Genomic DNA, 257,537 nt, shown 5'->3' on the forward strand with positions numbered 1-257,537 from the left:
TAGCAGATGCAGAGCTACGTCAGCGCTACATGTCGTACCGGCACACGCCGCGAAGCATCCAGGCGGCGACGTCGTCCGTGCTGGAGGAGCTGGGCGGCTGTACGCACGACGCCGAGCGGTCAAGTGAGCTGCGCCAGCTGCTCAACTACTACACTTCTCTCGAGGTCAAGACCTTGTACGCGATATGAGGGCGGGCCGCGATGCATCGAGGAGGAGCTGCCGAAGGTGGGCAGGGGAGGAGGCCAGGCGTATCGGCTCCAAGCGTCTTGCTATTTTTCCTTTGCTTTGCTTCTTTTTCTTTGCTTTCAGGTTTTGCGTTTCCCATTCTTACACCCCGGTGAGGAGAGACTTGGTGACGCACACGGGGGCAGCGCACCGCAGGTGCGAGTACAGCACCTCAGGCGGGCCTAGGTGTGCGTGTGTGCGGCGCTCTCCGTCACTGTTGCGATTCAAACAAAGTGCTCGTCTTCGTTGGACTCTTTGCTGCACTGCTGTTCCTGTCTCTCTGCCGCCTTCTCCTGCTCTCTCCGTTGCGTGCTCACTCCACGCGCCGAGGCTGCCATCCACTCGCTAGCCGACGGGCCTGCCTTTCCTCGTTGTTTTTGCTGCATGTGATGGTACCCATAGAACCAAGTAACTTCTCCCTCTTTCACATGTGCCGCAGGCGTGCATGGATGAGTGCCTGCCTTCCTCATGACTCTGCTTTTACGTGAGCGTGTAGGCTTCGTGTGGCTAGATGGCGGCGCTTCGTTCTTCCCTGAGTATGCTCATCTCTTTCTGTCGGGATTTCTTGTCTCTACTGGTGCCCCTTGCTGACAGGCCGGCGGGCGGGGGCACCCTTCACAGTGGGCGGTATCTCAAGGGTCCAATGCACCCCTCCCCCCTCCCCTCGCTTGAGCCGTTGACTTGGGAGAGTGAGGGAGAGAGAAGAAGCGCGGGGCTGGAGGATGGACAGTGACAGGGAGCAGATGCCACTGCGCCCTCTTGTTGCTCACCATTTTGTTTTTCTTCGCTCCTCTTGCTCCTCCTAGTGCGTGTGTCATCGTATTCAGGGAAGCGGGGCGGCGCCCGTTGGGCGGTGAGCGTGCCGCGGATGACCCGCCGGGTGCGGGAAACACAGGTGAGTATGCATTCATAGAGTCCGGGGCTCCTTTTGCTTCCCTCTCACGGCAGTGTTTTGGCACTTCTTCGTGGGCATGTGTGCGCGTCGGTGCGCGGACACCGAGGCGATCGGTGCGGTCGGTGGCGTTCTCCTTCCGCCATGAGACCAGGGAGACATGTGAAGAGACAAACAAAAAGAGAGGGCGACGCACACAGCGGCATGTCAGCGCCGCCACGCGCACTCGCCGTGCTTTCGCATTGGAAGGGGATATCGCGAGGAGCGCGTGTGGTGGAGCGCTTTGCTTTAGTGAGCTCGCCACTTCTCTCTCTTTCCACGTTGGTGGCATGGAGGTCGAGAGGAGAGGGGGAGGACTGCCGTTGCTCTGCCCTCCGGCGCGCACGCCGACGAAAGAAGGCCCTCTCGCGTATTCCGCTCATTCGCCCAGGTGGAGGACAGCCGTGGCCACGACTTGTGCCCGTGTAAGCTGCCTCATCCTTTATACTTTGCCGATCGTTGTCTCTTCTCAAGCTACTGCTCTCACTCTCTCTCTTTTTCACTGCCTTCAGTCACCCGCGGGCTTGTGGCCCGACGGAAGCCCTGCGGCTGCCGCACTTCTTTCCCTCCTCCTCCTGCTAGTCTCTTACCTTTTATTCTCTCACTCTCGTTCTCTCATGCAGGGGCGGACGTGTAGCCTCCCTCACGAGCTGATCCCTTCCCTCGCGCCTTTTCTTCCGCTCCACAGATGTCCTTTGTGTATAGAGGCCTGCCGCGAAGCGAGCGGCTCCTTCCACTGGAGTCCACAGATGTGCTCGGCTCGACGGATTCGTTTCTCCTGCACGTCCTTCACCGTCGCCACGACGGAGACGGGGACGCAGGCGATGCGCCGTGGCGTAGCAAGCGGCTGCGCGAGCACGTCTCGTTGTACTGGGATCAGCAGCACACGTACCACTTTTATCAACGCACGCTACTGCACGGGGTGAGATCGACGCGCGGCCCGGTGCGCTTTGCCGGTTTTCCGCAAGTGCGGACTGCGCCGGAGCGCACAGGCGTGGCGTCAAGAGCGGCACACGCTCCGGAATTCGATCGCGCCGAGTGCAGCGGAGCACGAGTCTCAGCAAATGACAGTGCCTTCCCGCCGTCTCAACGTGGCGCGGAAGCCGCCGCAGCTGCATCCTCATCTCCGCCACTATCCGTTGAGGGCGCGTTGCCGCCGCCACGCTCGCTCGCGGCGTGGAACTGGATATCTCTGGTTGCTCCGTACGAGCGGCTGCTGTGCCCCTCGCTTCTGTACAGCGCATTGCTTTCTCCCTCTGTCGGCGGCTGCACATCTCTATACTACGCCACACGGCAACCATCGCCAGCACCCGAGGCTGCTTCTACACCTGCTCCCGCTGGGTGCGCGCGCGCGCGGTGGAGCACGCACACGTGCCAATCCTTATGGGCCTTGCACTCCTTTGCTGCCGAGGCTTCGATACCGGTGCAGGAGATGTACGTGATGTGCGCGGGCACGATCATATACCTCGACCTCATCATGACAGCTGGCAGGGTTTGGTCCGAGCTCGAGGGGCTGTGGGGCAGCAACCTCATCGTCGAACTTGAAAGAGAAAACGAGACGGTTCGGACGGGCTGCCCTGACAACAGCGAAACCGAGACGCGCCTGCAGCTGAGCTCGTTGAAGTCGTTCCTCTCTCAGCCTCCGCAAACATACGCAGCTATGCTTCAGCACGTGCGTGTCTTGCTGGAAGCTCTCGCAAGCACCACCACAGCAGCCACAAGCTCCAATGAGCCCGCGGCGCCCGAAGCGGCGAGCACTGCTCTCCCTCGCCCTCTCGCGCCGTGGCTTGAGGCTGCTATGGGGAAGGAACTGTGGACCTCTGCCCCAGATACCTGGGCAGCCGGCAGCGACAGCAGTGGTGGCGATGCGAGCTCCGTTGTAGTACAAACTCTGAGGCACGCGGTTGCAGAGTGGCTGTCGCGGAGAGGCGCCACTGTCACCGCCACCACACCAACCGGCAGCCGTGCAGCGCCGCTGCCACCGCGCGATCTTTGCCTGTCGCGAGGGTCGAACCGCGGTGTGTCCGCCTCTCCCAAGTTAGCCATGCTTTCCAACTGCTACTCCGCGCGTGCAGGGTCTCCCACGCCGCGTGCGGGCACAAGGCGGCAATCTATGACTACCGCCGTTTCCATCACCTTCGAGCCCTTCGAGCCGCACGATACACCTCGCGATCAGCACCCCTTCTTTCTTCCGCCACTTCCTCAAGACCCTGCGTTCATCGCCTTCGCTGTCGTGTGGAGACGCACGCTGCGGCGATGCGTGCTGGAGCCGGACATGCTGCGGCAACGTCTACGCCAGGTGATCCTCGGCTATGCAGGTCAGCGCTGTGAGGAGCTCCTTCGCGAAGCAAGGCAACAGCAGTTGCAGCGGCGGCAATCCGTGGACTCGTTCACTGTAGCCGGACCACGCGAAGGGCCCTTGTCGACAAGTGCATCAGCAGACCACCCAGACATCATGGGCAAGAACAGCGCCGCCGCCGATTCCGCTCTTGGTGACGCTACGCTCACATCTTTGCCGTCCTTGCCCGCAGCCGCAGCGCCTCCGTCTTTACTGTTGCTCACCTGTGACCCTACTGCTACTTCGTTCCGCGTACTGGGCCCCCGCTGCGGAGAATGGCTGACGTCCAGCCGCGGTGGTGGCGGCTGGAGCGGCTTTCGGGGAGAGCTGTTCCGCTGTGTTGGACCGCCACCGCCGCCGTTGATGGTCGTGCCATTGCTGAGCGGTACCCGAGCTGCGCAGGCGCGTCGCCGGCTGCCGCCGTCTTCGGGCACTGCCTCCTCCGCTGCAGCCTCTGCGCCGTCCGCGGAGCAGCTCACCGAGATGTTTGTGGACGGGGCTCTCGAGCTAGACAGCGCCGGCGGCGTTTCTTCGGCGACGTCCGCGGCCCCCGCCTCGCACATTTCGCCCTTGCTGTACAGCGCTGAGGAGTTGGCGGATCGGCTCTGTCGACTTGGCTCGGCGTTGCCTCGCTACGCCACGGAGGTGTGCGGCGACCGTCTGCGCCCTGCCGACGCGAACTTCGTGCGGGAGGTGCTGCAGCGTCACTGCCTTCCCCTTCTTCTTGCTTGCCAGCGCCGCGGTATTCAGCAGTGGGGTCTGCGCGGCTGGATGAAGGGCATCGCCCTGACTTTGCTGGACAACAGCGGAGCCGAGTCCCGCGTGATTACCCCGGCGAAGCTCGTGGAGCTGGGGCTGCAACAGGCTAGATCGGCCGGCGACCGGAAGGCCTTCGCGACGGCGACGACGTTGCGGATGGTGATGGACGGCGGGCTTAGTGAGGCGCTCGCGTTTTTGGAACATGTGCAGAAGCGGCCGCAACGCACGGTGAGACGGCTGCCGGTGCGACGACTGGTGGGTGACAGCGGCGGTATCGGCAGCAGCGCCGCATCGCCACCGGCACCGGTGCCCAGCTACACCGTGGTAGTGGTGGAGGCGCTGCTCCTGCGCCGGGCAGAAGAGAGCGCGCTCTTCCGCATTTTCCAAAGCCACCCCTCTGCACCGCTGCTGGCGGGATGCGGCGTGCAGAGGCTCGCGTTGCCGCCAGCCGCCACCGCGCCAGAGAGAAGGCGTGGGGGTGGCGGCGGCTATCTTCCCCCGCCGGGATCGTCGATGCTTCTTCTCGTGCGCACGTGCGGCGTGGCCGTGGATTGGGATTTGCAGGATTGCTACGAGCGTCCGAGGTTCTCGCGACTGCGGGAGCCGCGGCGGCTGGTGTCGCACCCCCCTCGCGGCGGCGCTGCCAGCGGGGGTACGCAGTGGCTGCCGCTTCCGCCAGAGCTTGCGAACGCTGTGGAGCGGGTGACGCTGCAGCACATACGCGGAATGCTGCAATACTATCTGCGCTCGCTAGACGCCACCGCAGCGCCTTTTGCCGCCGGCCGTACCGCCGGTGATGCACCGCTTGCGAGCGGCGTAAAACGATCAAGGACAGATTCGGAGAGCGAGAGTGTGGAGAGGCCCCACGAGCCGCTGTCAAACACCAGCGTAGGACCTGCAGAGCGCATAACGGGCACGGAGTCATCAGCAGTGGTGTCACGGGCTGACGCGGGTGGCGCATCTGTTGCTGATATACCACGCACGACGTTGTTCCCCGTTGACCGCGCGGCGGTGCTGTACGTTCTGCGGCACCACCCGCAGTACTACCGGCAGGTGAGGGGGTGCGGAATCAAGCAGGTGTACGTCGCTGCGGCGACTTTGTCCCCGGAAGAATCGGCCGCAGTGGTGGCCCGTGCGAATATGGCGCCGGATCGAACTGGCACCCTTGCCGCAGCTGCGGCCACCTCTGCAAGCCGCTCCTCCTCGGCTACTTTGGGGCCTCGCCGAGCGGCGGTCATTGTTGAGCGGGTTTGCGGTCAATCCGTCGAGGTGGACGTCGAGGCGTGCTACGACAAGGCGCGTGAGGGTAGGCCACTGCGCCCCTTCGTGATGCTTACCTAACAGCCGATGTCGTGTCGGGTGGTGATGGCCGTCGCCATGGCTCTGCACTCCTGGAAGGTAGTGCAGCCACAGCTACATCCAGAGAGAGAGAGCGTTCGTCGATTGCCCCACCTCGAGTTTCTCTCCTCCGCTGCCTACACACGCACACAGTTGAAAGCGAAGGCGAGTGACTGCGGCGGAGGGGCGGGAGAAGGGACGGGGAAGACTTGCTCTTCGCATGCATCGCTTGCCTTGCATCGACGTCACTGGCGCGAGAAAGAGGGCGGAAGAAATCGCCCACTTTGACGACGACACGCAGGGGGGGGGACGGGGCACGGCACAGGCGGCCCACTTGCACGCACACAGACACAGACAAGACACAACGACAACTCAAACGCATCAGAGCTGCGGATGCTGGATGGCACCATCTTGCCATTGTGCACACCCGCGCGTGTTGAGCAGAGACGCGATTCTCGCTCAGCTTGACTCTCCCCATCTCGCAGTCTCTCCGTGCTGTCTTATGCTTTTCTTAATTCAGCGGTGAGGAGGGGGTGGGGGAGGCAACAGATCTGGGTTCACCAGAATACATTGTCCTGACGCCACAGACAAGGCTATGATGCTTGCGCTGCCACGCCGACGGAGACGCGCTTGTGCGGCGCCATCAACTGCCTTTATTCTACCCCTTTCTCTCTATTTCTCGTCGGGGTGACTGCTCTCTCTTCCGTGATTGCTTGGGGCTTCCCGGTCGCGTCTCGCCTGCTGCAACCACACGCACACACACACACACATATATATATATATATATATGCATGTGCATAGCTCTTGCTGTGCTACACTCGTTTCTTTGCCTTGCCTATACCTCTGTGTTTGTTGTGTGTGTGAACCCTAACAGGCCCCACCACCACTACAGCGACGCAGGCGTGCGCTCTCCCAGTTGCTCCGCTTTTCTATAGTGCTGCATGCTCAGCTAGCTCTATTGTCGACTTCCACTTTCCGCCCTTCTGTGTGGATGTGGTGTGTCTTCTCCCCATTGCCTGTGCACGTCTCTTTCTCCCGTTGCCGCACAGCAGCTCCTGCCCCTCAGTCGATCGTTCAACTGCGACTCTTGCCGCGCCTTCTTGTACGTGCCGCGCACGGAGCACGCTTCAGGAGAGAGTGCCCAGCGCTTTACTAGCCACGGCAACTCCTGTTGGACTCTTTCCCTTCTCCACCTCCCCCTTTTTTCTTCCGTCGTAGATCACCTCACACACGGTGTCCTTCACGACGACGACGCAATCAGCCACCTTCTACGGCACCTTCGCGCAGCGTCACGCGCATGCGAGGACGATTCGCACCGCGACGGGGACGCACGGCAACGGACAGCCAGAGTGCGTATCACTTGCTGTGTCTCAAGATTGCATCAGATCTGCAGTCAACCTCACTGACCCTGCGTCCTTGTGTGAGGTCAGACATCACCATTTCGACGACTGCTGCGGTTCCTGTCCTTTATCCACAACGATGGGCGCGACGACTGCTCAAGTGGCTGGCGACAGGCAAGCAACGCGCCGCGTCACGCTGAACGTCTTTGGGATGACGTGCAGGGGATGTGCTCAACACGTGCAAGAGAATTTGATGACACTGGGGGGAGTGCACTCCGTCTCCGTGGACCTCGACGCGCAGCTTGCCGAGGTGGATGTGGACGCGACCGATGCAGCTTCTGAGTTCCGCATCGAGCAGAAGGTGGTTTCGATGGGCTACACAGTGCAGCCCGCGGTACTGCCGTCGTGCGGGGCGCCGGGGCGAGAAGAGAGTGAGCTCTCACCAGCGCCGCCCCCTTTGCGTCCCAGTGCGGCAAGTCTCTCCCACGTCTCCTCCATTGCCTCTGTGCCGACGTGCTGTGCGTCACAGCTGCAGCGGCCCAGCGAGACGTCCAAGTCGACGGAAACGAGCTCGCTGCGACAGGGCGGCGGCTTCTTACCTTTCTCTCGCCGCTTCCGCCGGGTGCCGTGCGGCTGCGGTGGGCGCGGGTGCCTGTGCGCCTACGCGCCTGAGCCGGTGATGGTGACGGAGGAGACGCGTCTGATTCCTGAAAATGACTCGGAAGAATGCCTGTCGGAGAGGGCCGAGTCGCCATCGTCGGTGGACATTACTGTGGATGCCGTCCAGGCTCGCGCCTCACAGAGGCGCCGTGCCCCTGTGGGTGTCCGCGCCACGTCGCCGACGGCTGCAGCGGCAGCGGCGGAAGCCAAGACGAGCCTCCTGATCGAGGGCATGTCGTGCACCTCTTGTGCTGCTCGCATCGAGGCAAAACTCAAGCAGCTCAAGGGCGTGCTCGGCGTGTCTGTGAACTTCTCAGCCATGAGTGGGCAGGTACTGCACAACCCTGCTCTTGCATCACTCCAGAAGGTTGTGAGCTGTGTGGCCGACATGGGCTACATCGTGACGGCACAGGACACAACCGCCCCACTCGGCACCGCCGACGGCGAGCCACCACAACAGGGCGAGTGCAAGTGCCGCACCAACCTGCGAGCCGTCCCGGTGCATGTAGGGAGCCTCATGTCGGGCTATGAGCATCGCGTGGTTGTTCTAGGTATGTCATGTGCCTCCTGCGCAGCCCGTATAGAGCACAGGTTGCGGCAGATGCCCACTGTCCTGAGCTGCACCGTCTCCTTCGCTACTGGCACCGCCGTCATCACGACCTGCACCCCCAGCGGCTTCACGGACGCATGCAAGATGGTGCGCTCGATGGGGTATACTGTGACGGAGACGGCGCTGATGAAGCCTGACTCCTCCATTAGCCGCACTCGTGAGGCGCTCGAGCGCGCGCGCGAAATCGCGGAGCATGAGCGCAACCTGATCGGCAGCGCACTGCTGAGCGTGCCACTCGCGGCGGTGATGGTCTTGACAGTGTTCATGGACATCATGGCGCGGCCGCTGCTGGCGCTCATGATCGACGGGATGCAGTTCTGCGTCGTCACCCCGATCGTCTTCCACTTTGGTCAAGGCTTCTTCCTCAGCGCGTGGCGCAGCTGGCAGCACGGCGCCTACACGATGGATACGCTCGTTGCCATTGGCACGGGCTGCACATACGCCTACTCCACTGTTGTCTACCTGCTCACGCTGTTTGTGTACCCGCATGCGCGTATGATGACGTACTTTGACACGGCAGGAATGCTGACAACCTTCATGCTACTTGGCCGCTTCCTCGAGGCGCGGGCAAAACGCAGCGCAAGTGGGGCGGTCATTGAGCTGATGAGTCTGATGCCGACAACGGCCGTGTGCGTGCAGCCAGACGGGAGTGAGGTGCGGGTGAGCGCGTCGCAGCTGCAGAAGGGCGCCCTCGTGCGTGTGCTGGCCGGCGATCGTGTTCCTGTCGACGGCACTATCGTCGAAGGCAGCTCCGAGTTGGACGAGCAGATGGTGACAGGCGAGTCACTGTCGAAGCAGAAGAAGCCCGGCGAAGAGGTGGTCGGCGGCACCCTTAACATCACCGGATCGCTGCTCATCCGCGCGGACAAGGTTGGGGAAGAGACGATGATCGCGCAGGTGCTGCGTATTGTGCAGGAGGCTCAAAACACAAAGCCATCTATCCAGCGCGCTGCCGACCGAATCGCCATGTCGTTTGTGCCTTTCGTCCTCGTCTTCTCCCTACTGACGCTCGGCTTGTGGCTTTTGCTCGGTGTGACGGACGCGTACCCGGTGTCGTGGCGCGGGGCGGAGACGAGCTGGCAGGCGTTCGCCTTCAACTTCTTCATCTCAACCGTTGTCGCCGCCTGTCCGTGCGCGCTGGGACTGGCCACTCCGACAGCGATCATGGTGGGCACCGGCGTGGGGGCGAAAAACGGAGTGCTGGTAAAGAGTGGCACCACGCTGGAGGAGGTGCGAAGTGTCAACTGCGTCGTGCTCGACAAGACGGGCACCATCACCAACGGTCGGCTGGAGGTGGTTCGGACACACATGATAATGGCGGGTTTGGCGTTGCCTCCAACTACGACCGCGCAGCCTCATGGCAGCTCGGATGCTGCCTTGGTGCGCTGCCTTGTCGGGCTCGTGGAGGCGCAGTCTAACCACCCTATCGCGAAGGCGGTCAGCGCCAAGCTACTGGCGGAGACTGACAGCGGCACGGACGAGGTGCAGCGCCGCGCCCGCTATGGGGTGTCATCCGTTGTGACGCATGGTGGCAAGGGCGTGGAGGCCTCGGTGACCGTGAGGCCAGCAAGCGACGACAACGGCAAGGTCTCTTCCGAGCCGCCACCGCCGCGAGCGCATCATGTCCTCGTCGGGAATGTGGCGCTTCTGCGCGAGCACGGCGTTTCGTTAACCCGTGAGGTGGCCCACCTCGTGGAGGAGGAGAACGGGCACGGTCTGACAACTGTTGTTGCTGCGGTCGATGGCGCAGCGTGCGTTGTCGTCAGCCTTGCCGACGGCCCGAAGCGTGAGGCGCACGGTGTCATCCGGTATCTGCACAAGGCTGGGATTCGCGTGCTGATGGTCACGGGCGACAACGCCGGCGTGGCGGGCCGGATCGCGGCCGAGGTCGGAATCCACTCGAAAGATGTGTACGCCGAGGCGCTTCCTATCGCCAAGGCGGAGATTGTTAAGGAGCTGCAGGAGCAGGGGTCGCGGGTGATGTTCGTTGGCGATGGCATCAACGACAGCCCCGCCCTGGCACAGGCCAACGTCGGAGTCGCCCTCGGCGCTGGCACCGAAGTGGCGATTGAGGCGGCCGACGCGGTGCTCGTGCACGATAGCCTTGTGGATCTGCTGAACTTGCAATCCCTATCTAAGGTCACTGTGCGACGCATCTACGGCAACTTCATCTGGGCCTTTGGGTACAATCTGCTGATGCTCCCCACTGCCAGCGGGCTGCTGTACCCTTTCTTTCACATTCGGCTTCCTCCCGTCGCGGCGGGCGCGGCGATGATGTTGTCCAGCCTCAGCGTTCTGACATCGAGCCTGACCATCCGCTGCTTCCGCGCACATCGCGAACGCGATTTCTATTTCACGTGAGCCAACGCCGGGCTCGGCGGCTTTTGTTTTCCCTTGTCTTGTTGATCTTTCGGGCCTTCCCTTTTCGCTCTCGGTTCTTTATGCGCATACACGAATGGCACCTCGTGAGTGCGCCGTGTATGCCCCTGGGCGGTGCGAGCGCGCGCGCGTCATCGTCGTCATCGTCGTACGCATTGGACCCCTTTTTTGTGTCTGTTCAGATTATGTGTCTCATCTCTCCTACTGTGGCTGCTCTCGATGCACCATTCGCCACCACAGTCGTACTCACCCCCTCGCCAACATATGCCTACACGCACTGCACATGAAGACAACAGTGAGGTATGAGGCGAAAGACCGCGAGGAGCCAAAACAAAATGAGGCGCCCCCTCTTACGCACCAGCCACGCGAGTCACTCACCACGCATACGTGCACGCAAGGTAGGCGACTGACTCTCCGTGCACCGAGCATCGTATTGGACGCCGTGTGCCGGGTGGCTGCGTGGGCGGTGCCATGCATGCGGCTATGGCAGGCTTTGCCTTCTCCGCCTCCTTCTACGTCTTTGCCCTTGTGATTGTGTACGAGCTGCGTCTCTGTTTTGTTCTCTCCGGTGACTGAGGCGGCGCACTGCTGTACTGGCGCGCCTAGGGCTGCCATCGCACCGCGCGATGTGGGGTCTGCGACAGGCCGGGTAGCATGGAGCTGGCCTCGTTGAAGCGACAGAACGGTGTGCTTTCTCTTCGTGCAAGGCGTGCTGCCACTAGAAGCTGCTGAGTTGGTAAGGCACGAGGAAAAGGATGAACGTAGTCGTTGGCCCTGAGTGACGCACTCACAGGAGAGCGAGTGGAGGATTTGGGGAGCATGAGGGAGAGGACTGCCGCGTTGTCGAGTTATCGAGGCTCGGCATTGCTTAGTACCGCAACGATGCACTGTGTTCGACGAGTTGGCAGTATGCCTCGTCTCCACGTCGCCTCCCTCCTTTTTTCACCACGCGCGAAGCTCCAGCACGTGAGCACGGGGCCGCTGTAGCAGCGGCATGAAATTTGGGACATCAGTGGTGGCTCTCTTGCTTGCCGTCTTCACCTTCGCTCTCTTCGTTGATGTTTGTGCGTCTTCTTCTGCGCCAATGAGCCACACGCGAGCACTTCCCATCCACGCACCATTCGCAGCACGAGGCGTATGGGTCGGAGAGAGGCACAGAATACATCGCATCTTAGACATAACAGACACGCATGCACACACATACACACACACACACACACGCACAGACACAGACAAACCCATTTATTCTTGTCGCTTCAAGAGAAATAGGCAAGGTGCCCGTAGACTGAGTCGCTATCATGTGGTGGACAGCGGCGCGCAGGCGCCTCTACTACCCGAACCAAATCTTCATCAGCAAAGACAACCGCCGCATTAAAAATTCGTGGCTGCCGCGGCGGCTCCTCCTCGTGCGCCACGGCGAGTCGGAGGCAAATGTCAACCGGGAGGTGTACAGCAACACGCCAGACTGGAAGATCCCGCTGACGGCGCTCGGCCGGGAGCAGGCGTACGACTGCGGCAAGCGACTCCGCAACATCATCCAGGGGGAGAAGCTGTACATCTACTACTCTCCGTACGCTCGCACTAGGCAGACCCTGAGCGAGATCCGCCGAAGCTTCGACGAGTCGCAGATCCAGGGCGAACGCGAGGATGAGCGGCTGCGCGAGCAAGAGATGGGCAACTACCAGCCCTTGCAGGATATGGACGCGACATGGGCTGCGCGCCACGCCTTTGGGCGATTGTACTATCGCTTTCCGTTTGGGGAGAGCGGCGCCGATGTCGGCGATCGCGTCTCTGGCTTCTTCGACTCCCTCCTGCGCGAGAGCATCGGCTTGACGGTGCCGAACATGAACGAATGCGTTGTGCAAGGCGCACGAGAGGGGCTTGGCGGCCTAGATCTCGGCCTGTGGAGTACTGGCGTCGATAACGTTCCAGGCAGCTCTTGCGGTTGCTCCGCGTCGTCGTCACAGGGAGGCCCTGCGGCATCGTCGACGGGAAGCGAGTCTGCGCCGCCGTCGTGGACACCGTCGCCCCACCACGCCACGACGTCTTCCACCGGCCTGCGGAGGACGATCCGGCGTACATCTCCGCACCACCCGCTGCCTCTATCGGGCCTTGGCGAGGTCGAAGCCCGCGGCGTCCTACCGCTGAACGACCATGGCGCCAGCGCCGGCGAAGATCAAAATGTTCTGATCATCGCACACGGGCTCCTTATCCGTCTTTTCATTGGCCGCTGGTTCCGTGTGCCGATGGAGGTCTTTGAGACGATGTGCAACCCGCCCAACTGCGCCATCATTGTGCTGGAGCGCGACGACCGACTCGGCCGCCTCGTCATGACGGACATCAGCAAGAGTCTGTTTGGTAGCGACCCGCTGCTGCAGATGATGCGCTTTGACGGCCACGAGGACACTCGCTGGTACCGTGAAAAGTTCCTCGGCATTGTGGACCCCACAAAGGCCGCGGAGGAGGCGGTGGCCGAGGATGATGACGAGAACCATTATTCCATGTCAAACGCGCACAACAGCGGCGTCGGGGCCCCGGCCCCACCGCCACGACAACGCAAGCCCTCCACGTCGGCGGCAACACGGTCTTCTCCATCGACAAGCGCACCTGCATCAGGTACTAGTACTAGCAGCGCCGAGAGCGCGGACGCTTCAGCCTCTACAGCAGGGCACGCCGCGCTAGCTGCACGAGACCGCACTACCCAGTCCAAGTGCCCTCATCCTTGCATGGACTGTACACCAAATCGCGACTACATGAAGTTCTGTCGAGACGCTGATGATACCCCAAAGATGGGTTCGGTGGATTAGTCGCTGCTACGTCACTTGCTGCATCGTTTTCTTTTTTTCGCGCTCGGTTTTCACCGTCGATCGATGCCGTTTTTACCCGCGAGTGCTGCAAAGGGAAGGAGGTCTTTGACCGCTTCACACGTGCGCACCTGTAAAGCGAGCGGCCGATCCCTCCCTCAGCTTCGTCGCGCCCCGCTTTCTCTATTCCCCCCCTCCTCCCCCCGCGCCGCGCTGCGTTCGCGTAGGCGTACACGTGTTTCTGCCGCATGTCGATACAATGACCCTTCCTCTGATGCTTTTGCCTTATTTCGCTTGTTGCTGTGCGGAGCTTGGGTGTGCACGAGAACTTCGCCGCCACTGCTTTTCAAACGACGCCGGAAGAAAAGAAAGAGAGCTCTAGCGGCAGCAACAGGCAGAAAACATTGGAAAGGAAGCTAAGCGTCGCTGCGCTGCTGGCTTGCGAGGGCAAGAAGGCTCCCCTAGCTTGAAGGCACCCATACGACAAGGGCGCGCATGCACAAACTTCCACTTTCCCTCCGGTGTAGTGTGTTTCTGTTCTATCCAGCATACAGATATAGAGTAGCCGAAACGGTTCCCTCCCCGCTGCCACCCCAGGCAAGCCTCCCTCCTCTTCGCCAACCCTCTCCACTTGCGGGGAGGGGCACATACACAGGCTCCTCCTATGCAAGGATGTCGTCTCCCTTTCTCTGCCTCTTTCCTTCATGCGCGCCGGCTCTTCTTCGTCTGGTTCTCTTTCTGTGTCTCTCGTGCCTTTTGCCCATTTGCGTTGGCATCAGTTTTTCCTCTACCTCCTCCTCGTGTGCCGCACGCATATACACACACGTACACACATACACACGCACAGTCTCTCGCTCTCTGCTTGAGGAGGCCTCGCTCTGTGTGTCTCTGCCACTCTCCATCCTCTCTTGCGCCTCTTCGTCGGCATCCTCCGTCTTCTCTCTCTATTACACGGGCTTCACCGCTTTCGTGCTTTCGTACGCCTGCGTGTTTTCTTTTACGAGCAGTAGTCAACTACCCTTCGCCTCCCCTTCCTTCCGCAGACACATTCCTCGGGCCTGTCTCGCTGCCTCTCTCGTTTTTTTTTCCTTTGTCGCTTTATTCTTTTTTTTTCTGTAGTTGTTGCTGTGGTTGTGGTGACCGTGCGTTGTGCCTTTCTTTGCTTCCCCCCGTTTTTTTTTTCGCCTTGCGGCTCACTCACGCCTGTGATAGCGCTTCTCCCTCCTCCTCTTCTCTGTCCGTCTGCCTGAACATTTTTTTCCTTGTGGCGTAATTCGGCGTCTTCGCACTCCGCTGTGCGCATCGACGCGTGCGCGTCCACTAACGGAGAGAGATCGTACGACGTGCGTGTTCTCCCGCCAGATTTGACGGACTCGCATTGCCTTTGCTAGTTATATATATCTATATCTATATATATAGATATATTTCACCCTCGTGCGCGCAACCTGCTTCTTTGCTGCGCGCCCGATTGTTTTGCCAGTCTCGTCTCCGTCGTCTGCCGCCTGGCGGGACACCAGCTTTGCGTGCTCCTGCACTCGCGTTTTTGGGCGCTCGTGCGAGTGCGTTAGTGCGGGGTTTCTGTGTGCACCGCGCAAGTACACCAGAAAAAGAAAAAAAAACAGTAGAACATGACAACTTCAACGCACGCTGCACTTGCGCCGCGTGCGCTACGGCACGCCCTGACAGCACGTGCAAGTGCTCCTCGACTGCCGAGCGGGGCATCGCCGTGCTGCTGCCACGGCGCTTTTCGAGCAGCCCGCATGGTGTGGGTCGGTGTGGCTGCGTCGCTGATGCCTGTGACACTCGCTTCTTCGCATCGGTGCGCATCCTCGAAAGGATTCTCGAAGAACGACACGCCATCACCGCCACCGCCACCGCCACCGGTGCCGCCGTCTTCTGCTGTGCCGCAGGATACGGCGACACCCGGCTGGATTGCGACTCGCAAGCCAAATGGCGAGCAGCGCATGTCCATTTCGATTCGCAGCACCGCGCAACGACAGCTTGCACGTCGACAACCGCCGACAACCTCATCGAGCTCCGCTTCCCTACCTCGGGCTGCGTTTGCTCCGGCGAGCCGCCCCGCCTCTGCTGTTGAGGCAACGCCCGAGCCAGCCTCGTCGTCCCAGGTCCCAGAAAAGCAGGAAGCCGCGTCAAAGGCGATCCTTGATAATGCACGTTCTTCCTCTTGCGCTGCCGCACCGCCGCCGTTTTCCGCCAGCAGCGATCAGCGCTCTAATCAGAACAACAAGTGTATCCACGACACACCCACTCTGACGTCTAAGCCTCCGCCATCGACGTCTTCCGCTTCATCAAGGGGCGCAGCGGCTCCGTCATCGCCACCCTCAGCGCCATCTTCAACCACCGGCACACCAAGAAGCGGTCATGACGCTGAGCCGGAGTGTCCTCACGACGCGGCGTCGTCCACTGCATCCCCTTCTGCAGCGGGGTCGTCGGCGGTCGCCAGTTCGCAAAGGACAGCCGCGCCGCACTCGCTGCTTTACTCAGTGTCCCGTTTCACAGAGCCCGTCAAGCGCATTATTCTAATCCGGAACGGCCGCAGCGAGGCCAATGAAGATGTGAGGGCGTACGTGCAGACACCAGACTGGCGCATTCCATTGGTAGAGGAGGGAAAGCGCGAGGCGATCGCGGCGGGGCGCGCGCTGAGCGAGCTCATCGGCGATGATCCCGTGTACTTTTACTACTCTCCGTACATCCGATCGCGGCAGTCGCTGCGATACGTGCTGCAGGGCTTTGATGAGGCCCGATTAAGTGGGCTGTCACACACGCAGGAGTGGTGGGAGGATGAAGAAACTGCCGGTGCCGCATCAGCGGCAGCGGCTGCAGAGTCTTTGACGCTTAAGTGCGCCACCGCATCAGCTGACGAGGCGGGCACGCCACCTCTACTCGCCCCGGCTCCATCAGCGATCTCTACCAACGCGACTTCTCCAGACGCGCAGTGTTGCTTCCATTGCGACCCATCTCTTGTGCTGAACAGAGGAACGAGCAACAACATCATTGGCGTCCGCGAAGATGTGCGTCTTCGAGACGGCGACATTGGCCGCTACACGAGCGCCGACGAGCTCATGCACCACCTTGTGGAGCGTGAACGATACGGCAGGTTCTTCTACCGCTTCCCCTTTGGCGAGAGCGGCGCGGACGTCTGCGACCGTGTCACCTCCTTCCTCGATGCATTTCAGCGCGAGCGGGTCGAGTTTCCGATGGACACAAGCGTCGTCATCATCACCCATGGGCTGACGATGCGCATGTTTATCAAGCGCTGGTTCTACCTCACGGTGGAGACGTTTCACAAGATGAAGTCGCCACCGCCTGGGTCGTTGTGCACGTTGACTCGCTTGCACCACCGCAGCTGCTTCCGCCTGGACGAATGCTGCGTGGAGTCGATGAACCTGCCGTTGTCGCTGAACGAGTTCAACGGATACAAGTATCGCAACAAGCAGCTGCTGGGCTCCATGAGCTCCGGTGCCCCGTATATGTGAATCCTCGCGTGCCGCGGCAGTGCTCATCTACGTGTTTGTCTGCGCCTCTCCTTCCCCTACCATACGGACGGTCAACTATATGAGCGCCTTTCGTTTTGCTTGGGATGGCGGCCGTGTATAGGGAGGCGGAGTCCCGGCAGAGGGCGTCTTGAGTAGATGAGCGACGGCAGTGGGGGGAGAGGCGGAGGCGCTGGGCATCGCGTCCATTCGCCTCACTCACTTGAGCGACTGACATGCCCACCGTTTTCTTTGTCTGCGCGTGCTTCTCCTCGTCGCGCATCTACGCAAGACGGGGGCTGGAGGGCAAGGGAAGAAGGAAGAGTGGGTGTGGGTGTGGGCTAGACAGGGATGGAGGTCCGTGATGGTGCTGCTGGACGTTGTCCCTCCCTCCCTCTATCCGTTTCACTCCCTCATTCCTGCCTTCCACCGCCGCCACTCGCCCTTTCGTACCTCCCACCCGGTATTGCCTTCAGCGGCCATCACTCGTCTCCAAGTCTCTTCTCGCCATGGTGCTCTGTTTCTCCCTTTTTTTGCCTTTGTTGCTTTCTGCCCTTTTCTCTTTCGGTTTGCAATGCTGCGCGCGCACCCTCCTGGTGGGCTTCCTTCCGTTCTTTTTTTTTTGCACACCGCTGGACGAGTCCAGGGACGCACTACGAACAAGCGAAGCGTAGATGAGCGAAAAGAAATGTGCGTGTGCGCGCGAGGAGGCGCGCGACCGGATACATCCACAGTGAGGGAGCCATGATGGGGCGCAGCGTACATCCAGGGATACATACCCAGAGAGGTGCCCTGACGCACAGAAATGCATGACCATTTGTGCCGTGCCTTTTTTTCTCTCGGCTATGCCGATGTGTTTCTCAACCTTCTGTGTGCGTCGATGCATGCGTGCGGAAAGGGTTGAGGGGTGACGGTGGCGACTGTGATTTGCTGATCTCACCCTTTGCATTCTCATCGACCGCACCCGTACGCTAATTTTCATTGACCCTCGCCGGTGACTACACGCACGTGCGCGCGCGCGATAGAGAGAGACAGAGGGCAGCCAGAAGCGAAAAGGATGCCTTGCCTCTGTTGGCAAATGTTCGCCCTTTCCTCAACGACCGCCTCCACCGTCTGCTCGGTGACGGGCGTGCAAAGGTGCAGATGCCGCCCACCTCACGTTCCCCTCGTAGAGGCTGTGCATCACTTGGCCGAGCGTGTTGCTCGCTTCCACCTCCATTGCGCCATCACTTACTTTGGCTCTCTTTTCGTTATTATCTTGTGGCGTCTAACACTCTTACGGCACCCCGTGAAAACGCCATGGCTCGTTCGTTTGTATAATACGTGTACTTGTTTTCTCGCGTCCTCCTTTGTGCGCGTGTCTCACTGATGCTCGCGCGCACGCGCACGTCGGCTGCCAGATCCACATACTCGTGAAAGGCGAAGGACATCTTTGAACGCGCGTGTCAAGGTAGGGAGGTACCACACGCACCCAGACAGATAGGCACCGACGAGGAGCAGGCTTTATTGTCACATAGGCGGCAGTACCCACACGACTCGCGCGCCTACGAAAAATGAAGTGTGTCGTCTGTGACGCAGACAAGGCGGGCTACCGGTGCCGTGCGTGCCGTTCTGCGTACTGTTCTTCGCAGTGCTACAAGAAACACCGCATGCCGAGAGAGGAGGCCGCGGCGGCGGCGGCGGCAAACTTGAACGCCGCTACATCGTCGTTCGCGCATCTCTGCGAAACCGTCGTGGCCGCCCAGCGGCCACAGAAGGAGCGTGATGAAAAGCGGCAGCGCACCGAAGCCGAAGCGGACGTCTTCTCAGACGTGTCGCGAGAGAAGGCCGCTGCCGCCGGTGCTGTGCGCCGCTCAGAGAACGACACGCCGCCGTCATCGACTGCTCCGGCGGTGGAGAACGCTTTGAAAACCGCCACAGGAGCGTCGGAGGCAAACGGGCCCGTCTGTGCTGAACCGCAGCCATCGGCACGGATGGAGTACGCCGGGGACGCCGACGCAGTGTACATTCTGCAGGAGAAGCATCTCGGCGCCTTGGCACACGATCCGCGGGTGCGGAGTGCGCTGCGCAGTCCGTCACTGCAGAAGCTCATCAAAACCGTTGACAGCAGTCGCTCCCGGCTGGACGCGCTGGAGGCGGCGCAGTACAACAACGCCGACTTCAGGGATTTTTGTGACGCGGTGATGCGCGTGATTGCGGAGGTGGAGGGTCGGTGAGGGCTCTGCGCGCGACCTCATCCTCGCACAGCAGGGGGCGGACGTTGGTGACATGTCTCATTCAAGTAGGAGCAGCTGCTGCGAGGCCCTGGATGGAGAAGAGAGAAGACACAGTCGAGCCTCAGCACATATCTTTGGGCGGAGAGCCGTACTCCTCTTCATTTCTCTGCCCACATCTCTCACGCTCCTTGCTGCACGCCCGCTTCCATGAAGGATCACGCCACGGCTTTAAAAGCGGGGTAACCTCTTCCACACACACACACACACATACACATACACAAAACAAAAAAAAACACAAATAACAGTGCTGAAAAGGATGAGATCGCTAGCGCGTACGCGCAAGGGCGGAAGATATGCGCATATGTGCGTGCATGGTCGTCTGTGTCTGTGCTTGCCTTGTAGGCACTGCCACCGAGAGCGGAGGGACGCTTCGGTTGCCGTGCCGTTGCCACTCTACCGCCTTCCGTGCCCCCGCCCTTCACGCTGATGTGAGCTGACGGTTACTTCTCAACGTGAGAAGCCGTCAAAACAGACGAGAGGGCGAATGATGCTGAACTGTTCTCTAGCGTTTGCGTTTTCTTGCTGCTCTTCATTCGCCTCTCTCTTGCGCTGACCGACCACTAACTCCACCTCCTCAATCTCTCGTTGCGTGTCTGCACCTTTTCATACCCGCCAACGCGCATGCGCAACATACGTGGTGCCGCGTGCTGGTTCGATTCTGCATTCCCCCTCCCCACCACCTCTCCCCTCTCTTGTCTGCATGTGCTCACATTCGTGCACATGGAAAATGAGCGCGTCTCAAAAGCTTGCATATACGCATCCCCCGTCTATTGGCGTAGATCACTTTCGTTTTCTTTTTTTCTGCCTGTTACGCCGGCCAGCCCTTCCTCCTTGCAGCACACACGACCTCCACATCGAGGGAGGGACTCTCTTTCTTTTCGACATCGTTACCAGCTGAACGCCCGCTTTCCGTGACGGCACTGGCTCATCTTAGCATTTTCCTCTGTTCCCATTCCACTCCTCCTTTTTTTGCGTTGTCCGACGCGCGCCGTCACCCACTCCCGCAAGTACACGGTACACGCCGCGTGACACAGAGCGTAGTATCTCTCTCTCCCTCGCTGTGCGTGTTTCGTGCCCCGTCTCCATTCTTTGATTCGCACCTCGCCATTGGTGCTCACTACTCGAATTTTTTTTGGCCCACTGCTCAAGAGCCAGGCCGCCTGTGTTTCGAACGTTACGAGCACAACCCGCAAGCATCTTTGTATCGGAGCTAGAGCGAGAGAGAGGGGCAATAGAGAGAGAGAGTGAGTGATCAACGCGCGACACAGACGGACTGGTTGCGCAGGTTCGACACACGGGATAACACACAAAAGACGTGCTAGAGACGCAACGAAACGGTGCCGTGCGAGTGCGAAGAGCGAGCGGGAGATAAGGAAACATCGAAGAGGAAGAGCGAGAGACACTTGCTTCTGTTGTCCTTGGCGCTCGCGCCGAAAACGACAAAAAACAAATCGAGGGAGAGGACACACACACACGAAAAAGGAGGAGCGACACAGCGCAGGCGCCATCCTCACCGGCGTTGTCCATAAGCGCAAAACAACAAACGAAAGTGAAGAGAGCCGGCACTACCCCCCTCCCCCTCGCCCCGCATCACCTCTCGTTTTTTTTTTCAACACCACCTTATCCTGACAACTCGCCTCTTAGTGGTTCAAAGGCCGCGCGTCAAACAACAACAAAATACAAACAACCCAACCACAGGAAAAAAAGAGAGCACCCCGCAGAGCACTGTAAGCGTTTGTAGAAAACACACAAACAGTGAATGTTACCAAGTAAGCAGACGCACAGGCACGCACGCATACACACATCCCCCAGGTAGGTTGCACAGACACATTATATATATAAATATATATATATATATATATAAGAAAAAAGGAAGGAGCATCGAGCTCGTCGGCACTTTGACGGGGCGTATACACGAAGGCGAGCGCACGCGCTGAAGAAAAACAAACCCGAAATCCCCCAAACCGAAGACACACACGCCCTTTCCCCCAAGAAAACGTTTGAGGGACAACAACGAAGAGAGGTAGAGCGAGTGAGAAAGGAGGAGTCAACGGCTGCAGGCTTTTTATTACTCAAACGCGTACATAACGCGCACTCCGGTGTACATAATTCGAAAGGGACAACGACATTTTTTTTTTGTGAAGAAAAGACGATACATCTTCTTCTGCGTTAATTTTTTTCGTTGCTTCGTAGTATTCTGCGCATGCTTTGTTCTTTTGCCTTTTTTCCAGAAGTTTGAACACACACACACACACACAAAGAAACTCAACGGCCTCTTCTTTTTCCCCGTCCTCGACCTCTATCTCTCTGCGTCGATTTGTTCTTTTTCGTCTAGCAAGAACGACTAAATATCTGCCCATAGCCGGAGACCCACTCCCCTCCCCTACCCGTCACTGTTGCCATCCACTTCTCTCCAGATTTCGACATTCAAATCTTCAACGAATTCCTCTCCCTCCTACCCCAGCAGCGCAGAAACGAAGCGGCCGACCACACGCGCATAGCAACAGCAACAGAAAAGACGCGCTTGACGACTCTCTTTTCGACGGCCCCTTCTTCGCCTTCCTTGTGATATATATCGATATCTATCTATTTGTTTCCTTCTCGTGAAGCCCTTTTCTTTTTCGTCGCTTGCTCCCTTTTTCTTTGTGTTTTGCTTGCTGCCGCCCCCAGGCCTTTTCCGTCTCCGTTTGCGGTGTATGTGGACGAGTGCGCGAGCTGTTGATTGACGCATTGCACATCACGTTTGTTTTGTGCGGGCACTGACGCTGGTCGTCGGCCCTTCTCCCCTTCCTCAGCATCGCTCATTTTCCTCCTTTGTTTTCGTCCCGACGCACTCTTTCGTTTGGTTTTAGCGGCTCTCGTTTACGTGGTCTCAGGCCTTCTGGTGCTTCCTCTTTGCGTGGCCGTCTTTGCATTGTTGCTGCTGCTGCTTCTGGTAGGGCTCACTTCCGTCTCTGCAGGCTTTCGCAGGCACCTCCTCCTTTCTCTCTGCCACGCGGTGCTCTTTGCCTGCTCAGCACTGCAGCGGATCTTCCTGTTGCTCGACCACATTTTCATGTCTGTGGTGAAAGCGGACCGAGCAGGCCATTGTCAAGTATTGTCGCTCTTTTTTTCCTTCTGTGCGCCTTGAATCCTACACGAGGGATAACGAAGTCTTTGTGCCTACACACCCACATAAGACTTATCCCGCTTCCATCCGTTTTCGTCTTTTCGGCTCTTTTCTTGTCTTCTACCCTCATCCTGTTGCTCGATTTGTCTGTCATCCTTTCCCTCCCCACTTTTTCTCTTCCCTTGCGCGGGAGGCCCATCTTTTGGTGCTGGATCGGCGTCTTTTTTACATCTCTCTCTCTCGCGCGCACCTTGGTCAGCTCCAGATCTCGCTACACACCGGCACACAGGCACCTACAACCCACTTTCGCTGGATCGCAGCAGTTGGGTGGCCGTGCAGGTCTTTCTACTCTTTCTCCGTTCATCTTGTTTTGTCTCTTGCTTGTACCTTTCCCAGCGCTGTTTTGTTGCTTCGTTTCTTGTACCACTTTTCTGCCCTGGCACAGCTGAAGCACTTCTTCAGAGTCCTCCTCTGCTTGTGTTGCGTCTCTTCGCTCACTCCGATCCCCTCTTTCTCTCGTTGATTTCCTTTCTGTTCTGTTGTCTTGTGCATCTTTTCCTGTGCTTTTGGCGTCTCCTGCATCGCCTATCAAGCGTTTCGGTGTTCTCGTCTCTTTTTTTGTGTGTGTTTTACGTTCTGGAGCTGACTCAGCTGCATACCGTGACGACGGCGTTCTCTTCTTCGCTTGGGTTCTTGTCTTGCCTTCCCTCCCCATACCTCCCTCCTCTTTTCGTGTCGTCGTCTTTGTTTTGCTTTACACTCTTCGTGTGTGGGAGCTGCTTCATCGTTGAGAGTGTCTTGATTTTCCCTTTCTCGCCCCCTTTTTTTTTCCAAAAGTTTGCCAAGCACTTCCATACACGCATACATAACAGACATACAACCTACACGCACACACCAAACAAAACAGGCGGCGCTCTTAAGCACCTAAAGAAAAAGAAGAAAACAAAAAGCAACGACAACAGTGCCCCCTTCTTTCTGTCGCATACACATGCATAGCTATACATAACTATATATATATATCTATACACCTATCTATATATATGTATTATTGTTATTATTATCCGTGATCACTCTCGGCCCTCCTCTGTCTCTCTATCTTTCTGTGTTCTTACCTTCTCCATTTCTGAGGAGGTGTGGGCGTGCTTGAGCGCTTGTCACTGCGGAATCTTTCACCTGGGCGTTTGTCCGTGTGCGAGGCGTGCGTATGCTTGTTTGGTAGCTGTGCTTTCCCATCATAATCTTGCCTTTCTCTTCGTCGGCTTTCAGCCCCTCAACCTTCCCTCCCCCGACTTGTTGCTGCTCGGTGATTGAGGACTTTTGCCGTTGTCTTGCCTCCTCCTTTTCTCTGCTTTCGCTCGCTCGCTCTCTCTCCCTCGGTGAGTGACTGTGGCCTGTTGCGTGCACTTTCCCTTTGTTGCGGATTTTTCGTTTTTCTCACGTTTCCACGTTCTTCGTCGCTTACTCTTCTTCCCGCGCCTCTCCTTGTCTTTTCGTTTTATTATTCACCGTTTGCGCCCCTTTCCGTCACTCGCGCTCCGTGCCATCTGCGCCACGCTGTGCACATATATATGTATATATTTTCGTGTTCCCGTTGCTGTTCTGCCTTTCGTTGTTCGTAGGGTCTCTTTGCTTCTCACTTGCTGTCCCTCTGCTCGCTGGCTCCACTTTTTCTTGCGCGTGCGTGCGTCCAGGTAGGGTGTGCGGTTGTTGTCGTTGCTGTTGATCCCTGTTGCAGAGGACTTCACGGAGAGTTATCGAAGGGGTCTTCGTCTGGCCTCTTGTGTGCTCCGTCCCCTTTTCGTATTCGGCTTCCCACCGTCCGTCTTGTCTCCGAGGGGCTTCTTCGTTGCTTCTTTCGCTCACGCTACCCCTTCCACTTGTGTGTGGCCATTTTGCTCCCTTTTTTCGTCTCTCTTTTTGTACACGCTCCGGTTGCTGGCGTGTGCGCGGGTGCGCTTAACGTTTTGCTCAGAAGTAAGCACCTCTCTCGGTATATATATTTGTTTTGGTGCGTACTGGACAGGGGGGAGAGAGACGGACTGATGCTTTTCCGTGATCAGCAGGACAGCGGCAATGGTGCAGGCGCTGTGGGCACAGGCGTGGCGAATCAGCACAACGAAGATGACGAGACGTGCTCGACTGGCGGGCGGAGCTACACGAGCGCTGAGTCCGCCACTGCGCAGAGCTTCGAGCATCGCATGGCGCAGCTGCAAAACACGATGAACATGATGCCCGACATCAGCGGTGAAGCTAATGCTTTCTCCAAGTCGGAGCCTGGCATCGACGGCGGCGCACAGACCTACCTCACGCCGGGCTACCAGCTCTTTCCCAGAGTCGGCGGCGCGTACGCTGACACCGACTCCGATGACATCGATGATGTGCAGAACAGCCTGCCAGTGATGGCGCATGTCAACGACGGTGACAACGGTGGGCCGAAGCGTGCGAGACACAACACCACGTCTTCCGGAAGGAAACCCGAAAGCACCGTAGATGAAGACGAGGAGGAGGCCGATTACTTGGCGTCGTTGCTGCGCAACATCGAGAAGCACGCAGAGCGGCTCGACACCCAGTTTTACCGCTACCCATCTTCGGATGTGATCAAACAACAGATGGCTACGACGGCTCCGCCGAGTGGGGAAAAGGCGAAGGACGACGCCGCGGCGACCGGCAACGGTGCCGCGTCGGCTGGATCTTGTGGTACGACCGCCTCGGCGGGAGAGGGCAGCGCCGCTGAAGATCAGTCAGGCAGCGGCAGTGCTGTGTCCCCCAGGTCGTCGCCGCAGGCACTGAGGGCAGGATCACCAGCGCCGTCACCGACCGCTGCGGCGCCGCCGGCGTCGTCGCACAGTCCGGGCACAAAGCTGTTCCTGGGCGGCCTGCGCTACGAGGTCATTCAAAGCGGGCGGCACATGGTGAGCTGGATCTTCCAGGTCGCTTGCGGCGTGCGCCTGAGCCCGTCCAGCATTCTTATTCATCGCAAGACGAAGAATGGGCGCTCAAACGTGGCACCAACGGGGTGCGCGTCTGTGTTTGTCGCCAACGACGCCGATGTGCAGGCGCTCCTGGATGTGAACCAGCGCATCTACTGTGCTGAGGAAGGCGTCTATGTGTCGCCATCGCCTGAAATCATGAAGGAGCTTATCGCATCAAAGGACATAGTCGATGTGACCGGAGGCCGGGTGCGGGGGCCCACCCACCCCGTTGTGATTGAGCGTGCCTACAGTCTCAGCCACCACCATGGCCACCGCGAGAGTAGCGGCAGCGGCACCCGCGGGCACGGTGGCGCCGGGGGCGGTGCAGCGGCTAGCGGCGGCGGGGGCCACCGCCACACACCCACGACTTCGACTGCTAGCACGGAGAGCAACCTTTCAAGCCAGCTCCGGGGACCCATGCCGCCGCCGTACGGGAGTGTACCGCCACCTCAGTACGGCGCCGTACACGCCTCTCCTTTGTGTATACCGGGCAGCCTGCAGCCACCGTCTTACACGCCATCTACCGTTTCCAGCTCCATGGGGATGGGCTGCATGCCAGTGGCCGGAAGCATGCCAACCAGATCAAGCAGCACCACCCTTTATCCCTCCAGTGCCGTCTTGTCAGGGCAGTCGTCGCCGTCAACGCAGCCGCTTCTCGGGGACGCGCTGGCATTTAGTCCGCCGCCCACCGCTAAGGGGCTGGATCCGCAGCGCGTGACGTTCCACGCCTATTTGCGCAGCGACGCCGCGGCACGCAGGAGCCCCACCGCGCTGTCATCCTCAGGCTTGCCTTCGGCCACTGGCAGCTCCGCAGCGCACCACAAGGTACTGTTCGTTGCTGCTTTGCCAACTGAGGCGACCTCAGACTACGTCTCGTGGCTTTTTTCGCTCATGAGCATCACCCTGCCCCCTTCCCACATCCACATCATTGGCGGCGGAGGTACCAACCCTGTCGTGAGCGGCCCTCCAGGTGGGGCTTCGTCAGCCGGCGTTGGCAAGAACATGTCGGACAGCTGCGCCACAGTAAACCTCGGCGAAGGCGACATCCCCATCGCGCTTAACTACCATCATCGCGTGCTGTGCACCTCACGAGGTGCGTGGATAGGCCACTCAGCGCAGGACATTGCTGCTCTGCGGGCCAGCGACGCATCTTTGCGTGACTGCCCGGTGCTGCACGTGGATCGGCGCATGTCTGCGCAGACCGCCGCCGGCGTTGGGAGCGGCAGCTCCGCCTCACCAGAAACTCCAGTCTATACGCACGGCAGCGCAGGGGGTGAGTTTGGTAGCAGCGGTATCCCGCCTTATCCGCCGATGCAGGCGCCGTATTCACCACCCGTCTTTGGCGGCATGCCGGTGATGCCGGCGGCTACCATTGGTGGTGCCGTGAACGCGATGCCGTTCCCGATGCAGTGGGGCTTCAGCATTCCCTCCTCATCTGCCAACTGCATGCGCACAGGGGTGCCACCGCCGCCACAAGCGGCGATGATGGGCGGCGCTGTGACTCCTGCCATGGGTGCTGGAGCTCCGCCGCCGCCGCCGAATGCGACAATGCCGCCCCCATTCCCGTTCCCGCAGACGGTTACAATTGGTGACCGCGTCTACCAGCTGCCTCACGGCGCAGCGTTGCAGTTTCTGCCAGTCATCACTCCCGCCGGCGGTGCTGGCGCGGGCGGCGAGGCTGAGGTCGGCGGCACGGGTAGCGCTGCTGGAGGTCGTCGACGGAACGAACCTTCAGGTCGTGGGAACCCCTCGAACCTGGAGGCGCCGGCAAAACCGAGCACCGACTTACCTCAGCCTGACACACCGCTGCAGTTTAGCACGCGACCCTCGTAGAGGCGCTTTGAGCCGTAATACTGCGTGTCTGTGTGGTCGGCTATGACGCACTTCGTAGGAGAGGGAAAGGGCAGCGTGCACAGGCCGTCGAGCAGAGAAGCAATGCACGCGTGCATTTTCTCTTTCCTTGCTTGCCTGAATCATTTCTGTCTGTTGTTGCCGCACAAAAAAAAAAAGGACTCGCGCTGCTCGTGCGCGGCGGTTTTGCTGTGCTTGCAGCATCTATGCTTTCTTGCGCATTGCTTCTTCATGTGCTTGTCTGGTGCCATCCGCTGTTGCTCATGAGGATATGGCCACTGGAACACGAAGGAGCGAGCAAGAAAAAAAAAGGAAGGAAAGCAGAAGAGCCACTATATGCAAATACGTGCTGCCGGCACGTGCTATGTCGCCTCCCTCTCTCCCCTCACTTGCTTCCTTTCGTTTTTTTTTCTCCACACACACACGCCCACACCACTCCGTTTCCTTCACCGTTCCCTCTTTGTGTTTTGTTTTGCCGTGCTGCTGCCGCCGTGCTCGCATCATCTGCCGCGCTCTCGAGACAGGCCTTTTTCAGAAAATGGTTTTCCCTTTTCTCTGTTGTCTTTTGCTTGTCGGTCATTTTTGTGTGTGTGTGTGTCTTTTATATAAGTGTGCTCTCCTCTGACTCTTGGGCGCTCGTGCCTCTCTGTGTGCCTTTCTTTCTTGTTGCTCGTGAGACTCGTTGCGCCCCTCTCGCTCTCGCTCGCGCTCTGTGCGATGCGGAGGCGTGTATGTGCGTCGCCCCTTCGCTTTGCCAAGAAAGCGCCCATCAGGGTGATATCGCTGCTACGCTAGTTGCGCGCACTGATTTTATGGGCCGTGATGGGCAGGAGGCGCCGTGTCTGTTGCTCTCGAAGCCTTCTCCTCGCCTCCTACATGGCGAACAAAAGTGTCCAGAGTCTGAGAAAGGCCGAAGAAAGCGTCGATGAACGCTTGTGGGTGGTGCTGATTGGTGGTGAGGTGAGCCATGATTGGTGGGGGAGGGGGCTGAGGTTGGGTGAGCCCACGGTCAGCGCCGTGCCGTTGCCACCCGCCCCTCTACCTGCCATGCCGATACGTTTTGTCTTGTGTGTCTGCTGCAGGACACCGACTCCTCGCTTCCTTATTTTTTAAGCCGTGCTCCATGTGCGTGTGTGTGTGTGTTGCTGCGGAGTTTCTGCGAGTGTGATTACTGGCCCCTCTGATTTCTATCTCTTTCTTTACTTCGCTGTGTACGAGAACAGACGGCCACAACATGGGCGAACGTCACGTGTCTGCGAGGGAAAGGGGCATCATGAACCGCTGCCAGCCATTGGAGACGGAGGAGCCGAGAAGGAGAGTGCACGCGAGAGGATAGAGGCTACCCGCTCTGATGGGCACAGCCGCACTCTAACATACACCCTTGTTGCAGCTCTCGTGACGAAGAAGGTAGCAACACAGGGACTGGCACGCCCAAACTGCACACATCGCTAGGTTGCACTTCCAGGTTGGGAAGTCTGTCGAAAACCTGCGCTCTCTCAATGCTTGTGTGCGTGCTTGCAGTTGTGCGCGCAGGCGTGCCTGCATGTGCGAGTGTGCGCATGTGCTCGCCTACAACGCACGACCGCAAAATAAAGGAGCGCTTGCCCTCTCCCAGCCGCAGCCGTCGCCGCTGGCGCCGCAGTGCCGCACCTCGTCCTTGCCGGCGACTCAACTTCGACTTTCTCCATCCTGTCCTCACCCGTTTTTTTTTTTCCGCTGCTGCTGCTCAATGTCGTGGCGGATGCGCACACCCCCACACACCCGCCAATCTGTCCCCTCCTCCCCCCTCGAATGCAACCATCTTCGCGCAGAGGGCGGCGTTCCTCTTTGACGCGAGTGGAGCTCCCGTACGTACGGAAGAGGCGAAAAAGTAATACAAGCAAACAAAGGACGTTCAGGTCCGCACATCACTCGCAGTCAGGGAGACGCGAAAACAAAACGCTGCACGCGCACGCAACGCTCAAGACGGAGGAGCGGAGATGAGCATTGAGGTGCACGTGCGCGTTCGCCCGTCCGTGGCGAACGTTGTATGGTCCAGTGCCGAAACAGTGCTTTACAGCACGGCCAACCCCAACACCCGGTACGTTTACAACAAGGTGTACCCGAGCAACAGCACGAATGAGTCCATCTTCCATGGCATGGAGGCGGTTGTGCATGCGGCGTTCGATGGCAAGAACGTCACCATTATGGCGTACGGTCAGACTGGCAGTGGCAAGACGCATAGCATGATCGGCGTAGATCACGATCCTGGCATGGTGCCACGGGCAGCGAAATTGCTGTTAGAGTTGAAGCGAACCACTCCTGGTGCGAAGATACAGGCATTCTACACGGAGATCTACAACGAGTCCGTCAAGGATCTTCTAGAGCCCCAGAGAGGCGAGCTTGCGCTGCACGACGCCCCTGACGGTGGCGTCTTCTTTGAGAAGAAGATGATCGACGTGGAAACTTTTGACGACTTTATACAGCTGCAGGCGGCAGCGGAGCGGAACCGCAAGTACGGCGTCACCAATCTGAACGAGCACAGTAGCCGCTCGCACGTCATCCTCACCTTCGAAATACATCGGCGCAATCGGGTTGGCAAGAGCGTCATCAACTTGGTCGACCTAGCTGGCTCCGAGTCGGCGTCACGCGCGAACACGGAGGGCATTTCTCTTCGCGAGGGCGGCTACATCAACCGCAGCCTTCTAACTCTGGGCAACGTGGTGGACGCCATCGTCGAGAGGCGACCCTATGTCCCATACAGAGACGCCAAGCTGACGCGCCTCCTTCGCACGTGCCTGGGCGGCTCCGGTATCACGCTCATACTCTGCTGCGTGAACCCCTCCCGCGAGAACTTTGATCAAACCGTCGCGACGCTCCGCTTCACGCAGCGCGCGATGAAGATCAAGAACGACCCTGTCGTCGTCCTTAATATGCCGCCACTTTTCACGCATCAGTATAGTGACGGTGCACGGCAGCTCATTGAGGGCCTGCAGGAGTCGGCGGAGGCGGAGTACCAGCGTGGGCTGCGCGACAGCTTTCTCTACTGCGGCACCACGGTTGCCTCGGTCGTCAGCAACTACCAGACGCAGGTGTCCGACTGCTTGCACTCGCTGGCGACCGCGCAACGCCTGCTCGTGGCGCATGACCACGCCATGGCCATCGACCATATTGGGCGACTGTATAACCAGCAGAACGACTTGGTGCGGCAGCGGATCAGCAACCAGGAGCTGGCCGAGAACGAGAGGAAGCGGCAGCGCGACGTGGCGTCCGAGATCGAGTCCCGAAAGGACAAGATAGCGAAACTGGAGGAGGAGCTCAGGACCAAGGTCTCATCACTCGACACGAATTTGGCGGGGTGGGAGTATCAGCTCTACGAGGCGCGGCAGAAGCAGCGGAGTGAGATGGACGTGCTGCTTCAGCTAGAGCTGGCGCGTCGTGCACGCATCCAGTACGAGTGGGTTGTGTGCTTGGAGCGCATTGCGTCGCGCAGTGTTCCCGTCATTCAAGCTGGGCTCTCGGCGCTGCAGGCAAAGCTAGTCGAAAGCGCCAGCGGCGGCAGCGGCGCTGCAGAGCATCAGCAATACCGCCATCACCTACATACCATCCTGCCGTTGCAGGATGGCGATGCTGGGAGCCGCACGCTGCATGTGAAGGAACTGCGGGCAGCCCTGATGAAGGCTCGCGATGAATTGGATGACCTGAAGACGGCACACGAAATGGTGAAGGATGACATCGAGGAGGCGAGGAGGCAGCAGCAGCAGCAAGACAGCAAACGCGGCTCCGCTTCCGTATCACCGCAACCGCGCCCGAACGTGTCTGACCTCTCAGAGGAGGATCTTGTCGAGTACTACCGCGGCGTTACTGACAGCGAGGTTGAGGAACGCATTCACCGTCTGGAGCGTGAGGAAAAGGCGCTGATGGCGCAGGCACGGCGTGGCGTTCGCCGCGAGAGTCTGCGGCGCGTGCGCGAGAGCCTTCGCGTATCGCGTGGCAGTCGTGGAGGCAGTAGCCGCTCTCCGCAGAGTGGCGGCGGCGGCGTCACTATCACTCGTCTGGCCGAAACCGCCGGCGCAGGACCCGGCTCGAACGCGTCACAGCATTTCGGACGCAGTGTAGCTGATGAGGAGGCGCGCGCCGGTTTTCTCCAGACGGAGGCGACTGCGCAGGTGGAGGCGCGGGGCAGGCGAAGCTCGGCCAGCTACGCGGACGGCGTGAAGAACGCGCTTTCCATCTTAGACAGCCTCAAAGCACAGCTCCAGCGTAGGGGCGGCAACAACCATGCTGCGCCCACGGTAGCATCTACAAGCCGCCATCAGCAGTCGCAGTCGCAGCGGCAGCAGGGGCCTGCCCGCCTGCGTAACTATCGTAGCGTAAGCAGCAGTAGCGAGACGCGTCGACGGCAGGGCCGCAAAGGGGTTGAGGAGACGGCGGTGTACTACGACCCCCAAGAGGGAAATGTAGGAGAGGAGCATCAGTGCGCCGCTCCCCGCTCTGCCGCAGAGGCTGCTGCACACCGGCGCCACCACGCCACTGTGTCCGACAGCGCCGACGACACGGAAAACATGTCACTGGCAGAACTGTATCAGGCATCGATGGGGAAGGAGAATTGGAGTCGGCCCAAGCCCTCTGCTGCTGCCGCCGTGTCTTCTCGCGCGGCGCACAAGTACGCCGCGGTCGCGGAGGACGATGCGGCATTCGACGCGGATGAGGAGGCAGATGAGGGAAAGGAGGATGGGCGGCCGGTATCGCATCAGCTCACCTCGTCCCCACCGATCGAGATTGCGGCACGACGCAAAATGAAGCGGCAGAACTCCCGCCCGGCGGTGGAGCGGGCCCTTTACGCGTTGAACTCAAACTCTCACTCAACGTCCCCCTCGTGAGAGCGTCGTCGCTGTTGGCGACATGGGTGACGCTCGTGTAGCCCGCGCTTGGGGTGGCACCTGCCGAGAGGAAGCTGCGCTTTTTCTTGCCTCTCTTACGGTTCGTTGCCATGCGTGTCTTGAGGGGAGTTGTGTGAGCTACTCTTGCATTACAGGCATGCAGACTTGCGCGTAGACACTCTCTCTACCGATGCCATTCACACCATCTCCCTTGACGTGTGCCTTCGTTTAAGGTCTTGCCCTTTTAGTGGACCCGCTGTGCTGGGGAACACGAGGCCGCTGCAGTGGTGGTGGCCGGCCACATGTGGCGAATCGCTGCGAGGCGCACCCAGCAGGGGTGGGGAGAGCGAAACAAACGACGAGCAAAACGGTATGATCATGGATGCAGCTTTCCATGGGCGTGCGCGCTCTTCTGGGTTTCGTTTCTCATCCGCCGTCACTGGCATCTCCTCGCCCTCTTCGTCTTTTTCTCTACAAATTCATCCCCATCTCTTTTTTGGTGTGTTGCTGTTCGCTCTCGCCCTGTGCGCCCGTGTGCCGCTGTGCGTTCATAGATGCTCATCTTCTTTGTCGTTTGTTTTCGTTTGTTTCGTCGCCCTGACCAGGGCATACGCGGCGCACCGAGGGACGGATGTGGAGGATGCCGAAGTCTCACTTATTTTTTCCTGCCCCCCCCCCCCCCCACGGAGAACAGAAGAAACAAACAAAGCGCTGGCCTTGTCGGGGTGGGGACCGGCGAGTGCATGGTGGCGCTTCTTCCATTTTGTGGGGTCGCGCATCCGTCCACCTCCTTCTCTTCTTCCCAGGCTTCTTCTTTTTCGCACACGTCATCCACGGGCGCTTGAGAGCTTTTCTCCCCCCGGCATCTCATTGCAAACGAGTGCTGCTGCTCTCTTGTACGGGGAGGGGGGGGGGGCTCTCAGCTGCACCTGTCGGGCAGCTTTCGGCCGCGACGCACGGGTGTGTATGTGCGTGTGGGGCGGAATAGCTCTCTTTTACTCCCTCTTATGTTGGGGAGGATGTCGACTGGTTTTGCTATCCTGTCTGTGAGCTGCAGTCGGCGCCACCCCGACCCGCGGCCCTCATCGTGCCCGCCACGGCGTGAGACAGGAGGGGTAGGGAAGGGCGGACCCTGCCCTTTTGCGGAAGGCATGGAGAAGAAAAGCAGCAATACCGTGAGAGCGGCGTACGGAGCTGAGCCTCCCCCTGGCCCTTCCTGGCGATGTCTAGCGCCTTCTCGACACCGCCCACGTTAGACTAGAAAATGCGGATGGAGCCCATCAACGGGATAGCTTGCCTTCCTCTCTTTCCCTTTCTCCCTGATCTCACACTAGCGAGGGCAGGAGGTAGTCACATCATTGTGTACACTGTCTCCTTTTCGAATTGTTTTCTCCTTTCTTCTCGTGGTCGTCGTCTGTGTGTCACTCTGAGTGCGCGCTCTACCTTCTTGTTACCTCACCCGTCTCCCTCTCTCTCCGTGAGCGTGTGCCCGATGTCTCGATCTCTGTTTTCTCTCGCGCGCTTCCTGTGATGTTGTTGCGGGCCGCTGTATTCGTTGTGGTCGCATCTGCGCCGTCCCTCTCCTTCCCTATTTTTTGTTCTTAACTGGTCTCCTCTGCTCCCCAGAAGCGGGGAAAAGGAACGCGAAAAGAAGGAAAAGGCGAGAAGGTCTGTGTGTCTTGTTGTGCATCGTTGCTCGGTCACGTGTGCGTTCACTTGTTTCTCCTAGATACTCTCGCCCCACCAGGTACAATGGAACGGGATGCAGAAATGAAGAAAAAAAAACGAAAAGCAATTCATGCGAGCGTCATCGGCAATACGTCTGGTGGCCACGAATATCTTCGCATGAAAGTGTCGAGTTGCGGCACAATACGCTTCCTCTCCCTCCCGCCTGGGACCTGGCTGCTTACGCCTCCGACGCTGCGCGCGTCTTCGAGCGCGCTGCGCAGCGCATGCATCGTGCATGCAGCGGCCGAAAAAAAAAAAGCTTCCTCATGGAGGCTCACCGCCCTCCATGCGCGTCCCTCACTCTTTTTTTTTTCTTCGCGCGCTTCCAAGCTCTGGGCATGTGGCCCTTCAGAAGAACTCTTCTGCGGGTGATACCAAGGGCTCACAACCTCTAGCGTCATGATGCCTTTCTCAACCTTCTCCCTCTTTTTTCGTACATGTATATGCTTTCGTCGTTTTCTTCGTATAACCCGTCCCCCTTTTTTTGCTGTTCACTGTGGCTTCACACACACACACACACACACGCTCGCGGCGTATGCGCCGCTCTCTCTCTTTCTCTGTGCATGAATGTACGTATGTGTGGGGTGTGTGCTGGCACGGCTGCGCGTTCGGACATTAGAGATACACATATTCTCTCTCCCCCACCACCATACACGCCCCCTCCCCCTCCCATCCCAATCCTACACAGACGTAAAGCTGAGCACACATACAGTCGTCCACACGCAGCGAAGGAGCAAGCACTGAGAGACACCGAACACAGCACCAAAAAGGACGGCACACATTGCACCGGCGGTGTGGACCATGTTTTATTCCGGCTGCTGCCTTGTGTCGCTCACCCCTCTCCGATAATTGTCTTCATCAACATCTTTGCCCCTTGCAACCTCTCTCGTCTGGAACGTGCTTCGAGGTCCCTTTTCCTGGCTAATCTCTTCCTTAGCAAACACAACGGGCGCGCCACCCCATCGTTGGACTTCTTCTCATCACCTAGCACACATCACAGCGATACAGTGACCCAACGCGGTGTGCGCTCACCGACAGGCTCTCCCTTTTTCATATATTTCCTTTTAGGTTCGTAAACCTTGGGAGTACTTTCCCGCCTTTGTGCTCCGCATTCGTTCAACCGAGTACTTTGGGACGTGTGCTGCCGTTGCGCGAGCGAGCGCGCACTGCCGCAGCCCCGCGCGCCTTCCCCACCGGCTTCGCTCTGCTGCTGCCGCTGGTGCGGGTGCCGGATCTTACCTCTGTGGGGCGTACCCTCTTTTCTCTTCGTCTTTCCCCTATCCAAACTGTAGGCGGTCTCTCTCTTCTTTCTACACACACACACGCATATATATATATATATATAGTTGCTTCAGGGTCGAGCAGATCAACCGGACAAGCCCCCTTTTCGTGCGTCGTCGACTTATACTCACTTGATTGGCGGGGCTTGAAGGGTGGAGAATACGGGCGGAGCGCTGTTGCTACTTCCCCTCCCTCTCTGCCAAGACGCGTCTGATCTGTGCTTCGACGGTAGGAGAGAGAAGTACAGTGTGCAGAAGAGCAGCAGCTCACCCGCTCCCCCTCCTCCTCTTCCTCCGCTCCTCCCACGCACGCGATCACCAAAACGCACCGGCTATTGCAGTGAAAACGCCGCAGCGGTCGCCGCCAATTCAATCCGCGCGCCGAGCCACTGCTTTTGGCTCAACGCTTTTTTTTGATGCCGGAATAGACGCCGTCTCTATCACGTACGACGCGCTGTGAGCGAGAGGCAGGAAAAAAGGAAGAGAGAAGCAGGGCACCATCGCCATTTCTGGGTGAATTGGCGTAGCATACCGATCCTCCCTCCTCGCTGCACTATTTGCCGTGCTGGCCTTCCCTCTTTCTCTCTGGCCCGTCCCCTGCCCGTGTCGAAAGCAGCCGAAAATGCCACTCAAGGGGCACACGTATGATGTGGCGACCACAGCTGAGGCACTCAACGCGAGCTTCTCGTTCGACCCTAGCTGCCACATTGAGCGCGTCCTGCCAGATGCCTCACGGGAGCTGGTGAAACAGGTGCTGTGGGCGACGTCGCGCGTATCGGCAGTCAACGGCAGGCCTGTCGCGGATAGCCCTGAGCTGAAGGCAGCGCTGCTGAGTGTGGTCATGCGGCACCACAACCCACCATCGGTCACAGGAGAGGAGAAGACGGTGCCAAACTCTGTGGCTCTCTTTCCAAAGACCCCAATCACCGTCACCTTTGAGCGCACCGATGAGCATGCATGCAAGGTGTCGATCGAAGGCAGTGTTCTCAGCGACGGTGCGGTGAGCAAGGTGGAGTCTCCGAGCTCCGCTGCCGTACAGGAGCTGATCAGCGAAATAGCGCCCCCGTCCATCGAGGAACCGCCGCCGGCGCTGCCGGCGATCGATGCAGATTTGCGCGGGTCTTTCCGACGTAGCATGATCGGCCACCCAGGAATAGCGGCGGCGCTGCTCAAGGAGTCTGTCAGCGCTGCTTCACCGAACGCGACCGTGGCAGCGAGTCGCCGCTCTACATATACACCAGCAACTAGTGGCACCCCGCAGCCGGCAACGCGGCGAACATCCTCCCCGCCGGCGCCGCCGGCGCTACGACCCAGCCACTGCAAGAACAGTAGCTCCTCATCGGACCTGGATGACAGCGAGGCCGCCTCGGAGGCCTCCTCAAGCGACTTCGACACGGTGCGCATTTGCCAGCTGAAGGGCACATCTCCGTCTGATGGGTGCATCACTGCCGCTGCTGCCGCGGCCGCTGCGGCACAAGCAGGGGCCGAGTCTCCCACACCTGGGCTGCTTGAGTTTGAGAAGATGAAGCTCTCGATGCGCGGAGACGAAATGCTGCGCCACGTGGGGCCCGGCGCCGGTACCTACGGCCACACTCCCAGCGACGTAGCGGAGATGACGGTGAAGGGCCGTATCAAGCGCGCACTGGATCGCGTGGAGATGGGGTATTGCGTCATTTGCGTCACGCAGGATGTGAACCCGATTGCGGAAATCGAGCTGCTCGCGTTGACCGCGAAGAAGCGCGTCGTCGCCTTCGACTTGAGCGTGAAGCTGCGCCTCCGGCCAAAGCCGGAGGTGCTCGCGACCCAGTTTGCAGAGGCCATGCGTAGCGGTGCGTGGTTTGTAATGGTCAACGCGCACAAGTCTATCAGCACCTGCCTCGTCTTCGAGGAGCTGCTGGAGGACGCCCACATGCACAACCTGGAGGGCTTTGACCCATCGGCGCGGATCATCATAGCCTTAGAGTCACACCCGCACTTTCCCAAGGCGCTTGTGCATCATGCCGTGGTCATCAAGCTCGTCTCCAACTTTCAGGGCTCGTCCTTCCTGTCCGACTCCATGGCTGCATCGATCTCGCGTGCGCGTCTTGTCACGGCGGACGCGCTCACCCAGTCACAGATCGGGGGCCCGTCGGCGCGCAGCCTGCAGGCTTCTGTGACGCCGAGGGCCACGGTGCAGAAGCCCGCCAAGAAGCAAGTGCGCATCAGTGCCGCGGTGGAGATCGTCGAAATCGCACCCCGCGAGGTAGTCAAGGTGCCAAAGCGTGACTGCCCGATCGACGTCAGCGGCAGCGTCGCGCTCTTCAAGACCTTCAGCGGTGTGAGCGGCGACAAGTTTCTCTGCGTGCAGTCAGCCGGCGAGGAAGGCCGCTTCGCTGTCGGCTCCTCGTGCGGTAACGTCTACTTCCTCGACTCGCTGGGTAACTCGCTCCTCCAGGCACACGCGCACAACGCCTCTATCTGGGATGTCAGCTTCAACGACAAGTTCTATTTCGCCACTGGCTGCGAGGACGGCACGTCTGCCGCCTGGAGGCTAGGCGCATCGCTCGGCGGCGCCTTGACTGATGACGCGGTGCTTGTGCCAACGGCGGCGACATCGCTCGGCTCCGACGTGTACTGCGTCTGCTACCTCAAGAACATGAATCCCTCCCCACTGCTCATCGGTGGCTTGCACAACAGCCTAGTCATCCGCGAGGCGGAGAGCGATGCGGTGCATCTCGTGTCCATCCCATCAAACGCGCAGGTGGTGGACTGCTTGCCAAACTCGGCCACGGCCCTGGTCGGCGGGGGCGATGGCTCCGTATGCGTAGTGGACGTAACGACGGCCAAGCCGCTCGGCACCCTGGTAGACCACACTCGCAAGCTACCCGCCCTCGCCGTCCTCGATGATAATCAGTTCTTCACCGGCTCCTTTGATAGTAGTATCCTCTCATGGGATTTGCGAGTACCGGGCGGCGTAACGTCGTCTGTGCAGGGCGGCGCCGCGGCGACGGAGCTGGCGGCGCACACGATGCACACCTTGAAGCTAAAAAACTACGTTACCGGGCTGGACGTTGACGACGTGCACCTGGCGGCCAGCGTCGGCGAGAACCTGTACCTGTGGGACGTCCGAAAGCTGCACACGGTGCTGGGCGGCTACCCACAAGGCTGGAAGGGCCTCTCGCGCGGTGTCCAGGTGCAGAGCGTGTCGCATCTGGTGGTGACGGCGTCGCCGGACGGGTTCGTGCGCTTCTGGAGCTTTGTCTAGGCGGGGTGCGCTGCGCAAGGCGTCGACGTGCCGAACGCCGCAGGGGCCCGAGAAGGGCAGCGACTGGCTGCACGCCGCGGTTTCTGTGATTGAACCGCGTGCGCCGTCGTCTTTCGGTGGCGGTGGACAGCAGCGGTGCGTTACCGGCATGCCTGACGTCTCTCTCGCTTTTCTTTTGTCTTGTGTCCTCAGCTCTTTCCAGAGCGCGTGATGCGATGTGCGCTCCAAGTGCGTGCGTGCGTAGGGTGCCAACAATGCGAAACTTATTTTGCAAATGGATAGGAATGCAAGCGGATTTTTCAGCGGTGGAGAGGGCCGTGGTGAGCGAGAGAGGGAGAGCGACGAAGCAAAAAGGCAGGGATGGCTGATGACGTTTGTTTTTCCTGTCCTCCACGGATCGCTTGCGGTGCTTTTCGCATTCGTGTATAATGTCGGCGTGCACTGCCAGTGCGCGGTGCGCGAGACGAAGAAAAGGGCGGTGAGAGGAGGGATGACGACGGTCGAGCGCTCATGTATAAACGGCGATAGAAGAAAAAGAAAGAATAGAGGCGGAGCCTGTGGGGGAGGGTCTTGAACTTTTTGACAGCGCTACCATGCACGTCTTTCGCGTATCAATCCTCCTTCGCTGTGGCTTCGTCACCTCTTGCCCAAAGCGCGGCGTCGATGCTTGGGCAAGAGCGTTGCGGATAGCCTTTTCTTTCCTTGTCTGCTGTATGGATCTCGATGCAGCCCTGCTGCCACTTGCCCCTCCTACCCCTTTTTCTGTCTGTTGGTTGTTGTGGTTTGTTGCTGCATGGCTGTTCTTTGGATGCATGTGCGTATGTACTGTACGGTATTCTCTCTCCCTCCCTCCCTTCCTTGCCTCCTCCCCTCCTTTTAGTTTTACTTCTTTGCTTGCCGTCTCCCTCTTGTGCGTCGGCGTGGCACTCGCACTAACACGCACCCGTGCACGTGCGCACGTGCACCGATGCGAAAGCGAAACCAAGGGTTTATTTGCTTACTATTCTGTAACACTGTGATGGCCGTTGCAGTTTCTACCTTTTTTTTGATTATTGTTTATATTTTCTTTGGTTGTGCTTGCCTCCGAACCTGTTCTTCCTGCGACTCGCTGAGCACTCACCGACCGACCGACCTGCCCCCCTCCCCCTCCCCCTTACCTACCTACCCCTCCTCCTCTTGCTCTTCTTCTTGGTCGAGGCCGCTACCCTCGCCTTCTTTTTTTTTTTGGTCTTCTATGCTGAGTACACATCAACTCCGCATGCTCTCGCACACATATATGTATCTATAGCGCCATTTCCCGGCCTCACTTGCTCGTTGGCCGATGGGTGTGTGTGTGGGGGGGGGGGTTGAGGGGGGGGTTCACTTCAGTTTGCGTTTGTTGTAGCATGGAAAAAGTGCGCGAAAAGGAACACGAAGGCACGACCCCTTTCAAAGCACACGCGCACGTGAAAAGACATACACAGCGGCAAGTAAGCCCCAAGAGGAAAGACGAGAAGGTTGCACCAGTGGTGGCAATGACGGCGATGACTGGTTCGCTGAGCAGCGCTGCTGTGCCATTGGTAGGTGGGGGTAGCAGATCAAAGAAGAGGCGGCCTGAATGCTCTGTCACGCACAGACGCCTGCACCTATTGCAATGCAAGCACCTCGAAAGACGAACAGGCCAGCGTCCAAAGGGAGGCAGGCGTGAGGCGACACAAGAAATGGCCTGCAACAAATCAACGGGAAAAGAAATAAACGCAAACAAAAAAAACAAAGAGCAACGCTGCGAAGACATCTGCATGTGTGCACATGCCTATCGATACGCGTGGATGTGAAACTCGTCCACATCGAAGACACAGAAATGCACACACGCTCACATCTGCGTTGAACGCATGCCGATTTTCCCCCTTTTCCTTTTTTTTTGTTGTCTACTTCCACCTTTTTTTTTTTGCCATCTATTCTTCGCTGAGCGCGTGATTATTTTGCATGTGTCTGTGTGTATGTGTGAAAGTGTGCATCTGTGTGTCTGTTCTCTTTTTCTTTCCTTGTTCGCTCCTCTTTCTTTTCCCCGTTCTGTTCCTCCGCTTATCTTCGCTTTCTGCGAAGCTTGTGCTTTTTCTTTGTTTTCTGCCGTTTTGGTGAGCAGGCTGCTCCCGTTCTCACGTCACAGATGCGCGGTGTTGGGTAGGCAAGGATAGTAAGAGAATCAAAGTTGCGAGTGCACATGTGCTCGATGCTGACGATGATGCGGGCTCGACAGAGGAAAACGAAGGCGCACATATGTAGGAGCAAAAATTGATGTATGTTACAGTCGTTCTGTGAGTGTGCATGCGCTTCAAATTGTTTCGATGATGGTGCGCAAAAACAGAGAGTTTCAGGAATGTTTGTTCGGTTTTTTTTTTGTTTCGGCTACGAAGGGCGCAGAACGATCTGTGCGCACGCAGCTGCACACGTACGCACGTCTCCTGTACAGCAGCAACAACGGTCAAGGGAAGGGTAAGGCTGAATAAAAAGAACACAAGAACCCTCCGAAAAAAGAAAAGTGGAGGAGGCACTTCGCGGCGGTGAGGGTGCATGGGCTATGATCCTACAAAGATACACCGCTTTTAGAGCCAGGGAAGGGGGCAAACGGTGGCGCCATTGCTGTATTCCAGGTACCCTGACTTGCGCCGTCTTCATCCCGCGCCTCGGCGCGCGTGGATTCGATGTCTGCGTGTGGCGTTTATTGCTTCACCAACGCATCTTCTCCCCGAACGCATCGGGTCTATCACTGCGTGGGGTGTAGGCCATATCACGCCTATTGCACTGGCCTTTTCCCGCTTTGCACCCCATACGTGCTGGCTTGAGTGTGTGCCTCCATGAAGCGATTGGGTTATCGCTCTCCGCCTCCTCTGGCCATCTACAAACTTCTTGACTGCTACCATTTTTTTTTTCGCGGGTCTCTTCCGACCTTTCTCTGCCACACGCACCATCGCACACCTACACGTACACGTGTAGGACCGTGCGCACATCTGCTCGTGGCAGAAACATAAACGAACACGCGGGTACTTCAGTCGCCTCCGCGCTACTTTCTTTCCCCTCTTAACCCCGCCCGCGTTCCCTCTCTCTCCTCAGCGGCGGCAGACAGATGCACGTGGACGAGCACAGCAATCTACGCCGCAGCGCATACACGCACGCGTAGGGCACTGTAGGTTTTTCCTTCCCTTTGCGCACGCTGCGAGCTCTGCGAGACGTGGGGCCACTGCGACTACCCCCACCGCTGCTGTGTTCCTCGGAGAGCAGGACTGCAACGGAGCCATGCCGCGCGTATCGCCCCATCTCTGTCTGCGCTTTGTTGATTTTTATCATGACGGGCATATGATGGCCAGCGCCGCCTCGCCTCGAACGGCGGACAATTCGTGGTGAATGTGTGCTCGGGCCTGCTGTCCATTCACCACGCGACTGCGCACATGGAGGAACTACTCCTTATTTTTTTATTTTCTTGGCTTTCGAGTCTGTGGACGAGTACACGGCACGGGGGCGTCTGTGTCGGTTTAGTGCAGATGTTGATTCTCTTTCTCTCTCCTGGGCTTGCTGAGCGCTTTGGGGCTTTGTGGGAACTATATCTCGCTGGCGGCTGAGTCGTGCACGGCGGTGCTTGTCCACAGCTTGCTCCCTCCCCCCTTGTGCTGCCAGATCGGAAGCAAGGGGAGCCCTAGCATATGCCATTTCCCAGAACGTCGAATCCCGTTGCGAGGACCGCGCAGGGGCGACGCTGCGCGTGTGTCGGCACGCGCGCGGCTGTGCTGCGAGATTGCCTACTCCAGCTTTACGCCATTTGCGGCCCTTGTGTGATCCCGCGACTGCCGCGGAGGTGGCGAGCCGGTTTACTGGGCCTGCAGAGGAGCTGCTTGCGGCGTTGGAGGTGGAGCGCGACGCGTACAGTTACTTCTCGTTCAACTGAGGACCGTCCAGCGTTGCTTCCGCACTGGCACTCTGATTATCACACGGGCGCGTGAAGGGGGCGCACGAGGACTTGGAGCCGCCGTGCGAAAGAAACATGCGCAGCAGCAAAGGGAAAGGTACCGCAGGGCCTGGCACAGTGCTTTACGAGCATCCGGAGGGAAGGGCCGAACAAGCGACACTGGCGAATCATCACTTCCTCCGCTATCCCGCCATGCACGTGGTGGCGTATGAGTTTCTGCTCCCCATCAGCGAGAATGAAGCTGCGCAAGTGAGGGGGAGACGCATATGCAGAACCGCAACCCCTTCTCAGCCGCAACAAAGCGAGGGCGAATGTACGCAATGCCGAACCGCCCCATGGTGTGCGCGCGCGTGTGTGTGCGTGTGTGATGGCTATGCTGATCTGCGCGCGTCTGCACTCGCGGACCCGAGAATCATTGCATCTTCTCCACGCTGCCCCCTCCCAACCCGAAGAAGACCTACGCCTATGCGCTAAAAAAAAACAGACAAACAACAAAATCGGTATTATCTTATCAGTTGCATTCCTTCACCGAATCACAGTCTCCTGCTTCATCGATCTTCTAGCACGACGGGGTCTGCGGCAGGGATACAGAATGAGTAGGGTCACTGCCAAAGCCGATGGTGACGCTGCCACGTTACTGCCGCGAGTGATCGTCTTCGATCTCGATGGGACTCTCTGGACCCCCGAGATGTACCAGCTGTGGGGCGGCGCTCCCTTCAAGCCACACAAGCAGAACCCCAGCATCATGATCGACAAGTCGGGCACGGAGGTGCGCCTCATCGGCGAGTCTCGCGACGTCTTGCAGACCCTCGCGACGAACCCGAAGTGGGCAAACACATACCTCGCCATCTCTTCCACCTGCGACGTCCCCAGCTGGGCAAGGGAGCTACTGGGCACATTCGAGTTCACCGACTGTGCCGGAAAGACGGTGCCCATGCACAGCCTATTCGGTGACCGCATCGAGATCTACAAGGCGAACAAGGCGAAGCAGCACGAGATGATTCTTCAAAAAGTGAACAGGGTCGACCCGAGCGTGTCCGAGTACGCGCAGATGCTCTTCTTCGACAATCAAACCGACAACGTGCACCATGTGTCTGGCATTGGCGTGACGTCCTACTACTGCCCCAGTGGAATGACGAAGGGTACGTTCGAGAAAGGTCTGGAAGTGTGGCGTCGCGCGCAGCTGTCGAAGATGTGAGGTGCGATTGCGTAGTCGAGTGTCGGGCATAAGAGGCCGAAGGGAGGGGGGTGGAGAGACCAGTGCATACAGATCTTCTTCTCTCGCGCTCGAGTTTCTCATCTTGCTCTCCAGTGCACCAGACCGATGAAACTTCGGATTAGGCGTCGCCTGTGCTTGTGCGCACATGCGTGTGCATCAAGGAGCAGCTCCTTTGCTGTTGTCTGCTTGACGCGCGTGCAAGGCGCTTGTTGTACGTTTCACGCTTCACGGGCCGAGAGAGTAACGGTGGAAAGGACGGGGAAAAAATAACCAGCTGCACACGCGCGTCGCTGTCATGGCACGTTGAGGCGCCCAGACTTCTCGCACGACATGCGCGAGTATGTCTTTGCTTGCGAAAGCAGACGCGCGGGCGCCCACGCACCTCGCGCATGTCGTGCGAGAAGTCTGGGCGCACTGCGAGTTTTGACGGGGCGACGAGAGCACAGCGCGCGGCGCTTGCATTCGCACATCCACTGTGATGAGTGAACGTGTGCAGCCTTCTCGCTGCTTTCATTCTTGCTGAGGATAAGGCAGGTGCGATGGTGTCGCACTTGTTGCGCCGTCCTCATGCCCATCTATCATTTCCTTAAGCCGGCGCACACGACAAGCACTCGCTCCCTATCTCGCTCGTCATGACGGAGCGCACTCGCCGGCGCCACCTTTTCGACTCTCACTTCCTCTCGGCTGACGTATCGCCCTCCTTTCCATCTCGTTTTTTTTTTTGTGTGCACCTGCACGCACGTGTCGCTTGTACCTCCTTCTCTACCGCACTCGTTTTCCATGGCTGAAAGCGTGCGTCTGTCGGTGCATCGACTGAGCGCAAACAAAGAGCACCCGATCACCAGGAAGACGACCGCCCTCACCACGCGGCGGCCCGTCCGACTCTTTCTTCCGCTTCCGTTCTCGTACAACATCTTGCAGTACGTCTATCCGCAGACCAACACGCAAAGAGAGAAGAGGCGGCTCAGCATCGATTTCTTCAGCGGCTTACTTGAGGCGCGGCAGCGGACAACTGCGACACTGGCGCTCCGCTTGTGCTGAACGCTGTCTCGTCCGCCTTTATATATACACACAAATCCTTGTTGTTCGTGTGCTCTTGACGGGCTCTAGACGAGCCTACCGCTCGCTTCCTTCTCTCGCTACCCCTGCCACCCACTCAATAGCGCATCTGCGGTGCAAGCCCACGCTGCCATTTTCTTTGGTTGCTTTCTCGCCTCGAAGGCCACTCTCCTGCCCCCGTGCCCTCCCCTCTCTCATTATGGGCGCCTTTGCTTTGTGTTTGGAGAGCGCGGCACGCGACATTCGATCGCTGCTCACGCTGCATCGCGTGCATCCGCAGGTGCGCAGCGACATTCAGCGCATTCTTGGCAGTCTTCTCCGAAAGAACTATGAGAACATGACGGTGCCCTTACCGATGGACCTGATCGATCCCCCGGAGCAGGTGTGCCGGGAGCTGGTGAATGGCATCGTGGAGGACGCCTTCAAGACAGCACTTCCGGCGTCCGACATGCGCGCCTTGGAGCGCCGTTGTGTCGAGCTCCAGCAGGACAATGCCGAGTTGAAGGCCGCTGCCGACAAAGCTGACGAAAGCGTCATGGAGTTGCGGGAAGTGCTGTCGGATCTCAAGAGGGCACACGAATACATGCTTCATAGCTACTTTAGGGAGGTCCTGATGCTGCGCTGCCGCATCGACGATCTTCAGCGACAGCTTCGCACTCGCCGACTGCACTCCATGACTCTCGCGCCCCTTCTCGGTGGCAGCGCTGCGCAGCTTATCCCCACAGTAGAGTCTCAATTGCAGCACTTCCTCGTCAACACAAGCGTAGCCACGGGGCAGGGCGAGCCGGCGAGCCAGTCGTCGACGTCGCCACCCAGGACACCGCTGCCGCCGAGCGGGTCATCGGACGAGGAATCAGAAGCGGATGATGGCCCCGTGCGTCGGCGGATCTCGACTCATATCAGCCATCGCGGAGAAGGGCGTGACGCTGACGCGCAAGCACAAACAAGACCGCCCGCGCTGGGGGCGGCTACAGTCGGCGCTGCGCCGGCAGCACCACCCGATGCAAAGGGGTGGTCCGCGACGCCTCACCCGAAACACAAAGGCTACAGTATCCGCATCAACGTCCCGATAGGCACTGCTGCTCGCGCGCGGACGCCGGGGTCACCGCGCAGTGCGACGGCTCAGAAGACGACAACGTTTGAGGTGTGGAGCACGGAGACCGATAGCGTTGACGCGATCTTTGATTACGAAGAGTACCTCCGCATCCTCAACGGCGCGGATGCTGCCTGGTTGCAGCGCTTCACGGATGCGATGGGTGGCTCGGAGCGCGCGAGCCCGCGGCATCGTTGTCACTCGCTGAGTGTGCGCACTCGCACCAAATCAAAGGTGAGCTTCCTCTCCGGCAGCCTAGCCTCAAACCCCGACGACCCCTCGTCTTCTGCGGCGCTTTCGAAGGAGGGGGCGAACGCCAACGGGTTCCGCTGGTTGTTGCACCTCGCCCTGGAGCCGATCAAGCACAAATTTCACATGGAGCTGGACCAGCTGCGGCAGGCGGTTCAAACCATGCAACGGGAGCACGCAGACCAGGTGCAGCTGATTGAGCGCGCACTCTCGACCGTGCAGAGCCGCAACGATGCATTGCTCGACTTCATCAACACGTTTGCGCAGCAGGCTCGGCAAACCTTGGTGGTGGTGGCTCGTGACGTGCAGGCGCGGAGCATGGTGGAGCTCCTGTCCAGTGGTGCGCTGCCGGTTGCAGCGGCTGAGACGGTCGCGTCCTTTTTCACTCCCGCCGCGTCAGCGGAGACGCCACCTGGGCGGCCGTCTACATCCTCGGCGGCGGCCTCGCCGCTACCCCACACAGAGTCGGCTCAGGCGCCATCGGCGTCGCACTTGCTTCGCAACAAGAAGTGGCGCCTGAAGGCAGGCGTGGCGCTTGAGGCGCAGGAGCAGGCGTCAATGATGGCCGCCATGAATCACCGGCTGGGAAAGGCCGGCTCGGTGGAGGTGAGGTGCAGCATGCCGCATGCCCCTACGAATGCTGCCGAGGAGGTGAACTACTACCGCGCCGACCTCGGTCTTCCCTACTGGTGCTCGCACCCGGTCACCGTACACGCACGAAAAATGTTTGGCGAGCTGCAAGAGATCGCCGCTTCGATTCGCGCAACGCGGGTGATGCATTTCTTGGCATCCGAGGAGAGCGCTGGCGGTGACGGGCGTCGAGTGCGGTGGAAGGTCCGAGGCACCACAGACTCGAGCGGACGCAATGACGGCTACCACCGCGGCTGCAACTCCCCGCCTCCGCTGTTAAAGGACCGCGATAGCTCTTCCTTCTACTATTTCCGCGACTGCGACGTGGACGGAGACAGCGCGCTTCGGCACTTGGCAGCGCATCGCCGGCAGCGGGAAGAGTGGCTCACGGCGCCCGTCAGTGGGGCGGACGGGCAAACGGCCGCAGACTTGCTACGTGAACTGGCAGGTCTGCGCATGCGCCGTGCAAGTGACCGGAAGCGACTAAAGGTGGTGCAGGCATCGCTGCCGCAGCAGCTCACGAAAGCCGCCGCTGCTTCTGACATGGCGGAGGAGGCCGCTGGGGCAAAGGGGATGACGAAAGGAGCCCGCGCCGGCGCCACAGACCCTGAGCCGGAGTCGCCGGACCTGCACTTCTTGTCTCCAGAAGCGCTGCTGAGGGCTTGCGCGCTGCAGCGGCTCGGCAGGCGAACGCAGCAGCGGCTGATGCAGACGTCGCAGCGCATTGCCGAGCTTCAGCGACTGCTGGACTTGCACTTTGGCCATTGCCAGCTGAAGGACTCCGAGGACTCGCTCTCGTGGGAGACGGCGCGGAGGGTGGCGGCTGAGGGGTCACAGGGGCTGCTCGGCGCCAATGGCACATTACACTTGGCGGGCCATTTGTGGAGCTCTCCCTACTTAAACGACACCGTCCTGGATGCGAACGCTCAGCAGCATCAGCAGAGGGGCACCTGCGCCGGCTACTCTCGTGGACAGCTGATGTATCTTCCGATAGGGCTGGCGGGGGCGCGAGACGCAGATGGCAACAGCAGCGGTGGGGCTGGAGCGTATTTCATGCTTGACGGGTCTGTCATCTCCGCCGCGCCGTTCGCCCCATTCTCGACGGCGGCAAGCAAGGGTGGCCAGGGCAGCAACGAAGAATCGGAGCGGCCTGCGATGCCGGATCGCATTACTCCGTTTGTGGCGGTTATGGAGTACTGCCGAGGCGTGCAGATGGGCCGCCCGCTTGGTCGGCGCGCCGGGCCCGTGTATCTCTTCCAGGACCATGAAAGCGGTGACTACTACGTCGGTGATCAGGCTGGCCGCAACGTGCTAAAGGCGGATGACGACACCGCTGGCGATGCGGTCGGCATACGAGCAGAGGCGGACACGCAACGGTCGCTGCTGCCCATGACGCGCATTTTGTTCCCAGCGCCGATGCAGTTTACCGTGGCCGACGCTTCTTCTGTCGCGTCTTCTGTGGCGGCATCTGCTGCAGCGAGCACGGCACTTCACCCCATCTATCTTGTGCCCATGGCGATTCCTCTCTCGGACGAAGAGGCAGTGATACAGGAGGGCTGGCAGGCGTGCCACCGACACGGACACACACGTCGCGATCCCATCTACTACACGACAATGGCACCCCTTCCACTCTCGAAATCGTATCATCACGTTGTGCCACAGCCAGGAAACGCCGACGCCGTCGCTCTTGCGGAGGCGGCAGCTGACGCGGCCGCCGTTTCGCACAATGGCGACAGCAATGCACCTGTGAACCATTACCTTCGCAGCCCACCTTGCGTGTTCCAGCCGGCTGACGAGGCCGCTGCAATGATGCGCGTGCGCTCCTTGCAGCTCCAGCAGCGCCGAGGTGCTAATAAATCTTTTCCTGATACCGCGGCGGTGGACAGCAGCGCCGCTTGCGCGCGTTCCGGCCTCCTATCGCCAGACGTCACAGCGAGCTCGGCCGTGACCCCGACATCCACGTTACCGTCTTCAGTGGGCCCTCTCTCCGGCTATGCTCTCTCTTCCCCCGAAGCGCATCTCCTCGGTGCGGTGCCGTTGCTTGCCGCTGACTGGCAAGGGAGTCGAGGCCCAGTGGCAGCCGCGCCGCTTCCTGGCAGCTCCAGCAACCACGCTGCCGTACCGTTAGCGCTGTCTCCCTCCACAGAGCCTGTCACCACGCTGACTAAAACGGGACACGACGGCGTGCCACCCCTCACCAAGCTCGTGCCTCACACCTCTGCTGCTGCAGCGGCGGCGGCGCCAGTATCTTCCGCCACGAGCTTCTCCCCTCCCCTTGCTGCAGCACTGGTGCTGGCGAAGGAGCGGCGTAACGCGAGGCTTGCCGAGGAGGCAGAGCGTGCCGCACAGGCAAAGACGCTTCGGCAGGAGTCGCTGCGAAATCGAACTCTGACGCGCGCGGCACCGAACAAGGAGACTGACGTTCCACGCGTTCCGCCGCACCGTCTCGCCCCCCTCATCGGCAAGCACCCAGGTGACGAGGCGTCGCCCATGCTACCCCTCCCCGTTGACTCTGCAAGACTGCAGAGTCAGATGCGTCCGGAAAAGTGGGCACTGACGCCGCCGCCGCCGTCGCTGCGGTGGCGGGAGGTGAACGGTGGTGAACTGAATGCCTGGAATCTCAACAGCGACGTCGGCGACGCAGTGTAGGCCACGCCGTCCGTGTGCTTCCCTCCTTCGTGCTGCTCCACGTGCACTGCTTCATGTGAGCGAGGGCAGTGAACATCTTTTTCTGTCGACGGGCTTGCCTGTGCGCGCACATCCGACTTCGCTCTCCTTTTCTCTGTGCTTAGCTGATGTTCCATCTCTCTCTCTCCCCGTCTGTATGTCTCGGTTTCGCATTCTTCGGTGCTTGCAATGATGTACAGAATTGCCTCGACGGTGGGGGGGGGGAAGGGATGCCGCAGGCGACACTTGCACACGTCTTGCCGTTGGTGCCTCCGTCGCTCTTTCACGGTTGTAAAGGACAACAACAACGACACCGAAGAGGAACAGAAAATCAGCCGGATGCTTTATGCTTCCTCTTTTTAGTGTTCATTGGAAAGACGCGGTGCATCACTTCGCCCGCCCCCGCCCATCCCCCCTTCTCTGCCTGTCTCTTTTATCTCTGGTTCTCATTTCTGTTCTCTGCCCATGCTTCTGCTCGTTGGGTACGTGTGCGCGTTACACTTCTGTTTTTCTTGCTCGTTTTCTTCGTTTCCCTTTTCCTTGGTGCGCGTTATGGTGCGTGGTGCAGCCCCGCACTCCTCCGCCTCGATAACCGCGCGCATGCGCGGAGAACGCAACGGAGAAGGTGAGCCCAGAAAGAACGAGAGAAACTACGCCAGCAGAGGGGTAGACCGCGTGCGCACGTGTGGAGCGCCTCGACGAAGTACAACAAGCAAGCAAACAACAACAAAAAAGCGCACGCATGGGAAAGAAAAATGCGCGCCATCGCCAAGCGGCGCGGCAGGGATAAGAGGACATCGCCCGAGCTTTGCCGCCAAGGCATGACGAAGGTGCGCGTCCCGGACGTGCGTCTCTGTGTCTCTGCTCGTGCGAACGGTCCCGCGCGCTCTCTCTCTTTCTTTCCCTCATCAAGCGCGACTCATGTACTCGCCTCGCGAGCGCTTTTCACTGGGACACACACACACACACACACACACACACACCGGTGAGAGTGCGAGCGAGCGAGTGCATCTCCGCCTGGCGCCGGAACACAACGCTTCAGGCAAGCGGGAGGACCGTCTCGGTTAGACTTGACCTCCGTTCCGGTGGCGCTGATGAGGCAAGGCGCGCCTCTTCGCTCTTGCGCACTTTGTAGCGCTCCTCCCTTTCTTGCTCTGCCCTTCTGCACATGTCTCGCGCCACAGACACGCACACACACATTGAAAGGTTGTCCAATGTGGAGTGGAAGACTCACACCGCTGATGTGCGCGATGCTGGACACGATATGTTCTCATGGGTTCATCCAAGACTAGCTGCGCAAATCCGCGAAGAGGAGGAAGCTGGCGGTTATCGCTTTCGTTTCCATGGCGAAGGCTGCCACCACACCGGCCCGCAACCCTGTATCAGGGTCTCTCCGCCAAACGGCCATGGAAGGCAGCGCCGATCTCCGTGGGAACGAGTCTTCCTCTTTTCCAAGCACCATAATCGACCCCTCGATCAAGAGACCGCCGCAAAATTGATGGCGAATCTGCATGCCAACTCTATCTGCCAGACGCACATGCGTGAGCAAATCTTATCAGCGTCTTCTGCAAGCTTGGACAGCCAGCCCACTACCTACAACTACTGGATTTGGTGAGCAAAGGACCGGAGGGGGGGGCCATCGGACCACGCGGAAGGTGCCGCCCATCTCCTGCGAGGCTTTGACCGACATCATTGCAGGGTTCACGCCTTCGTTCCTCTGTGCAAGTGTACCGAATCATGTGGAAGACAGCGTTCAGATGGGGCGATGTCATCAGGACGACGACGACGGAGTTGTTTTTCTTTGCCTTGCCCGACGAGACAGTAATTGACGTTGACGAGCCAAGACGAACCGCGGCGCACCGTACCTTACGGAGTTTTTCGTGGTGGTTGGCGAGCGCACATGAGAGATCCCAGTGCACCTGTGACGGTTGTGGAGGGCGGTTCCTACTCGGCAGACGCCGCTCTTCTCCTTCACAGGACAGGGAGGGCCCACCTTGCGTTGAAGGCTCGTGGTTTTCGCTTGCGCAGCATCAATGGTGGAGCGGTGGCCACACGATGTTGGCCGGTATATCAGAGAACGAGATCTACAAGCGCAACGCTGTCGTGCAGCACCCTCTCCACACCCTCTCTGTGCTGCGAGTGATTCCGAGCAGAGGCGTGCGATATGCTCGCCATAGGGTGCTGCTAGCGAGGAGACTCATGCCTTATTCCTGCACAGGGCTTCTTCAGTGGCCGGCTCGTGGCCGGGTAATCCCTGGTTCGATGAAAGCGTACGGATTTCTCTCCTTCCCCAAAGGCGAGCGGGGCGGGGCGAGGGCATCTACACTGCAGCTTAGCGCTTGTGCGCGCGTGCGGGGTCTTCGGGTGAGTGCACCGCTTCTCTGCGTTTTCGCAGGGTGCCCACGCTCCGCTGAGGTGCAATGCGGCATTGCATGCGAGCGGGGTGTAGCAAGGCATGGATCGCTTGTGGACTCTGTTGGCTGAGGTGAGGGCGACACCCAGCCCCTGACCCACGCCTCTTGCTCAGCGGTGGGCAGCACAGTTGGCGGCCGTGGGGGTGGCGGCCAAGATCGGGGATACAGAGATGGCGGAGCCATTGCACTCGGCTTTCAGAGTGCTGTGGCAGAAGCTTGTTGGCGGGCGACTGCGGCTTGTCCTGTGGCCCCGCAGCCTCGTTACCAGCCGCTCCATGGCAGAGCGTGACGACGGATTGTGGGGGGGGAGAGAGACGCGTAGCTCGACATACTTGCTCTTCCAGGTACAGCTGCCGCGCAAACACCTCCGCGCTCGATTTCGATTCCGGGACGAGGCTGTCTCGTGCCACGAGATGCGGGTGCCGCGAATGGGGCTGCGCGTTGATCCAGAGATTATGTAGGAACACACACACACACACACACACACTCATGGCCACCCTTGGAGGCGGTCCCCGCCTACACGTGGGTGTAGAGGCGGCCTCTTCACAGACAACAGTAGTCGCACAGATCGGCAGCCTGGACATCGCAGGGAGGGGGAGAGGCAGCGGTGCGACCGTCGGCCACGCTGACGACAGGAGGAGGCGGTGTGCTGGCAAGCTTACTTCTGCGTGGGCACCCTTGAGCGGCGATCTCGATAAAGCTCCGCCAAGTCCCTGTGGCGCAGCGAGGGGCGTTCTCCTGGAAAGCTGTGGCTCGCTGCGCACGCTCTGGCGATTCCAGCTTATCGGGTGTCGGTGGCTGTTGGAAGCGGCCTGAGGGGTCACGGCAAAGCTGGGCCGAGGTCGCGTCGCCCTCGAGCATGAAGCACAGCTGCAGTCCATCGGCGCTGCATCCACTGGAAGAAAAAAGACTGGTTTTCGCGCGCGATCGCCAGCTGCCCACGCCAGGTTGCGGTTACGCAGCCGACGAGGCAGACCTTTAGCGCCGACACCGATTCGTCCTCCGTTGGATGGGGTGATTAGCCCATCCAGCGGGGTGGAAGCTGACCAGTAGTGGTTGGTGGTTGATGGCAGACGCGACTGAAGCACGTGCAGCCACCCAAGTATTTGGTTCTCTTTGAAACGCGATCCCTCTCAGATCCTGCGTACACCCTTTCGTGGGCTGCACGTCCGCGCTTTCCGGTTGGCGTAAGGGACACGAACGTAGCTTCGCCATCGACCATGAGCGGCGCCATCGCTCTGAAAGCGATGGCTTCCTCCAGAGTGTGAGCTTCCGACACGCCCCCTCGCGATACAGCCTGGCAGATGCCCCGAGTCGGACGTTGTGGCGGGCGTGCGAGTTCTTTTTTTTTCGAGCTCATAGTTCCCCATCCTTTTCTTCGCCGGTGCTCCACGTGTGGATACGGAAGAACAGAACTTTCACACGCACACACGCGCGAGCACAGGGCTTTGATATTCTCTATTTCTTGCCACCAGGTGTTCCATATATGCAGACATGTACGTGTCTATGTGTACATCGATATGGGGCACTGTATGCGATACTCCCAGCTCATGCGGGCGCAGTCCTTTTCTTTGCTGTTTGTTCCTTTTCCTGATTTAGGTCCCCTTTTGTCAACTCTTTTTCCTGACCGAGCAAACTCTTCTCCGCCTCACCCCGGGTGAGCCTCCTCCAATGGCCTGAAACTGGCCACGCGGCTTCTTGTTTGGGCAATAGCCTACTAGCGACTCGAGGGGCTGGAGGGGAAAGGACTCGGACCAGGCGAAACCGAGCAGGCTGAAGGGTGTGTAAGGGATGACTTCTTACACCCACCCACCCACAAACACACACACACACACACACACACGTCGTACGTGGCCCCATGCACGGGCCATGCAGACACATATATCATGTATGGATATGCCGCTTCTAATCCGTGGACAGAAATGAACGTGCCACGCGCGTGACGTTTCCGCCCTCGCATTCACCCGCGTCGATTCCTGCTTCTCAGGACAGAGGTGGTAAAGGACTTTTCCAGCGTGGCTTCGACGCATGCCATCGCATCGCGCGCTTGTTACACCTTAAGTAGAAAGTCAATATCATCTCTCATGCCCTGCTTCTCTCCTTCAACACCTCCCTCCCCTTGGACGCTGCGGCACTTGACTTCGTCTAGTGGGTGATCTCTACAACCCGAACGTTACTCCTTCTATCACGCATCGGAAAAGCTACGCTGGCGTTCCTGCACATACCCTCCCACCTATTCCATTTCACACCACCGTTGCTGTTGCTTGTGTGCTCGCGTAGCGCATTTGGCTTCTCGATTTGCGTGCCGCTCGATAGGGACAACGCAGCAGGCAGCGGCGTAGAGGGATAGCATGAACACGACGCAGCGTTTTCTTCTCCTTTTCTCCACCCACCCTCACACACACCTCCGGGCCGGGGCTCGGCAGGCACCATCCATCAACACTAAACTGTTTGCTTTTCCACCCCTGCATTGTGCCTCTCCTCCTTCCTTCTGTTTTGTTTTTCGCCCACATCGCGTCGCTTCTCTCTTTACACACACACACACACACACATCGCCAAACGGGCAAACGGCGTCAGTGCTACCGCGCTCTCTGCTGTCCATCTATATTTCTATATAAGGGCAACACTCACAGCAGAGCAAGCGCTACGGGTACCACACTGCACCGAACCTCCATCCCTTCTCATAGAACTTTTTTTGTCGTTACTTGCGTTTCTCCTGCCGTTTGGTGGAATCGGTCGGCTACTGAAGTTCTCAGCGCTGGGCTCGCCTTCCTGCTGTTCTCTTTCTCTGTCTGTCTGTCTGTCTCTGTGCACCCTTGCTTGCGTGCCTCTTCTTCCTCCATCTGCGAGCGTGTGGGTGTCGTGCCTTGCTGAGGTCCTTCCCTGAACGTGCAACCATCGCTGCCACCCCCTTTTCTTTTTCGTTCTATGCCTTTGTGTTGAGCCGACTCTGCGTGCTCTTCCTCTCTGCCGCTTGCAAAATACAGCAAACGTAAAAAAGGCTTCCGGATGTTTCGGGTCACCAACGTTGCCGAGGATCGGGACCTGACGCCGTGCAGCACTGCAGCCCCCGTGGTCGACGAGGATGAAGAGCATGGAGGAGCCGCTATTAGCATCGAGGACATTTTCGAGTCCCACGATAGCGCCGACACGCGCTACGTTGGAGTAGCCAACAAGCGGGCTTTCTCGGCACTCCACGTCGCTTTCCCCGTCACGTACTCACCCTCTCAACACGGTGGCCAGATGCTTTCGCCATCCTTGTGCCCGCGCGACACGCTGGCCACACCCGCGTCGCGGTCGATTGCTGCGGCATCCTCGACGACAACAACGGCGACCCTCTCGCAGCAGCTCACGCCGGTTCACCGTCCCTCTCTCGGTCGATCGCCCCAGCAGCACACACCGCACCATCACAGTACGTCTTACGACCACGACCGCTACCAGCGCTTCCTCACAAATGCGCTGCTGAGCGAATCAGAGGCGGGTCGTCCGTCGAGCGTGCTGTCGTTTCCCATGCGGACGCCAACACGGGTGAATCGGGCAAGTCGGCGAGAAACGCCGGATGCATGCGTCATGGCGGCAGCAGCGCAGCGCCGCACCGGCTTCTCGGACCACGCCGCTGTGCCGCACAATCCTGCCCATGAAGAAGCACAATCTACGGCTTCTGTTTTGCACAGCTCCGTAGTCTCAGAAGGATGGGCCACCGAGCTGATGAGTGAGGGCGCGCGATCTGCAGTCGTGCAGTCTGAGGAGAAGGGCCGCCGGAGAGATGGCACCTCAGCCGATGCGTATCTCTGGCAGCCAACGAAGCAGGCACCACGCAATCTTTCACGCGTGAACGATGCTGCGGGGCCCGAGGGCACATTGTATAGCGAGGCACAACTCCCAAGCGCCGGGGCGCCATTTGCGTACTTTCAGCGGGCACCACCGGTGTGGTCGCGGTCAGCACAGACATCACTGCGCCTCCCGTCGACGCGCGACGAGGACAACTCGCCGCGCGAGACTGACGCGGCTTGTGGCACCGTCATTCTTGGCTTCGCGGCCGCCGACGAAGGCGACGAGTTGGGCACCCTGCGCGCAGTGCAGCGAACACAGTGCACAGGCGCCGGCGTCGATGTCGCAGCAGCCTTGGCTTGTCCGAACACGCCGTGCTCGACGCACGGTGACCCTGCTGGGACCATGGGCGCTGCTGATGCATCATTCTTTACCCCGCGCCATTCCCCAGGCGCAATATCGGCAGCAGGGGAGCTGGGCCGCCCCGACGGCGTTACCACGCCGCTACGGCTGCCCAGCAGCACCGCGCAGCACGTGAGTTCTGACCCGCCTCTGCCATTAGTGTCGGCGCGTCGCTCGCTGACGCTCCCCATCCTTCGCTACATCAGCGAGGACGACACCGACGACGAGGAGGGGGAAAAGGCCCCTGCACCGTTTCTCAGCACACCCGTCGGCCGCGTCATTGAGGCGAGTTGCGCCACCCCGGTGGCGTCGTCCGCAGCGGGCTCTCCGACTCTAGCGTGGTCATCGTCGTCGGGGCTCGGGCGGACGCGAGTGGCTAACGGTGCCGCCTCCGTGCGGTCTCACGCCGTCCACCGCCGCAGCCCTGCTCGTTCGGTTCTTTCCTCCTTGGCCACGTCGCGTCAGCTCACGACGCCGCAGTGCCTGTACACACCCGTGCGCCACACGGATAATTCAATCCGCGGCGCGTCCGCCACCGGCCCGTCTGCGGCTGCGTCGGGTGATGCCCTCATGACCTCCTCGTCTATCCGTGGACGCGCCGTCTCGCCCGCGGAGACGATGCTATCCACGACGCTTTCGACGGCGCGTCATCGCGGTGGGAGTCGCCGTCATCGCGACGGCACAGGCGTTCAGAACTCACGCACCCACAGTCAGCCGCAGCAGCCTCAGCGTTACAGTCGCAACACATTCCACTTCATTCGCGCGCTGACCGCCGGAGACGTGTCGACGGATACGCGACACCGTCCGCTCTATTGGGGCTGCTTCGGCATACTGGTGACGCAGCCGACGGAGGTGTGGTGTGTGGGCAAGACGCACCCGTTCCGGCTGTTTCCGCCTGAGCACGCGCCGCTGGCGTGGATGCCGCGCAACGGAGAGCTGGAGGTGACGACTGTAGCCACGACGGAGCGGCTGTCGCTCGCGCAGTTGGAGGCGGCCTCGATCGCATCCGGTACCCCCGAGGCGTCGCCGCCTGTCGTCGTCTACGCTGCCATCGGCTCGAGCGCAGGTGATGTCTTCGTGTACGGCTACAGCAAGTGCCCACCGACAGCTCCTGATGCCACGCCTGTGACTCTCGACACGGCGCAAGCGCATGCGCACAGCACGCATACAGTGCGACTAACGCAGCAAGGTATCCTGCGGCGTGCGGATCGCGTCGGTGGTAGCGATGGGGTCTCAGAGGCAAAGACATGTGCTGCTACGGCCCACGGATCGCCTACTATGCAAGACAGCACAGTCTCCGTCGTCCGTGTGATGGATCACTGGCTGTACGTTGGAGATCAGTCCGGCCACGTGTCCCGCTACGACCTGCGCCATACAAACTTTCTATGTGCTGTTTCTACCGACACCGCGTCTTCCTCGGCACCTACGGCCACCGCGGCGGAGCCACAGGACATCAGGGAGGCAAGGCCCCGTCGTGAGCCAAGCGCACGCTCAGACCCTACCATGGCACCTCTTCCAGCCAGACTGAACCCTTGCATGCCTGTGCATCACTTTGGGCGACCTCTTCTACTCGCCAGCGCTTCCCCGACAACGAGGTCGTCGACGCCGTCTCAGGCGGCCCCTGCGGTCACCACGCCGGCGCCGAAGTTCCACTACGCGGTGAACGTTGGGGAGCCTGTATATCATCTCGAAGTGACGAGCAGCCAAAGCTACCTCGCTGTGGGAACGCAGACGCGGCTGCTGGTCTACCGCACCGCACAAATACCTCGCATATCGGACACGTCGTCATCGTCGTCGCCGTCGCCGCCGCTGCCGTTCCACGCCCCCTTCATCGGCATATCGGCAGGCAGCCCGTCTCGCGAGGGCAGCAGTGGCAACGTCAAGGCTGTGCGTGAACACGGCGACGGCGCTACCCCTCTGGTTGTCGTGAGTGACGCAGCACAGCCCGTACGCTGCTTTGCGTGGATGTTCTGTGACTATGAATCGCTGATGCAGTCGCTGCATGCTCGGCCGCCGGTAGAGAAGCAAGTCTTCTTCTCGGACACCGACGACGACGACTCGGAGGCGTTTTCTCCTGTTCCTCTCACCAGCGATGACGAGATCGGCATCGGGAACGCCTCATCGAAGTTCATGACCCTGGGCAGTGCCTGTCGCCGCCACACGCCAACTCCAAGCCTCGTGTTTGCCACGGCGTGGCAGGAGCCGACAGAGGTGGCAGAGGGTCAGAGCCCACAATTGCCGGTGCCACGGATCAAGACGGACATTCGCGTGTTCCGTGTCGTGGCGCAGACGACCGTGACCTCCTGCACCCTCGACTACCCTGTTCACATGTTGGCGGTCCTGCCTGGAACCACGCAGATCATTGTCGGCACCGGGGGCGCTGTGGAGCTAGGACGCCCGGCCTCGCCTGGTGCATCGTCGCCCGCTGGCCATCCTCGCCCGGCTTCTCCGCAAGTTCCAGCGGATGCCCTCACAGGGCTGCAGTTGAGCAGCCCCTTTACGTCCCCGGTGTTGCGCTCTGCCTCTGCGACGACGGCGACGGCGGCGGCGGCTACGTCTGTATCTCCACTCGGCGGGTTTCGCTCCCCGGCTATCGTGGGGCGTCGCCCTTCGCTGGCAGTCGCAGCGGCGGAGGCTCTCTGGAATCGTCCGTATACTGTTCGCCACACTGCCCGCAGCGTCCACCCGACCGACTCAGGCGCCGCGCATCAGCAGCAGCAGCAACATCGGGCACGCGCGAGCGAGGAGAAAAACGGCTATTTATTCCTTCTCGAGGTGTGCCCTGCCGACAGCCTTGCAGTAGGGAGTGGAGCAGGCGACGACTGCCGTGTGTGCCTGCGTGTGCGAGGCGAGGTGGGCGTCGGCGAAGGCGAGAGTGCTGTTTGCGGGGCTATGAACCCGCTCCAGGATCACGTCTCTGTCCTCATACGCCCTACAGAGAGTGACCCGCGCATTGTCGAGTCGCCGCCGCGCGAAGGATCACGGGCGAAGGTGAAGGTGTGGAGGATATCCACAGATGTGCAGTCGGCTTGCATCATATCGACCCCAGGTGGGCTGCTGTTTCCGTCTGAGTCGCAGCAGCAGATGGAGTGCCTCCGTTGAAAGGTGAGCAGGCACCCAAGCTCCCACCAAATGTTTTGGTGTGTCTTTTTCGGTGTGTTCTGGGCGTCGATGCCGACGCGCTGTCACTGTTTAGGGAGGAGGGAGGGTTGTCGGGCAGGGATTGTGATCCCTCTCCGTGTCTCCTATGCCACTATTGCCATAGAAGTGCTCTGCAATGTTTCGGTTCTCTCTCGGAATGTTTTGAGCTTCATAGAGTATACGTTACGGTCGTGTGTGACTGTGTCTACCTGCTCTTCGGCCGTTTTCTTTTTTTTTTGTTCTTTGCTCTCCCGCTTTCACTCATTTCTACGACATGTACAGAATATATATGTGTGCGTGCGCGCGTGTGGGCGTGTACGTGTGCGTGATGAACGCGTCTTTTCATGGAGAGATCAACGTCTTTCTTTTCGTGTTGTTCTTCATTTCACGAAAAACAAAAAGATGATGGTAGAAGCGTAGGAAAAAAAAAACAAAGGGGATCTGGAAGATGACGAGCGGCCAAGGCTGCTGCCCACTCTTTTCCCGCCTTCCGTCCCCTCGTGTGTGCGTTCGTTTTGTTGCCCTGCCTCTCTCTCTCTCGCCGTTTCTTGCCTGCTTCATTTTTATGTTTATTATTTTATTTTAGTTTCTTCATCTCTGTTTGCTGGTTGGACTTTGTCTCCCTTCCGCCGCCGCACGGATTTCGTTGTCGGCGCTGAAAGCCCCCCTTCCCTCTTTCTCTGTTGTCTTGGGCCTGCTTCATTTTCGCACACGGATCCAAGCGTATGCCATTTTGTTTTCATGTAGATATGTGCGCTTGCATACTCCCTGCCTTTTCGTCTGAAGGTGCGCGCGCTCCTTTGCCGACACCGTCGTGTACTTGCTCGCTTTCCCGCCCCTTGCTCTTGCTTCGTTGTTTATCCTCCCCTTTTTGCTGCTTGCTGTTGTTCGTTTTCGGAGCGCATACTACGTGTACACCGCCACCGTCGTCGTCGTCTCTCTCGCGCGCGTGCGTAGCGCACGCTGGAGTCAAAAAAGAAAATAACAGGAAAAGGGAAAGGGAGACGTGTATGCGTGCCCGCACAACGCAGCACTCTTGTGTGGCTCTGCCTCCTTTTTGTTTGCGCCGTCGTGTGGCTCTCACGCTGCTGCTTCTGTTTTTCTTAGCCTTTTTCTGCTTATCGGGTTCAGGCCTGGCTCGTACGTGCATCCGGTCCGTGCTGTGTGTGTGTGTGTGTGGTCGTCATAGAAACTGGTGCCTGCGCGTCTCCCTCTTGTGTGTCGCATTGAACTCCTTCTTTTTTTTTTTGTCTGGCCCTGACCGTGTCCTTGCGTGCGCGCGCGTATCTTGCCTGTGCCGCTCTTCTTTGCGCAGAGGCCATTGAGTGGCTGCAGAGAGTTGGCGGTGGTGCCTTGACCTTCATTATGATGCCCGCGTGCTTTGCTTGCGTCCGTACGCATGCGCCTCAACACTTTACGCTGCACTGCACTCCTGCCTGCCTGCCTGCATGCATGCATGCGTGCATGGGCTTGGCACCGCTGGTGCCTCTGCGCATCTCACCGTCTCTCTGTGCTGACGTCCACCGTTCTGCCTGTCTTCCGCAGCATCGCAGCCATCTGGCACGCTTTATGTTCTTCTAGCTCCGGGAGAAGAAGTTCAACACGCTCTGGTCAGTCGGATCGAATCGCCTCCGTGGGCTTGCCACCGAAAAGGATCGTCGTTGGTTTGCGTGCGCCCGCACTGCGATCGCCTAGCTACAGCGCCCGTGTCTTTCCTTTTTTTTTGTGCACTGTGTGGTACCTGCGCTTAGCATGGCCTTCGGCGAAGTTGCTAAGCGCGTCTGTCCGTGTTTGCGGCAGCATCACCTTTGCTTCTTCCGGCGCCGCCCTCGCCTTCCCATCGTTGCTGTTGAAGCAGAGAGTGCACGCCGGAGCCGCGGAACGAAAAGATGAGGAGAGAACCGAACTTTTGTCCTGCAATGCCTCGCCAGCGGAGTCACCGCCGCGCTAAAATGTCCCGGCTCCTTGATTCTATTGTTCATGCCGATGTCTCCCCCTTTTTCGGTTGATGTGCCATCTGCGTTTTTCTCTTGCGTGCTGCGTGCAATCCAATAAAGACGAAAAAAAGAAAATGAGAACGAACGCAACATACGCCTACGCCTATCTTGCCTCGTGTTCTCTGTCTTCATGTGCTTCCTTTTGCCTCACGGCCCTCTCCCTCTCCCTCTTCCATGCACCCATCGTCTTCTCTTATTCGCGTTCAGTGGCGCGTGCGCTGTAGAAATTTAGTAACCGTGCGGCGCCATTCATATCGATGCACGCAATGCCGGCAATAACGAAACAGCAGCAACCGAACAGAGAAGCGAGAAGGGGAGCAGACGCGAACACGCTGAAGTGATTGCTTTTTTTCCCCTCTCTCCTCCCTCTCTGCGTCGCCTTCCTCCGTCTTCACGCGATTATACACCGCGGATTATTCTTTGCCCACCTTTGTGCTTGGTTCTTGCGGAGTGGCGAGCGGCAGCACAACAGCGGAAAAACAACAACAAAGACCTTTTTTTTTTCATAGTTTTGTGCGTGTCACGCCCCAACTCCCTCCCGCTTTCCGTGTCCTACCCTCATATCCGCAAATCATGTGAGCGAAACAGGCGTGTATGCATGCGTGCGCAGGTGTGTGCTTTGCGGCTGGTGGCGACACTTCCGTGGAAAGGGGGAGACGGCCGGCGCACTCACGCTCTCCATCACCGTCCCCCTCCCCCATTGCCTTCGATTTCTCGCTCAAAGGATGAGGAGGAACACATGCCAACGGCAATGAAATGGGGTAGAAGCGCAGTTTTGTGTTTCCGTTTTCGATGTTGGGGTCTCTGTTGTACACGTGCATGGATGCGCCTGTGCATGTGTGGAGACATGCTGTGTGCGATGCACGAGGTGGTGGATGATGCGAGCAGAGCTCAAGGAAAAGCACAGCAAGCCCGATGCGGCGCGAAGCCTGGGGATGCTCTTCTTTCCAGTATCTCGCCGTCGCCGTTTGTATGTCTCTCTCTCTATATGTTTTTGTGTGCATCCGCCATGCAAACCTCGACATGGATGGACACATCTCACTTGCGTTCTTTTTTTTTGTGTGCTGTACGTGCTCTCCTCGTTTTTTTGCCCTTTTTTTCGTTGTACCCTTTCCATTGGCATCGCTGGCTGCTTCCGTTTTTTTTTTGGTTAAGATTCCATGCTCATTTTTTCGTGATTCGGGGTCTGCTCGCCCATGCTTTTACCAGCCGCACATGTGGCATATACATCTCTATGTTTTGTCGCGTTGTTTTATTTAGGTTCTGGGCGCTGCCTCACCTTCCTCTTCTCCCTCCCCCCACGCACACTCGGCCTGCTTTTTGTTTTGCTCTGCCGTCCTTATTTACTCTGTCCATGTGACAGTTCTATGGTGATTCCCTCTCTCCTTCTCTTGTGAGCACCGATGCTTTTCTTTTTTTTTTCAGTTGCGTATGTTTATTGTCTCTATGCCAGCGATCCTGATGGTGCCGTCCACCTCACCGAGGTATCTGGGTCTCGTACCCCACTCTGGGTGTCGGAGGACACGTTCGGGCCGGCACTGTGCGGAATGCAGCGTTGCAGGACGATAAAAAGGAACAATCCCTCTCTCTCCGTGTTTCGTGCGCACACTTATACACTCGGATGCACTCACACATGTCTGTACTTGTACTTCTCCTACAGCCCCTAACGACGCATGCACCTCTTGCCTCTCTTCCCCTGTTCCGTCTGCGTCCACGACCATCCCTCTTTCTCTCTCTGTTTAGTTGTGTGAGGGCGTTTCTCGTCTATCATATTTCAAGTGGTGTGTCTCCACCGCCACGGCCTCTGCCTCTCGTAGAAGCATCCGCCAAGCATCCAAAACGAAGCGCAGGGCAAGGGAAAAACAACAACTGCCCTTCCTCTCCCTCTTTTTTTTTGTGTGTGTTGCATCCACTTCCCGCTGTCCTGCCATCCGTTGTCGTGATAATCGCTCGCTCTTTCTCTGTGTTCGACGCTGACTCTTCTCCGTTTTCTTTCGTTTTTCCGTCTTCCTATCCGCCTTTGAAGGCCATCAGCGCAGCGCAAACTACCGCGATGGTGCAGCGCGTCGCTTGAGCAACGCAAGAAAGAAGCAACTAAGAGGAGAGCGGTACACACACACACACACACACACACACACCTAAACCCAGGGAGACGCAATAGCATTGCTCCACTCTTCTGACCTCTCTGTCTCTGATGTTGTTCACATGACGAGTGCTATCGGTTTCTCGCTTTCCGTCTTCATGCTCGTGCGTGCATCTCTCACTGCGTGCTGTTGTGAGACGTCGGTTTTGTGATGATGATCCTCATCTTCCCTGGCTGAGGTATTCTCTTCGGCAACGCTCTTTTTCTTTGGTCGTTTTCTGTGCGGCGCGAATTCGCTTTTTCCTTTTCCGTTCTTTCACCTTCGTTCTGCTCTCGTTCTTTCATTGCCTTCACGCATGCCTCGTTCTCTTGGCGTGCAGACCTCAGAGAGTGAAAGGAGGGAGGGGGGTAGAGGGGGCGTGAGAGGCAACGACCACCTACACACACACACCAACAGCCGCCTCTCCTCTTCATTCCTCCGTCCGCGTTTTCGCCCATCCACGTGCATTTTGTGTCTCTCTGCTTATGGGCACGTGATGGACTCCAGGAGGCCTCAGCTGTCTCACGAGTCTCCCTCTCCCCTCCCGTCCTCTCTCTCCCCCTCTCCATCCCTCTCTAACGACATTTATGCTCACTGTGTTTCATTGTGCTATGGCCGCCTTTTTTATAAATATCTCCCTCTCTTCCTCTCCGCCGCATCCAAGAAGGAGCAGGACCAGTGCATTGACGAAACAACGCGCACCCGAAGGCACAGAAAAAGGAATGGCGCCGTGTCGCCCCCGATCACGGACCCAAGCGGGCGGGGGCGTACCGTTCCTGTCGCTCAAGAGCCTTCGCAAGAAGAGCAGGGAGCGATGCAGGCAAGGTAGCAAGGCCCCAGGTGAAGGCGGACGGGGTTGTGTCGAGTTGTTGAGGGATGCTTGTCACCAGACACGCGCACGTGGAGGGGGGAATGACGGGCTAGGCGCGCTTGCTTATCTCCTGTTGCTGCCGGCTCTTCGCAGCTTCGTTGCCCATCATCTCTAAGAAAACGGCGACAGCGGTGGGTGTACAGGTGTCTGCAGCTGCGCATGCCCTTCCAACCTTTATACTGCAAAAGCGCGGCACTAGTCAAGGATTGCCTAGGTGGTAATCATTACCTACCTTCCCACACCTGCGCTGCCTCTATCTCGTGCTTCACACGCTCTCTTTATCTTCCCAACCTTTTATTTGCGGGCGATATCCCTCTCTACTCTCAACCACGCACCGACCTCATTGTGCACGCCTTCTGCGCATTTTGAGTTTTGAATCACCCTGGGACCGAAATGCTGCCCAGCTGCCCTTTTCATCCTCAACCGCCACACGCAGGCACTCGCAGGCACTCGCAGGCTCGCTAACATCACCCAACACGACCTCGTAACGGAGACAGCATGCAAATGCTCATGGCTTGATACCTCCGCAGCAGGTAATCATGGCTACTCCATCCACTGCCGCCATCGCTGGTGGTGCCGCCGCCACAAGGCATCACAACCGCCTTGATGGCGACAACAGGGGCTGCGGAAGAGGCTTTCCGCGTGTGGTGCCATACACTCGCACCACCGCGTTTCTTTTTGCACCCACAGCAGCGACTGCGCCGTCTTCGCTGTTGCCGCCGCGGCGACCTGTGCTGGCTGACCAGTGCTCACGTCGTCCGGCCGTGCCGTCCGACTATTTTGTAGGCGGTGCTGCCGCAGTTCTTTCGCCATCGACTCCGCCACCATTGCCACCTCGTGCAGCTCCGTCAGCACGCCATCCCTCCTCTCACCCGGTCGAGCCTTTTTTCATTCGGACTTCAGCAAGGACTGGGCACGATTCAGAAGCCATCACAGCGGCGTGGCAGTCATCACACCCAGGCCGCCGGCCATGCGAGGGTGCCCGCCACGATAACACGCGGCCGCACACTTGCCACGGAACACACAGCCATCGTCCTCGTGTTCACGACGGGCGACCAGCGGAGGCATCCTTCTCCCGCTCAAGCGGCTCAATCCAGGCTGAAGCGTACAAGCATGCGCCAGTAACTCACACGGGCGCTTGCCGGGCTTGCGCGGCAAACGTGCCGTCGTCCTCGTCGCCATGCCGTTCAGTCGCCGGGGTGCCTTGGGAGGTGCATCAGCACAGTGACGTCTCTGACGCCGTGGCAACGGCAAGGATGCGAACACGACCCATTAACGTCATGGGCAGAGACGCTCTGGTGGTATCGGGCTCTCTTCGCACGAGGGGCGGTGATGCGCATGATCGGGTGCGTGATGCCCGACCAGACTGTGCATCTGTTGCAGCGTCTTCTCCTGCGCCGCCCCCCTGTGCCGATTTAGGCAATGCGCAGCCCTGCAGCTGTCAAAGAGCTGGTTGCCCATCAACCACTGCACGCGAGCAGCTGCAGCAGCTACAGCCATCAGGGCAGCGAGGGCGACAGTCTGTGCCTCGTAGTGCAGCTGAAAGTGAGGCGATCGCTATGCGCACCCGCCGCTGTTCACAATCGCGGAGCTCACAGCATGGGGAAAGCGAGAACACCTTTCGCGCTGCCACAAGGGAGGATGCAGCACCCGCCTCGACTGGCTTCAAGAGGAGGGATCCGGTATTCACAGTGCCGTCAACCAAGGCGCTCGTCAACGCTGCACTTCTCGTCGAGCCTTTCCATCGCCTCTCCGCTACAGCACGACAGGGGAAATCGGCGCTCAGACACGCATCGGTGACGTCGTCGCAAGTCCGGCAGCGGAAGTCGCCGTATGACGTGCCGCCTTCCACGAGAAATGCAGCCGTAATAACTCCTGTGTCGCCACGCAGCGGCTTGCCGCAAGAGGAGTCGGCGCACCGCCTCGAGGAGGCGGAGCCGCTGACCCCCGATGACGTCCTCGGCTGCGCTTCCACGGGTTCTTCTTCACACGCCGCCCATGCATCTGCCCACGATGGCGTAGCTGGGGCCGTGGCGGAGCGTGTCCACGGTGCTGAAATCGCCCATGGTGAGGGCCGGCCGGCCGCCTCGGTCGTATCATCTCCATCACAACACCTTTCGCGGACGAGCCCGCTGGCCCTCGCTGGCGCTGTGCCATCGCCGTCATCGCGTCAGGCATCCCCGTCGGCGGTGCGTGCGCGGCTGACGTACGCTAGCGCGCAGGATGACGGGTGCTTTGGTCGCCTCTCATCTCGCTTCTGCGCCGAGGAAGCGCAACAGCAGCAGTTGCTTCTCGTCGCGCAGCGCTGCCACCTCATTCAGCGGGAGGAGGCTGCTGCTCGCGAGTGGCTCGTGCTAGATGCGAGTGTGCAGCGGCACCACATTGTGTGCGGGGAGCGCGCTGCCTATAGGCTGGCCAAATCACAGCAGGACCATCGCCGCCTCCCAGATGCCTCCGCGTACAGCGTTGCCGGTGCGGACGCGTTTGGCAACGGTCTCGCGCGCGCGCGCTCAGCGGAGCGTTCTCCCTCTCCATTGCCCGAAGAGGCGCTCCAACTCGCGGCTACGCCACCATCCGGGCAGCGACGGCGGCGAATGCCCTCCGCGAGTTCGCGTTCCCTGTTATGCCGGGGCACATCTGTGCCAGCGAGCGCCCCTGATGAGGGCGACGGGGAGAACCAGCTGAGGAGCTTTTCACTGTCCACCTCGCTGCCTCGCCTTGCTGACCATCGAAATGAGGACAGTTCGCCTCACGACCAAGACGCACCCGCCAGTCTCGAGGAAGTGCACCGGCACGCCGCGGAAAAGAAGTCTAACTCTGGGGAAAAGGACGAGGCATTCGGCGACGCGGCCGAGGAAGCGCAAGAGGAACCTGGATTTTCTATGCGGCCCTCAGAGGTGAATCAGTGGACCACCTCGCCTCCACGGGCTCTGCCACCTTCGTCACCCAGCGAAGGACTCGAAGGCGAGCTGCTTGCCCGTATATGCGACCTCCACAACGAGGAAGAGGATCAGCGCTTCCTGCTCACAGGTGACTGCCCTCCCCCCGACGTGTTCCAACGCTGGGCGGACCGTTACTTTGAAGACAAGCGAGTATGTTTCTCTGCAGCGGCGCCCAGTGCTGGGCATTCTTCAGCGGTGAGGGCTGCTCTCAGCCCAGAGGCGACTGAGCGGTGCTGTTCGCGGTCCGATTCGCCCGCGATTGTGCCACCTACTTACGATGGCGCTGCATTCATTGCGCTTGCACCTAGCGGCAGCGCGCTCGCCCGCATTCCAGCTGCAGCTTCACATGATCCATCAAGAAGCCCGCTCCTTTCGGCGACGGCTGAGGGGGAGGCCAAGCAAGCGGACGAGGAATTCCTCAGGCGTGAGGGCGCTTCCGCCTCGTGGCATCGATTGTGCAGTGAGCACCGTCGTGCGTGGGCGATGGAGAACTTCCTCGGCACCGATGACACCTACGCGAACTATCAGGAGGGGCGGAGCGCAGGGTCGGCACGATCACCACTTCCGTCTTCACGCGGCCAAAGTGAGTTCAACGCTAGTGGTCGGTGCGCGCCCGATCCGCGAATCTTCGGCGCGGGACGGAGTGCAGCTCCTCAAAGTGCCTTTTTACCGCCGTCGCACGCCGCATCATCCTCTTCGGCGCCGCGGCCGACCCGCATCGAAGGCGCCGCGGCGCGTGCGAAGAGTGACTTCTTGCAGCAGCCCCCAAAGCCGGCGACAACCGACTCTTCGCTGCTCCGCAAGATGGCGTGCCCGACGGAGAAGACATACTCGGCACCGCTGGGAAGCGAGAGGGAAGCGTGGCAGGCGCTGATGGACGCGTTCATTGACGGCCTCCTGCAGATCATGGGGTCTGAATAGCCGTTTCTCCTCTCCTTACCAGTGTCTCTGTTGCTGGTAGGCTCGCGACTCTCTTCTCGCTGCGGCCGCGAGGTGCGCGCCAAGCGCGCGACTGTCGCCTTCAGCGCTCTGGTTGCCCATCACGTAGAACACATGCCCATCTTAGACGCGCACTGCTCATCCTCCTCTCATTTTCTTTTTGCTTCCCCTTTTGCACGGCTACTAGATCTCCCCTCTCCTGTTTTCTCACTGCTGCCGTGTCACGTCCATGCGGGACGTGCGGCTACACTGGCGCACGTGTACGCGCTTCTCTCCGCCTTGCTTGTTTCGCACCTCTGTCTTTATTGCAGCACCACCTTTGAATCAGCACGAGGTTGGCCCGCCGATTGGACCGAAGCACCGAAAGGCATGCGGACGCACGGGCACACATCAAGTTCATAATTCAGCGCGCCTTCTGCTGATGATACCCTTTCTTCCCCGCGCCGTTGGCTCTTTCGCAGGGAAACCACGGCAGTTCGAGTTGACACCCTGTATGGGCAAGAGCTGTACAACAGCAGCACCTGCTGTTCTCGATCTCCTTCTCGAGCGAAATGCCCACGCTCAGCCACGGTGTCTAGCGGGTACGTGGACGAGGGAGTATGCGCGCGCTTTGCAGGCCGGATGGACGTGGGCTGCCGCACCCGCTGCTTACTTGGCGCGAACCCGTTCACGTCGAGTTGGCGCCATCGCGTTCCGCCCAAGCTCAAGCTCACTTGTTTCTCTATCGCCGACGTGACACCACACGCCCACAAAGCCTCCTCACATCTTTTCCTCGTCCTTCTTTTTGCCTCTACGGTCACCATCCATTGCAGGTGTGAGATCTTGCGCAGCTGAGAGGACAAACATCGGTAGCAGCGCCCCTCTTCCGGCACATACATGGATATACATGCACAGGTGCCTTCTCACATACAGCACACGACAGCACGCCGCTGCTTGCCTTCTTCCTTCCCCTCTACTCTAACGGGACGTGCACCCACCACCCACGGCCACAGCGGCCGTCGCACGCACCACCATCACCGATTCACAGATACGTCTGAGCACACTGTGACCCGAGCGAGCGTGTTCTGACTGGGAGCCCTTCTCTGCGCCTCCTCCCTCGCACGTGCAGCGTAGAAACGGCAAGCGTGCTCACGCCGGCACAGGGATACACAGCCACAGACGTGCTCCCCAACTACCTTTTATCCCTTTCCCCACTCGCGCATCACTCCCTTGGTTCACAGCTGCTCTTCTTCACAGACACGGTCGCCTTGCAGAAATCAAGGTTTGGCCTCTCAATTTTTTACGTTTACATTCTTGCGGAGGTTTTGTTTCGCCTGCCGCTATTTCAACTGTCTCCGCGCTTGCCTCCCTGTTTGTGTGCGCGCGTAATAGCGATTCGGTGTTATCCTAGGACTTCTTCACGGGTGCCGGAAGAGCGGTATGTGTGGTGGTGGCCCCGTCACGGCCATGCTCGTGTCACGCGGTTTCTTGAGGTTGCGTGGCGTACAGCCCATGCGTCATCACTGCTCGCGACCCGCGCTGCATGGATCGGGTCTTCGGCGGCTCAGTCTCGGCTTAGGTGCGAGCCCCGTAGGGTCGACTGCGACGACACCGCGTCTCGCATGCCCTTGCGTGAGCACGCGTCGCCGTATGCACGCCTCATGCGGAAGTCTTGACGGAGCTGCCGGCCGGGGAAGGTCGATGGCTGTCGCTGATGCATTGATCTCCCGGTGGAGCCGGCGCAGCGGTGCATCTTTGGCATGGCCGTCCCATCTGCCGGGCGGCAGCGGCGGCGAGCCGGCTTCCTCTTTCACCGCCGAAGCCGTTGTGGGTGTGTTGCCCAGTGCCACGGATGCCGGTCGTCACGCGGTAGATGGACGGACCACTTCGTTGCAGCCCGTCTTCAACGCGTCTGCGGCGCCACCGTCCATCGAGGAACTGTTTGCCGAAGTGGACGAGGATGACACGGACACCTCCGCTGCTGTTACAGACTTCCTAGCCGAGGAGAAGGTGCCTGGGGAGCTGAAGGATGGCCGGCGACATGGCGCCGCTCTGCTTTCGCGGACAGACTCTTACACTTTCGTAGCTTCCGCCTCGCCGGAGGTGACGAGGTTCGACGACACTGGTAAGGCTGCTCGCTCACCTTGCACGCCTGCGAGTGCAACGGTGGAAGCGGCTCTTCTGGAGGCTCTGCTTCAAGAGCAACTCTCTCAGGACCTGAACGGCAGCGTGGATGACACGGCTGAGGAGGACTCAGACGGGCTAGATGAGGTGGCGCCAAGGGCAGCCGACGCACACGCGATCATCAACGCATCCTGTGCGCTCCCTCAGGGACAGTACCGTGCCCCTGACCTGCAGCGGGCCGCACATATGGAAACAGCAGGCGGTGACGCCGACGGCGAGGCGGACGTCAAGGCAGACTCCATCGAGGACGCTGTGGATGACGAAGAGTCTATGGAGTCTGTGCTGGAAGAGGAGGCGGAGCGCATGTATCGCGCTGCCTTGACAAACATGACGAATGGTGAGGACACCGCTGCCCAAGGTAAGGCAAGGCACGGACTATTCGGCGACTACACGTTCTTCTCGAAGGAGGCGGTGGCCTCCGCGGTAGAGACTCTGTCGACGAGTGAAAGCGCCGACGCTGCCGGTGCGACTTCAGCGTTTGCCTTCTCCGACGGCATAGCCGATGGCGCCTCAACGTCCGCCGTGGAGTTCGATGATGACGCGGCGCGGGAGGCTGAGATGGAGTCTGTGGGCGATGTCATGGCAACCTCAGGCGCTGCCGCCGTTGCAGCTGGGAAAGCGCAAAAGGGTTAGCGAGGAGGTGACAGGCGGTGGTGGCGTTGTGACAGGATAGAAGGCGCAAGGTAGAAGCGAGCTGTTAGCCCTTTATACACGTAGAGTGGGACGAGGCAAGGATGCACACTGTCAGCCGGCCGCGAATCGGCCAGCAGCGACGCTCTGCTCAGCCATTCCTTTGCTATCCACTTGGCTGCTCGCACCTACCCAAGCGACAGAGAGGTGAGGCGAGAATGCTGCTGCCTCCCGGCGCCACCGCTGCGTTTCAGATACACAGGTGGCTAAGCTCTTCATCGACAGCGCGCTTGTGCTGCTCTCGGTTTTTTTCTTCATCTCGTTTTCTTTTCCCCTGATGATGCCGGCCGCCTCACCGCGGTATCACACAGGGCCCAGCTTCCCTCTCCGACTCTTTGTGAGGAAGCCAAGTAGCCTCCACCGCCTGCTCTCGGGTACGGCCGGCGGCGTCTCGGTGCCGACGGAGAGGTTGGGGCGCGCGCCGTGCTGAAAAGAGACTTGTAGCCATGGTCAAGCTTGACCTAGCTCACGGCGGATCTTATCATGAGCTCGACGAGCATGCACACCCGCCAACGGTTGCTCTGCTTTTTGCCGCGTTGCGGTGATGCCGAGCGTGATCCAGGGCCTTGCCTTTGCTCTATGGAGTGAAAGAACGGTTGACTGAGTGACACCGAACGGTGTTCGTAGGCCTGCCTCCTCGGCTAATGCTTGCTACATGTGCTCGGTGTAGCATGAGGAAATAGGCACGGTGACGGCGTGCGAAAAATGCTTTCTGTGCGCCGGCACATGCGTCTCCGCGGGGCCCCTTCCGCTTGACACACCGACTCCTGCCCAGGGGCGTGCGGGCTGAGGAGAGGGCGGAGTGCCCCTGCCGCCACAGACTCATGGCATCGCTCCACCTGTCGCTGCGCGTGCGGACACGACTCTGCGACAGCGACACCGTGCTTAAGCAGACCCCGCCATGCCACAAGGCGAGCACGGTGCGCACGCGCTGTCAAGCAGAGCTGGCATGGCGCATCGCACCCAGGCAAGGCATCAAGAGGGGCGCAGAGCAGGATTGCCCCACGGGCAAGACGTGGAGCGATGCACACGAATCAGCTCCATAGTGCATGCGCGCGAAGCATGCAGCATCTCCTGCATCTGACCGGTGCGGGCTGATGAGGCGCAGATGCCAAAGGCATCGTGAAGGCACCCTCGAGCTCCACCACCGGGTCCTCCAGACTCCCACGTGCAGAGCCTCCACACCACATTATGGGATGCCGCCGCTTGAAGCGACTGAGGGGACGAAGCGTGGCACACAGGCAGGGGGGGCGTAGGACCTCGGGGGGGGGCCTGGCCCTGAGGCTGGCGGACTTCGTCCCTGCGCTCATCCGGCATGCGCCTTGGCCACCCCCCGTTGCCCGCACGGCAGACGCTACTGCCTCGGCTCTAGACGACGACCCTGGACGTCGCTCGCTTTAGATGAGGGCATGCAACCCACACGCGTCTCCATGTGGAGCCGATCGCGCCGCACGCATGCAGGGAAGGGACGAGGAAGGAGAGGGAGGCCCCGCTAGGCGCACGGCTTCGATTCGACGGCAGACGACGAGGGAGGCAGCCTGCAGCGCAGCAGGCGCAGGTGCACTGTGGCTGTGTAATGCGCACGTTTTGTTGGCTTGTTCATGGTAGAATGGACGCGCTGAAACATACCCCCAAAATGCTTTCTATCAGCCAGTCCGTTCTCTGTTATCTGCCCTCGTTACGTCCACCAGCGGGTGGTTTGGCTGAGCCCCATGTGCCTGCCTGGGTGCATTTTGCTTTTTTTTTGTGGTTTCGCACACCTGTCTCTGCTCGAATTCCTTCTCGACAGAGTTGCCGATCGTAGCACATAGTTATAGCGATCCATGCTTGCACGTGCTTGCGTGTGCGTGGGTATTCGCCTCTGGGCACATGTAAAAGAAAGAACGGATGTGCTGTGAGGCGCGTCGCCGGAAGACCCCCATCGTGTTGGCAAGAGGCAGGTGCGGTATTCCTGTACTCTCCGCCAAATCACCCGGCGCGGCGGAAGCGCAGCAGAGACCTCGTTGCTGTCGAGCGCTTCTTTCATCTTTCCCTGCGTGCCCTCCGTTTTAGTGTGTCGAGCCTTCCCCTTCCCTACCCACTACCCCTTTTCCTTTCCTTTCCGACCTCCTCCTTTCTCGCTTCCACTATCTCTTGTCATCACTTTACCTCATGTGGACAAGTCGCCCACCATTCACACCCACGAACTGTCGTCTCCTTGCCACCGCCTTGCCCTCTTCTCGCACGCTATAGTCTTTTCTTCGCAGCCTCTTGTGAGCTCTATCTATTTTGCCTGTGTTGGTTGTTGTCTCCCGTTCGCGGGGTGCGCGGCCGGGCTGGCTATTTCTTTTAGTGCGGCACCAGCACGCAAACTCCACGCACTGTACTTTCTGCTGCAAGAGTTCAGGTGATCGCGTCAGCTCTCGCTGCATGCATACCCCCTCATCTTCGGGTCTCTCTACTCTCTGGTACTCTTGGTGCCGTGCCGGGCTCCTCTACTGTGTTAGCTTCACTTTTTCTGTGACCTTTTCTTCAGCGAACTTGCTGCGTCGACACAAGCACCGCCGATGCACAGCTTCCTGCGGCATGCACACGTATACTCTGTCTGCCTCTCTCTGTGTTTGCCGTGATTTTTTTTTTTTGCTGCTTCCTGCTCGGTGAACTTTTTCTGTCTTTCCGCCGTTCTTTCCTCTCTGTCGCTGTGCGCGGCTTCTCTCTCGACGGCTTCACTGAGTGACGCATAGCGGTATTGTCGCATTACTAACTTTTTCGGAGATGCTTCTGAGCGCACAGGGAAGGCCCTCGCGGCTGCTCGGTTCTTTTCGCAGCTTTCCTCTCACTAGCGCAGCTCTTTCCGTGGCAGCCAGGCGCTGCCAAGCTCGAGCCCACCATTTGAGTAAGCGAAGTCCCTTGTCATCTTGGAGTGCCTTGAGAGGCACCCGGGGCACACCATGTGCTGTGCTGCCGACAGGACGGCGCTGGGCCACCAACTGCGAAACCGCTGCTTTCGAACCGAACAGAGGTCCGATGCTGGTGCCCAGGCGCACTTTCCACTCGGCTGCAGCCTCGGCTGCGAAGCCGGCGAACGAAGCTGACGACACTGCGGTTGTGGAGACTGTGAGCGCATCATCTGCGACTACTTTGCAACGCGGCGAGAGTGCAACCGCACGAGCCGCGACGGCGGCTGCCACGGGTGCAGCGGCTGCTGCTGAGTCGCAGAACACGGACGCAACAGGTGATCAACAGCCTTCGAAGAGCACCACCGCTGCAGCGATCGCAACAGTGGCGACGCCAGCAGGCCAGGCAAGTATGTGGCGGCGCGCCTGGAGAGTTTTCAAGAGCGAGGGCACGGATTTCTCCATCTTCTACCTGCCCTTCTATGGTGGCACATTTGTGTTCTTCTACTTTGCATTCGCGATGGGGCTGATGCGCAAGGAGGCAATCCTCGACTACGTGCTCTCCTGGATGGGCGACAGGGTCGACCGCGCCAAGCTGAACGCCCGCATCGCCGCGTGGAATTCCTGGGCCAACCTGGGCTTCGCCATCGCCATCAACGAGTTGGTTGAGGTCGCACGCCTCCCTGTGGTGTTTGCCCTCTACTATGTAATGAGGCCGCACTCGAATCACTTTGCGCGCTGGCTTGCTGGCCTTGCGCGTCGCATGGGGCGCGGTAAGTGGACTGACGGCGCGGCGAAGGTGTAGCGGAGCGGGAGACGAAAGCCGAGTTGCATGCGACTGGCTTGACCTGTGCCTCGCCACTGCGAAGTCTGCGCATCGCTATTCTGACGTGCAGACGGTCACACGTACCGCACAAAAAACAGCGCAAACTCATACAAGCGAAAGGGAATGAGCGCGATGATGGCCCGACGGGAGGCGCGGCAGCTGCTGTGTCGCTTTCGGTCCATAGGATCTGTTAAGAGGATAGCTCGCACGTGCCAGCACGGGGCAGGCGCCTTCCACTACCCACATGTGGCGTGCAGGGCTGCAATGCGAAGGGCTGCTTTCCTCCTTGCCGAAGCTTGCTCACATGGCTTGGGCTGCGTGCACTGGGCGGTGATAATGCTGGAGCTCGACTATGCTGACCTAGTCGTGACGACATCGTTTTTGCACACTATCGCCAGCCCTCCCCCCGATTGCTGCCCTCCCTCTCCTCTCCTTTCTTTGCCGTTGCAATGCGCAGTGGCGTTCTTTCGCGCTTCCTTTCCTCGCCGCGGCTGAGTGTCTCACTTTCTTTCTCTCCGCATTTCTTGCCATCCAACGCGCAAGCGCTCAGCGATATCGATAAACCCCGTCGCCGCTGCCCACGCCTCTTCCTCGTGCTTGCTACTGCGCTATACGCAGAGGGTTTCCTTCCATGTTGCTGAGGCAGAACACGCCTCCTTTTTGCCCCTTACCCAACGGCTTTTACGCATTCCCCTTGTGCTCTTCCTATCAGGGATGCTTTCTCGCATTCTCGGCGAGCACTTGCGCGGTGGCGCGGCGGCAGCATGCGTCTCCGCACGATGCAGCGCAGCATCACCAGCGATCCGCTTGGGTAGACTGAACGCGTGTGGCCTTCCAGGTAGCCTGGCCGGTAGCAGCAGCGACAGCCGCAGCAGTTTCTCCCAATGCGTCGCGGCAGCCCCTGTCTTCCTGGTCAGCTCGAAGCGGTTCGTTCAGTTTGAGCAGACGAGTGAGACGTTGCTCGGCATCAACAAGAGCAAGCGTGCGATGCACAACCGGTGGGTAACGAAGAGCACGAAGGAGTACATGAGCGAGGCCGACTCGAAGGTCTCCAAGGGGAACAGCCTCCTCTTCGGTGCGCGCGAGCGTCGGCGCGAGGGCATGGAAAAGCGGAAGGAACGCTTTCGCGAGGTGGCAGAGGAGACGGACCGCACATTTGAGCTGGAGCTGGAGAGGATGCGGGATGACAAGGATCGACGGTGGAAGAAGGGCTTCAACTTCTTTAAGCGACAAGGAAAGGCGTTTACGCTACTCTACATCGTTGCGTACGTCGCACCCTTGGCGATTCTCTACGTCGGCTTCGCCAGCGGACTGCTGCCGAAAGATGCCGTCTTCGAGTTTCTCTTCTTCTTCTTGCAGACTTTCATGGATCGCGAGATGTTTTTTGAGCGCGTCGAGGCGTGGGACACGTACTCGAACTTCGGCTTCGCGTTTGTCGTGAACGAGACGCTTGAGTTCTTGCGCTTCCCGCTGGTGATGTTCTTCTTCTACCAGGCACGCCCGTTCCTGACAGGGGTGAACCAGCGCGTGAAGGCGTCCATCTTTCGCTTCAACGCGGCGGAGTCGTAGAGAGGCGTTTCGCTTTAACGCTCTGTACGTGTGTGCACAAGCAGGCCCCACGTGTCTGTACGTTGGGGTATGGTTTGTGTGTGTGTGTGCGTTTTTGATGCGTGCGCGCTGGTGTGACGTTGCGCGGCGGCTGCCGCAGCCAACTTTTTTTTTGCAGTTTTGCTCGCTGTGCTTTCGGTGGATGTTTTTGTGTGGCGCTCCCTTCACATGCCTCCTTTTTTTTCCTCTATCTCTCTTGACGTGTGTCTTCTCCCGCCCACAGCGTAAGTTTGCCTGTTTGCCTGCGCGTCCGTGTGCCTACGCATGAGAACGCACCCCCCTCTTCCACAGAGCGCCTCTGCATCGGCTACGCAGACGTGTTTAACGGACGCGTGTGCACGCTCGTCCAGCTGCATGTAGGGCGTTCCCCTTTACCCTATCTGTACAGCATTGGACTCGGCGTCAGAGAACGAACAAGAATGTGCGCACATGCCGTGCCACCACGCAGTTGACGCTTTTCATACACATGTTGCTGTTTGTGGTTTTGCATCCGCCACCCGCTGCCTCTGCGCAGTCGCACACTTTCCTTTCCCTTCTGTTATCTCTCCCACCTCTCTCGCTCTCACGCTGGCGAGGGAAGGAAAGCACTCACACGCACGCGTGCGCCACCGCGTGGTGTGCCCGCGCTCTCCTGACTCTATCACCTTTCTCTCTCACGCTTCACGTCTCTTCTGCACTCTCAATTCTACCTGCACCTCGTCTGTTTCTTGTCCATTTGCTATACGCGCACGCAACCGCATCGCACACCAAGTGCCCCTCCCACCTCCCTCCCTCCCCCTCCTCCTCCACTGTACAGAAGCGGTGAGGAGCGGTACACATAGCATCACGCCCCCTTTTTTCATTTGTTCAGTTATCGAGTAGCCTTCAACCTTCTTCGTAAGAGACCTGAATTCGCAGGAAGAGCGAGAGCGCGACTGGCGAAGAGGCGTTCGCTGACCCGTGTGTGGCAAACCCCATTCCGCTCCCTCTCCACCACATCCTCCCTCAGCCTTTTTCTTGCCTGACGAAGGCTGAGGCGCACCACCGGCGAATTTCCGTCCGTTTTTCTTTTTCGCGGCCTTCTGTTGCTTCCGCGACAAGGCCGCGCGTGCGGGAGCCGATAAGCGCATGCGCGCGTCTGCGCTCTGCTCTTAGACACACCCACACGCGAGCATCCACACGGGGTGCGCCTCGTCGTTCCTTTTTTTTTTCTGCTCCCTTTCCGCGCATACGGCGGCGATATGTATAGGCAGCAGCGTGCGCAACAGTTGCGGGGCGGCCGCGGGTACCCGACGGAGGTGGCCGGGCGGGATCGCGTGAAGTTCTTCCGCCGTCCCGTCGAACCCGCAAACATCGTTCTGGAGAACGCCAACAACAACGCAAACACCGCCACCTGTGCGGACGCGATGCAGGCGCAGTTTGCCGCTAGCTGCCCCTCCTTTTCGATGCCGTCCAATGCGGCCGCGTTCGCGTCATCTGTGCCCCACGGTAGGGCGGCCGGGCGCACCAGCCAGCGGCCCTCCTCTGCCCTCGGCTGGCGTCCACGCCAAGCCGACTCCTCCAGCCGGATGGGCGGCAACGGTTTTCTTCGTAGAGGCGGTGCTGGCCTGCGAGGGGCAAAGCCGCATCATCTTCCGAGTCTTGAGAGAGGCGACGCAGCAGACGCCGTCAGCAGCGGGGGCGAAGCCCAGCCGGACGGACGTGCTGTGGCGTCGGTGCAGACCATGTATCGCGACAACGAAGCACAGACAGATCCGTACTCGCCCGACTACGTCATTCCGGAGGGAGCCCCCACGCCGGAGATTCTGGGTCTTCAGAGCCTCACATACCAGAATGGCGGGCTTCCGTCTGGGAAGGAAGGCGTGGAGCTCATCCAGCGGCTGCGCCGCCGCCGTGACGTCGAGGCGTCGCTGCCAACCGGGACTGATGCGGCTTCCATCGAGGCCAGGTACACTGCTCTGCACGAGCTGGAAGAAAAGGAGTGGGCCGAGCGCGAGGACCATGTCGCGCAGCTACAGCAGCGGCGACTAGAGCGGCTGAGGGAGTCGTTGTTGGCGCGCGAGGTGGCCCGCGAGGAGGCCAACCGGAGGCGTTTGGGGCAGATCAAATCGCAGTACCTCGAATCCTTAGGCGGAAAACTGACGTCGCTTGAGATGCGCCGTATGGCAGCAAGCAAGCGCGGCACCGACAAGATGGCGCAGCTGCAGGCATTGGGGATCGGTGGCGCAGCGGGCCAAACCTCAGAGGCAGGGGCGACCCTTGGCATTCCTTCAACAACGGCTTCTATGAAGCGTTCCACCGCCACCTCGAAGAGCGGCAGAGCCAAGCCATCTATTGCGACCTACTCGCGCTACGGCACGGATGGTGCGCCTCCGCAGATCGAGCAGAGCGACATCACTGGCGGCTCTAGCATTGACGCTCGCCTCCGCGCGGCCAGGCAAGCATTCAACTACGATATTCGGCCGCAGCTACTGGCCGACCCGGCGGGGACAGAGGTGGTTGATGCCGAGCGTGGCGCCAGAGTGGATCGGGTGTCACCGAAGACGTTTGTCGTGCCAGAGAACGAGGCGGTGCAGCGTCTGCCAACGCTGTATCAGCGCCGCGAGCAGGAGCGAGTCCTGCACTCGCTCGAGTACGCCTACAACAAGCTGCATCCCTCTGAGGATGCTGAAGGTGGCAAGGCGTGTGAGATGACGGCGCAGCGGGTGCTGGAGCTGTACAGGGCCACGCCGAAGCTGCAGCGACCAGAGACACCGGTGCTGAGGCTGGACGGTGATGAGCAAGAGGAGGAGCAAGACGCCTGCATCCTCCTTCAACGCCTGCTGCGTGGCCGTGCGGTGCAGAACGACTTCTTCGACGGCCGTGAACGTTGCCGCGGACTCATCGAAGAGCTGCAGGCTGCTTCTACAGCTCAGAAGGCGGATCAGCTGGCGGCCGCGAAGCGAAAGGAGGAGTTGCTGGCTGCGGAGCGGGAGGCGGAGGCGCAGCACATCGTGGGTAGCGCGCTCGGCGCCATTGTGCACGACACACTCGGGTTCCTGTCTCAAGAGCTGGGCCGCCAGCAGGACATGGCGGCACTTCGACGGTTGCAGGAAGAGGCCGAGGTGGTGCGTGCGACTCGCGAGGCGGCCGAGCGTGCCCGTCGTGCAGAGGTGCGCCAGCAGCGTGACCGCAACGAGGCCGCCTACGCGGCGTACATGCGTGCCACCGACACGACGCTGCAGTGCTTCCTTGACGATGTTACGCGGTCTGCGGTGGAGGAGACGGCGATGGCTGTGGCGGTGGAGGCAGAACGGGCTCGCCAAGCCGCCCATCCCTCACCACGGCATCCTGCGACCGAGGAGGAGGCAGAGGACGCTGTGTGCGACATGCTGGACGGGTTCGTCATTCCAGCGATTTTGGATGCCATTGGGTTACAGGGACGCGAGCTGGAGAAGAAGGCGGTGGCAGGCGCGGCGCTGGATGCTGCCCACACCTTGAGTAAGGCATGCGGCAGACCACCCACTTGACATGACGTCTGCTGCAGCCGCTGCCGCCCTCCAACTTGTACACAAGCGACGTTGTTCTGCTCGTCTGCTTCTGCGTCTTATTCGTTGCTGCCTCCCTCACGTCATCCCCAGTGCCCATGTGCGCAGGTGGACTCCGGTGCTGGAGAGGACTCCACCTCCTCCCCCACCCGCGCTGGCTTTGCGACCCTGCATCCGTTAGCGTGTGCGTGTGCGAGTCCGCTCGCCACCGACTTGCGATGCACGCTAACATTTCCGCATGAATGCATATCTCGGTCCCCCGCGTTTGCCTTAGAAGGATGTACATACGTAAAACCATTGGTCCCTCTTTTTTTCTTGTTCCGTCTTGCTGGGATGCTTGTGTGCGTGTGGGAACGTCTCGCTGCCTTCCCCTCGTTCTCTCCCCATCTCTGGTTGTGCATGCGCGCATGCGTTGGAACGCATTCGTCTCATATGTTGTGTTGTTTGGGGGGGGGGCTTGGCGTTAAAGTGCGAAGAGACAGGGAGAGCGCGCGCGCCTCTCTCGGCGAGTACGTGTGGTGGGGAGCGATCAGGCTGTTTACGGATCGATTGCACTTGCCCTGCGCACTCGCCTATTGGTTTTGTGACTGTTGTTCTATGGAACCCCTAAGCTTGAGCGTGCGTGCTTCACTGTATCGCTGTGAGTGCGATGATGTTGCCCAGCTTCCCTCTACTTCTCCACTTGAGTGCCTCGATGCTGTGGCCTCTTCTTTCCGGTTTTGTTTTCGCCTTTGCTCGATGTTATGCTTCGCCCTCCTCGACCTTTTTCCCATCGGTTCTCCGTCTTGGTATGTGTGCATTCGACTGTAACATCTCTCCATCTCGTCCGACCGCGTCCACCAGCTGCGCAGAACACGCGACGAACCAAGTACAGCGCATCTCATGTGCGTGGTGACGGCTTTTAACACCCGCAGTTGAGTGCCCATAGCGCAGGAAGTCTTCATCGCGGTCGAACTCCTCGCTTGCTGTGTGAGGCCATCATTCGAAAGCCCGCGACGTCACATGTCGCTGAGGTTGCGCGTGGCTGCGCATAGCGGCTACTGCTGCGGATCACCGCAGGCGACACGACTGCATTTCACTTTTAGGCAACGCGGCACGTGCTAGCCCACACCTTCTTCTCTCCTCATTCTCGTTCTTTCTCCATCACGGGACACTGAGCAATCCGTGCCCCTTTTTCTTCATGTTTCTTTGGTCTCGTCTCACATGCCTCTTCCTTGCCCCCCCCTCGCATCTTCACACTTTACCACCACCACGCCATCGCTAAACAAGCAGCAACTGCGTCCCTCGGTTCGCGCTCTTGCAGACGAGTGTGTCGGACCTGCACGGTAGAGCGCAGCCGAGCCTTTACAGGTGAGCACGGACACACAAACCGACACCACGCATATTTGTCCAGCGTGACACATGTAGGCACCCCCTTCCTCCCCCTCTCTCTGCCCTTCCCGTTGCCTCTCGTTCATCAACCGTGAAAATGGCAGCTTCCTTTGTGCCTCGGTTCCAGCTGAACACGTCGCGCAGCTCCGCCCGCAGTGGGGATGGTTTCGCTTCGCGGCTCGACCGCACTACCGCCCCTTACGCGGCCTCTGCGCGTCACAGCGCAAACAAAGGCGCCGGCACATACAATGATAGCGGCCGCCGGTACCCCCTCTTCAGCGCACTGAGTAGCAACAACAACACATTCTTGACGAATAACACGTCTGGCAGTGACTGGCTGAGGGATGGCTACGCTGGCGGCCGAGACGCTGGCGCTGCCGCCGAACCGCTCTCGCCGACCCCACGCGTGAGCGAGGCGGCTGCTTGCCTTGGTGGCGGGTGGGCCGGCCCACACCAGCCCTACGCAGATCCGCAGCTCGGCGGAAGTGATGACGACGGTGGCCACCGCGAGGGCAGTGACAGCGGAGGCAGAGGTATTCCTGGCCCGTCTGCTACTCGTCCACTCTTCACTTCCTCCAGCGCCTCGCTTCCACGAGACAGGAATGTAATAGCAGGTAACACCGGCCGCCTCACGTGGACGGACAGCGCAGGCGTGACCGGAGGCGAGGAGACAGCAGCATGTTACTCCAGCTATTGGCCACGGTCCGCTGGTACCGGCAGCACATGTGGCCCTGGTCGCTGGGGGCAGCGCTCGAGTGACCCTGCGCCGTCGTCAACGGCTCGCCCCGCCTTCACCAGCACGCTCGTTGGCACCTCATCTGGCGCTATGTCGTTCAGCAGGCACGGCTACTGCGGCGGCGGCGTTGGCCTCTCGGATGCCGATTGGCGAGGAGCAAGGACAACGGCCGACGGTGCCTTCGACTGGGGCGCTGATGTTCGAGGTGGAGGCACAGCTGGCCTTGTGAACAGTCGCTCCCGAGCGCGTGTCGACCGCTGGACCGACGAGGAGCCGTGCAGAGTAGCGAGGAGCAAAGAGATGTCGATCTGGAATGACGCGTCGACGATGGCGACCGACTCGTCCTCGATATCGCCTGAGGAGCGACCGCGATCACAGCGGCATCGACGCCGCCAACGCCACCAACGCGGGTCTCATCATGGGCGTAGCGGCGGCGGTGGCGAAGTGAACAGCAACGGCAGCCGCCATGACAGAGCGCACGATGACGACGATGATGACTTCGACAGCATGAGGGATGGCGCTGAGGACGATTCTCTGTCGTTTGCGGAGGCTATCGTTAGCGCCATGGATGCGCAGCCAGTTGTCCCGCCGGGGCTTCTCCGAAATTTGCAGGAGCCACCGTTCATATGGAATCGACACCCCAGTCACGGTATCGTCCTGTGTCTCCTGCAGCATCGCGGCATCTACCTCCCACGCTATCGCGAGCTGGTGGATTACCACATGGCGGAGTTGTTCCTGCACTACCTCGATCTTTGCCGCGAAGGCGCGTTCTTCATCCACTACTCCGCCGGCAAGTGGCCCAAAGAGCGCTTTTTCCGCATTCGCATGCTGCCGGTAAATCGTCTTGAGGCGGAAACGGAGCCGGTGCCGCACCTGGTCATCACCCTCCACGAAAGCGGCGTTGACATTCTCGACGCTATCCCGCTCGATGAACTCGTCGGCGTCACGGCGACGCCGCAGACCGCGTGCTTCCTGCCATTTCTCGAGTCGCCGAAGACGATCATCGGCTGCCGTGAGGGCCGCGGCCACCGCGCCCGCTTGCCCGCGGATGGCGCCTTCAGTCTCTGGTTCTACGACGTGGCGCAACACAAGCCTCGCAGCGTAGACATCTTGACGTGCGATGCAAAGGTGTTCGACATCTGGACAAAGACTTTCCGAGGACTGGTGAGTGTGAACAGCTCCTCTATTGTACAGGTGGCATTGACGCCGCAGGGGGAGTCCGTGGAGTTGGCGGAGCTGACGCGGGCGGCTCAACAGCAGGGAGAGGTCGAGCGTCGCGAGCAGCGTGGGAGGTTGTCCTCCTCGTAGAAGGCGGCCGCGGCGAGGTGGTGTTGGTGCGAGGGAGCGCAACATAAGGGGTGCGACGAACAGAGGGGTGGGGAGAAGTGTGTGTGTCTCATTGTCCCTGCAGGTGTGCCCCTCCCTCTCCCGTCCGACGGCGCCTTTTTGCCGATCACCGCGGCGCCAGCTTGCATGTGGGCGTAGACGGATCCCTTATGCGTCGGCCTCGCTTCACCGCTTCACCGCTCTGCAACGAAAACGAAAACAAAAATGAAGGCGACAATGTCTCTGTCTCTCCGTCTGCGCTCGTGCTGCTTACCAGCGTCTCACGCACTCTGTGCGTCTCTGCGCAGACGCTCAGACACGCGCGCACGTGAAGGAAGCATGCCCGTCCATGACCAGTGACTCACAAGGGCTACTTGCGTGTGCACTCGCCTCTATTCGCTTGCCTATCATCCGACTCTCGTCACGCCCCGTCTACCTCTGTCTCTCGCTGGTGTGTAGTGGCACGGCCACCCGCACGCCTTCTTTCTCTTATTCTGCTCCCCGTTGCCAGCCTGCCCCTTTTCTGGCTCCTGCACCACACAGACACACAGACACACACAAACACACACACATATATATATATATATCAAAAGGGAGGAAGTGCGTAGGGCTTTGTGCTCGGGTACGCATCGCCATCATTATGAACACTCGCCGTAAGATGATTCAGGCGAAGCCTGATGTCCCGTCGACGCACTGGCATCTGATGAACGAGGACTTCTATCCCCTCTTCGAGGCAGACATGCGGCAGCATGTGGAGTACTGGTACAACATGGCCGCCACGGGTGTGCAACGTGACATCTTTCGCCGTATCTGCAACGCCATTTATCGGCAAGATCCCGCCACCCCAGACCCGACCTTCAACGTGGCCTTCACTGAGACCGTCGAGCTGGAACAAGTGCGCCTTCTCCTAAAGAACTACGGGGTCGTACTTTCTGAAAATGTTGGCAAGCCAAAGACGCGTGTGTGGCTGCTACACTGCGGCAAGTCGGCCCGCGACCGAAACGAGTTTCGCTCCGTCTTCACTGGCTGCCAGACCACCTACGAGCGACGCAGCGTCATGCACGCGGACTACGTAGCCCCAGACCCCGCCAGCTACCCGGACGATCGCACGCATTTCATGCGGTCCGTTGACTGGACTAGTCTGAAGACGCGGGAGGCGATGCTAAAGCTAGAGGCGCAGCGCCGTGCGAACGGGGGGGTCATGAGAAGTCAGCTGGACAAGCTTTCCTCCACTATTGCCGACGAGCAGCGCCGCATGAACGGCGACGGCAAGCCAATGCAGCGCACTACAAAGCCGAAGAATCAGTTTGACGGGGTAAACGTCTTGTCGTCTCTGGGCTTTGACGGGGTGCCTGCGGAGGAGGCGGTGGCGCAGCTAAAGGCGAAGCAGAACGCGCACCGGGAGGCTGAGTGGTACTACGTGGACAAGGATAGAAGCACCGTCTACAAGGCACGTCCCAACAAGGGCCCGGCTGCTGCCGCCGCTGCTAGCAGGCCTAACAGGGGTGAGGGCGGTATTCTTGCCTCCGTCACCTCAGAGCCGATGACGCGGTGGGTGAACAAGACGTGCTTTTAGGCAGATATGTACTGTTGCTGCTGCTGATCGCCTGATTGACTGCGCGCATCTGTGTGTACGTGCGCCCTGTGCTTTGGGTGCGCCGCCGTGCGATGTAATGTATTACTGATGCCCCTTGTTCTCTTCAGCCTTGTTGTGTCCTCTCTTGCATTTTCTTCGCGCTGTTACAGGTAAGCGGCATTCTTTGGCGTTTCGAGGTGGACACCTGAGCTGCCCACTCGCGCGGTGTGTGCATCTGTAACTGTCCCAACGATCATCACGTCTCCGCCTTTGCCATGTACACCCGACTACTCACTGAACGATGAAGGCGGGCGGATAATGCATCTCATGCTGGTGCGACGGCCACTGCCGCCTTCCTGCACTGGCAAACCTGACACCACGTAAAGTCGGATGAGTATCTGCTGGAACGCAGAAGCAAGGACCACCACACCCTCCATCACGGTGGGGCGGCGGCTTTCTCTTGCCATTGTTTTGCCCTGGCCTCACCGATGCCTTGCCCGCCCTCGCCGGCGCTTGTGCTACCCCACGGCTGCACTTAATGCTGCTTCTCATGTCCCTCCTCCCCACGGCGTTTGTGTTGCCTCATCGCCTATCGCACATGCAACCGTACAACCCCTCACAGCACCACGCCGTTTCGACGCCGAGCCGTTCTCGGGCACGTTTTTCTTCACGCCGCCGTGACCCCGTGGCTCACGTTCTCTCTCGCTCCCACTGCGGCACTCACAGGTGGCGCCTTCCTTTCGGTTATCCCTGCGGCCCATACACCGCCGCAACACCCTCTCACTCGCCGTCTCGCCTGATCTTCTCAGGGAGCGGCGTTGTTTTCTCTGTCGCGGGACCACGGACGGGCGCAAGGCCGCTGGGCTCCCCTTCTTGTTATAGCGTGCTTCTCTTTCCCGCTTCTGGCCTACCTAAGCGATGGAGGGCATCATCCAGTACAGGCTGCTGGGCAACCACCCAGCCGCCTCGGGACGCTATCTCACCGTCGGCTTCCCTGGCGAGACCACCACGACGGACAAGATACTGGACCAGATCATTCAAGAGCACCGCATCAACACCAGTCGCTACAAGCTGGAGGTGTGCCGACTGGTACCAAGTCGTGATGCCCCGGCATCCGCGCCGGTTCCGGCGCTACCTCCTCCAGAGAGCAGTGGTAGCGCCTTCTCATGGTCAGGCGCGGCGGCGGGGGCACCGAATGCGCTCGTGCCTGTCGTCATCCGCGGCCCCGACGCGCTTTGCACGTATGATCGACTGACCATTACGGTTTCCAAGCGTGACCTTGCCGACGACGAGGCGTCACGGAAGGAGAGGGAGCAGCTTGAGCGCCAGAGACAGCTGAAGGAAATGGAGGAGCAGCTGCTCTCGGGAACTTCAGGGTTCGGGCACTTCATCGATGGCGGCGCCGGCGCCCACACCGCAGTCTCGCCGCCTCCCCGGCCCTCCCGCTTCTCCCGCTCGGCCGCTGGTGCGCTGCCGTCCTCATCGCCAGCTGCGCCGGCGGTGGACAACCTGCGCCTTCAGCGCGCGGCAGCTCTGGCCAGTCAGCTTTTCCCTATCATGAAGGGTCAGAGCAGCGCGTCCAAGGGGCTTCACGATGCCGACAACACTCACCGTTGCGTCCTTTGTCGCCTTTCGGCGTTTGAGGAGACACTGACGGCGTGCTGCCGTTTTTGCGTGTGCCGCAGCTGCTACGCGTCCGCGTCAGAGATGGTGATGAATGAGGATCAGTGCCCTGTGTGTGGCATCATAGCGTCTTCCGCGTCGCGGGCTGGTACGGCTGCCACGACAGATCTCCACGGCGAAAGCCTCGCGAACGCCGGTGGCGACTCCACCGCATACAGGAAGCGTGAGCGGGCTGCCAAACCTGAGGACCGACGCTTGTGGAAGCGCGAGGAGGGTGAGCCAAACATGCCGCTGCAGCGAACGACGAGCGTGCAAGGTGCCGCGGCCGCGAACAGCGGCAGCGTTCACGGCGATGGTCGGGCCGAAACCGATGTCTTGGCACGGCCTTGCGACGCAGCTGCTAGTGCTCCTTCGTCTACGAAGGCTTCTGGGTCTGGTCGCGCGACAGTGCCAGACGTGGCTGGGTCACGCACCGGCAGCGGCGGGGATGCCGGCGATGCGGCTGCTGCTACGCCCTTCTCGAAGGACGTGCTGCGGACGGAGGAGCGCCTTCGCAGCGACCTGGATCAGGCGCTATCCATGCTGGATGCTCCCGACCCGCTCTCAGCGGCAGCGAAGGCGAAGCGCATCATCGGTGCCGAACTGGCCGCCTTATGCGAGTGAACGGATCTGCTGTTGCACATGTCGTGCGGTGCCAAGCTTTCACAATTGTGCGTGCGAGTGCGTGTGGCGGCAATGACATGTGATAGTGGCGCCAACGTCAAGGGCACCGGGGTAGCATGTGCCCCAGAAGACCTGCTGGATCGAGAGGCCGTGGTGCGCCAATCGGCCACCTGGGTCCTGTTGACGAGCACGCAAAAAGAGCAGTGAGGTGGTATGGTACCCTTCCAGGTGTAGCTGCGTGTCGATGTGGATGCGAGGATGCCACTGGCACTGCACGCCGTGCGCAAGGCTGCAGCAAGTGAAGAAGCGAAAAGAGCAGGAGCCCCTGCGCGTTGCCATGCAATCCCCACCGTGGAACGCGCCCATCTCGCAACCGCCCCCCTCCCCGCTATTGAGGGAATTGTAATTGGTTTCAACTGATGAAGGCGCTGCCTGCCGCACGCGGCTCGGGGTGGGGCTTCCTTTACTTTAATCCGTCCTCTCTTTCAGCGTCCGCAGCGATGCACACTCTGTGCCCTGCGTGTATCGTTCGTTGGTGGCGCATAGCAGATGCGCGACCGACCTTCTCCAGCACCTCTTTCCTCACCGTCACGCTGTACCCCCCCCTTCTCTCTCTAAATTCCGTGATGCCCGTCCCCCTCCCTCGCACGCGATGCACTGCACGGGCGGCTCCACCGCAGCACTCTACTCACGGAGAAGCAGACGAGAAGAAAGCGCAACACTTTCATTGTGCCCTATTTTTTGCTTTATTCGTGGTCGCACTTGTCGTGCGCCGCATTCTGCAGACACTTGCCTACATTCTGTCGTTGCTGCCTGCTGCGTGGGCACGTACCCACAGACAAACGCTCGACGCGCGCGCGCAGGTCCACACCCTCCCTCTCACTGCTTTCGGTCAACTGGCTTGCGCTCTTGGCTTACCCCCACCTTTCCTTCTGTGATTGTCTCCTTGCGCCTTTCGTTTCCTTGCCTCCCTGGCAGCTTGGGCGAAACCGCGCGTGTCATCTTGCAGGGCTCTCTGGGCGGTCGCGTTGAAGGCGCAGCTAGTCGCAGTGGCTTCTCCATGGAGCGTGACGTGCCCGCTAAATGCCGTCGTCGTCGTCGCCGCATCGCTACACGGTGTCGCTCTACCGTTACGACTTGACACATGGCATGGCACGCAACCTCGGCCCGATGCTGATCGGGCGGGAGCTCGAGGGCATCTGGCACACTTCCATCGTCGTGTACGGAAAGGAGTACTACTTCGACGGAGGTGTCGGCATTGTCAGCGACCCGAATCCTGGCCACACACGCTTCGGCCAGCCGTATCGCACCGAAGTGCTTGGGCAGACGACGAAGCGAGAGGAGGAGTTCTGTGCGTGGACACAGCAGCAGCACCGCGCCGGCTTCGGCCCCAACGACTACCGCATTCTCGACAACAACTGCAACAGCTTCTCGGACGCGGCGAGCATGTACCTCCTGGGGCGTCACATTTCACAAGACGTGCTTGAAATGATCCCCACGTTGCTCTCCACTCCCGTAGGGCAGATGCTACGGCCGATGCTGGAGCAGGCCACGTCCGGCGGTGCAGGCATTGCCGCCGCTGGCATGCTCGCTCCTTTCAGCTCTTCCCTTGCGTCGCCGCCGATGACTGGCGGCGGCGACGCGTGTGCTGGGCTGCTGAGCACTCGTCAGACGATGACAGAGGCGGACGAGGAGGACTTGATGGTGGCGCAGGCGATGCTGGAGAGCAATGAGACAATCGCGGACGGGCACCTCAGCCCCGCGGAGGCGTTTGAGAAGACCATCAGCGGCGCCACGCTACTGCGGACGGTGATACTGAATATTTGCGAGCACCCCAGCGATGCCAAGTATCGGGCACTGTCTACCGAGAGCACGGCTTATCAGACAAAACTGAAGCCACTCGAGACGTATGGGGTGACGGAGCTGCTGCGCATTGCAGGCTTTCGCCGCCGTCCGCACAGCAGCGGCGCCGGCGGTGAGCAGTGGTTCCTGTCGGACAGCGATGGCAGCGGAGCTGTGCTGCGTCGTGTGGCGGAGGTTCTCGAGGCAACCATCGTGAACATCCAGGCCGCTGCCGACGAAGCGGCCAAGAGGCGAGGCAGAGAGAAGAGCGCAGGCGTCGCAAACAAAGAGGCGGTGAGCGGCTCCTCGGCTCATTCGCCATGCCCCCCTCCTCCGCCTGCTCTTGCATCCGGTGCTGCGCCAACAGCGGCTCATGCCGAGGCACCGCTCAAGGCGCCCTCGCCAGCGACGGCGAAGGACGGCTTCGATGCGCACAAGAGAAAATTTGCCAAGTTCTGCCTGCCGCCGTTTCCGGAGGACTGGATCCCGCTCCCCGTTGGCAGGGAATCAGGGGCCCCACTCTTCTCTATCCGCTGCCGCGTCACGAGCACTTCGGAGTGTCCTTACTGCTTTGGCAAGTGCCGCCTCTCCGAAAATCTGGAGCACCTGAAGGCTTACTACTGCAGCAGCGACGGCAGAGAAGTTGAGATATACGGCGGGTACGAGGTTCTCTGCGTGCGGCGTGGGGAGGAAAAGGCGCTGACGTGGGTGCCGGCGCCGTTGGCGTTCGCGGCGCAAGCTCAGCACAGCACACGGTTCATTTTCACGGCCTACGGTCACTTTGGTGTTGGTCGGGCCGAGTATGGAGGCGGCGTGCACCCCGGCGTCATGGAGCCGTCTGGCCGCTGCGTGGTGCCCTACGGCGGACGCGCCGTCGTCGTTACCAACGACGCCGAGGTACTCTGCGAGACGGCCAGGCTGCCGCCGGCGGTGGTGCGGGAGTTAAAGAGGCTTGAGCGCGGTACGCATTTGGCCGAGCTGTTGCGTGCCGCTAGCGGCCAGCCAATCGACTCCTTTGACGAGCTCCTGCACACATGGCAGCCGCCGACGTTTTACATGAAGCCGCGCTCACTGCGCCCGCACACTGTTCTCGGACCGACGTCGGTAGCGTGGGGTGTAACAGAAGACGCCGCCAAGAGGAGTGCGGTCGACGTGGCAGGCCGAGAGCCTTCCCCGGCTATCAGTGAGTCAGCGGCATACAGCGCGTTGCCGCTGGCGCCGCGCTTGCTTGTCTGCCACGACATGGGCGGAGGCTACACGCGCGCCGACCGCCGCGTCTTTCTTTGCGAAGGCGCGCCAGCATCTGCCACCGCATCTGCGGAGGGGATGGGCAAGGATGGTAGGACTACTCCGTACGTGCGCCTGGAGACCGTGGAGGGCGCGTACACGGTGAGCTACTGGAATCGCGTTGACTACTTCGCGTACTTCTCGCATAGGCGGATTAGCGTGCCGCCACGTGAGTGGATTGAAAATGGCCACAGCCACGGTGTGCCAGTGCTTGCTACCCTGATCACCGAGGGGGACGGCAGTGTTGCGGACCTGGAGCTGCTCTTAACCGATGCGAGGCGCATGGCGGCCATCATTGCTCGCCTGGTGGACGTGTGTGATACCTACGGCTTCGACGGCTATCTCCTCAACATCGAAAGCCCACTCCCACCGAACATGGCGAAGCGCCTCGTCGTCTTCTGCAGATTGCTCCGCAAACAGCTGAACCGCCCCTCTTCGGCGGCGCGTGGCGCACCAGCTGCGGCGGTGGCCGCCGATCGCCTCGTTATCTGGTACGATGCAGTCACCATTGAGGGAAAGCTGATGTACCAGAACGCACTCAACTCCCACAACAAGCCGTTCTTTGACGTTGGTGATGGCATCTTCACCAATTACTTCTGGGAGCCAATGCACCTGGCGCAGACCAAGACGATCGCCGGCAACCGAGGCGCCGACGTCTACGTCGGCGTGGACGTCTTTGGCAGGGGCATGTATGGCGGGGGCGGCTACAACACGCACGTTGCTGTCGCCGAAGCCGCGCACGCGCGCTTGTCGGTGGCGCTTTTTGCCCCTGGCTGGACGATGGAGTGCGAGAGCAACGGCAGGCGCGACAGTTTTCAGAAGGCGGAAGGCCGGATGTGGTTCCCTATGCAGGAGAAGTTCTCCTATCACGCCCGGATCATCTGGCCCACAGGTGCCACCACAGGTTCCCCGCAACCGTCCACCACGGCTGACGCGCGGGATACACACCGCGAGCAGGCGCTGTGCGTGTGGACTTCATTTCAGTCCGGTGTGGGCTACGACTTCTACGTCAACGGCCACCGTGTGACCGGAGGCAATGCCGCTGCTTCCGTGGTGGGCACCAGCGGCTGGTGCGAGGTTTCTGGTGCGCACGACCTCCCTCCGTTTCTCTTCGAAGCGCCTCCGTCGGTCCCGCCCAGTGGAGCGCTACCGCCTGCCGCGCGAGGGACGGCGTCGGGCCACCGTGGCTCCTTTGCCGCAGTTCCGATTCGGCTGCCCGCGACACCGGTCAAGGGCAACGTGCAGGACCCTTTCGTTCGTGCGGAGTGGCGCTACGACAAGGCGTGGTTTGGAGATTGCCATCTCGCTTGTTTCGTGCCTCCAATGGAGGCAGCCGAGGTGGTACGGTGGTACGTGCGCGACGCGCTGCCGGCGACTTCCTTAACCGAACTCCACATTGAAATCGTGTTCGACTGGACGGACGAAACCGAGGAACGGGCGGGAGTGCAACGTGGACTGCGGCTGGGACTGTTTTCCTTTACACGTGGCGCCTTCGAGATATGTATCTGGGAGACGGCTGCGGTGGCGGCCGCGGTGGAGGTGGAGGGCGTCAGAGGCCTCGTCGTTCGTGCGTCGCTAGCGAGAGAGGGTGGGAGTGAGGGAGAAGGCAACCCGACACGGGCCACGTCGGGGTGGGAGCGGGTGCACTATCAGCTGCGCAACACCTCAACGGAGCCGCTTCACTTGACGTCTATCTCCGTTGCCAACGGAGACCCCCGCCGAACGCTGAACTGCGGTGTGGGTGGCGTCGCCATCTCTCACTGGCGTGCTGGGACGTCGACCGTGGCCGCTGGCGCAGCCGCGCAGGCAACCTCGCCAAGGCGACACTCCGTCTTGTGGGCTCATGGGCCGCATTCCTGGACGCCCCACCACACCTTCCGCACGCGAAAGGCCTCCGAGCAAGTGCTTACTCTCGAAGGCGCGGACGACGTGTTTGCGCGGCTTCGCGCCAAGCACGGGCTTAACGCGTCTATCGTTGTGTTTGCTAGCGTCTCCAGCGCGACGGCGGGGCTTGGAGTGAGCGACTCTACGAGCACAGAGGCAGAAGATGAGCAGGCTGCGGCTGCGGTTCCGCCAGGCAGAAGACGCCGCGAGGAGTGCCACACAATGTACGTGGGGAAGTACTCTATCCATCCTTATGTTGCCGCCACCTACGAGGGCTCCCTGCTCATTCCGGTGTCACTACCATCCGGCGTCACTGTCGAAGAGGTGGAGTACTACACCGTGCAAAATGAGTGCTGAAACAGGCCGTTATGCACAGGGTGTTTTTTAAGAGATCGCGAAGCCCCTATACACCGCCGTTTCTTATTACGACGACCACATGCATGCCCGAGCCGCATCTTCGCGCTGCTACTACTGCCTGCAGGGGCGGCTCTCTCGTAACTTATGGCGTGCGCGACGCGCTGCCCCGCGCGCGCATCTCTATATTTCGTGCGTGCGTGCAGTCGTGCATCTCGACTTTCCACTCTCAACACGCACAACGCGCCGTCTCACGTGCAATCGTGTTCTCTTTTCTGTTACTACTTGCTTATTTGCTGGCTATGCTTACATCTACTTTCCACTGCTGCAGATCTGTGCCGTTGTGCTCCTCGTTTCTCTCTCTCTACGTTTTCCTCCCGTCATTCAGCAGTGACGCCCCCTCCCTCTCCCGCCCTGCCTCGCGAGCCTGTGTCAGCCCTTCTTATGGGGTGCGGTGCTGGGAAGAACCGAAACACTGCAAAAAAAAAACAACAACAACATCGAACGCGAAGCACAGGTGATGAGAACATGTAGCGCTTTCTTGGCTGGTGTGTCTGTGCTTGTATGTGTGCATGTTTGTCTGTGTGTATGTGTCTGTGCCGTGGATGAGGCGACGATAAAATACAAGCGATAAAGGAAAGCAGAACAGCTACCGCAGCACACACGAAACGCACACATACCCGCACGCAACGCGAAAGTAAAAATAGAAGAGGCAGGTGGGGTGGTGGACCTATCATCGATGAGAGACGCTTCTCATTCTCTTCCGTTCTCCGCCTCTCCCCTCCTTGCGGTGCGTGGTGGACGCGCCACTGCGATAGTGATCGGCTCACTTTGTTACACCCCCTCCTCCTGATCTCGCTCCGAGCCGCTTTTATGTTTTCTTACACTTGCTGCTCGACTTGGACGCTCGCCATTGCCGCTGATGATCATCCGGCTTCTCCGTTATGTGGACGTTTTTCTTCCGTGCATATTACCACCGCCCGCACGATGCCCAACTGTTAGTGATTCGATGCATGTGTCGCTGCGCTACGACAGTAGCCGAGTTTAAACATGCTCGCTGACGTGCCCGCAGCGCGCACACCAACACACTCTTACTTGGTGACCACGAGCCCCTATACGGAAAGCGGCCGGCAGCCAAACGAGCGACACTCAAGCAAGCGGCGGTGCGAAGGACACGAGCAAGAAAAAAAAGAAACGACAGATGCGCATGCCCGACGTCTTTGACATCCAGGCCTGCGCCAGCGCAGGAGAGAAGCCGAAAAAGGAAACAAACAAACGGGAACGCAGCCCACCCTCTCTTGCTGTCCTTTTTTTTCGCGCATACCCCCCCCCCCCTTTCCGCTTTCTCTCCGCCGTCCATCGGCGCCACTTCCGCAGCCATTGCTGTTCCTTCTCTCCCGCTCCTTCACCATTCCGTATTGTGTCCAACGCTCTTGATGCCTCCCTCCCTCCCTCTCTCTCTGCCTCCCCGCCTCTTTCTCCAGTTACCGGTCTGTACATTCCTGCATGCCCATCAGCTCATTTTGATCGCTGCAAGGCGTCTGGTTTCCTCCCTCCCCCTTTCCTCCTCCCTCATTTCCTTTGCCTCCGCACAGTGCGCTCCCTGTAGCACACGCCCGCCCGACGTCCACACAGCACACAGGGACGTGCTTTCCTTTATTTTCCCTTTCCTCGTTTTGGTGGGCGAACGCTGAAGCGATCATACAGCCATCTCGGCAGAGGACAGGGGCGACGACAGCGAGGGAGGGCTGAAGAGCACGACAGAGCACACGAAATATCGTGTGCGTGTATGTGTGTGTCCGCGCGACACGCCTCCGCTACGAGTGTGATGGTCTGTGGTTCAGCACTGCCTTCTTTTGCAGACACCAACAGCAGTACAGCGGCGGCCAAGCGGAACATCGCAAAACGCATCCATCACTGCGCCAGCCCCCTCCTTCCCCCCGCCCCGCCAGCCTCCTCCAACATTTCTTCTTTGTTTCCTCCCCTGAAGAGGCAACATCAGCAACGCAGCATTGCATAAAACGCCAGCCATGAGTGGACTTCTTGGCTTCCGTGAGGAGTCTCCAGCGGTGGAGGTGCCAATCGAGGATGACATCTCCTACAACGACTCCGCCTCCCAATCATCCTACACCACGAGCCACTCGCGCAGCTCTAGCGGCAGCGTCTATAGCACATCCACCTCGGCCACTGACAACGAGGCGTACCAGAACCTCAAGCTCGAGTTGGCCGTGGCTCAAGAAAACATACTCGAGCTTCATCAGAAATACCAGGATCTCGAGCGAACCTCGACATACGCAAAAGGGCAACTCGAGAATGAGATTGATATCTTACGCTTGCAGCTTCAGCGCCTCAAAGACAAACCCGTAACATCGGATGAGCACGCGACTCGCCCACTCGGACTGGAGGCCGCGAAGGCTGCGGCTGACGCGAGGGTGCAGGAGCTGGAGGCGGCTGCCGCGTCGAGCGCCGAGGTGGCGAGCAGGCTGGCCGCCGAGCACGCTGAGCACGTCGCCGGGCTGGAGGCCGCGAAGGCTGTGGCTGACGCGAGGGTGCAGGAGCTGGAGGCGGCTGCCGCGTCGAGCGCCGAGGTGGCGAGCAGGCTGGCCGCCGAGCACGCTGAGCACGTCGCCGGGCTGGAGGCCGCGAAGGCTGTGGCTGACGCGAGGGTGCAGGAGCTGGAGGCGGCTGCCGCGTCGAGCGCCGAGGTGGCGAGCAGGCTGGCCGCCGAGCACGCTGAGCACGTCGCCGGGCTGGAGGCCGCGAAGGCTGTGGCTGACGCGAGGGTGCAGGAGCTGGAGGCGGCTGCCGCGTCGAGCGCCGAGGTGGCGAGCAGGCTGGCCGCCGAGCACGCTGAGCACGTCGCCGGGCTGGAGGCCGCGAAGGCTGTGGCTGACGCGAGGGTGCAGGAGCTGGAGGCGGCTGCCGCGTCGAGCGCCGAGGTGGCGAGCAGGCTGGCCGCCGAGCACGCTGAGCACGTCGCCGGGCTGGAGGCCGCGAAGGCTGTGGCTGACGCGAGGGTGCAGGAGCTGGAGGCGGCTGCCGCGTCGAGCGCCGAGGTGGCGAGCAGGCTGGCCGCTGAGCACGCTGAGCACGTCGCCGGGCTGGAGGCCGCGAAGGCTGTGGCTGACGCGAGGGTGCAGGAGCTGGAGGCGGCTGCCGCGTCGAGCGCCGAGGTGGCGAGCAGGCTGGCCGCCGAGCACGCTGAGCACGTCGCCGGGCTGGAGGCCGCGAAGGCTGTGGCTGACGCGAGGGTGCAGGAGCTGGAGTCTTCGGTTGCTGCAGTTGCAGAGATGTTGGTGAAGGAGCCTATGAGCGGTACCGCAAATTGTATTGTGGAAAATAAGGTTGTGGGAAAGGGCGTGGATGAGGTGGTGCTCGCCAGAGAGCTGCAGGCGAGTCTCAGGCAGCAGTTGAAGCAAAGGGAGGCGGCGAGAAGTCGACTTATGGATGAGGTGAGGGAGTTGAAGGCCAAGCTTGCAGCTGCAGATGCGGAAAAGGTGGAGATTGCGCATAATCGAGAAGTGGTCGAGCGAGAGGTGCGCCGACGCGCTGAGGCAACGGAACTGACCGGGTTGTTGGCCGGTCAGGAAAGCGGCCCTGGCAGCAGGACGAAGCGCTACCGTAGCTGGTGCCCAGCATGCACAGTGATGTGATTATGTGGTTTGGTTCAGGCTCCGCTGAAGTTTTTTTTTTTTTGCTTGTTTGTGACTTAGATCTCGGCCCTCGCTCCTCTTCTCCTTCCGGACGCCTCCTCTGCATGATGCGGTGCGCCGGTGGTTGAGCGTGGGGTGTGTCGGCTGCCCTTTGTTTTTGTTTTGAAGCACATGCAGAGGAACGAAAACCTTTTTGTGGTTTATGTTCCATGTTACAGAGTACTGTACAGACTTTGGCGTTTTGCTGTTCGCTGCGTTTTCCGTGTTTAGATTTATCGCGGCACTTATTTTGTATTTTTTTTATGTGTGTGCCTGCGTTTGCGGGCGTCCGCACACGCTCGCCCATCGGGGCTTGAGTGCAGGCGGGTTGAGTTGGGTAAAGAGTGAGCAAGGAAGGGAGTCGTGCGTCGACGTGGGGGAGCGCGCTGATGCGGTTTGTTTTGCTCCTCGGCGCGCTTTTTTCGTGTGCCTGAGGAACGCGCTACGGTCGGGGCGAGGGCTGTGCAACGCAGACGTTGCGTGCGTGTGCGTGTGGGCAGTAGGATATGTGCCGCTATATATATATGTATTTCTGTGTTTTCGTCTCAGCATGGCGCTTGTTGTTCTGGGAAGCTGTGCTGAGAGGAATGTGCAGAGTTGGGGCTCGCCTTCTCTGTCACGCGATGGCGAACCTGTACGAGAAGGCGTGCGCGCGTGCGTGTGGATGTCTTCCTCCCTGTGTGTGGGCGACTGATACCCACCTCCTTCAATCGCATGGTGTACGACAACTTGTTTCTTGCGCTCTCGTTGTCGTGTGCTCGTGTGTGCGGATGGGTGCTGCACACAGTCGCCCTCACGGCTGTCACATCGAAAAAGAGTTGATCAGAAAAAGAAAAATGAAAACAACAACGAATAGGCAAGCTGAGCAGACGTGAACAGGAAGCGTCGCGCCTCGCCTCCCTCAGACGCGGTGCTCACGGGCGTACGTGCCGCAGTGGCGTGACACCTTCAGGGGCAGACTCTTCTCTATTATTATTTTTTGTGGAAACAAAGCTTATCATGAGAACAGCGAGGGCGATACTCCGGGACGGTGGCGGGTGGGCGGCGACGATGAACAGCATGCGTAAACGACGCGTGTGGAGTGATACCTGTTTAGGTTTCACGTGGAGTCGCATCGATCTGCTCTGTCAGGGCGGTTCGTATACCCCTACTGCCTTTGTGAAGACGGGTGCATGACGCTTGTGCTGTTTTCCAACTCTCTTGCCCATTGCAGTTCTTTCTGTTTCGCCGTAGACTCTGTTTTCAGCGATATCGTTGCTTGGTTTCGCCGGGTACACACACACACACACACACGCCTCCTACAGCATACTGCCAGCTGACGAGCTTCATCAGGAAGGAGTTCGCTAAACTTGAGCGGCAAGGCTAGCGGGAAGCGAGGCTTCACACGAGTTTTACCACGATTGTATCGTGCGTTTCCGTAGGCTTGCTTGCCATGTCGCTTGTAAAGACGTTTCTCCGAGGCGGTACTCCCTGCACGACACCGTCGAAGCTGACGGAGGTGCTGAGCAGCGCGAACCCACCCTACACGCATTGGAGGTGTGTTGCATACTACCCGCGACGCTGGCACCACGATGCCGTGGACAACAGAATCACCGCCCCAGTTTTCTTTCTCTTGTTTGGCCGCCAGGAGTGGCGCGAAAACGGCGGCGCTGATGGCGCGACGTCACCGAGGGGCGAGGCTGCGACGGTGCCCGAGGGGACATGGCATCTTCTCTACTACACCGTTCTGACTGAAGGCGCGGTTCCTGTGGAGACGCTTGCTCGCGACCACAAGGCAGCGTTGGAGGCGGATAGAGGCAGTGGCGGCCCAGATGCGAGCTCAGCAGCGGCTCTTTCCAGGAGCGGTGGGGGCGGCGTTGGCGCCTTACGCGTCCTCCTCCTTACTGTCCCCGCAACCCTGATGCCTAGGGGGTCGCTGGAGTGGTACAGCGTGGCACATGGCATTGCGTACGAGCGGATGGGTCTCTTGACAGCGTCCATATTTCTCACGAAACTGGCACCTGCCGTCAGTGAGGTGCTCAGCAAGCACTGGAAGCCGATGGCGCGCGACGGCAAAGAGGCAGGCATGAGTAAGCCACCGGGCGCACTGCCTGCAACACGGCCCAGTGCGGGGTATTACGTATTGGACGGAAGGGCTGTGGAGGTGGTTGACTTCATCACCAGCGGCGAAGGGTCGTCCTCGGCTTTTGCTGCACGCAGGCGGAACAAGGACGGTGCCTCCCTCTCTACGCTGTTTCCTTCTCCGAACCCCAATCTTCAGTTTGTCGCGACAACAGTTCACGAGGCCGTTCAGCACATGTGCGCGGAGAGTAAGATGGCAGGTCTGGTGGCTGACGCCTCCGCGCCGTCTATCACCGAGGCTGGCTGGCGTACCCTCTATCCCCTCGTGGCGTCGCTGCGGCCGTGCATGTACACCTCTCTCTTCGAAGAAGCTGCCAACGCCGACCGATCGCAGAATACATCGTCCAATGAGGATGTCGAATCGCTGACGGGCCTGGCAAGGCTCCGTGCCGAGCGAGATGCCGGCATCGCGCAGTGGAAGAAGCAGATCGGCAGTTACACGAGTTTCACAGTGCCGGAGAAGGATTATAACGCCATCGCCGCTGACGTTGCGGCTCCAGCCCCTGTCGCTGAAGGTGCCCACGCCACGGCCGACTTGGCACCTCCTGCAGTACCACCCTTGGCTGCCAGCACGGCGGCGTCAGCGGAGAGCCGATATCGGCACGTTCTACTTCTGCAGCGGCCCATTGTCACCAAGAAGCCGATCGGTGTCGACAACCGCGATGCTGGACCCCTCTCGCCACAGCCGATCGGCGCCGAGCTGCACCTCGTGCGCGATTGCGGGGATATCAGCTACGCCCTGGAGCAGCTGGAAAACCGCGCCAACCTGCACTTTGTTTTTGAGGACACGGTGCACGACGATGGTGAGGTGCTGGTGCAACTAACCCCGGTAGAAGGGGTGCCGTTTTGCGACCTCGAGGAGTACTTCAGAACCGTTCCCGTTACGTCGGCGGCGCTGAATTCGGGGGCTGTAGCTCAGTACTCGGGCTCGTGCTGCCCTGCGGTAGTACCGCGCGTCGTGTATCGCCGGCCAACCGGCAAGACACAAAAGGCCAACCCCATCGCACACGCGCTTACCGAGTTGGAGGTGACGTCGCCGACGCCGGCGATGGTGAAAGCTGCTGCCGCAGCCCTTCTCTACGTATCCTCGCAGCTGGTTGAGGTATCGGGGCCAATGACAGCTATGTCTACGAACGACCGCGCCGCGAGGAGCGCGCCAGCACCGGGGTACACGCTGCACGTGCCGCCTGTTTGCTTTAGCGCTATTTCGCACAAGAAGTGCGGCTGGTGTGGCCGCCGGCGCGAAGTTCTACTGCGCTGTGGCGGGTGTAAGGCCGTCTCGTACTGCTGCAAGCGGCATCAGGCACTAGACTGGAAGGAGGGGCCCCACAGGCTGGAGTGTAAGCTGTGGCGTCGCGCTCGCGAGCTGCAGGAGCGCGTTGTCACACCGTGGATGGGGCAGTCCTCGCCAATGTGGAGGGCAGTGACGGCTGACGGGGAACCGAGCTTCTTTACGAAGAGTCGGGGCTGGTCTTGCGCTGCCACATTGATCCAGTTTTTGAGCGACATCGATGTGTCTGCTCGAAACGCTCAGCTGAAGTCGCCATTGCCGGACAACAAAGTGCAGTATATTCACGCTGTGGGGCTGGACACCGGGTGCGTGGGTGAATTTGTGCGAGCCCTGGCAAAGGACATTGAATTGCGGGAGGCGTTGACGTCCCTCAGCTTCAGTGCTACCGGCGGTGCGCGGCAGTACCGCGTGCTGATCTGTTCCGATACCTTCACGGATGCCCAGCGCAACGCTGTGTGGGCCATCCGTCGTGCCGCCACCGACTCGATGTGGTTGACGCCTGCTACAGGTGTCCTGGGCGACGCGTGGCACTGCGAGGGGTGTAATGCAGCAGCGATGCAACCGACATCAGCGATGGCCCTGATTCGACTGTCCGGCGTCAAATACCACACCATAGAGAGGCACCACGACGCAAACAGGGAGGGGTGCCCACGGGCTGTGCTATCCTTCGGGCCCGCAAGTGGCGAGGGGTGCACTTACCTCACCGGCGCCCTTGAGGTGTTTGCCGACCACGATGTCGGCGTTGCGCCGCTGCGGCTGGTGGACAGCTCGTACGTCGGCGCTGCCCGTACACGAGACGCAATTGCTGCGCGTGTTGCCAGCAGTAACGCGTGCCCCACAGCCACCAAGAGCCGCGTCGCAGCGCTCGTGGCCAAGGCAAAGCAGGCAGAGTTGGCCGAAGTTTCAAGCGACGCCGATGGCTCGCCGAACCCCACACGGGGGGCATTCTTTATACACTTCAACAAGAAGGGTGCAGCGGCCCTGGCCGAAGCCGAGGATTTACGCACCACTGCAGGGCCCACGACTGCAAACCCGGTCTCGGCTTCTGTTGTGACGCCATATCTAAACTGTTTTCTGTGGGATGTGTTGCCCTCCGACTGCGGCTGAGCGCCATGGCGTGTGCACTACACATTCACCTCGGCTTTCCCGAGTATTGGTGCCCTTTTGGCTTTGTGCGTTGTGATGGCAGCGGAGATTGCGCCTGCGTGCCGAAGCCCGCAGGCGCGTGCATTCGTGTCGTGGCTTGCCGACGCGGGCGAGGGGTGGTGGAATCCTGTACTTTGGTGATGGCGAGCCTTGCACAGTGGATGCACACTTCCACCAATCGTGCTCTGCCCCGGCGATTTCCTTCCTCTTTCACAGCCAGTCTGTGAGCCTCTGTGTTGCCGCCTCAACAGAGAGACGCATCTGCACTCCTCGCCGTCTTCAAGGGTTTCATTCGCGTTCATCTTCCGCTGCCTCAGTTTTCTCATACGCTGAGAACTAACCCGAGGCACTGGCGCCGTGCGCACGTGCTTGTTTTTGTCGTTGTAGCGCACTCTGCCACGCCCTTTGCTCTCGATGGTTATCGGCGGCGGCTTTCTTCACCCGGTCACTGGAATTCCTGCCCTGGCCTTCTTTCCATGGGTGCTGGTGCTTGAGAGTCGGCCCCACCCCATTCAACCCCGCCTTCGCATGGCCATCAGGTGGGACGGGAAAGCCAGCAGGATGGCGGGCTCGGCACCCTCGCGAGTACAAGTAGTATAGACACAGTACTTGCATACCACCTCGGGGAAGAGGTTGCGGTGTAGGTGGCACGATCGCACACGCCCTCCGTCTCGGATTATCGGGCTGCATGTACATTACTGGTGGCAAAGCCTATTCCCTGTTCTTCTACCTTTTTCTCTCTCGCGCTGGCGAAGGAAAGAGCGTACTCACTTCATACCGCTGCCTTTCTTGTGTTTTCCGCACTCGAGGTTGCGGTACGCCTTTCGCGCCTCCCTGTTCATGCTTCGGCTCTTCGCGTGTCCCGTGGGCAGACGCGGATGGCGCATCTGATGAGACCATGTTGATCCTCGTCACGTTTCTCTCAAGGAGCAACCCAAATAACACGAAACAAGAACATTATGCGAGCGAGCGGGACTGCATCGACGACGGGGTGGATTCAAGGCGCTGCCCGCCCGAACACATCCACATTGTGTAGCCTTGAGGTGCCAGCCCCCTATTTCAGCGTCCGACAAGTGTGCCAGTGGACTGCGATGGCGCACGAAAAGAGACGATGAATAGCCTCAAAGGAAAAATGCCGAAAAATGAGGCATCCATGGTGCACAGGCGCACACGCAGTCTTCCACTTGTTGCACACCTGCTGACCGAACGAGTGAAATAAAAGTACACATGATTGCTCTTCCGGCCACCTTCCACCTGCGCTTATCCTTTTTTATTTCCGCGTCTCACCTCTCTGTGTGCTCTTCTGCCGTCACTGGCCACCTTCTCATTTTGGCACATCGCCGTCACCACGGAGCGGCACCCACCCGAGCTGCCATCGTAGGCTATTTCAGTAGCTTAGACATTCTTCTTCCGTCGCCCATTTATGTCTATCGTATTGTAGTCCGTGCCTTTTTTCTTGTATTTTTTTTGCTTTTTCTGTGTTTTCCTGGCTCTCTTGTCACCTTGACTTCCGCTCTTCCGTTATACTCGCATCGCCTCCCCCCTCACCCGTCCCCTTCCCTCGCTCTACGGGAACGTAGTTGTTTCTTCTTGCCGCGTTTTTTATATTTTTATACACACACACACACTTATACACAGACACATATATATATACACACGCATACACAGACATCTATATATATATATTTACATAGTTATATCTAGTACAATTTTTTTTTGTGTGCGAGTTTTGCGTTCTTTACGGCGTGCGATGCAGAGCGTCTGCTTTTCGTATGCTCATCGCCCCTCCCCTACCCACGCCGCCTTCTTGCCGTGTGTTGCCAGTACTGCCTCTGTTTCCGATGGTTTAGTAATATTGTATTTTTTTTTCTTTAGTTTCTTGGCTTTCTTCCCTTCTTTGTTGCATGTGTACGCTGGGATCGTGTATGTCGGTGCGTCTTTCTCCGCTGCCACCGTTGGCACTCGTGTACGTGCTGCTTGACCTTTCCGCTTCTCTGCCTCTCACCCTTCACATCTTCCAGGCGCCATCACAAGAGTGCTCAGCAGGCCAGCGTATTTGTCGTGCTTTCCTGACTCTTGTCGCCTGGCGTGTTACCCCTTCTTGGTGTCGGCTCCGCTTACGCTCTTCTTCCATTGCATCGCATTCCTCGCAGCCGGTGAAGCGGGTGGTGGGGCGACATTCATTGTCTTGACAAGCTCGTCTCGGTGTGGTAGAAGTCGAGATCAGAACAACCGCCATGGATGCGGACAAGCGCCTTGCTACGTCGCCGGATGCACGCGGCGACTCCCCAAGCAGCAGCAACGCTCGCCTTCATTTGTGGTCCTCTTTTGATAGCGATGACGTGCCCCTCACCCTCAAACCCACGCCCGTTGGGGCGAGAACAGGGAACGGCAGTCAGGATGTCAGGCCAACAAAGGGGGCGGCATCTTCTACAAAAGTAACGACACCGATCATGTTGCACCCCGTGGCGGTGAACGCAACAGGCATGTCCGCCGATCAGCAGCGGCCGCCACCCTCCGTCTTCATAGCCACGCCGCCCTTGTTTCGCTCTATGTTACCTCCACGCGGCGCCGAGGCGAAGACAGTCGCTTACCCGGAAGTCTCTGATCAACCAGGCTCAGAGGAAGAAATGCAGATCCTCAAGCCGGCCACTGACATAACCCCAACTCAAGCTTCAATCATCAACATCAGCGGCAATCCCGCCGCGGCGATCCCGCCGTTGCCGTCCGTGAGTGTTGGTGAGCACAGCTTCGAAGCTGGCCGTTCAAGGCGCAAGCTAGGCGGCAAGTCGGAGGTATCGTTTATGCAAGCAACGTTGACGGCGCCGGGAGCTGGAGCTGCCCTACCTGTTGCGACGCCGGGTGCGAACCACAGCGTTTCGAGTGGCGGGGGCCACCTGCGCACCCCAAGCTCTCGCTTCGGGAAGGTGAGCGGTGCTGGATCTATGGCGTTCTTCTCGGGTGCCGGCGGCAGCTTACTCCCTGCCGAGGGAACGAGAGGCGGGCTGGCCAGCCGGGCTTCTGCTTGCCCCAGCTACCACGCGAGCAGTAGCGCGAACGAGGAAAACCGTTTCGACGGCACAGAGACGGTGGCCAGCGCCCTCGGCGGCGAGAAACCCCTCTTTTCCACTGTTCGGAGTGCTGAACACGCTAACAGGTCGTCTTCACCGAAGCCTGGCAGCGGCGCGGCACGGCCGCTCATCTGCCTGTCGTCCAAGATGCGCTCTGGCACCCGCTGTCCGGATCAGCATCACCACACCGCTGATCCGTCATTAGCGAGCACGTGGGCGTCGTCGTATAGACCAGGCGCGACCGCGACGCGGTCCGAGCGGCGCACTTGCCGGGTGCCCGTCTCTATGGCGGTCGTGATGAGTACAGTCATCACCGTCATCCTCGTTGCCGCCCTCACCATTGTGCCTCTCAACGCCGTCTCAACCCAGTCGGTCGACTATGTGATGTCGACGCTCAGTCTCTCGCTTGCCTCTTCCTACACGCGGTCGGTGGAGGCAACGATGCTGTTTTTGCCGAACGCGATCAGCGCCTACGCGTTTGCTTACATGAATTCATCGGACACGCAGGCATGGAACTGGAATGCCGCTGACATGCCGCAGGCGCTGCGGCAGATGTGTCACACAGTCGCCGGCACCGATCGCAACCCCACCTCCTTTTTGCTCTACATGTCCTTGAGCAGCCCGTACACGGGCTACAGCGCGTACTGCTCACAGCAGTACACCGATGACTGCCTGATCGGCAACTACATCACGGACAACTCGTCTCAGCCCCGCTACTTCGTTAACGGAACGACCTAAAACTACGCTGAGCCCCTCATCATGTACCCGGCTGTGCAAGCAATGACGCCGTGGGAGTACACGGTTGATTTTGGAGGGACAAAGAACACGTGGCATAGTGTTGTCATGCCGTGGTACGCACAATACCAACAGGCCCGGCTCTCAAAGGCGGCTGTAGGCGCTGCCTTGCCTCACGAGGCTGCTCCTGACTGTGATAGGCGCTCCTCCACAGGGCCCGAGCACTCGGTCGTTAACCCTCTCAAATACCTGAACGGGTACTGGCGCATCTTCAGCACCAACGTCAGCGTCATCACGTACACGTTACCGTTCGTCGACTACGCCGGCAACCCAGCCTCTATCATGGATGCCCTGCGTGCGGACGGCTTCAACGCCCTGCACTCCGACGGCCTCATTGCCGCGGCCAGCAGTGCCCGCGCCATGGTTGTCGACACGTCAAGTGGTCTTGTCTTCATCACCTCCTGGGGACAGGACACGACAGTGCGGTTGGACAACTGGAACACGTCGTGCAACTGCACTCCTGGCGGAAGCAACCAGCGAGCGTTATACCTAGAAGACATCACAGACCCGCTCATGATTGCTGCCGTGCAGAACGTTGGCGGGCAGGAAGGCATCGCCGACACGCCGTTAGAGGTGGATCGGTGGATCGGTCAATTCACTTTTAACGACACCGAAAACCTGATGGTGATCAGCCGCGTTGCCATCTCCTCTGACTACTCCGACATGAACCTCGTCGTGATCTACGCCATGTGCAAGAATGACTTCATCGTCTTCATCAATCATGTACAAATTACCGCCCTTATCGCAGTCGTGCTGGTTCTGGTGGTTATTGTGCTGATCGAGATCTCCCTTCTGTACCTGCTTGTGCAGCCGGTGCGCGGGGTGGCAGCCGGTCTGCGCGCAGCTGCGGAGCTGCGCGACGGCAAAGAGTGCGTCGACCACGCAACGTCCTTGATCAAGGAGGTGGCGGAGATGCAGCGTTACTTCCACATTATGAATAGAAAGCTAATGCAGATGAAGACGTTTCTCCCGCAGGGTATGCTCGGGGCCCAAGCCGTGCACACCGACATTCAAGGCGCCAGCGATGCCGGCTTGACTGTTTTCCCCACCTCGACGTTACATGGGCGGGGAGGTGGCGGCGTGTGGGAGAATGCGTACGGCGACGATGGGTACGGTGGACCGGGTGACATGCTTGGCGGCGACGGCAGCGGCGACGTCTGCGCAGCCCACCGCGGCGGCAAAGACAGCGACTCTGAGCTGGGAAGTATACTCGACGCGAGTGAGACGGGCCAGAAGCAGCGCCGGGGCTGCGGCCAGCCAGTGGCGGAGGTGGCACACCTCCGTCTGAATGATCACGTGCTCCTCGAGGAGGTGAACCGCTTTCGTCGGCGCTACTGCAGCACCATCGTTTTCTGCATGCACTTGATGGAGTCTGAGATCAGCGTAAAGTTCTTGAACAAGAACTGCGTCTACTTCACCGAGGGTGTGCTGCCGTGCGTGCTGCGTTACGGCGGCGTGATTGAGTTGCAGCGGCCGGACTACATTGTCGTCAGCTTCGGCGCGCACAACAAGGTCGCGCTGCACCAGAACCGCGCCGCCATGTGCGCGCTGGAGGTGATGAAGGTGCTAAACGCCACCACCCCGATCGGCCCACGCGTGGGGTGCATGATCGACGCAAGCGAGTACTATGTCGGCACCTGCGGCGCGGCGGACCGTAACGCGCTCGTCACCTTCAGCAACAGCCTAGTCCCGAAGGTTGACCTCATTCGCGTGCTCAAGTCTGTGCAGACGCAGATTGTTCTCACGCAGCGACTCGCCTCCACCCTGGAAAGCTCGATGCTCGTCATGCCGGTGGATTGCATGATACTGAACCCGATCGGCTTGAAGGAGATCATTCTATACGAGCTGCGGGGCGACATCCGCATGCTGCCGTCGAAGGTGTCTGTGGTGATGGTGCGCGAGGTCATCCGTGCTGTGCGCATGGGCTTCACTCACATGCTCAAGGGCGACTATAGCAGGGCACTAGAGATCCTGGAGCCGTTCGAGACAATGGAGTTGCAGGCGGCCCGCCTCGGCTTCATGTGCAAGGTCTTTACCTCACACAACATTAACCGCCCGTTTGTGCGGTCCGTCACACGCCTTACTTTTTCTGAGGCACACTTTGCAGGCTACAACGATTGCTGGTCCACGGAGTGGGGCGAGTTACACGAGAGCGGCACCTCTTTCGGCGCTCACGGGCACAAGAGTACTACTGACGGCTCCGTGGAGACCGCGAATCCGCTAGCCGCCGGTGGTGGCATCGGCGGCAGCGCCTCCTCCTTCGCGTTTTCGCCCTTCAGCAATGACCTCGATCCGGCGACGCTTCTGATGACGCCGCCGACGCTTCGGTTGGTTGTCGGGGCTTCCTTGAACCTTTCCTTATCTAGCAAGGAAGGCTCCAAGCAGATAAATGAGGGCAGCGTGACGGTGGGCGCCGCGTCGGTTGCCACTCGCGCCGACGAAGGCTCTCTGACCATGCGCAGGAGCACCGGCGCCGCTGAGGAGAAGGCTGAGCAGAATGAACTGGAAAGAGCGGCTGCGAGACGTGCCGTGGCGGATGAGGGCGAGACAGCGCTCTTCGAGATATTTGTGGAGAACCAGCCCGACGACGATGACGACGTGGATGACGGAGAAGCCGAGGCGGGCGGGAGGGGCAGCTGGGCTGGCAGCAGCGCGTATTACAGCGCTTTCAACAAGGCGACAAACAACGGCGGCTTCGGCGGCGGCGGCGGCGGAGAGGTGCCGGTGAAGCATTGTACCGCAGCAGCTATGAGCACAAGAGAGGCGATACGGTGCCCTCGAAAAAGTGAGTTGCCCCTCGTCTTCAACGACTACGAGGGCAACACGTGGCGCCGCTCCTACGACATACTAGGTACTGGCGCCTTCTCCACCGTATACCGCGGCCTATCCATGTCTGGCAACCTCGTTGCGCTCAAGTGCTTCCAACTCGGCGCTCGAAACATCGAAGTGCACGCAATCGTCGATGAAGTGCGGCTGTTTGCAAACCTGCACCACGAAAACGTTGTGCAGTACCTCAGCTTGTACGTGTCGGAGTCGTACGTGATCGAGATTATGGAGTTTGTGCCGGGCGGCTCCCTCGATACACTGCTGAAGAGCTTTGGCTCTCTTCGGCCAGAGTCAGTGCGACGCTACCTGCGAGATATCGCGCGTGGTTTGAGCTATCTGCACACGGCAAACATAGTGCACTGCGACATCAAGCCACACAACGTCCTCCTTGCCATGGATGGACAGTGCAAGCTGAGCGACTTCGGCTCCGCAATCGCCCGGGCGACCTCGTCCATATGCAGCATTGACAACGTTCTTGAGATGCGCGGCACGCCGGGCTATATGGCGCCTGAGGTGGCGCGCGGTGACGTGCCGACCATAAAGAGTGACGTGTACTCGCTGGGAATCACCATTTTAGAGCTTCTCACTGGGAGGCTGCCTTGGGACTACGCCGATGCATTCGCCCCGAAGCTTTCAGGGAAGCTGGCACAACCCAAGAGCACTCCTGAGCAGCGCGCGTCGCAGCTGCATACGTGCCCCGCGGCGGGAGCGCGGGGCACAGGGGTGGCAGACGGCGCTGTCGCACAGGCGGGCGCCGATCTGTCGGAAAAGACGTTGAATGCGGGGATCTCTGCCACCCGGGGGCCCTCGGGCGGGCCCATCACGGATAGCCACCTCTATGCCGCGACGATGCTGTCGAACGCAAGCTACGCAGGCCCGGCCACGCCTATGGGCGAGATGGTGTGCGGCTTTGGCAGTGGTCCTCTCTCTTCGAAAAATCAGAGCGGTGAGGCGGAGCACAGCTTCAGACGTTTGGAGTTTAGCGGCAGCGGCGCAGGGATCACCGAAGGGAGCTCTGGCCTGCCCCCACACGCACTGGCAAGCACACCGGAAGAGAGGGCCTCTGCGACTGTTGCTTCCCTGAGAGCCACCACCTCTCTCGCGAAGGTCGCCGCGGCGGAGAACGCGGCAGCCGGAGCATGCAATGATGACGGCACCGTTATGCCTCTCGGTGGTGCCCTAAAGCGTTCCCTGGAGATCAATCAGAGTCGGCAGCAACATGACAGCATCGCTTACAGCCCTTCCTCTACCTCTCGGCCCCCTTCCAGTTCGATCTTATCTTCGTTCTACCAGACCCAGCGCTTCGCTGTGCCGCTACACCGCCGACCTATCGAACAAGTGCTTCGAAGCTCCACCCAGCTTGTTGTGTATATTGGACGTGGGCTAGTGGTGCCGCGGATCCCCGATACGCTGGATGAGGACGTGATAAACTTCCTGGAGCTGTGTCTGAAACCTGACCCGGCAGAGCGTGCCTCCATGTCGGAGCTGATGCTTCACCCATGGCTGATGTAAAGAGCACGAGGGAGGACAGGAGGGTTGAGGCTAGGGCAAGCCGGGTAGGCAAGGTGTACGCAGGCGGTGTATGCCTGCACTACTCGCCTGCATTTTGTGGCAGCTTCACTTGGCGTGATCTCTTTCTCTCTCCCCTTTTGCACCCCCAGCTTCACCCCCCCCCCCCCAATGAGCGCTAAGCTGACCGTATGCAGGTCATGTCCACATCCTCCCGCACAGGCCTGCATGCGCGCGTTCCCTCGCTTTTCCTTTTTCTGCTGTTTCGTTTCCCTGACGAGCGATCTTTTCTTTGGCGGCGTCTTCCGTTACTGGGTGACTTCATTGCATGCCCCGTGCACCGCAAAGGACGCGTTTCCTTTTCTTTTCTTTATGCACTTCGCTTCCTTTTCCGATCGATACGTTACATGGGTTTGTGCATCCACATGTATAGACAAATATGTATATATATATAGACGTGTACATGTGTGTGCGTGTTGAAGGTGGTGCCCCCCTTTCCCTTCCCACTTCCCTGTGCCGCTCAGACAGGCTCAGGTGCTCCAAACAGGTCTCTCGTTGCCCGGCTCCCCTTCTCGTATCCCATTACTTTTTTTTGAATTTTCGTATTCCTCAGTTTTTGTTGTACCCGGCTTTTTCGTCTTGGTATCTCAGGACACAGCAGCACGGCTGGCAAGCTTGCCAAGCAACAGGCAATGCCAGGGGCGCCGACGCCAACTGCTTAGGCCACGAGCCCGGCTACTGCTCTCGGACGCCAGGGCGCAATCCCCCGAAACCGCGATACGCGATGCGACACCCTCAGACAAGAGGCGCATGACAGCGGCGATCCCACGCCAGAAGAGCAAGGATGTTGAGCTGACAAGATGGCAGGGGGACTCTCCTCGCCCGGCCCCGCACGGGCACCTGTCCGCACTTGGGATTCCTGCAACGGCGGGTGACTGGCAGCGACATCATGGGGTGTAGATGGCTTAATACAAACTTCTCCGCTAGCGTTGCGGTAACCCACCCCCGCCAGAGCCTCCACTCCCGCCGGCTTGTGCTGTAAGGGCGCCCGACCCGGCGCTATGCCTGGTATGCTACGCGCGATGTGCGGATCGCTCGACGCTCACATCACGCCCCGTCTCCCTCTGTGGCCGTGCACGCAGTGACCTGTTTACGCACATCTCCCTTGAGCGACATGGCCTTTCCCCGCCGGCTGACCATCGCTGCCCCCTATGCCCCTTCACAAGGATAAGCTGCGGGCTCTTTGTGCGCCGGCACATGCGTCTCCGCGGGGCCCCTTCCGCTTGACACACCGACTCCTGCCCAGGGGCGTGCGGGCTGAGGAGAGGGCGGAGTGCCCCTGCCGCCACAGACTCATGGCATCGCTCCACCTGTCGCTGCGCGTGCGGGCACGACTCCGCGACAGCGACACCGTGCTTAAGCAGACCCCGCCATGCCACAAGGCGAGCACGGTGCGCACGCGCTGTCAAGCAGAGCTGGCATGGCGCATCGCACCCAGGCAAGGCATCAAGAGGGGCGCAGAGCAGGATTGCCCCACGGGCAAGACGTGGGGCGATGCACACGAATCAGCTCCATAGTGCATGCGCGCGAAGCATGCAGCATTTCCTGCATCTGACCGGTGCGGGCTGATGAGGCGCAGATGCCAAAGGCATCGTGAAGGCACCCTCGAGCTCCACCACCGGGTCCTCCAGACTCCCACGTGCAGAGCCTCCACACCATATTATGGGATGCCGCCGCTTGAAGCGACTGAGGGGACGAAGCGTGGCACACAGGCAGGGGGGGCGTAGGACCTCGGGGGGGGGCCTGGCCCTGAGGCTGGCGGACTTCGTCCCTGCGCTCATCCGGCATGCGCCCTGGCCACCCCCCGTTGCCCGCACGGCAGACGCTACTGCCTCGGCTCTAGACGACGACCCTGGACGTCGCTCGCTTTAGATGAGGGCATGCAACCCACACGCGTCTCCATGTGGAGCCGATCGCGCCGCACGCATGCAGGGAAGGGACGAGGAAGGAGAGGGAGGCCCCGCTAGGCGCACGGCTTCGATTCGACGGCAGACGACGAGGGAGGCAGCCTGCAGCGCAGCAGGCGCAGGTGCACTGTGGCTGTGTAATGCGCACGTCTTGTTGGCTTGTTCATGGTAGAATGGGCGTGCGAAAGGCACCAACATGCGCTCAAGCGCTGCTGTATACTGATGACGGGGACGACACCCCTCAGTGCGTGGCACCACAAGGGCCAGTGCACCCTCACTCTCTGTGGGGAAGCCATGCAGCCCCCCCCCCCTCCACAGTATCCCTGTCAAGTGCCGAACGCCGCGCTTCCGGTGGCGACACGGTCAAGCACCCACGGTGTGAGGGGGTCAGAGCGGTGCATCGCCACGGGCATGCCGGCGGTCAGGTCGTGGATCGGCGTTGCGTTGGAGCGACCTGCGGCAGCGAACACGTGTGTACCGCGCATATAGCATGGCAGCGTGAATCGAGCTCATCCCGCCTGGCCCTCACGCTGCCTACAGAGGTGGAGAGAGGGGGGAGCCCGAGTGCCACCCCGAGGGGGATGCATCGAATGGCGAGCGGCATAGCGGCCGCGGCTGTGAGGCGACCTGAAGAGCGCGTGTGGGTGGGTGTGGTGTGTGAGGCAGGGGCCGTGCTCCGATGAATGCGCCGGCGCATTGCTGTACCGTGCGCGCCTGCGGCTGCGTGGCACCACGCGATGGGGAGGGAGGGGGGCTGTGGCAGGCCGGATAGAGTGATCTTTAACGGATGTTCTAGGGTAGAATGGACAAGGTGAAGGCAAAATCGAAATGAAGAAAATACCGATGCGTCCAAGGGCTGTGGCGGCCAAGCTCCGCGGACATGTACTCAGGCAGTCTCTGAGGAGACTCTGCTACACCTGTTGGAGTATGCGTGTCACAGCGAATGAGGCGAATAAAATAATACTGTCGTGCTTGTACTCTGTTTGGTGGTGTTGTTCGCGAGGTTGTACTCGTTGGTGTGTGCGGATCTGCCGCTCGTCTCTCTTTGCCTTCTTTCCGGAGAGTGGAGAGAAGAGAGTGCGCAAGCAAGCACACCATTGAAAGCAAAAGGCATCACAGAGTTCCAAGGATTACACACACACACACACACACACACACACAGCAACCAATGAGGGTACTTGTCTGTGGTGGTGTGGGGTATATTGGTACGCACTTTGTACGCGAGCTGCTGCGTTACAGTCCCCATGATGTGATCATTGCCGACAGCCTCGAGGCCACTCACGGTTCTGATGTGCACGTGGACACGGAGAAAAACTATGCTGCACGAAACCCTGGCGCAAACTTAGAGGAGGTGAAGAGGAGCGGCTACCGTTTCGCAAAGCTGGAGGTGGGCGACGTGCGCGATGTCAACTTTCTCGAGCACGTCTTCACCACACACGCGCCGATCGATGCTGTGGTGCACATGTGTGCACACATTGTGGTGCCGGAGAGCGTGCGCGACCCGCTTCGGTACTACGACAACAACGTCGTTGGTATGCTGCGCATCTTGCAGACCATGCTCAAGTACAAGTGCGACAAGCTCATTCTCTCCAGCACGGCTGCTCTCTTCGGTAACCCTTACGCTCGCATGAAGGCTGGCTCGACCGATGAGCCGGACCCGATGAAACCTATCCAGTCCAACGCCAAGTGCATGCCGGAGAGTCCGTATGGCACGACCAAGCTGGTGGACGAGTACATGCTGAAGGACTGCGCTGCCGCCTACGGTATCAAGAGCGTGTGCCTGCGCTACTTCAATGCGTGCGGCGCCGACGCCGAGGGCGACATTGGCGAGACCCACGAGCCCGAGTCGCATCTTATCCCGCTCATCCTGCGCGTGCCGCTGGCGGACAAGATTAACGCCTACAACGCTGTGCACCATCCGGACCGCCAAAAGGTGAACGACTACATCTCCATCTTCGGCACCGACTACCCAACTCCGGACGGCACGTGCATTCGTGATTACGTGCACGTGAAGGATCTGTCCTCGGCCCACGTACGGGCGCTGGACTACCTGGCTAAGCTGACCCCCGACGACAAGGACAAATTCTTTTCCACGTTCAACCTTGGCACGTCGAAGGGCTACTCAGTGCGCGAGGTCATCGAGGCGGCGCGGCGCGTAACGGGACACCCGATTCCGGAAAGGGAGGAGAAGCGCCGCGACGGCGACCCCCCGGTGCTCGTGGCGTCCGGCGAGGAGGCGGCGGCAGCACTTGGATGGAATCTGGAGTACGAATCGATCGACAAGATTATCGACTCCGCGTGGAAGTTTCACAGCAAGCACCCTGTCGGCTATGAGCTTCACTAAGCTGCACGAAACGCTGAACACACGCCTGCTGGGCTCCAACGGCATGCTAATGCAACGGGGGGGGGCTAACACGTATGCACGAACGTTAACATGCACCCACCCATGGCTTCGCTCCGCCTCGTCAGCGTTGAAGCTGTCTTGACCCCCGCCCTTTCGAAGATACGTCACCCTGAATATTTCAGGGAGGTCCTTTGTCTCTCTCTTGGATGTGTTTGTGTATTTTGCCTATGTTGGTGCCCTCTCACGGGCTGTCTCTTCGCATTCGTTCTTCCTTGCATGTGCCAGCATCGGTGCGCTGCGTGCCCACGGATTCGCATCCGCCGCTCAGTTTGCAGAGCTGCCGAAAAAATGTGTTTGCCTTTATTTCTTTCAAAGTGTCCATTCTACCGTAGAACATCCGTTAAAGATCACTCTATCCGGCCTGCCACAGCCCCCCTCCCTCCCCATCGCGTGGTGCCACGCAGCCGCAGGCGCGCACGGTACAGCAATGCGCCGGCGCATTCATCGGAGCACGGCCCCTGCCTCACACACCACACCCACCCACACGCGCTCTTCAGGTCGCCTCACAGCCGCGGCCGCTATGCCGCTCGCCATTCGATGCATCCCCCTCGGGGTGGCACTCGGGCTCCCCCCCTCTCTCCACCTCTGTAGGCAGCGTGAGGGCCAGGCGGGATGAGCTCGATTCACGCTGCCATGCTATATGCGCGGTACACACGTGTTCGCTGCCGCAGGTCGCTCCAACGCAACGCCGATCCACGACCTGACCGCCGGCATGCCCGTGGCGATGCACCGCTCTGACCCCCTCACACCGTGGGTGCTTGACCGTGTCGCCACCGGAAGCGCGGCGTTCGGCACTTGACAGGGATACTGTGGAGGGGGGGGGCTGCATGGCTTCCCCACAGAGAGTGAGGGTGCACTGGCCCTTGTGGTGCCACGCACTGAGGGGTGTCGTCCCCGTCATCCGCGGAGGAGAAAACGAGGGGAACGGAACAGAAAAAGGACACGACGCTGCTCGGTCCCACACGAATGTGCGCACGCAACTCAGTGAATCGAAGCCGGCCGGCGGTGCGCCGGTGTTTTAGTGATGTGCCTTTTTTCACTTCTCATTGACAATGACAGAGGCAATTGTAGAAGAAGCAAAGAGGCGGATGAGGAGGAGGGCTTGGCGAAATCGTGTGCCCGAGTACTTCCACGGCACCCCGCGCAAATGTGGCCCATCGTGCATAGCCATCTCCCGTGCGCACCCCTCTCTCTCACGACGTTGCCCTCGACCTTCCATCCACTCTTGTGTTTCTCTTCTCCGTATTCAATGCCGCCTCCATCTACAGCCCTTGCAGGTTTTGCATAGACTCGTCTTTCACTGTCTGCCGTGCGCTGTTTTTCTCCTTGCTGAGAGTTTCGGTGTACGTGCGCGAATATGTGCGTCCGTGTTGTGGGTGTCGGGCACACATGTGCGGAGTGCTCTCGGCTTCTCTCTCTTGTTCCCCCTTCTTTCTGTTCCTGGGCTATGGATAATGGAACGAGTCGCGCGTTGTGCGTCCGTTTTTTTCTTCCTGCCTTTTCGTGTGTTTTTTTTTTAATTTGCTCTTGGTCTTCTTCCTCGGCGTGCGTGGGAGGGGGCACTCTGGAAAGGAGCGGCAGTGTGGTGGTGGTGGTGGTGCCCATCACCCCCCTCTTCTTCCTCGCCCCATTCTGTGCCCATCTTCTTTCCCCCTTTCCATACACACACACAAATGCACACGCACGAGCATGCACTAAAAGAAGTGAGAGGCATTTAAATTTCTGTGCGTCCTTTCAGGCGTACGACTGGCGCAGTTTCTCGTGCAACGTGTTTTTCGTGCGTGTGGGCAAGACGAGACGAAGAAGATGGACCCGCGTGCTCTTGCGGAGGGGGAAGACCGGTGGAAAGGAAACGGGGCAAACACAAGATTATGGGGAGGGGGAGACAGCACGAGTCGCGCTTGCACTGATGGAGCCGAGCTTGCACGCATCGCGACGGTGAACTTCGAAGACGCCGTCTTTGGTCGCTCACGTGAGAGCCCTTCCGTTTCTTTGCTTTGCTGTTTGCGTCTTTGGATTTCATCTGTTCGGTTCTCCGAGTCTGATCGCGCGTCAGCACTGCACCCCACTCTTTTCTCTCACACCGCTGCTTGGTGCCATTCCCACTCTACGTTTTGTTTGCGTCTTCAGGCACAGACACAAGCAGGAGGCGGCGACATGGTGCTGAATACCGCCGATGACGCCCGTTGCAGGATTGCCGCCTGCACGCTGCCCTCTCCGTCCCCGCGCATTTCTCCAGCGCGCGGAAGGCGGAAAACCGCAGCTGCGGCTTTGGAGAAGAACGCGAACGCGTGCGATGCGTACGGTCTCCTTCACGCAATCACGCTTCTCTTTCCTTTCTTTTTTCGTGCTTGTACTCCGATATTGTTGCCACAAGTGAGTGAAAGCGGTGCAACATCCTCCACCACACGCCCCGCATGGAGGCACGCGTGGCGGAAGTGTGCGTTTTTGCATAGGTGTGTAGGCGGTCTTTCTTTGCTTCTCTCGTGGTGCATCACTCTAGAGACAGCCATGCACAAGACTGCTTCGATACGGTTAGCGACAGGGGGAGCGGCGGAAGCGACGCGTGCATGCGCGCGGGCTACCTCAAACGCCGTTGCTGTTCCAGCCGTGGCGCGAGGGACGCATTACTCATTGTTTCTTCAACGGCATCATCGTGCGCTGGGCGTGCACAGCTGTGGTGAGGGCGCAGACTCACGCTTTCAGGCGCATCGATGCAGCCGCGCCTTCATCAAGTCTCGCTCATTGCCTCCAGATGATCCCTTCGGTGAGCGCAGCACCTGGGAGGACCCGAGCGACGGCATCTACGCTGCCTGGAAGGACGTTGACCAGGAGGCATTTGTAAATGCCACGGAGAGCCTGGAGGTGCGCCAGGCACACTTCGGCCCGGAGTGGGCCCGCTTCAGCACGGTGGGCCGCATGTCCATCAAGAAGATGCGAGAAGAGCAGAAACTGCAGAACTCGCCGCCGTCAGGTGCGGCTGAAAGTGAGTCACAGGGCGCTGGGGTAGCGGCGGCGGCGCCCGGTTCTTTGACACGGCGCTACCCCACAGCAGAGGAGCTGCACGAGGCAGACTTGAGGCAGCGGCGTCGGCTGCTGGAGCGCAACTACAGCAGCTACGAGGCCTTTCTGGAGCACGAGGTCGGTGACGGTGAAGGGTTTGCAGAGGCGGATGAGGGCCTCGCCTTCGCGCCAGAGGCAGGGGCGCACCGAGGAGATGCCCGGGCGGAGCTGTACTCGGCCGCATCGATGGAGAGTGCGTTCTCGTCTGTGGAAGGCCTTGACGGGCTCGACCGCATGGCTCAGCGCAACGTAGAGCGAGAGGCACGAGAGACACTAGAGGCAGCCGAGGTACCAGAACGGGTGCCGCTGCCGCCTTTCATGTTCGAGCCGGACACCCGTGACGTGGCTGCGACACCGGCACTCTCATCGTCGAACCTGACCCCCACCACCAGCTCAGCGCCGACGGCAACGGAGATCACGAGGCCAAAGACGGCGACAAGCATGTCTACAGCAGAACCGTGCTCGATGCGCGGCTCTCCCTCGGAGTCGGCTTCGCCTTCTACGTCCGCAGCTGCAGGTGGCATCCCTGCCTACGTTGTGCGGCAAGTGCTGGGGGCTCTCGGTAGCCCGCATGGTGATTCCCGCCTTCCCCTCACCGATCCCCTGCATTGGGGCACGGAGGATATCATACGCTTTCTGACACTTATGGAGCAGCCGCCCATCTCTGCTGACTCCGGCGACTGGCCGGCGTCATCGGCATGGTCGACAATGGATGACACGATGTGCAACACATTTCGCATGGCTTGCGTGACGGGTGAGACACTGCTGAACGTGGTGACGCCGCCTCGTTTGTTTCGGCTCATGCGCCAGTGGCACATTCGCCGACACGATGTCGTGAGCAAAGCCTGGAAGCTGCGAGCGCAGGCCGAGGGAGCACTCGCTACGGAAGCGGATAGCTGTCTTCCAGATGATGTAGTACAGATGGCCGTGGCGCAGAACTGCGAGCGGCTGGCAGAGGCGGTGCAGCAGCTGGACCGCAACCTCATTCACGAAACCATTCTTCTGTGTTTTCCATACGGTCACTGAGGGGTTATGTGGCGCCGTGCTGCGGCTATAGTTCGAAGCCCGATCCGCCTCTGTGCTGCCCGACGCACACAGCATCTTCTTTCTGGTTGCCGCAGGTGTCGAGGCTTCTCTTTCAAGCGGGCGTTCATCTCTTTTTGGTTGCAGCTGTTGTAAACACGAGCGTTTTGCACCACCGTTCGAATAGATGGGCGACAGAGTAGGGATGGGGGGGCGGAGTGTCGGCACTGCTATAGCAGGAGGGCGTCCGTGTGTCTTCTGGCTGCTCGCCGCATATGTTTGGTATGCCTGCCGCATGAGGAACGCAAGGGAAGGCGTTGCGAAGAAAAAAACAAACAGAATATCGTCTCTCATTTGCCACGCCTCGTTCCGCGCTCGTTGGGAGCGAGGAGGCAAAGCCGCGCGCTGTGCTACCCGGGGCTTGTGAGAGTACCGTTTGGGCTGCGTGTGTGCGTGGCTTCACTTTGTGCTTGTGTGGTGGCTCTGCTCTGTTTCTGCCTCGCTCTGCTTGAAGGGGGAGGAGGGCGGCGAGAAAAGGCCGATCTTGTATTTGCGATCCGCGCCATACACCACAGCACTGCTCCCTCATCGCTTGGTGCACCTTTCGGGGCGATACGCTGCCTCGTCCTATCAGGAGATGGCGTCCCTGGGAGGGGTTGGGGCGACATGCGCGCTGTTGCTGTCTGTTGTGCTCTGCATATCCGCTGCTTTGAATGCCCACAGCCCGACTGCTCATCTTCCCTTGTGCCTGCGATCGTGACACACGCGCATGGCCCTTGTGTGCTAGTCGACCTCTCGATCACCGATGCTGCCGCGTAGGCATACCCCACACACCCCCGTACACACCAATACACTGTTCTCTGCCGCCCTCCCTACTTTCTCCGACCGCGGGAGTGGCTTGCAGACGCAAGCACTTTCCGGGCCAACTTGGCGATGACGCTTGTGTGCTCACAGGCAGAAAGGCTACCTGAGATTCGCAACCCACGTTATCCACACACATTTTGGGGGTACGATAGAGACTGATAGAACAGGCAACGAGTGAGGGGGCTGCCCTTCAGTTACAGCGCGGGGGGCACTTCACGGCGACACGCTTACCCACCTCAACCCATCCCCTGCCCCTACACGGGTGTTCGGCCGTGCATACCGTTGCTTCCTTGCCCCGGCCAACCTTAGCAGTCCAGCCCAACAAAAGAGGCCGCTAATAGAAGCCTTGGCAGAGGGGCAGGAAAAAAACCAAAGAAAGCATGGCGACAGCTTCCGGGGCGCCGGAGCCGTGGGAGCGCATCTCCACCTACTACGCGTCTACCCGAAAGAACATCAACGTCCTTGTCGCTCCAACGGCCGACGCGGCCGCAGCCTCCCTCAGCTTGACCTACCTCATGAAGGTGTTTCTGTTCCCCTTCCAGCTGCACCCCACTAGCTCGTATGACGAGCTGAAGTGGTTTATTGAGCAAACCAACTTTGCGCAGGACAGCGAGCGCGAGGATGACAGCAGCCTGCGCATCGACGACCTCTTCATCCTCGTGGGCCTCGGTGCACCCGTTTTGCTCGAGGACTACTTCGACTTCACGCGGCACATCGTCATCGTCTTGGACGCCTACCGCCCTTTTCACCTTGGCAATCTTCGCCGCGAGGACGGCGAACGCTGCATCATCTGGGGCAGAGACCGCATACAGGTTGAGGTGGATGACTTCTTTCGAAAGCAGCGCGCCGAGAAGGCGCAGCGGCGGCGGCGGCATCGCCGCCGCCAGGACATGAAGCGCCATGAGGGCCACGCGCGACGCCAGCGCACCGAGGACGGTGGGGAGCAGAACGCCGACGTCTACAGCGATGAGAGCAGCATCAGCACCAGCAGCGAGGAGGAAGAGAACGCGGACTCTGACGGTGACGAGGATGCCGACCTCTTTGATGGCGAGGACGATGACGCGACCCCGTCGCAGAGCCAGGATCGCGTGGACTGGCGCAGCGCACCTGGCGAGGTATCGGCGCACTTGGAGGCGCTGTACTACGCATGCTCTTGCGCCGGTCGCAGCAGTGCGGTGGAGGTGTACGACTTGTCAGTCATGTTGCACCGCTTCCACGACACGATTCTCTGGCACGCCGCCGTCGGCGTCTGCGATTTGTATCTGCGCCGTCTCGTCGACTACGCCACGTACCTGGTGGAGATGGCACCGCTGCACGAGGCTGTCTCGCTTCAGCAAAGCGTGCGACGCGGCATTCTTCGCGACCGCACCGACGAGGCCGTCAACAGCTATCACCGAGCGTCCACAAATAGCATGCAGCTGAACAATCGCGAGGAGGAGCAGCTCTACCTGCTGCGGCACTCCACTCTCTGGGACGCCATCTGGTACGATTCGCAAGTGGCGAGCGCGCTCGACCTGCATCACGTAGAGGACGGCCGCCCGCGACTGAGCCAGCTGCTTGCGAGTCGCTGTGGTGTGTCTATCGCAATGGCACAGCGACCCTGGCGCGAGGTGCCAACGGATGTGGGCAGCGAAGCGCTATGCCGCGTACAAGCAGAGCTGCAGAACTGGGTGAATTCTCAGGGCAACTCCATTGCGTACAGGAATCGCATACGGTGCATCTCTCGCAAGGTGGGCTACAGCACTGAGGTGTCCACGTTCGACGTGTGCAAGCTCTTTACCGCTGAGATGGCAGCGGTGCCGCCAGCGTCGGTGTACGTCATCGAGAGGCCCCCAGGGAAGGCCAGCCTTTCACCCGAGGAGGTGGCGGCGTTGGCACAGCGCAAGCTTGTCGAGTTTCAGCGGGGCCAGTTCTGGCGCGCAAGCGCTGTGCTGGACATAGACCCGAACGAAAAGCTGTTTCACGAAGCACTGGCGGGGGCGCTGTCGCTGCAGCAGGCTGTGGCCGACGCGACGGGCTCCATGATGCAGCCCGGCAACGTGCAGAGCAGCACGGGGATTCACTACGCGCTGCCATCGGACCCGGCCAAGACCTCACCGACGCTGGAGAGCTTCTGCACCATGCGGCGACTCTCCGTCCTTGCGGAGCGGCTCTTCTTCACGCTTTCCATGAGCCGCCGGCGTGACCGGCGTGCTTTGACGGCGTTGCGGCCTCTCATCCTCTCCTGCGCCTTGCCGCAGGCACGCCTAGCGGCCCTGCCCACGGCGAGCAGCGGCAGCGGAAGCGGTTTACCATCTGGACCCGGCAAGGATGCGTTGGCGCCTGCTGTGCACTGGAGTAGGGCCAGTGGGGCTGCGCCTTCAGCGTCTGCCGCCACTGCCGCTGGTGGCGTTTTCATTGGCGGCGGTGCACAGGTGGAGGACACGGCCGAGTACGTCGTCGTGCTAACCCACGGCGGTAACACGGGGGCTGGCATGACCCCACTCCTTCCCATGTACCGCTTTGCGCGGTGCATGCAAGATGAGCACTTCCACACGCCGCCGCGCCAGCTCTTTGTGGAGCGGAATGCGGTGCAGGTGCGCGGCCGCGAAAATACGACCTACCTGGCCGAGCGCATGCTGCTCCTGTCGTTGAAGACTACAATACCGCAGCACGAGTTCCGCAAGAGACGTGCGCCCGCGGTCGATGAGTACGATGACGACGATGTAGAGTGGGAGGCCGTGGAGGTGGTGGACTAGTCGAAGAAGAGCCTGCGCGACACTGGACTTGGGGCGGTTTCGTGGGTTCGCTTTCCTCGTGACTGGAAAAGGCTTTGACAAGGCCAGAGAAAAGAATAGGCAGTGCTGCTGGTTCGCCTCCCCCCCCCCCCACCTGCCCTCCTCCTCGCACCCCCGCGTCGACGAACTCGAGTGTGCATAGGGCGAATTTCGTGTAGATGATTCTATTCGCCGGCGGCCGTGCGGATTTCTCCTTTCACTTGGCATGCGCTTGATGTGTACGCGGTGCTCGTTTTCTTTTCATCTCATAGATGCTCCTATCTCCTTATCTTTTCCTTTACAGCGATGTGCTTTCTGTTGTTCTGGCGCAGCGTTGCATTGCTGGCTTTTCCACGCTTCCACGCATGTGTGTGCGCGCGTGTATGGGTGGGTGGCCATCAGCCGGCGGGTGTCTGTGGGCACCGGTATGCACGTGAATGGTCCAAACACGCTGCATCACGAAACAGCGCTGTACGAACGCGAGTAAACCAATAAAAGGCGATAGCAGCGACAACGAGGCAAGCGAAGAAGGGCAACTGCAACTGGGTCTCACCCTGCCAAGGTTTCTTTGATGTATGATGGTGCCCCCTTTTTTTGGCCTGCGTTTCTGCACCTTCTTCTGTTGCCTCGCTGCTATGCTGCTGTGACGTGCGGTGTCTGTTTCTTGTTCTCTCCATCCTGAGCAGTAGATAATGCTATATAACCCCTCTTCCCCTCCCTCACAAAGCAGTTTCGGTGCGCATGCGCAGACAAGTGCATATGTGCGACCCCGCCAGCACGGGGAAAGGAGGGAAAGAAGCAGTGGGCAAGGAACGCGCTAACTGCGGGAGGCGAGTGGCGGACTCGTCTTCCGCTTTTTTTTTGTCGCCTTCCAACGATGCGCCGAAGGAAGTCCTTTGTTGGGATCATTGAGTTACCCGTCATCTACAAACGGGGGCGGGTGTGTGGGTGTGTGGGCGGGAAGTTTGCAAAGAGAGACGTGCCCTCTCTTACGGTAGCCTGATGCTGTGCGCGGTGCACGTGCGCGAATTGCATCGTGCTCCACAGACCCGTTCCACTTGTCGTGCTTATCTCAGGGTGCCGTTGCCGGCTGCATCTCTCACAATTCGGCCTCTTTCTCTCTTCTCCCCCACCGCTTCGCATTCTTGTCTCTATGGGAAAGCGAAACACACACACACAGATAAAGGTGACGTGATATCCCTCACTTTCTCTTTTTCGGCATCGCGTGTGTGTCTACCGAAGCAGAAAATACGCGCATGTGAAGCAAGGCAACCATCACCTCACTCGTCTTATAGCCGCCAGCGCAACTCGCCTTTAACGTCGGCTCCTCTGTCGCGCTGTGCGGTTTCGGGACACTGTCGTGCGTGTATGGGTGCGTGTGGCACTCTCGCCTCTGTGCGCTGAGCGAATTTTTTTTTTCGGTTGCCCCTCTGATGGTGACTGAGCCACCTCATCTGCTGCTTGATCGCACACCAGCAATAGACACTAGGCAGACCGCTCGCCTCAGCGCATCGGTGATGCGTCTCTCACACACACACGCCCACCCACAACCACACACCAGAGAAGAGATAAAAGTACATTTTTATGCATAGACGGGAGCATAGAGCTACCACATTTCTTTTTTTTTTCTCCAAACTTCCTCATCACTGAGCGCCCGCTTGTTTCGAAAGCAGAGCTTGCGCGTGCGTACGCTTGCTTTCCTACATCGTAGTCTTTCCGGCATCTGACGCTTCGTTTTGTGCCTGCTACGACATCAGACTTCTGCACACCGACGAACTCGCTTCCCTTTCTCTCTCCCTGCGGTCGCATATCTATCCGGCAGCGGTGTCGCGCTGATGTCCGGCACGTTCCGCTGCCGCCATCACCATTTTCATTCTTGTCGAGTGTGCGCTACGAGCGTCAGCATCGCTTCCAACGCACGCCGCCGCGCCGCTGCAGAGAGACATGGAGGAGGCTCCCTCCACACCTCTGACACCCGCGCTTACCACCATCATTAGCGGTGTATTTTCGTCGGTCAAACGACCGTATCACTCGACGGACGACACGCTGCCATCTCCGCCACCGCCGCCCTTCTGTTCCCATGAAGCACAAGCTCTCTTCCGTTCCGCGCGATCCGTGACACCCTTGCTTCAGCGGTGGATGCTGTCGGAGAACACGGGCGAGGCTGAGTGGGGCGAGCACGCTAGCGACCCGAGGACGCTCGAAGCTGGAGGGCGATCGGCGCTTGGCTCTTGGGATGTCCAAGGCCCCTCTCAACATCGTCAAGCTGCAGTGCTAGCCTCGCCAGCTCCAGCGGATGACTCTATCGATGCTGCATTCTCCTCTACGCTGGCCGCTGCCGATGACAGGAAGGGCAGCCCGGGTGCACCACCGACTATCAGCGTGACTGCCCACAGTGCCTTGTCGCACACTTCCGCAGCTGCGCGCATGACGCGTGAGAGAGAAGAGGCGGTATCATCGCAGCTGTCGCAGTCTCTTCCGACGTGTGCGGTGCCCCCTTCGAGAGAGGCCCGGCCGAAGCCGTCTGATTTGCTGCGGAGTCCCGCGGTCAAGGCGCCGCCTTCCCCAGCAAAGACTGCATCGAGCCCGACCTCGGGTAGCGCGTCACCGGCGACGAAATCCACCAGCAGCGCCGATCGGGCGACCCGGTCAACAGCGACGCTGAATGCCCCGGTGGAGTTTCCGCAGCTGCAGCCGCAGCAGGCAGAGGAGGCGACCACTTCACACCTTGCTCTACGCGAGGGGGCTTGGATGGAAAATGAGGAGCTGCGGCAACAGCTGGGGGCGCTTCTGCGAATCCAAGAGGAGCTGGCGCGCCGATACCAGCAGCGTGAGGCAGCGTCTGCACGTGTTGAGGAGCGCCACGCATCGGAAAAAAAGCTACTTGCACTGGAAAAGGAGCAGGCTCTCGCGCAGCTCAGCCAGGTGTACGAGGAGCAGCTGCAGATGCTGCGGAATGCCGAGATGTCGGCGCAGTCGAATGCTGACGCCTTGGCTGCGGAGGTGGTCACTCTGCGGAGGGAACTGTCGGAGGTCCAAGAAGAGCTGCGGAAGTCATTGGAGCAGCAGTTGGAGTGCCAGCGCCAGTCAGATGAGGCGATAATCGCGCAGGCAAGAATATCAGCAGATTGCGAGACTTTTCGAACAGCAGCAGCTGGCGTGAAACCTGAGCGCGCAGCCGAAGTCACTGCTCAGCTAGCGGAGCTGCAAAGGAAGCTGTGGATCACCGAGGAGCGTGCTGCCGCCGCCGAGCTTGCGCTCCAATCACTCTGCTCTCAGCTAACTGCCGCCGCGGAGACCACGCTAGCGGTTGCAGGCGCTGACGCACAGGTAGGACACACGCTTGGCCGAGATGTGACTGCAGACGCAAAGGCTGTGCACTGCTTGTCTACTTCAGAATTCTTCAGCAAAGGTGCACAGGCAACGGCAGCACCGGTTCTTTTTGACGAGGCTGCGGTGCTGAATGCAGTGCTTTCATCCATGCAGGACATTGGCGTGAGCGCTGCTTTCTCCTCCCCGCTGCGGGCGTCCTCGACGACGGGCGGAGAAGACGTGGCTGAGCTGTCGCGCTCAGGCTCCAATGGCACTTCGATGCTCGAAACTCCCTTTTCACAGCACCAGCTCACTAAACCCGTTTTGCCGCCATCTGCTGACGCGTGCGGCGCTCCCATACGGGCTCGTCTATCAAACGCCGGGCTCTTGCGCTGTCGTCAGCATCGACAGCTGCTGCAAGTCGTGCTGGCACGCGTGTCGGATGGGTACCAGCGAGTCGCACGAGAGGCCGCAGCAGATGCGCGCGCAGCCAAGGCGGAGCACGTTCTTTCCAATGAAGTCAAGGAGCTGCGCGCACGACTCGAGCAATCTCAGCAGCTGCTGCTGTCGCACGAGCGCGGCCGACAAGACGAAGACTCACGCACTCATGGAAGGGACGTTGCAGGATGCCAGACGACACAATCCATCCTGCAACGCCGCTCTTCTGTCGGCGTAGTCACGGATGCGGTGGACGCGTTCAGCGTCAAGGCACCCGAAGCTGCTGCCGCTGCGGCATTGAAGCATGGGGGAGCAGTAGAGAAGGCCGCGTATGACGAGGCTCTTGCTGAGGCACAGCGACAACTCCGCCACGAGCGCAGCTACATTTGCCGGCTACAAAAGGAGGTGCAGTCTTTGCGCAGCTCCAGCTGCGCGACAACCGTGCTTGAGAGCCTCACAAATACAGTGCAGAACATGCGTGTGGCTGTGTGCCGGTTGGTACGGGACGCCGTCGCCGATGTGCAGCGGATCTTCGAGCAGGAGCCGCAGCGGCTCCAGGCAGCAGCGACCGACGTTCGTGGCTGCGCGAGCGAGACGGTATGGCGAGATGACGCAGGGCAGGTCCTTTGCGGACGATGGCGCGCCATGCATGAAGAAGGTAGGCATCACTTGAACAACAGTTTGCCTGCTCGCGAGACGGACCATGTGCACTTCGCGGCGACCGCACTGCTTTCTCCCCCCCTGCTCGATTTCGCTTTTGTGCGCGCTGTTCACAAGTCCATCTTGCGCGCGGAGGCTTATGTTCAGCAGGTCAGCGCCACACTCCTGAGGGACTACCAGCGAGTTTTCTCCGATGCACACGCCTTGTTGGGCACCCACAAACAGGACCAAGATACGGCCTACACGACCTGCGCCCCTCCTCGTTCCCAATGGATGTCATTCTCCGCAAGGGACACTGTGCACAACTCATTGAGCGGAGCTCATGGGGCTTATCGGGAGGTGCCGTTGAAGCGGCTTGCCGAGGGAAGCGGCACTTCTTTTGGCGTTGATTCGCCCTCACCGTCGCCATCGACTGCTTTTTCCGGAGCCACCAGGAAACGAACCGCACAACAGCAGAGAGTGTACGCGGAGATGCGTGATCTTCTCCAGCGATCAGCGCCTTCCCACGACGGCATGACAGCATTTGCAGCGTCACCCTTGCATCACTCGCCTGATGGGTCTCGTTGGTTGTCAGGAACTGGACCACTGCAGGCTTGCCCATCGGGCATGAACGTCTCTCCTACTTCTCAGCCATCCCCCTACGTCGCTGCCTATGTCACCAAGCCCGCCGAGCTCCGCCGAGCAGCTTCATCTTGCATGCCACTCGACTCGGCAGCAAAGTCGGTGGCCGGCTCTGCGGATGCGCGGCTAGGCTTTGCGCACTTGGCAGAAGCGACGCAGGAACTGCGCAATGTGGGGCGGGTGCTGGACAATATCCGAGACGCAGAGGAGACACGCGAGGCACGGCGACAGCAGCGTCTGCAGGATTGGCAGGACGCCATCGTGGAGGCGGTGGACGGCGTGCGGGAGCGAATCGAAGATGCTTTGACGCTTCTGCGGCGTCCCGGGGCGGGGGCAGGGACTTTTGCGTGCGACACGATGAGCCATGCGAAAGACGCCCACGTTGCGTCCGCACTGAGGGCCGCGTCTGCTGATATCGGCACTGATCCCGCAGACGACGAACTAGAGCGAGCACGGCAGGGACAAAACGCGCAGCTATCAGCCAGTCATGAGATGAGCCCATTCGTGCCACACCGCGGGCCATCGCGTCTCTCCGAGGTGCTGTCCGGAAAGATGCGCTTAAAGGCGGACGGCGGCACTCTTCTCTCCGCTTGAGCATGCTTGCGCGCGTGTGCCTGTGAGGCCAGGCGCGCACTTTTTTCGAGTGGCGAGGTGAACAGGAAAAAAAAACGAGGAGCAGCGGCAACGGCAGCTGTGTTTTGCATCTTTGCTTGTGTGCCACCTCTGCTCAGCGAGAGCCCTCTTCCTCCTGCCTCATCAGCGCTCCTTTCACGGCGTTCTCCCATCCTTTTCGTGCACGCGCTGCTCTCCAAATGCAATCTTTACCACTGTTTTTGTTTTTCTTCGCTGCGCGGGCATACTCCCGCCCTCGCCCGCCCTCTCTTTTCGGCTTCGTCCGTTGCAGCATGCCCGTGAACGGCTCCCGTCTCTCTTTTCTCGTGCCCTTTCGCGTGTTGTGCGCCGCCCATCTCTTTGCGCCTTCTCCTTTCTCAGAGAAGACCAACAACGCCGCTCGCACCTCTCTGGTGCCCCCCGTGGATGCACGAGGGAGCATGAAAGCCCCCCTAGCTTCGCTTTTCCCGTAGCCTTGTTGCCCAGTCGATGCAGACGCGAGCCGACCGGATCTCTTCGCTCGCACAAATCCTTTGCGCACCACCGTACATCCTCGCTTACTCGTCTTCTTCCATTTGGTTCATCTCTTTCTCCCACAAAACAACCCCCACCCTTCCCCGCACCCACACACCCACACACACGAAACACGGATGTGAACCGGGGCACTCACGCCTTCCCTCCACCCATACCTTCCCCTTCCCAAATCCACGCGCATGCATGGGCGTGGCTCTGTTTTTCTTACGCACCACTCCCCGCCTTACCCCTATCATCACTTGCGCATCCTTACACCTGTCCCGCCTCCCGTCCTCGTACGGTCGCTACCTACGATGACACGACCGTCCTGGTCGCGGTGCTTCTTCTCGCAGCCTCTTTCCCCTTGCTGTGCCCCACGCCTAACGCAAGCGAACCTTCGTCCTCCGTCGCTCCACCCTTCCCCCTTTTTTCCCCCACCCCCTCACGTGCTGCTCTCGTCCGAGACAAGCGTGTCGGTGTGTCCCCCATCAAAAGTGCTTGTTTAACAGCTTCGTCTGCTGTCCCTTGTCGCACTTCTCGTGCTTTTTCTGTTTAATTCCCTCCCTTTTTAATTTTTCTTTTATATTTTCACGTTGCTGCCATCCGTGTGCGCTCCTCCGCCGACATATCCGCGTGGATAGTGAGCACAACCGAAAGCACCAACCAAAAAAAAAACATCATCGTCCAGAACGAAAACGTATCTGGCCACCACCTCGCATCGCTATTATGCTTCGCCGTAACTTCTGGCGCCTCGTCGGCCTCAACAAGGTACAGTCCTTGGAGGAGGCCGTCGCGGACATGACGGACGGCATCTCTGTCGCGGTCGGCGGATTTGGCTGCAGTGGTGTGCCGGACGCTGTCATCAGCGCCATGTGCAAAAAGGGTGTAAAGGAGATGATTCTCTACACGGACTCGGCGGGTATCGACGGCTTTGGTCTCGCCCGTCTCATCGAGACGAAGCAGGTGCGCCGCATGTGCTGTTCGTTTGTGGGCATGAACAAGATCTTTAAGAGGCGCTACCTCGAGGGCGACGTTGAGCTGGAGTTTGTGCCGCAAGGAACACTGGCGGAGCGCATGCGTGCCGGCGGCGCGGGCATCCCTGCCTTCTACACGGCGACGGCGTACGGCACGCAGCGTCAGACAGGAGGGCAGATTATCCGGTACGACAAGAACGGCGTGCCGTGTGTCATCTCGGAGCCGAAGGAGACGCGGCAGTTCGGGAATCGGTGGTACGTTCTGGAGAAGACGATCCGGCCGGATTACGCGATTGTGAAGGCGCTGAAGGCGGACAAGAGCGGCAACCTTGTGTTCCGCGGGACTGCGCGCAACTTCAACATCCCCGCTGCGCAGTGTGGGCGGCGCGTGATCGCGGAAGTGGAGCAGGTAGTAGAGAACGGCGAAATCCACCCGGACGACGTGCACTTGCCTGGCGTGTACGTGCACCGCGTTGTGCAGGCGTCGTACGAGGTGCCCATCGAGAAGCGAACGGTGTCCGGTAGCGGCGCAGAGCCGAGCAGCGTGAACCCGAACGACGACCGCCAGAAGATCGCGCGGCGGGCGGCGCTGGAGTTTGCAGACGGCATGTATGCGAACCTCGGCATCGGCATCCCGACGGAGGCGGCGAACTATATGCCCGCCGGCGTGACGGTGACGCTGCATTCTGAGAACGGGCTGTTGGGCATGGGCCCGTTCCCGACAGCGGACAAGGTGAGCGCCGACTGGATCAATGCCGGAAAGCAGACGATCTCCTTCCTGCCGGGAGCAGCGTGCTTCGACAGCGCGACGTCGTTCGCGATGATTCGCGGCGGCCACATGAACCTGACGATGCTGGGTGCGCTTGAGGTTTCGTCGAACGGCGACCTCGCGAACTGGGGTATCCCCGGCAAGCTCGTCAACGGCCCTGGTGGTGCGATGGACCTCGTCGCGAGCGGCTCTCGCGTGGTGGTGACGATGTCACACTGCAACAAGAGAGGCGACTCGAAGCTTGTGGAGAGGTGTTCGCTGCCCGTGACGGGCCTGCATTGCGTGACCCGCATCATCACGGAAAAAGCCGTGTTTGACGTGATCGACAAACATCTCGTGCTGAAGGAGGTCGCGGAGGGTCTGACAGTGGACGACATCAAGAAGTGCACTGCTGCTCACTTCGAAGTGGACAAGGTGAAACCGATAGCATACGCAGCCCCCGTATCCGGCTAAACGGGTGGGCCATGCGTATCTCGCGGCCTGACGGTGCTGATCGTATCATGGATGACCCTAGAGCGGGAGGCCCTTTTCACCTCGAAGCTGCGAGGCGCCTCTGACTGCTCTCGATGCCTATTTAAGCATTCTATATATTCTCCGACGCCGCGGAGCATACCTTGAAGCCTCCTCTGCGAGCGTAGCGAACGTCTGGTGAAGGCGCCGGTGACCGGTATGTGCTGGCTCGTCGGTGCATATACAATTCTTCACTGTGAGAGCTGCAGAAGAGAGCGGCCCCCTTTCTTTTTTTTTTTTGTCATATACGTATATATATATGTATATATATATATGTATGTATACTCTCGGGAGCGTCGTCAGCCCCCTTCGCTTGTCGTCGTCTGCGCCAACGCTCGCACTTTTCCTTCGACGCTTCGTCGAGGACTAGCACATGCGCACAGCACCCCTATCTGCGTTTTGCTCCCTCTCTTTTCTCGTTTTTCTCCTCCGCGGATGACGGGGACGACACCCCTCAGTGCGTGGCACCACAAGGGCCAGTGCACCCTCACTCTCTGTGGGGAAGCCATGCAGCCCCCCCCCCCCTCCACAGTATCCCTGTCAAGTGCCGAACGCCGCGCTTCCGGTGGCGACACGGTCAAGCACCCACGGTGTGAGGGGGTCAGAGCGGTGCATCGCCACGGGCATGCCGGCGGTCAGGTCGTGGATCGGCGTTGCGTTGGAGCGACCTGCGGCAGCGAACACGTGTGTACCGCGCATATAGCATGGCAGCGTGAATCGAGCTCATCCCGCCTGGCCCTCACGCTGCCTACAGAGGTGGAGAGAGGGGGGGAGCCCGAGTGCCACCCCGAGGGGGATGCATCGAATGGCGAGCGGCATAGCGGCCGCGGCTGTGAGGCGACCTGAAGAGCGCGTGTGGGTGGGTGTGGTGTGTGAGGCAGGGGCCGTGCTCCGATGAATGCGCCGGCGCATTGCTGTACCGTGCGCGCCTGCGGCTGCGTGGCACCACGCGATGGGGAGGGAGGGGGGCTGCGGCGTGGCCGCGCGTGTGCAGAGTGATGTGTAACTAATTCTTAAGAGGTGATGCGAAGACGTCAGCAACTCTCTTCCCTCCTCCCTTTCTTAAACCTGTTTCCCTCTCCGCGCTTCCTTCCGTCTTCTATTATTGCGTTTGGCTGCGTTGATGCACAGTGCATCCATCAACACACTACCTACGGTGGAAAAAGACGAACTCGAAACCAGCAGGGGAAGTGGTGTGTGCTGTCTGCGGTGTAGGGCTGCTAGGTGCCCATTCGCCTGTGAGAGGGACAGCTGGTGGTTGTGTGTTGGCGCGCAGCACCGCTGCATGGGCCGGACGCGTATACAGACGAGCGTTTTGCTTCGCAGCTCGCAGAAGGTCAGGCGAATGCTGCAGCAGGAGGGCGGGAGGGGCACGCTGGGCTTTGCCCGCTTCCTTCCCGCCGCCCTCCCACACCACTTCTCGCCGACGGCTCTCGCCTTCTCTGCAGTTTGCACTCGATGCTCTGCTGCGCGCCTTTCCACCTTCCTCTCCTCTCCTCTCTGCCCCCTCTCCCCTCTGTCGTACACGCTGCTCTCTTGTCAGGTGCCAGCACAAGCACACGCGCACGGTAAGACCGCCGCTGTGGCCCAGGGCCGCTCCCTTTGCCCCCTTCTCGGGATTTTGTATATTACCGTCTCTCTCTTTCTCGTTTTCCGTGTCGCCAGCGCAGCGCGGTGGACGATGGAGAGCAACGACCACACGACGGACCTGGCGTCACACGCGCCAGGGGTGGAGGCCGCCCCCATCGCTGAACCCACACCGCCACTGACCGGTCTGGCGGAAGGCGCAGTTGTCATGGAGGGCGCATCGCATCCGAAGATGGCCGCTGCCGAACAGAGCGAGGCGACAGCGACGGAGTCGCCGCCCTCTCCTCACTCAACAGGCGAGGCCAAGACGCAGAACGCTCTGGCGGCACTGATGAGCGTGCTCGACAGCGATGAGGAGACTGCGAGGCGCGGCAGCATCTCTCTGCGCTCCCTGCAGAAGATGTGCATGCGCGTTCCGCAGCTCTCCAACGAGCTTACTCGGCCGCAGCGTTTCCAGCTGTACTGCCTGCTTCTTCTCGAGGACAGTGATGACCCGGCGGTGCCGGGCGGGGTAGCTGGGCAGGAGGACTGGACGACGTACACAAAACGGGCACTGGAGACACACGTGCACGTGGCCAAGCAGGCCGCTGCTCTCTTCCCCACCGCCCTCCACATCACCACCGACGAACTCGCCGGCCTCTTCTACCGCCTGGGCGCCGACGCGACCTTTTACTTCAATCCGGTGATGATGGAGGTCATCCTGTGCGTAACGTACGTGGTGGCCGGCAGCCGTTCTACTGACAAGAATATGCTGCTGCGCACTCTCTATCGAATGCTGTGCGTGCTGCAGAAGGATTTCATTGCGTCAGCGGCTTCTCACCTCTACGAGCCTGCGACGACGTCTTTGCTGCGCTTGATGCTGCAGTTCTACGACCCTCAACTCGCCACCCACATGGACCAGCAGCAGGTGAACATCGGCACGTACTTGTTCGACTGGTCGCGGCGCCTGCTGGTTCTGCAGTCGGACTACGACACAGCGCTGAAGGTGCTGGACTGGGTGCTCATCCTGGGCGACCCCGTCATGGTCCCCTACGTGGCACACGCCTACCTCATCACCCACCGTCGGTCGCTCATGCTATTGAGCACAAAGCAGGCGCTGACGCAGCATCTCGACAAGATGAAGTTCACGCTACCAGCGTGCAAGGCAGACGCGATCGACCCCGAGCTGGTGGACGGCCGCGCAACCGCCCCGACACCTGTGTGGGGCGGCAAGTCCCTGCTGCAAAACGCCGATCTGCTCTACCGTGTCACACCGCTGTCGACACAGCGCATGCTGGCCTTCTGCCTCTATCCGGATGTCGGTGTGCTGAACAAGACGCCGAAGGAGCTGCAGGAGTACTACGCCAAGACGCCAAGCCTACCGCTGGAGCGGTCCGACATCGCCTCCGCGTTTGCGAAGCGCGGCGCAGCGGCACAGGGCGGCGGAGACGCGCTCCCCTCGCACGAGTACATAATTGTCGACTGCCGTTCACGGGAGAGCTTCGAGTATGTGCGGCTGCCCACGGCCGTCCACGTAGGGGATGTGCTGAGCTACCGCCACGAGGACCTCGCGGAGGCGCTGCGGCGGCTCGAGTCCTGCCGCGGGCACCCCCTTGCCCTCTTTGGCACCGGGCGGCCGATCGTGGAGGAGACGAACTTGCTGAAGGTCTTTGCGCTTTACCTCGTCAACCGACAGGCGTTCCCGTTCGTGTGCATCGTGCCAGGCGGCTTCAAGACGACGATTCCGCTGATCCGCAATCGCATCATTGACGCTATCATGAGCCCCGCTGCTGCAGCGGCGCTCGAAAACGCGACAGGCAAGTGGGGTATCTCTAGAATCGACTGGGGCCAGCAGGCGTCGAAAACGGCGCACACGATCTCTGCCGCTCTCAACGAGGTGTCGGGCTATCTCGCGCAGGTGGAAGGGGCTGAGGTGCAGCAGAAGGCCCAGGAGCTGGGTACGAAGGCGAAGGAGGGCGTGGCGGCGGCCGGCTCGTGGGGCTGGGGGATGATGAAGCGCGTCCGCGAGAGCCTCAGTGAAACCAGCGAGCAGGCCCTGACAGCGCTGTCCTCCGTGAGCGGCAAAATCGCGGCAGCTCAGATAACGACGACCGCCATCAGCGGTTCAGCCCCCTCTTCTGCAGCCGAGACTGGGCCCTCCTCTGCCACCGCTCCCTCCGGAGCGTCGAAAAGCTCCACGAGTGGCCAAGCGGTCATACCCACAGCCATAGCTCATCCTACCGCCGTGCGACCATCGCAGCAGCCGCAGCAGGTTTTCTCGCTTGGCGAGGACTGCGAAGAAGAGGATCTAGACCTCATCACGTCCATTCCGGCTAGGCCGCTGCGCGGCACGGTGGTGCCGGAGCCGGCACCGGTGGCGGCCGAGATGGCTCTTTCAGCCCCTGCAGCGGCGTCCTCGGCGGCCGTTGTCTCCGCTCCCGAACGGCGGCACTTGACTGCACCCGCATCGTCACCTGCCGTGACGGTGGCGGCGGCGTCACTGGAGCCAGTGCCGCCTCCGACGTCCTCGGCTGCTCCAGTGGCAGCCACGGCGGCGCGCGGGGCGTCTGCACCCCAAATCGCCGCGGACCTCGACGCCGAGTTCGATGAGCTCTTCGGTGACCTGACCGTGACGCCTGCAGCGGCGTCGCGTGTGGCGGGCCTCTCCGCCGCCGAAGCCGACGGGCTCCCTTGACCAGCATGCCCTCGTCGACCCTTGAGGCGCTGCATCAGTGGTGCGGTTTGGCTGCGTTGTTGCTGATGTATGTTTGTGGGGTGTGTACGTGTGTCGGGGATTCTGTTGTGTTCGTTTCAGCGAGCCCATTCTCTGGCGTACAGCAGGGAGTAGAGCACCACTCTATACGGCCTGTGGCAGGCCGTATAGAGTGGAGTTTCTCGGAGTTTGTGCGGTGGAATGAACGTGGTGACGAGAAGGCGCTCTCTTTGTTTTCGGGTTGCCTTCCTTGTAATTCTCGCGCGAATGCTGTGAATGATTTGTTTTTGATCACCCTAAATGTGTAGGGGCCGGCCAGTGGGCGAGCGTCTGTGGGTATCGTGGGCGTGTCCTCTTGGTAGGTGGGCGCCCCAGCAGGCCCGTGTCTTTTGCCCGCTTGCGAGAGTGTTCCCCGCAGATGCGTGCACCATTATTGCTTTTAGAGGCTGAGGACCAGAAAATGCTGCAGCACACTGTGCTTTTTTTTTTCCTTTTCGGCCTTTGAAGTGGATCCTCACGAGAGCGCATGCACAGGTGTTGACGCGCGCACGCGCACGTATATCTAGATACCCGTCTGAGCGCCTCCGGCTCACGTCGCCCCGCGCACTACCCCCAACGTTCCCAGGCAAAGATGTAGACTTTGCGCTGTCAGGCTTTACGTGGATGGTGCAGCCACCTTTCGGCCCACCTGACGTGCTTTCCCCTTGTCCTCTTTATATATACATACATGTGTGTGCGTGTGTGCTTATACATGGTTAGCGAATCGACACAGGCGCTCGTTCCGTTGACTGTGTTGCTCTTTTTTGTGTTTCATCGCTGTGATTGTCTTGTCGAGCCATTATCACGCTCCTTGCGCCCACGCCCTTCAACGGCTTGCTCCATCTCTTGCACCCACTCTCTGTGTGCTGGCGTGCCGGTCGGTGTGTCTCGGGGAGGGGCGGGGTGGGGGTGGAAGAAGCACTGCAGCAATGAATAGCATGGCTGGACAGCTGCAGTTGTAAAGCAGATGGAGGAGAGGCAGAGCGCTCACGTAGATCCACCGAGCCAGTGGCAAGCTGTCGATGAAACCTCGCTGTGCATGTGCTGTGGAGAAGAAGAGAAATCGAAAACAGCACTGGAAACTTTTACGCGCACACACGGATGTGTTGAAGGGGTTTGGCGCCATAGGGGAAATACGTCGTGCTTGTCCCACAGTGGTGAGTCAACGGATGTGGGTGTCGGTCGGCCAGTCAGCAGCATCCGCAGCGAAGTTGATGCCACAAGCAGACATTCACGCCGTAATGTGGAAACCGGGAGTAGCGTAGCTCATCCAGGATACGCCCCTCTGTCGTCTCTGCCGCGCATCATCCGCGCCCCAACACACACGCAGAGTGGGGAAGCCACTCCTTTGTTTCGCTGCTTTGTTGAGCTACCGGGAACAGGAGAAGGGAGAAGCGGCACACCGGAGTCACCTCCTCGTACGCCGCTGCGCTTTTTGTGCGTGCGCGGGCGGCATTCAGGACATCCAGTCTGCTCGATGTCCTCGACGGGGTTTTCACTGAATTAGTGTTGCCCTCTCTCGTTTCGCGCACGCAGCCGCGTCCCATCGACATGCTTCGTTCTCCCTGCCACTTCAAACCGAGATCATAACGCCGCTTTCTCTCCTCGTTCTCTGTCAGCGCTCCCGCCCCCACCCCTTTCTCGCTTCTTCTCTCGTTGATAAGTTTCTGCTTTCCCGCTGGCAAGGCGGGCTGGGCTTGTACCCGAAAGGCACTACGGCAGGCACGACGCTTCCTGTTCGTGTTTTGGCCGCGCGTGCGCCGCTCGCTCTCTCTCTCTCTGTCTGCACACACACGTTTCTGCTTGCACTATTTTTTTTCTCATTTTTGCGGGCCAGTGCGTGTGCGGCACCTAGTTCTCATTTTTATCCGTATCACCACGTACTCGTCCACGCACACACACACACACACACACACACACATGCAAGGCATTGAGACTGAGCCTATTGTGTGATTTCCTGCTATTCCAGCGTCCTTTGTCTCTCTCTCTCCGCGTACACACAGGGGAGCAACAAGTCGTCCACCCGTCGCCCTCATCTTTGTGTGAGCCACTGCACCGCAAGAATCTGAGGGGAGCGTCTCGCTCGCACAGTCTTACGCGGACACACTGTTCTCTCTACTCCGTCTATCCACTCCCCTACGGGTCGCCCATAGCCCGTTGCGGCGCGCTTCTCACTTCAACTCCCTCTCCATCGATCACCCTCCATCAGCCGCGGCGAGACAGAGCGCGTGCTTAGCCGACATATCCGTACGCACTGCTACTTCCCTATATATATATATTTCACATGTGCTTCTGTCTTCCTAGCTCTGCACGAACACACACTCACACACACGAGCACACGGAAGCACGTCCGCAGAGGTAGCCGTCCTCACGTAACTTGGTGCCCATGCTTTTGTATGCTTGTTTGCTCTCTTTTCTCTCGCGTGCTCTCTTGCTCTTAGGCCTCTGCTTTGCCTTTCTCCAGTCTCGGTGCCTTCGACGAGGTGCGCGTCTGCCGCGTGCACGAGGACGGAGACGCGGTGCCGTGTTGGGCCAACCATGTGTGTGAGGGGGTGCCTTAGCAGAAAGAGTGCAAGCGGAAGAGGGGAGACTTGGTGAACCGCCAACGTTCACCGTCTTTGTAGAACGCCATGACCACGCACGGTGTCGACGTGCGCACACCCATTTTCTACCGTCACAGTTTTGCCAACGTGCTGGAGGCGCAGTCAGGCAAGGTCTACGCTCGCTTTACTCACACCCCTCTTATCGCGGAGCACCTGCCTCATGGGGCGGTGAGTGGCGCGCTCATTGAACAGTACGCTGCCACCCACCTTCACACCCTCGTCGACTTGGAGAAACTTCTGCGCGCCGTACTGGACGAGACTTTCGGCGCTCATGCCAGCCTACACCATCCTGCCGCCTCGATGCGCGAAGGCGGGAGTGACGAACTCAACGCTACCATCCTCTCTCCGTCAAGCGCCATACTGCCAGGAAGCTCTGCACCAGCGGAGGATGGCATGGGTGGAGAAGAAGCCGCTACAGTTGGCTCCACACCACGTGGCGCAGATGCTGATGCGCGACAAATCCACCCAGCGCATCCACGGGGATGTGGCGAGTTCGCTGTTGAGCAGGAGGCGTGCACGTCACCGCGCAAGCTGCCGTTGCCCGTCTCTTTCCCTGCGGACCCTCCCTCGGTGGCGCCCTCATTCGAAGCAGCGAATTCCGATAGGCAAAAGGCCTCAGTGGCGGCCGGGGCCTCCGTCCACGGAGCCGCCTCGCACCTCTGGGAGCGGCTGCGTGGGTGGGCACGACGCACTGACTCCGCCGCCGCTGCTCCTCTCCCTCGCTCCACCTCGAATATCTCCCTTAGCGCTGCTGCGGCTAACTCGAATGTTGCGAGGACGCGGCGAACTCGCGTCCCGCAGTGGGTGCATGCCCCCTTCGCACCCACGCCGGGACTCGCTGCCCTCCGCGTGTCGACAAGCGTCAGTGCCGCGCCGGCGATGCGCTGGATGCGTTCTCCGGCACCCGTCCTCTCCGTCTCTCCGAGCGAGTCAGCCGCTGCCTCGCAGAGAGCCGAGACTCACCACACGACCTCGCCTGACGCGGTCGTGATCACCCAGTCCTCTCAGCTGCGGAATACCGCAGACATGCACGACAACGATGATGCTGGCGGTGGCCGCGCTCGCCAAGGGGATGACGGTGACGCTTCTTCATCACATCTCACGCAGACGCCGCGCCGGTATACGCATGGTCCCTCCCCCGCGGAACGGGATCCGGCGAGTATGTCGCTGGATATCCAGGTGACCCCGGGGCAGCTCACACCCACTGCATCGCACACAAACGTTCACGAGAAAGGGGGTGCATTGACGGCGGATGCGAGACGGACGCATCCGGTGGTTTCACCGAGCAAGATGGTGTTCATGGCTGCCACAGCAGCGGGCGAGAGAGCCGGAGACGGGATCAACGTTCCTGCTGCTCCCTCCCGTGCAACTGCACAACTAGGTGCTGGCCACGACACACGGCAAAACGGCTCCGATGTCAGCGGAGAGCAGCTTAGTGAAGATCGACTTCTGCCGCGCCCTCGACACGGCGGCAGCAGCGGCGCTAGTGGAGGGGCGGCCGGCGCCTCCACAGACCTCCGCAGTGCGGGGCCGTCATTATCGTTTAGCCATACATGGCACACTGGCGACGTACAGGCGCCGTCGATTCCCCCAACGACGACGCGTATACCGCAAAGAAGGACAAGTGCGGCGAGCTGCTGGGACAGGCGTGCCTACGCAACAGAGCTTGTCGGGTGGCTTCACTTGCTGGTGTGGGTGCGGTGGCAGGTGATTCACTTCCTCCGTGACCTCTCAGGGGTGCAGGGCTTTGTGGCATGGAGTGCGTGGTACTGGTCTTGGGCTCAGGAGCATCCGCGCCAAGCCGCCTTTCACCAAGCACTCTCCTCCGCGTCTTTTTGGCGAGGTATGTGGTCGCATGGCTTGCACGCGCAGCTGAACCAGGTTCAGTATGAGATCAGCAGGCACATGTTCACGCTGCAGAGCGTCTTTCAGCTCATTGTCAGCTATATCGGGGCGGTTTATACGGCACTGGAGCAGCTGAACACGCTCGTGGTGCAGGTGCAGCGCAGCTGTGAGGTAATGATGTCGCCCGTGGCAGCGGCTGCAGCAGTGGCGGTCGCACGAGCACCCGTGGCGACGGCTGGTAGTGGTCGCGCGACGTCGCCGTTGCCAACGAACTACGCCAACGCTCACCTTGGCGGGGGTGCTTTGGGCTGTGACTCCAAGGCAAACCAGAACAGCATGCTCTGGAGTCCGATCGCGGCGGGCGTGGGGGGCGGAAGAGCTTCCTCGCTCACGCAGGGCTCCCGCGGCCGCGCCGGCTCTCAGCAGAGAAGAGGCCAGAGCGCTTTTGCCAGCGCCGCAGCGTCGGTGACGCCGCACGCGCGCCGCGGCCTGCACGATGAGGCCGAGCGCGAGAGTGAAATCAGCTTCTTTGAAGAGGAGATGGAGGCGGCCTCGTCTTTGCACGCCATGGACGAGCTGCGTCGTGCCGTGTGGTCGATGCTGCAACAGCTGAAGACGATGTTTTGCCCTGATGGGCTGCCGCTAGATGTGCTGGAGGTTAATGACCAGGTTCGCTTTCCTTGGAGTGGTGGCGGTGGCGGCCTCTCTGCTGCGGGGCCGGCTACTGCCTCCATTGCGAGACCTGACTCACAAGCCGCACTGCACCGGTCAGACGAAAACGCGCTCTTAGGCATGTCTGTACTTGATGAGGCGGTGCCAGCAGCTCAGTCTAGTGGCCACCAGGTTCACTTTGCCGAGGCCGGCACATCTTGCGCCCACAACGGCAGCGGGCTGGATGGAGGTCAACCGCCGAGCGTTCGCGAAGGGGCGCGGGTGCTGCTGCAGTGCGTGCAGTGCTCGCAGGTGCTGCTGCGGCGCCTGACGGTGCTGGTGCAGCGTGCTCACAGCCCACCGACGGCGCGGCACTGGCGGCGCATCCTTGTCGCGGCCTTCACGATCGTGCCGCCGTTCATGTGGGTATACACGAAGTCGCCGACGGAGCTGGTGGCGATTGCCCGGAAGACGGTGATAGTGGGGCGGCAGGTGCTCTGGTCTTACGTGATCGACCCTGTCATGCAACTGCGCGAGTCCCTCTCCTACGTTCGCCCCGGTGTCGAGGACCGTCGCGGCGCAGTCGAGCGGGATGCCGTGTCGCTTGCTAATATCATTCGCGACTTTCATGAAGACATGTACCCGAGCATGCCGCAGAAACGGCTGGAAGAGCTGCGCGATCGCACGTTCAAGCGTTTGCAAGCTGGCGTTGCGGACCCGGAGGGCCTGGGCCTGATCGACGAGCAGTACCGCCACTCTGTGCGACACCCGATTCGCAGTGTCCTGTTCGGCCACCTGCCGCGAATCATGCTCATCCAGCTCTCGTACCAGGCGCTGGAGGTGAGCCGCGTGGCCAACGGCATTGACGAGGTGCTGGAGGGCAATGACATCAACTTCAAGATCATGGCGATGATGCCGGTCTTCCTGGCCGGTGGCCTGCTGGCTACGTGGGGCCTCTTTCGCTACCGGTTCAAGTACAAGCCTGTGCGCCTCCGCATGAAGCTCCTCTGGCGCTCTCTGTTCCGCGTTATCAGCTTCGCTGGCAACGGCGAGGGGCTTGTCCTGCCATTTTTGCGCATCACCGCGCAGCAGCCGGGCATCCGTCCCCATGCCGAGGCCACCGCACTCGTCGTCGACTTTCCACGCGCGCAGACAAATCTCGCCGGGGCGACCGGTCGGCTTCGTAGCACAAAAGCTCGGCGCCATGCGCATTCATCTGCAGCTGCGGTAGGCGCCACATTGGACTCTTCGCTGCCGTCGCGAAACACGGAGCGGGGTGGCAGTCGGCGCATGGACGATATTGACACGGCCGCCTTTAGCGAGTCAGGCAGAGATTCGGAGAGCTCGTCCGACGAGTCGCGAAGCGCCTCTGGCAGCGCTGTGACGGCCCGCCAACTCAACAACTACGAGCAAGGCATGGTGCTGCTCTTGTCGCATGTGATGCGCTCCATCGCAGCGGAGCACCTCCGCTCTTATGCCTTCTTTCACGAGCTGATGGAGGACTTGAACGACTTGGAGAGCGTGCAGAGCACACGACGTCAGCGACTGGCAACCCTGACGCGCATGCGGGCCACCCACACGTACTTTTTCTGAGAGTCTCACATGCGCCGGTGTATGCCGCTGAGGGTTATTTGGGTGGGTGGAAAGAGCTCCCGTTTTCTGTCTAGTCTTGTCTGCTGTTGCGTTCTTTTTGGGAGTGGGCTGTGCTGAAGTGGCCCCTGTCTCGTGATGGCGTATGCGTGTACTTTACAGGGAAGTTAAAGTGAGGCGAGCCTGCCCTCTTTCTCGCTATCGAGAAACCAACGAACCAAACTTCTTCTATCATTATTTTTTTTTCCTTTTGTCCGCTCCTTTTCGGGGGGGGGCTGCGGGGGCACCGCGGATCTGGCGGATGGGCGAGCTCACCAACGAGGAGGGGGGCGAGAGAGAAGAACACACGCTGGGGGAGGGGAGGGCCGCGCCTTTTCTTCTTTCGCTTCTCTCTCCTCGCCTGTCGTTCCCTCTTGTGCCATGTCGGCCAAGCACGCGCGGCGAGGCGCTCCTTTTCTTGTTGAGTTTATCAATTTTTCGTTGTTGTCGTTGCCCCCTCCTCCTCCTCTGCCTGTCCGTTCTTTCCTTGCCCCGTTGCACCTCTACTAGCTCGCGCGCCCTATGCGCTCATTGAAGTGGCCGTCACCGCCGCAGAAAGAGAGGGGGCGAAGGGAGGGGAGAGGGGGTACGCCGCAACAATACCAACAACAACATCCAAAGACGGACAACAGCAATTTCAAGAACATGGTGGTGCATGCGCTTTTGTCTTCCTCGCTGCCTTCTTCACCCTTCCCTCTCCTTCGTTGACCGACCGTTTTCTTTGTTGGTCTACTGCTTGTGCACCCACGAACGCAACCTCCTGTCTCTGAAGCGACGAGGTATCGACCAGAGACGGCAGTCGGCAGCATATTCATTAACGCAGCCACATTCCAATGGCGCCGAAGAAGTCTTCGGCGGCGGCGAAGAAGGCCTCAACGGCGGCCAGCGCCGCAAAGCGTGGGCAGGATGCGCAGCAGAAGCGGGCGCTGAAGGAGAAGGTGGAACAGGAGGCACTTGCGCAGTGGATCGACTCCATCGACCCGTTGCTCGACAAGGCCGCTGAGAACCCGATTCAGATGGAGGAGCTTTTTTCAACGAAGCTGGTGCACCGCACTTTTTCTCAGCCTGGCACCGGGGAGCGGCCGTACGACTGGAGCGAGTTCCGCAAGGTGCTCGAAAGCCGCAACGCCAGCAGCCCGCGCTGGTTCATGCAGCTGCGCGAAGAGGACCTGCTCTCTGGCGACGATGGTATGGAGGGTGTCACGGTGGACTGCTACATCATTGCCGAGGCCATGCAGCCGACGGTAGCGCCAGGGGAGTACATTGTAAAGGTCCACTGGCCCTACAGCGACGCCGAGGACAACGCCCCAGAGCGCATTCTACCTCTGGAGGGTCAGGGCATGTGTTGGCGACGCGTTGTGAAGGCGGACGGCAGCGACATGAACGTGTTTCTTCTACAGAAGCGCGGAAAGACCGCCAGCGCGGGCGGCAGTGGGGCTGCCGCTACCGCCACGCTTGCCTCACCCGTCTTCGCCTTCGGTGCCTCAGCCAGCAGCACGGCGGCGGCAGCAGCAGGTGCCCCCACAACCACAAGTGCGCCTGGCTTCAGCTTTGGAAACACGCCCTCCGCAGTAGGCTCTGTGCAATTGACCGCGGCCACCAGCGCTACCTCGGCGACGCCGGGGTTCGGGTTTGGCTTTGGCGCTGCGCCTCAGTCAGTGGGAGAGGCTCCTGCAGGCGTCGCGTCGGGTTCCTCCAACGGCATCTCCTTCAGCTTCAGTTTCGGACAGCAGGCGGCGAAGCCACCCGCCCCAGGCAGCGTTGACTTTGGATTCTCACCGGCGACGCAGACTCCCGCCGGCGCCGCTACCAAGCCTCCACTACCGGGCTCCTCGACCGCGGCACCAGTCGCAGAGGAGTCTGGCGAAGTCAAGGTGCAGCCCCTCAAGACATCAGAGGTCCTTTTCGCTCTGTGGACGCGTAAGCGGCTGACGGACCTGGCCAAGGAGATCCGCTCTGGCAGCCGCATCGTGCGCGAGGACTTCCCGCTGGATGGCACCAAGAAGATCAAGCTGGTCATGCAGAATGACCGCAAGGACGACGTCGCGACTACCGCGCGCGGGCTGCTGCTCAATCGACTCTTCGCCAAGCAAAACGACGGCGTCAAGGCGATCGACAGGTGGATCAACGACTGCCCCGTTTTCGACGAGGCGCTGACGTCGGCGCTGCAGGGGTTCCGTGAGCGACAGCTGAGCGAGCTCGCGAGCAAGTCAGACCTGTTTCAAAGCCTCCACAACCAGTACTACGCCAAGATTGCGGCGGAGCTGCAGCGCATTGTCGCCTTACGCGACACAGAGGCTAACAAGGAGCTGGAGCGCATCAATGCCATCATGAGCCAGATTAAAGAGCGCAAGTTGGCGGAGAAGAGCGGCTTCCGCCTCCTCAAGTTCTACGCCAAGAACGACGTACAAAAATTCCGGCCCTTCGGCAAAATCAGCGGCATCTCTGAGATGGGCGAGTCGGTGGACGTGTGCGTCCCTCCTGCGCACGTGAACATCAACCCCTTTACTGGGAAGCCGATCTAGCCAAGCCGGGTGTTGGTGATAAAGGACGCCCAAGGCTACGGAAGAGAATTAAACGCACCTATGTATGTGCGCGCGTGTAGGACGTTGCGTGTTTGTGACTAAGCATATCTCTGACCAGCTGCAGGACCAGGGCCGATGTGTACCGCAGGTGCGAGCGCGCTGCTGCTGCTGCTGCTGCGGCACCACCGATGGTTCACCGTACCCTTCCCACCTGTGGAGTTGGTCGAGAGATTAGAATGATGGTCCGCCTACGGGTAACGACATCTCTCCCAGTCCCTCTTTTTTCTTTTTTTTCGCCGCGCGCCGACGATGTGTGCGGCTCAGGGCACGACGGGAGCGCGCTTGTTTCCTGCCTTGCGCCGCTTCCCGTCCTTGCAGCTCCCACGCCCTGCATTGCAGGGCAAACGAAAAGCTGCGGCTGTGCGGTCAGGCGTGGCTCCGCCTCGCTTTTCTTCATTGGGCCCCCTCATTCCAGGCCACTTCTCTTCCGTATCCAGCGGGCCGTCCCAATGATCCTCTTTACTCCGTCTACGTGTTTGAACTTGCTCTTTCTCTCTGCTCTCCACACAGCTGTGTCTCTCGTTGTCATTGACGTGCGCGAGCACTGTGAACCCACTGTAAAACTGCTCCATCACCGCCTGCATCCCACTTTCCCGTCACTCCTGCATCTGTGCATTCGCGTACCCATGAGCGACGTCAACCCGGCGACTTCACTTCCAGCTGGCGGCGCAGGCGAAGGCGCGAGCCGTTTGTCGTACGCCTTTTTCACCTCCTGGTGTCGACAGCGGCTGCTACCCACCTTGTTCCCCTCGCCCGCCACCGCGACGATGTCGCCACCCCGCCTCGCCTCACTCTGCCCTGCTGCTCTACCGGACCTCGAGGTGACTGCGGCAGCAAAGGTGTCTGTGCCACCGACGCCGCCGCACTCCGCAGCAGTGCCCACGCAGGCAGCATTCTTGGCGACACCGAGGGGAGAGCGCCGAAGGGAGCTGGCGCCGTTGTCGCCGCCGCCACACCCGATATCTATTGAGATGGAGGCGAACTCCACGGATAGCGTCCCTGCCGCTGCTCTTGTGCATTCGCTGCCACTCCCCCCGGCGGCACCGCAGCAAGGCTGCGGCGTTGCATCTTCGACGACCTCCGCTGTAGCTACAGACTCCTGTGCCCTTGCTGACGCTTCCCCCACGCAAGGATCTGCGTCGTCAGTGTCTACGAGGCCGCAAGTGACGCCCTCTTCGTCTTTACTCTCCCTCCACAAGCTGAGTACGAAGGCCGCGTCGACTTCGAACGCGGCATCGGACAAGCCAGCGCCGGTGCTACTTGCCGGAAATGGTCGGCCGGGATTGCCTTCGTCGACCTCTTCCCCGTTCATCTACCCTGCCCCGCTGTCGTCGCCGTTTCCTGCGCCGGCAGACTCGCTTGCGGGGATGCGTACCCCGCCCACGTGCGTGGAGTTGCCAGGGCCGCAGTCGCTCTTCATTCGCGGCTCTGACGCTCTTGGGTGCAGTGGTCGCTCACCCCCGCTGCTGTAATAAGACATGCGCACAGAGATGGGCGGCGCGCCTTCAGGTAAGGTCTAGAGCGGCCGCTTCTCTTTTTCGCTTTCGTCCCTCTTTGTTCTCACATCTCCCATGTACTCTAATGCGTGAGCGCGTGCTGTACACTGTGGAGGACTTGCTGATGTCGGCACAGAGCATGCGCTGCCTTGCACGATGATGTTGCGCAGCATGGGCCTTGGTCATTGCCCTTCACGACGAGCCGCGCTGTGCCAAGGACGGTCGTTTCTTTTCCAATGGCGTTTCCAGCCCCCTCCCCTCCCTCCCTCGTTGCTCCCTTCTCTTCCGCTTGCGTGTTCGTCGTAGCCACCGGTGGCTTTCCTCGCAGTCACCGTGATCTTGGTGACTGCTGCTACCGCAAACAACCCCAGGAAAGAAGACGAGGCCCATCGACATTCTACTCCGAACTCCTCCCCCACTCCGATGTGAGCATCCTCGGACGGCGAAAGCTGCCCTTCATCATATTGGTCCTCTTTTTTGCTTCTCTGAAGTCTCGCTTTCTCTCTCTGTCGCTTGCCCTTTCCTTCTCTTTTCTTTTCTCCCGCTTTATCTGTTTCCCTGTCTGGGTGCGCCTGTATACGTGCGCGCACTGCACCTTGCTGCTTCTCTGTTCTTCTGTGTTTTCTCTCGCTGTTTGATCTGATGCATGGGGCACACCTCTTTTTCGTCGCTCTTCTGGATGCCCACCCCCTCTCTCTCTGTAAAAGACAAGGTGCTGCAGCCGGAGAGGGGAAGGGGGACACTGACGCTGCTGCCTCAATCAAGAATTCATTGGGTGCATGCGTGTCTGTCTCTTTGAGAGTCCTTTGCACGTCTCACTCGTCTTGCTCTTGGTGTGTTGCTAGTTAGCCATACGCCGCATGGGCTCGGCGCCTGCTCTGCTTGCGTGGCTTTCTTCGTCTTTCCGCTGCATGTTTTTGTCTTCTTGTCCTTTTGAGTGTATGGCGTGAAGGCGGTCACATTTCCGAAGCGGGCGACGCTTCTTCGCTTGTTTATGTGTTTATGTGCTCGTGTGTGTGTGCAGTAGGCGACTCGCTCTGCGTAGTTGCGGCGGGGAGGCGTCGGGCAGGCGTTTCGAGCTCCATCAGCATTCGAGCCAGTGAGCAGGGTCCAGCAAAGAAGCAAACCAACGCCGCACAGCAGCACGCAGCCAGCTCTCTTGTTGCTGCGATGGTTCATCCGCTGCCTCCGCTGGTCCTTCGTTTTCTTTTTGCGGCCGTGACGAGGTGCGTCTTCCCCTCGTCTGTGTTTTTTTTTTCACCCTCGCTGCCTCACCCAACGTCGGCACGCCGCTCACCCTCCTGCCCCGTGCACACAGGCACAGAGGAACGAATGTTAAAAGAAAAAAAAGCGATCAGATGGAGGATTCAAAACAGCAGCGACAACTACAACCCATAATGACACGGACGACACACGGCGACGTTGTCCGTGCGGTGCTGACCTTCTTCACCCCCTAAATCTTCGATCCGTTCGGTGGTACATCATCCGCTGTTTTCCCTTTTCGATGTTTGCGCGCGCGCTCTATTATACCACTCTTCTGCTCTCTCTTGTGGACGCGACATCTGCGTGCTTGCCCGTGCGTTTTTTTTTTTAGACTCGCAGTTCGCGTCTCTCTCTTTCGATTTGCTTCACGAAAGCAGATCGTTGAGATGAACCCCCTCATCGGAAAACACAAGAACATTGCCGATTAGCGTGAGTTCAGCATGGTGGTGGAGATAGTGTGAACACAGACTCCAACGTACCACAGGCGCGCTCGCGCATCCTTCTTATGGATCCCTTGCACGGACTAGGAAGTCGCGTTTCTGTGCTTACACCCCCTTTTTTTCACCCCCTGCCCGTTGTGAAGAGCGGCGCTGGAGCCCAGGAGGACCGCCTCCTCGAATCTGAGTCAGCTCCAAGGGGTGTGCAGGGCAGACGCCTCGTCACAGCGACTTTTTCTGTCTCGCTGCCTCTCTTTGTGCTCGCTGTCCTTCCTCTGTTTGACGCAGCGCCTCTTTCGCGTGCGCTGTTCTTGATGTGCCAAAATGCCCGCTGCCAACCTGCCTTTTTCTCTCCTGCGCGTCTTCCTCTCTATCCTACTCTCGACGTGTATCGGTAGATTGGCGGTGGTGTTCTCCCTCGCTGCATCGGAGGTCGTGCGGACGTATCTTTACGCGGACACAGACACACTCGCCTGTTTGCGCGTACGGGAACGCGCGCGCGTGTGGCGGACGATCTCACATAGACTATTCACAACCTCAACAATCAAAGTAAGGACTGGCACCTGCAATCGAGCGCCCCCTTGCGACTATTCTTTTCAAAGAGGCTGTGCGCACGGGGCTAGCACACCCAATCACACACACACACACACACATATACATACATACAGACCGGCCGAACGACCGACCGACCGGGAGAAGCGACGCACATCTGCCGTGTGATCGATTTGCGTTGGCTGTGTGCGCCGCTGTGCGTGTCTAGCATTGAAGCACCTGGAGACTGCCTCTGTTGGGTGGTTACACGGGTTCGTTGACAGCTGTCTCTCCTGATTGCATTTTCTTCTTTTCGTTCCTGGGATGCTTTTGTAGCGGGTTTACATCTGAGGTGCTCACGTGACTGTACTTTTTTCTCGCCATCGCAGCAGCTGGCACAAAAGGAAAACAAGACAAAACTGAGGAGGCTGCTGCAAGTGGACGTGCTCGAGGGAGGAAGCGATCCGCTCTGTGCGTCGGGTCCGTATCTCCATCCTCCCAACTCCATCGTAGGAGTGCCTTGCGACCCCTCTAACCGTCTTTTCCTGCTTTTCGCTCTGCCTTTGTTTTGCTGTTCAGCGACTGTAGTATCGCTGCTGCTGCTGCTGTTGTTGTCGTCACTCCTTATTTGTTCTCATTTTTGCTTGCGCGGGTACGCCGGCGTCCGCGTGCACTCTTGGTCTCCACCGTTTTTCCTGTTTGTCTCTCATAGTTGCCTGCCCGCTTCCTTCCTCCCCCTCCCCCTCACTCCACACTCCACGAGTGAGCGCTTGGCGTCTTCGCCTGTTTCTGTGTAGTGCGCAGCTGTCTGGGTCTCGCTACACGCGCTCTGGTCACGGATCGCCATTGACACGGTGTGCTGCCTGCGTCCTCCTTACGCCGCCAGAGCCAGCGCACGCGCTTGCGCTTTCTTTTTCATCTATACGAGCCGTCTTCTTTTCGCTTGCACAGTCTCACCCCCATTTCTCCTCCACTACCCTCGCTCTGACGATGGGTCAGGACCAGAGCCGCGCAAAGGGCGGTCAGCCTGGACAGTCTGCAACAGGCGGCGCAGATCGCAGTCTCTCTGCCGGCTCCGTCTCGGCTGCGCCTTTGGAGGCCCCTGTCTCACTTGCTGGCGTCGAGGGCTTCCAGGTGGTGCGACTGCTGCCGTACAGCCCTGCTCACAAGGCTGGCCTCGTTCCCTTCTTCGACATTATCACTGCTCTTGACAAGGTTCTTCTCGACTCAGAGGGGAAGGCGGCGCTGTCGTTCTTCAAGAGCCACGTGGCCAACCACCTCGACCAGCCCGTCTGCTTCACTACTTTCAATCTGTACAGCCGCACATACCGCGACGTCTACTGCGTCCCGTCGGACGAATGGGGCGGTGGTGGCCTGCTCGGGTGCAGCATCGAATGGACTCGCGCGGACGCTTGCCCAGAGCGTTGCGTGCACGTTGTCGATGTGCTGGAGGGCAGCCCTGCCGCGTGCTCTACAGAGCTGCAGGCAAATCGGGATTACATTATCGGCATGCAGACTGTCCAGGAGACGCTCATCACACTCATAAAGAGTCAGAAGGATTTCTACAGTCGACTGGAGGCGTGGCACGAGGAGCAGCGCTGGGCGCTGGAGCGGAAGCAGCTCTTCCCAAATGAGATGGTGGAGGTGCCGCATGTGCTGCTCTTCCTCGTGTACAATAGTGAGAACAACACTGTCGAGGAGGTGGAGGTGGAGATGGGCACTAACCCAGATGCAGCGGTAGGCATCAGCGTCGCCACGGGTCTGCTGCACATCATCCCCTCAGTCGTCACCTCCGCCGACCTTGCCGCCGGGACTTCGTTACCAGTCATGAGAAAATTCGCCTCTGTCAGGCGTAGCGTTGTGATGCCGACCAGAGCGCAGCAGCAGGAGCACCAGCTTCTGCAAGACGTTTCTCTTACCCGACCTGTGGGGGCTGCGCCTCAACTGCAAGAGCAGTCTCAAGAGTCAACATTTTCTTCGCAGCCACCACCACGCTTGCCTTCGCCGCAGGAGGCGCATGCACGCTGCGCCGTCGTGGGCTCGCCAGAAGCGCACACGATGACTAACCCTCACGAGCCGCCGATGAACTCGTATCCACAACCGTGCCCGCCACGGCCGCAGCTGCAGCAGCAACCAACGGAGGCAGCCCTCTACGCAATGCCACCGCTGGCCTCCTTCAACGTAGCCCCGCCGCCGCGTGATGGTGCGGCCGGGGCAACCGCCGCTGCCGCCGTACAAATGGGGCAGAAGCCGTTCAACCCTTTTGCGAACGAGGCGTCGCCGGACTATGACGTGCTGGAGGGTGCACCGCTGGCACGCGAGGGCGTGATGGCTGCTGAATACCACCTGGGGCAGCATGCACCCACAACGGAACAGTCGTACTCATTCTCTTACCCGCCACTATCGTCCCAGCCCCCGCCGCTTTCAGCGTGTCCTCCCGCCCAGATGAACGGCTCTCACAACCATGCTGCTGCTCCGCCATCTTGTTCTGCACCGCCGTCGCCACCACAGCAGCTGCACGTGACAACTATACCCGCATTCTCCAGTCAACGGATGCCCCCTCCATTGCAGTTTCCGGTGTTCCCTGGCGCAGCCGCAGCGAAGAGAGCTCCGGCGTAACTGCGATTCATGCTACTAAAAATGTGTTGACCCTTACGCTAGTTGTGCTCCCCCCCTGTCTCCGCACTTTCTGGCGCCGGTGTACTTCTCCGCGTCTGCATCTCCGTCCGCGGGCTCATCGCGCTGACGATTAACAGGGTGATGCAGTACTTTCTTGTGCTGGGCGAGGAGGCAAGAGAAAGACGGGGCAGAGCAAACAGCACTTGAGATGACAGAAAGGGACGACGCAAAGCAAAACAAAGACAGAGAGAGAAAGCCGAATCCAGAGAGGGCAGGGCGGGGCGGCGAGCACGCGTGTGCCGTTCGCCGCGTCTTTACTATCCTCTCTTCTCTCTCTGAATGTTGTTCAACATGCATTAGTGTAGAAGTTCTTTTCTTATTATTGTTGTGATTGGGCTTCTGCGCGTGTAGCTGAATGTTCCGTGCACCGCGTTGATGTGCCGAGCCTCTCTCTCCCACGTGTTACTCGCTCGCTTTTTAATTCTCATTTGCCCCCATGCATGTGTGACGCGTGCGGACTACCGGGTGGGCCGTGCCTTTGCTTTTCCTCTCCATCGCATGACGTGTGCTGAAGGACACGGGATCGCCCCTGCAGTGAGGCGAAGTTGTGGTGCTGGTCTGCATCTATGTGTGTGTATATGTATGTGTAGCGAGAGAGGTGCTGGCCGGGGAAGAGCGGTGGGGGTGACCTAATGACGAGAGTGTGCTTGAGGACACCACGACGACGCAGAGGCTGTTTTCGTGCTCTCGCGATGTCTGCCTCGTCGATAACACGCACACACAGAAAAAATAAAAACGAGATCTGAAAGTCAAATGCCTTCGAGACGTGTTCATGAGGCGCTGACCCCCCTCCCCCTCCTCTCCCTCTCCCTTCGTTCTCTTCATCGGCTTATGTCTTCCATCATTGGCTGCACGCCTGTTGTTGGTTTGTGCGACCCCTACCCCTCCTCTTCCCCGCCCCCCCTCCGATGGGCGAGTGCGTGCCCTTTCGCCCGTTTGCATGGATCCCCTTGCTCGTGGTGGACATGTGGACTTCGGACGGAAATCGGCAATGTTGGAAGGTACCTACCACGCGACTCCCACAAACGTACACCCCACGCCCACACAAGGCAGATAGCAGACCAGGAAGCACCCGTAACGATCATCGAAAGGAGGGGGGGCGGGGGTGTGGTGAAGGGGGGAGGGCGAAGGTAAGCGGTGGGAGGGGTGCAGCGTTTAGTGGATTGTTTTCTTTTCTCTGTGCATTGTGCGCCTCGAATGCATGCGGGGATCGTGTGTGCTCAGGGTTGCAGCCGCGTACACACGCGCTGACCGAGCCGACGTTTGTGGCGCCCTTGCTACATATGCTGTATCAAGTACGCTGCAGATACTTCGCACGCACACACATACACACATACACTTCAAAATCGCCCTTTCGGAAAAGAGCGACAAGAAAAGAAACACAGCACACAGACCCGGCCCCCCATGTGGGGGTGCATACCCTTGCCTTGCCCATCGACACAGCGGCAGTGGCGGCACACAACACGTGCTTTTCAAGAGCTTTTCCGAGCTCATTTCCGTGTTGTCTTTCTTCCGTTTCCCATGTTGTACTCTGTCCTTCTATTGTATCGCTGTCATCGTTGGGAAACCGGGGTGGGTGCTTTCACGCGTCTTTCACGTGACCCCCCACACACACCGACACTTACACACCCACATGCGCACATGTGGGCACGCATTCTGTGATGCTCTTCCCCTCTCTCCCTTCCTCTTCCCGCATTGGGCACAAGAGAAGAAGAGCAACGAACATACGCGGTTAACAGAGCACAACGCAAACGAACACGTCACAAGCGTCGACGCTGGTTTCGCCTCCCCTCTCCTCCCCACGCCACCCACAGCCGCAAGGGAACAGGTGAAGCGGCGGGCAAAGAGAAGCAACGATAACGCAAAAAAAAAAACAGGCGCGCGGCTTCCCGCTCTCATCCGCGGTCTCCCACATATCCGCCCAGAAGGCAAAGCGGGTACGTGCGCGGTTGGCAGTTGGCAGTCTGCGCGGTGTCAACCAAACACTCAGCACGCGCATACGCACACACACACACGTAACTTTTTCTCACCTCCTCTTGTGCTGTTGAAGGAGAATGCGCCGAGTCGTACAGAGGGCGACGGTGGCCTCCGCGATGGCCGCCGCGTCGGTTTCTGGCGTCGTGCTGTTCAAGCCTTCGAACGGCGTCTCTCCCGCGCTGAGTTGTGTCGTCGGTGGCTGCACCACTGTCACGGCTCCCACACTCACGTCGGCCTACCGCTTCTGTTCTACCGAAAAGTCCGCCACCGACGCCGCCACTGAGGCGGAGAAGAAGCCGAAGGCAGACGCTTCGGAGGAGCTGGACGAAGACGTCATCGTGGAGCCTGCTCCGGAGAACACGAATGCCGGAGCGAACGGGGTGGACAGCAGCGCCACCGAGGCGACGGCTGCGACGAGCGCCACGGTTGAGAAGCCTGTTGGCGAGTCGGAGGAGATGGGCTTCAAGACGGAGACCCGCCAGCTGCTGGACATCGTTGCATGCAGCCTGTACAGTGACAAGGAGGTGTTCATCCGCGAGTTGGTGTCCAATGCCAGCGACGCTCTGGAGAAGCGCCACCTGCTGGAGCTCAGCAACCCTGATTACGCCCGCGAGCCGGCCGACGAGGCCCCACTGATTGCCCTCTCCTGCAACCAGAGCAAGAGTCGCTTCATCATCCGCGATACCGGTATCGGCATGACCCGAGAGGAGCTGACAGCGAACCTGGGCACGATTGCCGGCTCCGGCTCGAAGGCGTTTGTACACGAGCTCCAGAGCAGCGGCAAATCGGCGGCCGAGAAGATCATCGGCCAGTTCGGCGTCGGCTTCTACGCGTGCTTCATGGTGGCCAAGAACGTCAAGGTCTACAGCCGCAGTGCCAAGAAGGGCTCGAAGGGCTACCTGTGGGAGTCGGAGGGCACCGGCACCTTCAAAGTGACGGAGTGCGAGGGGGTCGAAAAGGGTACCAAGATTGTGCTGGATGTGAAGGACACGGAGCTGTCCTTCTGCACCCCGCAGGTGGTGGAGCGGGTGCTGAAGAAGTACAGCAACTTTGTCTCCTACGAGATCACTCTCAACGGCGGCAAGGTAAACACTGTCGAGGCGCTCTGGATGAAGGACAAGAACGACGTCACCAACGAGGAGCATATCGACTTTTACAAGTTCATCTCCGGCTCCTACGACAGCCCCATGTTCCGCCTTCACTACTCCATCGACGCCCCGATGAGCGTGCGGGCGCTGCTCTACGTGCCGCAGTCGCACACGGAGAAGTACGGCGGTGGCCGCATGGAGGCGGGTGTGAACTTGTACTCTCGCCGCGTGCTGATCCAGTCCAAGGCGAAGGGGCTGCTGCCGGACTGGCTGCGTTTCATCAAGGGTGCCGTGGACAGCGAGTCGATCCCGCTAAACGTGTCGCGCGAGCACACGCAGGACGGCGGTATGATGCGCCGGCTGAGCACGATCCTGACAAAGCGGATCATTCGCTGGCTCGAGGAGGAGAGCAAGCGCGACCGCAGCAAGTACGAGCGCTTCATTCAGGAGTATGGCCCCTTCCTGAAGGAGGGCGTGTGCACGGACCAGGTGCACAAGATGGAGCTCGCGAAGCTCCTGCGCTTCCAGACGACGAAGTCCGACATTGACTATCCCTACGTCTCCCTGGACAACTACCGCGACCGTATGCAGCCGAATCAGTCCCACATCTACTACCTGAACTTGCCCAGCAAGGAGATGGCACTGCAGTCGCCCTACTACGAGCAGTACAAGGAGCACGACCTTGAGGTGCTCATCTGCACTGAGCCGATTGACGACTTTGTCATGCAGCACCTCGACACCTACGCGAAGCACAAGCTGCAGAACATCGAGATGTTCGACGCCAACCTTGACGGCTACGTGCAACATAAGAAGAAGCTCGAGGGGGACAAGAACGATGACGTGGCCGTGAAGAAGCAGCTGAATGATGTCCAGGTCAAGGCGCTCTCCGACTTCATCTCGAAGCGCCTCGTCGGCCGCGTCGGCGTTGTCAAGTCGACGGACCGCCTGCGCGACAGCCCTGCGGTGCTGGCGGACCACGAGGCGGCCCAGATGCGCAAGATCTACCGTATGACAGGCCAGGCCGCTGGTCCACCACCGAAGTACAACCTCCACTTCAACCCCCAGCACCCTCTCATCCGCAAGCTGTACACGCTGTCGCAGTCGGAGGCGAGCGAGGAGGTGGAGACGGCTGGCCTGCTCACGGAGCAGATCTTTGACAACGCCATCATCGCCGCTGGACTCCTCGAGGACCCGCGCAGCATCGTGACGCGCCTCAACACGATCATGTCGCGCATGGTCGAGAAGGTTCCGGAGCCGTCGGCGGACAAGTGAAGGGGGCCAGTTGAGTATGGCAATGAGCGCCTGTGCGCCTCAGTGAGTGTGCCAGCTGGCTTGCTTGCGCCCTGTGACTTTTCCTTGTGTGTTTCCCATCTCTATTGAGGGCTTGCCCCCCCCCCCTCCTGCCCTTCTCTGCGTGCGGGAAAGCTGGTCTCTCTCGCACCGGTGGTGGTGATGGGGGGAGGGGGGGCACCACTTTCTACACTGAGGGCCCCGAGACAGCGTAATTGCTTCACAAGACACGTGAGGCGGGCCAAAGAACAGCCGCAACAAAAAAGGTACGGAAAACGAGCGGAGGGGATTGAATGCGGTGAACACGAAAAACGAGAACGGAAAGTGACACGCAGGCTCTCAGGGAGCGGATGGGCGAAGGAGCTGTCAAGGAGCAGGAGGCGGCCGGGCTAGCAGGAGAGACGTGGGAGCCCGCAAGCAAGGAGGGCACAGAAGTGGGCAGGACTCTTATAGAGTTACGGGCTTGAATGACCTCGACTCGTGTTCGACTCCTCTGAGAGAGCGAGAAGATAACTTTACAACGAGGAGAGCAGACGTGCCAGTCGGCCACGTGCTGCACAGCCGCCCCGCTCCTTTCGGCTTCCCATTTTTTTTTTTGCAGGACTCTCCTTTGGTATGCTGCCGCGGCCTCCTCTCCTGTTGTTCTCCTCTCTTCTTCCCGCTCTTCCTGATCTTTCCTGGTGATAAAGTTTGTTTCGCCTAAGACAGATACACGCAACAGACGGAATCTCATGCGCGCGCTCCCTCTTATCGTCGTCCACGTCTTTTCTCTCAAGCCTTGCCACGCATATGGGATCAGAAAACATATCGGCGCGGCTGGAGTCTCGTGCTCTCTCCCTCCTCTCACTTTCTGCCTGCGTATGCGTTCTGGCGCACCTCCGAGAGCGGTGACGTGTGACGACTCTTTCTTGAGTATTAAATAATTTCTCGTTGAGTCTTCTCAGATTAGCAAGGGAAAACAGAAAACTCGAGCCATGTAGGGAAGCCGCTTCCGGCCGTGAGGCGCGACAGATAGCCATGACGCACGCGTGTAGGCGCGTGCGGCGGACTCGTTGCTGCCGCCGACAAGGACAGGGAAGTAGCGCACAGGCGCGTGAACCCACCGTGCCCCCCCCCCCGCCGGGCGCACGTTACGTAGGAGCCGCCTTGTGCAAGTTTCTGCCACTCAAAGAGAGGAATGCGTGGACCCCTTATCGGTTCTCTCTTTCTCTTGCCTTTTACTCCACACACATGATGTGCGCTTGTATGGGCGCAACGCTGCGCCCTTCAACCTTCTTCCGTCCTCGCCTTCATCTGTCGAATTCATCATCCCTGCCTCTGCCTCTCCTTGTTTGCGTGTTCGCATGCTGCCTTCCGAGAACTGTCACAGCATACGTACCCGCCAACGAACCTCATTCATCTTCCCTCCATCGCACGGCGGTGCCACCTGGCGCACATATCATGGGTAGTCACTCCAAAAAAAGCGGCAAGGGCGGTGGCGGCGCGCATGCGCGGCAGGCCCGGCAGAGGCAGCAGGGTCAGGCAAAGGTGCTCAAGAAGGACCTTGGCGTGCCTGACCTAAAGGACGTGGCGCAGCGCCTGACGCAAACAGCACAGCGGCGCACGCACAGCGTCTTGAGCATTCCGCACATGCACGGCGCCGAGGAGGTCGGTGGGTCTCGGCTGAGTAACAGCGGCGTGAGCGGCGGATGTCTTCGCCTCACCAACCTCATGCGCGGTGGTGGCGCTTTCGGGAAAGGCGGCGTCTGCTCTCAGATTCGCGGCAAGGCCCTGCAGCAGGTCGCTCAGAGCGCAGAGGGCGCCGGCAGGACCGAGTCGACCTTGGCGGACCGCCGCCGCGAGATGCTGACGCTGGCGCTTCGTACCTCAGAGAAAGTGCATGACTACGAGGCCCCAATGCAGCTGTTTTGCCAGGACGGCGCCAGCGAGGGCTGCGCGGAGGAGGACAACGTGTGGCTGGAGGATACGACGCGCCGCGGGCAGGATCGCTCGCTGCAGCGTTTCTATAAAGAGTTTCATCGCGTCGTCGAGAACTGCGATGTGCTGCTGCAGGTGCTGGATGCCCGCGACCCGCTCGGCTGCCGACTTACGCAGCTCGAGAAGAACATTCGCTCAACCTACGGTGAGGAGCGGAAGAAGATGGTTGTGGTGCTGAACAAGGTAGACTTGCTGCCGTCGAAGGAGGTTCTGGATGCGTGGATCCACTATTTTGAGCAGCAGGAGCAGCTCATGTGCATTCCGTTCGCAGCCAACGCCAAAGGCTCACTGGGGCAAACGTACGTCACGAACCTGTTTCGGCGGTTGCGCTCAGTCGCCCGCAGCGGCGAGACGGGCGAGCGCAAGGCTATTGTTGTTGGGGTGATCGGATACCCGAACGTAGGGAAGAGCTCCATCATTAATGCGCTAAAGCGCAAGCACGTTGTCGGCGTCGGCAACATGCCCGGGTTCACGACAGGAAACACCGAGGTGGAGCTGCGGTCTGACATCCGCGTGATGGACTGCCCCGGCGTGGTCAGCCCCGGCGAGGACAGCGGCGACGTGGTTCTGCGCAACGCCATTCGGGTTAGCGAGCTGGTAAATCCGTTCTTGCCAGTGCAGCGGCTCCTGCAGCGATGCACGGCGGTGCAGCAGGCCGATGACCATGCCAACACCGACGTTGCCACCCACCAGGCGTTGCGCAACAGCGGGCTGCACCCGTTGGCTCTGTTCTACGGCATTAGCCAGTTCCGCGAGAACGACGTGATGGACTTCATTGAGCAAGTCGGGATGCGTCGCGGACGACTCACACGTGGTGGCCAGGTGGACGAGGAGTCGACAGCGCGCATGATCCTTGCAGACTGGAACGATGGCCGCATTCCGTACTACACATATCCGCCTGCTGTCGACGAGCTCTTCCTGCGCAGCGACGACGCCTACCGCGCCGTCAACAGCAGCGGCTGCCTCGGTGGTGGCGCTGAGGAGAGCAGTACGCAGGCGGAGCTGGTCTCGGCAAAGGCGCGCGGCGTGACGCTGGACGGACTGCCCACGTTTCACCTTCACATGGATCTGATCGAGCAGCAGCAGCAACGCACAAAGAAGCGGTGGAAGCAGAGCGACGTGCCGTACGATGACCCTGACGGCGACGATGGGGACGAGATGCTCTAGTGCAATCCCGCTGCCGCAGGTGCGAGAAGGGGGGGGCGGGGCAGTCTGCGCGGATGTTGGTGCGCCATGTGTGTGCGTGCTGGGAGGAGCGTGCGGGGGGTGGGTGGGACACGGAAGGCGGCATACCTCAGCGCTTCTTTTTACCGCGTGTGCCCTTTACCCCCCTCCCAAAACACACACATACACACACAGATGGTCTCTCTTGGCACTCTCTGCGCATCGTCGATGGAAGGGCAAGGTACTTGCCAAGAGGCGCAGAGTGCGTGCGTGAGCACACACTCAACGGAACGTTAAACCTCTGATAAGCATACACGATTTTCAGGATAGCAATGGAGTCGAAATTCGACAGACATGTGAACGCGTGCGCACGGGTTGCCACCGATAGCCTTTGGGGATGCATGTGTGTGGAGGAGTGGCGGTGGGGTCCAGCAGCTGCGCCTCGCTGGGACAACGGTGAAACGCTGCACGCACGTTTGCGGCGTCCCCTGTTCTTCTTGGCGTGCCTTTTGGCTCGCTCTGCCTTAGCCTGCTTCTCGGTCATGGTGCCTGTGACGGGCTTTGCCTCTTCATTCTCCTCTACGTGGTCATCTGCGCCACTGCTCTCGCGTGCGCCTCGAGAGAGGTTGAGGGGGGGGAGGGATCGGAGGGCAATGGGGGCGTGGCCGTACCTGCCGCGCTGCAGCTGTCCGCGTTCCTCCCTTCCCCTTCCCTCACCTCTTTTGGGGTCAGCGAGGTGGTGCCGATGTGGTGCCACATCTGCGCGCCTCATGGTGCGAATCGATTTTTTTTTTCCAGCCTCTTCCCCTCCCCCCTCTTTTCGGTTTCTGCCCAACCTACACGCCCGCTTGCATGTGCGAAGTGGACTTTGAGACGGGCGGCACACCCCTTGTGCAACAGCGTCCCTTGCATATATGCATCCCTCCTGCCGTCCCCCGACGACCACCCCGGACCACCGCACACGTACGAGCTTCCATTCCTTTCGTCAAGAAGCAAAAAAAAACGTCATCACTGCCTCAAGTCGCCTTCATTTGCTGCTCTCTCATAGTTGGGCGGCGTTGTGCGACGGAGTGTTTGGCGGCTGCTCGCCCTCTGATTCCTGGGCATGTGGCACCTTGACTGAGAGAGACCACGTGTTTCAGCAGCGCAACAGTGCCACGTCACTTCTTGCATCATGTACCACGACGCACCGGTCGAAGCAGCCGTGGTGGTGCACCGTCACCGACAGCGACGCACCGCTTCAACTCTCAAAGGAGACGGTGACGAAGGCGAGGCTGAGCGACAGATCATCGAAGGTTACCAGCTGCATCGCGTCGCAGACTTCCTCTTGTCCGGGGCAACTCATGGCGGAGAGGTGGTCACGGCGTCTGCCGTTGCCGTTCCCACCGCGGCGTCCGGCGGAGGGTTGGCGTCATTGTCGTGCCAGCTGTGCTCCAGCACCGCCGCTGTGCCATCGCGTCTTGGCCTTCCCTACATGCGCGTTGCCCTGCAGTTTCCAGACGAACTTCTCGGCGACGCGGTGGCTGTGGTGCACTGCCTGAGCAACCTCGTCGCCACAGATCAGCGGTACGTTGAGGCGATGGAATTCAAGAAGGTAGGAGGGGTGGTGAGGGACGAGTCGAAATGCTGCATTGCCGGTGGGGTCGCACCGCCCCAGCAAAGAGGACGTGCAGTGGCTGGGGCCGCCGCCGCCGCCGCCGCCGCCGCAGCGCACAGTCGCCCTGCAACGATGGACAACCCGAATTGCCCCACGAGCTCAATGCGTTTGTTTGTCCTGGCCGACAACACCTTTGGCAGCTGCTGCCCCGATGAGATCACCGCCCAGCACTACACGGCTGACTGCATTGTGCACTTTGGTGAAGCCTGCATGAGTCGCTCAACCCGCCTGCCGGTCTTTTATGTCCAGCCAGTGTTTCACTTCAGTGCACTTGCCACTGGCGCTGTGGCTGGCAGCGATGCCGTAGAGACGCTGCTGGATGCCGAGGCGGCCTTAGTGCTGGAGGTGGTGCGGCAGGTCGCGTCGGCTATTCGCCATCGGCTTACCAACTGGTGGGCCGAGAAGGCGGAAGCGACCGGCGCTTCTGCAGGAGCACCCTGCCCGGTGCGTCCCCGCATCGCCATTGTTGGCACGTACCCGACGAAAGCCATCGTGCAGGCGGCTGAGCGTCGCTGGAGCACCACTGAAGATTCTAGTGTTCCAATCAGCTGGCCGATCTTTGAAGAGCGCTGCCTCTCTGTTGCAGCTGAGCTGGCCAAGTTGCACGGTGCGGAGGCCAGCGGCGTTGCCGATGCAGGGTCCACTTCCTCGGGCGAGGACTGCTGGGTCGTTAACGGTGTGCGCTTTCCTCGCGTGCTTTCCTCGTCGTCGTCCGCGCCGTCGAACGAGGTACAGTACCTGCTCTTTATCGGCGCTGTCGGCTCTTCGGCGCTGGTCCACGTGCTGACGGCAGAGCAGTACAACCAGTTCCACTACAGCGACCTCTGCCGCGAGTACCTTGCGTGGGACGGCGGTGCTGAGGTGAGCAACGTGCCCGTCGTCTGCGTTTTGGACAACTGCTTTGGTGACACGGCAGAGACGAAGGAGCAGCTGCACAATGTCTCCAAGTGTCTTGCAGGGGCTGGGGCTTCTCTGTCTGGGTCTCTCGAGCTGACGGATGCTGTGCACCATTGGGTGTCAGCCGCGTGCGCCGACGGCGTCGCTGCGGCTCTTGTAACTGAAGATGGCATGCGAGCTCAGCAGACGCTGCAGCGTCGCATGAGGCAGCGCGCCTTTAACATCGAATGCGTGCGGGCAAGCTCTGCCATTGGCATCCTCGTCGCCTCGCTGGCCATCGAGGGCTACTACGAGGTGACGCAGCAGCTCCACCAGCTTCTTAGGGCCTACGGGAAGCGCAGCTACATGATCTATGTCGGCCACTTGAACGAGTTCAAGCTGGCAAACTTTCTTGACGCAATTGACTGCTTTGTCGCGGTGGCCTGCCCGCACAGCCGGCAGAGCCATTTCACAGAGAAGAGGGATGGCTTCATGAAGCCAATTGTGTCACCGGCCGAGGTGCTCGTCGCCTTGACGAGCGCCGACGACACGCAAGCAGACGAGCAGTACGGCATGGCGGCCGTCTACACAACCTGCTTTCAGGCAGTGCTACCGCTGCTGAAAAGAGCCGTGCAGGCTCGCCGAAGCGAGCTCGAATCCCGCGCAGGCGGCACGGACGCTGACACCCAACAAAGGCAGAATGACGAAGAGGAACGATGGACATCCAGCGGCGCGCTGGTACGTGCCAGCACTGGAAGCGGCGGTGGCGCCTTGATCGGACAGGGAAGCTCGCAGGGTGCTCTCGCCCGCCTGCACGACCGCGAGTACGTCGGTCTTGACCCTCGGGTGGGGCAGACGCCGGTTCAGGCCGGCATCCTGGAGGGCAAGCACGGCATTGCACGCGGCTATGCAAAAGAGCGGGAGGGGCAGGGCGTGCTACCGTCAGGGACCCCATGATGCGGAGCTACCGTCTAAGGCTTTCTCTAAAGCACGATTGACGCCATCGCTCTCGCGCGTTTTTTTTTTGGCAGATTTGCTTTGCTAACTCATAACAAGCACAGCAGATACGAAGCTGAAGGGCGTGGCCCCGTTTTCTGAGGATCGGCGAGCACCACAAGATAGCGGATGGTATCCGGAAGTGGTGAATGGCTCGATATGTGGACACGTCTTGGTGCAGAGACGCACGCCCACGCGCACGCGCGCGCGTGTCGGCGTGGAAAAGTCGGTTGCGTCCCTCCAGTCAGCGGCAAACTGACACGGACACACACGCTCGCACGACGCCGTGATGCAGGAGGCTGTGGTGTACCTCTCTTGACGCATCATCGAAGGGACGCCGCCGCACGCGCTCTCTCGCTTCCTCTCTCACGCACTCTGTGCTTCGTCATACAAGGAGACCAGCTCCAGTCGCACACATGCATGTGGCGGTGATGTATACGCTGAACCTTGTTTCCGCTCACTCTTGCCTTCTGCTGTGCGTTTTCTGCCTTTGCTTTCCTTGCTCTCTACTCGCCGTTCCGGACACGCACCGCAAGAACGTTCACCACTAGCACTTCACCTGCACTCCTTCCCTCCTCTATCCCGCGCCGAGACAGAACGAAAACGCTTTGGCATGCACCGCTGCGTGCAGATGCATTAGCAGCAGGGACAATACCGGATACTTCTTGACGGCGGAGGGTGAACGCAAGGGACACCGTGCGCGGCTGTCTTGATCCTGCTTCCGGTTTGACCGCCTCCCTCGCCACACCCGCATACCCAGCGCCTCCCTTGCACTCGTGTCTCTGTTGCTTCTGCGCGGCAACCCCGGTGCGTTGTTTTCGCTGCCGCAGGTGGGCGCTGCGCAACAAGGAGGATCGACCTGTTACACCGAAGTGTGCCACAGGCTTGCAGGTGGCGACGCACTGTGTGAATGCGGATACCAGAGCCCGCGCCGTGGCAATGACGCAAAGCCCACTGCGAATTCCTCCACGCACTGAGCCACAGAGCCTGTCGTCGGGTTCGAGAAGCGGCGTCGACCGCAGCCGCTCTCCATCGCTTCATCAGCAGCCATCACACACATCGTGCACCCCGCGACGAGGCTCTGCCTCGCCACGCTCGCAAAGACGTAGCGGCAGCACGGCGCTGTCTGCATGGCGTACTGAGTCAACTGAGGGCAAGGTGCACAGCAGAGGCCACGCTAACTCTGGAAGGCACAAGCTTGCACTGCGATCGCCATCGCAGTGCAAGCAGCTAGCTCGGGCGAGCAGCACGGTTGTTGCGAATGCGACGACTTCAGTGCATCCCAACATCACCCATGAGCGTGGTGGTCAGAGTAGCAGTGTGGACCGCTGTATTACGCCGACAGTGACGACGACGCCGCGCGGAAGAGGAGCCGAAACCTTGGTCAGATCCGGCGAACAGGCGCTACCGCACCTCCTCGTACACCCTGCCGCCCTGACCGCTCTCCAGACGGATACCGACTCTGTGGGCGCTGCCGCGGCTCTCGACGGAAAACTTTCTGGGCGAAGACGGGGCTCCCTGCGCACAGGTCCAGGAGAGCCAGTCAGCGCGAGGGTCTTCTCTGTGTCGCGGAGCAGAAGTACTGGCGTCGCATCTGCTCTCTTGAATTCAGGGGCGAGCGGCCTTCTTGGCGCCGGCTCCAGCGGCGGGACTGCCGGTGCAACCCTCTCCAACTACTCCGGCAAGTCATTCGGCGGCGTCGGCACCAGAAACCAGAACCGCTGCTCTCACTGCAAGGTGGCAGAGGAGGTTCTGTACCGCTGCCCGTGCGGCCTCGCCCGGTACTGCTGCACCATCTGCCAACATGCGCACTGGCCCTTTCACAAAGCGGTGTGCTGCCACGCCGTGCGCGCCATTCGGCCGCCGACGCGGCATTGTGATTGGTGCCGTACGCCTTCACAGACCCTGCGTCAGTGCGGGTGTGGCTTTGCTTACTACTGCGACACGCACTGCCAACGCGCAGATTGGTCGTACCATTGCATCGTCTGTAGCACTGAGGCCAGCACGGCACTGGCGGCCGCACTTGTGGGTGGGCGAGCGCTGCGCGCGAGGCGCGAGGCCGCCACGCAGACGGCGCACTGGCAGATCAGCGCTCCTGTGATCCGCCCTACTGGGCGAGGCGACGGCACCATGGCGGCAGAAAATGCGACTGGAATGAGTGCCCATCTTCACGCGAGCCTTCATGAGCGGCACAGTCGATCCGGCAGCGACGGCGAGGACAACACCTTCTCCGGTTCGTGCACGCGTGCATCGCTCGCGGCTGCCTCGGATGCCGAAGCGACGCCGCAAGTGTCGCCTCGCCGGCGCTCCCACGTTCGCGCAGCGTCGGAGCACGGGTCGCAGGTGGGTGTGGATAGCGGATCTGGTGCCTTCGCGACGCTCCACCAGAACCGCGAGACGCCTGTGCGGGCGTCAAACTATGCCGATCCAGGAGGCCGCACAACAACCTCTACCCAAGCTGCCATCGCTGGTGGTGACATGGGCGCTGGCCAGTGTGGCCTGGGGCTCGCCGGGATGAACTCGCGCAGCACGCTCAGCCACCATAACGCTACCGGGACGCTCTACAAAAGCCGGCACATCAACACAAGCGCAACGCAGCAGCACTGGCACAATCCCTTACTGGACGGTTCACGTGCCGGGGGGCCGCATTCGCTGCGGCTCAGCCAGCCTGGAGAACCCAATCACGGAGCTGCTGACGCCTTTCTCCAACACCAACACCACCAATCCTCTCTGTTGACCGATCACCACAGGTATGTGAGTCACGCCAGCCAGTTAGAGCTCATCGACCGAAGCCTTTTCGCCATGGCCGGTCCCACCATCCGAGATCAGCCGGGCGTGGTCGCATTTCTAGTCGCATCACGTCACATTGTTGAGAAGGAGGAGATCAGCGCACGGGCGGCGCTCTTCCGCAAGTTTCGGCTGGGCTGCGTCGGGCTTCAGATGCGTGTGCTTGGCAAGAGGGAAGAGGAAGAGCGCATGACTATCTTGAAGGAGGAGGTGCTTTGGTGCGTCCTGACAGGCCATCCTGCGTGGAAGAAGCTGACGCAGGAGCTGCAGCGCTTTCGCGAAGCGCGCAAATGAGAGCCGCACCTTCCTGAGGCGTGCGCGCTCGGCAGAGGAGAGGGAGGAGGGGGGTGGCGGGGAGATAGCGTTCGACGACGTGTTTTTTTTTTTGCGGGTGTATGAGCCTCTACCACTCAATCTCGGAGTGTGCGTTGCAAGTGTTCGGTGATGCTGCATCAGCGGCTTGGTCTGCTTTTCGGGGTGATGGCTATGGCGGTACTCACCGTCGCTCGGGCCGCAGCCCCACTACCCAGCGAAAAGGCAATAACGCAAAACCGAAAGAAGCGTGGCCGTCGCAGATTTGCGGTGTCGCCGTCTCCCTCACTCAGCCGCTTCCCCATCGTTGCGCACACGGCGTGCACGTATTCTTCGTGTTTTTTTTTTGGTGGACTATGCGCACGGACATCAAAGCTGCGCATCAAGCCGCATCGAACGCGTCCATCCCCCTTCCTCGCGGCCCCCCATTTGGCGCCACTGTGTGCGCTGGCCTCCCGGCACCCCCTGCTTCCACCATCCCCCTCCGCTCAGCATTCGTCGTTCTTGCTCTACAGGCACGAGACGTGCGCCTCTCCTCTCCCACTCTCCGTATCCTTGCCCACACCGCCGGGCCCGGCCTCTCCCTCTCCAACGAACCCTGTCCCACCGTCGTCTCCGCCCGCTTCTCTATAGCATCAGCCATTTTGCGTCACGTGGCTTTATCAAGAATCATACACACTGAAAAAGCCACCACCACCACGCGCAGAAAAAAGCAAAAGAAGAAGGAACGTACACGCGACAGTGCACCTCCGCACTCTCCCCTCTTTTCTTCTTTTTTTCGCCTCCCCTATTTCTTCTCTGCATCTCCTCCCTCTCTGGTGTTGTGCTCCGCTGTCTTCTCGCGTTCGTCGTGCTGTCTGCTCTGCCATCACGCGTCGCGGCACTGCACCCTCTTCGCTTTCGCCGCGTTTCGCCTCTCTCTCTCTCTCCTTCTGCACTGCCTCTGCTAGTTTGCATGGTGAGAGCCTCCCTTGCGTCTTCTTGAGTGTCAGCATCGTCTCTTTTCGTCTGTTGCTGTCGTTGTCGTTGTGTGTGGAGGCACCCTCTCGGGCACGCACCTGCCCTGGCTGCCATGAAGGCCGTCTTGTGCTTCTCTCTTCTCCGCTTCTCTTGCTCGTGTCTCTCGGCCTAGCCGAAGGGACGGCTGGTACAAGGCGAAAACACTACCGTTAGAAAACATGCTAACCGACTACTGGCTTCTCACAGATCTGGACGGGACGCTGATCGCCACCCCGCACAAGGCAAACGGCCGGTATCTCCCCATCACGCGAAGCCCGTGCTTTGAGCCTATCAGGCAGTGGCTGAGCAGCAACGGCAACGTGTGCATCGTCACGACAGCGGACCTGCGGGCAATCGACCAGGTGTACTACCCGCTGAGGCCGTTTCTCAAGACCTATCAGGGGTACGTCGATGAGGCTGCCGCGGCAGGAACTCCGCTAGCGACGGTTGATGGCATGAAAGGGCAACCGCCCCGCCGCGGCTGCCTGCTCTTGTCCCTCTACACCGGTGCTGCCCTGTACTGGTGCACGTCCGACTCGATTATCATGCTTCCGGGGTACGCGAGCGCTGTGCACTGCGCCACGCGCGAGGCTGTCGAGCTGGCGGCTGCCTACCAGGTGCGTATGTCGCACGCCACCTTGTTTGTGGACGGCAGTGGTAAGCAGCTGCGTCCGAAGCCGGAGATGTGCGTGCGTGGCACCTGCATCGATTCCGCAACCGCCCGCTGCCTGCGAACGCGCGTCGAGGCGCTTTATCTGGATTACGTTCGTGACGTACTCTCCGGCAAGGACCCCGCCGTACGCGAGGCAATGAAGTGGCTTTCGCAGCGCTACCAGAGCATGTGGGGCGGCCTCTTGCAGTACCTCGAGCTTATTTACGCAACGGCCGTGCACAACCACCCCGCATCACCGCTACTGCTAGGCACGATGGCTAAGCAGACACTCTTGACACTGGCGCAGCAGCCGCCAGCGGACCCGGAATCTGTGGAGTGGAAGGTGGAGTACCTGCGCTCGCGACGGGGTTTCTTGACCGCCGTCGGCATCCTCCGCGTCGAGTACGCGGAGTCACATTTGTGCTACGCTGAGGACGACAAAGGCACGTCGCAGTGGGTGTTGAACCAGAATGTCGAGGCTCAGACAAAGGCGGCGGAGCGTGCACAGCTCGTCTCCTATGCAACGCAGGTGCTGCTGGCTGATCTGCCCGCCACGGTCGCGCCGAAGTTGGCGGCCGCAACGGCGACGATGGCGAACTTCTTGGTCGATCTCCTGGCACCCAGCACGAAGCATTTTCAGCAGCAGATGCGTGAGACCACGCTCCCTGTGACGGAGCTGGTACCACCGCCCCCCTCGTCTACCTTGCCTTCATCATCGGAAGGCGCGGCCACCATTGCACAGGTGATTCTGCTCGGCCTGCCGCTGCGTCTCTTCTCCAAGTACTTTCGCTCTCACGTGGCGGAGATGGTGCGCGGTGGCGTGAACCCCATGCCGCAGCCAAACAGTGTCGTCTTCTCCAAGATCGGTGTGAGCAAGTCCACGGCGCTGCGCTACCTACTGGGCAAGGACCGGGTCGCTTCTGTTGAGGAGGAGTGGCAGCTGCACTTCACCGAAGCCGCCCCAAGCCCCAAAGAGGGTCCGGCAAGTCAAGCGATCAACTTCGCCGGGTGCGTCCAGCGCTATCACGGCATCGCCATGGGTGACAACCCGCAATCCACCGACTACGAGCTGACGGTGTTCCGAGATCTGCCGTTTTTCTCTGTGGAGAAGGAGTCGCAGCGGGTGGAGCGGCAGCGACGCATTCTGCGACGACTGCAGCGTACACAGTCCATCGAGAGCCGCGGCGGCCAGCCGCTGATGCCAGATGGCAGCCGAGCGCCGTCTTACGCGGAGCTCGTCAGCAGCCTGCGCCGCAGCGGACCCATGATGGACGACCGTCTTTTTCGCAACATCAACTACGTTGGTGGTGAGGAAGAGGGCACGGCGCTTTTTCTTACCGCACTGCTCCACTACGCCAAGGCAGCGCGTAAGAGCGAAAAGGGCCCGATGACGACCTCGGAGTTCCGCGGTGCTGTCAGCAAGGCACAAGAGACAAGTCGTGATCAGGTGATGCACCGCATACCCTCTGCGAAGCTTTAGGCAAGCTTGAAAAAAGGAAAAAGAAAAGCGACGATCGCGTGCCCTGCTCCTCGGCATAGTTGGCACAACACCGGGGGAATATCTGCTTTCCTCTCCCTTATGCTTCGCCAACTCCTCTGTGAATCGCAATACACTGCCTTCACGTGCCTTCGTGTGCTTACGTGGTTCTTCGCTAAACGCTTCCCTACTGGAATCTGATCTCTGTGTTGGTTGCGCGCTTGTCTCGGTGTACGCGTGTACGCACCTTCTTTGTTGTTTATCCCACCACATCGCATTTGGGAAAGCTCACGATGTGAGGCTGTACATCGAGTGTGTGTGTGTTTTCGTTTTCGCGCGTGCTCATCTCGCGTGAAGGCGCCTTTAAGGTGCGGCTGTGTGTGCTCCACATTTCCATCCGCGTGTCACGCATGCGTGCGCGTGTGTGCCCTTCAGCCCCTCTCCCGCTGGGCGTGTCTGTGTGGCTGCAGCTGAGTTTTTGGTGGTGGTGGCAGCCAGGGAGGATGGGATGCAGACCTCTAGAGGTGACTGCTTACGTGAGAGGTCGGCGTGGATGGTATCGAGAAGTACCATCTGAAAAACAAAGGAACCGTACTCAGAAAGTCGGGGGAGGGGGACGAAACGGTCGGGATGCGTAGCGATACAGCGGGTCGGCTTGCAATCCGAAATCAAGAATCCGAGTCCGGAGGCGGCGGTGTGGGACTTCTTGGCCACACCCCGAGCTGATACGGTGATGGCGCAATGATGTGCCTCATCGCAAAGGGAGTTGCTCCTCCCCCACCAGTTTATCAAGCGCGCGCGCTCTGATGGAGTTCTTCCACGGGTGCGTTTCCTGCGTCACCTGCACTGCCCGACATGTGCTCCTCAACGACTCTTCTTGCCTCATCGTTTTTCGCATATCGCTTCACCTACTCCTCCGTCACTTATTGTTGTCGACCGTCGCGACACAACATGTACGGCGTCCACAGTATTGCACACTCGAAAGCTTTACTCCAGATTCTACGTGATCCGTACCTCTTCGTGTTACCGCGCCCCGCCTCCCCCCTTCCCCCTCCTCCTCTCTCGGTTACTGTTTGCTCTTCTCAGCTCGCAGACCTGCCCACTACCATTAAACAGTGCATCCCGATATACACGGTTTCGCTGTCGTCGTCTTCATCTGTTTACTTCGGCTGCGCTCTCGTCCTGTGACGACAGCTTTAACTCTCGTCACAGCACCCAGTTCGCTATTCAACGGTACAGCATTGAACCTTGCTTTCGCACTGTGATGCGCAACTTGTCGGACCATTTTCCTGTGGAGGACTCGCCGATGAACGCACGGCCCCAGATGGCGAACGGCGATGACCACCCGCAGATGGAGTCGCCGATGAATCACGATGACACACACACCTACGGGGACAATACGTTGGGCGGGCACCCAACCAATGAAGAGAATGCGTCGATGACGAAGACCCCGACCGCGGCTGCTAATGGGGCTTGCGCGGACTCCATCCATTCCGAGTATGTGGCGGCGAAGGAGCGGCTGGAGGCGGCACAGGCAGCACACAAGCAGCGCTTGCGCGAGATCAAGGACGACAAGTCGCTAAAGATAAAATCCATACCGTCTCTGGAGGAGCTGCGCGACGAGCGCGTGCGTCTCTCGGAACAGGTGCTCCATCACAAGGACGAGCAGGACTCCCTTGCCCTCGACATCGAAGGGTTGGAGGGCGCCGCGGAGGTCTACCAACTGGCGGCCCGCGTGCAGCGCCTGGAGCACTTCGCCAAGCGTGCATATGAGTACGCCGAGGAGACTCTGCCGAAAGAGATCGAGAGGACGCTGGAGGAGGACCGTCAGCTGTCCAACCGGGAGCTGTGCGCCTACATCCAGGAGCTCCAGAGCAAGCGCGCGAACACGCTCAAGAGGGTCGTCGCCTCGCAGGAGGGCATGGTCAAGCGGAATCGGCGTCAAAGCGCTACTGCCACGACTGCCGCTCCGGGCGAGGACGTGGACCCGATGGAGGCCAAGGCGGTGGCGCACACGCAGGAGAACAAGGACGAGTGCGTCGTGCTGCACCAGAAGATCCGCAGGTTCTGCGCGATGAGGACGAAGCTGCAGAGCGACATCCTGAAGGAGAAGAGCGCGGGCAAAAAGATGGAGGAGAGGATGCGCGCCTCCATCCGCACCGCGGAACTGGCCAACGCCCGCGATGCCCGCATGTGTGGGGAGCTAAACAACCGCAACGCCGCCGCCACAACGAACTCGCAGCTGCTTATGGACCAACTCAACGTCGGCCACTACGGCTTCGGCAACGCGCCGTCGACGAAGCAGCTGCTGGAGGACCGCAGGGAGCGCGAGGCCTTGCTGGAAACCACGGAGACAGATCGGCAGCAGTACGGGCGCTTTGTATCGAACGGCTCCTTAGGCTCCCGCCAGTCGTACGCGAACTCGCTGAGCTCTCACCAGCGCGCCATCAAGCCACCGCTGGTGGCCTCGAAGCCGACGGCGTCGCAGCGCGCCCGCGACGACGCCTCGCGCTCCTCACGCGAGGACTTCGCGCAGATGCTGCGCCGCAACAGCGATGGTAACAGCTACCAAGCATCTCGCTCCCAGTCATTGTCGAAGCCACCGCTGGTGGCCTCGAAGCCGACGGCGTCGCAGCAGAGTCGCGAAAGCGCCCTTCGCGGAGAACGCGAGGAGGTTTCGGCGTCCCGCACTCTCGCGCGGAGCAACTCCCTCTTCTCCGATGTGCGGCCGTCATCCCTCGCGGCCAAGTCCACCGCTTCGCAGCGTAGCCGTGATGGGCAGTAGAAGGAAGACGAAGAGGGAGGTGCGTGAAGGTGAGTGCAGCTACTAGCAAGAGATGTGACCTACAAGACGGTGGTTGTCGCCGTTTACAAGTAAGGAAGGCGAGATGCCCACCAATGCTGGTAGCGGCACTGCGAACGAAGGATGCAGAAGGAGTCGAGTGACCCCGTAGGAATCGTCACCCCGTCTGTGTCGCTCGGTCTCTCCTTTTCCTTGTGCCCCGTGTACATGTGCATGCGCATGTGTGTGCGCGTATGTCGCGCTACGCCTATCGTCTCGCGCACCTCCAAGCGTCGCTGTTGAGCCCGCCTCCTTTCTTTTTTTTTGTTTTCGTTTCTCAATTACGCTGTACCGTGAATGGAATGGAGGCCCTAGTCAAGGGAGAAGGAGTGGTGAGGGAGGAGGGAGAGGGCGTGTTGAGCTGATGGCTTTGACCTACCCCCCCCTGCTCACTACGATGTGCTGCTGCACTGGTGGTCTCCTCTTCCTGCGGAGAGAAGGATCGCATTGGCGGCTATCAGCGACAAGGTGCACCCCCTACCCTGTAGGTAGATGCGCTCTCTCCCTCCCTCTCACATGCACACGCCACGTGGTTTGTCCGCCTCCTTCCATTCGTTCTCCGTTTCTTTTTTCTGTTTCTTTTTTTTTGTTTTCCCGTCTCTCTGTCTCTGATTGACTGTACCGGTGTTTGTACTCTTTTGTCTCCAACTCCTTTTTCGTGCACCCGCTCGTGCTCGACAACTTTCCGAGGGACGTGCCCACAGGATGGGGCTGGCACATATCAGCGAGTCAAACACACACACACACGTCGTGCACCTGGAGAGGTGAGCGTTCTGCTGCGATTGTGTAGGCGAGTATGTGTGCGTGTGTTTGGCTGACGGCAAATTGGCAGAACATGCAAAGCAATCGCACTCCTGGTGATCACGACGGGGCGGCGACGGATAGACAGTGTGGCGGGCATACCCGTCAGTGCCTGTCCGTCAGCGCTCCCTCTGTCTGTATGTGCTGGCGTCTGTGCATCTTCGTGTGTGTGCTTTCGTGTAACGCGTATCTGATACAAGCATTCGTAATGAAAAGAAGCTCGAGTCGCTCTGGGCCGAATCCTTCTGATTCGGTTCGAGTGAGGTGGCACTACACTGCCCGTGCGCCGCCGTTTTTCAATGCACAGACACACCCACACAGGCTGGGTGTCAAGCGCCCATCAAGGTGCCTACCGACTAACCACCGAATCTCGCTTGGCTGTTGTGCGCGGTTTGCACAGCTTGCAATACGTGCGGGGCGGCGCGGAGAGCGGCGCTCTTTCGGTTCGCAGGACGGTCCGTGCAACCCTCTCTTGTTCCCCCTCCTTGTGTGCTGTTGTCGAGGCACGGTCTACGCACCTGCCCCTCTCCCCTGTCCCTTCACCCGTGCCAGTGGCGTGCATCCACGCACTTGAAGCCCATGCGCGACGACCATCTTTCCCTCGTCTCTTCCCCATAGATCAACGAACACGTACACGACCCCACAGACGGGACCTCCACACCGTGGCCGAAGAGCGTGGGCAAACGTGTCTACACAGAGCCTTGCCCCGACAACGCTCCGGAAGCCCCACCACGCGCGCTGCGAGGCTTTCACAGTAGCCTTGCGTCTGCGCTGGTCACCGCTTCTGCTCTTGTTTTCCTTTTTGCTATCATGACCGCACTGGATGCTGCCGCTGACGATGCGGCGCCTTCGTTGGAGAACGTGGCCGCTGCCGGGGCAACACTGTGGCCGACAGAGACATTTCTGCACTTCTCGTCTTTTAGGGATGCGTACAGCGCATGGCATGAACACGGCGACTTCTTCCGCTGGCTGCAGTCGAGTGACTATGCGGTGGCGCTGCTGGCGGCGTCCAATTTGCATCCTCTCCACTTCACGGTGAGGGCGCCGGCAACAACGCCAACGGCACACTCTCCCAACGCCGCGGAAACACCCGCTGTACACCTGGTGCTGTGCGCACCGTGCTGCAACACTACCGTCGTTCTGTCGGAAGAGGAGCGGCTAGCGCTGGCCAAGTTGGCACGTATCCTTCCATTCCATGTGGGCCCGAGCGGTGTAGCGACCCCGAACGAGCACTCCACCGCGATACTGGCGCACGCTACGCAGCTAGAGCGACAGCATCGGATCACGGCTGGCTTGCTGGCGCGCGCTCACCGAGAGGGCTGTGCCTGGCGCGACCGACATACTACTGGCGAGCAGGGCGTCGCAACCGACGAGGCCACGGTCTCCTGTGCTCGCCAACTCCTGCTAGGGAGCCCGTCGCTGAGTATCATGGAGTCCGCGACGGTTCGCGCCTTTTGTGCCGCGGTGATACTTCGCCCACCAGATGCTGAAGCGGCCACTAGCACAGCAGCTCGGACACGCTGCCTGCTTCCACGAGGAACCCCGCCTAGCGTGGTGCGGCAGTGTATGGAGGACACGCTGGCCGTTCTGGACCCCGCCTCGTCTGGGGTCAACTGCGCAGCTGGCACCGTTGTGCCCAGACTGCGGTACACGGGAAGCAACGTGAATGATCGTATTCTGCAGCTCTTTTTCGCTCCAAAGAAGCGCCCTCGGCCAGAGCCGAGCAGCGGCGCCGCTTGCTCCGAGACTGGCGTGAACGGGGAGGTGGTGCTGCAGTACATGGCATTGCTGATGATACTCTACGGGTACACGGTGGCTGCTACGGGTGACGTGCAATCGGTGGAGGCAGAGAACTCCGACGGTGACGCGGCCGACTTGGAGCATGCGGAATGCGCCGCTCGTGCAGGAACCTTCCGACCTTCTCGCTGGGGAGCACCGCCATGGAAGAGCCCACCGACGATCCTATCCTCCGCAGACGAGGAGGAAGGGAACAGACGCGTGCACAAGGAGACATCGACGCAGTCGGAGATGGTTTCTTTCGTGGACGCGATGATGCTCCTTGGATGGCATGTGCGGTGCCAGTTCTGCGCCCACAGCCCTGCTGTGGTGGCCGTGCGCGAGATTGTCACGACAGCCACGACAACCACAATCGCGACAACCGGGACAGCTGAGGCTTTGGACACTGCTGCTTGCGCTTTTGGTCGCTCAACTGCAGACGTATCCCGCGACGAAACGCAGAGTTTTGTTGACGAAGATGTTGATCTGCGGCAACCGCAGCAACGGGCAGGGGCTTCGGTGGGGTCCAGTAGTGGCGATGGCGTTGGGGGCGGCAACGAAGACGTCCTTGATGCCCTTGCGGAGGTGGAGGCAGCGATTCTCAGCGCCAACCGCAGTCGGCACTCCGGCGAGGTCAAGGACGAGGCTGCCGTTGTCGCCGCTGCACTTGTGAACGGTTCAGCGGATCAGAGTGACGGAGCTAAGGACGGTGACGACAAGCTTGAGGCGTGCGCGTACTCACAGGGGTACGGGGAGGAAGACGCCGCGGTGAGCGCTACGCCGTCCTCGTCTGCCAGCCGTGGCAGCCGGGATGGTCGCAGCGAAGAGGAGGTGCGCGTGAGCCTTGGGTTGGGCAGCGACATCGCCTGCAATGAAGAGATGCCCACCGAGGAGGATTCAGAGGAAGCACTCGGTGAGCAGAGCACACACATGCGCAGCGGTGTCGCACTCTCGCCGGTGGAGGCGACTACACTTCTGGGCGCCGCTGATGCTGGCGCCGCCGCAGAGGCCTTTGCCTTCCCCTCAACGACTGTGACGACCAAGACGGTAACGAAGATCGAAACGCGGTCTGTCACCACTATTACAATGACCTTTTCTCAGCGCCTAGCACTGCAGAAGGACACCCCGCAGCAGCAGCAGCAGCAATGCAGTGACACCTCCAACAGCGGCCACCACGGCAACTGTCCATGGCATCGACTGTTTCTGACCGACGCCATCGACGCAACGGCCCTCGCGGCACCGGAGCGCTTCATGGACTTTACATGGGTGGTGGGCGAGGATGGCGACACACTACACGAAGAGAGGGTGGCGGACCGAAGTAACGCCGCGCCCACGTACGCGGCGACGTCTGAAGATCGAGCTCAATGCGGCACACACGAGACAGCGCGTGGCGTGGATGCCGACGGTGAGGAGCTGCTCGCCCCACCTCAGGACCCCTTGCAGTCAGAGGGTGAGAGCGACGTCTGCGAGGCCTCCGAAAAGAACTCGAATCGCACTCTTCTCGTCTTACGCTTTTTGCTTCCTGAAGTGGAGCGCCTCATCACGACGTGGCGACTCAGCGAGGAGTGGGAGCGCACGCGGCCGGACGAGTACCTGCGACACCCCCTATGGCGCACATGGCTAACGTCGCAGACGCTGCACCCGGTGCATACGGAGAACGCCGACGGCATGATGGAGCAGTACTTGCGCGTTCTCGAGCGTCGACTAATGCCGTTGCAGAGCACAGCAGAGGAGACAGGCGCGCCCGAAAAGAGCCCCGCCGCGGCGGCCGGCGGCAAGGGCAATGACAGCAGCGTGAAGAACAAAGCAGCAGCAAAGACGATGGAGGCCGCGAAGTGGGAAGCGCTAGGGACTTTGGAGGAGCTTGGGGCCACGATTGGCGCCCCTCTCTACAGCGTCAACGCCAGCTCATTCAACCGAACCGTGGAGAGTGCCTTGCACTTGGCTACTCGCTCGCTGCACCGCTGCTTTGCGGGCGACCAGGCAGCAGCTGCGGCAGGCGGAAGAGCGAACTCCGGTGATGCGCGCGCGTTACTGCGTGAGGGACTTCGATCGGTGCTGCGGGCTTCGGGCCCCTCGGCAGCCCAAAGCGTCGCTGGCAGCAGCGGAGCGGAACTAAAAGTTGCCTTCTCCGCGGCGGACAACGAAGAGTCGCGAGGAAAGGAGGCTGCTGAGGCAGCGCGGGCCTTCTTGAAAACGATGGAGGCGCGCTACGCCGACGATGTCGTTCGTGAAGGCAGCTGTAGCGCATCACGGCTTCGACTCGCGCTGCAGCGCGAAGCCATTCCTCACGGTTTGCACGAATTCACGACCTTCATATACCCAACGTTGCAACGTCAAGCTGGCGACTGCTCCATCTCTGTTGCTGATCCAGTTTACGTCGTGAACACCGCCTCTGGCAGCACCAACGCCGCGCCATCCCATACCCCCAGCGATGTTGACCGCTGTCGTGTGATGCAGTACCTACAAGGCATGCAGCACACCGCGCAGGAGGAGCAGCTGCAGGTGCAGCACGAAAGGGAGAGGCGGGAGGAGGCACAGCGGCTTGCAGATGCAAAGGCGGCGGCGGTAAGCTCCGCCCCAGCAGCCACTACTACACCTTCCGCACCGGAGGCTCGCGTTCCGGCTACACAGATGAGTGCAAACAAGAGACCTGCAAAGCAGCAGCAGCGACAGCAGCAACAGCAGCGGCAGCAGCACTCTCATGACAGCAGAGACCCACATTCCTCGGCGCATCAGTCGCCATTGCCGAACCAAAAGCAGCTCCGATCAACGCACGAGGCGCCGGCACCGAGCCAAGGCACTTCAATGGTGCCAGCGCCCGATTCGACACCCACGTCAAGCAGCTCGGCCGTCTTTCAGGGGGTCGTGCACCACAGCGGTGGCCCTCCGATGCAGCAGGTCAGGTATGATAACCCGCTGTGGGGCTCTCCGCAGCCCTTTTCACACGGCACTTCAGGAGTGTCACCACCGCTTCAGCCGACACCAGTGCACCACCTCACTCACGGCATGGCGGACAACAGCGCTGTGCCTCCTATCCCTGCATCGTTCAAAGCCCAGAGGGGCGACAGTAGGCTGTTCATCCCGTCAGTCGACAGTAGCTTCTTTCCTCCACCGAGTGTGGCGCCGGCCGGTGGCCAAGAGCCTATTTTCCGCGACAGCGGCATCGGCGGGGAAGCGCTCACTGGCTCTGGCTTTGTGAGCGATGGCGGGCCACTCTTCTCAGCTCTTCACCCCTTCGGGTGGTTGCCTTTTCCATCAGGCTCCTCGGGAGGGGACGACACGGCTGTTTTGGAAACAAGCGTGTACGCCCACCCATCTGCGGGCGCCCCGCCGCGCGGTCGTGCCGGCGGTCCTCCTCCACGCTCCGGCGACTCGGTTTGGGGCAGCCTCAACACGAGCAACCTTAGCAGCGGCAGCGGTGGCCCTGCAGAGGATGTGCGTCTCTCCAATTGGAGCAGCAGCTCGATATCGCAGGGGCCCGCGACCGGTGATGGCGGTGGTGGTGCAGTTCTTGGCCCAATTACATCTTCTGTCCTTCGGCAAGATAGCACCGGTGGTGGTAGCCGTAATGTCGGCGGTTCCTCGGCGCCGAGTGTGCTCGGCACCTCAGCGCCGTCGTCCTTTACTGGACCGAAAGCATCCACGTCCGGCACGCAGCCTTTGCCGGCGTCGCGTGGCGGCGCTACCAACCGCGGCCGTGGTAGCGGTGGTGGGCGACAGAATATGCCGCTGCCGGCATTGCACAGCCAGCCTTCCCCGAGAGTCAAAGCTGGTTCCTCTGTCCTTGGGGGTGGAGGACCGAATGCGCACGCACCACCAGCTCGTGGTGGCTGCGGCGGTGCTGGGGGACGCAGCGGGCAAGGCCGAAATCGCGGTGGCGGTGGCGGTGGTCAACGGCGCGGTGGTGGCGGCCGTGCTGGTGGCGGTGGCGGTGGCGGTTTTCGTCGAGGCGGCTAAAGATGTCGCTATTTCCTCAAGTGATCAAAAGGCCGAGGCGGTGGCTCTCCGTCACCTCTATCGGTATGCGCGTAACAGATGACTCCCACACGAGTGCACGTATACTGAGTCGCTCTCCGGCACGGGCACATGCATGCCCGCATGGGTACGCAGGAGGGCACTAACATAGCGGCGAATCCTTCCTGTGGATGGGGACGGCAGCAACCCACTGAAGTAGGGTGATGTATGCACACCGGCGGTACCTGCGTGCAAATGGCTTTTTGTGTTGGACGGCTACGGTTATGCGCGCAACTGACGTTCCGTGCGACCGCGGCAGCATGTCTTCTTCCCGAGCAGGCGTGCCCGCGTTCTCAGCCGTTTCTTTCTGACGCTGTTCCCTCGACAGCCCACAGTTGCCTTTGCTACGCGCGCGTTCCTTTCGGTCTGCAATTCCTTTTCCGATAAACGTCTCCTACTTGTAATCACGTACCCTGCTTCTTTGCCGTGCCCTTCCACGCGCTATCTCTCACCATATGTGCCCACCAGCAAGCTGGTGGGCACCGCTCCATCGCTAAAGAGTTTATACCGAGACAACTAGTCAGCCATCCCCCATCCCCTACTGTACTTCTTACTCCACAGCGTCTCCTCCCCCGATCCTCTCCAAGCACAAAGTTGGTTGAAACGGGAGCACGTGAGCGAAACGACAAGCAGAAGAGAACATGTCCCTTGTTCCCCACACGCAAGAGCTGCAGCGGGAGGTGGAGGCGTTGCAGCAGCTGCGCCGCTCACTGCATGACGCCTACATCGTTGAAGACAAGGCGGGCCATCGCCCAGTGAAGAACGTGAGGAAGCCGCTGCAGCCCATTGATATGCGCCGCACTGTGGACGCGCCTACCTTGAGCGTGCTCAAGTCTCCCAACTACCCCTTCACCCTTTGCGAGGAGGCGCCGCCGTCGTACGTGCCACCGCCGGTGCCGTACGACGTCGAGGGCGAAATCGACTCTCTGAAGCAACGTGTGCTGCAGGTGCAGGAGGACTTCCAAAGTTACCAGAAGCGGCACAGCCGCGGCGGTACGCCACTGTCGGCCTCGCAGGTGCTTGACTTCTTTAGCCAAAACAAGGCCTACGCCGAGATCGCGTGGGAGGTGTCGTCTATGCAGTGGTTCTACCGTTGGGTCCTCTCGCACTCGATCAGTCACCTTTGGAACTGCAAGGAGCAGCTCGAGTACGTTCTCACCGACCACGGCGAAAGCCTGCCGCAGACGGTGGAGGAGATGGACGCGTGCCTCCAAGCGTATCCTTTTGCCGCCGCCGTCTCGATTCTTGACAGCGACCGGCAAGCGGTAGTGGCGCAGGAGCGTCGCCGTTTGCGATCCGTTAGCCGCATTTTCCGTGAGAACGTGCCGTCGATTGCGGTGACGGCAGCCACGAGCTGCTACCTCACCCCGGAGGAGAAGTACATGTACCAAGAGTTCTTCAACCAATCGGAGCACATGATTCTGCTGCTCAACCACACCTTGTTGCTCAACGAGGCCAACAGCGCATCCGCTGCGGCGCTACAGTCTCACACAGAGAGCGCGAGCCGTGGCTTGCTGTTCAACTCGCAGAGCCGAGCCCACGGCTACTTGCAGGACAGCGATGCGCTTTCCCTGCCGAGCGAGCCCACCATTGGTGTGATGGACACTGCCAGTCTTACCAAGGAGACCCTAAATGCCGTAGCTGCCGAGCAGGAAATGATAGCAGCTCTGATGAAGGCGATCCGCGAGCGTGAGCAGCGCGGCGAGTGTTTTGAGGTGTCAGCGGCCGAGGGCGAGCGCACCCGTGCGGCTCAGGTCGCCGTCTACGGCTGCGTGCTAAGCGATATGAGTCTCATGGCGCACCAGATGAACCTCACTGTCGAGTTCATGGAGCACTACGAGTCGTGGCTAAAGCTGCACGGGTACGACTCTCATGATCAGCTGATGAATGCGCTGTCGAAGCGCAGTGGTGGCACGGCGTGGCCGACGCTTAGCATTTATGGCGAATACGGGGCCGCGGACGGACACGATCACTTTGTGCCGCCGACAGAGTCCATGATGCGCTATTACCGCCCACGAGAGAAGGCGCCGAGGGAGGCTGTAGATGCCAAGGGCAAAAACCCCTCCAGCGAGACGTGCAAACCTGTTGGCCGCAGCATGGCTCCTTCAGGAGGTGACTCTGGTGGCAGTGCCGGCTCCTTCCCATCTGCACCCTTGGCGGCGGCCCCTTCGAAGGCGGCGGCGGCGGCGAACGTTGTGAATGAGCACATGGTTGTCTCTCCAGCGTCCATGCCTATCTCCGCGTGGCAGGAGACGGACAGCGAGGTGGCGAACGCCTTTTACGCTCTTCTCATCCACGCCAACGAGGCGGTGCGCAAGAGTCGTGCGGCCGTTGCCGAGAAGGACGACGCCGTCGAGCGCACGTGGCTGACCGCGTGCATGCGCTACGCTGTCATCAAGATGCTTCGCCGTGATTGGTGCGCCGCTGACGTGGCCAAGGGTATGCTCACCGCAGAAGAGGCCCTGCTCGCCGTGGTGGGCCGCAAGGGTGCTTTCTCTTGCATGAAGTCCACAGCCGCGGCGCTCTGCGTCGTGGTGAAGGAGGTGGCGCGGCTGTGTGCTGCCCGCAGCTCGCCGCCCTCCCTCGTTGCCGAGGTGCCTGTTGCGGTGCACATACCGGACGATGTGGACAACTACGCGAAGGTGGTGACAGACGTGACGAACCCGGTGGAGCAGCAGCGGTGGGGCTCTTTGGTGGACGCCGTATGGTTCCAGGCGGACCCCTCGTCTGCCTCATGCGGCGGTCTCTTGTTTCACCCGATGTCGGCGGACGGCGAGTTGACGGGCCCGATACCGTGTAACAAACAGAGCGCCCTTCATTTTCTGTACATTGAGGCCATTTGCATGCCGCCTACTGCAGTGGCCAGTGGCGTGGTCTCCGTGGCGTTGCGCTATCGCATACCTCGCATGTCACCGGCGGCGGACACGAGTCGGCGTGTGGCACCGACGCTGGCAGCCGTGTCTGACGCACAGCCGTCGAGCAGAGGTGGCCTCTCTCGCTACCACCTCGCGCGTCGCGTGCTGATGGCGCTGTTTGAAATAGAGGCAAAGGGCCTTCTGCCCTGTTTTGCGTGCCGCGTTTCGGAGGTGAGCGTGGTGCCTCTTGTTCAGATGGTCTACGTCGCCTTTGATGACGGAAACACGAGTTCTGTGGTGGACAAGGGCCATGTGCCGCACCTGTGCATGCTGCCGCCCGCGGCAATGGAGCTGAAGCGTATGGACATCAGAGTAGGGGCGGCGCCGGCACCAAAGCACCTGACCGATGCGCTTTACGCCGCCTACGCCGAGCCCGTCAACTTTAGCTCAATTGGACTGCTTGTAGGTGGTGCTTTAGAGGACATGGCTTCTCGCGCGCCAACTCTGCACGACCTTTACATGACCGCCGCCACGGTTCTGGAACAGGCGACCTTCGATGTCAAGAGTGGCGCAACACCCAAGGCGTTCGCGAATGCGAGCACGCACCCGACTCCGATTGCGTGTGCGCCAGCGAAAACGCGCGCCATGAGCATTCAGCGTGAGCCAGTCATAAACCGCAATTCTACCTCGATTGGGCGCTTCATCTCGCCGCTTCTGCGTCACATAGATGACAGGATTTCTTCTTGGGAGTTCGGCGACGGCATAAGCAGCGTCGGCGGTGTGTCGAACAACGCAAGCACCAACACCCAGTCCTCGGTGTGGACGCAGCGTGATGCGGCAGCACCAGAGCCGGCGTCTTTGACTGGTCGCCAGACCGAACTGGTCGGCCGCATCGACACGGCATCGCCGTCTCCATCGGCGGTGCGGCCCAACCGGCGCTAAGCAGAAGGCGTGTAAGAGCCCGTATGCGGACTCGCTCCTCTTCCTTTTCGTTTGTTTGTGTGTGCGTGTGTGCGTGTCCTTTTCTCTCCTTGTCCTCCGTACTTCTCTCGATCTTGTTGGGTTGCTTCGTATTGAGAAGTCGGCTTGTGGTGGGCGAATGCCTCTCTCCCCGCGTTTGTGTGTGCACGTGCCGGTGGGTTGGACGTTTCCGTCGTTACCAGCAACGGCAGTGCATGGTAACCGGTGTGGAGGACGCATGGCTGAAGATGCCGTGGCGATAGCCATCTGGAAGGGCGAGTCGACGTGGGGAGGGTCTGGAGAGTGCAGGTGTCAAAATATGAAGGAACGGGGGTGTCATAACTGCCTAGATGGCGATGCTGGGATGAAGTGAGGTGCAGTGTGATGGCATGACCCTTTCCCTCTTGCATTCTTGTACACGCACACACGGGTCGATCCAGCTGCTACTGCTGCTTTCTGCTTTCCGTTGCCTCTGGCACACAGTCTCCTTCTCTCACACGTTTTCGTGCGCTCTTTCGCGTACTCTCTGCACACAACGACCACCACGACTGCTAGTCTCTTCCCGCCCGACCGCTCCTTCTCCGTCGTGCACTGTGCCACTGTTGTTGTTGATGTCTTGGTTGTAGTAGAGTAGCTCATCATGTTATCTGTCTTTGTTTTGCCATTTCTTTATCATTTATGTTGTCGTCGTCTTTTTGCGACTCTCGTCTCTGCAGGGCGGAGGGGGTGTGACCGCTTGCTTTGTACGATGCACCCCCCCCCACGCACAGACACACACACATATATATATGTACATACATATATGTGCGTGCTTCTCGAGTGAAGTTAGATTCTTCTCCGCTCTTGTGTCTTCTACATGTTTCTCCCTTCTTTTCCCTCTTCCTCGTGGCTCGCCCTTCTTTGTTGTGCGATGTGATGGCATGTGTACCGGTAGCGCTGCGCTCGTGCTTGTACCGTTGGATTCATTCTTCCTTTGTTCGTTCTGTTCTTGCTCACCCTCCACCCCCATCATCCCTCCGCCTCTCTTTCCCCCGAGCGCCTCACCAGTCGCGTTGGCCAACGGCTCTTTGAAGCGTTTCTGATGCTCTCGGGAAAGCTGTAAGAGCTCGAGCGGCTGTTAAGCAACAAAGAAGGAGGTGCGCTTGCATCGTCGCCTGCGTTGAGGAGGGGAAGATGAATTGCAGCAAATCGTCATCGTTTCCGGCGTGTGTGTGCGTGCACGTGTACGCCCCCCCTCCCCCCCAAGCATCAGCAGTGTGCAGGCGAACCAGCACAAAAGCAGAGAGCTTCTCAAGCGATTCTTGGACTCCCCGTTAGGTCTCCGTATCAGGGTGCGAGGATGGTGAGGATGTGGGTGGTGGAACGCCCCTGACCACCGACCGATATGCACACACACACACTTTTTCTGCTTGTGCACCCGCTCGCCGCGCTGTTTTGTTTTTGCGTATTTCATGTATTACTCCGGGATGGCACTCCGTATTTTCGCAGTGCCAAGATGGCCGAACATTCTTCAAAAAGAAAAGGCACCGAGCCCAGAGGCACGCGTGTACCGTCTCGCTGAGTGGTGTGCTTCGCCGCACCGAATACAATATGTGGGATACGATGGAGGGTGAGGTGTTGGGGGGAGGCGGGGGCCAGGCCGGCAGCAGTGGATACGAGAGGGTCTGCCAACTCATCGTGATTGCCGCTTTCGGTGTGCTTCTCCACCTTCGCGATACTTTGCTTCTCGACCCACTTCACATTTTGCATTGCTTCCTGCTGCCGAATGGCATGGCAAAACGCTCGCGCGCACGTTTCCATTCATTTTATGCGCGGCTGTCTGATCCCTCTCATTCTCTGGGCGCCCCGTATCTTTGCCGCGAGTTTTGCGAAGGATAGTCTCGCGGACTCGATCTTCCTTCTCTCCCCCCCGAAGAGAGATCCAGTCGCGAGAAACGGTATGCATGAAGCTGTTGTAGCATATTTTCTCGTGTGTGACGCTTTCCTTTTTTTTTTGTAGCGGGTGATTTGCCACACGAACTGGCCACTCCCCTGTTTGACGGACGCGGTCATTCTAATCAACGCTGCACGCCGTTGCAGGCCACGTATACCTTGCTAACTTGTATTGGACGTCTCAATAGGAGAACAAAGGCTCGTACTCAACCGTCATCCAACCTTGCACGCGCCTTCTCCCGCTGCTGCGAGCTGCGCTGAGCCCCTCTCAGCACTGCTTCTTTGGGCCTCTTCGGCAAGCCTTTTACCAAACCGGTTGCTGACAAGTATACCAAGCCCTCCTCTGTGAGCAGGCATGAGTGTAAAGAGCACAGAGGCGGTTCCCACCAAGGGCGGCGGCACTGCCCTCTCACCTGAGGCGGAGCTCAGAATTCGCACTCTGCGCTACGGCTCGCTAGCCATTCTCGGTGGCTATGTGGTGGCCACCTTTTACAAAATGGGTCTCGTCGCCCGCATCTTGCCGGCCGCCCTTAGCCATTCCTTGGAGTCTGCCGTAGAGGCCATCAAGAGCCGAACGGAGCCGGTGGGCGATGCGAAGCGCTTTGCCTTGGCCCGCTCTCACTTGACGGCAACGTACAGTCTCGCCGCGTCTGGTATGCTTGCATTGGCGAGTGGTGTCGCTACCTTCCGCTGCGTACCACGCGTTCCGATTGCCATACCCACTACCACAGCCGTGGTGCCGGCGGTACTGCTGCTCGGGATCCCAAAGCGACTGATGCTCCGTGGGTGCCGACTTCTATGTTTCTTCACGTCGCTGGTATCTGTGGGGTACGCACTGGGGCCTATCGGTTGGGTTGCGCAAGATACCCTCATCGTTTTCGTGCTGCTTACGGGCTGCACCATGACGGGCCTTTGCGTCCCGCTGTACCTCACGCGCGGCATGATCAGTTATGTGGTGAGCGCGCAGGTGCTCTCATCCGCCTTGTCCGTCGCCCTCGTCACGGCACCGAAGCAGTCTAAGGACAACTCGGCATTCAAAGCGCTCAAGGAGCAGGCGGGGGTGAAGATTATACTGAATGGCGACATCAACGTGCTCTTCACGATGCAGCTCATGTCCAACGTGGGTGTTTGTGCGTTTCACACGCTACCGAGCATTTATCACTGCGTGGCTTGGCAGGGATGCGAGGCAGACCTGCAAGACTCGATCGACCTGGTGAGGGAGGCGTTCGGGATTTGCGCTGGCACGACCTATGTGATCTACCGCTGCGTCCGTTGGGCCTGTCGCCTCCTTATCAGGCGAGTCCTGGCAGACAGCAGTAGTAACCCGCATGGTGGGCATGGGCAGAACACCTGGCTGGCGCTTTCGAATCACTCGCTGGACGTGAACCGTGCGAGCGGTGTCGTGTCGAGTGTGGTCATGGGTCTCTGGTACGTGCGCGCCGTGTCACTGCTGCAGAAGGGCGACACGGAAACGTTACTAAATCAGCTGCGCTCCGTCTGCGCGCGTATCTCGCCGATGAGCCTGCTGCTCGGTAGCTCCGCCGTGCGCTGCTGAATGAGCGACCGCCTTTCACCCGTCTTTTCGGCGCGCCATGGCGGAGCCGATGACGTGGACGGCAGGGGAGATGAACTCTCATTAGCAACAACCACAGCAGAGCGAAGACAACGAGGAGGGAGAAAGAGAGCTGCACGTATCCCGTGTGCTGTGTGTCGCCGCGCCAGCGTGGCAACTGTCGTCTCTCTAGTCTCACCCCGCTGCGTGTGAGAATGGTGGAGCTCTCCTTTAAAACGAAAAAAAAATGAGAAACCATGACCGTACTCTTTACTGCGGGCCGTTGAAGCGTGCTTTCCTCAATCTTGTTTGCGAAGAGAGGGAGGCGTACACGTAAACAGGGGCGGCTTCTCTGTCTCTGTATGCGTATGTGTTTTTTTTTTTTTGGCTCCTGCGAGAGTGGTGCCGTGGCGTCGGGATCACCACGACCGCCCCGCCCCCACCGCGCTCTCTCTCTTTCTGCTTCCTTCGTGCTAGCGCACCCTTTTTCTTTGTCTTCTCTCTCACATCCACGGCGTGCGGGTGGGGCTCGCATGTGCGGACGGATACTGCGGACACCCCTTTCGCATCCCTTCCCATCACGCTCTCTCGCTTTCCTTTTTCTCCGGCTGCCGTTCGATGGTGGCGCACGCGTGAGCACATGGCAACGGCACGAGCTATGTCAGGCAAACATACGCTCTCCTTCGCACGCTTTCTCATCTTGACCTCGCAAGCCGCCCTTCTTGCAGAGCCGACGCTTTTTTTTTTCGCCTTTCGGTGCTCGCGCGGGTGAGCCAAGGCGACAGAGCACTGAAAACTGCTGCCGCTGCTGGGGCATTCGGTTCGCTTCACCCATTTTCCGATAAGAAGCTGGGCTAGGACAGTCGAACGGATCAAGTAGGACCACACATGGGCGATGCTCCACTCGTGCACGCATAGATAGACAGCTGGGCAGAGGTCATTGACCATGTCTACTGCTCCCTGGTCTAATGGCGACCTCGGCCTCGTTGGTGGTGCGCACGTTGCAGAATATCGAGAGCATCAGGCAGCGCGGCGTCGATGGCCGCAGGGCGAATTGCTGCGTGTCGGACAACGCGATACCGTCCACCGAGGCCGCTGCGGTACGACTTTGAACGCTCCTCTTTGTCCCACTCACTGACGGAATCGTGATAGAGAAACGGGTTCGGTCATTCGACAACGCGCATGCTTTCAGAGGACGAGGCCGCTGTCACCTCTCTCTTTCTTTCGCCCTTATGGGCTTTGAGACGCATGTAAAGACGTTTTTGATGCGCAAACGCTTTCTTGTTTTTCTTTTCGTGTTTGACCGTGCGCGGTGTGTGTGGGTGCGCGTTGAAAACGTCTTTGCCGGTGTTGTTGTTGGCGTCGCTTGTGCGCGCGCGTGCACTAATGTGGTGGTGGTGGGACGGGAGGGGGAGGGGCCAGTAACATGACAAGGCGGAAGGAAAAAAAAAAAGAATGCGAAGAAAGCCACAAAGGGGCCTCAGCAGCACTTTTGGCGGTCTCTTGATCGATCCCTTCGCCCTTCTCGACTGGCCCTCTCGCGTTCGCCTTATTTGTCTGCCCTCATTGACCGCTTCGCATGCGGACGCACCGATGCATGCTCACCAGCTCGCGAGTGGTGCACATCAACCCTGTGGAACATTCTATGAGTCGTTCTGCTGCTGCCGCTGCTGCGACCTCGTCGACGCCACATTTTCGTTTTTGGCCGAGGTGTCCCGTATGTTCGCTGGAGAGGGTTCGTTGATCTTTCGTCCTTTGTGGCGCATGTGTGTTAGCCTTTTCAGTTTGGTGTTTGTTTGCTCGACCGAGTTGTTGATGATGCTGCTTGGTTGATCTCTCTCGATGCGGGCGTATTCGTTGACGTGGCGTGCTGCAATTGCTTGTGGTCCTCGGCTGCGCATCATGAGTAGACTCCTTATCCGCGTTTTTGCCCACCTTCGGCGCTTTGCCGTTGCTGAGGGTGCGTGTGCGTGTGTGTGCATGCGCGAGGATGGGGCCACGCCTCCTCGCTCCTCCACTTCGTCTATAGCAGTTCTGGGATGCACGTTAGCCGGTGCCGCTGTGCCGCGTTGTTGCATGACTAGCTCGTTGTCCAGCCACCGATAGGCTCAGTGACCCTTTTGTGCGGTGGTGCACGTCTCTGTCGCCTCCGCTCCCGCATCGTCCCCTTCTCTTTTTGCTGCCGATGCGGAGCCCCCTCGTCTTGTCCTCGCCTACGCTCTGTATCCTTCTGTGCTCTTCTCACGGTTGGCCACGCGCTAACGCATTGCTGTCGTCATGCCCCCCTCCCCCCGTCATGGGCGTCTATGGGCATCGTGCGCTGCGCGTGCTGCGCTCTTACGGATGGGTCTTGGATGGCGATGGCACGCACGGCACACCCTCCCTCATCATCACGGCAGGAAGGATTCTGCAGGAGAAGAATGCCCTCAAAAGACGAAGCGGCAGCGAGTCGCACGAAGCGCTTCGCCAATCAGCGTCCTGGTGGTGACTTCCCCTGCTGGCTTCGCCGAACCTACACGCGAACGATCCCGAAGGACATTCGCACGACACAGCAGCTGCAACGCTCGTTCGAGGATATACGAGAGCAGTGGCGGGATCTGTGCGAGGCTTACACGCATGCAAGGGCCAAATCTTCTTGGCATGTGGAGTCCGCCATGGAGGAGGTTGTTCCACATGGTACTCGCAGTGAGGTAGAGCGCCTGGTGAGCCAGCTGAAGTCGGTGAAGCAGGAGTTACTGGCTCACCTGTCGAAGCTCTCTGAGGCACTCGCCGGACCCGCTGCACCGCTGCCGACTGAGGCCTCCGCCTCCGCGCTGCCTGGCTGGGTGAGTGACTTGATGGGGTGCAGCGACGCCTCCAGTGCGCGCGCGGTTCGCGTGGAGCAGAACTCGAAAGCGATGCAGAGCTACCTGCAGGTGGTTTGGCTGGCGCGGCGAGTGTGGGTGTGGTCCCTCTGCTTTGCGAGCGTTGCGATGGACCTGGAGCTGCTGTCGGGCAGCGTCAGTGTCGCCGCGGAGCTCTTCTTCGGCAATGCGTTTGACACAGCCATAGCACCCGAACTAGGTGAAGCGAATCGCGCACAGAGGGACAACCTTGTTCTTCACAGCGCCTACAACATGGGCGGCTCCATTTCCGAAGCACTCCTCTATGCCGCGGTGGAAGCAGCAGCAGCGGAAGGGCCATCTGAAAGTCCAGCCGGCAACGCGATTGCTCGGCTTGACGATTCCGATTTGCCGCCGCACTTCGCCGTTAAAGTGGATGAGGAAGCGTGTGAGGTGGCTGCCTTTTTCGGCTGCAGTGTGTCGGCTGCGCGATACGCCGCCGACACCGTAGCAGAAGTGCCCTCAACGCACATAGATCCGCACGCGGCGGTGATGAAGGGCGAAGGCCGCACCCCTTCGCCAGAGACCTCTTCAGCACCGCCGGTGCGCGACCTGTTTTGGGTACACGCTGCTGCGCTGTGCTACAGCGTGATGGTGCGCGATGACACAAGCGCGGCACGTTTGCTTTCGGTCTTCGAGACGGCGAAGCGTTCCTTTTCAGTCGAGGAAGCGGAGGGGAGCACGGAGGGCACTGGACCCTCATCCCCGACCACTGCGAAGGCAGCCGCCGAGCAGCCTAACCCGTTGCAGCAGTCACCGGTGCTACAGGCTGCCACCGCATTCGTACTGCGTGCGGCGAAGCTGATAGCCGATGAGGACTACAACGCTGTTCAGCAACTTCTTCACCGCGCTGGCTTCGGCAGCTGCAACGGCAGGCGCTCTGAGAGTGGTGCGCAGGGCTGCTCGAGCTCGTCGCTGGCCGCACTGTGCCCACAGGGTGTTCTGCTGCGCTTCCTGATTCGCCTTTTGGCAGAACATGTCGTGCGACGGCAATGGACAGAGCGTGGGCTGGGGCAGGCCTTTCGACCCATGGAACCGTTCGATGTCGGTGTCGATGCCGCCGCGGCGGGGCCAGGCATCCCGAAGGCTTCTAATCGGCATCGGCTGGCGTGCGCGCTGGCGACCCGTGCGTCAAGTAATGATGCGGCAGAGCGTTCCCAACCCGGCAGCTGTGTAACCGCATGGTCGCTCGTCGACGGCACGCAACATCTCTGCGACGCTTTGCAGATAGCCGCCCTGCGCAACACGGGCGGCGACTGGCCACTGCCCCCGGCACTGCTGAGGCATGCCTTTGCGTAGGACTCCGCTGAAAAGGTGCGTGGCCCCGCTTCCGAGCCCAAGAGCTGCGAGTGCCTTCGCCGCTCAGCACTCTTCAGGGGGACTCGAACTCAGCAGTCTACATGGCAGTGAGACGGTGCTGTGTGCCTTGGTGGATGCCAGCACTCACGTGGCAGGGAATGGCGGTGCCATGGGCTGGTGCGCACAGTGCATTGTGAGCACAGGGCAACCCGAGCACAGACAAAAGCCAACATAGAAGAAGGACAGCTGGTTGCCGCTGCGCGACTCTCGCCACTTCCATTATTCCGCAGAGAATGTTCTTCGAGTGCCCACCCGCATGCGCTGTTCCCCTTTATGTTCCTCATGCGGCACCCTTAGTCGACCACAATACCGTTCCTGAGGAACAGGTAAGGGGAGCAAGGGGAACACCTCATGCGACAGTTCGCGATCCGCGGCCGAGGCCTCGGCCATGGTGCGCAAACGTGAAAGCGTGACGACTCTTCGCCGATGCCTTTATGCAGCCTCATATGCAAATCCCTTTTTGGATCTCCCGATTTTCGCCTGAGGGGGATGCGTGCAACCACGCCCTCTCTCGATCCCTCTTCCTCGGGCGATACACTTGCAACCATCTCGGCAGCGGCGCTGCTACAGCATAAGAGTGGGCAGGCCCTCAACAACTTCGCAGCACCCTGCGCCCGGCTTGTGCGGGGCGCCAATCACTTTCTACAGAGTGCTCATCACGGATCAGCCATTGTGTGAGGGGCTCTCTTCTCTTCTCCCTTCTCTCTGTCTTGCTCCCTCGCCTTATTTTCTCTCTTCGTCAACTCCCGCATGGCACTGATCGAGTGCGCCGAGTCGCTGTCCTCCTCCACCAAGGCGAAACTGCAGGACGCTGGCATCCTCTACGTTTCGGAGGTTGTCGCCCTTCTCTCCTCGACGGGTTACCGCGCTGGTGATGACGGCGACGGCAAGCCGGCTTCAGCGCTGCGGTACCTCAGCACTGTATTGAAGCATCACGTCTCCCCGAGTGACCCCCGAGCACCACGCCGACTGAGAAGAGATGCCGGCGGAGATGACCGTGGCGCTGTTAATGACCAGGGTGAGCCGGCCAGCGTCTCGCGCAGCATCGAGACGACGGTACCATCGAATCTCTGCAAAGAGACCGAGGCGTCAAGGTTCCTGAATCTCACCGAGGACGAGATGCGCGAAATTGTCGAGATGGCGACGCGTGCCACCGTAGGGGCGGATGGGGAACACAAGGGAGGCAACGATACTGCCTTCAGCGCGCAAGGGAGAGATTCCGTTCATGGTGTGATGTCATCTTTGCCTCCTCGCCCACCGGCTTGCTTATCCCGGTCTGCGGACTCTGCACCCGAGACACGCGTACACGCTCACAAGGGTGGCAGTCGCTCTGGTGCGATCCCGGGCTGCCGCACAGTGCGTGAGATGCACGCAGAATTCCAGGCCCGTCAAGCGCAGGGCTTTCCGACCCACGTGACAACCTTCTCTCGCGAGCTCGACGGCGTACTTGGCGGTGGTGTTCCCGTTGGCGGCGTCACCGAGATCAGTGGGCCCCCTGGCGTTGGAAAGACACAGCTGTTGATGCAGCTAGCTGTTAGCTGTGCCATGCCAGTAGAGTTCGGAGGGATGGGTGGCGCGTGCCTTTTCGTTGATACGGAGGGCAGCTTTGTGGCTGAGCGCTTAGAACAAATGGCGACGGCGGCGGTGTCCCTCGTGCGCGCCATCCTTCTCACGCAGCCGCAGCCGCCACGAAACGAGACGACCGTGGCGCCGTCATCAGACGCGCGACTGTCACGAGAGTCGCCTAAAAAGCGAGGCCGCTCGCCACCGCTGGACCCCCGAAAGGCATTGCTTTCGCACGGTCATTGCACGGGCTTGGGTGCCGCATCAGGCATTCAAGAGGAGTTCACGGTGGAGTCCGTGTTGCAGCGTGTGCACTACATCCGAGTAACAGACCTGGTAGGACTGCTGGCGCTCCTGCACAGTCTGCCGTCGTGGTTTGAGGAGGAGCGGACTGCCGAGGCGAAGAGTGTTGCCACGAGTGGCACAGCAGAGACACCGACGCATTCTTCAGGGCCGGGTGACAGCTCTGCCAACAGCGCCCGCGCGGCAGTGCGGATGGTGCTGATAGACTCGATCGCGTTGCCGTTCCGCTCCTCCGACGACTTCCACAGAGAGGGACTCATGAGCAGCACCGGTAGCGGTGAGGATAGCGCCATGCATCTGCTCGGCGACACTGGTAGGATTGCTGCGCACAACGGCCTCCTCTCGCAGTTCCCCAACAGACTCTTGTCGAAGCACGGACTCTGGCGACGGTCGCGGCTGCTGTTTCAGTGCAGTACGCTGCTGGAGCGACTGGCAGCCACATTTCAGCTGGCCATCGTCGTGACCAACCATATGACCACCAAGGTGCTGCACGGCACTGCTTTCAATGGCACTGAAAACGGCAGCTCAGCTGAGGGGTCTGGTTGCTCTGCGCCAAGCAGCGCGGCGAACGGAGGCCAGCGTCGGCAGAGCGTTCTCGTCCCGGCGCTCGGTGACGCGTGGGGCCAGGGCCTCTCCACGCGGCTTCTGCTTTCTTTCCATCACTACGACGTTCCTGCCTGTAGTTTTGTTGATCGACCCAGCTCGCCGACGGCAGCTGCAGCGTGCACGGAAGACGTTGTCTACTCCCTGTCATCACAGCAGCAACAGCTGCCGACCTCTCTGCGCAGCGTGGTGCAGCACCGGGTGGTGCGGGTGCTCAAGTGCAGCGGCCAGCCGAGGCGGGAGACGTGCTTCGCCGTGACGTCGAAGGGGATTCGTGACGCTCGCAGGGACATGGTGTCGCAACGCATTGCGAAAGCTACTGGCGCCAGAGAATCGCGCGAATAGAAAAGCCGACGCGTTCCACGTATTCGAGCAAGCGAATGGTGTGGGGGGTGGGGAGAGGGGAGGAGCGCAAGGAGAGGGCAACTGTTTCTCTCTCTCTCTCACATCTGCGCTCGCTGCCCCCTCCCGCGCCAGGTTGCTACTTCAAGTTAATGTGTGCTACTACAGATGTGCGCTCGCCTCGAGGCACAGGCAGAAAACCAAAAAGGAGAAAAAAAACACAAAAATCACCGTACGAGTCACTGACACGCTCGCTTTTATTTGTGCTTTGAGGAGGCCTTTGCAGCACCATCCTCCGCCGCCGCCGGCACAGCGTGAGTCTTCACCGCTGTACGGGCGGGCAGCGATGCCCACTGGGCAATGCGTTACGTGAAAAAAAGTCCCGCTGAATGGCGACCTGATATCCTTCTGAATCGGCCGCGGCGCTGTGTACATGACGACCCCGTCCGTTACAAGATGCCGCTTTCAGTTCCGCTCACCGTCTCGCTCCTCCACTCGTTCTTCCTTTCCTCTCACTGCCCCCTCCTCTCATTGTGACTCACCTTGTGCCATCCCCTTCCCCTGACTGTACCGTCGATCCACCACACTGCCTACAAAACTGTCGCCCACCACAGAGACAAAATCTCACGCCACTACCTCGCCAGCAACCCCCTCCATCGAAAAGCATTTCGACGCTTGACATGCTCGTTCTGCCATAGAGCGCGGCTCCACTCTATTCGGGGCCTGCCGCAGAGGCACCACCCGCGTGGTGCGAAGCATGCCGTAGGCACGCGCGCTACCGCAAATGCGCCGACTCGGCCATCTGATTACGGCCCGCGCCACACACTCTGCGCACCCACACGCCTCGCGGGTCGCCTCACAGCCGCGCCGACTATGCCGGCCGCCATCCGGTGCATCCCCCTCGGGGTGGCACCCAGGTTTTCCTCCACTCTGTAGGCAGTGCAAGCGGCGGGTTTGATGAAGTCGAGTTTAGGCTGACAGCTTGCCCAACGCACGGATGGCACAGACGCGTTCGCTGCCGCGGGTCGCTCCAACGCAGCGCCAATCTAGGACCTGACCGCCGGCACACCCGTAACGATACACCGCTCTGATCTTCCCACGTCGTCGGTGCTTAAGCGCGTCGCCACCGGAAGTGGGTGGGTGGGGGTGTGGGGCTGCATGGCCCATCCTCATAAGAGGGTGGGAGTGCGCTGGACCGTGCGATACCGCGCACGGGAGGGGGAGGGGGGTGTCCCTCCCGCCTCCCGGTTATGAGGGTTTTTGGAAGGAGCGCGCGTGTGCGCAGATATTGGCCCCCCTCCCCCTCCTCCTCTTTTCTCTCATCGTGTTTTGCTTTTTGCTGTTCTCACCGCCCGACAGCGCGGGTGCGGCCTTGGCACCTCTTCCCTCCGTAAAGGGCCCCTCACCCATCCCTCGCTGTCTATTGCTCTTGCAGCTCGTGTTAAGGGGCATTCCTGCGTTACTTGGCGGCTCCCGCTGACTCCTTCAGTCGCGGAACGCGGGGGTGTGCGTCACTTCACAGTTTGCGCGGCGTGTTACACGTGCACGGGCAGGATGCACTGCGCGCAAAGCTGGAAAAAAAACGGGGGAAAGCGACAGGGCGACGTGCACGACACGGAAGGCAGCGCAGCACGCGAAAAGGCGAGAGACAGTGGGTACCCGCCGCTAATGTGCACCACCTGCCGGCGTTTTCCCGGTCGGGGCGTGTTTTGTTGTTCCTGCACTATACATATATGTGTACACGTATATATGTGCTAGGCGTGGTCTCTGTCCTCTTGCGCAGGTCGTTTCGGTCTCTCCTCTGAGCATGGTATCTTCCGTGTGCTTTTTTGTGTGCTTTTGTGTGCGTGCGTTGTTCTCTTCCCCCCCCCTCCCCCCCGTGACGGCTTTCTTTTGCTTTGGCTCGTTGCGGCGGCTGGGTGCATGAAAAGGGTCTTGTTGCATTCCTCTGACCATCTGCACGAATGGCGGTCCATGCTGTGGGGGCATCTTCCTCGAGGCACGTCGTGAGGTCCCAGCGCTCTCTTTGAGCATGCGCGGGCGCGTGCGTCTCGCTTTCACAGGCTCGCCTCTCCTGCTCATCTTTTTCCCTTCAAGGACGCAATGAAGGAAGCCCCCTCCCCTCCCCACCTTCTTCCTTCTTTTTTGCTTTCGCTTACCCCCGTTGCCCGTGCGTCGTCGTGGCGCAGCTGATCCTCCCGTGCGTTTGTTATAGTCTTCTGCAAAGAAGGCTGCGCAGGCACTCTCTTACGCCACACCCAAAACACACACACACACAAACGGACGTGCAGTTACGTTCACACACACGTGCTGAAGGACCCGAGAAAGGATTGCATCCCCACACCCCTCTCTCTTTCTCCCCGCTTTCATGACACCTCTTCACTCCTTTGAGTACGCCTTCATGGCGGGCGCGTCTTTCTCGCCCGAGGAGCGCGTCCAGCTGACCAACTCCCTCCCTCTTCTTAGTGTGCAGACGAAGCGCAAGGACCTGGTTCTCTGGGGCAAGATATTTGGATACAAGGCAGACTACATTATCGTGGAAGCCTTCGATGACGACGCGGTGGTGGAACCGGAACTGTACTATACTCTCGACGAGGGCCGCACCTTCAGCCTGCTCGGCACCTTCTCCTCTGTATTCTCCGTTTGCCCAGGCTACAGCAGCTGCAGCGGGCTGCGACAAGCGGAGTGGAAGCAGTTCATGCTGCTCGGTATGCGTGGCCCCTTCATCGGGGACCCTGCGTACGAATACCGCGTGAGCAACCACAGCAGCAGTGATGGTGCACCGGAGATTCTGAGCGTGAAAGAGTCGGTGCGCCTGGCCCTCTTCGTCGAGGAGTTTGACCACGAGTGCCGGGTTGTGCCACGTGGGGCGTACATGAAGGCAGAGCGTCAGGCGACGGCGACGATCGCGTCCACTACCGGAGCTGAGGTTGACGCGGGTGAGCGGGCTGAGGTTCGCCGCAACACTGCGTTTGGCGGACTTCCGCGAACGGCGGAGGGAGCGCTGTCGCTGCGGAACTACTATCACCTGCGTGCCGTGAACCCGTACCGCCGCCTGCTATTGCGCAAGCAGAACTCCCTCTTCACCAAGTCCGCGCTGGAGCAGCTCAGTGAGCACCCCCTCCTCGATGCCGCCTTCGAGTCCTTGGCGGAGGACGTGCCGTCGGGGACGTGGCACCTGCGCTACGATGCGTTTCACAATGTCGTGATGGGCCGCAACATCCGCTTCAGCGGCTCCCTCTTCTACCACGTGCCCGAAACGTGTGTTTACGGTACTGTTTACATGGGTGACGGCAACATGAACATCAATGCCGCCTTCGAGATGTAGAGCCGAGACTTAACAGGGTGGTGCTGGCAGCCGTAACGCGCGGCCATTTTTTTTTCTTTTTCAAATCATGTGTTTTGGTTTTCGCGTGTTGCGTGTGTCTCGAAGGGTGTGCGCACGGACTTCTGGGCTGGGTGGCCCTGTCACGGTCCGTCCTTTCTCACAGCCACACAAGCACGGATGTACTAGTAGTGAGGTGGTTATGCACATAGGTGGCCGCGCGGGGCCCGCGCATAGGACCCTCTCTCTGTCCTTCTTGTCTTTGTCGTTCGTCTCTTCGGAGGCGAAGCGAGGCTGCGAAGAGCGGGGTATCCGTGGACGCAGTGTGGGGGTACGTTTGCGGCTGCTGCGCGCGGTGACACGCGCCTCTGTGTCTCTGAGGCAATGCGCAGCTTCTCCTCCGGCCTTCGCCTTTTTCCTGCCTTGACTGTTCTTCGTTCAGTCAGAGTAGACGTTCTGTCTTGGTGCACCGCGGGCTTCGAAATAACGACAAAGGAGAAGAGCAGTGATATGCGTAGGCGTGCCTCTCCCCGCTCGCGCTTCATCCGTCTTGTCTTTCGATGGTGACCAGAAAAGATGAACTGGCACCACTGTCACAATAGCCTGCCACTCCCGTTGCGTATGGCGACAGGGTGGGCGCATGAATTCCTGCATAGGCGTTTCTGCGCCCGAAGGGGCACTTGCGACGATGGCGTGTGCAGGAATGACGCTGTTGCTCTCCCACTTCCGTTGCCTTAAGCCATCTCGAGGCATATTTGCGGCGCTGAACGTGGCAGCTCTCGTCCAGCACCTTTTGAGAGCTTCTCTGCCCATCCTTCCCCGCACTTTTCTTCTTTTTCGTTATGCTCTTCGCTGTGGTGCTCTCTCATCCGTTCACACTCTAACACACACACACACGCACACCTACACACCTACACAAAACGCATCGCAGTACGCAAAACGCACAGACTTGTTTCTCCTCTAGCGTGGTGTTTGATGGACGCTGCGAAGTGAGGCATAAAAAAAAGGAGGAAGTAATCAAGATCAGATCCGGCACATCGCCAGGCTGAAGTTGAGATGCTGCGACGACGCTGCGTACGCGCTGCTGCTGCTGATGGCGTGCTGGGTGGCGATGCGGCTGCTATCACTTACGCGCTAGGCAGCGCTTCACGCACGGTGACGTCTCGCGGTCAGTTCAACCCTATTCACGCCTTCACGGAGCATAGCATTTCCCCGGCAAAGCGGGCCACAAACGAAAAGGAGTTCGAGGTGATGATCACCAACCCAGGTCCACTGCGCGTCGCCTACTCGCCGGACTACCTCGACTGGCTGTACCGCGCGTACCGGTCGAAGCTCAAGTACACCGACGAGCGCAAGAAGGCGGAGGAGGTGTTCAATGGACTTCTGCTGACGAAGCAGGCCGATGAGGAGGGGCCCGCCGCTGCCGCTGCGCTGCCTGGCGCCCCACCGCCGGGGCAGACGCTGCGACCGCGCCACTCTGTGCGGCGGCAGGCAGGCGAGGCGCGGCGAGCGGTTGCCCAGGCGAAGCTGGACGCTCTCGCGAAGCAGCAAGGCATGCTGGACCTCTTTGAGCGGCAGCCGCAGTTTCCTGCAATTCACATTGACAAGGCCGCCCGCTGCCATGTGGTGGAACTGTTCAAGGAGATGGTGCTGGACCGCGCCTGGAAACCAGAGGAGGTGTGGGACAAGGCACTCCTGTACCGCGCGATTCTGGCGGAGCGGCAGGCGTCGTACCCTGCCTCGTACCGGTACATCCTGGACACGGCGCAGGGGGTGAATCTAGCACCACGCGAGAGCGGCATCAGCGATACGGGTAGCAACGGCAGCAGCGTCGATGCACGCTCGTCCAACGAATCTGCTGGCGGCATTGTCGGCCAATCGACCTTGGTCATCCCGAGAGAAGATGACTACATGTACTTTGTGTACCTGGTCCGGCGTTACTACATTGATAACGCGGTAGAAGGGCACGTTGTGCTGCGCTGCCACCGCCAGCCGAACGCGTCAGAGCTGCTCTTCTCTCACCCGCCGCCGAAGGATGAGCAGGAGGTGTTGCGGAGCCTCTACCGTCCGGGCACCGCAACAGCTACGCAGGGAAAGGACGCGTCTGTCAAGGCCCAAGATGGGGCAGCCGCGGCGCCGCAACAAAGACCGTCAGGAGTTGCCACCATCGCCCGCCCACGGCCTCCGTCTTCCTACCCGCCCATCGAGGCGCTGTGGCGCTGCGAGGAAAACGAAGCACTGTTACGCGTGCTGGTCTTCGGCGAGCTGAACCTGCTCGTGTCAGAAAACCCCTTTGTCCGCTTTCCCAAAGCGCAGGCGTATCTGACGCGACCGTCATCGAGCACTCCCGCGCCTGGAGCCGCGGGAAGCTCCGTGGAAGGGGCAGATGGCTATGGCGGGCCGCACCAGCAGCGTCGTGGAGGCGGCCACCGTGGCATCGGCAGTGAAGGTGGCATCTCCCTGTCGAGTGTGATCGCGGAGAAGCGCGGCCATCTTCTTGCGCCGCTGTCTCGTAACGTGGCAATGATGATCGACAGCCGCGCCAACGATGTTCGCCGCCTCCAGCAGCGCTACGAACGCGAGGACACTGCGTCATTCCAGAAGATGCTTCGCGGCAGCGCACAAGTAGAGGAGAACCCCGGTCTCTACTCGGCCTACTCGGACTGGAGCTACTTCAACCCACGAGCCGTGCGCGCCGAGGAGCGCGATGCGCTGTCGCGGCAGACCGTTGCGGCCCTCAAGACTTATGACGAAGCCTCCAGGGACATCTATCGCGTCGGATTCGAGGAGGCGGAGGCGAGGAGCGCCTTCCGTCCCGTGGAGGGGAAGAACAACGCGCCATCGTACGTGCCCACGCTGCCGCACTTCGTGGCGCTAGTGAAGAAGGACCCCCACGTGTCGTTTCTGAGTCACGTGGCGCTGCCGGAGGAGTATAACACCGCCTCCCATGCTGCTGCGGGAGTCTCGGAGAAGCACCAGCTGGAGAAGCTTGTTGTGCAACTCGCTCGCGCGCTGTATCGGATGGCGCTTGAGTTTCACAAGGAGCGATTGCGTCGCGTGAACCGGCAGAAGGTGCAAGTGGCCGCGTCGCTGCTGGACCGCTTTATGACGGAGCGCTGGCGGGTACACTGCGTGGCGCACCCGTCGTCAGAGGGCGTACGCGACATGGCACGTCGCTTCAGTGCCTATGTCCCCTTCGAGGGCCGCATTCTTGACGAGAGCGGGTTCCCAACGGACGCGCGCATGGAGGACTACGAGCGGTGGATGGCGGCGCCGTCGGTGTAGTCCACCTCCACTCACCTTTTCTCCGGGGCGAGCTTTGCTCCGTTTTATGGCGTCCGCCTCACCTCTGAGGACAGGAAGGGGTGGGGGAAAGGGCAGAGCGAGTCGTACGACGGCCGCGTCTGCCGTCTCTGTTCCACTGAATGCATTCGATGCTCTCTGCGTTTCGGATGAACGTGCAGGCTGCGGCTGCTGCTGAGGATGCCTGACTCGGAGGGAGGGCTGCATGCCGGCGCGCGCACGCACGCATGTCTGAGTGCAGATGTGTGATCGGCAGCGGCTAGCCTGCGCTCGTTTTCGCTTGAGGACATTGCCGTTGTTGCTACAGAGTTGATGCCGCCTTAACCACCATGCTTTGTGTTCTTTACTCTTGTGTATGTGCTCTTCATGACGTGATCTGCGAGTGAAGGGAGAGAAAAGGGGTCGCACACGCATATGTGCGCGGAGACCTTCGCTGAAGTGCGCGAGTTTGGAGATGTAAGGGAGAGTTCGGTGGAGAGAGGGAGGGGCCTTCAGAGGAGGCACCCGAGGTGGATGAGGTGCGAGTGTGTCTTCTCGTCGAACCTCCTCCCCTTACTCTCGCCATCACCTTCTGCTCCTGCTCTTCCTGACTTCATTTGCTTGATGTCTTGTCCTACTCGTCACCCCACCTCGTAATGACCCCGAAAAAAACAAAGGATATGGTGGATGCAATGGCACAAAGATCGTCTCATGCATTCTCTCAGACAAATTCGTGGCGCTGAGTGGACTAGCAAGCTGTGCGCTCAGCGGAGACTCGCTGAACTTGAAGACCGATTTGCAAATCTGCGACGATCGCTGCCTGGGCGACCACGTCTCTTGAACGAGTGAGACAACTGAAGACGGGCATCGGAGAGTTTTTGCGCTGACACCAACAGCCCCACACGCTCCTGATGCAACCGATGTGGTACTCCCACACGTTTTACCTAGCCCCCCCCCCCAACCCTCTCCCGCTCCTCGGTCCTTCAGCCTCTCTTCATCCACGCCCTCTTGCGCATTTTTTTGCGTGTTCTGTGCCGTTTCCCCTGACGCCGTTTTTGCACGGCACACGGTGTTACACTTGCGTACCCGACCACTGCGCCACGCAGGTTCCTTCACCCCTGGCAAACTTAGTCACGCTTTCCCCACACTCAGACACGACGTACACGGATACCGACAGTACGTTTTCATTCTTCTTTTTGGCCATCTGCTGTCTGCGCACTATCGGTCGCTTGTCTACAGAATTTTCTGAAGGCCAAGCCCTCATTGTTTTTCTCTCTCCCTCTCCCTCTCACGCTTTCGTGTCTTCGCGGCTCCCCCTCAGGCGACGGCCGCCGGCTGCCGAAGTTCGCATTCAGTCGTCAACCCTTCTGCACCCCTCCACCTCTCTGCTGCCCTTCGAGCTGGGGGGGGCTGGCATTCTTTTCGCCATTGTTCTCACGCTCCTTCAGTTGACCGCACTGCAGCCGTTGGAGCTCCCGCAGCATCGCAAAAAAAAAACGAAAGGGTAACAGCTGCGCAACTGCTCGCTGACCACGTTGCCCCGTACGTCTGTGTCTGCGTCCCACATTTCGGCGTGCAGCTTCGACGGAGAAGCTGGGGCATGCCCTCGAAGGCCGCACTGCTGACTGTCTTGGCGGGGAGTGGCCAGGAACATCTCGTTGACGACTACGACGCGCTTTCGCCATCAGAGCAGACGACACTGGCGACTCAAATTCTGTCGTACACGAATGCGCAGTGGAAGCACATGAACGTGATTCTGCGAGACAGCCTGCGCCACCTGAATTCGAGCAACGCCGCGGCAGGTACAGGAGGGGGCAACGCTGCGAAGGCTGCCTCACAGATTACGCCTCCTCCGGCGGACACGATCATCAATGTTCCTGCTCTCCTCGCCAAGAGGCCCAGCGAGCTGGCAGCTATCCGAGCCGCTGGCATGCGCGTGGTCGCGAACGGTGAGGGGGCGGTGCTGCTGATGGCGGGCGGAAGCGGCACCCGTCTTGGCATGACCATCCCAAAAGGTATGCTCGAGTGCGGCAAGCTCGTCAGCGGACGCTCGCTCTTTGCATACCACTGCCAGCGCATCCGCAAGATGGAGAGGATGGCCGCTGCCGCTGCCGCATCGCCATCGCAGTCGTCTGCTGTAGCTGCAGCAGGTGGTGCGTCCGTGCCAGTGGGCGCCGGCCGTGGGACAATGCCGCTGCTGGTCACGACGTCAGACCAGAATGACACCGTGACGCGGCAGTTTTTTCACGAACATAACTTCTTTGGGCTGCTTCCCGATCAGGTGTTCTTTTCTCGTCAATGCTCACTCCCGTGCTACGACGAGGCGACAGGGCGAGTGCTGATGGAGGCGAGAGGCAGTATTTGCCTCGCACCGGGCGGTAACGCCGGCGTCTACGAGAGTTTGGCCAAGGCGTCCGCCACAACGTCTGGCAGCCAGAGCGTGCTGGCGCAAATCGAAGCACGGGGCGTGCGCTATGTTCAAATCGTGAGTGTGGACAACATCCTCGCCAGGGTGGGTGATCCGTACTTCTTCGGCGTGGCCGCATCATACCAGGCTGAGGTAGTCCTCAAGACGGTGCCAAAGGTGTCAGCGGCCGAGAAAGTCGGTGTCGTGGCGCAGGTGGACGGCGAATGGGCCGTCGTCGAGTACACGGAGATTGGGGATAGACGTTCCGCCGAAAAAGATCCGGCAACGGGCGAGCTTGCTTTCAACTGCGGCAACATCGCTTCCCACTGCTGCTCCCTTGATTTTCTGGCGTTTGCTGCCACGTACATGGAGACGAGCACCTTTTACCACGCAGCCCGCAAGACGATTCCGACCATTAACGGCCCCGCCCCCGCGATCAAGCTTGAGGCGTTTATCTTTGACGTCTTCCGCTACGCGAAGGACGTACCGAGTCGGGCGGAGCGAGCCAAGAAGGCGCCGCTGCCGGACGCATTGCAGATTCTGCAGGTGGACCGCAGCATGGAGTTTGCGCCGATTAAGAACGCTGATGGCGCTGCCGCGGACACGCCAATGACCGCCGCTCAGCTGCTCTTGGACCTGCACACCAAATGGGTGGCCGAGGCTATCGAAGCGGCTCCGGGGACCTGTGCAGCGGCTTCAATCAGCACGCCGGGAATGTACACGACACAGGAGCGCGCGACGGCGCTCCAGCGACTACGTGACGGGCAGTGTTGCTGGGAAATCTCTCCTCTCGTCTCGTATGAGGGCGAGGGGCTCGCGGCATACGTAGGGCAGTTGATTCACCGATCTGCCACTGGCATCGGTGTCTTAGGCCTGGAAGAGACAACAGCGGGCACGGCGAGCATATGACAGCGAAATCGAGACGAAAGGGGACAACGAGACGTGCTGGTTTCCTTTGCAGACGACTACAGGTGCACCACAGGACCCCGCTTTGTGCCTCTCGGTGGATCCTCTGAGCTCATCTTCGGCCCTCTTTTGCGTGCAGGCTTCCAGATCGTCGTCCCCACTTTTCTCCTCAAGGCAGGCGCTCCCACCACTGATGAACGCGCGCACGTACGTCGTTAACTTAATTTGCAACCGCTTCGCTTTCTCTTCTCTTCATGGCGACAAGGGCGTGCGTGCGTTCGACCTTATGCACAGCCCCGTTTTCGCTGTTCTCTCCCCTGTGAGCGTGCGTGTGGAGTCTGTGCCTTCTTTTTCGCTTTAGGGGGGGGGGGGGGCTGCGGATTCCACCTTTGTGTGACGGACTTCCCCCCTCCTCATGGCCCCTCAGCACGGGTCCTACAGAGGTGGGAGATGCCGTATGACGATGTACCTGGGTACAGGTGCTGTCTGTTGCACACCACGCTGTTAATGTGGTACTCTACACCACTATCCGTGCCGGCTTGTGCTGTAAGGGCGCCCGACCCGGCGCTATGCCTGGTGTGCTACGCGCGATGTGCGGATCGCTCGACGCTCACATCACGCCCCGTCTCCCTCTGTGGCCGTGCACGCAGTGACCTGTTTACGCACATCTCCCTTGAGCGACATGGCCTTTCCCCGCCGGCTGACCATCGCTGCCCCCTATGCCCCTTCACAAGGACAAGCTGCGGGCTCTTTGTGCGCCGGCACATGCGTCTGCGCGGGGCCCCTTCCGCTTGACACACCGACTCCTGCCCAGGGGCGTGCGGGCTGAGGAGAGGGCGGAGTGCCCCTGCCGCCACAGACTCATGGCATCGCTCCACCTGTCGCTGCGCGTGCGGGCACGACTCCGCGACAGCGACACCGTGCTTAAGCAGACCCCGCCATGCCACAAGGCGAGCACGGTGCGCACGCGCTGTCAAGCAGAGCTGGCATGGCGCATCGCACCCAGGCAAGGCATCAAGAGGGGCGCAGAGCAGGATTGCCCCACGGGCAAGACGTGGAGCGATGCACACGAATCAGCTCCATAGTGCATGCGCGCGAAGCATGCAGCATCTCCTGCATCTGACCGGTGCGGGCTGATGAGGCGCAGATGCCAAAGGCATCGTGAAGGCACCCTCGAGCTCCACCACCGGGTCCTCCAGACTCCCACGTGCAGAGCCTCCACACCACATTATGGGATGCCGCCGCTTGAAGCGACTGAGGGGACGAAGCGTGGCACACAGGCAGGGGGGGCGTAGGACCTCGGGGGGGGGCCTGGCCCTGAGGCTGGCGGACTTCGTCCCTGCGCTCATCCGGCATGCGCCCTGGCCACCCCCCGTTGCCCGCACGGCAGACGCTACTGCCTCGGCTCTAGACGACGACCCTGGACGTCGCTCGCTTTAGATGAGGGCATGCAACCCACACGCGTCTCCATGTGGAGCCGATCGCGCCGCACGCATGCAGGGAAGGGACGAGGAAGGAGAGGGAGGCCCCGCTAGGCGCACGGCTTCGATTCGACGGCAGACGACGAGGGAGGCAGCCTGCAGCGCAGCAGGCGCAGGTACGCTCTGGTCGTGGTATGTGCGTATACTTGTGGACTTGTTTGTCGGCGAATGTGGACAATTTGACGAGACGAAAAATAAATGACGTGTATGCGTATGATTGAAGCTGGAATCGCTTCCGCCGTCAGAAAGAAGAAATGGCGATCCACGTCGTGGTGCACAGGCAGCGCTGCCCATGAAGGATAGACCGTGCACAAGAAGCTCGCGGCTTGTCTTTGGTTTTGTTGGTGCAGTTGGTACGACATGTGTCAATGCATGTGCCCTTCTTCCGTTCCTCCGCATGGACACTCGTTTACTTCCTCGCTTCCTTCGGTTCTTCGCTGACTCCCCCCTCCCCTCCCCATCGCCCACGCGCATCGTCTCTTTGTCGTTTGTTTCCGCAACGCCCCATTATCGCATCATCATGTGGCGGCTGGTCAGTGACTCCGTCGCCACTGATCCCCATTGTACTGGAAGAGCGCACGGCTCGCGTGTACGTCTAATTTTTTTTTTTCGCGGTGTTGCTGTGCCCTCGCCTCCTCCCCTTCTCCCCTCTGGTCGGAGGCTCTTTGAGCCACGCAGACACGCATCGCGCATCTTCCTGCCGTTATTGTTCCTGTCCCTCTTCCTGCTGTTTGTGCACAGCCGCTTCTTCCCTCCCCCCACGCACCGCTTTTGTGAGAATGGTGGGCCGACTGAAGCCCTCAACAGGGGCCTTGTCTGATCGGGCCAGCTTTGGTCTCCGCCGCACAAAGAAGGGGGCCAACCTCAGTCGCAAGCAGGTATTCGAGGCGCAGCAGAAGATATGGAAACAGAAGCAGCGCACCGCAGAGGAGGAGGCGAAGGCCGCCAAGCGGGAGCGGATGGCGCAAATCCAGAAGGCAAAGAACAAGAAGATCCACCACGTCTTTGACAAAACTACCCTGCACGCCGTTCAAGATGGCCTCACGAGCGCCATCGAGATGCTCGGGCAGAAGGTCAGTCCGCTTGCCCTGTTCATCAGCGCCTTCACGGCCTTGTCCAAGGCGCCAGACCAGCGCCACGTGCCGTACATGCTGTCGATCATGACCGCCTGCGTCCCGCAGCTGACGCAAGGTGTCTTGCTGCATCAGTTGCAGGCGTGCTTCGGCCTGTGCGACCAGCTGATGGCCGAGTATGGCACAAACAACACCCTCGTTGTCGCCAAGTCGTTGAAGCTCGCTGTCACTGTTCTCCTCTCCATTGAACCGCCCACGGTGGAGCAGTTGCAGCTTCTGGAGAAGCTGGAACCGAGCAAGCTGCAGACGGAGGCCATGAAGCTGTACCTGTCCAGCTTCCGCAAGGTGCTCGAGACGAACGCCCTCTGTACGCGCGATGCCGGAAGCCCCGCCCCCCGCAAGGATCCGGCATCGGCCCTCTACAGCCTCAACCCTCGACAGCGCTTCTTTTGCGCTGGTCTGCCTGTTTTTGTGCGTGTGTGCCTGCGCAACCTCTCCGAGACCCCCGCCGCCGTCGTGGCTGCTGTCATGGCCGAGCTGACGCTGCTCTTTGACCATGCGCTTTCGCCGTACATTGTCGAGTCGCAAGAGGGCCAGCGGTGCCTCGACGGGCTCTTGTCGGAGGAGCTGCTGTCGCTGCTAAAGCCGCTGCATCAGCAGTGCTGGGGAATGTCCATGGAGCTGCTGGCGACTGTCTTCAAGCGGATGAGCTACTTGAAGCGCGTGCAGCCGCCACCACAGGAGGTCGCCAAGGCGCATGCCGAGCACGCGGCGAGCATTGGTAAGACCACCAGCGCAACACCGCACGGCCTCGATCGCACGCAGACGTACATTGCCTTCACAGATCGATTTCCGTCTGTGCCGTTCCTTGTTCAGGTGCTGAATAAGCTTCGCGTCATGGATGACTCCTCCCTGAATGCCAAGGTGGAACGCGCGCTCGTGGCGGTGGGGTGCTGCATGCACATGCGCGAGTTCACCGAGCTCCTCGACTTTGATCCCCGCGCCGCATACAAGGCGGAGACTTTGCTAGATGAGGATGCGGCAGAGCAGGCGGCGACCCTCTGGTCGACAAGCTACTTGCTGAACGTGTGGCGCCGCACCTCCTCACATGACTCGCTGCCGTTTCTCATTCAGCACTTCTTCCCGTTGATTCAGTTTTGCAGCAGGATGGCCGTGGACTCTGAGAAGGAGCAGCGCGTTGAGGAGTTCACGCGGTGGTCGGCGCTGCAGGTGCAATACTGGCGCGTCGCCGCGGGCTTCTGTCACTACCCGGTGGAGGTCACGCTTGAGTCGTTTCGCGACCTGGCCAAGCAGCTTGTCGGCCTCCTCTCGAGTCCGGTCTTTGTGAACACGAGCGCGTCTGCGATTCATGTGCTTTGCAGTGGCTACTACGCTCTCAGGCGCGCCGAGCAGGATGACGACGATGACGACGACGGCCTCGACGTCACGGAAGTCCTGCCCGACGACCTGCGTGGCGAAGTCCCTAGGAGCACCGCGGCGCAGCGCCAGCAGCGTCGCCTTCGCAAAAACGCGCTCGACGAGGACCTCTACGTGCTCTCCGTCACCGACCCAGGGTGGAACCCGCACCGGTACCACAACATCACCCAGGCGTACGCCGAGCTTGTGTGCGACACGATTTTCGCCAAGTTCAGCGCGAACATTATGCCAAAGCTGTGCAACACCTTCGAAGCACACGATTCCACAGCTGTCCTGCTGGCGATCCAGAGCTTCTCGACAGTGTGCAACAAGCGCGTCATGGCAACCATTCTGGAGGGCATTCTCAACGTCAGCTCGAACATCGCGGCGCAAACAGCGCGAAACGCCAGCGGCAGCAAGGCAGGCAACGCCCCGCTCGCCTCCAAGCGCCGTGTTATTCTTGATATCGCGTGCGCCGTGGTGCCGCAGCTGTCGCCGGAGAACGTCATGACCCTCTTCCAGGACATTATCGAGCCTGTCCTGATGGATCCCGCACCAGAATCACGGCTTTTGCAAAAGAAGGCGTACAAGCTCCTCTACGCCATGTTTGAACACCGCATCAAGGACATCTTTCCAGTGCTGCAGCGCGTCCTGGGGCTGCTCTCCGTCAGTCGCCAGCACGTCACCGTCTCTGGTCTGAAGATGCGCATTCGCTGCCTTTCCTGGGCCCTCGACGCCTGCAAGATGTATTGCCCTGCTGAGCTGCTGCCCACCATCCGCTCCCTCGTCGGTGAGGTTGTCCTTTTCTCGCGTGAGCGCTCGAGCGAGACGCGGGCGATGACGATGGATGTGCTGGATAAGATGCAGCGCTACATGACCGCCGCCGGCGCCCCAGTGAATGCGCTGCTGCTTATGGTAATAGCCGGGCTCTCGGGCAAGACCGCGATGATGGTGTCAAGCGCAGTGGTGTGCATGGCGAAGGTGGTGTATCTGACGCATAATGAGTTGCCAGAGTCGGACCTGCAGGCCGCCATGGCTATCGGGTTCCAGCTTATGGAATCGAAAGACGTCGAAGTGCGCATGGCGGCAGCCATTTTCGCCCGCATGGCGCTCAAGCTGGCGAAGCGAAGCCCCGCCGTGAAGGCGGCTGTCGCCACAGCGCTGCCGAAGCTGCTCTACGCCATCGCCCTTGTGACGTCGCAGCCGAGTGTGTCGAGCAACACGCGCATGCAGCTCCGCGTACTGCTGGAGAAGTGCTTGAAGCGCTTCCCCATTGAGCAGATCGACCCTATCTTTCCGCTTGGCAGCAAGAACTTCCTTCGCTACACACAGAAGATGATGAGGCGCGAGGAGCGAAAGTCCGAGAAAGAGCTGAAGAGGCGCAGAGAGAAGCAGCAGAACGAATTCGACAAGCTGTTCCTCGGTGCTGCCATGAACGCCGGCCGGGAGGAGGCAGCCGAGGAGGACTTGCTCGAGGCTGGTGCCCTGAGCAGCTTTGTTGCCAAGCACGCCGCTCCCGTTTTTCAGGGCTTCGGCGGTGCCACCATTGCTGCCGGTCGTGACATGGACGGCGAGGACGACGAGTACGACAACATGGTGCTTGACTTCCAGAGCGACGGAAAACTGCGCATCATCAGCAAGGAGGAGAAACGAGCGGAGGAGGCGCACAAGGCCCGCCAGGCGATGGCGGAGCGGCTGCTGCGGCGCAGGAGCGGACTAATGGTGGCCTCTGCCTTGAGCGATGAGGCGAGCGGGCGCCCAGGTAAGCGCTCGCGTGCAGAGGACGAGGACTTTGAGAATGAGGAGCTCACGCTTCGCTATGGCAGCCGTGCCACGGAGGATGCAGCCCAGAGGGCCACCGAAGTGTACAAAGGGGGTCGTGGTTCCGTCGGCCTGAGTGCGCTGCAGGTGTCCCGTCTGCGTGACCAGAAGGCAGTGAAGCGCGAGATGAAACGCCAGCGTGTGGAGGAGGACATTCGAAAGGGTGACGAGTTCCGCGGAGCAGGCGACGGCGATGTGAAGCGCGGCAACCTTGACCCGTTCGCGTACGTGCCGCTGAACCGTCGTTACATGAACCGCCGCAATGCCCGCGACGCCGTCCACCGCTTCGAAGCCGTGACCAACAAGCACCTGAAGGGCAACAAGGCAAAGGCCGCGAAGGGGGCGAGAGACAAGTGAGGCAGTGGCCTGCCGCCGTTGTAGTGTCCGTGTGCACGTTGTGATGGCGCCGCCGCCCCTTTGACTTACTATCGCGCTTCTGCCTCCCCCCCCCGGTGGGTGTCTTCCCCGTTTCGCGCCTTGGCTGCGCTCCTCCGTGATGGCCGGCTTGTGTAGTGTCACCTTTGCGGCTGTGCGCACACCATCATGTGCGCACCGCTGTGTCTCGATGCGTGTCTGAGAACGAGCGGATTTAAGTATGATTGTCTGTGAATGCCCGTGTGCGTGTGGGTGTCTTTTGGTCTCTGACTTCCGTCTCTTAAAGGATCCACCTCTGGCGTGGAGTGATAATCCAAGAAAGAAGCAGCCCTGGGAACCGTGGAGAGCGCCTGAGAGCCAACTGTCTCTGCTCTTCTCCCGCCGTGCTTTCTTATGGCGTGCGCAGTCGTTGGTGTCGGTGGAAGTCTGGGTGGAGGTGGTGGGTAGTGATGAGGTGCCAGCTGCCTGACGGCAAGCGCCTTTCCATATCCGCCTATTCGCACTCTTCCACTTGCCACAGCCGTGCGCTGGCGCCTCGCAATTTCGGGAAACAGGAAAGGGCGCGAGCTTATCGCGGGGGAGAAGTGTGGCACGGGCCCTATGAAAGCCGCGAAAGCAGCGCCGTCACAAGAGGAAAGGGGAGCTCTGTTCATCTTTCCTTTGCACGCGCGCTTGTGTATGCCCTTGTTCTCTGACCTTCATGAGTTCCGCACCTGGACATCACCGGGGAGCGCCCTACGCGGTTTTGGCAGTGGGAGAGCGTAGCACGGGTAGGGTTTATTGACGTCATCAAGACGGATTGTGGATGTGACTTGCCATCTCGCCACCCTTCCTCTTTCTTCTATCTTTTTGCGTTCTGCTGCCCCCTCCCCCTCCTCCTAAACAAACATGTTCCACCATATCATCATCCCCTCTGCCCACCAACGTGAACTACACTTGCGATCCTATATTGCACCACCACCACTGGCACGCGCACACATAAAACCAACGACGCGGCGGACGCCCTCTGTTTTTTTTTTGTGCTCACGTATTATTTCTCTGCACGTGATATGTTTACTCCTCCATCACTTGGCTTGCCAGTTCACCCGACCTTTGAGCTGCATCCTTTTCAGCACGTCAACGCCGTTCCCGAATTCACGGAATACGTACCTCCTCCCCCTTCTTGGTAGAAGAACAACAACAACGTTCAAGACGACGCCGCGCCTTCTTGTACCGCATTTGCTTCTGAGCACGTTCAATCCGTGCCTTGCAAACATGGAGGCGTACAAGAAGCTGGAAACGATCTTTACGAAGGTCTACCGCCTGGACCACTTCCTCGGTCTGGGCAACTGGGACATGAACACAAACATGCCCCCCAAGGGCGAGGAATCACGCGGTGAGGCGATGGCGATGCTCTCGGAGCTCCGCTTTGGCTTCATCACGGCACCGGAGGTGAAAAGCCTGATTGAGAGTGCCACCAAGGGCAGCGAGGAGCTGAATGCGGTGCAGCGCGCTAACTTGCGGGAGATGAGGCGTGCGTGGAAGAGCGCCACCGCCTTGCCGGCTGAGTTTGTGGGCCGCAAGATGCGCCTCACGACACACGCGCACAGCGTGTGGCGCGACAGCCGCAAAGCAAATGACTTCGCCAAGTTCCTACCGGTGCTCAGGGACCTGGTGGCGCTCGCCCGTGAGGAGGGCTCATACCTCGCCGCCGGCACCTCCCTCTCCCCGTATGAGGCGCTCATGAACGAGTACGAGCCAGGAATCACGACACAAAAGCTGGATGAGGTGTACGCAAATGTAAAGTCGTGGCTGCCGCAGCTGCTAAAGGACATTGTGCAGAAGCAGTCCGGCGAGTCGGTGATTGCGTTCTCGCATAAGTTCCCGCAGGACAAGCAGGAAGCACTGTGCAAGGAATTCATGAAGATCTGGCACTTCGACACCGATGCCGGTCGCCTCGACGTCAGCCCCCACCCTTTCACGGGAATGACGAAGGAGGACTGCCGACTCACAACAAACTACATCGAAGACACGTTTGTTCAGAGCTTGTATGGCGTCATCCACGAGAGTGGGCATGGCAAGTACGAGCAGAACTGTGGCCCACGCGAGCACATCACGCAGCCGGTGTGCAACGCCCGCTCTCTTGGCCTGCATGAGAGCCAGAGCCTCTTTGCGGAGTTTCAGATCGGCCACGCGACGCCCTTCATCGACTACCTCACAACTCGCCTTCCTGAGTTCTTCGAGGCGCAGCCAGCGTTCTCGCAGGACAACATGCGCAAGTCGCTGCAGCAGGTGAAGCCGGGCTACATTCGCGTCGATGCCGATGAGGTGTGCTACCCTCTGCACGTGATCCTGCGCTACGAGATCGAGCGCGACTTGATGGAGGGCAAAATGGAGGTGGAAGACGTGCCGCGCGCGTGGAACGCAAAGATGCAGGAGTACTTGGGTCTCTCAACGGAGGGCCGTGACGACGTTGGGTGCCTGCAGGACGTGCATTGGTCCATGGGTGCGCTCGGCTACTTTCCGACGTACTCGCTCGGCGCCATGTATGCGGCGCAGATCATGGCGAGCATCCGAAAGGAGCTGGGAGACGACAAGGTGGATGAGTGCCTGCGCACCGGTGAGCTCGGCCCCCTCCTGGAAAAGCAGCAGGAGAAGATCTGGGATCATGGGTGCCTGTACGAGACGGACGACCTCATGACGCGTGCGACGGGCGAGACGCTGAACCCCGAGTACCTGCGCCGCCACCTGGAGGCGCGCTACCTAAACGCCTGAGTCGCGAGCGGTTGACACACGCGCTCGCTAGCACATGACGCGTCTTTATTATTCTTTGTTGTGCATTCGTTTCGAGCCCATCTTGTAACACGCACGCCGTTATTTTCACCGTCTGTTCGTGACGCGCATGGGCCTTGCGTCGAACAGCGTGACGGATGCGTAGCGCGCAGCAATCCTTCTTCTATATGGTCATCATAACGCTCACAGAAGTCCGATGGCGGACGCACAGTGGTTGGGGGGGGGTAGGGATTGCCAAACATTGCGCGAGAAGCAGTGTCGCGTTCGATCTCGGGAAAGATAGCGAAGCCGCCACATTTAGTTCTCGATTCTGTGCGCTTTCGCGCATCGCGAAGACGGCAGCCGACGTGGAAGGACGCCCACATCCACCACTGTGTCTAACGTTTTGGAGGTCTTTCGGAGGCGGTCGTGAGCGCACAGACACGTCGCACGCCTTGTTCGCTTCTCACGACATCTGTCGGAATTTTTTTTTGGTGTGTCCTTTTTTCGGTTTTGCTTTCTTGGTAAACCTCCCGGCACCAGGTTTTGTCTGCGCCACCATCTTTCCAAGAACCCTCATAACCGGGAGGCGGGAGGGACACCCCCCTCCCCCTCCCGTGCGCGGTATCGCACGGTCCAGCGCACTCCCACCCTCTTATGAGGATGGGCCATGTAGCCCCCCACCCCCACCCACCCACTTCCGGTGGCGACGCGCTTAAGCACCGACGACGTGGGAAGATCAGAGCGGTGTATCGTTACGGGTGTGCCGGCGGTCAGGTCCTAGATTGGCGCTGCGTTGGAGCGACCCGCGGCAGCGAACGCGTCTGTGCCATCCGTGCGTTGGGCAAGCTGTCAGCCTAAACTCGACTTCATCAAACCCGCCGCTTGCACTGCCTACAGAGTGGAGGAAAACCTGGGTGCCACCCCGAGGGGGATGCACCGGATGGCGGCCGGCATAGTCGGCGCGGCTGTGAGGCGACCCGCGAGGCGTGTGGGTGCGCAGAGTGTGTGGCGCGGGCCGTAATCAGATGGCCGAGTCGGCGCATTTGCGGTAGCGCGCGTGCCTACGGCAGGCTCCGGGTGGTAGTCGTGGTGGGTCGAGTGGCAGTGACGTCACGCTCTGTGGCCAAACGGATCAGTTGAGCAACACAAAGACGGATAGCGTTCTCGTCTCATCACTCGTCCGGCTGAACACATCCTCCTCTATGTCTCTCTGGCACACTCGCGCACAATTGCTGTCTCTACACGTCAGACAGAGGACTTAGAAGCAGCGGCGTAGTACCCACCTCCCCGTCGGCCTTCGTCCTAGGGTTTGCTTCTTTTGTTATACTCAGCACCGCTCTCGTGTTGTCTCTCTCTCTCTCTGTGTCTCGCACACATTTGCCGTGCGCTCTTTGGTTGGCTCCTCCTCGCCTTGCCCGACTTCCCTCTCCTTCCTCTCTATCTTTATCGCGGATCCGCCCTTCCCCGTCTTCCTCCTTCCGTTGGAGTGCCTCGCGTTTGGTTGGTGGAGGCGGTGGTGGCGCACTGTCCGCGTAAGTGCCACGGCTGGTGAGAGTGCACAGTCGTTCTCTTTTCTCTGCCGTGTCGACGTGTGGTAGTGCCGCATCTAAAGGGGCAGGCGTCTCAGAATGGCGGAATCCATCGCTTTCGCGAAGGGGGCGCTGGTGGTGCCAAGTTGCCCCATTATCCCCTACATTGAGGGGGACGGCATTGGCAAGGAGATCACGGAGGTGGCACACCGCGTCTTTGATGCGGCGGTGGCGAAGGAGTACGGCACCACCCGGAAGATTTCGTGGTTAGAGGTGCTCGCAGGGGAGAAAGCGTTTGAGCAGAAGGGCACCTGGCTGCCGGAGGAGACCATCGAAGCATTCGACAAGCACCGCATTGGCATGAAGGGCCCGCTGACGACCCCTGTTGGTGAGGGGATACGCTCGCTCAACGTGGTGCTGCGTCATCGGCTGGACTTGTTCGTGTGCCAGCGCCCCGTGCGATGGTTCACCGGCGTCGGATCGCCGATCCGTCACCCGGAGTGGGTGGACATGGTTGTGTTCCGCGAGAACACGGAGGACATATACTCTGGCATCGAGTGGGACCAGGGCACTCCCGAGGCTGCCAAATTTGCAGACTTTCTGAAGAAGGAGATGGGCGTGACGACGGTGCGCTTCCCTGAGACGAGCGCGTACGGTGTGAAGCCGGTTTCGCTAGAGGGAAGCGAGCGGCTGGTGCGTGCAGCGGTGCAGTACGCTATCGATCACCATCTTCCGTCTGTCACGTTGGTGCACAAAGGCAACATCATGAAGTTCACAGAGGGTGGCTTCAAGAAGTGGGGCTACGCCTTGGCCGAGCGTGAGTTCCCCGGGGCCATCTTTACAATGACGCAGTACGACGCCATCAAGGAGAAAAGCGGCAAGGAGGCGGCTGAGACGGCGCTGCGCGAGGCGATGGACAGCGGCAAAGTAGTTATCAAGGATTGCATCTGCGACGCCTTTCTGCAAAACACAATTCTCCGCCCATTAGACTATAGCGTGATTGCAACCATGAACCTGAACGGCGATTACGTGTCTGATCAGCTGGCCGCGCTTGTCGGTGGCATCGGCATCGCGCCAGGCGCGAACATCAACTATGTGACCGGCCACGCTATTTTCGAGGCAACGCATGGGACGGCGCCGGATATTGCTGGACAAGGTAAAGCGAACCCGTCCTCGCTCATCCTGTCTGGGGCTATGATGTTCGACTACATGGGCTGGTCCGAGGTGTCGGCGCGCATCATCAATGCGCTTGAGATGGTCTTTCAGGCAAACATGGCAACCGTCGATCTTGCGCGGCAGATGGCCGGCGCCAGGGCACTCTCGACAGCAGAATTTGGGGAGGCGATCATCAAGAAGATCAACGGCGACGAGGTGTAGGGCAGAGGCGGCGCTTCGATACCCACCAGTGGAGTGGCAATGAAAAAGTGAACACGGGCACATGCGGATTCGGCACTCCCGACTCTGCTGCGCCGCATTGTGCTTCGCTCTGTTTTCCCCCTATTTCTATCTACCCTTCCCTGTCTCGTTTTTTTTGTCTTTTGCTCATAGAGCGGAGTTAAAGTAACCACCACAACCCCCCTCTACCCCTTCCCATCGCTCTCTGCCCCTTTTAGATATTTGTGTACGCACTGGATCTGCTCGCGCTGAGCTGCGCGTTGGAAGCCCATTGCCTGTACGCTCATCCGTGACTCTGGGTAGAAAGATACCGAGTGTGCGATGAAGGATGCGAGAAGGGGCGGCTGCACATTAGCATGGTTGACGTTGTTTCATGGAGTTCCTCCCTGCTCTCTCTTGTTGGGTGAAACACCATAAAAGACAAAAAAAAACAGCGCGACGAGAAGATTCCGCATGCATGTGTGTGTTTTTACACTCAAGTGCCAGTAGGTGACTGGCGCACTCCACCTCTAATTCGTGTGCTTCTGTGTGTGCGTGCGTTTATTTTACCTCTATTACGTGCGTCTATGACAGTGGTGGTGGGGTGACACCCCTCTCTGTGCGTGGTATCCAGTGGCTAGTAACCCCCCGCCACACTCGAGGGAGAATGCCAAGCAGCACTCCTTCCTCTATCCTCCATCCCTGTCACGACCTGAAGTGGTTCTGGCCGTGACAGAATCAAGTGCCTGCAACGTGGCGAAGTCACATCGATTCATTGTCACTGATAAGTCGACGGTAAGGGCCTGGGTGGCGCTGTGTTGGAGCGACCTGTGGCTGTGAACAAGTCTGCACCACACATACGTATGGGCAGAAAGTGACAGCGCGACTCGAGCTCATCACACCCGGGCCGCACGCCGCCTACAGAAGCGCGGACCGCCCGCGCCACCCCGAGGGGGGGGGTGCACCCGATGGTGACCGTCATGACGGGTGGGACTGTGGGTGACCTGCGAGGGGTTCGCGGGTGTGGGCAGAGTTTGAAGTAAAGCTCGTGCTTGGATGACGGAGGTGGCGCATTTGCCGTAGGGCACGTCTCTAAGGCTGCTTCGCGCCACGCGTATGGTGCCTCTGTGACAGGCCTGGGGCCGGGTGCCGAGTCGTCGTTGAGTTCAAGCACTGTTGCGGAGAATCGACAAGTTTACGAAGAAACAGCGAAAACGTTTTTCTTGTTTCTGTTACTTTTCTACGTTACAAAAGAAAATATGTTTTTTTTTTTTCCGACGCTTCTCATGTGTTCCTTCCCCTTCTTCACCGTGTCTCTCTGTCTGCGTGTCCGTCTCTCTCTCTCTCGCTGTGTTTGTGTGTGTGAGGGAGGGGAGAGAGAAAGAGAGAGGGAGACGCACACAGACACACACGCACACACACAGAGAGACGGTTTGCCCACTACAGGTTCCCTCATATGCTCTTTTTGCTTTTCGCTGATGGTTTTATTTTTCCTTTTCCTTGATCGGTCGACTCGCACACGGGCTACGTGACGGGTTTGCCGTATGTCTTTTCCTCTGTCTGTGTCTCTGCCCGTCGCCCTCTCTCGTCAAGCCTCGCACGACCAAACACATCAGCGCCGATCTACTTATCTGCTCGCTTCTGTAACGCTGCCTTTGTGCAGTACTTTGGACGGGAAAAGCGTTCACCTCTTATTCGCTGTTGAGCTTCCCCCCTCTTCCCGTCCCTGTCCCCGTCCTAAGCCGTATCCCTCTCTCTGGTGGGCAAGGGGAACGTCCTTACACCTGACGTCGTCGCTTGCTCCGCTTTCTTTGATCGCCGCTCCCTATGGTTTGCTGCGGTGACGCGTTTGAGTTCGACGCTGACTTTGCGGATGGTTGTCGCAGGACTTGTCGAGGGATGCTTGGAGAGGGTGCGTGCGCGTGTGTGTGTCGGTGGGAGGAGAAAGGGGAGAGGAGGGAGTGGGGGGAGAACAATGAGAGGGCAATAGAGAAAATGGAACGAAGAGCCGGCGTGTGCGTCGAAGTCCCTGCACGCACGTGCGCGTGCGCACGAGTTCCACTTGTAATCCTGCGTAATGCAAGACGACGAATCACAAAAGAAGCCCAGTGGAGAGAGTGAGAAGGGCGAGGTTCACAAGGGCAGTCTACACAGAGGCTGCAATTTGTCAAGCGAACAGCGATGCACATCGGAGTGTTGGTTCCTGCTTCCCGGCACACGCGCGTTGAGGAGCGCAGAGCGAGCACGCACCTGCTTTGTGCTTGGCAATAAGTACCAGAATTTTTTATGGTGCGACCTGGGTGGTGGTGGTGGTGGTGTACACATCAAGGGTGTGCGGCACAATGCGTCAAGACGCAAAACAACGCTTGACTGTGTCTTCACCCCCCCCCCCCGCCGCCACTGCCGTGTCCTCTCTCTATAGCAGCTTCACTGGGCAGATAAATGGGCGAGCCGCCGCGAAACACAGCATGATGTGTTCTCTTGCCGGCTCATGCTTGGACGCGCCACTGTACGACCGCACACTCATGACCCCTCCTCTCAATCACTGTTGCATCTTTGCTGCGGTGCACCTCCCACGCAGCGCAGCGTTTTTCACATGCCTCGTGATGCTCCCCTTTTTGCGTTCCCCTTTTGGCGAGGCCAGCCTGCTCGATAACATGTTCCGCCTCCCTTCGCTTCCCTCTACCTTCTCTGGCAAGGCACCCCACCGTCTACCATTTCCCCACGTGTCGTTGTCGTCGCAGTCGACACGGCACCTTTTTGTTTGGTTTCGCTTTTGCCCTACCTGAGAAATGGGCACATGCGCGTGCATCCTCGCCCTCCCGGCCCTCTCGGTGTCTCGGGCTTGTTCGTGTACGTCGACGCATAGGCGCTTCTACTCTGCACGCTCTCCAGCACCGTACTTTTTCCCGATTTCTACGTCTGGCGAGACGGCGAAAACATGTCTGAGGCGCACAGTGAGCTAGAGAAGCGGCTTGAATAGCACTAGCGCCACCACTACGTGGTGCACGTAGCGTTGTGGGACACGCACAGCATGAACCCATCGAAAGGGTAGCAGGCCCACGGCGAAGAGACGGGTCTGCTCACATGACACAAGCACGAGCTGCAGACAAACGTCTGCATCGGGAAACTGCCGGCGGCCGTCGCGTCGGATGCGGACAAACTAAGGGACATTGCCCAGGAGAACGTTTGCGGGATGCTACGGCGCCCACCAGTCCGAGCCAGCACTGCCGGTTGTGTTTGTGGCCCGCAAGGCCAAGCACACGACGGAGGAGAAGGCCTAATGGACAAGTGCACACACACAGAACAACTTTGCGCTCCATGAGCCGGGCCTGAATCAGTGCTTCAAGGGTGCGCGTGAGGAGGCGCGCTACGGAAGCTCCATCTTTGGACGCCACCAGTCACTGCTCCACCGTCGACCTGTGCGAGAGCGGCATGTCGATGGAGCGCGTCGATGCCGCGCTCAAGGGAAGCAAGCTATGCTTGCCGCCGTTTCTCAAGAGTTTCCTTGCAGCCACACAGGAACTGCTAGCGGATACGGTGCTGCGGTGTAGGCCGGCGCTGGCTTTGCAGCGGGAGCTGTTCGCCGAGCTCGCGCTGCAAATGCGGGGAAGGGTCTGCCTAGACCCCTCCCCGCATCCTTTCGGCGGCAGGGCGCGAGAGGAAACGCGCACCACCACAAACGAAAGCACCGCCGCGTGCGTGAAGACAATGCATATGACGCGCGAGTGAGGGTACTCACTCTAAAAACGTGAGCGTTGACCCTACTGGCGCAAGCGTGGGCAGCTCATCGCCGTGGTCTGCTCCACGGGCCACTCACGAAAGGTAGCCACGTGTGCGCTGGGTTGTTCACGGTCGATCCAGCGCCTTAGCGGCGTATGTGGCGCCAGTGCTGTCATCGCTAAGAGCGCGATGGCATATGCTTTGTCCTTGCTGGGAATGTGCGCCATGTGTAACAGCGCGTGCAGGCTGGGGCGCTTCCTCACATACACGCTAGAGCCCATGTACGCGGCGCCGCTGATAGCGAGCGGCAATCGCGAAATCAGCGAAGGCGAGGTAAACGAGGCGATTCACGCTGGCCAGCTGCAGTCTATTCTGAACTAGCAGAGCGGGAAAATTCTGGGAGAATGGGAGCCGCGACAGAACGGGGGAGCTCATCCTGTGAGGCCCACCAGTGAGGCGCTGAATCCGCCGTACTTGGAAGGACTCATACGACCGCCGCTTCCTGTGCAGCGAGGTTTGGGTGCAAGAGTTGATGGCTGGTCTCTTCGCGTGCTGTATGACGTTCTGCTCCTCTCTCCTCTGCTATCTTTGGAGGGCATCGGGGCAGAAGGCCCTCTGGCGATGCACGGTGGGCAGCCCTCGTGGGCTGGGGCGCAGGGCGAGAGGGTGTGCTTCTCCAGAGAGCGGTGCCACAAACACACGTCTTGCTCCTTGTTGGATGTCGATGTATCGCCGTGCCGGCGCCTTTCTCCCCACCTCTCCCCACTTTGGGTACCACGGGAGTCGGAATACGACGAGGCACGGCGGTGAGTCAAAGCAGCCGCGGCGCTTCTTCTGCCTTTGGGTCTGATGTCGGTGGTGTCGCCCTTTTTCTGGCGCACTTCTCTCTCTGTCACCACCTATATCTGCTTGTACGCGCAACATGCCGGAACTGGCAGAGGAGAGGTGGGTAATCGACAAGCATGTCTAGTAAGTCCCAAGCAAGCACGCACATCTTCTCACCAGTCAAGCCGCTCCTCTCGGTCTTCTGTGACAGTGCGCTCTTCTCTGCCTCGTCACCGTCTTATCTTCGCCGGCCCACAACGGTGCACGTGAGAGCGGCGCTCCCATGTCGCATCTGGGCTGCTTGACGGCAGAGGGGTGAGCGGGAGGGGGTGGGGCGGAGGAAAAAAGGGCGTTAGGTGATGAGGATCTGGAGAAGGTCGACATGGATGATGGTGAATATATCGAGAGCGAAATGCCCGGGTTATGTGGTTGTCAAACCGCTTTTTTTTTACCGAAGCTCGCTCAGCGGTCGGCTCCCTCCGCACTTCGCCGACGCCACCATATCCGCTTGTTCACCGCCTCTGTCGCCTTCTTTTCTTTTGGCGGGGGGGGGAGGTGGACTGCAGGGCACGATGGTCGTATTGGCTGGGGACACTCGCGAGACGCAAAGGCCTGGGGGAAAACAAAAGGCGGACAAACCGAAGGAGAACACGGAACATTCGCGAAGGATGGGTGACGCATGGTCGGCAAAGAATGTGTCTGTGCAGGTGCCTGAGTGGAGTAGCTGTCCTCATCGCAAAGGTTGTGGATATGGATCGAAGCTTTTCACGCTTCATCACCCCCTCCCCTCACTCTCTCGCTTCTGTTCTGTCGGAGATTCCAATGGTGGTTGCGTGCCCCGCGCGCGTGCTGGTGTGGCGTGCGCATACTCGACTGAGAGGAGGGCGGTTGCTGCTCCGACGCATTCGACGGCGACTCTTCCTTGGCTGGGCGCCAAGCGTTGCTGCGGAGTTATGCCTCTGCTTAGCTTTCGTGTGCCTAACTCGTCTCCATCTTTTTTTTTTTGCAATATCATCCGCACGTGCACCTCCTGCGTTCTTATCGGCCACCCCAACCTTTTCCACTCCAACAAGCCACACGCCCACGTATACCTCACACCCCTCTCTCTTCTATTCGATCGCATCTCCTACGCAGCCGTAGCTCCTTGGCTGTCCTCTGCATAGAGCCTGGGGCAACAGAGAAGCGTTTATTGCGCGCTTTCTCTGCTGTTATTTGTTCTACGTCTCATTCTTCTTCATCGGCTTATTCCTCCGCCTCCTCTCAGCCTGCACCGTGTGGCGCAGGTGAGTCAACTGCTCGCGCTAGCGTGGTAGAGCTTCCTTCTCTTACCCCCTCCCCCGCCTCGGGCACGGTACGAGCTGTCTTCATTGCTCGCACGGCGTGGGAGTCTCAAGCTAGGATTGGTGTCTCTGCGTCTCTCGTACTCTCGCGAGAAAAGGAAAGCCTAGCATTGGTGAGGGTGCTCAGGGGAGGGGCTTACCGTTGCTGTTTCCGTGCTGGGGCTTCGACTCTTGAGGGGAGGAGTGTCAACCACGCCCGCTTCTCGTCCATCGCGCGCTGTGGATCTTGTGTTGGCCCCACCCAGTGACGCCTTTATTGAGCTGGTTCCTTTTTCTTCCGCTGACGGCTTCTCACCCCCTCCTCCCTTTTTCAGAGGTCGCGGTCAACTCCGTCGAGCGTTGGCGACGGGTGGCCTGGGAGTGCGTGGTTTTGTGTGCTAGGAATGCTCGGCTGTTCCTTCTTCCTTTTTTTCTCTCTGTCGGCGATTGGCACCTCTAGCTCCTCCTCGCATCCCTGTTCGGACACCACGGACACACACACACACACACACACACACAGAGCTTACACCTTCCTTCATAAACCCCGCCTGACCGTCGTCTCACCCTCTCTCACGGAGTGACCTCGTGCCACACGTGCTCCTTCACGCGTTCCTGCACTGAAGTCAGGTGCACATCTTCTTCCTGGGCTATTGGCTAGGTGTGTCTCTCCGCTCTGGGCTGATCACATGCGGAGACGGACAGTGCAGGGGAGACCGCAGTTCAAGAGATGAGCGAGAGCTCGAAGGGTGCTTCTCAGGAGGCAGATTTGAGCCGGGCCCCGTCGCCAACAAACTCTAGAGATCAGAGCGCCGAGCCAAACACCGGCTACGAGGAAGGACGGATCACTGTAAGTGTCCGCGTGCGGCCACTCAACGCACGCGAGACGAAGCTGAACTCCGGGAGCTGCATTGCTCCGCTTGCAGCGTACAACACTCTCTACATCCTCCCGCCAGGGGAATCGGAGCAGGATGTGAATGCGCTGCTCGCCGTCGACCCGCATCTGCGCGGCACCCGCCACCACCGCTTCACCTTTGACCATGTCTACCCAGTGGATTCCACACAGGAGCAGGTGTACGAGCAGATCGGGCGACCGGTGCTACAGTCCAGCTTCCGCGGCTACCACACGTGCATTTTCGCCTATGGCCAGACAGGCAGTGGGAAGAGCTACTGCATGATGGGCGCCGATGGCGGCTGCTGCATCGACGACGCACCGGGCATTATCCCGCGCCTCTGCCGTGAAGTTTTTATCGAGATGGACAAGGTAAAGCAAGCTGCCATGGCAAACGAGGAGAACGTGGACTTCAGCGTCTACGTCAGCTACCTCGAAATCTACAGGGAACGCGTGCGCTCCCTCTTGAACGAGGTACACGATGCCAGGATTGTGACAGCCGGCAACGAGGAGTATGGGTCTGCCTCGCTGCGGGCCGTATCGGGGTCTCTGCGTCGCCAGGGCCTGCTTCACGCGGCTGACTCGGCGGATGCCGCCCTGCGCGTGCGCGAGCACCCGACCCTCGGCGTCTATGTGGAAGGACTCGCCGAAATTTCCGTGACGAGTGAGGAGCAGGTGCTACGACTCATGGTGCGAGGGAATCAGCGCCGGCACATGGCATCGACCCGCATGAACGAAACGTCAAGCCGCTCGCACGCCATCTTTACGCTGCAGCTGCTGCAGAAGCGGACACGCGCCGTCCCGCCCGGCGAGGGTGGCTCTGGCGGCACGATCACAGAGGCACCATCCACCGCCGTGGCGACAATGACGACACAGCTGGGTGCCAAGATCAACTTGGTGGATCTTGCCGGCAGCGAGCGTGCCAAGGCAACCGGGGCGGATGGCGACACCCTCAAGGAAGGCGCGCAGATCAACAAGTCTCTCACAACACTCGGCATTGTCATCAATTCCTTGGCCGCCCAGTCCATCGCCACCGCCAGCAGTTCCACTGGGCAGTCGCCAATGAAGTCCGCTGCTGCATCGAAGCGGCACATACCCTACCGAGACTCGACACTCACCTTCCTCTTGAAGGAGTCCCTAGGTGGCAATAGCAAAACCTTCATGATTGCCACCGTTAGCCCCAGCGCCGACAGCTACGACGAGTCGCTCAGCACACTCCGGTACGCAGATAGGGCCAAGTCCATCATGATAAAGGCGTTTGTGAATGAAACGGCCGGCGACAAGCGCATACGAGAGCTGGAGAAAGAGGTGATGCGGCTTCGCGAGCAAATTCGCTCGCTGCTCAGTGCCGAAGCGAGGCGCTCCTCCACTCCGATGGCGACGCCGGCAGCAACACCGGTGGCGCTCACGGACGGCGACTCGTTGCTTCAGCCCTCACTCGTAGGAGACGGTGACGGCAATGCTGTCGAGGGCAAGTGGATTGACCAGGACAAGAACGGCAGCCGTGAGACGGGCATGACGCACTCATCGGCAAGCGGTAGGGAGGTGTCAATCGTGCCCGATGGTGATGCGGACCTGCAGGCGCCGCACGCCGGCTTCAACGACCATGCGGGCAGTGGCGCGGTGGCACCAGAGCCAGTGTCACCAGTGGCAGACACTCCTGTCGCGTCCCGCGCCGAATTTGTGGCAACGCTGCAGTCGGAGCTGCGTCGTGCAGAGGAAATGATTCGGCAGATGTCTGCGTCCGAGGCAGAGCGCAACGCGCACATTGCCCAGCTTGTGAAGCGGCATGAGGAGGAGCAAGCGGCGATGCGGGCTGCGGCGGCGGCGATGGCGGCGGCGGTGGCAACGAAGGACGCCGAGAATTATGCCCCCGGCGCAGTGACGGCGACGATGCGGCTGTGTCGCGATGAGCCGTATCTGCTAAACATGGACGGGGCGGGTGACTGGGTCGTCGCGCATCTTGGTCCCGGCGAGACGCTTGTAGGGGTGTTTCCGCCCAACGGTGGCGCCGCCAATAACACTGCAGCGGCGACATCTACCGCGAAGGGGAATGAGGGCAGTGAAGTCGGAAGCTCATCAACATCGTTCGACTCATCTCTCGTGCTTCCATCGTATCGTACCGGCTCCGACGCCGATGCGAATGGGGCAGCACCCGATGAAGGCGCCGACGTGCGACATGTTCGGCTGCCAAGAGAGTTTGGCGAGGGCGTTGGTGGACCGCACTGCATCCTTGAGCGCTTGAAGGCGACGGGCACTGCCGCGACGGCTAGCTCGACAACGACACTCAGGGCGTGCGCAGGGTACGAGACGTACGTAATCCGTCCCATGTATCGTAGCCCATTTGTCGTCAAGGACGGCGACACGCTCCTCCTGCAGAACGGAGACGTGCTGGACATCGGTGCCGACCACATCCAGCTCAAGTACATGGACCCTGCAGAGCCCCCCTTGACTGCGCGTGGGCGGAGAACAGTTCGCATGGAAACGACCGCATACGTCGGCGGTGACAGCCAGAGTGTCGATTGGGCTGAGAGCGATCGCGGCATGAGTTCGGCGGCGGCTTCCCCTGCCTCCGCAGGCTACAAGGAGGAGGAGGCGTTGATGTCGCTGAAGCGTTTTATCGGTTCCTCTGAGGAGCACCCGGACAAGGAGGGCGTGCGTGAGGAGGCGCGCGAGACACGCGGTGCCTCTGGGGACGGCGACGGCTGTGAGGGTGGTGGCGTGGAGACGGCGTCGTCTTTCGATAGGGAATCCTTACATTCGGTCTTCGACGACGAGTACTCGACTTCCGCCGCCGCCGACGACTACAACGACGAGGGCATTGGCGGACGACGAAACAGTCGTGAGGCCGGTATCAGCACCACCGTAGCGACGCCGCAGCAGCCATCTAGACCCCTCATTCCCACCCTGGCCTTGGGCAAGGCGCTCCCAGCGAACCGGCTCTCAACGCCTCCGCCACAGCGGATGCCCCAACGGGATTATCAGGCGACCAGAGTGCCCTTCGACACGGCGAGCGCCAACGCTAAGAATTCGGCATCCTCTGTAATACTGTCGGACTCGGAAGACCATTCAACTGCGAGCCCCTCGGTGAACGAGGGCATTAAGGCACCTAGCCTTCCGATCCCCCTTCAGCGCCGGCCGACGCCGGCAGCTGTTGCGGTTGTGAAGACGCGAGTGCCGAGCAAGCGCGTCCCACAGACGGCGCACCTGAACCCCAACTCTGCGTTGCCCCTGTCAGAGTTGCAGTGGATGCGCTCCAAGGCGCCGTCGAAGTCATACCGCAGTGAGCCTCCACCACGCTTTGTGGGCCGCTACAATCTCGTCCTCGTGGGGCCATCCGGCAGCGGCAAGAGCAGTCTTGTGCGGAACTTGCAGACCGAGGACACGCCATGGCTGCAGTCTGCTTTCTCAACGCTCATGGCCACCGGGCGCGCCTACGCGGGCGCCGATGCCGACGGCAACACACCAGCCTCCGCGGAGACGCATCCCACGATCGGCATTCACACCACCACGCTGACGGCCGCCGGCGCGACACCGATGCGCCTTCACGTGTACGAGCTTGGCGGCACGCCGTGCTTTAGCCCACTACTAGACCAACTCCCATCCCGCCGGCTGACATACTTGTTGTGCTTCCCGCTAGACGGCGGACCGTCGCTCGTTGCCCTGCGCGGCATTGTCGAAGACATTTTGTGCCGCACGGACAGTCACACGGTGTCACTGGTGCTGGTTGCCACACACGCGCACCACAGCAGCGCTGCCGATGGCAAGGGCGGTGGCGGCAGCCTCTTCTCTCGCCGCCTTCCAGCCGTGCGACAGGAGATGCTGCGAGCTCAGATGGAAGAGGTGGAGCTGCAGGTGGTCAGCCTCATTCAGATGCTGCAGCCGTATGCGCAGCTGCGTCCTACAGTGGTGGGCCGGTTCGCAGTTGACAACGTGCACCGCCAAGTGTACTCGACCGGGTATCGGGCCGTGGAGGGGTTTCCCGAGTGGCTGCAGTGGCTCGGAGACCTGGCGCGCGACCGGTGCCGGAGTGATGTGGATTTTGCCAGCGGACTCGTGCCTGCACGGTGCATGGAGCTCAGCCGACAGGTGGGTCTGTTGCGGGAGCGTGGCAAGTGGTGCCTGTCTCTGCGCGACTTCAAGGCGCTGGCAACGGCAGTCAGCACGCAGTACGACACAGCCGAAGCCGCGAGCGCCTCTCTCGCTCGAGACACGCTGCGCCAGCACGTGCAGCTGCTCGCAGACTGGGGCGTGCTGGCGCACCGCTTTCGAAGCACACCGCTACGTCAACATGTGGTTCTTGATGTAGCGTGGCTCTGCCGTGTGCTGACAACGCTGGCGTGCTGCGCGCTGGTGGGCCAAGCGGAGTCTGGTGGGCCCAGCACCGTGGATGCCGCTAGGATGGTTGCCGCGGCCGGAAAGCGAGACACGGCGCTTCTGAATCGAAAACACCCGGCACTGCGTATCTTGCTCACCCCCGAGGCGGCGCGAATCGTCGATGTGGTGAAAGTCGTGACTATGGACACGGCGTGCCTTCTTCGCTATGGTGTCTTGCCGATGCCCGTTCTCGTTACGATGCTGGAGCCCCACTTCAAACCATGTGACAGTGAGGGAGCCGCCAGCGGCAGCCTCGAGGAAGGCATGAGTGCCCTGAGGAGAACAGACAACCTCGCCGTCGCTGGCTGCGACCCCGCTGCGGGCAACGTGCGCTATAGCGTTCCGCTGGCTGGTGTACTCGAACTCCTTGTACTGTGCGACGTTATCATTCTGGGGCACAAGCTGTTGCTCAGTCCATCCGCCGAGGAGGCGGCTCGAACTTCTACGGCGCCGCCGCAGGATTTAGTGGGGTGCTCACGCAGTCTTCCCGTGTCTGCCGCATCACAGCAGCAAGGGGGCCGTGTACACGATGACGACGACCGCAGCCTAGATGACATCAACCCGGCGGAGGAGGGCTTTGTTGTGTACCCGCTGAGTTGTCGCACCCCCGCATCTGCTGGCGTCACGTGGCTTTTCCCGTGCTTCCTCTCCGGTCCGTTCTACATGTTCAAGCTCGACATGGTGCCACGCAACTTCTTCCCAAAGCTCATGTGCCGCCTGGCCACGGTATCGGACAAGATCTACCTCGGCCCTGTGCAGTCGCATAGCTGGAGTTCACCGACTCGGTGGCGGGCAACGGATGCGACGCGTGGGCGAGGTGTTGTTGGCGGGAGAACACCGGTGGCGCACGGCCCGTTCGACACCTACTTTTCGGAATGCGCTGGTAGGTCGTTTGTGCTGCCTCGATTCTCGACGTACTTGGCGCAGACCACCGCCGAGGTCTCACCGCGAAGACGAGAGGGACTATGGTTTGATGCAGCATGGCTGGTGTACAAGGAGTCGGCGCACGACGATGACTGCGAAGGCGACAACTGCCGCGTGCTTGTGCGGTTGGTACACCACAGTGTGTTCCTGTCTTTCCACTGCCACCAGGCAGGCTCGTCGTTGGGCATGAGCGGTGGCGGTGCTAGCCCTGGCGTTCAGGATTTTTACGAAGCCGTTCTCGAAGCGGTTCGGCACGTGGTAGAGGAGTTCCCCGGAGGCAAGTGCAGCGAGTCCATGCAGTGCTGTGTTGACCCTGCGATACTGCTCGAGCTGGAGGTGAAGCATCCTGCCGTTCAGTCCGACCAAGAGACGGCAGCCCTGGAGCGCCACGTGCGATTTGCCAGCATCAACGACAACCTCAACAGCCTTGAGCGCGTGCTTGCCAAGAGCGGCTCGGCGCTGTGGACCGCCCGCACCGCCCGCCGCTCTCATACGTCACGTTCGGAAGATGGTGAGGACGAGAGCGCCTACGTGCCACTGCTGCGCAATTTCAGTGCTACGTGTCCGCTCGACGTTGCCGAGTGCATTCGGCGCTGGAAGACGGAGCAGCACTTCCACATATCCACGGAGCTGGAGGCACGGCTGGTGGGTGCACTGCAGGAGCTTGGTGCATGCTACCATGAGTCGGCACCGGTCGCTGTTAACAGCTGTTTCGCGCTGGATCGCTTGCTGGACGTGCTGGCTCATATTGACACGGTGTGAGAAGAGAGAGAGGTGTGGGGGTAGGCGATGTCCGCTAACGCGCACCGGTATGGCATCGTGGTCTCTTTTTATTATTATTTTTTCTCTGTATATGTGTGTGTGCTTCCTCGTGTGGCTACTTCCCACATTCCATGCTCCACCCATGTGTGAATTCCTGCCTTTGCCTGCTTTCTTTTTTTTCCCTTCTCACTGCACATCAAGAGGCATCTGAGCATGTCTGTCGCTGTTGTTGTTGTTCTGTATACTGTACGAGGCCTCTGTCACCAAGCAAAGGGACGACGATGAGAATAGTGATAATAAAAGCGGACTGCAAGTGCTGCAGTGCGCAGACGGCGCGGAAACGCATTTATGTGACATGGCACGCTGTGATGTGACGTGGAGGATTGCGTCGTGCTTCTTCACCACTGGCCATTCCCCCCCCCCGACTTCCTGAACTACGCGTTCGTGTCTTCGCGTGAGGATGCCTGTCACAGAAAGCACGTGGATGTTCGTGTTTATTGCGGATATGAGTGAAGTATACGTGATTGTCGCTCTCGAACAATTTCCAACGCGTCTTTCTGTTTGTGATCGCTGCCGGCGCCCCCCTCCCCCACGCAGCTACGAGAAACTCGCCGATGCGGCCAAGACTTGAGCGTATGAAGAGGCTTGCTTTGCGCGTACATCTCTCACTCTGTTGCCTGTGTGTGTTATCAGGGCTGGCCATGCGGATCTACCCGGGCGACAGTGCGCCTTGCGTGCCTTTGAGCTCAACGCATGCCCACCCTACCCAGCCGTCTTCTGTCTACCCTTCACCGTCGACAACCAACTCCTCTGCTATTGTGCGCTTCAACTTCTCCCTACTTCACTGACGTGCATACACGCACGATGGCGCACGCTGCCATGCGCGCCGTGCTGTCACAGGATCTGTCAAGTTGCATGAACGAACAGTTTTGTTGTGTCTCTCGTATCTCCCGTGTCGCAGCGCATTGATCCGCATATCGAATCCTTTGTTTGTCTCTGTCGTGCTCGGTGTATTGCTTCCGTTTCTGCGGGTTTAGCAAGTGCCATACCCGCCTCGCACAACCTTCTCTTTTCGCGTCTTTTCACAGGCTGATTCTTCTGCAGCCTCTGCTCGTCATAGAAGCTGTCGCAGCTGTACGTAGAAGGCGACTTGAAAGATGGGCACCTACAAGCGCATACGCTCCCAGTCGGCGTACGAGGAGGCGAGCGTGTCCGCCTTCGTAGACAGCTGCGTGGACTATGCGAGCAACGTGACGTTCCACGCGGTGGAGAAAGGTCGTGCGCTGACTTCAAAGACGGGGCAGGTGCAGACGGTGCTCGTGCTGGGCACGGATGCGCAGCTGAAGGAGATGGCGACGGCGGCGGCGTGCCCGCACTACGATGCGGCGGCGTGCGCTGCTGCTGCGACGGCGCCGGAGTCGCGTGCGCACGTCGTGAAGGTGACGGCGACAGTACGGCTGCTGATCGGGAAGGTGCCGTCCGTCGCGTCGCGCCACAACTGCGCGTCGCGGCCGGACCAGGTGAGCGAAATCGTGAAGCAGGCGATGGCGGAGTGCCCCGCCGCGGACGCCGAGGCTGGGCTGGACATCTACTACCTGGGCAGTGGCCACGAGGTGAGCGTGGCCGTCGCGATTGCGCGGTCGTGCCGGCGGTCGTTCACTGCGAAGCGCGGGCACGCGGAGCAGAACTACCTGAACGTTGGCCGCCCGGTGCGCGTGGTGATGCCGTCCGGCAAGACGGCGCAGCTCGCTGTGATTGCGCAGTGCGTGCAGCTGTGCCAGCGGCTGGTGGACGCGCCGACGAACCTGCTGGACACGGTGACGTTCACGGAGATCGCTGTGCGGTGGGCAGCGAAGCTGAAGGCCGCCGGCATCGATGTGTCCGCCAACGTGATCGCTGGAGAGGAGCTCCGCGAGCGTGGGTACGGCGGTCTTTACGGTACCGGGAAGGCCGCTGAGTACCCGCCGCACCTTGTGACGCTGTCGTACAAGCCGAAGGCTGCTATGCCACCCAAGGATCGAATTGCGCTTGTGGGCAAAGGCATCGTGTACGACACCGGCGGCCTTGCGATCAAGCCCCGCGACGGCATGTGCACGATGAAGCACGACATGGGCGGTGCAGCGGCCGTGTTCTGCGGCTTGTTGTGCCTGGCGATGCTGCGGGCGCCTATTGAGGTGTCGAGCATCTTGTGTCTCGCTGACAACGCCGTGGGCCCCCGGTCGCAGCGCAATGACGACATCCTGCGCATGAAGTCCGGCGTCACCGTGGAGGTCAACAACACAGACGCCGAAGGCCGCCTTGTGCTCTCGGACGGTGTCTACCATGCCTGCAAAGAGCTGAGCTACACGCCGAGCATCATTGTGGACATGGCTACGCTGACAGGCGCGCAAGGCGTTGCCACTGGCCAGCACCACGCTGCCATCTACACGAACTCAGAGGCCAGCGAGAACCGCTTCGTGGCCGCCGGCAAGGCGTGCGGCGACTTGTGTTTTCCAGTCGTGTACTGCCCTGAGTTTCACAACGCCGAGTTTGCCAGCGCTGTGGCCGATTTCAGGAATAGTGTAAAGAGCCGCGCCAATGCACAGGTGAGCTGCGCGGGGCAGTTTATTGGCAACAACCTGTCCAAGGACTACGAGGGCGAATGGGTGCATGTTGACCTGGCCGCGCCCGCGACCCGCGATGAGGCCACGGGGTTTGGTGTCGCCTTGATTGCGCAGACGTTTGCAGCGGAGCTGTTGTAGATGGGATTTTGCCGTCACGTCAAGCGACTAAGGGAGTGAGGGGCTGGCGTTCGCGGTCGTGGTGGAGCGGCCTCTGCGGAGCCACGGACCCCCCTCCTTCTCCCCCTTGTTCCTGTGGCCTATCGGCCGAAAAAAAAAAACACACACACGCAACCCTCTGTGCTGCATCTGTCCTCGCTCCCTTTTCGTTTTTTTTTATTGCTTTTTTTATTTCAGTGGGGTGGGCATCGGTCGCGCTCCCTGATGGTATCTCTTACGCACTCCTCACTCAGGCCCCCCTCCCCTCCTCTCACGAATCTCTGCTGCCGTTGCAGTGGCAGTTGCAGCTCTGCCTTGCTCCCTACCACTCCGCTCGATGCGTACGAGGGATGCTGCAGCGCCCCTCGTACACGTTACACCGCCGCGGGGTCTGCGCTGTCCATTCGCGCAAGCTGAGCCGTATCACTCCTCCCTCTTACCTCGCTCTTTTCTCTGCTCGCTTTTCTTTCCTTTGTGCCGATCGGCGCATGTGGGGACGGAGTACAGCGAAGAGGGTGCTGCGGCACAGCGTCCTTCCCTTCCGTGTTGGTGCGTCTATGAGTGTCTGTGTCGCTCGTCGGACGTGCACAGAGCGACGGCCTCACCACCACCCACAAGCACACGCACATGGCTTGAAAACCGTTTAAATACGCGCAGTCGTGTCAGCAGAGCAAGTCTTTCCATGGTCGCTATAGAGCTATCTATCCCAGCCGATCCTGGTGTCTTCTTTTCTAAACTGTCATTAAGGCTACTAAACACACACAAACAGACGAGCAGAGCACGCACCTCCCGCTCAAATCGAGGTAGCGCTCTTTCGGTTCTGATTTCCATCCTGCGGCTCGCGTGCCTCCCTCGCACCGAGCGCGCCAGGGCAACGACCGCCTCCCCGCACTGTCGAGAGGACACATTTTGCCGCTTCTCTCTCGCCATCATTCTCTTTGGCATTCTCCCCCCCCCCACCCCCGACGCAGTGTCCGTTGACGCCCTCCCCCTTCTCACTCAAGTTCTTCGACGGGTTCACGCAGATAAGCAATGGGGCTGCCAGGCTGGATGCGGCGGTGTGAGATCTATGCGATCTGCATGGTGTGGCCCATCGCCACCGTCGTGGGGCTCGTAGGCACCTACCGTCTCTTCATGTGGAGCTACGGCGGTCGTGAGTGCTTCCGCTACGTTGCCATTCAGGAGCCGTTCAAGGAGGAGTGGTATCAGGCGAACCCCAAGTCGGCGCTTGGTATGGACACGCCACTCTCGCACGTGCCCAAGTACCTGGAGACGCCAGGGTACACCGTCGACGGGGCCACGGACGATCATCCACACCACCGCAACTTCTAAGCGAGCACATAAGGGGATGTCAGCGACTCGCCTATCATACCGTGGGCTCTCTCGCAGCGCCCGTGCTCATTGTCGTGTTCCAGCAGCTGTGCTTTCTTCACCTGACCGTTCCCTTTGCCCCCCCCCCGTGCGCATCCGCGTGCGGGCGTCAAGGGGGCACCGAGCTGCGGTGCTTGTCGGTGCCTACTCACGATTTTCTTGCATGATCGCACACGACTACTCGTGCGAGGGTGGCGGTGCTGCTTGAAGGGAACTACCGTGTTACCCTAATCGCGTTCTGTTGCGGTGCTCTGTGTTTGTGTGTGTGTGGGTGTCTACATGCTCCTTTGCGTGATTGCAGTGCTCGAAAACAGCTAGTGCGCAGTCCAGCCAAGACCCACTGGCTGCAGCCTCCCTCTCGGTTCTCCCTCGCCGTTCACAGTTGCCCGCATCATCTCTTTACTTAACGGCAGGCCTTACTGGTGCTCGAAGGCACCTGCGAGGAGCCTTCGGCGGGTGCCGCCGGCGTGCCGTTGCATGCGTTGCTGGGCGGCTGGCCTCGATCTCGTGTCTCTCTCGTGCACGCGTTCCAGCTCGAACGTCATCAACGCCTCTATCTCCCCCTCCTTCCGCCTCCGACCTGATCTCCTGTGGCATAGGGACATATCTTGCACGCCTCACAGCGCCTACGTGGCCTCCTGCACGAGGGCGAGTCTGACTTCTTCTCCCTTTTCTCTACCGTTTAGATTGTACTCTCCTTCCGCATGAGATGCTCCGCCAGCTTCCTTTTTTCCGGCGCTCCTCCGGCTTCTGCTGGCAGTGCTTCGGGTCAGCACCAGCACTCCTTGCGTCCTCCTCCTTTGTCCACGAGCCACCTCGACCGCGAAGCCCAGACAAGCCTTGATGTCAGAAGAATGCGCCCGGCAGTGGATCGTCCAAGCAGCCGCCGCAGCAGTTGGCGCAGCCGTGCCCCTCGCCCTGTCACGGCTCGCCAACTCTGCCGCGCTATTCTCGGTATGGATCATGTGGGCGTCTGCACAGCAGCGGCCGGCAAGCCCTGCAGTCGCCACGCAACGCAGGAACCGCAGACTTGTGTGCTGTCGTCAGCGTCAACGTCTAGTGCGTCTGCACCGTGTGGAGAAGACCACGAAGTGCGTGGTGACATATACGGTTTGCGCGAGACAGTTAGCGCCGCCCGTCTGGGCGAGAGCACCATTCAGCTGGATGCTGCCGCGTGCCACCGCGTTGTCGTGTGCGGCCGCATTGTGCGCTGCATCGACGCCTTTTCCAACGGTAGCGTCGCGGCTGCAGCAGGAGCCGTCTCGTCGTCCGTGTCACCAACTGTGGTTCCATACGACCTCTTGTGGCTCTCCGACGCCACCGGTGTCGTTTGCGTGTTGCGGCTCCGTCCTGCTCTTGTGCACGGGCGCACACCGCCTTCTTCCCCCGGTTGCTTGTGCGGCGGATGGACAAGCGTGTCCGCGCGCGATGTGCGCTGCGACACACTGGGCGCCGCTGGTGTTGAGCTATCAGACGTTTTTGCCGCTGTTGACGCCGGCGGAGCTGCGCCTTCTGCCATGTCTGCAGCGGCACGCGCGTCGCTGCCGGACCGCAACTCATGCTCACCTGTGCCTGAGGAACAGCGGTGCCCTAGTGACTTGGGAAGTGGCGAGGTGACGACACACAAGGCCATCAGTTGGGGCACGGACGCGACAGCAGCTATGGTAAGCCGTGGCCTCGAGTATGAGGATGACTATGCCCTCGGTGTCAACGACTACGTGGTGTGTGTAGGGTCTCTTGCCTTCGCCGACGTTGATGTGCAAACCAGGCATGCTCTGCAGCCGTATGCCAGCGATCTACGCCAGGCTACCTGGGCCACAGCCACGTCGTCGCGGTCATCCTTCTGCGCCTTTCCGGGCGACGCGGCATACTTCATCGGCACTGGCGATGCCTCGGGCGACGCGGGCTGCCGTGCGAGCGGTACAGATGGAAGAGACGCCGCTACCGAGGAGGAGGGAGCTGCGGCTAGCGTGCGACGGCGCTCAGCGCCAGCACCGCCGCCACGGCAGGCGTTTGTGTTACTCCCAGGCAGCGAGGTGCCGCTGACGCTGGACGCGGCACGGACACAGCTGGGCTTGGTTGGATCGCTGCCATCGAGCGCCCATTACCTCACCGCTGCTGAAGCTGCGCAGTGGGGCTGCACACCTTTTGATCATGCCGCCTCGAGCTCAGCGCTGTCGTCATTCTCGGCATCCGAACTCCGCGACCACGGCGGCGGAAGGAAGCTAGCGACATCTGCCGGCTGGGCCACATCGACGGCACACGCCTGTGCAGGGGCTGACATGAATGCAGTACCGCTCATGGGCATCAAGGGATATCCACGCCTCGTGCTTGACACGAATGAATGCTTGTTTTGGTGGCTTGCGGCGGCTGAGACGCACCTGCGCTTGCGCGCACGCGCGGCTGCGCCCCCTCAGCCAGTGTCTGAACCGACCGCTCCCTGACCCCACCCTTCGTGCAAGGATACCGCTTATGAAGAGACAGGGACGCTCAGCCTTTCGCTTTCTACTCTCCTTGTTTTTGTGTTCTTGTTTGCTGGGGCCCCTCACATCCCTTGGCATGTCTCTGCTGCGATCTGCTACTGCGCATGCTCGCTTTCGATTCGGCCGCGCTCACCGTCGGCAACCGCCCCCGTTCCCTACACACAGGGTACGTGAGAGAGAGAGTGACACAGGTGCTCATCACCTCGTCAGCGCACAGCGCGCAAGGCGGCCGTCTTGTCGTCCCTCGGCATACAGGTGCACGGCATCTGTGGCGAAGGGCAATACACACTGACACCTACATGTGTCTTTTGTGTAGTGTTGCGCGTGTGGCTTTGTTTTGGTTGTTCCACGCGCCATCGCCTGGCCGGCTCGCAGCCCTCACCACGTTTTTCTCCGCCTCCCCTCCTCCCCTCTTCCTCCTCTTGTCCGCACCTCGTTTTCGTTTCTGCTTTGCGTTGTTGGCCGGCGTTGGCGCAGCCGCTAAACAAGACACACACACGCAGACGCGCGGGGTGAGCACTGCTGGATCAAGACGCAACGGGCCCTGCGCACCTTGCTCAGACCTCTTCACCCGGACGTCACTCTGCGTCCACCTCTACTCATCCCTTGCGCTGACGCTAGCCAAACGCAATGCGGCCAGGCGGAATTAAGCGCTGCCGCAGCGGCTCCTGTTCTCCGCCGCTTCCGACCGCGTATGCCCCTGACAGAGGCGGCGGCAGTGTGCCGGCTGCTGCAGCCTCTGCGCTGGCTGACGGCAGCGATCTTTTCGCGTCCTGCGGACTGCTTCGTAATCGACAGCGCCATATCGGTGACATGAGTGCCGCCGGCCTTCGCGGTGGTGGCGCGGCATCCGCAGCTGACGTGTATGTCCTTCAGAAAAACCTACTACACCTGCAGACACTGCAGGAAGTGCTGCGGCGCACCTCGCTGGCTGAGATGCGCGACCGCGAGGTGGTGGAGTGCCTGCTTGGGACGGAGCAGTGGCTACGCGAGCTGAGCCGGCCGTTGGCGTCGGCGGGCGTCGGCATCAGCGCCAATGTTGGCGCATCATCATCCTCGCTCAGTGGGTTTCCGCCGTGCGTGGAGGGCGACGCACTGAGAAGCGCTTACCGTAGTGCCCTCTCGGAACTGCGCCTACTCGTGCTTGGCGTCTTGAACACGATGCCATGGTGGCGCGTCGTGGAAACAGTGGCGGGCAACCCACCAGCGGCGCAGACGCGCGGAGCACGCACGGCTAGCGCCAGCGGCGGCGGTCACAGCGGCAGCGAGGCTGGTGCTGCACGGGTAGCAGCGCGCCACGCTAGCGGTCGGGATCATTCCGTGGCAGCGCTCCACGTCATCACGCGTTGGCACGTGCGTCTCCAAATCGCCTTTGAGCGTGTGTGTCTGGTATTGATTGATCAGTCGCAGCAAACCGTGCGCGGCGTTCTCGAGGTGCTGCTGAAACCCTGTCAACTGCGCCCACCCGTGCGCGATGGCGCGCGGCGCTCCATCCCGAGCGACAGCTTCATTCGCGTCCTGAACGCGGTGGCGACCAAGTACAGTCCCATCTACGTTGTGGAGCTGCTGGAGGGCTGCATTGCCGACTTTATGCCGCGGCGGCGGTGGGCGGAGCGACGCCACCACGTGGCGTGCACCGCTGTGTTGCTGTACTTGGCACTGGAGGGGCATACCCCAGCGTACCATCCACGACTCGGCAACAGCCAAAGTTTGCTGCGCGCCGTGGGGCTTCTAAAGTCGCTGCGCTCGCGGCGCGCCGATGGCAGAGGTGATCTGAGCGGCTCTCCATGGCTGCTGCCGCCCGCCACGGGCTCATACTCCCTGATCCTCCCAGGAGGCACGTCAGAGGAGAGCGGAACCGACCTGGGAGGGTTGTCCTCTCCGATGTCGGCGAAGCAGCAGTGCGACCACGCATCACTGTCGTCGATGCTTCCGACGGCCGGCGTGCTGCCGTCAGGCTACGTGAGCGCCACGCTCTTGGAGGGGGCAAGGGCTGGCGAGGTGTCGCTGAGACAGCCGACTCTGCCACATCCATCCCTACTTGGAGGCAGCTCGTCCGTGATGGATACCACCACCACGGCGAGCGGCACAGAACTGAGCGACGGCGGTTGCGCGAGGTCTGTGGTGAGTGACTGTCTCACGGGTGGCCCATCTGGACGCTACGTCAGAGCCGCCTTTTCCGGCGTTGGTGGAGGCAGCGACAGCTCCACAGCAACAGCAGCATCGTGCCGAGGGAAGGGCAGATCTGGTGGAAGGGTAGCTGGACAGCTCAGCAGCGAGGGCGGCGGGAGCACAGGGTTTTTGCCTGGAGCGGCAGTAGCAGCCGGCGCGCCAAGCGTGCTCGACGTAACGGTAGAGCACAACAACAAGCTCCTGTCGTACCGGAACGACATTTTGCGCGTTCTCCTGAACCGGCTGCTGGATGTGGAGTTGACGCTAGAACCGAGAGACGCAGAGGAGCAGCAGGGCGGATGGTCACTTCTCGGGGGCATGTACGGGCTCGGCGGCGGCGGTCCATCCTGCGCGATTTCGTTGAGGTCGCGCCAGGCGTCTGTCCGCGGTAGCCCGCTCGGCTCTCCAGCGACGCCCGGGCTGGGGAGCCCGTCAGCCCTCCTTTCAGCGCCGGCATCGTTGCTTCCGGGTGGGAATGGCGGCGGTTCCGCCAGTGCGTTCCCCAGCACCCCGATCACCGCTGCAGACGCGGATACGTCTCGACCCGCCGCGACTGCGTCCTCTGACTGCAGTAGTTCTGCGTCTTTCTTGCCCACCGCATTGCTTCTTCCACGGTCCGACTCGCTCGGCCTCATTGGTGGCACTGGCCTTGCTGACTGGAGTTCTGCGGCCGCCTCGCCCGGCGCGTCGCTGGCCTCAGTGCAGCCTCTCGAGCGTTTCTTCAATACACTGTCGCAACCCTATCTCCGCATTCTGCGCGACTGCGCAACGCTCGTGTATGGGCGACTGGCTGATGACCTCCGTCGCCAGCAGATCGCCGGCTCATGCGGGAACGCTGATTGGTGGATGGACATTGTGCCGTTCTATTTGACCGTCGTAACGCGGGTGGATCGTCCAGTGTACTTGCTGTACCTGGCCCCGAGTCTGTCAATGCTCGGGACGGAGGATGAGCCCGTAGGGCTGCTGCACAAGCTCATCACTCTCGTTACCAAAGGTATCATGCCAGTGGAGCAGCCGCGCAGCAGCAGCAACGCAAGTGGCGCCTTCGCACGCTCCTCGGCGATTTGGCAGTCGTCGGCGACGGCATTCGTCTTCAGCGCTTCGTCGTTGCCTCTCTCGGCGGCTCCCGCGCAGCCGGTGCGTCTGCGCATGGCGCCCCCGACGGGTGCCAGCCGTCGGGTCGTTACCATGGAAGAGCGCCTGCGTGCGGCTCGTCACATCTTTCCACTCTTTCGCTTTCTGCGTAGCCGCATCGATGAGGCCAGCGGGGAAGGCGTGCGGCGCCGTTTGCTGAAGTGGACGGCACAGGAGCTACGCCGGCTTGGCGGTTCCTCCGCCTCGGCTATGGGGAGCAGTGGTGGGCCAGGCGGAAACGTGTATGCGCGCAGCCGTCCGCTGCCCTCGCGAGAAACGCGACTAGCCCTCATCACCTTCGCGCAGTGCGCGGCGATATCGGAGCTGATGGGGGTCGATGTGGTGCCGCAGCTCAGCAGCGCCGGCAAGGCGGCCCGCGACTCTTCTCGGTTTACGTCGAGCACTGCCTACGGAGATACCTCTGACGGCATTGCGGCCTCCTTGGAGCCTTTCCTAAACCGATACACGTTGCAGAGTGAACCGCCGGCAGATGATGGGGATAATGAGAACAGCAACTGCTCAGCAGCTTCGTCGTCTGCATCTCCGTCGGAATCATCGTCATCACCATTGGCGTTGGCGTCTTCCGCGATACGTGACGCGGAGCAGGCGAGACTGAAGGCATCCGGAAAGGTCGTAGCGACTGCTGCGACAGGGGCGCCGTCTGTGGCCCCACGTGGCACGGGGCAGAGCCGGCGCCGTCGTCATATCGACCTTCGACAAATGGAGTTTGAGGGGTTGCTGCAGCCGCAGTTGATGGCGTACTGCCCATGGCAGGCGTGGTTGAGTTGATGTGCTCTCGCGAAAAACACACAAGCACACACACACACACACACACACGCACGCTGGCGATGTCATTCTGCTGTGCAGCAGGTGTGCGTTGGGGCCCGTAGGCCAAAAGGAAAGCCAACGGTTGCCGAGCGGTCCCTCGATTTTTTTTTTATTATTCGATGCTGTTGTTTTATGGCGCTCTTCGGTGCGGGTGTATTGTGTTTTGTTGTGTGTGTGTGTGCGTAGGAGTGGGGTGCGCCCCCCTTCTCCTCTCCACTTCCTCAACCTCAACGCCACGGCAACAGGTGCCAAATCGACGGGGCGTCGTTCGGCAACAGAAATAAGTGTGACTAGCGAAGTAAAAGCTGTGCGCCAACACACACGCACCCGACGGGCAAATGATATGTGCTGCCCCTCTTCCGTTTTTTTTTTTTCGGGAGAGAGGGGGACATCCGTGTCTGCGGAAACAAGAAAGCATGGGCAAGGTCCGTTGCGTGAGAGGATTGGTGGTGATGGTGGTGGGGAGGGGAGGGGCGCTGACAAGGGTTAGATGAAGAGAGACGATGATGAGAGAGAGGGAGGGAGATGGGCGCCGCCGTCGCTCGCCCTCTTCTCTGGTGACATGCGTGCTGGTCGATGCATTCTCACAGTGGGTATGGCTGCGGTCGGAGTACACCCCTTCTGTTCTCCATCTTTGACGACGTATACATGACCCAACGCCGCGGCACCGGCTGTGAGCGTTCCTCGCATTGCGGCTTTAGTCGCTCTTCAGGATAGTCGCGACTGCGCTATGCCGCCCCTCGTCCCCTCCTCCTTCCCCTTCGAACCCTGTTCGGCCCGTCCGTGTCACGAATGCATGCACGGCATCACTCTCTGCATCTCTTCCATCCTAGCTTGCACTGCCTTTGCTGCACCCAGCTGCACTACAGTTCGCAGTAGCGTTATAACCGACTCCATTGCCCCTTTCTCCAGGTCCTTACTCCCTCGCCTCCGTCCATCGTCGGAGCTCCTTATCCCCGCCTTTGTGTTTGTCTTGACGCACTCGTGGGGCACCCCTCCCGTAACAGCTACCCACATAATGAAGCGCATAGAGACCGTTTCGAAACACCTGCAGGACAATGAGTTTGTCCGCGTCGAACGACGCGGTGGGGTCGGGCTGATCCGCATGTTGAGTTCGGCGCCGCCGCGCTCGCACATCGGCGGCTGCATACTATGTGCTCCAATGCGAGCGCAGGTCTTGCGCGCCCTCAAGACGCTAGAAGCCGACGCCGACTGTCGTCTCATTGTGCTCACCTCAACCAGTCACCGTTTTTTCTCCAGCGGCATCGATATCGCCAACTTCACGGAGTGCTTCATCTCCGACCCTACCGCGCAGCCGCCTGTGCCATCCTTGTCGGAGCTGACAGCCGCGGTCGCCATGTGCCCCAAGGTGTGTGTAGCAGTTATTCAGGGTCTGTGCTCGTCATGGGGGCTCGAGCTTGCTCTGGCGGCCGACTACCGCATCTGCGAGGTGAACGCACACTTCCGCTTCCCGGAGGTGCGGTTTGGCATCACCCCCGGCGGCGGCGGTGCACAGCGGCTCGTATGCCTCGTTGGCGTGCCGCACGCGCTGAACATGCTGTGCTACGGCCGCCGAGTGTACGCAAAGGAAGCGCACCAGATCGGCCTCGTTGACGCACCAGCGTACAGCGCCCCACACTTTTGGACGGCGTTGGGAGGGTTCCTCGAGAAGCACGTCACCGCGGCCACTCCCGGCACGCCAGGCGGCCACGGCGAAAAGGCGACCGGCCTGAGCACGCTGGAGGAAGCGCGGGCGGCAAAAGCGGTCGCCGTGCACCGCCGTCGCAGCTGCCCGGCGTACGCGAAGCACTCCCTCTTTAACCGCGGCTGGCACGCGTGGATGGAGCACAAGCTGCGCAAATCTGTGCCGCGCGAGGTTCGGGCTCCGTACCGCGCGATCGAGGCGGTGAAGCTGGCCGTCACGCACAGCTGCCGTTTCGACAGACGCCGGAGCGTTCCGAGCTCGAACGGTGCCGAGCAAAACGACGCCGCGGCTGCATACACGGCGGCGGAGCGGGCGCTGTTCGAGTCTTGTCTTCTTCTGCCTGAGACGCAGGCAATGCAGCACCTGATGCGTGCGTCGCAACGGACATCGATGTCGTGGGAGAGGAAATGGATCAGCCAGCAGCGCCCGGTGCCAGGACTGGCGATTATCAACGATCGCAGTTCGGCAGTGCATGTCGCGGTGAGCCCTCCCGTCTCGGCGGCCTCCGTGTCCGACCTCCATACAGACGACGGCACGGCGCGACTGGGACTGAAGAAGGTGGCTGTCATTGGTGCCGGCACCATGGGAACGTCGATTGCACTCATGCTGCTGCGGCAGTCGGAGATCGAGGTCATCTTGGTGGAGGCGGACGCTCAGCGGCAGGCAGTAGCCCGCCATGCCATCGAAGACTACCTGCGCAGCCGTGTCGAGGCACACCGATTATCAAAACACCGCTTCGACGACATGCTGCACCGACTGCGCGTGACGGGCAGCTGCATAGCCCCGTTCCCTCCTGTCCTTGCGGATGCTGATCTCGTCTTCGAGTGTGCGCCGGAGGTTGCGGCGATCAAGCAGAACATCCTCGCCGGCCTCGACTCTGTCTGCAAGCGCTCCACGATCCTTGCAACGGGCTCATCGGCGCAGGACGTGAATGAGCTCGCAGCCGTGACGCAGCGCCCTGGTCAGGTGCTCGGCATACACTTCTTCCCCCCCGCAAACGAGTCCCCGCTGGTGGAGGTGATCCGTGGCGCTGCGACGGAGGGGTGGGTCGTGGAGCGCGTGATGCACCTGTTGTGCCAACTTGACAAGTACCCGATTCTATCTGTTAGTCGTCACGGCTACGTTGGGACTCGGCTGCTGCTCACCGCCCTCTACCAAGCGTACGCAATGCTGGAGGACGGCTGCTTCCCGCTACAGATCGACAGTGTGCTGCGCAAGGATTTCCACTTCACTCGTGGCCTCTTTGAACTGGAGGACATCATGGGCCTTGATGTGATCGCCATGGCGCGCGCCTCCATGATGGCAGTGGCAGCTCGCGCGAGCGGCAGCTCGGTACCGACGCCCAAGAGGGTAGGCATTGAGCCGAGCGTGCCAAGCGCCTTTGAGCTCAGCAACGCGTGGTGCCCTCCGAGTCGGCCTGTCTTTGACATCCCAAACGCTCTCGTTGCTGCTGGCGCCCTAGGCCGCAAAACGCGAGAAGGTTGGTACAAGTATTTGACACCGCAGGAGGCAAGTCTGGGGTATCGCCTGCGCCACCCTATCGCCTCCTGGCTGTGGACCGGATCTGCGCCAAACCGCCTGGGCACCGGCAATACCGCCAAGGACGGATCTGCTGCAGGCGCCACCACCGCTGCAGGCTGCGCGTCCATGTTGTTGGACGCTTCCACGACACCGTTGGTGGCAGCTTCGAGCGCGGCGTCGCGCGAGCGATACCCACTGGTCAGCTTGTCATCTCTTATTCGGCAGCATAACTACTCCATCGAGTACCGCACAATTGACTGCAGCAAGCGGCGTCGCGTGACTCGCCGGCCATTCTGCGAGGAGGAGATCTTCGAGCGCATCGTGTTCGCCATGATAAACGAGGCGGCCAAAATCATGGCAGACGGCATCGTTACCAACGCGGCTGACATTGACTGCATCTCTGTCTACGGGTTTGGCTTCCCGGCGTGGAAGGGCGGGCTGTGCTACTACGCGGATCATGTGGCGGGGATCGACAAGGTCGTACGCAAGATGCAGGTGTACCAGCGCGCGCTCGGCTCGGAGGAGTTTCCGGCGCCGTGTTTGGCGTTAAGGGAGATGCAGGTGAAGGGCATGACGTTTGCCTCCATGTTCAAGTAAGCGACGGCACGAGGCTTGCGAGAAGGGCTGGCAGCCGCTTGTTCTGAAAACAGCAGTACTGCGGGAGCGCAAAGCGAAAACATTTTCCTACGAGCGTGCGCGAGCGCCCGGCAACCTTCTCGCCCCTCCCTCCCTCCCTCCCTCCGTCTTCTTCCCTCGCTACCGTTCGAGCAGCCACCTCATGCGAAGCGGAATCTTACAGAAGATGTGCGCAGGTCTGCGCATCCTTTCAGTGCCAAAACTGCTCAAACTGCTGCCTTGCGGTTCGCGTTTCTGTATGTGCACGGACGGCACGCGGCGCTCTGGAATGGGAGAGAAGAAGGGTGCCCAGCTAAGGCGAGACGCCTGACTGCGCTCGTGTTTCCTTGCGCTCTGTGGCGTATCTCACTAGGGCATGTTGAGAATGCGTGCACAAGAGCCACAAAGGCACTGAGACAGGGGCGGAGAGGGGCAGCACATCGACAGAGATCAACAAGGAAGATGGCGTGTGCGAGCCGGGAGAATCTGAACAGCAAGCATACCGAAAAAGAAAATGAGAGAGAGGGCCGGTGGAGGGGCGGGAGCGGGGAGGCGCGCGCGCAAACCTCTTCATAGACATGGCACGCACATCTGGGAGAGAGGGACAGTGGAGAAGGGCTGGGGAGTAAAACGCGCCTCGGCCCACGAGTCGTTTCGATGAGCTGGCAAAGGAGGGGAGAGGCAGCGAACATGAAAGGCCCGCGCTCATGTCGTCTTTGCGGCGACAGCTTCCAGACGTGTGTAGCCTTCTCACCACATGCGAACGGCTGCTCATCACATATTTTTTTTTCACTGTGCGGATTCATATCTCCAGGTTGCATGTGTAGGCGCGAAAAACTGGAGACCCATGTCGGCTGGTGAGATGAAGGGTGCACTCATATCGCGCCAGGGCTTTCGCGATTACTTTTCTCTCGCTCTCGCTCTCTCGCCGCAGCACGCACTGAACTCTTTAGTGTTTCCTTGTGGGGTGCTTCACCTTTCTGCAGGCTGTTGACCTCGCGCTGATAACAACTCGCTCGCTTTCTCTGTTGCTCTCACTCCGACGCACGCCTCTGACCGTGCTCTCCACACGGCAACGTATATTTACGAAGAGAAGCACACAAACAACTGCCACTAGCCCCCCTCCCTCCCTCCCACCTCACCTCCGAATCGATAGCGATGCTCGCTGCGAGTCGCCTTGCCCGCGGCGTTGCCGAGACGGTCACGCGCGAGAGCTTCACCATATCCCGTCTTACGAACGGCCTGCGCGTCATCACATGCGAAGACGGCAACGGCATCACCGGCATGGGGCTTTTCTCCTTGAACGGTCCCAAGTTCGAGGAGGCGGGGAGCTTTGGCGCTGCGGCGGTGATGGAGTCACTTCCGCTGCGCAGCAACGCGCGCATGACGACCGAGACGATTAGCCAGTCGCTCGGTGTCTTCGGCAACGCGTACAAGGTGACCAACAACCGCGAGGCCATGTCCGTCATGCTCATGATGCCGCGCTACCACCAGAAGGAAGGGCTCGATGTACTGAACGGGATGTGGCTGCACCCAACCGAGAACGACGAGGAGTTCGCCGTGGCGAAGGCGCAGACCCTGCACCGCAGCTCTCTCATGAGTCGAGACGCGACGAGCATGCTGTTCGAGCTTGTCCACAAGGCCGGCTGGAGCGGTCGTGGGCTCGGCAACCCGCTCTCCCCGACGGAGCAGCAGCTGGAACAGCTGACACTGGAGAGGTTCCACGCCTTCCACCGCCGCTACACCACGCCGGAGCGGACGGTGCTGGCGGCGACGGGTGTGGCGGATCACAAGGCGTTTGTACAGGAAGCGGAGGTGCGGCTGCAGTTCCCTCAATCGACGGCGCCATCCCTCCTTTCGTCTAGCGCAGAGACGGCGAACAAGGCAGCTGCTGCGACAGCTCAGCTTCACCCGTACACGGGCGGCTGCGAGTACGTGCAGAACACGACGGCGCCGGAGTCCATGAACAAGTTTCAGGAAAAGAACCTTAGCCACATGGCCCTCTTCTTCCAGGCCATCCCAATGGCCCACCCCGACTATTTCACCTTCTCGGTCATTCAAACACTGCTGGGCGGCGGCACCTCGTTCAGCTCTGGCGGCCCTGGCAAGGGCATGCAAACCAAGCTGTTTCGTGAGGTGCTGAACCGGGAGCCGAACCTGCACGGCATGGAGTGCATTACGGCGTGGTACAGCGATGGTGGCTTGATCGGCCTCTACGGCTCTGCGCCACACGAGCACGTGAGCAACCTCTTAAAGATCATGATTTTCCAGGCGGCGTCGATTAGCCAGCGCATCACCCCGGTGCACCTGGAGATGGCCAAAAACCAGCTAAGCTCGCAGCTTATCCTGTTGGGGGAGGGGCGTGAACAGTTGCTGAACGACATGGGCTTCAACCTTCTCGTGCACAACTACACGATTACGCCGCAGGAGACTATTCAGGGCAGCGCTCAGGTGACAATGGCACGTCTCCACGAGGTGAGTGCGCAGCTGGTTGAGCACCCGGTGACGTTTGCCGTGTACGGGGAGACGAAGGGGATGCCGGAGTACCATCAGCTAGTCCAGGCTCTGAAGAAGTCGTATGCGTCCCTGAACAAGAGCACACCGGCGTGAGAACGGAGCAAAAAAAAAGCAACAAAAAATAAAGAAAAGCAACGGAGAGATAGGGCATGTGATGCTGGTAGCTCACTCGGGGAGGGGGGGGGGACGAGAGGGTGTTTGACCACGTCGCGCTCTCCGTGACTTTCTTCTTGCCTATGCCTCTTCGCTCATGTGCAGCTGTGAAGTGTGCGTTTGTGTGTGTGCATATGCGCCCCTTGATTCGCCCTTTTCTATTCTTTTCGCTTGTTTCCATCATCTTCACAGAGAGCAGCTGAAGAATGTGATAGCGAGCCGGCATGTGGAGTCACCCCCCCTTTTCACCCACTACCTCCTCCGTGCTGTTCGCTGGACACGCATGCACGCAGCTCCTGCATGGGGTTTCAGATTCTTTGTGCGCCCATCCTTTGGTACGTGCTTGTGCGTGTCGTATATGGTGTTTGTGTTTGGTGCGTATACGTTGGCAGTTGCGGTTAAGCACAAGTTAATGCGCGAGGTAGCAAGTATAATAATGCGCGGGAGCCCAACCAAAAGCAAAAGGCAAATTGAGCACCGTCCTCTGGGCCAAGCCGACAGCAGGGACGCTACACAGAGTCGAGGCTGCCATGACTTGAAGAGCGTGGCTCCTGTCCATGTGTGTGGGCGTACGCCAGCCACTGCCGCGCCTCCTCCTCCATCCACGGCTATGGTGGCCACGCCATGCGTCTCCCTTTTCACCTCTTCATCTTCAATTTCAGCGCCCTCCTCAGCGTGTCTTGGAGGGTTCACACAGCAGCGAAGTCAAAAAGAAAACCGCGCCACGGCTCGCCCCCACCCACAGGACGACAGCACCCAGACAGAAGGAAGCTGCAAGCACGCGGATACGTCGCTGTTGTTGTCGTGCGCATCATGAGTGTCCTACATGAGGTGCTGGTCAACGAGACAATCATAGAGGCGGTGCGGGTGGCTCTTGACAAATACACCGCCGAGGGGCATCAGCTCTCCGCAGCAAGCGGTGACGGCGGCCTCTCCGTGGAAGAAGAGAATTTAATCCGTAGTGGTGTTCTTGCCGGGTTGCAGGATCTCTGCGCAGCCGCCCAGCAGAGTCTCACCCGCATGACATCACTGGAAAACGCCAAGGGGGCGGACGGCGTCGCGCATTTGCGTCCGGCGACAGAAATGACCCCGACCACGCCGCGGGCGTGGAATTCCGCTCTCGCACGACTGGGACGCAACGCAACGGCGATGCAAGATGTCGTGCAGCAGGCGGTGTCCAGCATCTGGGCCCATCTGTGCAGCGGTATGAACCGCAAAGGAAACGGTGTCGAGCTCATCGCCGCCACCGCTGTCTACGCGGCCACCCCGGAGGTGACTCGAGCACTGGAAGCCGCTGCCGCAGCGCAGCACGCTCTTGCAGGGGATGATGCCTTGCCAGCGGACGCTGCGTCGCCGATGCCGGCCGGGAGTATTGCCGTGCGTTTAAGCACTTTCTCTTCTGCGGAGTGGGCGTGGCTGTCGGCTACCCTCGTGCTTGGCTACCTGATTGTGTTCTTTGTGTTTGGGCGTATACTGGGTTTTGGTGCTGTGCTCAACCGGCGGCGGCCGCGGACGACGACGGTGCTGATTGGCCTGCCCGGCAGCGGAAAGACGGCACTCTTCGTGCAGCTGGTGCACCATCAGCAGCTCTTCGATTCACGGACAAGTATGCGCGAAAACAGTGGATACATGTGTGCAGCTGCGCAGCATGGCCGCTCCAACAGCACGGCAGGGGTGAAGGTTGTCGACTGCCCTGGGCATCCGCGCCTGCACCAGGGAATGTTGCGCGCCCTCAATGAAGCCGTCAACGTCGTCGTGGTCATCGACTCCGTCACCGTCCAGGACAATCAACAAGAGGGCGTTGCCGCGCTGGCGGAGTTTCTTTTCAATGTTTTGCAGTCACCTGAGTTCTACGGGGTCCGCCGGCTCCTCTTTGCGTGCACGAAGCGCGACGAGGTGATCAGCTACGCCTCCAAGGCGGTGCGCAAGCTTCTAGAGGCGGCCATGGTTCCCTCGATCGAGTCGCGGAAGAATGCGATGGGCCGCGTGGAGAGCGTACGCGACGGCAACAACGCGGTCATCACCGGGGAGGGCAAGCCTGGCGGCGGGAGAAGCGGTGGTGGCCGTCGGTACATGCTCTCCTTGGACGGCGCGGACAGCGATGACGGCGGAGGGCAGGCGCCGCCTCGCCATGGGCCTTTGCGTGGGGCGGCCGGAGCGAGTGCGAAGAGCTTCAGCTTTGACCAGCTGGGGATTCCTCTGGCATTTGTGGACGTGAGCAGCCGGCCGAACGCGGCGGAGCACAAGTACTCGATCGCCATTGTCGAAGACTTCCTGCTGGGGAACGGCTGAGGGAGCGGATGTGTCGGCGTTGAAAAGAAAAGAGAAGTAGACCACAATGACGGAAGGCTGGTGGGTCGGTAAGGAGAGGTAGACGAGGTCGTGCTGACGAGTGTCCCGTGTCGAGAGGGTTTCCCTCGAGTCTTTCTTTTTGTTGCTGTGTGGAGCACCGGCGCTCTCGAGCACGTCTGTGCGCTCGTGGTTCTCTGCCCCCCCCCCCCCCAGTCATGCATCTTTCTCATTTCTGTTGTTTTTTGATACCCTTGTCGTCGCTGCTGGCGTGGGGGCGCCTCTGTGTGCGTGTTTGTGTGGGCGCGTGCAGAGATGCGCGTTTGGTGGGTGTGGCCTCTTGTGCATTTCCCGGCTTTCTCCCGTCATTTACGTCCCTCTGTCTCTCGTCATCTTGTGCGCATAATTTCTTGTTCTTTGCTGCCCACACCGTTGCTGTGAACTTCTCCGCCCTCGCTCCTTCTCTCTCGGTCTCCTTGCGCCTTTTTGGGTCGGCGTACGGGTTCTTTGTGCACGCACGTGCGGATTTCGTGTTGTCATCTTTTCGTGCACTTGTTGGCTCCTTTCGCATCCTTGTCCACGTACACGTGCTCACATGTCCGTGAGAGCATGACATACGGAACCGGAGTGGCGAAACCCCCAAAAAAAAACGCCTCTCTACCCTTCCTTACCCCCCCCCCCCGATGGGGACGGGGGCATGGAAAGGGCACAACACCCTTCGGTGCGTGGTATCGCAGGGTTCAGTACGCCCATCCTCCTTGTCGGTGTGTGTGTGTGTGTCTGTGGCGACATCTAAAAGCCAAGCCAGTTGCTGTTCCAGTGTTCGTGCATAGCAACAAGAGAGAAGAAAAGACCAAACAACGGCAAGGGCACGCGCAGTCCCTACAGTGCGTGCGTGCGTGCAAATGCTTCCAGGGGCTACCGCAAGAGCTCCGTCATCTATGATGGCACGGGTTGTTGCGTGCGGGAGCACACACTCTTATACACGCACGCATACATGCATACGTAGCTGCCGACGCGATCCTCATCTCTCTCCCTTGTGTAGCTACCTATGCCGTGCAGCGGTAACGGTGGGTGCTCGACACCCTTTTGCTTTTTTCTTGAATTTCGTTTGCCAGCCAGCCACAGCAAATGGCGCATGCCGCAGACCGCACCTGCACGCCTCGCTGCTCCGTCTGCATAGACGACGAAGGAGTACACTAAGTCATGTCTGCGCCCGCTGCCAGCGCTCTACGCCCCTCTTCCACTTCCTCATGCGTGTAAAAGCTCTCTGCTTCTTCCCTCATCTCGTTTTCTTCTTTTTGTTGTTGTGGTTGTTGCTGAGCCTTTGCTGTCTCGATCTCTCTTGCACCCTTGCGTCGATACACCCGTGCGCCTTGGGCATACTCGATGGCACACAAACGGAAGCCCTGTTTCGTTTCTCTGCGCCTGCTTGCGCGACTCTCTTTCTCTCGCTCTCTCTCTCCTCACCGGCTGCCCATCTCTTCAGTGAAACGTCTTTGTAGCGATCACGGCTGTGAGTGTTTTGTTGACAGTAGGTCGTGCTGTCGTTGTGGCCAATCTTGCCCCTCGCGATCCGCCTCGGTGTCGCTTCTTCCACTGCCGCCGTGGAGCTGCCCTTTCTTCTCTGTGCCCGTGCGTACTGTGGTCTGCGGTGCCGTTGGCGTTGCCGAGCCCCATCCGCCACTCGCTGTGGAGATTTACACGGACGCCACCATTTTGTTTGTTTGTTTGCAGCTGTTGCCGTTGTCTCCCGCACCCTTGTGGACCCCCGCTTCCCTCTTCCCCCTTTCCCCACCCTCTCTCTTCCCCGCGATACCCCGTGCATCCGAGACAGCATGAGCAGCTTTCTTTCGCTCTCGTCGCGCCGTAATCAGCAGCCTCACAGCCGTGACAGTGTTACGAATGCGACGAGTGTCACAACAGCCACGCCAACCAGTGGTGGCGGTAGCGGCCCCATGCACAAGTCGTCGTCGTCGTCGTCGCGGGCATCGGTGCAACACAGCAGGCCCATCAAGGTGGTATCGTCAACCTCTCGCGAGGAAGTGCGGAAGCGCCCACATGAAATGCGCGCTGAGGTGGAGGGCATCATCCACGTGCTCGATGGTGGCATCAACCGAACGCCGCTGCCCCTGCAGCAGCGACAGAGCCTTCTCAGTGGAGTGCCGCATGAACTGCAGCTGCTAAGCAGCGGCGGCACCGCTGGAAGTCGCCAGGAGACGACTCAGGAGGCGGGCAGCACGGTGAACCTCATGTGCGGTGAGCTGGGCAGCTCTTTCATGCACTCGTCTTTCATGCTCAGCACGAGCAGACGCAGCAGCGTGAAGCCCGACTCAATGGCGGTGAACGCCCAAACCCAGAGCAAGGGGAGCAGCGAGACTGGTGACCACGGCAGCGGCGTCGGCCGACGCACCACTGGGGGCGACATCCGCAGCCTTGATTCGAGCCTTCAGTCGCTTTCCTTTGCCTGTGACCACCGCATCTCGGATCGCTCGTTGTCCGTGTACGACTCCCCGTCGATGCGAAGACGCAGTATCGCTGTCGCTGGCAACGCCGCCGATGCACCGCTCCCCAGACTCGCTCAGCGCAACACGCTGCTAGAGGAGGCCACCTACGCCCCCCCTGCGCCGCTGACAGCAACTGAGAAAGCGGCATGGCGCAAGGCAACCACCACCGTCGTTCTCACCGAGACCCCGACCATCTTCCTCTACGCTCATCAGGACGAGGCCGTGTCAAACGAGCACGCTGACAAGGTCACCACCGTCGTGGCGCGCAACAGCGAGTATGCGGCCGTCGAGGAGACGTACCGCACCGACGAGGGCACGCAGTTTCACAGCACCGGCGCCATCACCATGCGCGCGCCAATGAAGTCGGTGCAGACCGAGGTGCAACCGCCGGCGAGGAAGGACAGCGGGGCTCTGCAGGTGACCCCATGGATGCTGAAGGACGCGTACGCGGCGGCGCTGGAGGCGGCAGAGGACGCGGAGGAGGATACCCAGGAGGAGCGACAGCAGCAGGCGGGTGACGCAGCTACCGAGGCGGCTGGTGGCGGTGCCGGCACAAATGTCGAAGACGCCCTGCGTGACGGAGATAACATCGACGGCGACGGCAGCCTAGAAGACGATAACCAAAGCAGCGAGAATGGGCAGTCCACCTTGATGTCGTCGGAAACAGTGACGCATACGATGAGCAGCGATGGGGGCATGGCAAACAGTGCCAAAGTCGCTACTGGGGCCTCGGCCACGACTGCTGGCGTGGCAGCGAGCAGGCAGTGGATGCTGGCGGAGACGTTGCTTTCCACGCTGCGCATCATGGAGCGTGCGGTGGTGCAGAACAACATGGAGGCGGTGCAGCTCGCCTATCGCGGTATCACAGTGGAGACCTTTGACCAAGGTACGGGGACGGGTGCAGCGAACGGAGCGGCCATTCCCGCTTCTACCGCCAACGCTCCTGCCCCCGCGACTGCGATGCGTGCGCTAACGGCGGTACCGGGGCCGGTGCCAGCGGCTATCAGCGTGCACACCACCTCTCTGCCAGGAATCCCGGACGACGCCCCTGCCGCGACTCCAGGGGTTGGAGGAGAGGCAGCGGCGACGGCGGACGGAAAGCCGGCTGGGCAGGTGATTGACGCGGAGAGCAGACAACCGGATGATGCGGCGAAACTCACATCATGCGCAGCCGCGGCCTTCATCGACGCCCCGCCGGTGCGACTCAGCGAGGGGATTTGCCTTCTCTGGCGTTTTGGCTCGCCGCAGCTTACGCGCGATCGCGGTGTGGCGTGCATGACGTGGAACCGGCGTGAGAGTGACATGCTGGCGGTGGGTTACACCGCGCGCCGGCGATCGTTGCCGCAGGGCGACGCCGGCAACAGGGCTAGCGATAGCTCGTCGGTCATGGCATACAAACGAGCTCAGGGTCAGGAGGCGCACGGGATGGTGTGCTGCTGGTCACTCAAGAACCCACTGGCTCCGGAGCTCGTCCTGTACCTGCGCGGCGAAGCTGACGTCACGGCCCTCGCCTTTTCTGTTGAGCACCCAAGCCTGCTTGCCGTCGGCAGCAGCACTGGCGAGATTGTCGTCTACGACATCCAGCACGACGTCTTGCTCCCTTCTATCGCTCCCGCCGTCGTCGGCGCGACCGGCGGCCAGCACACCGGCTCTATCTGGGAGCTGCAGTGGGTGCCGAAGGGAAAGGAGCACGGCGAGTTCCTCACGTCCATCTCCGCTGACGGCCGCGTTGTGCAATGGGCGGTGGGCAAGTCGATTGAGCGCGTCCCACCGGATCTCATGCACCTGCAGCGCCAGCCGGGGATGCAGGTAGAGAAAGCCTTTGTCGCTGGTGTCGCGGAGGCGGAGGCGGAGGCGGCTGCGGCAGTGTTGGCCGAGTCCGCGGTGGGCGGTAAAGGCTGTCAGAAGACGCAGCACCGAAAGTCGACTCAGAAGAGCGGTGCCGGGACTGCGACTACCCGAACCGCCGGTGGCGGCGGCGCTGCGGAGGAGGCGATCCTGTCTCGGCAATGCGGGGGCATGTGCTTCGATATTTGCCCTACGGACACGGCGGTGTACATCGTCGGCACCGAGGACGGCTCCGTTCTGCAGTGCAGCAAGAGCCAGACGGAGAACTACGACTTCGAGTACGAGTCACACGCGGAGCTGGTGTACCGCGTTCGGTGGTCGCCCTACAGCGCGGCATACTTTCTCACCTGCTCGGCGGACTGGACGTCGCGTCTGTACAAGGTCGGCACGAGAAAGGCGCAGCTGCGCTTTCACAGCGTCCGGCAAGACGCCGTACAGGACGTGGCGTGGTCGCACACGAACGCTCTCACCTTTGCCACGGTGACGGCGCAGGGCAACGCCGAGGTGTGGACGATCATGGATGCCATGCACCCCCGCGCCAATGTCGAGTACCGTGACCACCGCCGTCTCAGCGCTGTCCTTTTCGCAGAGCAGGAGACACCCGTGCTCGTCGTTGGCGACGAGGAGGGCGACGTGACGGTGTTCCGGCTGGACGGATCGTCGTACAACCGCGGGGACGTCACAGATGACGAGCAGGAGGCGTGGCTGAAAGAGGCGGTCCGGAAGCAGCTTACGTAATCCACCGTCTGCTTGTTAGTCAGGAGTGGAAGTGGATGAGGGGCAGAGCCGCGCTGGGGAGCGTGAGGTGAACTGCATGCTCTCCGGCTCCCATCGTTTCACGTTGATGAGAGCTCGTGCGCGCTAGTTGTCTTTTCTTCTGCGCCTCTCACTCGTCCACGGCGTTGGCTGGGTGTAGGCGTTGCTCTTCTTTTTGTGGTGATGTTATCTTCGTCGTGAACATGGCTCTTTAGCCTGCTCATGTCTCCGTGGGTGATCCCGCGGAGTTGAATGGCGGAGAACGTGAGAAAGGCCCGTTTCCTGTGAAAGGGAGACAGCGAAACGAACCCGAAAGGGGCGGCGACGCGGGCGCGTGTAGTACGACCAGATAAGTGCGCGTCTGTGTGTGTGTGTGTGTGTGCTGGGTCTTTTTTTCCAATCCGCCCAGCTGTGCCCACCTCCCCCCCTTGCTCACCTCATTCTCTCCGTTTGTGTTTTAGTAGTAGTATCCCCCACCCCCTTCTCTCTGCGTTGTTCTAGATGCCATTGGGTGCTGACGCTCGTCGCACGTGTGTGCCTTCACGATAGATGAACGTGGGCGCGTGCTTGTTCTGCTCTCTCTGTTTGTGCGAGAGAGGGGGAGAGAGCCATCTCTCCGATTGTGGTTGGTTACTACGCGTCTGGTTGTCGCCCTCGCATCTCTATTCCTGTGAGGTTTTGGCTCGGTAGTCTTTGCCATGTACACTTGCATGTATGATAGCTCTCTTACGTCCTCGCACGCTCGCACTTGTCCGGCCCGTCTTTTCGTTTTGCTTTTGCTTTTTTACATTTTCTTATGTTTGTGTCGCTCCTCCATGCAGCGATGTGCCCGCACGTATTAGACGAAGTAAAGGCAAAAGAGGCACTTGTGCCGGAGCGTGTGTGCGGCGGTGAACAACTTACTGCCGCTCTCCCTTTCTGACGCACCCTTCTGCAAATCTGGTGCGCGCTCACTCATGATGCAGATAGGCGCACGAACTGCAAAGAGGTGAACGAGGCATTACCAGATCGGCAATGCCCTCTCGAACTGTCCCTTCTGCGTCCCCCTCCCCTCCCACTCACCCTCGCGCCCTGCACTTACTTCCCCGCTTCATCTAACGACGGAAGAGGAGGTGATTTCTTGCTCATGAGTGGGGGTACATGTGGCTTGCGAGGTGGCGAACGACGATTCTACGTCGCTGTAGATGGCAGCCGCTTTTCTTGCGCTCCACAGACACAGGAGTGCACCTCGCGCCACAGTAGCCGAGGGCTGCTTTATCCTTTGCGTTTGTAATCCTCGTGTCCGCAGTGCTGCCTCAGTACCGCCTGTCTCCCCATCCGATCTCTCTCCTTGCCTTCTCGACCCTCGTCTTCCCACCACCACTCCTTCATGGAACATTCAACAACGACAAAAATAAGAGCCTCGCTGCAGTCCTCCGGCACCCACGCAACGGCAGCAGCAACAACTAGCCAAGGGCGATTGCTTGCGTGTACGTGTGTTGGTCTGCCTTCTCGGTGGTTCGCGCTTGTCCTCTTCGAGCTCCCCCGTTCCTTCTGCCGCCGCTTCCATTCGCACGAGAGCAGCAGGCGCGGACGTGTTTCGTCTTTTTTCTCTGTAATTGACACGCTCGCACGCGCCGGCGTGTGCCAGCCCGAGTATGGAGCAGCAAGGTGAGGCAGAGGCACCACCGTCGCCGACACAGCCTACCGATGCGCCAACGGTGAAGACCAGCTCGGCTGACGGGGCAAGCGGTGCGCCGCCTAGTGCAGCTAACGCTCCTGCCGGTACGAAGGGCATCAACTCGGTGCTTCAGCAAGTCGACGGCCCCGTTGTGGCCACTGGCCATGCGCAAGAGGATGGCGCCAACGCTCCCACCGCGGTTGTAAGGGGCAAAGCCAGCGCGAAGGCGGTGAAGCGGGAAGTTGGGAGCAGCAGGGTCGACGGCACGCCAAGTGCCATAGCCGCGTCGTCGACGTCGTTGGTTTTTAGCCAAGGAAGCAACAAGACGGATAATCATATGCCTCATTCCACCGCGCCGGTACACCTCGGAGACGGAGTTCAGTATAGCTCGGCGATCGCCGTCGGGTCAGCGCACACGGCTGCGCCACATCAGCCGCGCTTGTCATCGTCGCCGCGCTACTCGCACAGCGGTCGGCAAGTCATTTCGGACGCGTGCAAGCGCTCCGAGCCGTTCCTGCGCGGCGCTGATGGCAACTACAGCACCGTGTACGCCGCAAGTGGCCTGACCGTTAACGCACAGTACCAGACGATCCCTGAGGAGCACGCCGAGTACCGCCAGCGCAACAAGGTGAACCTCAATTACCGGGGGCCTCTCTACGTGGTCGAGGATGTGTGCGTGCCGTGCAACGCCTGTGGCGGCCCTGTTGACCCTGTGCGCCGCGTACCGGTCGGCTCTCTCTTTTTCCATGAAGGATGCCTTCAGTGCTACCTGTGTGGACGTCGCACCGGTGTCGCAGGTCTATATATGCAGGTCGATCGCCAAGCTGTCTGCAGCGAGTGCGCCGGCCGCGGCTACGAGCATTGGGTGCCGCGCCAAGAGGTGGAGTCGCGCGGCATGGTGTACGGCGCCACGCGAGGCGATGTTTATGCAGCTATGGACGCGCATGACCGCGGTGCTGCGAAGCATCGGCAACGGCGCATTGGGAGCCTGCCCATCACAGCGGGTGGCGGCCCCTCGACATTGAACAAGGCTATCGTGCCGGGAGCGCTGCCACCGACTCTCTCCATCGCCAACGTGCACAACCGCCGGAACACCAGTGCCCGCTCCTTTGCACTGATGGAGCGGCAGCAGTACTACACCCAGAGCGATAACAACGTCATTATGGCGTTGCCTGCCTCGGCGGCGCGGCCGCCGTCCGTGACTGGCGGGCGAAAAGGTAGCACGGCGCCGCTGCAGTACCGCCTCACAAGCGGACGACACGCGTGATGGTTGCCGGTGCAGCGTCAAGGGAAACTCAATCGTGTATACTCCTCTACTCGATCTCTCCCACACACACACACACACCTTCTCTTTCTCTTTTGTGTGTGTGGTATCGAGGCCGTGATGCTCATCTCGACGCGAGGGTGGTTCACTTCCATCACGCATGCGTACAAGGGCCACCTCCTTCCCTCTCCCGCTCTCTGTGGGCTGTTTCGTTATTGTTGCTCGGATTGCCCTTGGCGTGTGTGCGCGTGGGCAGTTTCTCGGACGGCTTTATGTATCACATGTACAGTACGAAACTCGCTTCATTTTCTTTTGCGGAATACAGCGGGGGAGGGGAGGCGGAGGATGAGGAGGGCCTTTTCTCTTCCTCTTCTGGTTCTCCGTGTCGTTGGTGCCATGGGCGTGTCGGTGCGTGCGACTGGAGCGGGTGGGAGACGCAGTCACAGAAAGAAAGGAACGTTAAGGGCTTATGTATGTGTGCGCGTGTGTCTTGCATCATGCCTGCCTCGCCGCTCATGTGGCACCCGCCTTTCTGTCGTGCTTCCGTTCTCATACCCTCCTTCTCTTCCTCTTCACGCCGATCTACTTCAGGCTCGACGAGCGCAATAGCTCATGGCAGCGGCGCGAGAAAGGACGATGGGGGAGGGGAGCTTACTGGGAAGGAGTCTGCGAGACCGCGCACCGATCCCATCCCGCTCACCGCGTGCGGTTGTACAAGTCAGCGTCTTCGCTGGTTGTATGCTTTTTTTTGTTGTTGCCTTTTTTCATTGCTGAAAGACACGATGTACTCTCTCTGTGCAAGGAAGCGTTGTGAGGAATGCATCGCCCCCCCTGCACGCTAGTCTTTTGAAGCCCTTTCTCTTCTTCTTACTCGTCATCTCTGTGTCGTTGCGCATCGCTGTCGAAGTTTTAGAGGTGTACGTGTGTGCCTTTCAAGGCGCCTGTCTCGGCTGTCGCGCTCTCCCACCGTGTGCATCTACTTGCGGGCTGGCTTGCTGGTTCGCATGCTGCCTAGTGGTACAAAACACACTTTGGCAGGCACTTCCTCTGCGTACCGGGATAATGGAGTTCCTGTGGCTTGAATTCCGCTGCGATACCGGGGCTTGCACGTGCGGGTGTGCCTGCGAGGTAGGAAGGGAACGAGGAAAAAAGGTGGGCAAAGGTGGCCCGCCGCACATAGTCTGTAGGCTTCCCTCCTCTCTCGATGCACATTGCCCTCACACATGTTGAGAGGTATCAAGAGAGACGAACCCCCTCCTCGCAGCTCTCGTCTCGCTGGCAGGTTGTCGTCCTTCCGCTGTAATAAGCAGCAAATACTTGCGCCTGGCATCTTATCCCTCTCCCCCTTCACATCTGCCGGTAGTGTAATCTTGCATCCTCGCGCCTGTCCATCATGTCCGCGCGTCTGTCGACGCACACGCATGCGCATGCGTCTATCACTCGCCCCTCCTTCTCTTTCCACCTCCGTTTCATTTTGCGTTTTTCGCTTTTGGTTTGTGCTCCGCTGTCGTCGTCGTTGCTGCCGCTTCACTGTGCGCGCCGGCCACTCCCCCGGCGGGTGCACCTACAGGAAAATAATAAAAGAGGCGAACAACACAAGGGGAACTTCACGCCGAGAACGAAGCGGGAGATTGCGGTGTGTCGATGCGGCGGAGGCCTTGCACTTGGGTCTTGTAATATTATTGAATGAAGGACCGTCTCTCTCCCTCTCTCCTGCCTCTCCACTCCGTAGCCTCTCTCGGCGTATCTTTCTGTCGAAGCGCACACCGCAGGCACTCGGCCACTTTCTGTTTCGGCAACCCAAGTCTCTCTGCTCGCACGAGTAGCGCAACAAGGAACGGCGCGCGGAAAGCGCTCGCATCGGTGCCGCTAGGCAATGTCGGCGTCCAATGCGCCCCCTCCATTGGATGCAAAAGACATCATTGGCGACAGCGTGAAACAGGTGAAGTTCGATCGCCAGCTGCGCCTCTGGGGTGCCGATGGGCAGGCGGCCCTTGAAGCATCGCATGTCATCGCGCTCGGCGTCACTGTGGCTATCGCCGAAGCTCTGAAGTCGCTCGTGCTGGCCGGCGTGCGTACCGTCACCCTCGTGGACGAGCGGGTTGTGTCTGGCGAGGACGTGGCAAGCAACTACTTTGTGGCGGCCACGGCGATCGGCTCTCCTCTGGCGGCGACGGTGCTGCAGCACATCTGCGGGCTGGGGGAGCAGTGCAGGGCGGTGCCGGTTCAGGAGTGCCCGAGGGAATGGGTGGCCAAGTACCGGGAAGCTGTAGACGCGGACTGGGCTGCTGGTTACGTAGACAGCGGCCGACTTTGGCCAGTATCAGCGGCCAGGGAGGCGCCGGCGGTGCCGACCGGGACGACATCTGCTGTGCAGCGATTCTTCACCGGTTACGCGTCGATAGCCATCTTGAACAACACTTCTTCATCATCGCACGTCCCCCCATGCAACTCCACAAACCCGTCACCCACTGCCGAGGAGCCACTGTCTCTGCCGAGCCTCATGCTTGTCAGTGAGCGCTACGGCGATTTCTCGCCAGCGTCGCTGCTGCTGCAGACCTGCGCGACGCGCGTGCATCCTGATGTGCCGGTGCTGTTGGTTCGCAGCAGCGGCTTACTCGGAGTGCTTCAAACCTACTGCTGCGACCGCGTGATTATGCGCCCGCAGAACCCGACGCAGATACAGATGGAGGATCTGCGCATCTTTGAGCCGTTTCCGGCGCTGCAGGCGTGGTTTGACGCTCACGACCCAGATGACGTTGTGCAGTTTCCTGCGGGCAGCGCGGATGCCATGACGCTGCACAGTTACCTGCCGTACCCGTGCATTGTACACCACGCCTTTCGCAGATGGTGGGCCACGTTGCCGGAAGAGGAGAAAAGGTCGCGGCAGACGTCGTCATCCTCCTCAATCTTTCCGCTGAACGCACAGGACTACCGCGCCATCGCTTCCGTCGTTGGTGGGATGATACGACGTCAGGGCGTGCCCGAGGAGGCCTTCGTGGAGGCCATGGAGAAGTGCACGGCGAAGCTGAACCGACCGGTGGTGCAGCGGCTGCCAGAGGCGCTCGCGAAACTTCTGCGCGATGCTCGGTGCGCGGACCCGATGCGCGCTGTGCAGACGGTGCAGTCACGCCTCTCGCCAGCGGCATTGATGTCATCGTCACCGGCTGTGCGCGAGGTGGCAGCACTGCATGTGTGGGCGTCCCCCGATGTGCTTGTGTGGTTCATCCTGCGCGCAGTGCAGCTGTTTGTGACAGGAGAGGTCGGTGACGAGCTGGAGGTGGGCAACGGGGCATCCACCAGGCCTGCAGCGGTGCACAAAAGTGAACCGAAGGCGGCGGTGGAGGAGCCGGAGGAAGTTGAGTGCGTGATCGCCTGCGCGGCGCCGCTGCCGCGCGGTGCCGCGTACGCTGCCTATCGCATGCCACACTCCGGCTACCTGCCGGACTTCACGACAACCACCATCTGGTACCGCGAGCTGCAGGAGCTGTACCAGGGAAAGCACGCTGAAGACGTGGCGTGCATTGCGGCAAAGGCGATGGAGCTAGTCGAGGCGGCTCTCCAGCAGGAAGAGGAGAAGGAGCTCGAGAGAAAAGACGAAGAGGAGCAACGGCAGCACCGCGGCCCATCGAGGACGTCGCTGGTGTCGGCGAAGGTGAAGCCGCTACTTCTCCAGTACACGGCGATGATTGTCGCGAACATTTGGGACATACGAGGCGTCAGTTTCTCGTCTGCCTATCGCGCCGCTGCGGAGGCGGAGTGGCGGCAACGGCTGGGTCAGCGGCTCGTGTGGCTGACACGTCACATCTCATTTGACATGGAACGCAACGCCGACGCGCGCCGGGCGGCGTGCTTCGCGGTGGCCTATCTGTGTAAGGAGGAGCTTCAGCGTCGTGGTGCCCGCGCTGAGGAGAGTGACCTAAGCGGGAGTGCCATCGCGCAGGAGGCTGCCGTGCTCATGTCGCAGGCGTCCCAGGAGGAGGCCCCCATTGGCGGTGACGGTGAAGAGCCAGCTCTTGGGCTCTTCGATGCGTCGCTCGCTCCGTGGTGGTCCGAAGAGGGCTCGCGAAAGCTTTTTGCTCAGGCGTGCGAGGAGGTTGCGCGGTGGGCCCGTGGCAAGGGCGGTGGCGGCGCTTGCGTGCAGCTTCCCTCCGTAGCCGCGTCGACCGGCGCCTTGGCGGCGCAGGAGGCAGTGAAGTTGCTCATGCGCATTCACGTTCCGTGCACCAATCCGATGCTCTATGACGGCTACACGAACAAGGTGTTCATGCTGTGATTCTCGTGTGCGTCGTGTGCTTGTGTGCGTTCCTCCCCGCACCCGCCTTCCATCTTGCTACCCCTTCCGCCCCTCTCCGCTGCAGTTATGCCTTTCGAGAGCACGAGAGAGCGCGCGCACGCGCGCCACAGAGCTCAGAATGTGAAGCATCCCAAGAGAAATCATGGAAGCGCGGACTCGCTGGTGAATGCCTTTCTGTGAAACAGTGACGTACCTCCACGGCCGTCAAGACCTTTTCAGCCTCTCTCCCCCTGTCCCCTCCTCATCTTCCTCCACGGGCTGTCCTATGTCAAGATGATGGTGGGAGGGCAGGGGCCGTGGCCTTTGGTCATTAGCCAGCATTCGAGGGAGGGGTTCACGGTTATCCACGAAGCACTGGGCATCGCGCCGCATGTAGGTGCTCAAACCGTGATCCGCTCTGTTCCACACCCACTCCCCGCCTCTCCTCTCCCTCCGACTCTTCGGCATTTTTGTGTTCCCAGTTGCCCTTCCCCTCCTCCACTTACGCTCCCGTCCCCTGTCGCACACCCGCGGCAGCGCCCGCATGACCTCCCGCATCCCACTCCCCCTGCGGCTGGTGCAGTCTGACTTGTGGACTGCCACGGCGAGCGGCAGGAGAAGCGCCGGCTCCCGTGTCCTGACTGCGTACAAACCGAGCGGCCTCCCATGCTATGCCACGTCGCAGGTGAGCGCGGTGGCCGCCAACGGTGGCGATGGGCGCCGCCTCTGCGCCATTCACACACGACACACATCCTCTGCATCTTCCTCGGCGACTGCTGTCGAGGCGGGACCACAACCGCACCCTGAAGACCCCAGCGACTCCCTCCTTACCCGTGTCGTCGACGCCGCGCTTCCAGGGTGCGCGCCGTACGTGGCACTGCCGGTTGTCTCGTCCCTTCTGCGCCGCGGGAGTCACGACACCGTCGCAGCCGCGCAGCTGAACCAGTGGACCAGTCGCCACAAAGGCCTTGTGATGGTGACAGGGACGCCGAGCGATGCCCTGTTCTTTCGCAACGCCGCACAGCTCGGCCTCGTGCAGCAGACGTACCGGGTGGTGTGTCGTCTGCCATCAGGCGTTGCCGGCGCAGCGCGGCGGTATTTGCGCGCACATCA

The 257,537-nt window shown here is 60.2% G+C and overlaps 59 protein-coding genes and 1 pseudogene across 60 annotated transcripts; all 60 read left to right on the forward strand.

Annotated features, from left to right (window-relative positions):
- Positions 1–1,844: 1,844 nt before the first annotated feature.
- Positions 1,845–5,594, forward strand: LINJ_33_2200 (conserved hypothetical protein; the record flags this gene model as incomplete). The annotated part of the gene is made up of 1 exon (XM_001468261.1): positions 1,845–5,594. The coding sequence occupies one exon, from the start codon at positions 1,845–1,847 to the stop codon at positions 5,592–5,594; it is 3,750 nt and encodes a 1,249-aa protein (XP_001468298.1).
- Positions 5,595–7,070: 1,476 nt separating this feature from the next.
- On the forward strand, positions 7,071–10,562 carry LINJ_33_2210 (putative copper-transporting ATPase-like protein; the record flags this gene model as incomplete). The annotated part of the gene is made up of 1 exon (XM_001468262.1): positions 7,071–10,562. The coding sequence occupies one exon, from the start codon at positions 7,071–7,073 to the stop codon at positions 10,560–10,562; it is 3,492 nt and encodes a 1,163-aa protein (XP_001468299.1).
- A 1,316-nt stretch (positions 10,563–11,878) lies between these two features.
- On the forward strand, positions 11,879–13,387 carry LINJ_33_2220 (putative glycerolphosphate mutase; the record flags this gene model as incomplete). The annotated part of the gene is made up of 1 exon (XM_001468263.1): positions 11,879–13,387. One exon carries the CDS (start codon positions 11,879–11,881, stop codon positions 13,385–13,387), a length of 1,509 nt encoding a protein of 502 aa, XP_001468300.1.
- A 1,961-nt stretch (positions 13,388–15,348) lies between these two features.
- Positions 15,349–16,881, forward strand: iPGAM (putative phosphoglycerate mutase; the record flags this gene model as incomplete). The annotated part of the gene is made up of 1 exon (XM_001468264.1): positions 15,349–16,881. One exon carries the CDS (start codon positions 15,349–15,351, stop codon positions 16,879–16,881), a length of 1,533 nt encoding a protein of 510 aa, XP_001468301.1.
- Positions 16,882–18,431: 1,550 nt separating this feature from the next.
- On the forward strand, positions 18,432–19,094 carry LINJ_33_2240 (conserved hypothetical protein; the record flags this gene model as incomplete). Its single annotated transcript, XM_001468265.1, has 1 exon — positions 18,432–19,094. The coding sequence occupies one exon, from the start codon at positions 18,432–18,434 to the stop codon at positions 19,092–19,094; it is 663 nt and encodes a 220-aa protein (XP_001468302.1).
- A 5,211-nt stretch (positions 19,095–24,305) lies between these two features.
- LINJ_33_2250 (conserved hypothetical protein) lies at positions 24,306–27,068 on the forward strand (the record flags this gene model as incomplete). Its single annotated transcript, XM_001468266.1, has 1 exon — positions 24,306–27,068. One exon carries the CDS (start codon positions 24,306–24,308, stop codon positions 27,066–27,068), a length of 2,763 nt encoding a protein of 920 aa, XP_001468303.1.
- A 1,997-nt stretch (positions 27,069–29,065) lies between these two features.
- Positions 29,066–31,948, forward strand: LINJ_33_2260 (putative kinesin; the record flags this gene model as incomplete). Its single annotated transcript, XM_001468267.1, has 1 exon — positions 29,066–31,948. The coding sequence occupies one exon, from the start codon at positions 29,066–29,068 to the stop codon at positions 31,946–31,948; it is 2,883 nt and encodes a 960-aa protein (XP_001468304.1).
- Positions 31,949–35,578: 3,630 nt separating this feature from the next.
- On the forward strand, positions 35,579–38,200 carry LINJ_33_2270 (conserved hypothetical protein; the record flags this gene model as incomplete). Its single annotated transcript, XM_001468268.1, has 1 exon — positions 35,579–38,200. One exon carries the CDS (start codon positions 35,579–35,581, stop codon positions 38,198–38,200), a length of 2,622 nt encoding a protein of 873 aa, XP_001468305.1.
- Positions 38,201–42,735: 4,535 nt separating this feature from the next.
- LINJ_33_2280 (conserved hypothetical protein) lies at positions 42,736–43,341 on the forward strand (the record flags this gene model as incomplete). The annotated part of the gene is made up of 1 exon (XM_001468269.1): positions 42,736–43,341. The coding sequence occupies one exon, from the start codon at positions 42,736–42,738 to the stop codon at positions 43,339–43,341; it is 606 nt and encodes a 201-aa protein (XP_001468306.1).
- A 1,279-nt stretch (positions 43,342–44,620) lies between these two features.
- LINJ_33_2290 (conserved hypothetical protein) lies at positions 44,621–49,042 on the forward strand (the record flags this gene model as incomplete). Its single annotated transcript, XM_001468270.1, has 1 exon — positions 44,621–49,042. The coding sequence occupies one exon, from the start codon at positions 44,621–44,623 to the stop codon at positions 49,040–49,042; it is 4,422 nt and encodes a 1,473-aa protein (XP_001468307.1).
- Positions 49,043–54,483: 5,441 nt separating this feature from the next.
- Positions 54,484–58,749, forward strand: LINJ_33_2300 (conserved hypothetical protein; the record flags this gene model as incomplete). Its single annotated transcript, XM_001468271.1, has 1 exon — positions 54,484–58,749. One exon carries the CDS (start codon positions 54,484–54,486, stop codon positions 58,747–58,749), a length of 4,266 nt encoding a protein of 1,421 aa, XP_001468308.1.
- Positions 58,750–65,338: 6,589 nt separating this feature from the next.
- LINJ_33_2310 (hypothetical protein, unknown function) lies at positions 65,339–67,642 on the forward strand (the record flags this gene model as incomplete). The annotated part of the gene is made up of 1 exon (XM_001468272.1): positions 65,339–67,642. One exon carries the CDS (start codon positions 65,339–65,341, stop codon positions 67,640–67,642), a length of 2,304 nt encoding a protein of 767 aa, XP_001468309.1.
- A 1,647-nt stretch (positions 67,643–69,289) lies between these two features.
- Positions 69,290–70,456, forward strand: LINJ_33_2320 (hypothetical protein, unknown function; the record flags this gene model as incomplete). Its single annotated transcript, XM_001468273.1, has 1 exon — positions 69,290–70,456. One exon carries the CDS (start codon positions 69,290–69,292, stop codon positions 70,454–70,456), a length of 1,167 nt encoding a protein of 388 aa, XP_001468310.1.
- Positions 70,457–73,267: 2,811 nt separating this feature from the next.
- Positions 73,268–74,194, forward strand: LINJ_33_2330 (hypothetical protein; the record flags this gene model as incomplete). The annotated part of the gene is made up of 1 exon (XM_003392692.1): positions 73,268–74,194. The coding sequence occupies one exon, from the start codon at positions 73,268–73,270 to the stop codon at positions 74,192–74,194; it is 927 nt and encodes a 308-aa protein (XP_003392740.1).
- Positions 74,195–75,202: 1,008 nt separating this feature from the next.
- LINJ_33_2340 (conserved hypothetical protein) lies at positions 75,203–75,784 on the forward strand (the record flags this gene model as incomplete). The annotated part of the gene is made up of 1 exon (XM_003392693.1): positions 75,203–75,784. The coding sequence occupies one exon, from the start codon at positions 75,203–75,205 to the stop codon at positions 75,782–75,784; it is 582 nt and encodes a 193-aa protein (XP_003392741.1).
- A 1,259-nt stretch (positions 75,785–77,043) lies between these two features.
- LINJ_33_2350 (conserved hypothetical protein) lies at positions 77,044–79,311 on the forward strand (the record flags this gene model as incomplete). Its single annotated transcript, XM_003392694.1, has 1 exon — positions 77,044–79,311. One exon carries the CDS (start codon positions 77,044–77,046, stop codon positions 79,309–79,311), a length of 2,268 nt encoding a protein of 755 aa, XP_003392742.1.
- Positions 79,312–80,797: 1,486 nt separating this feature from the next.
- Positions 80,798–82,744, forward strand: LINJ_33_2360 (conserved hypothetical protein; the record flags this gene model as incomplete). Its single annotated transcript, XM_003392695.1, has 1 exon — positions 80,798–82,744. The coding sequence occupies one exon, from the start codon at positions 80,798–80,800 to the stop codon at positions 82,742–82,744; it is 1,947 nt and encodes a 648-aa protein (XP_003392743.1).
- A 658-nt stretch (positions 82,745–83,402) lies between these two features.
- On the forward strand, positions 83,403–84,338 carry LINJ_33_2370 (conserved hypothetical protein; the record flags this gene model as incomplete). Its single annotated transcript, XM_003392696.1, has 1 exon — positions 83,403–84,338. The coding sequence occupies one exon, from the start codon at positions 83,403–83,405 to the stop codon at positions 84,336–84,338; it is 936 nt and encodes a 311-aa protein (XP_003392744.1).
- Positions 84,339–85,256: 918 nt separating this feature from the next.
- On the forward strand, positions 85,257–86,624 carry LINJ_33_2380 (conserved hypothetical protein; the record flags this gene model as incomplete). The annotated part of the gene is made up of 1 exon (XM_003392697.1): positions 85,257–86,624. One exon carries the CDS (start codon positions 85,257–85,259, stop codon positions 86,622–86,624), a length of 1,368 nt encoding a protein of 455 aa, XP_003392745.1.
- Positions 86,625–87,773: 1,149 nt separating this feature from the next.
- LINJ_33_2390 (glycosyl hydrolase-like protein) lies at positions 87,774–91,994 on the forward strand (the record flags this gene model as incomplete). Its single annotated transcript, XM_003392698.1, has 1 exon — positions 87,774–91,994. The coding sequence occupies one exon, from the start codon at positions 87,774–87,776 to the stop codon at positions 91,992–91,994; it is 4,221 nt and encodes a 1,406-aa protein (XP_003392746.1).
- A 2,027-nt stretch (positions 91,995–94,021) lies between these two features.
- LINJ_33_2400 (conserved hypothetical protein) lies at positions 94,022–95,644 on the forward strand (the record flags this gene model as incomplete). Its single annotated transcript, XM_003392699.1, has 1 exon — positions 94,022–95,644. One exon carries the CDS (start codon positions 94,022–94,024, stop codon positions 95,642–95,644), a length of 1,623 nt encoding a protein of 540 aa, XP_003392747.1.
- Positions 95,645–97,115: 1,471 nt separating this feature from the next.
- LINJ_33_2410 (conserved hypothetical protein) lies at positions 97,116–100,202 on the forward strand (the record flags this gene model as incomplete). The annotated part of the gene is made up of 1 exon (XM_003392700.1): positions 97,116–100,202. One exon carries the CDS (start codon positions 97,116–97,118, stop codon positions 100,200–100,202), a length of 3,087 nt encoding a protein of 1,028 aa, XP_003392748.1.
- A 2,276-nt stretch (positions 100,203–102,478) lies between these two features.
- LINJ_33_2420 lies at positions 102,479–108,445 on the forward strand (annotated as a pseudogene). Its single transcript has one exon. A coding segment is annotated over exon 1 (5,967 nt).
- A 3,132-nt stretch (positions 108,446–111,577) lies between these two features.
- On the forward strand, positions 111,578–112,753 carry LINJ_33_2430 (putative udp-glc 4'-epimerase; the record flags this gene model as incomplete). Its single annotated transcript, XM_003392701.1, has 1 exon — positions 111,578–112,753. The coding sequence occupies one exon, from the start codon at positions 111,578–111,580 to the stop codon at positions 112,751–112,753; it is 1,176 nt and encodes a 391-aa protein (XP_003392749.1).
- A 2,571-nt stretch (positions 112,754–115,324) lies between these two features.
- On the forward strand, positions 115,325–116,902 carry LINJ_33_2440 (conserved hypothetical protein; the record flags this gene model as incomplete). Its single annotated transcript, XM_003392702.1, has 1 exon — positions 115,325–116,902. The coding sequence occupies one exon, from the start codon at positions 115,325–115,327 to the stop codon at positions 116,900–116,902; it is 1,578 nt and encodes a 525-aa protein (XP_003392750.1).
- Positions 116,903–118,143: 1,241 nt separating this feature from the next.
- LINJ_33_2450 (putative cell division cycle 45 (CDC45)) lies at positions 118,144–120,501 on the forward strand (the record flags this gene model as incomplete). Its single annotated transcript, XM_003392703.1, has 1 exon — positions 118,144–120,501. One exon carries the CDS (start codon positions 118,144–118,146, stop codon positions 120,499–120,501), a length of 2,358 nt encoding a protein of 785 aa, XP_003392751.1.
- Positions 120,502–122,946: 2,445 nt separating this feature from the next.
- Positions 122,947–126,144, forward strand: LINJ_33_2460 (hypothetical protein, unknown function; the record flags this gene model as incomplete). The annotated part of the gene is made up of 1 exon (XM_003392704.1): positions 122,947–126,144. One exon carries the CDS (start codon positions 122,947–122,949, stop codon positions 126,142–126,144), a length of 3,198 nt encoding a protein of 1,065 aa, XP_003392752.1.
- Positions 126,145–127,401: 1,257 nt separating this feature from the next.
- Positions 127,402–128,871, forward strand: LINJ_33_2470 (putative succinyl-coA:3-ketoacid-coenzyme A transferase,mitochondrial precursor; the record flags this gene model as incomplete). The annotated part of the gene is made up of 1 exon (XM_003392705.1): positions 127,402–128,871. One exon carries the CDS (start codon positions 127,402–127,404, stop codon positions 128,869–128,871), a length of 1,470 nt encoding a protein of 489 aa, XP_003392753.1.
- A 1,738-nt stretch (positions 128,872–130,609) lies between these two features.
- Positions 130,610–133,189, forward strand: LINJ_33_2480 (conserved hypothetical protein; the record flags this gene model as incomplete). The annotated part of the gene is made up of 1 exon (XM_003392706.1): positions 130,610–133,189. One exon carries the CDS (start codon positions 130,610–130,612, stop codon positions 133,187–133,189), a length of 2,580 nt encoding a protein of 859 aa, XP_003392754.1.
- Positions 133,190–135,876: 2,687 nt separating this feature from the next.
- On the forward strand, positions 135,877–139,938 carry LINJ_33_2490 (conserved hypothetical protein; the record flags this gene model as incomplete). Its single annotated transcript, XM_003392707.1, has 1 exon — positions 135,877–139,938. The coding sequence occupies one exon, from the start codon at positions 135,877–135,879 to the stop codon at positions 139,936–139,938; it is 4,062 nt and encodes a 1,353-aa protein (XP_003392755.1).
- Positions 139,939–140,807: 869 nt separating this feature from the next.
- On the forward strand, positions 140,808–142,499 carry LINJ_33_2500 (conserved hypothetical protein; the record flags this gene model as incomplete). Its single annotated transcript, XM_003392708.1, has 1 exon — positions 140,808–142,499. The coding sequence occupies one exon, from the start codon at positions 140,808–140,810 to the stop codon at positions 142,497–142,499; it is 1,692 nt and encodes a 563-aa protein (XP_003392756.1).
- A 4,777-nt stretch (positions 142,500–147,276) lies between these two features.
- Positions 147,277–148,905, forward strand: LINJ_33_2510 (putative Golgi reassembly stacking protein (GRASP homologue); the record flags this gene model as incomplete). The annotated part of the gene is made up of 1 exon (XM_003392709.1): positions 147,277–148,905. One exon carries the CDS (start codon positions 147,277–147,279, stop codon positions 148,903–148,905), a length of 1,629 nt encoding a protein of 542 aa, XP_003392757.1.
- Positions 148,906–151,397: 2,492 nt separating this feature from the next.
- LINJ_33_2520 (putative heat shock protein) lies at positions 151,398–153,302 on the forward strand (the record flags this gene model as incomplete). The annotated part of the gene is made up of 1 exon (XM_003392710.1): positions 151,398–153,302. One exon carries the CDS (start codon positions 151,398–151,400, stop codon positions 153,300–153,302), a length of 1,905 nt encoding a protein of 634 aa, XP_003392758.1.
- Positions 153,303–154,760: 1,458 nt separating this feature from the next.
- LINJ_33_2530 (putative ras-like small GTPases) lies at positions 154,761–156,464 on the forward strand (the record flags this gene model as incomplete). Its single annotated transcript, XM_003392711.1, has 1 exon — positions 154,761–156,464. The coding sequence occupies one exon, from the start codon at positions 154,761–154,763 to the stop codon at positions 156,462–156,464; it is 1,704 nt and encodes a 567-aa protein (XP_003392759.1).
- Positions 156,465–157,635: 1,171 nt separating this feature from the next.
- On the forward strand, positions 157,636–159,951 carry LINJ_33_2540 (conserved hypothetical protein; the record flags this gene model as incomplete). Its single annotated transcript, XM_003392712.1, has 1 exon — positions 157,636–159,951. The coding sequence occupies one exon, from the start codon at positions 157,636–157,638 to the stop codon at positions 159,949–159,951; it is 2,316 nt and encodes a 771-aa protein (XP_003392760.1).
- A 978-nt stretch (positions 159,952–160,929) lies between these two features.
- On the forward strand, positions 160,930–163,071 carry LINJ_33_2550 (hypothetical protein, unknown function; the record flags this gene model as incomplete). The annotated part of the gene is made up of 1 exon (XM_003392713.1): positions 160,930–163,071. One exon carries the CDS (start codon positions 160,930–160,932, stop codon positions 163,069–163,071), a length of 2,142 nt encoding a protein of 713 aa, XP_003392761.1.
- A 1,196-nt stretch (positions 163,072–164,267) lies between these two features.
- LINJ_33_2560 (conserved hypothetical protein) lies at positions 164,268–166,220 on the forward strand (the record flags this gene model as incomplete). The annotated part of the gene is made up of 1 exon (XM_003392714.1): positions 164,268–166,220. One exon carries the CDS (start codon positions 164,268–164,270, stop codon positions 166,218–166,220), a length of 1,953 nt encoding a protein of 650 aa, XP_003392762.1.
- A 1,261-nt stretch (positions 166,221–167,481) lies between these two features.
- Positions 167,482–169,002, forward strand: LINJ_33_2570 (conserved hypothetical protein; the record flags this gene model as incomplete). Its single annotated transcript, XM_003392715.1, has 1 exon — positions 167,482–169,002. The coding sequence occupies one exon, from the start codon at positions 167,482–167,484 to the stop codon at positions 169,000–169,002; it is 1,521 nt and encodes a 506-aa protein (XP_003392763.1).
- A 1,668-nt stretch (positions 169,003–170,670) lies between these two features.
- Positions 170,671–175,596, forward strand: LINJ_33_2580 (conserved hypothetical protein; the record flags this gene model as incomplete). Its single annotated transcript, XM_003392716.1, has 1 exon — positions 170,671–175,596. The coding sequence occupies one exon, from the start codon at positions 170,671–170,673 to the stop codon at positions 175,594–175,596; it is 4,926 nt and encodes a 1,641-aa protein (XP_003392764.1).
- Positions 175,597–176,294: 698 nt separating this feature from the next.
- On the forward strand, positions 176,295–179,450 carry LINJ_33_2590 (conserved hypothetical protein; the record flags this gene model as incomplete). The annotated part of the gene is made up of 1 exon (XM_003392717.1): positions 176,295–179,450. The coding sequence occupies one exon, from the start codon at positions 176,295–176,297 to the stop codon at positions 179,448–179,450; it is 3,156 nt and encodes a 1,051-aa protein (XP_003392765.1).
- Positions 179,451–181,755: 2,305 nt separating this feature from the next.
- On the forward strand, positions 181,756–182,955 carry LINJ_33_2600 (conserved hypothetical protein; the record flags this gene model as incomplete). The annotated part of the gene is made up of 1 exon (XM_003392718.1): positions 181,756–182,955. The coding sequence occupies one exon, from the start codon at positions 181,756–181,758 to the stop codon at positions 182,953–182,955; it is 1,200 nt and encodes a 399-aa protein (XP_003392766.1).
- Positions 182,956–185,372: 2,417 nt separating this feature from the next.
- On the forward strand, positions 185,373–187,133 carry LINJ_33_2610 (conserved hypothetical protein; the record flags this gene model as incomplete). Its single annotated transcript, XM_003392719.1, has 1 exon — positions 185,373–187,133. The coding sequence occupies one exon, from the start codon at positions 185,373–185,375 to the stop codon at positions 187,131–187,133; it is 1,761 nt and encodes a 586-aa protein (XP_003392767.1).
- An 810-nt stretch (positions 187,134–187,943) lies between these two features.
- LINJ_33_2620 (putative recombinase rad51) lies at positions 187,944–190,007 on the forward strand (the record flags this gene model as incomplete). The annotated part of the gene is made up of 1 exon (XM_003392720.1): positions 187,944–190,007. One exon carries the CDS (start codon positions 187,944–187,946, stop codon positions 190,005–190,007), a length of 2,064 nt encoding a protein of 687 aa, XP_003392768.1.
- A 2,365-nt stretch (positions 190,008–192,372) lies between these two features.
- Positions 192,373–193,332, forward strand: LINJ_33_2630 (conserved hypothetical protein; the record flags this gene model as incomplete). The annotated part of the gene is made up of 1 exon (XM_003392721.1): positions 192,373–193,332. The coding sequence occupies one exon, from the start codon at positions 192,373–192,375 to the stop codon at positions 193,330–193,332; it is 960 nt and encodes a 319-aa protein (XP_003392769.1).
- A 1,248-nt stretch (positions 193,333–194,580) lies between these two features.
- LINJ_33_2640 (conserved hypothetical protein) lies at positions 194,581–196,614 on the forward strand (the record flags this gene model as incomplete). Its single annotated transcript, XM_003392722.1, has 1 exon — positions 194,581–196,614. One exon carries the CDS (start codon positions 194,581–194,583, stop codon positions 196,612–196,614), a length of 2,034 nt encoding a protein of 677 aa, XP_003392770.1.
- A 1,597-nt stretch (positions 196,615–198,211) lies between these two features.
- LINJ_33_2650 (putative UDP-N-acetylglucosamine pyrophosphorylase) lies at positions 198,212–199,927 on the forward strand (the record flags this gene model as incomplete). The annotated part of the gene is made up of 1 exon (XM_003392723.1): positions 198,212–199,927. One exon carries the CDS (start codon positions 198,212–198,214, stop codon positions 199,925–199,927), a length of 1,716 nt encoding a protein of 571 aa, XP_003392771.1.
- Positions 199,928–202,184: 2,257 nt separating this feature from the next.
- On the forward strand, positions 202,185–206,072 carry LINJ_33_2660 (conserved hypothetical protein; the record flags this gene model as incomplete). The annotated part of the gene is made up of 1 exon (XM_001468274.1): positions 202,185–206,072. The coding sequence occupies one exon, from the start codon at positions 202,185–202,187 to the stop codon at positions 206,070–206,072; it is 3,888 nt and encodes a 1,295-aa protein (XP_001468311.1).
- A 1,272-nt stretch (positions 206,073–207,344) lies between these two features.
- LINJ_33_2670 (metallo-peptidase, Clan MA(E), Family M32) lies at positions 207,345–208,844 on the forward strand (the record flags this gene model as incomplete). The annotated part of the gene is made up of 1 exon (XM_001468275.1): positions 207,345–208,844. One exon carries the CDS (start codon positions 207,345–207,347, stop codon positions 208,842–208,844), a length of 1,500 nt encoding a protein of 499 aa, XP_001468312.1.
- Positions 208,845–210,472: 1,628 nt separating this feature from the next.
- Positions 210,473–211,750, forward strand: LINJ_33_2680 (putative isocitrate dehydrogenase; the record flags this gene model as incomplete). Its single annotated transcript, XM_001468276.1, has 1 exon — positions 210,473–211,750. One exon carries the CDS (start codon positions 210,473–210,475, stop codon positions 211,748–211,750), a length of 1,278 nt encoding a protein of 425 aa, XP_001468313.1.
- A 6,591-nt stretch (positions 211,751–218,341) lies between these two features.
- On the forward strand, positions 218,342–224,566 carry LINJ_33_2690 (putative Unc104-like kinesin; the record flags this gene model as incomplete). Its single annotated transcript, XM_001468277.1, has 1 exon — positions 218,342–224,566. The coding sequence occupies one exon, from the start codon at positions 218,342–218,344 to the stop codon at positions 224,564–224,566; it is 6,225 nt and encodes a 2,074-aa protein (XP_001468314.1).
- Positions 224,567–225,723: 1,157 nt separating this feature from the next.
- Positions 225,724–227,307, forward strand: LINJ_33_2700 (metallo-peptidase, Clan MF, Family M17; the record flags this gene model as incomplete). The annotated part of the gene is made up of 1 exon (XM_001468278.1): positions 225,724–227,307. One exon carries the CDS (start codon positions 225,724–225,726, stop codon positions 227,305–227,307), a length of 1,584 nt encoding a protein of 527 aa, XP_001468315.1.
- A 1,050-nt stretch (positions 227,308–228,357) lies between these two features.
- LINJ_33_2710 (conserved hypothetical protein) lies at positions 228,358–228,657 on the forward strand (the record flags this gene model as incomplete). Its single annotated transcript, XM_001468279.1, has 1 exon — positions 228,358–228,657. One exon carries the CDS (start codon positions 228,358–228,360, stop codon positions 228,655–228,657), a length of 300 nt encoding a protein of 99 aa, XP_001468316.1.
- Positions 228,658–229,400: 743 nt separating this feature from the next.
- On the forward strand, positions 229,401–231,140 carry LINJ_33_2720 (conserved hypothetical protein; the record flags this gene model as incomplete). The annotated part of the gene is made up of 1 exon (XM_001468280.2): positions 229,401–231,140. One exon carries the CDS (start codon positions 229,401–229,403, stop codon positions 231,138–231,140), a length of 1,740 nt encoding a protein of 579 aa, XP_001468317.2.
- Positions 231,141–231,809: 669 nt separating this feature from the next.
- LINJ_33_2730 (conserved hypothetical protein) lies at positions 231,810–235,274 on the forward strand (the record flags this gene model as incomplete). Its single annotated transcript, XM_001468281.1, has 1 exon — positions 231,810–235,274. One exon carries the CDS (start codon positions 231,810–231,812, stop codon positions 235,272–235,274), a length of 3,465 nt encoding a protein of 1,154 aa, XP_001468318.1.
- Positions 235,275–237,153: 1,879 nt separating this feature from the next.
- On the forward strand, positions 237,154–239,136 carry LINJ_33_2740 (putative enoyl-CoA hydratase/Enoyl-CoA isomerase/3-hydroxyacyl-CoA dehydrogenase; the record flags this gene model as incomplete). Its single annotated transcript, XM_001468282.1, has 1 exon — positions 237,154–239,136. The coding sequence occupies one exon, from the start codon at positions 237,154–237,156 to the stop codon at positions 239,134–239,136; it is 1,983 nt and encodes a 660-aa protein (XP_001468319.1).
- A 1,176-nt stretch (positions 239,137–240,312) lies between these two features.
- Positions 240,313–241,764, forward strand: LINJ_33_2750 (putative mitochondrial processing peptidase alpha subunit; the record flags this gene model as incomplete). The annotated part of the gene is made up of 1 exon (XM_001468283.1): positions 240,313–241,764. One exon carries the CDS (start codon positions 240,313–240,315, stop codon positions 241,762–241,764), a length of 1,452 nt encoding a protein of 483 aa, XP_001468320.1.
- An 873-nt stretch (positions 241,765–242,637) lies between these two features.
- LINJ_33_2760 (conserved hypothetical protein) lies at positions 242,638–244,116 on the forward strand (the record flags this gene model as incomplete). Its single annotated transcript, XM_001468284.1, has 1 exon — positions 242,638–244,116. One exon carries the CDS (start codon positions 242,638–242,640, stop codon positions 244,114–244,116), a length of 1,479 nt encoding a protein of 492 aa, XP_001468321.1.
- Positions 244,117–245,951: 1,835 nt separating this feature from the next.
- On the forward strand, positions 245,952–249,206 carry LINJ_33_2770 (putative dynein intermediate chain; the record flags this gene model as incomplete). The annotated part of the gene is made up of 1 exon (XM_001468285.1): positions 245,952–249,206. One exon carries the CDS (start codon positions 245,952–245,954, stop codon positions 249,204–249,206), a length of 3,255 nt encoding a protein of 1,084 aa, XP_001468322.1.
- Positions 249,207–250,861: 1,655 nt separating this feature from the next.
- LINJ_33_2780 (conserved hypothetical protein) lies at positions 250,862–252,151 on the forward strand (the record flags this gene model as incomplete). Its single annotated transcript, XM_001468286.1, has 1 exon — positions 250,862–252,151. One exon carries the CDS (start codon positions 250,862–250,864, stop codon positions 252,149–252,151), a length of 1,290 nt encoding a protein of 429 aa, XP_001468323.1.
- Positions 252,152–254,024: 1,873 nt separating this feature from the next.
- On the forward strand, positions 254,025–256,424 carry LINJ_33_2790 (conserved hypothetical protein; the record flags this gene model as incomplete). Its single annotated transcript, XM_001468287.1, has 1 exon — positions 254,025–256,424. One exon carries the CDS (start codon positions 254,025–254,027, stop codon positions 256,422–256,424), a length of 2,400 nt encoding a protein of 799 aa, XP_001468324.1.
- Positions 256,425–257,537: the final 1,113 nt, after the last annotated feature.

This window comes from Leishmania infantum, chromosome 33 (assembly GCF_000002875.2).
Source record: "Leishmania infantum JPCM5 genome chromosome 33".
Classification (NCBI taxonomy): Eukaryota; Euglenozoa; class Kinetoplastea; order Trypanosomatida; family Trypanosomatidae; genus Leishmania; species Leishmania infantum.